The 226939-nt window shown below is 43.6% G+C and overlaps 1 protein-coding gene across 5 annotated transcripts; it reads right to left on the bottom strand.

Moving 5' to 3' along the window:
• Positions 1-9376: 9376 nt before the first annotated feature.
• On the bottom strand, positions 9377-218270 carry LOC137321865 (synaptotagmin-like protein 2). Of its 5 annotated transcripts, XM_067984670.1 has the most exons (17): positions 218070-218270; positions 176916-177368; positions 119640-119788; positions 117952-118063; positions 116007-116070; positions 115142-115190; positions 95666-96730; positions 95363-95494; positions 32941-33035; positions 32364-32483; positions 28016-28191; positions 24516-24618; positions 19593-19754; positions 16490-16568; positions 15560-15659; positions 12279-12484; positions 9377-10676 (listed from the first exon to the last, which is right to left on the bottom strand). In XM_067984670.1, the coding sequence occupies exons 2-17, from the start codon at positions 177041-177043 to the stop codon at positions 10537-10539; spliced, it is 2880 nt and encodes a 959-aa protein (XP_067840771.1). In that variant the 5' UTR covers positions 177044-177368; positions 218070-218270; the 3' UTR covers positions 9377-10536. The 5 variants fall into 5 exon arrangements, with proteins under 5 accessions (XP_067840771.1, XP_067840767.1, XP_067840769.1 ...); XM_067984666.1 differs by having other exon boundaries at positions 95363-96730; XM_067984668.1 differs by lacking the exon at positions 218070-218270 and adding an exon at positions 203195-203326 and having other exon boundaries at positions 95363-96730.
• Positions 218271-226939: the final 8669 nt, after the last annotated feature.

Genomic DNA, 226939 nt, shown 5'->3' on the forward strand with positions numbered 1-226939 from the left:
CTATTCAAAAAAGGGGAGAGGAATTAACCTGGTAACCACAGGCCAGTCAGTCTAACGACAGTGGTGGGAAGACTTCTAGAGACCATTGTCAAGGACACAATTAATTTTCACTTGGAGCAGCATAAGTTAATAAGGGACAGCCAGCACCGATTTGTTTAAGGCAAAATGTGTCTGACTAACTTGATTGAATTCTTTGATGAAGTATCAGAGAGGTTTAATGAAGGTAGTGCAGTAGATGTATATATGGCCTTTCAAAAGGCATTTGATAAAGTACCACATAACAGACTTATTTGGAAAATAGAAGCACATGGGATGAAAGGGACTGTGGTAACCTGGGTATGTAATTGACTAAGGGATAGGAGACAGCGAGTAGTGGTGAATGGATGTTTTTCTGACTGGAGAGAAGTATGCAGTGAGGTCCCCCAAGAATCTGTATTAGGGCCATTGCTTTTCTTGTTATATATAAATGACCTGGACTTAGGTATAAGGAGTACAATTTCAAAGTTTGTGGATGATACAAAACTTGGCAACGTAGTAAATAGTGAGGAGCATAATAACAGACTTCAGTAGCACATAGACACGGGTGAAATGGGCCGACAGATGGCAGATGCAATTTAATGCGGATAAGTGTGAACTGATGCACTTTGGGAGGAACAACATGGAGAGGTAGTATAATCTAAATGGTACTATTTTGAGGAGGTGCATGAGCAGAGGGTGCTAGGGGTGCATATTCACAAATCTTTGAAGGTGGCAGGGCAAGTTGTTAAGGCAGTTAAGAAAGCGTATGGGATACTTGGCTTTGTAAATAGGGACATTAAATACAAAAACAAGGAAGTCATGCTAAAGCTTTACAAATCACTGGTTAGGCCTCAACTGGAGTATTGTGTATAATTTTGAGCACTACACTTTAGGAAGGATGTCAAAGCCTTGGAGAGGGTGCAGAGGATGTTTACCAGGATGATCCGGTGGATGAGGGACTTCAATTATGTGGAGAGATTGAAGAAGCTGGGATTATTTTCCGAGAGCAGAGAGTGTTAAAGGGAGACCTAATAGAGGTATTCAAAATTATGAGGGGTTTTGATAGAGCAAGTAGGGAGAAACTGTTTCCTCTGGCAAGTGGGTCGGTAACCAGAGGACATAGATTTAAAATAATTGGCAAGAGAGCTGCAGGGGAAATAAGAAGAAATTATTTCACACAGAGGGTTGTTAAGATCTGGAACACGTTGCCTGAAAGGTTGGTGGAAGCAGATTCTATAGGAACTTTCAAAAGGCAATTGGACATGTACTTGAAGAGGACTAATTTGCTGGGATGTGGGATTAAATTGGACAGCTCTTTCAAAGAGCCGGCACAGGCATGACGGGCCGAATGGCCACCTTCTGTGCTGTAAGAGTCTATGATTCTATGCAAATTCCAACAGGTCAGCAGCACACGTCATCAGGGGGCAGAAGTCTAGCTCAGTTGACATCACAACAGCCCTTAAAGTACTGAGGAAACTTAAGGCATGAGCTCATGTGGCAGTTGTTTTATTTATTTTTTTCCACCATTTAAGTGCAAAAAGCCTATTCCAGGCTATAGCAATTTTTTAATAAATAATTCAAACTTCTTCAGCCAGCAAAGAGGCCGCAGGCCATGAAAATGCAAAATGACCCTGGGGCTGAAAATCAGATGTGCGTTGTTGCTGTGGTTGAAAGTACCATTCGCCAAAGAAGCTCCAGATTCTACAAAATTGGAAAATCTAGACCAATAAATAGGTGGACAGAGCAATAGCAGATGAAATTTAATCCAGACAAGTCTAATTACTGCACAAAGGGAAACAATAGGTGACATAAGTACTCCATAAATGGTGTTGAAATAGCTAAGGATGAAAGATCTAAGGACTTTAGTCAATTTGACATGAAAGGGCTGGGGTTTTTCACTTCTGTACTCGCTAGCCAATGATTTTCTACCCATTCACTTCAATGGATGGAGAACCGCAGGCCAAGAATAATAGTGCATCATATACAGTCATGTTTAAACTGTATAGTGCTCTTGTCAACCACACTTTGAGTACTGTCCTTAGTTCTCTTCACCAAGACACATGGGAGGCTAATTATTTTTAGAGAAGAGCCACACTGATCCCTAGCGCCGTTAGACTGAGGTATAACGAGAGAATTGGGAGATTTAGGCTATTCAGCCTTAAAAGAAAATGATTGAGAAGTGACCTTATAATGATAGTAAATTGCATTATAGAGTCCTGGTTCAGGCAGAACTGATTTCTGCCTAATTTTGTAGCTCATTAAACCTCATCTGCGACATCAAGCTCAGTCTCTCAGGTGTTAGAAACAGTCCAACATGTATCATGGAGCTATTAATTTTTGACAGGATAGCCCTAACATAGATAGCATTCTCAAACACCACAGGAAACCATAAACATGCTTTTTTATATGTGATCCGGAGGTTTCTGTCCATTTAATTCTGGTAAAGTGCCTTTGTTTCACAGACTGGCTTCTCAAAGGCAAAACTGTATTTTAAAGGGTTATATGGATGTGAAAAAACATGTTTGGTGTACCAGTTAGTTACAGTTTGACCTCACCACAACAAATATAGAAAATTCCATTCTGAGAAACATGGCCCCGAAAACCCATATGCCCCAACCACTGGCACAACAATGGTGGTGCAAACAACCAGAGCTGACCCGATGGGAATTCCTGGAGTGAGCCAGTTTAAATAAAGTGGGCTAGTGCCCACTCCAGTATTGGCGAACCTGGAGCACCCTGTAGGTGGTGGGAGCCAGAAATAATGGCATTGGGCAGCCTGTGATGTCAATGCCACCAGGTCCAGCGGATGATTTAAAAAGTTAGGAAAAATGGACCACATTTCCTCACAGCAGCCGATCACTTTGCAGATAGCAGCTATGAGGAGACCAAGGACTTTCCATTTTGGTGGGCCCAAAGTCGACCAGCTTAGAGAATTATACACCTGCTTTATGCAGTACATTGGAGGCACCTAGGGCGGGACTGGCGGGAATTGTGGTAGATGACATCATCCCATTAATCCCACTTTTTTACATCACCTGGAAAGGGAACAAACAAAAGAAGTGCCCACACACTGTGCAGAAAGAAACTCACAGTACAAGAATAACTGGGCAGAGACCGAACATAACGAAGCAGTCCGAGCCCGCATGCAGCAAGACCTGGACAACATCCAGGCTTGGGCTCATAAGTGGCAAGTAACATTCGCGCCAGATAAGTGCCAGGCAATGACCATCTCCAACAAGAGAGAGTCTAACCACCTCCCCTTGACATTCAACGGCATTACCATCGCCGAATCCCCCACCATCAACATCCTGGGGTCACCATTGACCAGAAACTTTACTGGACCAGCCACATAAATACTCTGGCTGGAAGAGCAGGTCAGAGGCTGGGTATTCTGCGGTGTGTGACTCACCTCCTGACTCCCGAAAGCCTTTCCACCATCTACAAGGCACAAGTCAGGAGTGTGATGGAATACTCTCCACTTGCCTGGATGAGTGCAGCTCCAACAACACTCAAGAAGCTCAACACCATCCAGGACAAAGCAGCCCGCTTGAATGGCACCCCATCTACCACCCTAAACATTCACTCCCTTCACCACCGGTGCACAGTGGCGGCAGTGTGTACCATCCACAGGATGCACTGCAGCAATTGCCAAGGCTTCTTCGACAGCACCTCCCAAACCGGTGACCTCTGTCACCTAGAAGGACAAGAGCATCTGGCACATGGGAACAACACCACCTGCACGTTCCCCTCCAAGTCACACACCATCCCGACTTGGAAATATATCGCCGTTCCTTCATCGTCGCTGGGTCAAAATCCTGGAACTCCCTTCCTAACAGCACTGTGGGAGAACCTTCATCACACGGACTGCAGCGGTTCAAGAAGGCGGCTCACCATCACCTTCTCAAGGACAATTAGGGATGGGCAATAAATGCCGGCCTCGCCAGCGACGCCCACATCCCATGAACGAATAAAAAAAAATAAAATAAACAGTCCTGTCGTAATTACCACCTCCACCCACTGCTATTAAGCTCCAGATGCCCCACAAACATTGCAGGTTTACAGAGCCATATGTCCACCTTTTTAAAGCCAATTAAGCAAAATCACTTGGCAGTTTGGTGTGTTTAACCCCATGATGAACTGCTTCAAAGCTAATATGTGCCTTGAACAATAATCACTTATGCTTCTGTAAATGTCTCCATCTGTGAATAGTTTTGGTATACTTTTCTTTTACAGTAGAATTTGACTTGACTGATATCAGTCATTCTCTGAAGTACTGTGGGTGCATAGTGGAAAGACCTGTGTAATCCAGGGACAATAAACAGCTCTTATCATTCACGCAGGGCATATTATCCCAGATTTATGTAAGATCTTGCTTCAGTTCATGGGAAGTGTGGGCTTACCTATGGGAGCTGGCTATTGTATTGGGCATGAGAAAAAAATATCTACAGAAGCCTGAATCATAAAAAACTGGTCCTTGCTGCATGTCAGGATCACTGATCAAAACTTAACTGAGCACTATTGGGCAGCAACCCACTGCATGTGGAAGGTATATCAAAATAAATAATTTGTTCCTTAAGTAGGTTATTTCCAGTTATATTATTCTCCACATACTAAACTTCCAGGCATTTGTGTGAATCAGCAGAGTTGTGTCTGTAATTAGCAGAGGCTATTTCAAATTTGATAAATTATTTAAATTGTTTAAATCAAGTATGTCTACCTCATTAGGTTATGGAGCATGAGGTCCCAATCATCGCACAACAAAGGTAACATAAAAATTTTAAATGATTAATATCGCTATTGATGCCTTGAGCCATTTATTGGTAAGTCAGAACATCATAGCAATATGGAATCCACAATTCACAATGGAGGTTAGCATATGTTGGCAGATCATTTTTGTCCTTTTGCTGGAAATGGCTTCACACTTGCCATAAAACTACTGGTAGTGACATGATTATTTACATCAATGTTCAAGATCTGGCTGAGTTCCTCAGGACTCCTCTGGATAAAATTCACTGGACTGAATTTTCCTCCCACTGGTAGGTTAGCAGTAGAGCAAGAATATCACCCTCCAATGTGAATCTAGTGCTAAGATCCCCCACCCTCACTTACTATGCAACAGTAAGAAAGAACTTGCATTTATATAGTGCCTTTCATGACCTCAGGACATCCCAAAGCATTTTACAGCCAATGAAGTACTTTTGAAGTGTAGTCACTGTTGTAATGTAGGAAACAGGAACAACATCTTGCATTTATATAGCACCTTTAATGTGGAAAAAATGCCTCAAGGTGCAAGGAAAAATTGAATGCTGAGCTAAAGAAGGAGACATTAGGAGGGATGACCAAAAGATTGGTCAACGAGATGAGTTTTAAGGAGATCTTAGGGAGGAGAGGGAGGTAGTGGGAATTTCAGAGCATACTGTCTAGGCGGCTGAAGGTACAGCTGCCAATAGCCTCTGGCTGTGATCAAAATACTCTGGGCCCCACAAGTTGTGGACTCCCCTGCTTCGGACCTCTACCCACCCTCATTTCCTCCAGAATCTCCTTCATGCTGGCAAGCGGCCAAGGGTCTGATTTTCTGGATGTCGGCAACATGTTAATGAGGCCCGGGAGTTAAAATAGTCCAGGTCTCAAATTTCCTCCAGTGAATGCATTTTGCACTTGCTCCGCCATGCGTCGGCTGAAACCCATCGACCACTTGGTTTCAGTCTTACCAAGGTTTAACTAGAGAAAGTTGCAGCTCATCCACAAATGTATATCGGACAAGCAGTCTGACCACACAAAAGCAATGGAGGGGTCAAGGGGTGGTGGTGTGGTACAGCTGTCTGTCAACAGCATACACAATGGCCTAAATTTTAACCCGGAAGAACAGGTGTGTTGGGAGTGGGGGAGCAATAAAAAATTTAAAAGTTTGGAGCAGAGAACAAATCCTGGCTCCAACCCGTCGAATTCCGCATTTAACCCAGACACGGGCAGACTCGGCCATCTGAAAAGGGAGGCAGCCTTATGGGTACCAGTTGAAGTGGGGGGGGAGGGGCAACAGGTGAGACATGGGAGCACTTTGAGTGCCGTCCCCACTTCCATGTCCCCTTTTGCCATCATCCCCCTCCTGGACCAGGCCCACATCACCCCTACCACTCTGCTGGTAAACAGTTTGGAGGACATGTGTGATGCCTTGTAAGGCCAGTGCTAATGTATCTGTCTGCCGAGGTGTGAGTATCTGCGCTGGTGCGTGGCTCGCTAAGATGTGACGCTGCGCCCTCGGAGGCAGGGAGCTCCTCTGACGAATCACTCTCGTCCACGTCTTCAGTCCGTGATGCCCCTGGAAGAGAACATTTAGCAATATTAAGATCCATCGCAGTGATGAGCATACTGAGGTGTGCAATAGGTCAATCATTGATATCATCAATCCATTTTTTGTGTGAGGGATGTTAAAGTTCTATCACCAGGCGTTTGCACGGTGCCAGTCTTGGCAATCCCGACGACCAAGCACGCCACCGTTTGGCTTATCTCCATGGCCTCCTCCTCCGCCTCTCTAAGGACCACGATTTGTGGAGGCCCCCCTCCAGTCCGACTCCTCTCTCGTGCACTTTGCGCTCTCTTCTACAAGGGGAGAAAGTACAGATGTGTGAGTGAGTGTGACCAGGCCCCTTGATGGATGCATTGCTCTGGGTCAGGCTGACAATAAATGAGATGCATCAGAGGGTGAGTATCAGACAGATTGCATCAGGATTGGGGTGAGTGGGACCGATGGGTGCACAAATGGAGGGGTAAAGAAGTGCACAGAAAGTGGAGGTAACTTGACATTGAGCCTTAAGTGGGTGTGAGGAGTGATATGATGGAGTAGGCTTCGCAGGGCAGTGTGAGGGGGGGAATAATGTTCACCACAAAATGCAGGTCAATCAGTAGCTGTACTCATTTTTCCTGACCTGATTAGGTCATTAAGTCGCTTCCTGCACTGCAGCCATGACCTGGGCACCGCGCTCCTGCTGCTTACCTGTTCTGCCACCTCCAGCCACGCCTTCTTCGTGGCAGAACCAGGTTTCTTCCTCCTGTCAGGTGGGTATAGCACCATCCTCCTTTTTCTGACAGCACCCAGTAGTGTCTCCAGGGCGGCGTCTGAGAACCTGGGTGCTGGCTTTGCTCTAGACGTTCCATTGTGATTTTTCCTCCTTTTTCCTTCAAAATATATAGTTGAAGTGGCCCTTTAAATAGTGGGCTTTAAACACGTCATGCGGGTGCGCAGTACGCCCGCTGTGCAGCTTGAGGACACAAAACCCAGAAGGTGCAGTTAAGCAGCTTCAATTGAGTCGCAATCACTCTGGAACACGCACGGAAATTTTTTCCGGATTTCCCACCCACTTATTGACTCCCCTGCTGAGGTCTCGGCTCATTGTTAAAATTTGGGCCCATATCTGTGAATGTTGTCACCAAAGGCAACGTGTAGATGAGGAAGAGGAGGAGCCAAGGATAGATTCTTGGAAGACTCCAGAGGTAATGATGCAGGATGGAAAGAGAAGCCATTGCTGGAGATGCTCTGGCTATGATCAGATAAGTAAGAGTGGAACCAACCAACGGAAGAAAGTCATTAGAAGAGAATGGTGTGGTGGACCAGTCAAAGGCTGCAGAGAGAACCAGGAGGGATAGTGCACCAAGGTCACAGTCACAAAGGATTTCACTTGTGACTGGTTAGGGCTGTTTCACTGCTGTATCAGGAACAGAAACCTGATTGAAGAGATTCAAATATAAAATTGCGGGAAAGATGAGCACCGATTTGGGAGGTGAAAATGTATGCAAGAACTTTGGAGAGGAAAGGGAGAGAGGAGATGGAACAGTAGATTTCAAGGACATGGGTGGAGGGTGGGTTTTTTGAGGAGGGGGTGATGATGGCAGTTTGAGAGGGAAGGGGACAGTACCTGAGGAGAGGGAACCATTTACAATATCAGCTAACATGGGGTCAGGATGAGAAGTTGGATGGTTATCAGTTTAATGGGAATGGGGTCAAGAGAGCTGGAGGTGGGTCTCATGGCCAATATGAGGTTGGAAAGGGCATGAAAGGGGGGAAAGCAGCCTTTTGGTCACCGATCAGCAGAAAGGTATATGACCTTCTTGCTCTATAGACCATTGTGAGTGGGTATGAGAGCAACAGGAAGAGAAGCCTTCGACGATACGGTACTCTAAGAGCCTCCAATCTAGCCTCTCCCATACCCCCATCTTCCTCCTCTTTATAACATTAAAAGAGATATTCCCATTAGGAAATCCATGTCCCCTGTGCAAATCAGTACTTTGAGCAGAGATGCTTAAAAGCTCCGAAGTACTAAGGAGATCTGTATGCAGGTAAAGTAACGCCAACCTTCAGCTCAGGGATACCTTCCCGCATCTCCTACTGAAACTTATATAATGGCAGTAATTATTTGGGGCGGAAGTTGAGGTAAATGGGTCAGAGGGGGTAGCCACACCCACTTAAGCCCAATTATGAGTAGATTGGGCTCCCAGCAGGCCTTAAAAGGGACTGACACTTTATTGGAAGGATAATTCAATCCAACATCTTTGACAGAGTACAGGAAGATTTTACAATCCTATCTGTTGATGGACATAATCTACAACCATCAGAGAAATATGTTACAGGATATAAGATTTAAAACTTTTTAGGGTAATAAACTTTGAGATTCAAGTTGCTTTGAATCTTGTGCTCTATCAGATTTGTTTTGAATGTTGGGTTTTTCTTGTTTGAAGGATCTCAGGAGTATCCACCCTGTACTCATTTTGAATTGTTTATCCATTCAAACATCTACCATGACTAAAAACAAGAAATGGCAAAGAGAGATGAATACAATGTTTAATTTTCAATACTATATTTATAATATAACATTTTGATATATGAAAAGGCACAACAAAATGTGTATATAAAATGCTTGCTTAAGAGTTTGTTCATTGGTTATAATTAGCCTAAAAATAAATGATACATGCTTGTTCAACCTTTCCAACATTTTTGGCATTTCAATAACAGACAGTTATGGTTTCAAAATTTTAGACATTTTCTTGGCAAATGTAGAAGTAACAACCAGCATAGACATGAGTACAACACTGACTTTCATTAAAATAGCAACCTCCCAGACTTTTTATCCTTGTAGTTTTTTATTACTTCACTTCTTAGATTCCCCACATTTTTTTCTTTAGTCCTTCAATTTTGTCACAACTATAAGGGGTTTTTACTGTTTCTCGGGCTTATTATAGGTCAGCCAGTTATGTTTTTCCTGAGCTGCCCTGCCCACTGTGCGGTTGCGAATCGCTTTCCCCTTCCTGATTCTGAGCTGAGGACTTATCGGGCGGTATCAAGGACAGACGAACAGACCAGTGGATTGGTACAAGGAAAACGAATGTTTATTAATAAGAAAACTAAAACTACAAGGTAAACAGTATTATACAGAAGATAAAAGAAATCGCTATGGATGCAATACAGTCTTACACTTAACGGGGTGGAAGAAACGGACACATCGAGGGAAAATTCTAAAACCACAATTTTAGCAATACCCCTTTAACTCCCACCCTTACACCTAGCTAGGTTGTCTTGTGGCGGCCAGAAAATTAATGCTCACCGGTGAAACAGATGAAAAGGCCTGGCCCCTGTGCCCTGCTGCTGCCGTCGACATGTGGTTGCGAGGTTTACTGGATGGCCTTCCTTCTTAGTTGCTAGCAGGCATACAGGACACCGGGCCAAGAGGCGAAGAGAAGAGAGAGAGCGAGATTCTGGGAAGCCCCAGTTATATCCTCCCGGTATCAGGTTTTTTTCATGCCTCATCAGCTTGCTCCATTGTTCGATTTGAGCACGAAAACGTAAGACAAAGGACCCCAATCTCTGGCCTATTTACATAATGGCCGGTATCTGTACTGATGAGTTCCATAACTGCCTTCCATTGTTCCTGAATGTTCCTTGATGGTTCACCTTAGGTGAGATTACTTCTGATGGCTTGCCTCAGGGCGTGAATGCAACTGCTTGTCTCCCTGCATTGTTCAAAAAAAATCCCTGTCTGCCCTTGTGGAAAGGTGTCCAGTTTCAAATGCTGCAGGCCTTTGGCCATGTGTCTGACTGCAGCCATTTTGAGAGACCCTGGCTTGTTTAGAACACAGTCACACCAGGGTTATTTTTTTAATAACTCCAATAAATCTTCGGTGGGGGGGAACATGTGAAATTTTGCGAATCCCTTCACAACAATACATTAATACACTTCCTGCCTAGCGTGGTTGTGTCTTCGCTCTTCTGAAATGTACCAGTTTCCGAATGGTCACCAAGTACTCTTTTCATTCTCCAAATGCTCTTGTTGACTTAGTTTTCTTCTTCTTCTTCAATTTTTTTTAAACTTTGACCTGTCTCTACAACCCATCACCCCTCAAAAAAGAAAAAAAATGAAAAAAGTACAGAAGGTGTTATATTTTTCTTGAACACTAACAAATCATTAAAATTATATCTAAACTCCTGAAGTCAAGGGAAGCAGGGTGCAGTAACTGAAATAGAGTTTATCACTTCCTTTTTGTCATACTAGGCCTGAGAGGCAGTAGTGCTTCCACCCACTGATCCGGTTTGGATATCATGTCCTTCCAGAGAGCGGCCTCCTCTTCATTTGAGTCCATCCAGTCCACACTTTGGCCATAGCTATTCCCTTTGGAGAAGAAACAATACAAAAACAATCTTAAAGAAGATGGATATCAGTTGGAAGTTGAATATATTCAACACAGAATCCTTATTGTATTTCAGTTTAATAAAATGAAGCACACCTAAGCATTCTTTGAGGAGGTGAATTATTACAGAGTGGTTAGAATGTGGAACTTACTACCACATGGAGTGATTGAAGCAGATAGCATTGATATATATTTAATGGGAGGCTTAATGCAAACATGAGGGAGAAAGGAATAGAGAATAGGGGGCAGGGAGAGAAGAGATCATTAGAGTGGAGGAGGCTCATGTGGAACATAAACACCAGCAAGACCAGCCGAATTGCCTGTATCTGTGCTGTAGATTCAATGTAATTCCATGTAATATAGAATCTTGAGCCAACACTTGGCCAATATCATCATCGCTCTTCAATGCAGGCGCCTCAGGCTTGACATCAAAACCAACACCAATATACAAGATAAAGCAGCCTCATCCATTAAGCTGATCCATTGAAACTACTACTAGTAATGTTATCAATTTTACTTGTGTTAGAGATATTAAAGAGGGGAACTGACGTTATGTTAAATGAACTTCCAACCAACTTCATAACTGAGTTTAACTTTAGAAAGACTGAAATGTCAGCAACAACTTTATTAGAGTTATAGAAAGCATATGAGGTCGACAACTAGATTTACTATGTCACCGTGGTAGCATATTGATAGGAAAAAAGACTGTGGTTTAGTGGGTTAGAACACTGTTCTTTCATCATTGGGATCTAGCTTTAATGCCAACACAGGGCAATAGGATGAAAATCTCCTGTCTGCTTTTTGCAAGGGTCTCAAGTGAAATAATTTTGGACAGGCTCAAATTTGTTCTTTGTTGGTGGATGTTCACAGAGCAAACTGACCATCATTTATCACCAATTGGCAGCCTTACCGCAGAGAGTCTGCTGTGAGAAGTGGAAAATGTCTCTGATACCGTAGGGTTGATCTGAGATTGAGGTAAGATATGGATGTGACAGAAAAGAAGGAGATTTACTCCATATGCTATAACTGACCTGGGAGTGCATTCCCCAGGACTGATATCTCTCATACTGATGAGCACAAAATCACACAAAACAAGTTAGTTAGCTAGAAAACTGAATTTAACTTGGACCTTTTAAAAGTTAAATGGCACACACTTTAGGATGTGTGCACAATTTTGTAAGATTGTTGGAACAGCTGTTTAATGATGACTGTAACACTTTCTTTAATAGCAAGCAAGACTGGGAAATTGGGACTTGCGATAGTGTACTGCAAACAGCATGCAATGTAACCATGAAATAGGAAATTGTTTTCCAAAGGAAAAACACCTTTCAAAAACCCCAATTATCACTGGTCACAACAAGAAGATAGGTAGAGCAGCTCTTTTCAGCTATGCAGTACCCTAGAGAGAGCACATTTTAAAATTTGCATCTTATTTAGGGAAAAGCAGTGATTGAACTGTTAAATATATTACAGAATATAAGATTGCCTCTGTATGTCAGGTAACCAAACTCTTATCTTCCACAGCACTACAATCTGGTGTAAGTAAATTGCAGACAGAAGATTACAATTCAAACTTTTCATACCAGTGCCTAGATTAAGGCGAACTCCTCCAAGAAACTGATTGGTGAAGGTTTCATGGTCCCAGATGGATAGTTCTGCACAGGCCTCCATTATTTCATCCAGCCTGAAGCCATCGTATACCATGGTGTGGTTATAGATTGGATCAAGGCTTTTCTTTACCACTCGGGTCTTCTGCCTGCTCTTCCTACTAGTATCTGGTAAAATATAACTAAAAGGAAAGAAGCAATAAGAAAATGACAGTGAACATCTTCAGTCCTTTACTTGCCGGCATTATACAATTTCTACAACTATACATTTGTTTTCAAGCTGTGCTGTAACGCAACCAAAAGATTTTGTTGAGGTCCAAATTCTGTTACACATTTTTTACCTTAGAAACTATTCAGCTGCTGTAAAAAGGCAAAAATGTTATGACTTTATGTAGAATGTGTGCAAACTCCCTTATACTAAGCAGATACATGACAGAACCAATCTATTTTGAAAGCACAAAATAAAGCTAATGAAATTCTGTATTTTACAAATCCTAGTTTTCCCATAGCTTCATGCAGTGTGAAACAAATCACATTAATGTATTAAAAAGGGAACAGTCATAAAAAAAAATGCTGCAATATATAAGCTGTAGGGACAGAATTGCTAATTCGCAAGAACCATAATTGTTTTCCACTTCAATTGTTGGTCCATAGAACAATTTTTGTATTAAAAACATAACTTTTGTTATGGTGAAGAGGCATAGACTAAGGATTAACATCAAAAGAATGAAGGGGGCTGTTAAAAGAACTTTTTTCACACAGAGACTACTAGAACATGGGACGCTTTACCACAAATAACTATTGAGGTATTGTATAGCTACACAGTTTCTAGAGGGGAGAGAAGAGATGAAAAATTGAAACACACTCATCACTTCTCAGACAGAATTACAATTTTTAGAAGTACTTGGACAACAGGAAATATTCTGACCCAATTTGCCAAGAAAATTTCATACCTAATAATAGAATTGATTCAGTATCAGAACTGGTTGCCTTTCAATCATCTCTTTCTGAACTTTATCTTCGATGTTCTCAAGAGTATAAAATCAGGAAGAGATGCAAACTGATTACAATGGAGCTCCCTGAAGATCAACTCATTTAACATCAAAAACGTTCCACATACAAAACTTACTACTGCAGTCCGTTAAAATCATTAAAAGCAAATATTCTAGTCTGTAAATGTCAGTATGGGGTCACATAAGATCAAATTCCCTGCCTCCTTGCCAGAGCCAAATAACGTATCAATCTCTAGGTGAGTAGGATCATAAAATTTACAGCACAGAAGGAGACCATTCAGCCCATCACATCTGTGCCAGTGCTAGTTCTTCATCTGAAGCTGTCTACTCAAATCCTATTTCCTTCCATTTTCCCTGAGTCCTTTTATATTTATCCTTTTCAAATACTTATCCATTTCTCTGCTATATGATGTTATAATCACTAACTCAATAGCTATTTGTGGTAAAGTGTTCCATGTTCTAGTAAACTCTGTGTGAAAAAAATTCTTCTTACATCTTCCTTCATCCTTTTAATGTTAATCCTTAGTCTATGCCTCTTGTTACTGATTCACCATCCAGTGGGAACAATCCCTCACTATTTACCCTCTCAATATCTTAATTTTGAAAACCTCAATTAGATCCCTCTTAATCCCCTCTGTCCCAGTGAAAAAGGTTCAAGTTTTCTAGCCTTTTTTCATAAATATAATTCATGTGAATCTTCACTGTACTCTTCCCATGGCTCTGATATCATTCCTGTAATGGAGTGCCCAAAACTCCACAAAATACTTTAACTGTAGCTTAACTAATGTCTTATACACATTTAACATAATTTCTTTGCTTTTATATTCAATACTATGATGTATAAAACTCAGAATCCCATTTGATTTTTTATGGCCTTTCTTATCTGGATTTCTACCTTTTGATTTTCTGTTCCCCCACTCTGTTAACATTCTTACCAATGAGGACATACTTGCTTTTCATCCCCACATATACTCGTCATCAAATTACATTAACTACCTGTATGCCCATTCCAGTAGTCAGTCTAATTCTTCCTGATATCTGCATTCTTCTTCATAATTTGCCATGTCCCCTAATTTGGTATAATCAGAAAACTTTGATATAATTCCTCTTGTGTCTATGTCCAATCATTTATGTAAGTGGAAAGCAAAAGAGATCCCAGCACAGATCTCTGGGACCCACCAATCCAAACTACATCCACTTACCCTTATTCTTTGCTTTCTGTCCCCTAACAATCCCTCCATCGTGTAGCTACATTTCCTTTAATACCATAGGTGCAATTTTGATCTGCTTACTACTACATTTGCGCTCGAAAAGGAGACGGTAGCAGACAGAAATTAAAGTGTTAGTTCCTACCACCCAGTTGTTGCTGATTTTAAACTGGCCTGATTTTACAGGTGAAACAGGAGCCTCATCAATAAATTCAAATTGGGGTCAAATGACATAATTATGATGCTAATGCCACTTTTTGACCTTACCATCTGACTCATGACACTTCCTTCTTGTGCCAACCAACTAAGAGTGGTACAAATCCTGAGGCAGTCATTTCAAGTTCTATTCAAATGGACCCTGAGTTGTTTTCAGTCAAAGCTGTATACAGCTTTTGGAGACATCTTTCTTCCAATAGGTTATGGGCTTTTGACCTTAAAGGGTTTAAAAGCGCATTTAGTCGATATTGTCAATTCTGAACTGTTAAGAGGCTTCTGACATTTCAGTTTTTCTTAACGGGCATCCTTCTATGAATCCCACTCTGGGAGAAGGATAAGGAAAAAGAAGAGGAACAGGAGGAAGGAACAAACAGAGCTGCAGCTGGAGGGAGAGCATATAGAAGGAGACATTCTCAAAGAAATCCTTAATAGCCCAACAAAAAATATGCCTACAGTTCTCTGAGGAATAATGCATAAGGAAGCATCAATTCTCCAAGGCAGGCAGCGATAGAGTTCATTTCAATGTTATGAAGCATGATTTTCTTGTTAAAATACTAAATCAATTTGTTTGAATTTTAAAATCTTTGAAAACCCCAAGAACAAATATAAATTCTGCTTTTAAAGTGTGCCTTTAAAAGGAAAAGGAGCGTCATGATTTAATGTCCTCTTATAACCTCTATAGCGTCTTGACTAAATTCAGTGCTGTTATGCAGAGCATCACCAGAGACAGTTTTAAATTTATTCCTTGCATGTTCTTTTTAATGTTTCTAAATAGCAATAGTATAAAAAATTATACTGTTTTGATTCCAGCAGAACTTACCACCTCACAAATGAGTCTACACCACCAGGCTTTAATGGCTGCAATTGCTTTGCTCCTTTCAGCCATATGTGAACTTCCCCATTGGGTGGTTTATTCCCACCTAAAGCAATTTGCAAATTACACATTATCAGTTATACATTGTTTGCTTCAAGAGATCTTGAATAACATAATATCTGAAGCTTCAATGAATGGTTTGTGTACTTTCTCATCAAAATGTAGATAGACTGAGAGATTAAAGTATAAGATTTAAAACTAAACTCTTCATCATATCATCTTTTTACTGCAATTCACAACACATGCAAGTCTGTTATTGCTATTTAATCATATATGCAGAAAAATTACTGTATTTCACTTAACAGCCCAATTTACCTAGACGTGGGGGAGGAGGAGAAGCATGTGACTTTTCAGATTCTGAACAAAATTAATTGCAGTAGCAAGACAGAATTTCAGAACACTTTTTTTCTTGATTACATTTAATGCTGCTTTCTCAAGAGAATAGTTTCTTGTGATCAGTGGCTTATTCAATGGCATCATCTTGCTCTTCTAATAAAGTTTTCTTTTAACCTTGAATGCCAGCATTATATTGGTACAGGGAGTATTTATGGGATGGTCACAACTGATTATCATCTTGTAATCTGAAGCAATTATAATCCTGAAAAAGATAATTAAACTGCATTGCTAGATGCTAGGATATTTTTGAGGGGAGACAGAAACCGTTACAGTCAAGTTTATTGCGGTATAAACTTTGTAGTATATATAAGGTAAAGTCTTGCTTATCTTTCTGCAGACCCAAGTGGCCTGAAGCACAATATTTTGGACAGCTGTAGACCAATTCCATACGTAGTATTTTTGAAGAGTGAAACACATGATTTAATTAATGTGCGATTGAAGACACTGATCTAAAATTGTTACTAATGAAAGGAAGATTACCTGCTGACACTGCTGGAACATACTTGAGTGCCACACAGATTTCTCCTTGATTGATGTTTCCTTCAGGTAGACTGGATGGCTGAAAGTGTATAGAAGCTACATCACATAAAATTAAGTACAGGTGGCAGCCCCTAGTATAAATACATTCTAAATAACTCAGATGTTTTTGATACGTATTACAAATATAGATACCCCCAACAATTTATACTCTAATTATACTTCCATTTTTAATAGCGCAACGTTCAGCTGGTAGACCTGAGTTATACTGCCAGTTGCATCTTGCACTGAATTTAGCAATAAGGGTCACTGCACATGCATGCTTGGATAGCTGTGTAGAGTTCCATGCCCTAGGATAATTTTTAATCTTATGAGCAGGTGGGCAAGAACATTCACTTTCTACTACCGCTAAAAACTCAGGAATTAGGTTTATAGGGCGCTAAATTGGGCCATGTAGCGGCTGTTGTTTTGGCGCTACACGGCCTCTCCGACATCCAAGATGGCGTCTTGGATGCGCATGCACGTTTCCTGCGTGAAGTGCGCCAGACGCCATTTTGGTATAGGAGTTAGCACAGGCGCATATAACGAACGGTGGAATCATGTAAAGTAGGGAGAAAATGGCTTCAATCAGTGTGCAACGCTGATTGAAAGTGACAGACACCATTTTGAGACTTAACACTCAACTCAACGCACAGTCTTAACCCCGACCATCTGAACGTGTCTTAGAGTACCTGGAGGGACCATGTAGGATTTACAGGTTAGTTACTGGATTATTGCTTCTGGCTGCTGAGACATTTGTAACTGTTTTTGGAGGTCTCCTACACTTGAATACTAGGACTAGGGGACATAGCCTAAAATTTAGAGCCAGGACGTGCAGGAGCGAAGGTAGGAAATGCTTCTACACGCAAAGGGTGGGAGATGTTTGGAATTCTCTTCTGCAGACAGCAGTTGATGCTAGCTCACTTGTGAAAGTTAAATCTGAGATTGATAGATTTCTGTGAACCAAGGGTACTAAGGGATATGGGGCTAAGGTGGGTATATGGAGTTAGGTCACCATGATCTCAGTGAATGGTGGAACAGGCTCGAGAGGCTAAATGCCACTTCCACTTGCTGCCTCTTGTTCTGCGCCCCTTCACCTGCAAGAAAGCAGGACATGTGTCTGGGTGATGTGCCTGTCATGATTGAATAGCTGCCAGTGTGTGTGGCCTGTGAGTTGTGGGTGGGCAGCTTGAAACAATGGTAATGTGTAAGGGTCAGAGGAAGCATCTGGTTGGAAGAGTTGAGTACTGATGGAAAGAGTTTGTTGGTATGTGGGTGATGGGGGGTGTAGTGCGTGGTGCAGTTAGTATGAGATGCCACTTGACAGTTGACCTCACTCACCTTGACCACACAGGTCAAAGCATTGAACTTCTTCCTGCACTGCATCCATGTTTATGATGCTGTGCGCCTGGCATTGACTTCCTCCCACATTGCCTCCCACTGTCTTTTGGATATATGTCTGGAGGGCCTCTTGCTTCCCCCCCCCCCTCCCCCCCCCCCCCTGCCCTGTGTATATAGGATGTCCCTCCTTCTGTCCACCTCATGTACCAAGGTCTCTAGTGCATCAGCAGAGAACCTTAGTGCACACTCTCGCAGGCCTGGTACCAACTCAGATTGGCAAATTGGTGAGGTCTGGCATACAGATTGGAGGATGTCGGATTTAGTAATGCGCAACCTTCATTCAATGTTTTAACATAATTCAGCAGTGTGTAAACATAGGGATGGGACCTGCATCTGTGTTTTATGTGTGCGATGTCTGATCTCCGTTCAGACTCTGTGCAGACAGTAGACTGTTATTTTCAGCAAATAGCGACCTTTAAGAGATTTCTAAGAAACATCCTCTCTTTAAGAGATTGAGCTCCCCCTGGTGGTGGAAAGTGCGAGGCTTGGAATGGAACGCTGATTGCAGGTAAGTCCTTGGATGGGCCGAAACTTGCGTCCTGCCTGCGCAGGGGTCGTTGGGCGCAGGTTAATAGCGCATCACGCTACCTACGCCCAAAAACGGCCCCTATCCAATTTTTTTCCCCCCATAAAGTTTTTGGACACTTAAAATGTGGCTATGCACCAGTGTCACATTTCAGGATTTTTTGACTATTTTTCCACAAAAAGGATTTGAAAAAGAGTTACTTTTAATGTTGGATTTTTAAAAGCAATGTGTATTCTCACAAATTTAATATTCTGATTCAAAGTTATTCTCCCAGAGTCAGCTTCTCTGGGTAACCTTGGTTTGCTGTTGTTATATGGAGAAATTAGGATTAAATGTGCTTGAAATTCATAGAAGTCTAAAGGGGCAATTTTAACCCAACCCACCTATTGAAAACTGGGTATAAAACCGTCCAGGGTACTCACCAGCCAACATCCTGCTTTCTTCCCACAGGCTTTGATTTTACCCTGCTCTTCTGAGCAGATGAGAAGGACATTCACCGGAAACTTGTGAAGTCCTTTTTTAGATATGTAGATCGGGCTCAGATAACGTCATCGGGGCTCGACTACTATTTTAACCATGGGCCTGAGCAGGGAAGCAGCTCTGGCTTTTTACTTTTTCTTTTTACTTTTTTTTAAACTTTCCTTGTGGGGCCAGAGGGAGCAGGAGTGCTCCTCTGCACCCCACAAGAAAATTATACGCCTCCCCTGCCCCGAGCTCCCCTATATTACGAAACCTTCTGAAACCCTTCCCTCGTGGCACACTCCATTTACCTGAGTGCCGGTGACCTCCCGGTGGTGGCCTCCTGCTGCCCAACATTTTGCTCCCATCCGATGGCCAAGTGCTGCTTCCCACTGGTTCTGGGAGATTTTAACTCGTTGCTCAGGTCAGGACAGCTTAGCCCCTGCCCGCCCAATTCCTCCCCAAGTTAAAATGAGGGCTCAAGAGTCACAATACAGGATAATAAGTTCCCAATACAGTGTTCTCTGTCTACAAATTACAGACTTTCAGGGGTTCACTAGAGTATTTAATTTTACACCATTTTCCAAGATATTAAGATTAAAACCAACTGACTCAAGAGGACTGATTGTTGGTCACTTGTATGGTTAAAAATATACATCTCATGGAAAAGGCAAATGTTACCTTGGACTGCAAGTTGTACCAGTTTAGTACATCATTGCTCCAGTCCCAATTCCTCATCTCCACCTCTGTTTCTCCAAGGAACACATTTCGACCAAGAGTATCATTGTGCCACACAGAGAGATTCAGTGTTCGATTCTGAAGTTCTTGTTTCTGTATTTTGTACTGAAAAGAATAGCTCAGTAAATATTAACTCAACCAATGAAGGATCTATTTTGATGGTTTCTTCAAAACTATATATAGGAGTTGAATTTCTTGCTTTAATTTGTGATCCTGCAACGTGAGTATTTTTTTATCTTACAAAGTTGTTTTGCATTAAACAAATCTTATCATTAATATTTACGTTGTCTAAATGTAAGGATATTTAACTCAACCCAAGAGGGATCATACTGGAAAGGCTTCATAGCATTTTAGATGAGTATTGCATTAACCTCTGTCCAACACACCCAAATGGTTACCAGCATGTGCAACTCTTAGATAAGTTCTTAATCATGTATCCTAAACTTGTAAGAATATTAAAATGCAGAATAATATAAAAGTGCAAATGTAATGATACTAAATAAAAAGACTTGCATTTATATAACGCCTTTCATGACCTCAGGATGTCCCAAAGCAGTTCACAACTTTTGAAGTGTAGTCACAGGGAAACTAGTAAAGATTCTGTGATTTATTTTTTGTTTTGGTCATCTGGGTATTTGACCAATGTAACTCATCACTATGTTTAAATCAAATTACTATTAAGAAATCCACATGAGTAGCATTTCCATCTGCCAGGTACGGTGTGCACACTGTGTCCCTACAGGGACGCACTCCATTTGCCTAAGCCCAGAGAATTTAGGCATAAGCTAGCAAAAGACGTGGTTAAGGTATCCTCAACTGTTGGAATTTAACCAGCTAAACTTACACAATTTTCCAGTATAAAGCATTGGTAAGCTTTTCATTGTTTGAATGTTAGGGCCAGTCCACCCATGGGCATTGTCTGGGAGGGTCATCTGGAAACTAGTGGGAAGAATTCTTCCCCATGCCCCCAGTGATGGTGGTGAAGAATTCCTCCCCTTAATCCACCCTTCCAGCATCCATTAATGAGCCAGGGCAGCAGATCAATCATCAATAGCACTCTGGCTCAAGTATAGAATTACGGACCACAATATTTACGGCGAAACGGGCAGGGTGCAGGTGAGGCCGAAAACGGCTGAAGAACCTAGCAAGACTGGGGATGGGGAGGTCCTGCCGAACTTAACGGCAGGAACTCATTAACATTTTGTAGGCGTGTCTCCCGCCCGGCAACAGGCCAAATGGACAGCCTGGCCGGCGGGTGGGTGGGAGCACCAGCAGCAGGAGGCCGCAGCTGGGGACCCTTGGGGACGGTCCCCAGCAATCGGGAGGGGAGAGAGGGCCACAATCGGGAGGGGAGAGAGGGCCACAATCGGGAGGGGAGAGAGGGCCACAATCGGGAGAGGGAAGAGGGCCACAATCGGGAGGGGGGAGAGGGCCACAATCGGGAGGGGGAGAGGGCCACAATCGGGAGGGGGAAGAGGGCCACCATCGGGAGGGGGGAGAGGGCCACAATCGGGTGGGGGGAGAGGGCCACAATCGGGTGGGGAGAGAGGGCCACAATCGGGAGAGGGGAGAGGGCCACAATCGGGAGGGGGGAGAGGGCCACAATCGGGAGGGGGGAGAGGGCCACAATCGGGTGGGGGGAGAGGGCCACAATCGGGAGGGGAGAGAGGGCCACAATCGGGAGGGGAGAGAGGGCCACAATCGGGAGGGGAGAGAGGGCCACAATCGGGAGAGGGAAGAGGGCCACAATCGGGAGGGGGGAGAGGGCCACAATCGGGAGGGGGAGAGGGCCACAATCGGGAGGGGGAAGAGGGCCACCATCGGGAGGGGGGAGAGGGCCACAATCGGGTGGGGGGAGAGGGCCACAATCGGGTGGGGAGAGAGGGCCACAATCGGGAGAGGGGAGAGGGCCACAATCGGGAGGGGGGAGAGGGCCACAATCGGGAGGGGGAAGAGGGCCACCATCGGGAGGTCAGCGATCAGGGCTCGGGGGAGGCTGGGGATCGGGACTAAGGAAGGCTGAAGGCTTCCTTGAAGGGGCGGGGGAGCAGTACTTCTCCTTCTGGCCCAAAAGGAGTGCTGAAAGAGGCACTTACCTTGCGGAGCTGGCATCTCATGCCTCCCTTTCACTGCCGAGTTCCCGATCCCTGGGAAACCCATGCAGCCATCTTCAGCCAGAAGTGCCGAGTGGATGATCCATCTCGGCCTCCTCCCGATATCCCCACCATCACGGAAGCCAGTCTTCGGCCAATTCGATTCACTCCACGTGATATCAAGAAACGGCTGAGTGCACTGGATACAGCAAAGGCTATGGGCCCCGACAACATCCCAGCTGTAGTGCTGAAGACTTGTGCTCCAGAACTAGCTGCGCCTCTAGCCAAGCTGTTCCAGTATAGCTACAACACTGGCATCTACCCGACAATGTGGAAAATTGCCCAGGTATGTCCTGTCCACAAAAAGCAGGACAAATCCAATCCGGCCAATTACCGCCCCATCAGTCTACTCTCAATCATCAGCAAAGTGATGGAAGGTGTCGTCGACAGTGCTATCAAGCGGCACTTACTCACCAATAACCTGCTCACCGATGCTCAGTTTGGGTTCCGCCAGGACCACTCGGCTCCAGACCTCATTACAGCCTTGGTCCAAACATGGACAAAAGAGCTGAATTCCAGAGGTGAGGTGAGAGTGACTGCCCTTGACATCAAGGCAGCATTTGACCGAGTGTGGCACCAAGGAGCCCTAGTAAAATTGAAGTCAATGGGAATCAGGGGGAAAACTCTCCAGTGGCTGGAGTCATACCTAGCACAAAGGAAGATGGTAGTGGTTGTTGGAGGCCAATCATCTCAGCCCCAGGGCATTGCTGCAGGAGTTCCTCAGGGCAGTGTCCTAGGCCCAACCATCTTCAGCTGCTTCATCAATGACCTTCCCTCCATCATAAAGTCAGAAATGGGGATGTTCGCTGATGACTGCACAGTGTTCAGTTCCATTCGCAACCCCTCAGATAATGAAGCAGTCCGAGCCCGCATGCAGCATGACCTGGACAACATCCAGGCTTGGGCTCATAAGTGGCAAGTAACATTCGCGCCAGATAAGTGCCAGGCAATGACCATCTCCAACAAGAGAAAGTCTAACCACCTCCCCTTGACATTCAACGGCATTACCATCGCCGAATCCCCCACCATCAACATCCTGGGGGTCACCATTGACCAGAAACTGAACTGGACCAGCCATATAAATACTGTGGCTACGAGAGCAGGTCAGAGGCTGGGTGTTCTGCGGCGAGTGACTCACCTCCTGACTCCCCAAAGCCTTTCCACCATCTACAAGGCACAAGTCAGGAGTGTGATGGAATACTCTCCACTTGCCTGGATGAGTGCAGCTCCAACAACACTCAAGAAGCTCGACACCATCCAAGATAAAGCAGCCCGCTTGATTGGCACCCCATCCATCACCCTAAACATTCACTCCCTTCACCACCGGCGCACTGTGGCTGCAGTGTGCACCATCCACAGGATGCACTGCAGCAACTCGCCAAGGCTTCTTCGACAGCACCTCCCAAACCCGCGACCTCTACCACCTAGAAGGACAAGAGCAGCAGGCACATGGGAACAACACCACCTGCACGTTCCCCTCCAAGTCACACACCATCCCGACTTGGAAATATATCGCCGTTCCTTCATCGTCGCTGGGTCAAAATCCTGGAACTCCCTTCCTAACAGCACTGTGGGAGAACCGTCACCACACGGACTGCAGCGGTTCAAGAAGGCGGCTCACCACCACCTTCTCGAGGGCAATTAGGGATGGGCAATAAATGCTGGCCTCGCCAGCGACGCCCACATCCCGTGAACGAATAAAAAAAAAGCAACAGTAAATTTCAAATCGGGCTCCCAATGACATTGTGGTAGCCCATTTTAAATATGTTAATTTAATGTCCCGCCTCTCCACGGCGGGCCACTCGGATGCCACAAAATTCACCATCGTAAAAAAGAGGCAGGCATGTGTGTGGTGGGTTCGAGTTGCATTATGCGTATTTCACTTTTTAACCCCACAGACCCTCTCCCGCCCGTCGTGGGTGTTGGGAGGGTGGGGTTAATACCGAGGCCACTAAGTCTGCTCAGCAGACCAATGCGGTTCCAATCAACTTGACCCTACTTATCTCCCACCCACTCAAGAAGGATAGTCACTTGTCATAATCAGTGCTTTGGGTAACTCCTTTATAACAGCCTTTTCTCTTTACCATTGCTTTATCATAAACACTAGCTTGAGAAGCAAGTCACAATTTCACTGTATTTTACATAAAACTCTTGGTTTTCCTTTTTAAAATACTTTTTATTCTTATGCATTTTATTTTTTATGTTGCTTTTTGCATTTTCCTCATTCTCTCATTTTATAGAACTCTATAGTAAATGTTTACCTCAAGAAAGCATTCTTATTTGTGTAGCTGCTGGAAGAGCTTCCTGAAGAAAAATACTGCCTGCATTCACCTTGTTAATGCACTCACAAGCATAAAGAGGTTGAGAAAAATTACATAGATTATGTATCTTTTAAATTAATTGGATATGTGAGTTATCCAAAGTCTGAAACATTTGTAATGTGTTTTAAATTCATGTTTCATCTTTGGAAACGGGGAGGGGCTTGGGCTCGGTTAAGTGGACAATTTACATGAAATTTCCGACTAGCCAATCAAAGGATAGTACAGATAGTAACTATGGCAATCCCATGGCTCAAGCCATTCCATCCTCCTGGATGAAGGGGTTGAATGGAGACAATGGGGAGGGGGGGATACAGCTTTTCTATATTTTGGAATAATTTATAGATGGAACTGCTTAATTAAAATCTACAAGCCCCAATTTCAGACTAACTTACCTTCAGGATTTCATTATATTGAGGATTCAGTGTAGCTTTCCTTACAGATGACTTGCGTTTGCTTGGTCGTGAGCGGTCAGGAAGAAGGTAGGTTTTCACGTACCTGTTTAAAGTGGAAAACAAACTTCATAAATACAGGTTTCTGGGATTCGTGTACATATCCCATTTATCAGTCTCTAAGCTCAATCTCTAGCACCTCAATAAGTTTTTTAATACTTTGAATTTCAATTATATTTTTCAGACATGGAGTTCTTTTTTGAAAACAAACAAGCTGGGCACAGACTGTTGAGAAGAAAGTGATATCAAAAAGCACTATTACTTGGCATCTGAACAATATCTGTTTTGAGATTTTAGTTATAAAGCTTATAAACCAATCAAGCATTATATAACATAATGACAGTCTTCAGATTGAATTCTCCTCAGGCATATAAAATCAATTGAGATTGTTTTATATATGATGGAGTACTTGTTACTTTTCTATAAATTCTGGTTGAACTATCACTGTTTATTGAGATTAGCCACTGACCATTTGCAGGCTCCATTTTCAAGTAAACTAAAAGCTTTTAGTAGCATCACCTTTCAATTTACAACATTTCTGTATCAGTATATTTTCTGTCTCATTACATTTGAATGTTTTCCCTAACATCTTATCACTACTCATTGTAGGGCCATTTAGTGCCCATTGTTTACTGTTCTACTGAAACAGTTTTCAGCTTGCAGTTTTATGTGCAGCAAGAACTTGTTTCAAATCAAATAATTTGGTTTATATCCAGCCATAGTTGATTAAACATATCAGTACCTTTGATAAGCTTTATGCATTTTTTAAAAAATTCAGATGTTTCCTTCATTTCAAATGCAGTATAAGTATTTCAACCTGGATGGGGGTTTTGCTAAACAAAATATGGTTAAAGAGGCTTTTGCATGTCATGAGTTAGAGACAAAAAAATATATAGTTTAAATAATTGCTAATTGAATACTAATTAGGACTGTTTGATAAAAGACTTCAAGAAACATCAGTAATTAAATCTATTCAGGGATTATTACAGATTAGTCAATTATTAACAAAATAACTTGTCATTCTTCCTGTCCAAATGGCTCAACTGGGGTTCTTAATAAGGTTCAAAAAGAAAGTGCCTGAGGAAAGATCATCATTATCTGCTGTGAATACATCACATTTGTGTGCCTAAAGAAAACCTGTGTAAATTGAAAGAAGGCTCAGTTCTTATTTTAATATCTGGCAAATGCATACCTATTGACTCTTTTAAAGCACCTGAGACAAGAATGAATGTTAATTGCAAAAATTTGTTAAATGGGACCGATTTCACCGCTGTGTCAGGAGCATTTAGCAAAGCACACCAAACATTCAATCAGCCAACACAGATATCCACTTTGCCTAGGCAGATATCACACATGAATTTAAAAATCCTTCTGAATATCAAAAAAATGCGTCAATTTAATCCAATTTCCCCCCCAATAAATTGGCACAGAATATTTTGAACCAAATTATAAAGTGGCTGTAATTTTGTTTAAAGAGTATGTAGTTTGTACTGTGAACTCCAAGATCCCTTTAGGCCTGCAGCATACATATTACTTATAAACTTATAATTCACTAGTCATTTTGAATTTTTCTTACATCCCGCAAAGCTGGTCAAGCAAGCAATAAACTGAAAACTACAACCAGACAATTCTTAACCTGCTGAATGAAAATAAATGCCTCACAGCTCAACAGATGGAACTAAAAAAAATTAACCTTTGCTGTTATTGTCTGCCTTCCAAAATATGTCCAGTTATGTTAATACGTCCACCGTAAACATTCACTCCCTCCACCACCTGCGCACCATGGCTGCAGTGAGTTCCATCTACAAGATGCACTGCAGCAACTTGCCAAGGCTTCTTTGACAGCACCTCCCAAACCTTCTACCAACTAGAAGGACAAGGACAGCAGGCTCATGGGAACAACACCACCTGCACGTTCCCCTCTAAGTCACACACCATCCCGACTTGGAATTATATTGCCATTCCTTCATTGTCGCTGGGTCAAAACCCTGGAACTCCCTACCTAAACAGCACTGTGGGAGAACCTTCACCACACGGACTGCAGCGGTTCAAGAAGGCGGCTCACCACCACCTTCTCAAGGGCAATTAGGGATAGGCAATAAATGCCGGCCTTGCCAGCGACGCCCACATCCCATGAATGAATTTTAATAAAGTTCAAATAAAAGATACCAACTACATAAACATTAATTGTTTCAAAGTCGAATAGAATTTGAGATTTATTCTCCATCAATGTAAGCTAAATATCAAAACTGTCTTTTCAGAAGACCTTACTTTATTTATAATGATGGAAAATCTTTTCTGGCTGAGAACAATTTTTAATTAATACATAAAAATACTTGCAATAGTCCAGTTCCTAAAAATAATTAAAGATTGACATCAAACGGTTGTTTTTCAGACTGAAGGGAAGTATACAGTGGTGTTCCCCAGGGATCAATATTAGGACCAGTGCTCTTTTTAATATATATTAATGACCTGGACTTAGGTATAGATGGTATAATTTCAAAGTTTGCAGATGACACGAAACTCGGAAATGTAGTAAACAATGTGAAGGATGGTAACAAACTTCAGGAGGACATAGACAGACTGGTGAAATGGGCAGACACGGGGCAGATTAAATTTAAAGTAGAGAAGTATGAAGTGATGCATTTTGGTAGGAAGAATGAGGAGAGGCAATATAAACTAAATGGTACAATTTTAAAGGGGGTGCAGGACCAGAGAGACCTAGGGGTGTACATACACAATTCTTTGAAGGCAGCAGGACAAGTTGAGAAGGCTGTTAAAAAAGCATATGAGATCCTGGAATTTATTAATAGAGGCATTGAGTACAAAAGCAAAGAAGTTATGCTAAACCTTTATAAAAAACCTAGTCAGGCCGCAGCTGGAGTATTGTGTTCAATTCTGGGCACTACACTTTAGGAAGGATGTCAAGGCCTTAGAGAGGGTACAGGAGAGATTTACTAGAATGGTACCAGGGGTGAGGGACTTCAGTTATGTGGAGAGACTGGGGAAGCTGGGGTTGTTTTCCTTAGAACAGAGAAGGTTAAGGAGAGATTCGTTAGAGGTGTTCAAAATCATGAACAGTTTTGACAGAGTAAATAAAGAGAAACTATTTCCAGTGGAAGAAGGGTTGGTAACCAGAGGACACAGATTTAAGGTGATCAGCAAAAGAGCCAGAGGCAACATGAGGAAACATTTTTTGATGCAGTGTGTTGTAATGATCTGGAAAACACTGCCTGAAGCAGATTCAATAGTAACTTTCAAAAGGGAGTTGGATAAATACTTGAAGAGAAAAAAATTACAGGGCTATGGGGCAAGAGCAGGGGAATGGGACTAATTAGATAGCCCTTTCAAAGAGCCGGCACAGGCACGATGGGCCGAATGGCTTCCTCCTGTGCTGTATCTACTATGATACTTTGATAATGAAAAGCAAAGAGTTTTCTTACGGATCAGAGGTATACTTTCTCATATTAGCTGCAGCCAACCCTTGGCACTGTGCCACTTGGATCTGGAATTCTTTTCTTGTTTCTTCATATTGCAATTTGAATTGTATAGCTCCCTGAATTGGAACATCTCCAAAATCACCAGCATCACTGTATAGGCTCAGTAAACTGCCACTCAGCTAGAACAATAAAAAAAATATAGATTTCAAAATGTTATTCCAAACATGAATCCCAAAATTACAAAACACTAATTAATACAATCATTCTAAGGTACAAAAAGGATATTACAAAGGACCTCGTAATTCTGAAATAGCATGATTATTTATTTGTAAAACCGTGCACCAAAAGAACCAGAATGGTCAACAACTCAAATTATTCCTTTATAAATGTTTGCCCTGTGACCACAAAAAAGACAAAGAAAAGACAAGAGAGCTTTTGTAAATGGAGTCAAATGTATTCTTTTTCCTTTTTTTTGTTCTCAGGATGTAGGCGACACTGGCAAGGCTACATTTATTGCCCATCCATAGCTTCTCTGAAAAGGTGGTAGTTAGCCTTCTCTTTGAACTGTTGCTGTCCTTGTACATGATGGTACTCCCATTTTGATCTTAGAAAGCTGTTCCAGGACTTTGGCCCAGTAATGAGGAATAAACAGCGATATATGTCCAAATAAAATGGTGTGTGACTTGGAGGGTAACTTGGAGATGAAGGTGTTCCCAAGATTTCCCTGCCCTAGTTCTTCTTGGTGGTAGAGGTTACAATTCTAGGAGGTGCTGTTGAATTAAGCTTGGTGAGTCGCTACAGTGATTCCTATAAATAGTACACACTACAGCTACAGTGTGCTGGTGATGGTGGATATTGCAGGAGGACCAATGAAGCTAATTGCTCTGTCCTGGATGATGTCAAGCTTCTTGAGAGTTGTTGCTGTTGCATCTATCCAGGCGAGTGGTCAGTATTCCATCTACCTCTGCCCTGCTCTAGTAGCCATGGTGTTAATATGGCTGGTCCAGTTCAACTTATGGTCAGTGATAAACCCCTGTAAGGCCACAGTAATTGCCCATCGCTAGTGGTCCTGACAAGTGAGTGGCTTACTAGACAATTTCAGAGGACATTAAAAGTCAATGACGTAGTGTGAATTAGAGTCACGTACAGGCCAGACCAGGTTGGAGGTTATAAGTGAACCAATTGGATTTTGACAACAATCAATAGCTTTTATGGTCATTTGTTTCTGGTGCCAGCTAATAAATGACCAAATTTATATAAGCCAGCCTTAACTTAGTGATAGCACTCTTGCCTCTGAGTCAGAAGATTGTGGGTTCAACCCCACTGTAGAGAATTAAGCACATAATCCAGGCAGACATTTCAATCCAGTATTGAAGGCGTGTTGCTCTGTTGTTGTTGCTGTCTTTCGGATAAGATATTAAACCAAGGCCCCATCAGTCAGCTCAGACGAACATTAAAGATCCCATAACACTGTTTAGAGAAGAGGTGGGCGGTGTCCGAGCCAACATTTAATCCTCAATCTACTCTTTTAAAACAGATAATATGGTCATTTATCTCACTGCTCTTTATAGGACTTCACTGTGTGCTGTTTTAATGTAATACAACATTGACTACGCTTCTAAAATAGTTCATTAGCTTTGAAGCACTTTAGGAGATCCTAACGATGTGACAAGCACTATATCAATGCAAAGTTCTTGGAAGGGCAGCGGCAAGTGTGGAGCATAAACACCGGCATGGACCTGTTGGGCCGAATGGCCTGTTTCTGCACTGTACATTCTATGCAATTCTTTCTGATTAGTTTCACAACATTGTGGGATTTGAACTCATTGGGCTCGATTTTACCAGGCCTGCGGGTTTCCGGCGGGTTGGGTTTCGGGAGCGTGGTCAACACGCTTGGTGAAATTAGTGGGTTGCCCGCGCGATCGTAGCAGGCAAACCACTAATTGGAGCCACTTACCTGCTCTTCCGGGCTCCGCGCTGCTGGTCTGCGCGTCGGGCGGGCTGCGCATGCGCAGTACGATCTGTCAGCTGGAGGCTCTCTAGTTAAAGGGGCAGTCCTCCACTGACAGATGCTGCAACCAATAGAACAAATTACAGCATGGAGCAGCCCAGGGGGAAGGCTGCTCCCAGTTTAACAATGCCTCACCCCAGGTATCATCAGATGGGGTGAGGAGGAGGGGGAGGACAGAGCTCGTCCACCCGGCGGGTGGGAGGAAGCGGCCTGCCTCTGCCACCAAGAAGGCCTGGCTCGAGGTGGCAGAGGGGGTCACCTGCACCACCAACATATCGCCCACCTGCATACAGTGCAGGAGGCGCTCCAATGACCACAGTAGGTCAGCCACAGTGAGAACACGTAGTCTTTCCCCTACACTCCGTCTGCCACAACACTGCCCCCACCCCACATCTCCTTCGGCACCGCCAACACTACTCTGTCACATCACCCCTCATACCCACTCAAACCCCATCCTCATCTTACCTGCACCTACTCACCTCGCGAGTACTCACCCCGCCACTAACACGCAACCCAATCCTCATACAATCTCATGGCTCTATCCCATACTCACCCTCTCGTGCATCTCCCTCACGGCCAGCCTCAATCAACCTGCCACCACCTGTGCTGCAGCCACAGGGCATGCATCACATATGTGCAGTAGGCAGCGTAAGGCAAACGTGTCGTGAGCATGAAGGGGATGCACAAGGGTGTTTGAGGGTTTGTCATGGGTGTTACCTATATTGAATTTCAGAACAACTCACATCACACATTATATTGGCACCACCACTGCCATGTCTCCGCGAATCCTGTCTGTTTTGTGCAATAATGCCCGCTCCTGGGTATCACTATGAGGACCCACCACTGATGCCACCCATTGTGTTACTGCAGAGTAGGTGCAGGTGTAATTGCAGGGCTCTTCCGCGCAGACGACTGAGAGACATCGGCGGTGTACCCGACTGCACCCTGGAAGAATGCGGTGGAGAAGTTGTGGAGGGCAGTGGTGACTTTGGCAGCGACAGGTAAGCAGATGGTGCTGGGGCCAGCCAGGAGCAGCTCGGCATGAAAGAGGCTGCAGATGTCCACGCCTACATGTCGAGTGAATCTGCGCCTCCGTGTGCACTGCTGCTCGGAGAGGTCCGGGGAGCTGAGCCTCGGTCTGTGGACCCTGTGGCGAGGGTAGTGCCCTCTGCGACGCGTCTCTCTCTGCGGTAGCCCTCCCTCCTGCTGTACAGGTGGATGTGTCACAGCACTCTGTTGTGGAGCTCCACGTGTCAGAGGTGGACGGCGTGGATGGCGAGGCTGGTGATGCTGTTCGCCCTCCGAGGAGGTCATGACTGCAGCTACGACGGCCCCCATCCGCAATATGTACATCTGAGGGGGTCCGCAAGGTAGGCACATGTCTCCAGACCCCGGGGTGAGTGTGCAGGTTGGTGACTTTGACCGTCAGGAGAGGGGTGGTGGAGGCCACACTTTGTCCCAAGTGACAGAGCGGCCTCCTGCAATGGGTGAGGGTCTCCCCCACCCCCCACCTGTCAAATGGACCTTTGCAGCTGCCACAGGCTGACAGCTGCAACACGTCCAGTTCAACTAGGACTGTTTCCCCCAGTGTGTGAAACAGTCTCATGTTTCTCCAAAATCACACACAGTCCCTTAATCAGGTCAGTTAATGACCTGAACAAGCAAAATAAATACACTCAAGTGGCATCCCGCTGGCTTTAATTGCCTGTGGGATTCCCACCAGCGGGGGCTACGCACGCACACCTGCACGTCATCGGGGAACCCGGAAGTGGGCAGGATCGTGGCGCGATCTGGTCACGTGCCTGGATATCGGGATTTTCGGGGCCCCCCCCGCTGGAAACGCACAGGAAACCCGCCGGTAAAATCGAGCCCATTACCTCTGCTTGCTGGTCCAATGCAATCCTTCCAATCATACTCATTGCATTAATGAATATCTATTTATGTGGCAACACTTTTGTTTTCCTTACAACCACTATATGGCTAGCAAAATCTAAATTATGACAGTAGTAGAATAGAAATGCCTGGTTATTTGGCTTATGGACTAAAATAGCAGTACCTTACAAAATGCACGCATAGTTACGAATCATTCATAGTTCTCCCTTACAGTTTACTTTTTCAGTCCCTATTCATGCTGTGTGTTTCAAAGCTGTCAAAATTGCTGCTTTCAGCCTCTCCACTTTACAGTGAGAGTGAGTGGGGGGTAGGATGGGGTTAAAGCATTGCTTGTTCTGTTGATGTTTGTGCAAAATCTGCCTATTTGCCTTAACTAAAATAACCATTTACCCTGTTTAAATCTAACGTGGCATGAAAGCACCAGGACATATTCACAACCTGACTCACCTTGGAAGAATGCAGATTTGAACCGACGTGTACATCTGTCTGCTTCAGGATGTCTGATCCAAAGCTGGATTCAGATGTTAGATCATCAAAATAATCATACTCTTCATTTTGTGGATCATTCTACCAAGAACAAGAACCATAACGCATCAATAAAGCTGTTGAAATTTTCATGATACAATAAAACCCGCTGTTTATTTTTCACACAAGGTAGATTTTATACACATTAATAATAAATGTACTATACACATTAATAATAAAATAAATATTCAACTCCAAGCCAACAAGGGGCTTTCCATTTACTGTGTAAGTATAGGAGAGGAATAGCACATAAAACTTTTAAGGTAAACATCATCTTTTTGACAAAAACCACGTGAGTTGATGCATTACTTTGTTGTTGACCAGGTTGGCTGCCTAGCCCAGAACTATGATTTATTCTTTATGCAATTCAATATTTACAGAAGCAAATCCATATTTTTCGTATTTATACAATGGTTAACGGACTATCATTGACTTTGCATGATGCATGGCAAGGTGAAATGGTTTGTACTCTTTGAAAAGTGTCATCCCAAAAACTTACCGATGAAGAAGTAGGAACTGTGGCCCCACTGGCGGTTGGTAATGAGGAGGGTTTATTTATTTTGACACTGAAGTTTGAAGAATCATTATTAGGCACTGAAATTAGGAACAGAATATTTAATTGTTAATCATATACAGTACCTGAGTTAATGAGTTTTGTGATTATTATCATGGAGGATGTTAGTGCTAATAATGGAACACTTTCATTTCAGTATCCAGTTTAGCCCTCAAGTACTTATAAGTCAAACATGGCAGTTAGAAGCAGATTAAAATTCCTTTTATTTTGTCCTATTAAATCCAACCTCAGAAGATCATCCCCTACTGCATCAGTTCACAAACCTTTCTGCGAATATGCTATACAGATAACCCTTGAATATCTGAGGTTTCAGTCAAACCCATCAGCATCAGCATGTATTCCAAAAGAAAAGGATATCAGTGTATTAGCGTAACAATCCTCTCCCTCTCAATTGAAGATACTGATGACCTACATGCTCTGATAAAGCTGAAGGATATGTAATCATGCAATTCTAGTCATGTCCTCTTATGTATCCCCTGGCTTAGACAGAATTCAATTCAATACAACATAATCTCTGTCCTCGGCCTCCTGCAATGTTCCAATGAAGCTCAATGGAAGCTCAAGGAACAACACCTCATCTTTCAATTAGGTACCTTACAACCTTCTGGACTCAACATTGATGTCAATAACTTCAGATCATAACCACTGCTCCCATTTTTCGGACAGCAGGTGCTGGTAATGGTTCTGCTGTTGCCAATTACAGCTCCTCTAGACTCATCTTTTGTTTCTTTACTTGTCCCATTACCACCTCCTTGCCTTGCACCATCATCCTTTTTGTCATTTAATCACTCCTTCCCTTTTATTCTTTCCTCCCCTCCTCTTCCTCCCCCCTCCCTTTCCCTAGCTCTGTACTTGCTTAAAAACTGTTAAATCTTCATCTTCTTCCAGTTCTGATACAAGATCATCGACCTGAAATGTTAACTCTGTTTCTTTCTCCACAGCTGCTGCCTGACTTGTTGAGTATTTCCAGCATTTTCTGTTTGTATTATCATGATACTATAATTCTTATAATGCAAAAGACTCCTCTGGCAAATATAGCACTTCTCTGAGGCCTTGGCAGGAGAGAATAGTTGTGGGGCACCATAGCACTGTTTTCTAAACTACATAGAATGTTCTGTTACTGCACAATGTCACTGATCCATCCATGGGAAGAAGACATTTATTAACCTGCTACCACTTTGCTCCTCACTGCCAAGAAAGCATTCAACTGAGTGGAATGGAGCTACATGTTTCAAAACTCAAGTGATTTTTAGCCCTGTCTTTATCAAACTGATCACTTCTGTAATATGCAACACTTGTAATGGTTATTATTAATGATGCCATTTTCAGGCCCTTTCATAACACTCCAGGGATAAGTCTATTCTTCACTTTATTGTTTTTGTATTTAAGTTACTTACAAAGGCAAAACAAGCAAAGGGATAGAGAAGCACCACTTTGGTAATCCACATAAGTTAATGCTGTTTGTGGATGATTTACTGTTTAGATATCTACTCCAGGAATCCTTAACCAGGTTGACTCCTTTGCTCTTTTGTTAGATACAAAATAAACAGGAGAAAGGCTGGCATGACCATTGTCCCTGAAATATTTTATTGCAACCCCAAGGCAAATGTATGAACATTAATAATGGTCATAATCAAAATCAACTATCAGAACTTGTCAATTCAACACATAATTCCATAGCAGAACCATTAACTTCAATGGAAAGAGAAATCGGGCGGGGTGTATAATGGGCGGCCGATCCACTACCGCCTGTTTTGCGCCCCTGCCGCAGTTGAATTTCACCCCCAATGTAAATTATCTACTGATTTTGCCAATTTGTTATTTAAAATCAAGTCGGGGTAACAGGCAACATAAGCACAGTTGATAGTTTCAAAGCTGTACTCATTTGAAGCTCCATAGAATTTCCTAGGGCCTCACCTTTTTTATTTGGTGTTGAGATGTGGATGATGCGGGCAAGACTACATTAACTGTCCTTCCCTAATTGTCCTGAAAAGGTGGTAGTGGGCCTTCTTCTTGAACTGCTGCTGTCCCTGTGGTAATGGCATTCCCATTATGGCATTAAGTGGGGAATTCCAGAATCTTGACCTAACGAAATGTCCAAGTCGGCATGGTAAGTGACTTGGGAGGGGAACTTGGAGGTGAGGGTATTTCTTTTGCTGCTCTAGTCCTTCTCGTTGGTAGAGGCTGCAGGGCTGGAAGGTGCTGTTAAAGTAAGCTTGGTGAGTTGCTGCTGCCTGTTCCTGTAGATAATACATACTGCAGCCACAGTGTGCCAGTGGTGGAAGTGTGGATGTTAAGTCCAGTGGCAGGGGTGTCAATCAATCAAACAGTTCTACCTTGATGATGTCGGGCTTCTTGAGTTTTTTAAAAATTCATTCACGGGATGTGGGCGTCGCTGGCAAGGTCGGCATTTATTGCCCATCCCTAATTGCCCTCGAGAAGGTGGTGGTGAGCCGCCTTCTTGAACCGCTGCAGTCCGTGTGGTGACGGTTCTCCCACAGTGCTGTTAGGAAGGGAGTTCCAGGATTTTGACCCAGCGACAATGAAGGAACGGCGATATATTTCCAAGTCGGGATGGTGTGTGACTTGGAGGGGAACGTGCAGTGTCGTCGTAACTGCATCCAACAGGCGAGTGGTAAGTATCCCATCACACTCCTGACTTAAGCCTTGTAGGTGATAGAGGGGCTTTGAGGGATCAGAAAGTGAGCAAGTTGTCACAAGGTATACAGCTTCTGCCCTACTCTTGCAGCCGTTCGTGTGCTGATATTACTGGTCCAGTTAAGCTTTTGCAATAGTATTTCCCAAATATTTTTTGAAATTCATAGTTGTGAGCATGTCAAAATACATGAATACATGCACAAAAATAAACATATATAACGTGTGGAAAACTAGCCAACATGGAACAGCAGCATAGCAAAACAAGAGTGATGATCGGAATCACACCGCAAGAAAAACTGGATTGATGACATAATCCAATACTGTGAATCAGAACATTAATAAGCTGTTGCCAGGGGTTATTTAACTCTGGCTGTGAATTCTGTACATTACTTTCTCAAAAATATTTAGGCTTCACATCTCTTTTAACCTGAAGGAAAATGAGGAAACATTGGCATTTCATTTCACTCCCGTCTCCCGATTTTTCCAAATGCCTTGTACACTTTCTACAGCATCAGTGCCCCTTTAAAAGTATGATGATCAAAACTGAATGCTAAATTATATAGAGTTGATACAATATCATTGAACTTTCATTCTGAGGTTTTGGCTATTCTCCCCAACTTTCTGACTGCTTTATTAATCATCATTTCTTGTTGCAAAGACATTTTTTGAGACTGTTACCTCAAATCCTTTCTTCCATCTTTATGGCACAGCCATTCATCTTGTAATCACAGTAAATGCTATTTTCACAATAAATGCATTTTTGCAATTACAAACTTTGAGCCATTCCAGATCCATCTGCATGACTCCTGCATATGTAGCACATTTTGTCATCCCATACAATTTTACATCATCAGCAGTACCAGTCGTGCTTTTAGTCTCTTCATCTAGGTTACATAGAATTACATAGAATGTACCGGCTATTTGGCCCAACAGGTCTATGCCAGTGTTTATGCTCCACATGAGCCTCCTCCCTCCCTACTTCATCTAACCCGATCAGCATATCCTTCTACTCCTTTCTCCCTCATGTGTTTATCTAGCTTCCCCTTCAATGGATCTATGCTAATCGCCTCAACTGCTCCTTGTGGTAGTGAGTTCCACATTCTAACCACTCTCTGGGTAAAGAAGTTTCTCCTGAATTTCCTATTGGATTTATTAGTGACTATCTTATATTCATGGACCCTAGTTCTGGTCTCCCCCACAAGTGGAAACATCTTCTCTCCATCTACCCTATAAAACCCTTTCATAATTTTAAAGACCTCTATCAGGGCACCCCTCGGTCTTCTCTCTTCTAGACAAAAGAGCCCCAGCCTGCTCAATCTTTCCTTATAGCTATAACCACTCAATTCTGGTATCATCCCAGTAAATCTTTTTTGCACCTTCTCCAGTGCCTCTATATCCTTTTTATAATATGGAAACCAGAACTGTTCACAATACTCCAAGTGTGGTCTAACCAAGGTTCTATACAAGTTTAACATAACTTCTCTGCTTTTCAATTCTATCCCTCCGGAAATGAACCCCAGTGCCTGGTTTGCCTTTTTTATGGCCTTATTAACCTTTGTCGATACTTTTAGTGACTTGTGTATCTGTACCCCGAGACCCCTCTGCTCCTGTACCCCATTTAGACTGTTACTTTCCAAGCAGTATGTGGCATCATTATTCTTCCTACAAAAATGTAACACCCCACACTTATCTATATTGAAATTCGTTTGCCAATTACACACCCATTCTGCACGTTTATAACTGTCTTCCTGTATTTTGTCACAGTCGTCCTCGGTATTAACTATACACCCAATTTGGTGTTGTCCGCAAATTTTGAAATCGTACTTACGATTCCCGAGTCCAAATCATTTATGTAAATGGTGAACGAGAGTGGTCCCAGCATCGATTCTTGTGAAACACCACTTCCCAAGTTTTGCCAGTCTGAGTAACTACCTTTAACCCCCTACAGGAGTGAGATTAGAAAACATTTCTACACACAAAGGGTGGTAGAAGTTTGGAAATCTCTTCCGCAAATGGCAATTGATACTAGCTCAATTGCTAAATTTAAATCTGAGATAGATAGCTTTTTGGCAACCAAAGGTATTAAGGGATATGTGCCAAAGGCAGGTATAAGGAGCTAGATCACAGATCAGCCATGATCTTATCAAATGGCGGAGCAGGCACGAGGGGCTGAATGGCCTACTCCTGTTCCTATGTTCCCACTCTCTGTTTTCTGTTTTGTAGCCAGCTTTCTATCCATTCTGCTACTTGTCCCTTAACTCCACATACTCCAATCTTAGTCATGAGTCTAGTATGCGGTACCTTATCGAAGGCCTTTTGAAAATCCAAATATATTACATCTACTACATTACCCTTGTCTACCCTTTCTGTTACTTTTTCAAAGAATTCAGTAAGGTTGGTCAATCATGACCTTCCCTTTTGAAATCCACGCTGACTATTCTTTATTATATTTTTGGTTTCTAGATGTTTTTCTATTACATCTTTGAGTAAGGATTCCATTTCTTTTCTACCACTAATTGGTCTATAAACCCCTGGACTTGTTCTATCTCCCTTTTTAAATATAGGAATCACATTAACTGTCTGCCAGTCCTCTGGCACTATTCCCTTTTCTAATGAATTTTTATATATATATAATAGTGTCTCTGCTATCTCTTCCTTAACTTCTTTTAATATGCACTGGTGCAATCCATCCAGACCAGGGGCCCGATTTTACCAGGGGTGCGGGTTCTCGGCGGGTGGGTCAGCGCGCCCGGTGAAATTAGTGGGTTGCCCGCGCGATCGTAGCAGGCAACACACCAATTGGATCCACTTACCTGCTCCTCCGGATTCCCCGCTGCTGATCTGCGCGTCGGGCGGGCTGCGCATGCGCAGTAAGATCTGTTAGCTGGAGGCGCTCTATTTAAAGGGGCAGTCCTCCACTGACAGATGCTGCCACAAAGAGCAAAAATTACAGAATGGAGCAGCCCAGGGGGAAGGCTGCACCCAGTTTAATGATGCCTCACCCCAGGTATCATCAGATGGGGTGAGGAGGAGGGGGAGGACAGAGATCTTCCCCCCGGCAGGCGGGAGGAAGCGGCCTGCCTCTGCCACCAAGAGGGCCTGGCTCGAGGTGGCAGAGGAGGTCACCAGCGCCACCAACATATCGCCCACCTGCACACAGTGCAGGAGGCGCTCCAATGACCTCAGTAAGTCAGCCACAGTGAGTACACGTAGTCTTTCCCCTACACTCCGTCTGCCACGACACTGCCCACACCCCACATCTCCTTCGGCACTGCCAACACTACTCTGTCACATGACCCCTCATACCCACTCAAACCTCATCCTCATCTTACCTGCACCTACTCACCTCGCCAGTACTCATCCTGCCACTACCACGCAACCCAATCCTCATACAATCTCATGGCTCTATCCCATACTCACCCTCTCGTGCATCTCTCTCACGGCCAGCCTCACTCAACTTGCCACCACCTGTGCTGCAGCCACAGGGCATGCATCACATATGTGCAGTAGGCAGCGTAAGGCAAACGTGTTGTGAGCATGAAGGGGATGCACAAGGGTGTTTTGAGGGTTTGTCATGGTTCTTACTTCTATTGAATTAAAGAACAACTCACATCACACATTCTATTGGCACCACTACTGCCATGACTTCGCGAATCCTGTCTGGTTTGTGCAATAATGCCCGCTCCTGGGTATCCCTATGAGGACCCACCACTGATGCCACCCAGTTTGTCACTGCAGAGTGGGTGTAGGTGTATTTGCAGGGCTCTTTCGCGCAGATGACTGAGCGACATCGGCGATGTCCCCGGTTGCACCCTGGAAGGCTGTGGAGCAGAAGTTCGGGAGGGCAGTGGTGACTTTGACAGCGACAGGTAGGAAGATGGTGCACGGGCCAGCCAGGAGCAGCTCGGCATGAAAGAGGCTGCAGATGTCCACGGCTACATGTCGAGTGACTCTGAGCCTCCGTGTGCACTGCTGCTCAGAGAGGTCCAGTAGGCTGAGCCTCGGTCTGTGGACCCTGTGGCGAGGGTAGTGCCCTCTGCGACGCATCTCTCTCTGCAGTAGCCCTCCCTCCTGCTGTACAGGTGGATGTGTCACAGCACTCTGTTGTGGAGCTCCACGTGTCAGAGGTGGACGGCGTGGATGGCGAGGCTGGTGAGGCTGGTGATGCTGTTCGCCCTCCGAGAAGGTCATGACTGCAGCTATGGCGGCCCCCATCCGCAAGATGTACATCTGAGGGGGTCCGCAAGTTAGGTACATGTCTCCGGACCCCGGGGTAAGTGTGCAGGTTGGTGACTTCGACCATCAGGAGGAGGGTGGTGGAGGCCAAACTTTGTCCCAAGTGACAGAGCGGCCTCCTGCAATGGCTGAGGGTCTCCCCCCACCATCTGTCAAATGGACCGTATCCCTATCCTGATTTTTCTTCTGTTATTTATGTGTCTGTAGAATAGCTTACTATTTCTTTTTGTATTCCTTGATAATTTAATTTTGTAGTTTCTCTTTGCCTTCCTAATTGTTTTCTTTAACTTCTTTCCTAACCTTTTCCCTTTTGGCATCCTCTCCTTTGTGGTCTATGTACTTAGTGTATGCTTTTTTCTATAATTTCAATTTGCCCTTATTTCTTTATTCATCCATGGTGTGTCATTATTGGCTAATTTGTTCTTGCTTGTTAGTGGGATATATTTCTCCTGGACTCTATGGACCACTGTTTTAAATGTTTCCCACTGCTGTTCTATTTATTTGTTTATCAGTAAATTTGTCCAGTTTATTTTCCCTAGTTCCATTCTCATCCCCTGAAAATCAGCTTTTTTCCATTGTATTACTTTGGTCTTTGTCTTACTTATGACCTTCTTAATCTTTATCTTAAACCTTATTATGTTGTGATTGCTATTGCCTGGATGTCCCCCTACGCTCACTTCTCTTACCTGTTCTGGTTCATTTCCCAATATTAGATCCAGCAGTGCTTCCTCTCTTGTTGGGCTTTTTTACACATTGGGTAAGAAAGGAGTTCTACACACATTGTAAAAACTCTATTTCCTGCATCCCTTTACCTACCTCTTCTTGCCAGTTTATTTGGGGATAGTTAAAATCTCCCATGATTATTATTCTATGTGCTTTACTCATTTCACATATTTGCTTACAGATTTCTTCCTCCACCTCCTTTCCACTATTAGGTGATCTGTAGCATATCCTTATTAGCATGTCTGATCCCTTCTTATCTTTTATTTCAATCCATATGGATTCTGTTTCTATCCTTTTGTTAGTTATGTCCCTTTTTTATTCTGCCATTATTTTATCTCTAATTACTACAGCTGCTCCACGCCCCCCTCTTCCTTTCCTATCCTTTCTGATTATGTTATAACCTGCAATATTTAGTTGCCAGTCCCGTTCTTTATGTAGCCATGGTTCAGTTATTCCTATTACATCTGGTTCCTCACTACGGATTATTGCCTCCAGTTCCCCTGTTTTATTTTGGACGCTGTATATATTGCTGTACAGGCAGTTTAATTAATCTTTAATAGTTGTTCCTTCTACTTTATTTTTAACAGTCCTTTTATACTTCTGTTTTATAAATGTATTTGTTCCTTGACCATTTGTTATCATTATTCCTTACCGTGGTCTGACCTTTACACTCATCTCCTGTTTCTTTTATCTTTAAACTTTTGTTATTGCTGCCAGATCCCTCCTCCATCTTGCTATTTTAAAGCCTTATGCACCACCCCATTTATCCTTTCTGCTACGACTCTGGTCCCATTCTGATTCAGGTGGAGCCCGTCCCAGCGGTACAGCTCCTTCCTGTCCCAGTATTGGCGCCAGTGACCCATGAAATGGAACCCCTCCTCCCAAGACTACAACCTTTCTGTTCTGATCCTCCCCCCCTCCCTTGGACTACCTCAAGCTCCATAGTGCCATGGGCACCTTCCTGCAGCCTTCATCCTTATCCTCACTGGTAGCAAGTGCCTTGTACCTGTTGGATAGGACCAGTGTCTGTGGGACCTCCTTCTCTACCTCCCCCACCCTTATGTGTCGGATTGCCTCTAGCTCGCACTCCAGCTCAAAGACTCTGAGCCAGAGTGTCTCAAGCCAGAGACATTTACTGTAGTTGTAGAAATCCGGGATGGTCTCACTGTCCACAAACTCCCACATAGTACAGTCTCGACATACAGACTGTACTGCCATTTCTAGTTTTTATTTATTTCATCAGTAGTTTATTTCTAGAATCACTTGAGATCTAGATTATATTTAGTAAATGGATTTAGCTTGATTTCAAAATAATTAGTAATTACTTAGTCTTTTTTTTCATTTTATTTTTTATTTAAGTTTTAAAAGTCGATAATTAGTTTATCGAGCCTTGGTTTAAATCTCTTAGCGTTTCCTTCTCCCTCTGCACCTAATTCCCACACTCACCAAATTCCCAGTTGAAAGTCCTCACTCTGTTAGTAATTCACTTGTCTTTACCAACCTCTGCGCTCAAGCTCTGATTTACATAGATTGGAAATAGTACTAGTCCTGGAGCTGATCGCTCAGAAACTCCAGTAATAACTTCCGCTCAATTTGAAGAATCTCCATTGACTATACAGAAACTGCAGAGGAACGGTATAATAAATATATTCACAAGTCGGAGAAAAAGTTTGGACCACGAGGGTTGATTAATTTTCACTCAGCATTTTATCCATTCTGGATCTCTGAAAATATTTTAAATCAAACTACATAATTTGCTGCTATATTCTTACCCTAATGCCTTGAAGAATTGTCAAGGTGTTTCATTGTTTCGTCGTTGCATTTGTATTATGCATTAAAAGAGACTCTTCTGATATCAGTAGCCAAGTAAGTTACTATTTAGAAAGTATGTAATCTACAACCTGTGCCAGAATGAACAGCTGTCAGTTAAAAAATTCTCAATCTTTCAAAAGGGCTTTAATGCAGAAATGCAATTATCTGACAATACAGTTACACTGGAGGGCTTGTAACTCATTTCAAATTTCATCAAGGTTGCCAAAAGAATCAGCAGAACATAAGAATTAAATAATCCCCAAGGCTTGCGATGATAACCTTAGAATTATTAAACCGGTCTCAGCTGTACTCTTGATTGGTGAAACATGGAATTGAAATATTTGTCAGCATTGTAGAAAGTTTAGGAAATAGGAGTTATAATGTTGCAAATGTTCTAAAAGAAATATTTCTATAGCTACACTTTATGATTAAGGTACAATCCAAGCAGATTGGTTTAACAGATTAATCAGAATAATGTAATTAGATTACCTAAGCTAAAATGGGCTGACTGGGCTTCCTCATCCATATCTACCTTCTGGCTTTGTGATTAAGTAACTATCCTGGTGGGACTGCAGTGTACTTCCAGCATTTGCATTTCTTTTCTTTCTACCTCTAGAATAAGTTTGTCACACCTGGGGCCTGCTACTTTAAACTCCAGTCTATTAACAACAATACCAGAGCAATGACCCTCAACCAGGACCCAAACCTTCTCATTCCATCCCCACTGATATTTCCACTCTGGCCTCCTTTGGATTTCAGAGTTCTATGGGAGTGGGTCCTATTCCACAGTATTCCTCCTAGTGGGTCAACGAGGCTGCATATGAACATACGAAAACAAAGGACAGGAAAAGACTAGTTGGTCCATTGCTGTCATAGTGTATCTTCTATACACCATCATTCCCATTCAACTCCCTTTCCGCCCAGCCGTCAAATAAACTCCTGGAAGAGGCAAAAAAACAGAGAAAAAAATCCTTAAGCCAATTTAGGAAAAACTCTGCGGTGAATCCAAACTCATTGAAAGTGCTGGCAACTTGTTCCAGAGGTTGATGACTCTCTGCAAAAAACAGTATCTCCTAACAACTAACCTAGTCCTTTGTTTACATAACTTCAACATATGTCTCCTGATCCTCCCTATCCTGTTTAGCTTGAACGCCTATGCACATGGACTGAGTTTAACCCTTTCATTATTTTAAGGCTTCAATCAAATCTCCTCAAAGTCTACGTTTTTCTAGTTATAAAGCCCAGCTCTCTTTTTTATTATTCATTCTCAGGAAGTGGGCATCGCCGGCAAGGCTGGCATTTATTACCCATCCCTAGTTGCCTTGAGAAAGTGCTGGTGAGCTTTCTGTAGCAGTTTCATACAATGAAATGGCTTACTGGGCCACTTCAGAGGGCAGTTAAAAGTCAACCAGATTGCTGTGGAACTGGAATCACAATATAGGCCAGACCAGGTAAGGACGGCAGATTTCCTTCCCTAAAGGACATTAGATAACCAGTTGGGTTTTTACAACAATCTGAAAGCTTCTTGGTCTCTGTTAACTGATACCAGCTTTTTATATAAATTGAATTCAAATTCTCAAACTGCCATGGTGGGATTTGAACTCACATTCTCTCGATTACTAAAAAAGACTTATAGCGCCTTTCACGACCTCAGGACTTCTCAAAGTGCTTTATAGCCAATGAAGTGTTGTTACTGTTGTAATGTAGGATTGTTGTTATGTTACTAGCCCAGCAGCATAAACACTACACTACCAGAACCCTATTGTGAGCCTATCATAGTAAGCAGCACTGATGGAATCTGTGGTCCGTGGAAGGGGAAGGCAGAGGTGGAAAGGAGAGATAATTATATATATATAAAACTGAAAAGAGATTGATATACAATAAAAATTATTAAGCAAAGTTTGTCAGTGGGGTTCTCTGCCATTTGAGACTGTACTCTCAGGGATTCCGCAAAAACCAAGTAATCAATTATAAAGGCTAGTCACTTTGGATATTTCGAGGTTCTCCACATTTGAACTTCATTTTATTTCTATACAAAAATGCAAGTTGCCACTTGCTCCTTGCTTCAGTCTGGTCCTCCACCAGCAGGCTGCCACTGAAGTAGTCATATGGAAGTCCAAGAAACTTCAAGGTACAAATGCAACTTGCTTTCCCCAGGTGCCCTTTTCAGGAAATTTTAAGCGAGATTACTGTCTTAAGCAGTGGGGCCAGTCACTGGAATTCAGTAATGAGTGATTGCTCTTCATTCATCATGGTGAAATTTTGCAACATTTTGACACATTCTCACTGTAACCTCAGTGGCAGTGTGCCAGATGGGATGAAAATTAAGCCGGGACCCGGATATGTCAGTCCTGGCCTTAAGTCAGGAATTCTAAGATGGACAGAGCCTTTGTCCATCCCAAATGAGGTCATTAGCATAAAAAGGGGCTGGTCTGGGGTGGGAACTCCCTATGTCAGGAGTTACTGCATTTCTGATCCTCAGAGGGACCCAGTGTAGGTTAGCAGAGGTAGGCCTGGTGAGACAAGGCATATCAACCTGCCAAAGGGTGAAAGTGGGCTCCACCTAGGGTTGAGACCATGATCGTGGCCTGGACTTCTAAACAAACACCCAAGGATTGCTTTTGAAAAATATTCAAATTATATGCCTTTCTAAGGGGGTGGGGGGTATATTGCTGGGGTTCTTTCCGGAGGGGAGGGGTGCTCAATAACCTCCTGGAACTGGCTAATTGTAGTGGTTATTCCAATATTATGGGGCTGGCAGGGACCCTAGATGCACTCCGAGTAGCAGAGGAGCTTGCCATTGACACATAAAACAATTGGCCACCCCTGACCCTGCAAACTTTGGAAAGGGGTTGGTAGTGGAGGTCCTACAGGAACATTTGTCGGCACTAATGCCAGGATTCTCAGGATTCTCTCCCCTCAGCCCCCACAACCCCCGACCCACCCCGCTCAACCCTTCATAGGATGCTTAGCATTGATGTAATTCCTTAATACTCTTGCTCAATAGTTCAACTAAATTATCTTCTCTTTTGTCAGGAAGCCACTTGGCCACCACCAAAGATCAAGACCTCATCACGTGGATCATCTCAGATGCAGAACCTAATCCGACCATTAATAAATCAGTATTTTAAGATATTTAATTCCTCCGTCCCTACAAATCTCCACTATCACTAGCCCAGGTTAATAAAAAGAGCGAAGCTATCCTCAAATAGCAGCAAGTATTTTGAAGCACAGACACTGAGATCAAGCATATGGGTTGCTAAGCAATACAATCCATTAAACTGAGGCTGTGAGTCCCATTTGTTGTAGGTTTATATCAGGTAACCATCTGATTGGTTGGGAATATCAGCAGAGTTTCAATCCAAAGTTGTGGTTCATATTGGCAGTGAAATGAATGGTTGATAGAAACAAAATGTTCTTGCAGCCAAACCAGATATTGAGGTTGGACAGACAGAAATATGCTGAGATTCTATCTATTTTAAAGTTGTTTTCGCACTAACAGCGTTACCACAAAAACAAGTTTAAAAGATGGACATTTTTATTTAAAATTCTTTTTTCTATGTATTTAAAATGTTATTTTAAATGCTTGTTTAAATTTACCTCCAAGGTATAAAAAATCCAACATAACAATTTTCAAATTTCTATTTTTGTAGCACAACCATTCACGCCCCAACCTCCTAGAGGCACAGGCAAATTGATTGCCGTTTCTAGCACCGACCTTTGGTGCCTCCTTTAGCAGCAGGAAAGCTCACTACAGGTTAGGCAAGGCAGATTGTGTGTCATCTCAAAAGTGCTAAAATCCACTGTGGATGACTGGTGGATTTGCATGTCTGCTAATATTTGGATTCTCAAGTTATCACAGTGGTTTTCAATGAACATTTCAATACTTGGAGTACTAGGTGTCTTTTCAGAACCTAGTAAGTGTAGAGGGGGTAACATCTCATCAGTTGGAGATAAGTAAGTTGACTTCAATGTGCTGCTTGCGGAGGCACTACACATGTCTCTGAAACACAGAATGCCTCCTTGCCAGGTGGAGTCATTCCCTGGCTGCAAAGGAAAGGAATGGGCAAAGGTAAACGACTGCTACTAGAGCTGCTTGCGACTTGGTTTCTGAGTTCTTACCTGCCAATTCAGGGCAGTAATGGGGCTTTCCTATTGCAGGTCTGCAGCAGAGCCACAAATTTGCAACCAATATTTACCACAGGGGTTAAGGTGAGCAGAACAGTCCAGCACACTGTTCCAGTTCTGACATTTTAACACAGGCTCCAAACGGCTGCATGCGTCTTTTAGTTTAAGAAAAGCTAGTAAGAGGGATCAACGGCTCTCACGACAACAGGGGAGAGTAGCATGTCCATCTTTTAAATATACTTTTGTGATAATTCTGGAAGTGCAAATACAGCTTTAAAATAGATAGAAATCAAAGAATTTTCTACGTGAGAGAATTAGCTGGGCAGATGTTGGACCTCGAGAAATCAAAAACAGGAAAATCTGCACAAAAAATATTTAAAGTAAAGGAGCAGCATTATGGGCTAAAAGGGGGAAATGAAAATATAATAGCAAAGTGAGTCACAGTGTAGGGAGAAACACCAAGCTGAGTGCAAGAAAGTTGGAACTAGGGGGAAAAAGAAAGTAAGAGAGGCTGTGAGACAGAACTGAGCTGGGAAGATTGCCTGTGAGATTCTTGAGTTCAGGAAAGACAGTGAGGCTAAGATTCTGAGGGCTAGAAACCCTGAGCCCGGAGTGTAGTGGAGGCACAAAGGACAGAATGTAACTGCAGAGAGTCTAGCAGAGACCGACGGTGAGTGTGAGAAAATCAGCCCAAAGAGCCTTTCAGCTCCAGAAAAGTGTTGCAGAGACAAAAAGTAGAAAGAGGTAAGAAAGAAGAAAAAAAACAGGAAAGTGAAAAGAGAGAGAGAAGCAGAGGTGAAGGAAAGAAAAAGATGGACATGTGGGAGAGAGAAACAGAAAAGGATGAGGAGAGAGGAAAGGAAGTGAAAGAGGAGATTTTTTTTGATGACATGTCACTTCCAGTATCCCTGACTAGAGCAGCGTAAGAGGCTATGAGTCGTTTGATGGGGCCCAGCCCGAAAAAGTTTGGTAACCACTGAAGCAGATAGTTTTTTTCAAATCTATTGTCAGGAATAACCATTGGTCTGAGTGAGCCTTGAGCAAAGGCATACGAGTGTTCCTACTGTCATTTGGTGGGTCTCTAGGAACTTTCACTGACTTTGGGGAAAAGTCCACAGCAAGATCCATAAAGCTTGAAAGAATTTTTGAACAACTATATATGCTCTGAATCAAGCCTGAAATGTAAACAGGAGGAATCCAGAACACAGACAGCAGCACTATATTGAAGAATTACTTCCGCATTGCAAACGAGATACTAATTTGATTTAAAATGTCACATGTCCTTCAAATGTAGATGTAGAACAGTACAGCTGAAAATCAGTATAAAAGTTGTGAAGAGGATTGGTCCTGAAATTATGCTGTGGGTTACTGGCTAGTTTAGCAGGTGCACTGACCAGTTCATTTTAAATGGATCAATGCTTCCTTTAAATTAATATGAAGCGTTCGTACACTAATATCAGACAGTGTAATTTCAGGACCACTATGTTAGTACCGGATGAAAAAATATTGGTCAAATCATTTAAAAAATGGACCTGAATTTGAACTCAGCAAGTATTGGGTCATAATTTGCTGTCAAAATAACGGTCAGGCTTATGGCGCTCACCGTTTTTTATACGCAAATGCTACAGCAACTTCAGGCAAGGGCAGTTGCGATGTTAAACGTGGAAATCCAGAAGTTGCTGTCCAAGATGTTCCGCTCCACTGTTAGCTTTGTGAAAACGGCATCTCGCTGTCAGACTGACCATTGAAATGCATTGAACGGCGTGAAATTGCTGTATTTGCGCATTAGATACGAACTAAACTCGCCACAGAAAGTTAAGTCTTGTCCATTTCAGTCTAACAATGTGATAAATGTTAATTACTACCAGTCAATCTCTCTGGCACTGAAAATTAACTATTACAAGTGTGGAGTCTCATTCCTTCAGGTTTTAATTGTTGTTGGAGATTTTAAAAATATAAAATTTAATTTTTTTTTACTTTTCCTTTTTGTCTTTTTTTTCTCTCTTAATTCAATCTTTCTTTCTCTCTCTTTATTTCTCTTTCTGTACTTGATTTGACATTGAATTCACCCAATCTAATTTACACTTCCTTTTCAGTCCTTGCACTGTTAATTTCACATTCCTTCAATCTGATTGGTTAAAGAGATACACAGTTGGTTGCCCTGTTCACTCAGATCCCAGATTCCCTGTTTCCCTCACTGTGACGTTATGAGCTTGTACTTTCAGTAACTTGCCATGCAAAAAAATTAAAAACCTAAACGTGCAAAGGCAAGTCTAATGGCAGATGCCGTTAGATGCCCTGCCACAGCAAATTGTGGCTCATTATTTTTGGCCTGACCAGCCAAATCCAGTTTAGCAAGGCTTCTAACTCAGATGTGCACTCCCCCTTGAAACTGTATTGTTATTAATTAGAAATAAATCATCTGCCATTTTATTACCAATTTGATTCTTTAAATAAATTCATTTTACATTCAAACTCAGCTTCCATTTTTCATTAAAATGCAGAAATGCTGCTGCAAGTCCTCAAGGTTAATCACAAGGCTACAGGTCACTCCAATTGGTCAGCATTTTGAAGTGGCTTCATAAATCATCATGTCGCTTCTGACCAACCAAGAATGGCATTTACAGGCAAATGACCACATCATAAAAAGTTACATGTTGTAAAGAATCTGGCCTTGAAAATCCACAAAATTAGGTAGGCGGAGAGTTTTGGTGATGGAAATTGGGGCGGGACTCAGTTTCCACCTGAGGTGTCCACCCTGTTGGAACCTGTGCTGGGATTTCCAGAAGGGATACGGTGGGCGGCTGTTGCTAGCTTTATTTTTCAGTTATCTCTCAGACAATATAGAAACAATTCAGCTAATGCCTCTCAGCTTTTTAGCTTTATAGAAAAGCACATCAAGTTTTCACAAATTACATCTGTTTGTATTTATAAGTTTCCTGAGTCAAATGGATATATCTTTAAGCAGTCTGTGTGCAGCCTCTGGCCTCACATTATGAGAACAAGCTCTCAGCGCTTCACATTGTAAGAAGAAGCCCCCAGAACTACAGTACATTCGAACACTACTTAAAGCGCTAGGATCCAGGTTTGTACCCACAATCCCCCATACATGTTTCTAATCTTGGCCTTGTTGTCTGAGTCATGTGATGAGCTGAAGCAGATAATAGGCAAAGAGGGCATAGTTTTACTCCAGGTACTGGTTTGAGACTGCTACCTGCTTAGAACAATGCACAGCTGGCAATATACAGTTGGCTCCAAGTTACTTTCTTTTCTTAAAAAAGTGGAGCTCTGGACATATATCCAAGCACATTTACATACAGCAGTGCTCACAAGTCTTCAAATGTTGGTTAAATTTTAAAGTTAGCTGAGACCCAAAGATCTTCTCTCTCTCTCTCTCCGGAAGCCATCTTACAACTCATCCGCTTCATCCTGGATCACAATGTCTTCACCTTCGATAACCAGTTCTTTACCCAAACACACGGAACAGCCATGGGGACCAAATTCGCACCCCAATACGCCAACATTTTCATGCACAAGTTCGAGCAGGACTTCTTCACTGCACAAGACCGCCAACCAACACTATACACCAGATACATCGACGACATTTTCTTTCTATGGACCCACGGCAAGGAATCACTAAAGAGACTACACGATAACATCAACAAGTTCCATCCCACCATCAAGCTCACCATGGACTACTCCTCAGAATCAGTTTCTTTCTTGGACACACGAATCTCCATCAAAGACGGGCACCTCAGCACCTCACTCTACCGCAAGCCCACAGACAACCTCACGATGCTCCACTTTTCCAGCTTCCACCCTAACCACGTCAAAGAGGCCATCCCCTATGGACAGGCCCTGCGAATACACAGGGTCTGCTCAGACGAGGAGGAACGCGATGGACACCTACAGACGCTGAAAGACGCCCTAGTAAGAACGGGATATGACGCTCGACTCATCGATCGACAGTTCCGACGGGCCACAGCAAAAAATCGCATAGACCTCCTCTGGAGACTAACACGGGACGCAACCAACAGAGTACCCTTTGTCGTCCAGTACTTCCCCGGAGCGGAGAAACTACGCCATGTTCTCCGCAGCCTTCAACATGTCATCAATGAGGACAAACACCTCGCTATGGCCATCCCCACACCTCCACTACTCGCCTTTAAACAGCCACCCAACCTCAAACAGACCATCGTTCGCAGCAAATTACCTAGCTTTCAAGAGAACAGCGTCCACGACACCACACAACCCTGCCACGGTAACCTCTGCAAGACATGCCAGATCATCGACACAGATACCACCATCACACAAGAGGACACCACCCACCAGGTGCATGGTTCATACTCCTGTGACTCGGCCAACGTTGTCTACCTCATACGTTGCAGGAAAGAATGCCCCAGAACATGGTACATTGGCGAGACCATGCAGACGCTGCGACAACGGATGAACGGACACCGCGCAACAATCGCCAAACAGGAGGGTTCCCTCCCAGTCGGGGAACACTTCAGCAGTCATGGACATTCATCCACCAACCTTCGGGTAAGCGTACTCCAAGGCGGCCTTCGAGACACACGACAACGCAAAATCGTCGAGCAGAAATTGATAGCCAAGTTCCGCACCCATGAGGACGGCCTCAACCGCGATCTTGGGTTCATGTCACGCTACACGTTACCCCACCAGTGAACAAATGTTATCTGTTTTTAATATAATGGGTCATTTGCTGGCTTTCTCTGCCTTCCGGATGTTTCTGCCTCTCTCTGTTTTTTTTCCTGTTTGTTTTTTTGTTGAATGTGTATTCGGGGGTTCTGCAGGTGACACCTCTCTGTCTGAACACGGTGATTGCCTTGGCAACGGGCAGTTGCAGGGGCATTCTGTAAACACCATGTATTGTTCTATATGTATAAATGCGTAGGCTTCGAGGAGCTCCTGAACATTTACCTGAGGAAGGAAGAAGTCTCCGAAAGCTTGTGAATTTAAAATAAAATTGCTGGACTATAACTTGGTGTTGTAAAATTGTTTACAATTGTCAACCCCAGTCCATCACCGGCATCTCCACATCATGCTAATATTAAGGTTAAAAGTAAAGTTTTTTAAAAATGCAAATGAACTTTTTAAACTGCAGCCAAAATGAAGCCATAGCACTGAGACACATTAAACTTTGTCAGTACAGCAACTTCACACCTGAGTTTTATTGCACATTTCTCAATTGATGCAAAGTCAAATTCACTACTCAAGAATGCAAAATGTGTACTATAACTGGTTTAAGAGTGTGAGACTAAAATCGGGGAGAGGCAGCCAATTCATTGGAAAGGGCTTGATTGCAGGTATCCTTCCCACTTGCCTCCCTCTACTCAGCTAGCGAATGGTGCAAGGTCAGGGAAAATATAAGATAGTGGGAAAACCTTTAAAATGGGTCTAAAATGTTTAGAAAAAACTAGACTAACATGGATGATAGTCAGAAATGTTAAATGACTGCTGATAGTATAAAGGAAACATGACTGAAATGCTTGTTTTCTTGCCACATCTAACATCAACCAAATCATCCATGGGAATACCTCAGGGCTCATTAACTCACTAAATTATGCACCATTTAGTATTTTCTTTTCTCTTATTCTCATCTGATACAAATATTTTGATTATCATGTTAAACATAATGCTGTTCGCAAAATATGGAAAGAACCTGAGTGTCAACATCAACCATCCAATGGCCCCTGTCAAAAACTAATTATTTCTTGCCCACAGGGAACAATGTTTTGAATGATGCCATCGCAAAGCCTTTTACATAGAGTGTATTTTAAAAATGAGTTTGGATAATATAAGTGACACATACATACTTCAATCAAATACACATACAACAGAGATTCCGCTATATTCATCTCAATGAGCAGGGCTGACCCTGCTAGCCTGGTGTATGTTCTTCCAGGCAATCCTTTCAGAGCCCTGTGTCCCCAGGGCCACAACAATTGCAAGATGCTGCAGCTCAATAAACCAGTTTGTTATCAGTCTTAGTCTACTTGAATGGAACTCATTTACATTACACTTTATAGATATTTCACTAGATCCAATTCTCATTTCTGTTTCCATTTAATCTATATTTACATTTGCAGTAATGGGCACCCCTGTTAATAGGAATATTAATCTAGAGGGAACATTTGCTTGAGCATCAATTCATTCCATTTATTTTCTAATCAAAACCTTCAGGCTTACAGCATCAGTTTAGACTGTGTTTGCATTCGCAGACATATATACATATACATACGTATAAATTTATATGTATATACCCAAAGTGCTAGGGGTGTGGGCTGCACTTCCGGTGAAAATACGGCAGAGGAGCAAGAGCAGCTCTAAGGAAATTCCTGACCATTGTCATAGGAACGTCCTTTACTGTCACCATTCGTGATGAATCTAGATTATTATTTTTTTCTCAAAATGAAGTCTGGAGTAATACTATTACCTAAGAGGCCAGCTTCACCCACCAGGAATGTGTTTTCGGAAATTCCAGACACACTGGGGGTAATTTTGACTTTGTACAGTAGTGTAAAATAGGTGATAGCAAATCAGCAGCCCATTTTACATCTCTCCCGATTGACTTCAATGGAAATAATAATCAGGAGAGATGTTAAATCGCCTGCCGATTTGCTATTACCCATTTTACACTTTCGCACAAAGTCAGAATTATTCCTAGTGTTTGCGCTTTTCACTGGCAGCACAAAATGTACTTATCCCTAAAGAGGCAGTTATGCTAACCAAACTCAATTTTAAAGTAAATTCTATTCAAAGTATTAGAGATCAAAGAAAATGCAAAGTAACAATAGAAAATGTTGGAGGTACACAGCTGGTCATTCAGCGCCTGGAAAGAAAAAAGACTGGTTAACGTTTCAGATGTGTAATCCTTCATTAGAATGGAGTCTGTTTGACAAAAATCCATCTTTTCTCTTTTTAGATAGTGACAGACCTGTTGAATATTTCCAGCATTTTATATTTTCATTTCATTCAAAACAATATTCTTTGTGAGTGAAAAATTATCAACATTTGACAGGTACTTGCCTGAGGATGGAGAACAGCCCATTGTCACTTTCACTATGAAGACAGTCACACAGTAGTGTAATGATGTGATTTAATGCAAACTGTGTGTTTGGGCAACAGATTTGCTAAGCATTATTTCATACTAACGACAATCCCTTCACTTTTATTAAATTTTGCTTTGTCCAATTGGCATGAAACAGATTGAGTCTAAGGAGTTTGGGGGTGGAATTTAAAACCAAGAAAGCCCAATAATTGTGCTGCCTGCTGTGCCAGTGTGATATTTGTAATATTTTCCAGTCTCTGCTCCAGTCACCCTTTTAGCCTCTCTGCAGGCAAACAGATTTGGACAGTTGTGTGCTGTGAATTTAAGCCTACTAGGAACTGGGCCGACTGTCTAAATTCATTTCACATAGGACCTGTAGAGGAAGCTTCCAACTAATCAGCTTCATCTAGATTCAGACCCGCGTACCAAAGCATAATGTTCAAAGCCAGTATGCCACCTAAATACCAAAAGCAATTTAAATGTTAATTAGGAATCTTCGTAGCTGAATCAGGTGTTTATTCCAGTGATATACATTGGAGCTCCAAGAATATGATGACACAGAATGGTGGATGTAAATTCAATTCCCCACCCCAGAGTTCTAGATCTCAGCTAAGCTGATGTAAGTAGGTGCCTTGCCTCCATTAGAGAAAAACTCAAAGGGAGGTTGTCTCCATTCAATTCACAAATGGCTCCCAGCAACAGGTTTGAGTGGTATGAGCAGAACCTGGAAGCTAAAGGCAATGCAAAAAAATGGAGAAGCCAGAAAAGGGAAAAATGAGCACACAACAGTCTAAAAAGCATATTTTCCAGTTTTCTCCTGAAGATGTGAATCTTGCTAGGTTACAATTGCCAGTGGTCCTCTAATACCCAGCTCAAATGGTCACTCTTTCTTATGAAGCTCGACAATGGGTGTTGTGGGCTAACTGACTGAGGAGGGTCTAATTGCTGAGGATGATCCTGTTCTCACCCAACATCCACATACACCAGCCTTTCATCCTCCATCCATCGTAAACCTAATCTCATTCCAAACTCTGCCATCTGTATCCCATTTTGCACCAAATCCCGCTTACCCATTACTCTCTTTCCTCGCTGACCTACACTGGCTCTCATTTCCCCAACACCTCATGTTTAAATCCTTTCATGGTTTTGTCCTTCCCTATTTGTGTAACCTCCTCCAGTGCCACAATCTTCCAAACTCTCCATTCCTCTGGCTCTGGCCATTTGTGTATCTCGCCTCCCTTTGTCCCACCATTGGTGACCATGCCTTCAGCCACTTAGGCCCCACACTTTGGAATTCCCTCCTTAAGCTCCTCCACTGCCCTCTTCTCCTTTAAGACATGCCTTAAAACCCATCTCTTTGACCAAGCTTTTGGACACTGCTTCTAATATCTCCTTCTTTGGTTCAGAGTGCAGTTTTTTCCTTATGCCTCTGTGAAGTGCCTTAGGATATTTTTCAACGTTAGAAGTGCTATATAAATGCAATTTGTTGTTGTTGAAATTTTTTTAGATAATGTTTAATGTGCTCATACTCGCACAGCATCATTTCAAGGTCTTGGAATCTAAACTTGGAAAGAGCCTTTTTATACAGGCTTTATCATCAATGTCATTGACTCGTATCAAAAGGTGTAAATTCTTCTACTGTCAACACATAACCAGGAATTATACATGTTATCCCAAGTTGCTGCTTTGATGATGCTTCAAAGCTTTGTGGACAAAATTATATTTACTGAACATCTTAAAAATTTAGCAAACCCTTAACTGAGATTATTGGACCAGTTACTTCCTTTGTCATACAGTTTCTCCCATTAACTATATCTTGTTATGATGGCAATTCAATATAGTATAGATTGTGAGATTAAATAATGGATGTGCAAGTGTCACAATTTCAGAAGTTTCCACAAAAGTAATTTGCAGTGGTCAACTGTTGAATGTACAACTTACAACTTGTATGCAGCGAGATTTGCACAGCGGCAGCACTGCTGGTCAGTTGTGAAGCTGCAACAACAGCTCTTCACAGAAATAAAAATGAAAAAGTCTTGGAAATCTACAGGAGCTCTGTTTCAGATGTAGACTCTTCATCAAAACTGTTTACGTCCAAAGCATTCTGACAAAGGGCCTACACCTGAAACATTAACCCATCTTTTCTCTTTATAGATGTTGATGGATCTGTTCCGTATTTCCAGCATTGTTTTTATTTCAGTTTCCAGTATTTCTGGTCTCCTTTTATTTCAGCTTTTCAACAAAGTTTTTGCTATAGTAAATCCATGATTGAACATTTTTAATGCATTTTTTTTAGAACAAATTATCATTTTTTACAGTTGCATTGTTTGTCATCTGTAAGCTGTTTTTTATTAGCAATACCCACAATCTTTAGAAGTTCAGCAGCACAGGTGTGGAGGTTTCATGTCTCCAATCTGTTGGTATCCACTTTTCTTGCTGAACTTGTGATGGGTCAGGTACTATTGGGTGTACGGGGGAATCTGCTCCCACAATTTCATCTTTGATTTCTGATTGCTGATTCTTCCTTTTAAAATGTAATTTTGTTCCACATTCATTTCCCTTGCCTCCCAGCCATGGAAATCATGCTTATACAATGCTGACTTTCCAAATCTGTTTCTACAATTTATTTTAAACCGAATGGGGAAAAGTTCTGTCTGTGGACGGTAAGTAATGAAGTACAGGGGTCTGTTCTGGGTCCACTGATGTTCATACTATTCATAAACCATATGAAGGAGAATACTTGGGGTGATATCAGAAAGATTTGCTTATGATCATAAACTAAGGGAGAGTGATAGTATTCAAAGGGATCTGGATTAATTAAACAGAAGAGCTGAGGGCAGGCAAATATTTTAATATAGATATAAACATAAGGCTATGCACATTGGAACAGGAAACATGGAAGGTGGGAACACTAGGGAATGTGGAATCGGAAAATGCTTTGTCCATGATTGTTCACCCATCCTTGAAAGCTTCCTGTGAATGTGAAGCTATTATCAACAAGGCTAATTGAGCAACAGCATTGAAGCTCTTAGATAATAAATTGCTTCATGTTACAGATCATTGGTGAGGTCAGATTGGAAATATCATGTGTAACTTTAGGCATTTCACCTTCGAGAGGGCATGGACACATTAGAAAGGGTTCAGAGAAGTGTGACAGAGATGATTTTGGGACTTGGAGCTATGAATTATGAGAGAAACCCACACAATTTAACTTGCTTCCATTAGAGAGAATAAACTGTGATGGACGTTATCCAGCTCTTTAAAATGTCGAGAAGCATAGATAATGTAAACGCAAGTGGCTATTTAGAAAGAAGAAATGATTTACATTCATAGAGTGCCTTATCAAATTTCTCAGAAATGTCTGTAAGCACTTCAATGAATTACATTTGAAGTACAATGATTGTTGCTATGTAGGCAATTGCATCTAGCTAGAGAATAGACTGAAGGATGTAGGGACAAGTATAGACAAAGGTGATGAGGAAGCAATGGACCAGGTGAAAGAATGGAGGTAAAAGCCAGGTTCATATTTTGAGATTTTGCTTTATAACCTTTTGGGGTGTGGAGAAGTTTTACAGAATATGCTCTCAGGAGATTAAATAAGTGTGATAAATTCCATTATACATTAGTTTGTATATGGTTTATGGAAGGAATGGGTTTGATGGGCTTGTCATTGTTGCTGCAAAAAAATTGGTAAATTTTTGTTTTAAGAAATAAGAGGGATTGAAATTGCAAAGTTGGAGCACAAGTCTAATCATTTAATCACAAAGTAGTATACAGCTTGGGGATTTTTAAAATTGTGATATTTGGACATTGTAGTGAAACTGTGAGAGCAACCCAAAAAAGTGAGATGCAACTGAAAATTGGAGAAATTTATTGGCCCCAATATTAGGAGGGAGGCGGGTTGGCAGCAGGGGGTCGACTGGGCGCGTGCTTCTGGATTTCCCGTTGCAGACCTGCGAAGCGGGCACACTGCGCACCCGCATCACAGGCTATCAGCAGGAGGAGCCCTATTTAAAGGGGCAGTCCTCCAATGCTCCTCCTGCAGCAAAGAACCAAATTGGCAGCTCCAGGCAAGGCTGCTCCAAGGTTCTCAGACTCCTCACTCCAGATGCTGCTTGATTGGATCAGGGGGAGGAGGGAAACCTTATTCCCAGTGGACGGGAGGAAGTGGCCTGCCTCTGCCACCAAGAAGGCCTAGCTCGAGGTGGCAGAGGAGGTCACCAGCAGCAGTAACATCTCCCGAACCTGGGTCCAGTGCAGGAAGTGCTTTAATGACCTAACCAGGTCAGCTAAAGTGCATATACTTACGCATTCTCCCACACTCCGTCTTCCACATCACTTCCACCACCACACAACTCCTTCTACACTGCCACCTCAACGCTTTCGCATCACTCCTCACATCCACCCAACCATCATCCTCACCTTGCCTGCAATTACTCATCGCCCCAGTTTCCATTCGAACACTACCACGCAACCCAATCCTCATACAATCTCATGGCTATGTGTGATACGCACCCTCCCATGCATCTCCCTGACGATCACCCCCACCCACACCAATGCATGCAGTGGGTCACTATGCAACCATCACTCAAACACGCCTCTCTGTGTTTTGCCTTGATAGGAGAAGAGATGGCTGAATGCCCGGGAGAGGGCAAGGACCGGAGGGCGCCCGCCACACCAGGTGGTCCTCACTGACGCAGAGCAGCAGGCACTGGAATTAAGCCATACACTGGAGTGCCTGTCCGTGGCGGACATAAGAACATAAGAAATAGGAGTAGGAGTAGGCCAATCGGCCCCTTGAGCCTGCTCCGCCATTCAATAAGATCATGGCTGATCTGATCCTAACCTCAAATCTAAATTCATGTCCAATTTCCTGCCCGCTCCCCGTAACCCCTAATTCCCTTTACTTCTAGGAAACTGTCGATTTCTGTTTAAATTTATTTAATGATGTAGCTTCCACAGCTTCCTGGGGCAGCAAATTCCACAGACCTACTACCCTCTGAGTGAAGAAGTTTCTCCTCATCTCAGTTTTGAAAGAGCAGCCCCTTATTCTAAGATTATGCCCCCTAGTTCTAGTTTCACCCATCCTTGGGAACATCCTTACCGCATCCACCCGATCAAGCCCCTTCACAATCTTATATGTTTCAATAAGATCGCCTCTCATTCTTCCGAACTCCAATGAGTAGAGTCCCAATCTACTCAACCTCTCCTCATATGTCCGCCCCCTCATCCCTGGGATTAACTGAGTGAACCTTCTTTGTACTTCCTCGAGAGCAAGTATGTCTTTTCTTAAGTATGGACACCAAAACTGTATGCAGTATTCCAGGTGCGGTCTCACCAATACCTTATATAACTGCAGCAATACCTCCCTGTTTTTATATTCTATCCCCCTAGCAATAAAAGCCAACATTTTGTTGGCCTTCTTGATCACCTGCTAAACTTGCATACTAACATTTTGATTTTCTTGCACTAGGACCCCCAGATCCCTTTGTACTGCAGTACTTTCCAGTTTCTCGCCATTAAGATAATAACTTGCTCTCTGATTTTTCCTGCCAAAGTGCATAACCTCACATTTTTCCAATATTGTATTGCATCTGCCAAATCTCAGCCCACTCACCCAGCCTGTCTATATCCCCTTGTAGGTTTTTTATGTCCTCCTCACTCTCCACTTTCCCTCCCATCTTTGCATCATCTGCAAACTTTGATACGTTACACTCGGTCCCCTCCTCCAAATCGTTAATATAGATTGTAAAGAGTTGGGGAGCCAGCACCGACCCCTGTGGAACACCACTGGCTACTGGTTGCCAGTCCGAGAACGAACCATTTATCCCAACTCTCTGCTTCCTGTTAGATAACCAATCCTCCACCCATGCCAGAATATTACCCCCAATCCAGTGATTCTTTATCTTGAGCAATAATCTTTTATGTGGCACCTTGTCGAATGCCTTCTGGAAGTCTAAATACACTACATCCACTGGTTCCCCTTTATCCACCCTGTACGTTATGTCCTCAAAGAACTCAAGCAAATTTGTCAGACATGACTTCCCCTTTGTAAAGCCATGCTGACTTTGTCCTATTAAATTATGTTTATCCAAATGTTCCGCTATTGTCTCCTTAATAATAGACTCCAAAATTTTACCCACCACGGATGTTAGGCTAACTGGTCTATAATTTCCAGCCTTCTGCCTACTACCCTTTTTAAATAAGGGTGTTACATTAGCAGTTTTCCAATCTGCCGGGACCTTTGCTGAGTCCAGAGAATTTTGGAAAATTATTACCAAAACATCCACAATCCCTACTGCCACTTCCCTCAAGACCCTCAGATCTAAGCCATCAGGTCCAGGGGATTTATCCGCCTTGAGTCCCATTAATTTACTGAGTACCAATTCCTTAGTGATTTTAACCGTATTTAGCTCCTCCCCCCCTCGAGCCCCCTGTTTGTCCAGTGTTGGGATATTCTTGGTGTCCTCTACCGTAAAGATTGAAACAAAATATTTGTTCAGCATTTTTGCCATCTCCGTGTTTCCCACCATTAATTTCCCGGTCTCATCCTCTAAGGGACCTACGTTTGCCTTAGCCACCCTTTTTCTTTTTATATGACTATAGAAACTCTTGCTATCTGTTTTTATATTTTTTGCTAATTTATTTTCATAATCTATCTTCCCTTTCTTAATCAATCCTTTAGTTACTTTTTGCTGTCTTTTGAAGACTTCCCAATCTTCTATCCTCCCACTAAGTTTGGCTACCTTATATGTCCTTGTTTTTAGTCAGATACTATCCTTAATTTCTTTACTTAGCCACGGATGGCTGTCATTTCTTTTACACCCTTTTTTCCTCAGTGGAATATATATTTTTTGAAAGTTGTAAAATAACTCCTTGAATGAACACCACTGCTCATGTACCGTCTTACCCTTTAATCTATTTTCTCAGTCCACTTTAATCAATTCTGCTCTCATACCATCATAGTCTCCATTATTTAAGCTCAGTACACTTGTTTGAGAACCAACCTTCTCACCCTTTAATTGGATATGGAATGTAACCATGTTATGGTCACTCATTCCAAGGGGATCCTTAACTAGGACATTATTAATTAATCCTGGCTCATTACACAGGACCAGGTCCAAGGTTGCCTGCCCCCTTGTAGGATCAGTTACATACTGCTCAAGAAATCTATCCCTAATACACGCAATAAACTCTTCCTCAAGGCTGCCCTGCCCAATTTGATTTGTCCAGTTAATATGATAGTTAAAATCCCCCATAATTATAGCTGTTCCCTTATTACATGCCCCGACTATTTCCTGATTAATACTTCTTCCAGCAGAGTTGCAACTATTAGGAGGCCTATATACTACGCCCACTAGTGTTTTTTTCCCCTTATTATTCCTTATCTCTACCCAAACTGTTTCATTATCCTGATCCTTTGTCCCAATATCATTTCTCTGTATTACAGTGATTCCTTCCTTTATTAACATAGCCACCCCACCTCCCCTTCCTTCCTGCCTGTCCTTCCTGATTGTTAAATACCCTGGCATATTTAATTCCTAGTCGTTGTCACCCTGCAGCCATGTTTCTGTAATGGCCACAAGATCATACCCATACGTAGTTATTTGTGCCGTTAACTCGTCCATTTTGTTACGAATGCTCCGTGCATTCAGATAAAGAACTTTCAAATATGTTTTGTGACACTTAGTTCATAAGACTGGGAGCGCACAAGCGGCTGGTGACAGAAATCTAACACTCTGCACTCATGATAGCGAATGATCTTAACAACACTTGGCATCTGCAGCACCTCAACATCTGTCCACATGCTTAATATTGCTTTCTGTTCGCTTGCAGGGCCATCTGCGAGCGCCATGACTGCGGAGGGCGATTCCTCAGAGGACCTGCCGGCCTCTGAGGGGGCATCGTCACATCTGAGCCAGCCATCCACCAGCGCCGATACACACACCTCGGTGGCTCTCTGTCCTCACTTATTTGGGATCGCACACGGTGAGTCACCACACACATGTGAGCACGAGCAGACCCTGATGGCAGGGGCAGCTGTGGAGAGTCCGTGTCGGTCGGGGCATTCTTCTCCAGGCTCTGCTCAGTTGGACACAGATGCTGAACCCTGGGGGCCAGCCATGAAAAGGAGAATGATTGAGGGGCAGCAGCACATTGCCGAGGTACTGGAACAGTTGCCATGTGCACTCTCCACAATCGCGTAGAGGATGGAGGAGTCCAACTCCTGCATGAGGGCAATGGTGGCACAGGGACGTGAAGGCATCTCTGAGATAGTGTCGCGGGTAGGTGCTGGAATGTCTGCGATGGAGGGAAGGCTAGCCTCTATCGAGCTTCAAGCACGGCTCAACAATGAGTCCATTCAGGCCCTGACAACGGCCGTTCGGATTCAGGGTGAGCAACATTCTGCCGCCTTAAACAAGCTGACAGATACCTTACAACTGGCCTTCCAAGGCTTCACACAAGTCCTCCAAACTGTCATCCAGCAGGGTGGAAGGAGTGATGTGGGCTTGGCCCAGGAGAGGGATGATGGCGAAAGGGGACATGGAAGTGGGGACGCCACTCAAAGCACTCCCACGTCTCACCCGTTGCCCCCCTCTCAACCAGTACCCACAATGCTGCCTCCTCTCCAGGTGGCCGAGTCTGCCCCTGTACAGGTGCAGGTGGAGCAGCGTTTGGAGGGGCACTGAAACCCAGAGGGCATCCGTGCAAAGCATCTCATCAGTCAGGGCATGGACAAGAGCAACCTGCCACTACCTCTGCTGAAGCCACAGGGGTAGCACCACGTAGGGGTTCCCGGAAACGCAAGGCGAATGTTTTGTGAGCACGAAGGGGATGCACAAGGGTGTATGATGGAATATCGTGTTTTTCATTTAGATTTGTTTCTTTTGCCACTCACAATAAATGTTGTTATCACCACTACTGCCACGTCTTTGCAAATCTTGTCTGGTTTGTGAAATAATTCCCTTTCCTGAGGATCACCATGAAGACCCACACCTGATGTCATCCATTGTGTCACTGCAGAATGGGTGTAGATGTATTTGCAGGGGCTCTTTTGTGCAGACGACTGAGAGATGTCCCCGGTGGCACCCTGGAAGGATCCGGAGGAGAAGAAGTTGAGGGCAGTAGTGACTTTGACAGCGACAGGTAGGAAGCTGGACCAAATGCTGGAATATGGGATTAGAGTAGACAGGGCTTGATGGCTGGCGCGGACACGATGGGCCGAAGGGCCTCTATCCGTGCTGTATAACTCTATGACTCTATGACTCTAAGATGGTGCTCGGGCCAGCCGGGAGCAGCTCGGCATCAAGGAGGCTGCAGATGTCCACGACTACATGTCGAGTGACTCTGAGCCTCCGTGTGCACTGCTCCTCAGAGGGGTCAAGGAAGCTGAGCCTTGGTCTGTGGACCCTGTGGCGAGGGTAGTGCCCTCTGCGACGCATCTCTCTCTGCCGTTGCCCTCCCTCCTGCTGTACAGGTGGATGTGTCACAGCACGGTGTTGTGGAGCTCCACGTGTCAGAGGTGGACGGCATGACCGGTGAGGCTGGTGATGCTGTTCGCCCTCCGAGGAGGTCATGACTGCAGCTATGGCGGCCCCATCCGGAAGATGTACATCTGAGGGGGTCCGCAAGGTAGGTAAATGTGTCTGGAAACCGGGGTAGGTGTGCAAGTTGATGAATTTTAGTGTTAGGAGGAGGGTGGTGGAGGCCAAACTTTGTCCAAAGTGACAGAGTGGCCTCCTGCATTGAGTGAGTGTCTCCCCCCCTACCTGTCAAATGGACCTTTGCAGCTCCCACTGGCTGGTGGCTGCAACAGTCTGTTTCAACTGGGAGTGTTTCCCCCAGTACGGGAAATACGCTCTGTTGAGATGAAAATCCCACCCTTCCTAAAATATCATGTCAATCAGGTCTGCAAACGACCTGAACCATCTAAATAATTGCTTTAAGTGGGATCCCGCCGGCTTTAATTTCCGGTGGGAGTCCCGCATGCGGGGGCTGCACACGCATCTAAGCGCGTCATTGGGGAACCCGGAAGTGGACGGGATGGAGCCGGGCTCCAGACCTGCTCCGGGATCCCCCGATTTTAGCAACCCCCCCGCCACGAACACACCCGCTCGGCCATCCTAAAATTGACCCTTTTATGTTTAAATATCAGCAACACAATAGCAATCGTAGTTTACCTTACTATAGCAACTATTGGCTCTGGTCCAATCTAATTAGAAAGGAATAAAGCACAGAATCTTATTTCTAATCTGTTCTTGAATCCTTCAGAATCCAAACTGACTTCAAGTGAGCTCTTGTTGTCTGAAGTGTAACAGACAACTGTTACTGTACCTCAGCCAGCAGTAATGCAAAAAGCCCTTGGCTATATTGCAAGGTATGAGTTTAATGCCTTTTGCACTGAAAGACCTTTTCCTTTTTCAAAATTCTGCTCACATTTTCTTTCACAACATACCTGAAAATAAAAAGTTTTCAAATAAAGACTACAAAGCAGAATTTCAGAAATATGCAAAACCAAAAGAGCAGTGCTATTGCACAGGATTCTTGGAATTATCAAATGTTGTGATTTGCTTACAAGCAATGCTGCAGTCCTAGGAAGAGAAATTGGCTCAACAACTTCAAGAAATGCCAGGAAAGTTTCTTTCTTATCTGAAATGGGCTATTTTTAATCATTACTTTAGATGCCCTAATGAAATCATGGGAAATGACAGTATTCGAATGGAAATATGTGCTTACTGAGATTGTAATTTTGTGATTAGAAGTGAAAACAATTATCCAATCACTTGTAGTAATGAGTCATTTAACAATTCTCAAGCAGCTAATGGAGCTACTTTACAGTATAAAGGTCTGGGAACATGGTTAATCCAGGTGTGAAGTGTGCAATTGCTGTGTACAATTGGCTCAACAGAAACTGAGAAAATCCCATTGTACCTATGAAATATTGTACTTACAGGCACAGAGCCGCTGTGTTGCAAAAAGGAGTCAGGTGTGTTCACAGCTTTCCAATCCTGTTCCCAATCAAGTTTCTTATGTTAATGGCCTTTTATTAAATTCTATTTGAAAAACTGATATTGAATTAATATTCTTGATCAAAACATAATGGGGGCTAAATTTTGTAGCGCCCATTTTGTAGGTGCTACATGGACACCTAAGCCCCAAAATGGCATCCGAGATGCACATGCATACTTCCAGCATGACGTGCGCAGGACGTCACCTTGGTGAAGGCGTTTGCACACGCACACCTAATGAACGCCAGAAGCATGTAGAGTAGGGAGATTATGACATTAATCAATGTGCAACACTGATTTGAAGTGGCTGGCGGCATTTTCAAACTCCAACCAACGCACAGTTTTAACCTCGCACTGCTGAATAGGAGTTAAAGAGCGAGAAGGACCCCACTAGCGCTAATTAAAGGGGTCATGCAAGAGTTACAGGAGTTAGTTGCTGGATTAGTTATTCTGGCTGCTGGTACAACTGTGGGAGTTTGTGGAAGTTTCCAAAACTTGGAGAAAGTTGCAATATTATATAGAGAGTGGTCTAGCTGGTCATGCAGTAATGTTAGTGGTATTTAAAATAGTGCTGAACAAGGTTGCTGTCAGACATGGGTGGCCTGCTAGGGCTTCCTCTGGGAATTGAACATGAATTTCCATGCAGAGAGGCCACGGAGAGCAGGACAAGCTGCTAGAAGAGGGAGGAGGAGGAAGAGTAGGAAGAGACAGGGAGACAACAAGGTAGACAGGCCCTGTCTGCCAGCACTCTGCGTGATCAAATGATTAATGAGCGATACCAGTAACCTCAACAACACCTCCCCATTCACTAACAGTCCCACACTCCTTACCTTTCCTCTCTCACATGACCATCAAATCGTCATTGTCAAATCAAATCGTCATCAAATCGTCAACACATTGTTTCCTCCCTTAGCTCATCACAGAAATGAAAACCAACACCAAATACAAATTCATAACCACATTTATAGATTTACACATCAAATGATTCAAACAAACTGATACTCTTCACCCTAGTGCATTCCTTTAGTGCCTGTTGTTTGTGTACCTTTACCTTTCCTAGTGCTCCTACGAGGTCCATACCCAGTGGCTAGAGCATGGGTGATGGAAGGCTGCTGACCTTCAATTGAGGAGAGTGCAGATGGCCTTGGAGGTCAACCTCGAGCAGCTCTGATTGGACCTGGCTTCAGATTGCACTATCTCAGCCTGAGCTGCAGCAATCTGGCCTGGTTGGCTGACAGGCATTAGCAAGGGCACTGGTGAAGTGGCAGGGACAGGAGCAGGAATGCTGTCATCCTGAGAGAGGACAGCAGGTTTGTCGTCCATGGCGCCACTGCCACTCTCCCAGGGCGGCACCTCAGCAATCCTGGTGATCTGTTGGAGAACAGGTTGCTGGAGTGCTGTGACGCCTTGGAAGCCCCATTCCACAGTGGAACCCAGAGCCACGATAGCAGCAGTCTGAACTTCCAAAGCAGCAGTCAGACCTGGGGTGGCATTTGCTTGTGCTGCAATGGAAGATGTGACAACGGTCATCAGACACTGCATCATGGTGGGTTCTACAGGTGTGCTGCACGGGTGTGCTGATGGAGGTGACCACCTGTTCCATGTGGGAAAGGATGGGCTCCAAGCTCTGCGCAAAACCCTGTGCCAAGTTGGAACTAGACTCCTGCGTGCCCTTTTACATTGTGCGCAGGCTTTCTGGCAGGCTTTCCAGTGCACCAACCATTTGGTTATGCATGCCCATCAGCCTTCTTCTGTAGCCTGGCCCATCGAAGTCATCATCTGACTCCTCTGCAGCAGAACTAGTGTGCGACCTCGCCCTCCGGCAAGCTGGCACCTGTGGTATCTGTTTCCCCGCCCTGGCTCCTGCAAACTTGTGCCTGGTGTCTCACCACTTGCAGATCCTTCCTCTATCCTAGCCTCTAAAGTACGCGCATTGTCAGTCTCTGAGCTGGTGGCTGCGAGTGTAAGATCGAGTGATGGTGTGTCTTCATCATCACTGTCATCTTCCTCTGTCTCCTCTGACTGGACAGTTTCCAGTTCTTAGTTATGTGAAATGACAAAGCGACATGGGTTGAGTTGTGGAGCGGAGAGAGGAGAAAGTAAGACGTGCGAGCTCACACCATCTGCAGCACGTGAGTCAGAAAAGATTGTGGGCTGAGATAGATGTGGAAGCAAGAAGGAGGATTAGGTATGCAGAGATCCTCATCATTGATACCTCCAGCATCATCAGTGGCCATGGCCTCAGCCATGGCCCGTCCAATGATGGACAGCCATGGGGGTGAGGACGTGTAGGCATGCCTGTCCTCCATCCGTTCTTTCCTGCTGCCTGCTGTTGTGCGCCACCTTCTCGTGCAAGAAAGATGGAAGTGTGTGAGTGAGTGTCCCACAAGACGTTTGGATGATGTGGCTGTCATGGTTGAACAGCTGTCAGTGTGTGTGCCCTGTGAGTTGTGGGTGTGCAACTTGCCAGAGTGGTCGTATGTAAGGGTGAGCTGCAGCATCTGATTCGAAGAATTGAGTAGCGATTGAAAGAGTTTGTTGGTAGGTGGGTGATGGGGGGTGTAGTGCAAGGAGCAATGGATGAGGCTGGTGGTGCAGTTGGTAGGAGATGCCATTTCGCAATTGAATTCACTCACCTTGACCACTCGTGTCAAATCGTTGAACATCTTCCTGCAATGAATCCATGTGCGTGGTGCGATGCTCCTGGCATTGATCTCGTCTGCTACAGCCTCCCACTGCCTCCTTAGCATATGTCTGGAGGGCCTCCTGCTCCCCTATGAATACAGGATGGCCCTCCATCTGTCTACCTCTTGCACCAAGGCCTCTAGTGTGTCGTACGAGAACCTTGGTGCACGCTCTCTCGCAGGCGCAGCCATTCTTCAGTATATTCCACACAGAGTCAATTCCAGGTCTCCCTGCAACCACAGTGGACCTCTCCTTTACGAGTTATAGGCTGCCTTTAAGTAATGCTAGCCACTCCCAATATCGGGGCCTTCTGCTGGTGCATCCCGCCAATCAACAGCCCGGGTAGCGCTATCTGCACACAGCTATCATTAAAATCATCAGGCAGCACGAATCTGGTTAATTGCTCACCATGATCCCAGCACCCGTTTTCAGGGATTAACCAATTTAACCCCTGAAATATTTTGAATGTCAATAAATTCAGTTAATAAATATCAGTGTTGTTACATGAGGGTCAGTACGAAATGCAACACTCATGACAAATTCCAGCTAAATACCTATAAATATCCTTTGCATTTGTTAGTATTAGATATGCTTCTCCAGCTTGATAGATGATATGGAAATTCCACTAAGCACCTACATTACTGCAGAAGGAAGGCCATGAAAAGAATAATATCCTAATTACTGTTCTTCGAAATAATAGTCTCAACAGAATTCTTTTACTGCTTTAATATTTTAATTTTATTTATTTTTATCTTCAATTTTATTTTTTCTTAATATTTGATCCCTCCCTCTTTGAATCTTCCTGATTTTCACTGGCCTCTGAATGTCAATGCTGTAAAATGTCATGGTTGGGAGTTCAATCCAGTCTGTACTTTCTTTCCTATCATGCTAAAATCCTAGTAACTGTATCTAATTAAAATAATTACAATCTATAGGCTTTTTTAACCCAAATGTGACATCACTTAACCACTGCATTACCAATGGAGAGCCATGCTCAAAGGGAGCACAGGTCGGAGATACAATATTGTAGCCCCGATGCTTTGGCCTCTAGTCCCTTCAAGTGCAGCTCTCACTAAGAGCATGGGGTCAGTGAATTTACACTAAAGTGTCAGTTTGGCAGAGTTGAGTGTGGGTTCAACCCCAACTCCAGGATTTGAGTATATAATCGAGGCAGACACCAGTGCAGGACTGAGGGATGCTATATTGTTAGAGGCACTGTCTTTCAGATGATTCATTAAGCCAACGCCCACCTGCCTATTCTGGTGGTTTGGGTAGACATAAAAGATCCATTGGGAAAATCCTAAGGTGTGACATTTTTACACACACAACATTGCTTTTCACCAAAATCTTGGAGTAGGTTTAAAATTTGCCGCCCGGCTATAAAATTGGTGTTGTGATTCAGCAACTCATTATAGAAATTGCACAATTTCCATTTCCAAATGGAAATATAGAACAGAGTCTGGTGATAATACATAACTACAATCTGGGCAAACTAAGATTAGCTGTTCTTCCCTAATTTAAAGAATTTGTTATATTCACGTATGAGGGGTCACAGAGTTGGTCTTATTTTATTAAAAGACTATGTTGAAGCAAAGAGGAGACCGCTGAGGTTTTAAAAGCTCACAAGTATTATTCTAAAAATAAGCACATCCATATACTGTAGTTTTGATATTGCTGTTTTAAGAATTAACTAAATAACTTAGTTGATTATCAATCTACAATAACTAATCTGCAGGGCGGTCGAAAATGACAAGAAGAGATAATGCACCATGGTCACAGTCACAGAGAATGTCATTCATGACTTTGGCTAAGGTCGTTTTGATGTTCTGGGAGGGATTCAAGCAGAGAGTTGCAGGAGAGACGGACACATCAGTTTCCTCCCTTCTACCAGTTTTCTATCCAATTTGCTACCCTGCCCCTAATTCCATACTCCAGGTGTGATTGGGATTGTGACTGTGTACTAGGCAATGGATGGGAAGAGGACAAGGGGTTGTGCGATGAAGGAGCAAAGAAAATGATGATTTTAATTCTTATTTCAAGGATGAGAGAATAAGCTGCAGGCTAAAAGAGTCGCCAACAACAAAATTAGTGAACAAAAGAGTACAAAAAGGCTAAAATTTTCCTGCAGTGAAATCCAACATGGTGGATGGAGGCTGTGAGATTTTTAAAAAAGGAAGTCTAAAAATTTTCAAAAACTGAGCGCAAAAGTACCTTGTAGCCAGATTGTGTAATTACAGTGTGGCAAGTTTACGTATTCAAAATCGAATATATAATGCGAAAAAAGTTTGCACAAAAAGTGTAACAAAAACGTAACAACAGGAAGTCAAGTGACATTGACAGAACTGCACGTTTTTAATAAGATATAGATAGATATAGTAGTCTGATCACATTTCCAGTTCCATTTTTTAAATCTTACGCTCACTAACAACTGCTGTCACTATAATAACAAGTAGCCCCTCCTCCCCACCCAAAAAAAGGAAACATATTCCAAAATAATATATATAAAATTAAGGGATATTTGGGAATGAGTTTCAAACTATTATCAAATCATGGTTCAGACTGGTTAGAACCCATCTAATCTCTTTCCTGGTTTATCACTGGTTTATGACTAAATTTGAACCATTTGATTAGATTACAACCTTCTAACTTGCTCCTGGAAATCCATTATTTTTTAGGTAACGGTTGGATAAGGTTGAATACTATTTAACATACTGGGCATGCGATTCATACAAGAGTTCATTACACTAATAATGAGATGGGTAATGTGTTCGCAAAATATACATAAAATTAAATATAGATATAAAATTCTAATTTAAAAGCCTTTAAAGACAGTAGTCAATTTTTTTCCAAATGTGCACATTTTCTGGTGCATAACATCATTAAAAAAAAGCTTTTTTGGACATTTCTAATGATTATGAGAAGGTAGGTTTATAGAAATGTAATTTATTAAAAATGAAACTAATGTATAAATCATTTTGTAATATTATTCTGAAGCAGAAATATTACTGCAGTCCCTGAAAGATTAATGAATATACAACATTTTTATTAAGCTGACGAATTATTGCCTTAAAAAAATCAAATCAGAAGAAATCTAAATAGAACACAGTTTCTGATCTGCAAAAGCAAATATCCTTTTTTCAAATTACAAAGGAGCCCAAATTCAGATATATTGCATGCATTTCTCGATTAAGTGTGTGTCTCTCCAGGGAACAGAACTGTCTTCAGTCTGCCTGCCTACATGTTTTAACTTCCCTGGAGTACCCTCATTACCTTGCTCTAACCCATGCAGCACAAAGTCAGATGAGTATAAAGTAGCTTAACAAGTTGAATTTGCCTGAACAAATGGTTGAATTTGGCTTAAGTCTTCTAACAGTGCAGTCAGCATCTTACAAAAAAATCTCACTAAATTCTTTACAGTATTTCCAAGAAAGTAGTGCTCCCATGTTTTCTTTTGCATTATCATTAAAGGTCTTAAAATTGCTGGATGTTTTCCAGCCTAGTTAAATCATCAATTACATGCAAATTTAACAGACCAAAGTGTTCCTATGGTAGATCACTGGGTAATAGATCACTGGTTATGTGTCAGGCATGATATTGTACTCAGCTTTTATTAGTTGATCCAGAAACCATCTGATGGGACCTTTCTGCTTGAAAATGGCCTAATCTCTTGATTACTGATCTTATGTATGTGCTTGCAGGTTCTGTGCACATAAGACTCTACTGAAATCATAGGGACATTGAAGTTACATGTACTGCAAATGATGTGTCGAAGCTTCATATATCAATGAAAAAATATTTTAAATGTTGGAATTTTAAAAAGTGTTTTTTAAAATTTAACACAGGAACTAGGAGACACAATGGTAAATTCTCTCACTGTAGGAATTTAAACTCAATTTATGATTTGCAGTGATGCATTCCAAAGCAAGCCACGTCCTACTTTTAAGCTCTTAATACCGAAGACCAATTACTTACAGATGGTTTGCTTTAAGATGCAAGTAAGGATTTCCTGCATGTAGTAAGTCACGACAACCTGAGAACTATCAGTCTGCCTCAGGAACACATTTTAATATTAATGCAGCTAAATATAATCTATGCTGGCTTGAGTTTCAAACATTGGTTTTCAGAATTGTCACTTGACTTTCCACTTTTACACATAATTTTCCTATTTTTATTTGCATAATTTAATATGAAATAATTAGATTTATGAATATTAAACTCTATATCTAATGGCCCAAAAATCCAGGCCAGAATCTCCCTTGACAAGGAATGGACTTCATAGAAACATAGAATGACACAGCACAGAAGGAGGCCATTTGGCCCATGGAGCCTGTGCCAGTTCTTTGAAAAAGCTATCCAGTTACTCCCATTCCCCTGCTCTTTCCCCATAGCGCTGCAAATATTTCCCCTTCAAGTATTTATCCAATTCCCTTTGAAAGTTATTATTGAATCTGCTTCCACCACACTTTCAGGCAGTGCATTCCAGATCTTAACAACTCGCTGTGTAAATTTTTTTTTCCTCATGTCGCCTCTGGTTCTTTAACCAAACACCTTGGGCCCGAATTTAGCAGGCCTGCGGGTTCCCAGCGGGTGGTCCTCCGGGAGCGTGGCCAACACGCTCGGCGAAATTAGTGGGTTGCCCGCGCGATCGTAGCAGGCAACCCACTAATAGGAATCAATTACCTGCTCCTCCGGGGTCCACGGCGCTGGCCTGCGCGTCGGTCGGGCTGCGCATGCGCAGTACAATCTGTCAGCTGGAGGCTCTCTAGTTAAAGGGGCAGTCCTCCACTGACAGATGCTGCAACCAATGGGACAAATTGCAGCATGGAGCAGCCCAGGGGGAAGGCTGCTCCCAGTTTAATGATGCCTCACCCCAGGTATCATCAGATGGGGTGAGGAGGAGGGGGAGGACACAGATCTTCCCCCCGGCGGGCGGGAGGAAGCGGTCTGCCTCTGCCACCAAGAAGGCCTGGCTCGAGGTGGCAGAGGGGGTCACCTGCGCCACCAACATATCGCCCACCTGCATACAGTGCAGGCGGCACTGCAATGACCGCAGTAGGTCAGCAGCAGTGAGAACACGAAGTCTTTCCCCTACACTCCGTCTGCCACAACACTGCCCCCACCCCACATCTCCTTCGGCACCGCCAACACTATTCTGTCACATCACCCTTCATACCCACTCACACCCCATCCTCATCTTACCTCCACCTACTCACCTCGCCAGTACTCACCCTGCCACTAACACGCAACCCAATCCTCATACAATCTCATTGCTCCATCCCATACTCACCCTCTCGTGCATCTCCCTCACGGCCAGCCTCACTCAACCTGCCACCACCTGTGCTGCAGCCACAGGGCATGCATCACATATGTGCAGTAGGCAGCGTAAGGCAAACGTCTCGTCAGCATGAAGGGGGTGCACAAGGGTGTCTGAGGGTTTGTCATGGGTGTTACCCATATTGAATTTCAGAGCAACAAACAGCACACATTATATTGACACCACCACTGCCATGTCTCCGCGAATCCTGTCCGTTGTATCCAATAATGCCCGCTCCTGGGTATCACTATGAGGACCCACCACTGATGCCACCCATCGTGTTACTGCAGAGTAGGTGCAGGTGTATTTGCAGGGCTCGTCCGCGCAGACAACTGAGAGACATCGGCGGTGTAGCCGGCTGCACCCTGGAAGGATGCGGAGGAGAAGGTGTGGAGGGCAGTGGTGACTTTGCCAGCGACAGGTAAGCAGTTGGTGCTGGGGCCAGCCAGGAGCAGCTCGGCATGAAAGACGCTGCAGATCTCCACGACTACATGTCGAGCGAATCTGCGCCTCCCTGTGCACTGCTGCTCGGAGAGGTCCGGGGAGCTGTGCCTCGGTCTGTGGACCCTGTGGCGAGGGTAGTGCCCTCTGCGACGCGTCTCTCTCTGCGGTAGCCCTCCCTCCTGCTGTGCAGGTGGGCGTCCAACAACACCGTGTTGGGGGGATCCACGTCTCTGCGGCGGACGGCGTGGACTGCGAGGCTGCTGGTGCTGGTCATGCTCTTCGTCCTCCCAGGGTCTCCACACACCACCCAACTGGCAGGTGTTGGTCTGAGGGGTTGTGCAGGGTAGGTGTGTGGTTCCTCGGACTGGGGCTGCGGTTTCGTGTCGGTCTGTCCTCTGGCTTGGCGGGGGGTGGTGGAGGGCAGGGGTTGCCCTATGTGACGCGGTGGCCTCCTGCGTGGGTGAGGGCTCTCCCCCGTGGAGCGCACCTTGGCACCTGCCACAGGCTGCTGGCTGCAACACGCCTGGTTGGAGGGAGACTGTTTCCCCCAGTGTGGGAAACTCACTGCCTTGAACCGAAAATCCCACACTTCCTCTTTTGACAGCTGCTTCAGCTCATTAACTGACCACAACGAGCAAGGTAAGTACTCTCAAGTGGAACCCCGCTGGCTTTAATTGCCTGCGGGATTCCCACCAGCGGGGCTTGCGCGCGCAGCCCCGCACGTCAGCGCGGCACCCGGAAGTGGCCGGGATTTCGTCGCGATCCGGTCACGTGACCGGATATCGGGATTTTCGGGGCCACCCCGCTGGGAACCCGCCGGAAACACGATCCTAAAATCGAGCCCCTTAAATCTGTGTCCTCTGGTTACTGATCCTTTTGCCACTGGAAACAGTTTCTCCTTATTTACTCTATCAAAACCATTCATGATTTTGAACACCTCTATCAAATCTCCCCTTAACCTGGGAACAACCCCAGCTTCTCCAGTCTCTCCACATAACTGGTGTCCCTCATCCCTGGTACCATTCTAGTAAATCTCTTCTGCACCCACTCTAAGGCCTTGACATCCTTCCAAAAGTGTGGTGCCCAGAATTGATTACAGTCATCCAGCTGAGGCCTAACCAGTGTTCTATAAAGGTTTAGCACAACATCCTTGCTTTTGTACTCCATGCCTCTATTAATAAAGCCCAGGATCCATATACTTTTTCAACAGCCTTCTCAATTTATCCTGCCAGCTTCAAGCATTTGTGTACATACACCCCCAGATCGCTCTGTTCCTGCACTCCCTTTAAAATTGTACCATTTAATTTATATTGCCTATTCCTAACAAAATGAATCACTTCACACTTCTCTGCATTAAATTTCATCTGCCATGTGTCTGCCCATTTCACCAGTCTGTCTATGTCCCCCTGATGTCTGTTACTATCCTCCTCACTGCTTATTACATTTCTCAATTTCGTGTCATCCGCAAACTTTGAAATTATACCCTCTGTACCCTAGTCCAGGTCATTAATATATATCCAAAAGAGCAGTGGTCCCAACACTGACCCCTGGGGGACACCACCAGTTCCCTCCAGTTTGAAAAACAACCGTTCATCACTAATCTCCGCTTTCTGTCCCTTAGTCAATTTTGTATCGATGCAGCCACTGTCCCTTTAGTCCCATGGGTTTCTGCCTGGCTAGAATGTTAACTATCCTGTTTAGGAGAGAGCTATTGTGCCTGAACACGTGCATCTCTGGAGCTGTCTCCCAAGAGTTAGAAATTTAAGGGGGTAAAATGAAGTCAAGGGAAAGGAAAGTTGGGGGCGGGGGGTTGGGGGTAGGGGTATATAACAGGAGGCCGATCTGCTACTGCCCATTTTCCACCCCCATCGAAAGTTAAAATCGGCTCCTAAATGTTTGCAGAGCAGGGAGTGGAATATCTGTACTTATTTTTGTTTTGTGGGCAAATGCGGCAGCCAATTCACACATAACAGTTTTGCTTTGGAGTCAGGTTGGGCCCTGACTTTGGATTTATACTGCCAGTTCAGCGTCAGGGTAAAGTTAAAATCACTTGAAACCAATACTAAACTTGCAGCGTACATGCAACTGTAGATACAAAGTGTGGAGTTTTGCTTGGAGTTGGGAAGAAATTTTGCAGAAATTTCTCTCAAACAATTAAATGGGTGGAGTAGAATCCATGATAGGGCAGATTGCATATTATCTGCAAAAAGAATAAGGCTTTTCTCTATGGATCAGTTACTCACTACATAAACTTGTTTTAGTTAAGTCTGATTTAGCCCAAAATCACAGTGCACTGGTGTCTCAAAGTACTACATCATGGAATGCTAGGATGGTGGAAACACCTTACCTCCTACACAGCCATTTCTGATATTGGTTAGGAGAGGTGCAGAGTGGAGCTTAGATGCTCATTGACCAAATGGAAGGGGATCACAAGAGGAACTACACTAGACCACCTTTATTCATCTCCTGACAGCCCAGTTAGAGAACAACATTGGCTGATACATTTCCCAGTTTGGCCTTTTGCATGTGACAGTGGGGGGAGAGGTAAGAAGTAGGATATTTAAAAAAAAACTTTTAAAAGTGTAAATTGTAATCCTAAACTCTAACCGTAAAATATTCATAATTTGTACCTCTCACATAATGAGCATATAGCTACAACAGGAGCTATGAAATAAGAGAATGGTCTGATTATTCTCAAAGTACATGATGGCATTACTTTAATGGGGATGTTAACAAATGCAAAACCAAGGAATGTTAGCTTAGGTCAACAATCATTACAGAACAACCCCTTAAAAGGGAGAGGGGAGACATTATTGGAGAGTTTTTGGGCAAACATAGTTACTAGTCTGAAAATTATATTGCAAATTCACTATATTAAATGTGGAGGAAACAGTCTGCTGTAGGACATTTTGTAATATGTTATTGCATTTTATGAAAAAAATATTCCATCAGGTACCATCAATCTACATGTCATCGTGCACTCTGTTTAAAAGGAGGCAAATTGTTTAGCAAGACTCTTTACCATAATGACCCTATCCCTTTAGAAGGCATTTGGTTGAAGTCACACTCACTGAGAATTTGATTAAACCTGATTCTCAAGCTGAACCCAACCTGTGATAAATTGGAGCTGAACTCCAGTTTCCCTCACCTTATTCCCAGGTCAAAGCTATTACCTCCGGGTATTTCATGTTAGTAACAAAGCAACAGCTAAAACTGAACAGTACATAGCATTTACACACATTATGCAGAGAATGAGAGCGATTACAGCATCAATGACTAAAGATGAAGAAAAATGTGTAAAGATTGGATTTAATTTCCTCAAGAAAAAAAGTCAAGTCTCATTATTTTAGTGTTTTAGTAGAGACTTTCTAATATGACATTTACCCAAGTTCCCTGTTCAAATGCACATCGAGAACAACTATTATAATCAGAGTATCACAGAATGCTTTATCAATGGAAAAGGTGTAATTGGCATCTCCATTTCATCAGCAAGAGAAATCACAGTGCTAGGAAATGGAATCTTTTCTCATGGAGCTTGGGCAGATCAGAATTCTCTTCTATGCTGCACATTTTTACCTGCATCTCCACCGAATTGTATAACAAGAATGCACAAGTGGGATTACAAGTAAATATACAGAAATGTTTAAAATATTTAGATCCAAGGTTAGACTACCATTCAGACTTTATTTGCTTCTTCTTAATTTCTCTCCTTGCTTTTGTTTATATGCTTCTTGTGTTTCTTTGCATCTCACTCCATGTCCCAATGCCTTGCCCTCAAGGCTGAATTAACTGCCCAGTTTTTGAATCTCTCCGCCTCAGTTCAAAAATGATCATGTAGGAACTTGGCAAACATTATAAAACCAGTCAGAAAATATGGGACTGGAAACCCTATAGATCAACAGTCCTTATCTCTATGTGTCCTGGGAAATAGGTGGTCCCATTAAATAGAACAATTTATTTACACCTGGGAACACTCAGTATAAGTAAGATGTCCCCATCCACTAGTGTGACATGGTACATAAACTTCAGTGTCAGAAAAACACTTCCCACTGCAGCAGTGTGATTTTCACAGGATCTATTCTATGACTTCTCTGAATCAGGTTAAACTTATTGCCAATTATGCTGAATGTGTGGGCAGAGTGATCATTTTAATCAGTTTTTTTATCATTTCCATTGATAAATTCCCAGATATTTTTCAGGCAATGAATCAGTACAAACTGATTTCCTCTCAAATCTGAGGGGAATAAAAACAGAATTACCCATTGTTTTCTCAGATCTGGAGATGTGTCCATATCACATCCATGACACCAATGTGCATGTTGCACATTGTATGTGCCATGCTAACATCACAAATGCAATGCTCACACATCTCTGGACCCAGTTTACAGCAGGTAAAGAAACGAAGGCTTGGAATTTTTTTAAGGGGACCTGGAACATCTTGAGGTATTGCTGTGAGGACTATATACTCTATACTGCAGCAAACTTCAATCTTTCAATCCTAGTTAGGTATGGAGTGAGGACACAGTGCACCGGCACAGTTACCACTCATAGTCTCCTGAAAACTGAGGTCATCAATCAAAGTCTGATTTAAGTCACACACCTAAACCGTTTACCAAAAAATGATCGCAGCTGTTGCCCTGTGCATCTCCACCAGTTTTTATTATCCTACCATCATAACATCAGGTAAGTGGCTGGAGCCATAAAAATAAAGATGGGGGACCAAATTTACATGGGCGATCCAGTGGACTCCCAACATACCTCAGCCAGATGTCTGGCAGAGGGCTCTGAAACAGGTTGGAATTTCTATGCCCTGGTCCCCACCTAAGCTGGATTTCTCACTCAGCATTGTAAGGGTCAAAGTCAGGGAAGCAGCTTGGATCTCTGAAGAAAAAGAAAACTTTTTTTAAAAAGATTTTGGTATCATTCTCCTTAATAGAGGGGCTGATAAAGGCTGTGATGTTGGTAGTCAGAGGGATTTGGGTGTCCTTGTACACGGATCACAGAAAGTTAATGTGCAGGTAAAGCAAGCAATTAGGAAGGCAAATGACATGTTGGCCTTTATTGCAAGGGGGTTGGAGTCTAAGAGTGAGGAGGTCTTGCTGCAGTTATATAGGGCTCTGGTGAGACCACACTTGAGGCACTGTGTACAGTTTTGGTCTCCTTACCTAAGGAAGGATATACTTGACTTAGAGGGGGTACAACAAAGGTTCACTAAATTGATTCCTGGAATGAGAGGGTTGTCCTGTGAGGAGAGATTGTGTAGAATGGGCCTATATTCTCTGGAGTTTAGAAGAATGAGAGGTGATCTCATTGAAACGTGTAAAATTCTTAGAGGGCTTGACAGAGTAGATGTTGAGAGGCTGTTTCCTTTGGTTGGAGAGCATAGAACTAGGGTTGATAGTCTCAAGATAAGGGGTCGGCCACTTAAGACTGAGATGAGGAAAAATTTCTTCACTCAGAGAGTTGTGAATCTTTAGAATTCTCTACCCCAGAGGGCTGTGGATGCTCAGTCATTGAGTATATTCAAGACTGAGATTGATAGATTTTTGGACACTAAGGGAATCAAGGGATATGGGGATAGGGCGGGAAAGTGGAGTTGAGGTAGAAGTTCAGCTATGATCTTATTGATGGCGGAGCAGGCTCAAGGCGTTGTATGGCCTCCTCCTGCTCCTATTTCTTACATTCTTGTATGTTCTTATGTAAAAAAGTTTCTCAGGGGGAAGGATTGGGTGTCCCAATGGACAGCAGATGAATCCTAGAGTATCTGACAGCCTGGGGGGGATGGACATCCAAGATGAACCAAGTTGGCACGTGCACCCACTGGCATCATGTGGGGTCAGCGCTGGTGAGTATCTGCAGACTCAATCCTGGCATGCATGCCAGGACTGGGGCACAAGGGTTTTTGGGCCCAGGTTCTTCAATTTTACCCGTTTTCCATTTGCCACTTTAAAAATGGCCTATAGGAAATTCTAGGCCTATGGTTCTTGATTTTTTGGGGCATGCTTATAAAAGAAGATTGCTCTCTGAGCACGATTTTCTTAGAGTCACTTAAAGTTGTCCAAAACACTCTGCAGAATGTGGTAACAACTATGGAGGAGTCCAACAGCTGCAACGGCAGAGTCATGGAGGATGGTTTATAGGTACTGCAGCTCATCACAGAGTATGTGACAACTCCACAGTCATTTACAGCGGAACCCCTGTGCCACTGGTCCCACCATAGTGGAAGCATCTCTTGTGAATGCTCAGACTGTACCCATAGAAGCCTTGGGCTCTAACTTACAGCAGGCTTTCTTATCCAACTTGAACATGCTGGTACATCGAATGGAGAGAGTCATTACATAGATCTGCTACGCTACAAATCACTGGACATATGTTCAGTGTATCACCCAGGAACACAGCAGCCTCATGTACACCTGCTCCAGCAACTGTTAAAATGGGGAACTACTAGCCACAAGAGCAAGGCACAGAATCGGGTCTACGATATTGTCCTGTCTCTGATCCATACTCGAGTGTAGCAAGGCTTGTACCGGCAGCAGAAGCTCACAATTTCTGCCTTACAGCGACCAGAGCAATTCAATGCTGGAGGAAGAAAAGAACTAAAACAACACATGTGCATGTTTATAACGCTGGAAGAATTTCAGAAACCCAATTTGCACACCTGAACAGGGCTTCTGCCACATTTCCAGTAAAGTTACAGTGGTGAAGTAGGAGCAGCTGTGAGGGAAGCCCTGACCAAAATCACAGCAAAAAGGGAGACAAGATGAAAAATTCTGAAAGATCACCTGTATCTGTTAACGTTTTGTATACTGCATCATGTGTTAACTATCTATTATTGAAGAGACATAGCTGATATTTTCATCTTGTGAAATAAGATTTGGGTGATCATTGTAAGATCTTTGTTTACATTTATATGTGTGTCAAAACTAGACAGCAATATCAAGAGGATTAGTCATTTCTTGTCGTTATTTAAATTCTTCACAGGACAATGAATTAAATAAATTATGGATTTGAAAAGCTGTTTGATTTTGTGCACAGACCATCCATAGGAAAAAGAAGATACTCTATGACCCGCAACAAAAAGATATCCCTGTGAGGAGGAAAGACTCCACAAAAAGGGTGAACCAACCATGGCTAACTAAGGAAGTCAAGGATGGTATCAGGTTAAAAGAAAAAGCATACAAAATGGCAAAAATTACTGGTAAGCCCGAAGATTGGGAAAACTTTAAAAACCGGCAAAGGATGACTAAAAGAATAGTAAAGAGGGAGAAAATAAATTATGAGAGTAAACGAGCAAGAAATATAAAAGCTGACAGTAAAAGCTTCTACAAGTATATAAAAAGGAAGAGGTAACTAAAGTAAACATTGGTCCCTTTGAGGATGAGACTGGGGAAATAATAATGGAAAACAAGAAAATGGCAGAGGAATTGAACAGATATTTTGTATCTGTCTTCACAGTAGGAACATAGGAACAAAGGAACAGGAGTAGGCCATTCAGCCCCTTGTGCCTGCTCCGCCATTTGATAAGATCTGTGATCTAACTCCATATACCTGCCTTTGGCCCATATCCCTTAATACCTTTGGTTGCCAAAAAGCTATCTATCTCAGATTTAAATTTAGCAATTGAGCTAGTATCAATTGCCGTTTGCGGAAGAGAGTTCCAAACTTCTACAACCCTTTATGTGTAGAAATGTTTTCTAATCTCGCTCCTGATAGGTCTGGCTCTAATTTTTAGACTGTGCCCCGTACTCCTAAAATCCCCAACCAGCAGAAATAGTTTCTCTCTATCCACCCTATCTGTTCCCCTTAATATCTTATAAACTTCGATCAGATCACCCCTTAACCTTCGAAACTCTAAAGAATACAACCCCAATTTGTGTAATAAAGTAGAAGACTCTAATAACATACCAATAATAGTAGAAAATCAAGGGGCAAAGGGGAGGGAGAAACTAAAAACAATCACCATCACTAGAGGAAAAAGTACTAGGTAAACTAATGGGTCTCAAGGCTGACAAGTCCCCTGGACCTGATGGCTTGCATCCGAGGGTCTTAAAGGAAGTGGCTACAGAGATAGTGGATGCATTGGTTATAATCTTCCAGAATTCACTAGATTCTGGAAAGGTCCCAGCAGATTGGAAAACCGCAAACGTAACACCCCTATTCAAGAATGGAGTGAGACAGAAAGCAGGTAACCATAGACCAGTTAGCCTGACATCTGTCATTGGGAAAATGCTAGAATCCATTATTAAGGAAGTAGTAGCAGGACATTTGGAGACTCATAATACAATCAAGGAGAGTCAACATGGTTCTATGAAGGGGAAATCGTGTCTGACAAATTTATTAGAGTACTTTGAGGAAGTAACGGGCAGAGTGCATAAAGGGGAACCAATGGATGCAGCATATTTGGATTCCCAAAAGGCATTCGATAAGGTGCCACATAAAAGATTACTGCACAAGATAAGAGCTCATGGTGTTGGGGGTAATATACTGGCATGGATAGAGGATTGGCTAACAGAAAACAAAGAGTCAGGATAAAAGGGTCATTTTCAAAATGGCAATATGTAACTTGTGGGGTGCCGCAGGGCTCAGTGCTGCGGCCTCAGCTATTTACAATATATATCAATGACTTAGATGAAGGAACAGAGTGTCTTGTGGCCAAATTTGCTGATGACACAAAGATAGGTGGAAAAGCAAGTTGCGATGAGGACACAAAGTATCTGCAAAGGGATATTGACAGGTTAAGCGAATGGGCAAACATTTGGCAGGTGGAGCATAATGTGGGAAAATGTGAAGTCATCCACTTTGGGAGGAAAAATAAAAATACTATTTGAATGGAGAAATACTACAAAATGCTGCGGTACAGAGAGATCTGAGTGTCCTCGTACATGAAACACAAAAAGTCAACATACAGGTGCAGCAGGTAATCCCGAAGGCATTTCTAGGGGGATGGAGTATAAAAGCAGGGAAGTCATGATAGAACTGTACAGGGTGCTGGTGAGACCACACCTGGAGAACTGCGTATAGTTCTGGTGCCCTTATTTAAAGAAGGACATACTTGTATTGGAGGCAGTTCAGAGAAGGTTCACTAGATTGATTCCGGGTATGGAAGGGTTGTCTTATGGGGAAAGATTGAACACGTTGGGTCTATACTCATTGGAGTTTAGAAGAATGAGAGGAGATCTTATTGAAACATACAAGATTCTGAGGGGACTCGATAGGGTAGATGCTGAGAGGATGTTACCCCTCATGGGGGAATCTAAAACTAGGGGGCATAGTCTCAGAATAAGGGGTCTCCTGTTTAAGATAGAAATGAGGAGGAGTTTCATCTCCCAGAGGGTTGTGCATCTTTGGAATTCTTTACCCTAAAAAGCTATGGAGGCTGAGTCATTGAATACATTCAAGGCTGAGTTAGACAAATTTTTGATCAGCAAGGGAGTCAAAGGATATGAGGGAAAGGCGGGAATGTGGAGTTGAGGTAAAAATCAGATCAGCTATGATCTCATTGAATGGCGGAGCAGGCTCAAGGGGCCGAATGGCCTACTCCTGCTCCTATCTCTTATGGCCTTATGGAAATAAAATAACAATTCCTCAGCGCCATGTTTACTCATTCTATTTCAACTCACTGACAGAGGATTTGGAGATCTATAAACTCTCCTTCTTAACCTATTGCTCTTACAAACTTGAATGACTGAATGGTTGCTTTAAAAATCAATCAGGTTTTTATGGCTGAACGAAATAGTTTGGTGCCAGCTAAACTTTAATGACATACAGAGATAAACTCAATTTTTGAAGGACAATTTTTTTCCTCCTCTGTGTGTTTTTGTTAAATATTGCCATTTTGACAGGTACAGTACTTCTGTCCTGGAGGCACAGCAAGCATAAGTAAGTCTGAAGAGATAAATGTAATGCTCAAATTTCACAATGTTATATTGAGTAAAGTTGTTAATAAAACCTCTCACCCCTTTCCTTGAGTATTCAACTTTTATTCAATAAATCTCAAATGCTTAACAGTTTTGACAGGTAAACTATTTTGTTCTGTGCTCGCCACTAGTTCAATTGCATCAGTTGAACCAATATCAGTGACACAAGACAAACTGCCTGAAGATGCAAAAAAATCTTTTATTTTACTCTATCATATAAATGACCAAAAATATAAAGATAGAATGATCAAACATTCTGTAATTTGTTTTTGGTCATGCTGAATGTAAAATCCCTCGCAAAACCACATACAATCTATATCTTATTCTTCAAACAGATTTTTGGACAAAGTGGACTTTATGGATGAAAGGCCAGCAATGAGAGTGTTGTGTAGTTAAGTCACATAGTTACATAGAGTCTACCGCACAGTGACAGGCCATTCGACCCAACTGGTCTACGCCAGCGTTTATGCTCCACATGAGCCTCCTCCCACCCCTCTTCATCTAACCCTTTCAGCATATCCTTCTATTCCTTTCTCCCTCGTGTGCATCTATGCTATTTGCCTCAATTACTCCTTGTGGTAGTGTGTTCCACATTCTTATGACTCTATGGATAAAGAAGTTTCTCCTGAATTCTTATTGGATTTGGAGTCTGGAGATGACCATGGCATGCAATAAGAGTTTCAACGGTGCAGAGAACAAGGTATGGGCAAAAGTAGGCAATGTTGCAGAGGTGGAAGTAAGCGATCAGCTCAGAGTCGATCGGATGCCTAAATATTGCAAACTGTGTAGGTCAACCTGAGACACTGACCTAGATGGGGAACTAAATCAGCGGCAAGGCAGCAAAGTCTATGGTGGGGCCAAAAATGCTGATTTCAATCTTCCCAGTGTTAAGTTGGAGGGAGTTGTGACTCATCCAAAACTTGATGTCAGATAGGCAGTCTGACAGTACAAAGACAGTCGATTGGTTGAGAAAAGTGTTGGAGAGGTAGAGCTGGGTATCATCAGGGTACATGTGTGCAGCATATTAGAATAAAGTTGCACATGAAAGACTGCTTAAAGCAGTGGGCAAACTAGGTAAAAGTTAGAGGTGAATAAAGAATTGTTTGAAAGTGAAGGTAAGTATCAATTAGGGGAATTATATCACACTGGGGAGATATACAGAGTGTAGTGCCCCAAGGATTAGTGTAGGGCCCTTAGCGTTTCTGACCTACTTGTACAATCTTGATTCAGAAACACAACACAAGATGGTCAAATTAAAGACGGATATCAAGAAGCCCAACATCACCCAAAGAGCAATGGTCAAATTCACAGATTTTTAAAATATTAGTTTTCAGGACGAGAGCAACGAAAGGCAAGGTGGCATTTATTGCCCATCCCTAGTTTCTCTGAGGGCATTAAGAGTTGACCATGAAGTATGGGACTGGAGTCACATGTAAGCCAGACCAGGTAAGGTGGCAGGTTCCCTTCCAGGAAGGACATTAGTAAATCAGGTGGGGTTTTATGCCAGTCCGGCAGCTTTCATGGTTATTTTATTTGGTACCAGGCCGCAAATTACCAGATTTACTGAACTCCAATTTTCCAACTTGCCATGCTGGGATTTTAACTCACAATCTCTGGGTTGCTAGTCCAGTAAGGGAACCATTAGGCTACTGTACCCTCAATGTTACGAAACTGTGAAGGGTAGAGGGAATGGAATCTGATGAAGCAGCCAAGGATTTGCAGAAGGTCCGAGAAAATATTTTCAGTTATATGCAAATAACTGGGTAGAACTATGGCAGAAGAAATTCAATTAAGTCAATTTTAAGTGTCACCATGTGGCGTAAATGGGGCAGTAGTGGTCTGAAAATGCGGCTCACTTAAGTTTTGTGTGACCTTGGGTATTAACTCCTTACATTAACACACAAAAAAATCAAGGTGTCTCTCATTCCACTCTGTTAGATATTGCTGTTTCCCATTATAATTGAATTCTACTTTAGTCATTTTGATATCAGAGCTGGAATAACTGCAAAATTTAGTACACGGTAATAAACTAATAATCATTAGTGTTGTGGCAGTACAATCCTTGTGACTTTCTACCTGGAGACTGCTGTTAAGACTGAAGTCTTAGCTTGTATTCAATAGTTGACATATATAGAAATAAAGGTGCATAGGCTAAGTCACAGACCTGCTAAGAACTGCTGAGAAACTTAAGCAATTAATCCAAATTTGCTTTGCAAACCTAAACAGCCCCTTTTGAAAAGGTAACAATGATCCTTTCACCTAATATCAGGTACACTCAGTAACGCCCAGTGGAGTATGTTAGTGTTCCAGCACGCTTCACTATTGGGTAATGGATTGTAGATTTACACCTAATATTCCTCTCTCAGTTTCTTAGCTCAGGCTGTTTCAGCAAAGATGCCAAACAAAGACAATCGACTTTCTCAGAGATATATGTGTAGGGCGGAGGGATTGACTGGTGAATCAACCACTCTCATGCACTTAGCTGCGAACTAAAGAGTCGTACGTAAAAACCTGGGGAGAGGCTTTCTTAGTTAGAAAATATAGTATACTTAAGGGAGAGGCAAAAAAAAAACAATTAGCTGATGGAAAAGAGAAAGAGTATAAACCCCAAAATTGCAACAAAAAAATACAACTCAGGAACGCCACGAATTGAGTGCACCGATTCTCAATCTGGAGTTCCTGTGGAGCGAGACTCCAGGCAGGCTTACTCAGTCGAACTTTCACCCTAACCAGCTAAATTCTTCAATCTTTGCAACAAGGTGAGTAGCTAGCTTAGGTATAGATTCCTAGGACAGCATAGTCCAGTGTACAGACTCAGCAATTTCCTGTACCTGTTTATGTGTATAGCATGAATGATTGGGGAAGCGATAAGACAACAGTGATGCTGTAAACAAAATATTCGTGTTTTGAAGGACAGCTCTTGACTTCTCTTTGATGATATAGAGAATCAGAGAGAGAGGAAACAATCAAAACTCAGTTTGTCTACAGGTCTATTTTTTAGCAATGATTTGTTACCAACTGTTCGCATTCTAAGCCTGAGCTAGCTCCCAAAGGCCTAATCCATATGATTTAAAACTTTTGCCAAACTTTCAGCACTCCCAAATCAAGCCTGAGTTCACACTTCACCATAATCTCTAATTTGGCTCTCTATCTCATATGATAGAGATATCAATTGTATTATCATCATTCAATATTAAGCTTTGAGTGAAAAAATAATTTCTTTAATCTGAAGCAAATTACATAGTTTAAAAGTAGTTCAGGAATACTTTCAGAGTAGAAAACCCCGTGTAACAGGCCTTTCACAGAAAGTAGTAATATGTCATACAATTTTCACAGGCTTTTCCTTATTCACGTGAATAAGTTTTCTTTAAATTGAAGAAACATATTCTGCTGAGGGGCATTTACTATCGATACTTCTTTTAATGTTTCAGTGTATGACACCAAATACTTCCAAACATTTTAACTGGAATTTGTACTCTTTTTAAAATAAAGACATACAGAAGTTATCATTTAACCCTCCCAATACCATGGGAGTTCTTTTAAAATGTAAATTTTAGTTTACTGAATTAAAATAATACTAAGGGAAGGAATTTTGCGGTAGTAGGCCTCAAAACCACTTGGTTGCTCTGACGGACTCCAGCTGCACGTGTGGTGGGAGTCCACCAAACTGGTCGCAAACTCTGTTGGGACCTGGCACCTTAAGTGCAAGTTTCCAGGATGGCCTTGTGGGGGGCGGAGCTTCTGCCTGACCCACAAGGCCATTGATGTGAGGGGGTGGGCCAGAGGCAAGGACTTCCTAAGTTGTAAGTTCTAGTGCCTTGATCCTCAGTTGGGAACCAGTGTATGATTGGGACAGGTAGGCCTGGTCTCACCAGGTATACCTGCCCAATCATGATGGAAGTGGGGCCCACATGGGGTCTACATTAGGTCAGGACCTGGACTGTTGAAGATGAGAAGGCCAAAAAGCGTTGTTAGGCAGGGTGCAAGCGGCCCCCTTTGTAAGGGAGCTGCTCGTGCACCCAGATTGTTCTTCCAATACCTCCAGCCTGAGTGGCTAACTACTGGCGGCATTTCCAGGGTCTTTGCTGGTGGGGTACAATAGATGCGCCCCCACACCGCAGAAGGCCTGCCCTTGCCAGCCCCACTCTTGGGCCCCAATATTAGCAGCACTTTAAGTGCGAGTTAGCGGGGAGGCGGGTTGGCAGCGGGGGGACGATTGGGCACGTGGCAAACCCGCATGAACCAAACTTACCGTTTCCGATATGATCGGACGTTGGTTGATAGTAGTTAACGTCCTCTCCAGGTTTCGTCCTCTGCAGCCAGCCTGATTGACAGGCCGGCTGCCATCAGGAGCTGCAACACCGAGGTGGGGGGGTGGGGGGGAAGAGAGAAAGCGAGACGTCATCTGGCACTGGACTGGAAGACTGGGGGAGGAGAGGGGATTCCGGGGGGGGGAGAGGAGAAGATCGGGGGGAGAGGGGAAGATCGGGGGGGGGAAGAGAGGAAGATCGGGGTGGGGGGAGAGGGGAAGACCGGAGTGGGGGGAGTGGAAGATTGGGGAGGGAGAGGGGAAGACGGGGGGGGGGAGGGGTGAGATTGGGGGGACATCGGGGGGGGACATCGGGGGAAGATCAGGGGAAGATCGGGAGGGTGAGATTGGGGGGACATCAGGGGGACATTGGGAGGGTGAAGACAGGGACATCGGAGTGGGTGACATCGGACATCGGAGCAGGTTTCAAAGGTAGGTGCATTTAGTGTTTTCACTTCATTACATGTTTTTTTATTTTATTTATTTAGTTTCTTTTTCCCTGATCCGGCCCTTCACGTCTGGTTTCACCTGATTTCATCAGGCGTGAATCAGAAGGAGTGGGCAAGCCGCCCAGGTAAGTTAAAAATCTTTCTAATCACTTACTCCATCACAGGTAAAGTGCCTTAAGTACCTCACTGAGGTACATTTGGCTCTTTAACTGTCATCTCGCCAGCTTTCATTGCTGGCGGACTTCCGGTTTCAGGTCGCCCGCGCTCACACAGGTGGGTCCTTGGGAAACTCGGAAGCCAGCGGGGTTGGAGCCGGCTTCTGAACCCGAACGGGATTTGCGCGATTTCCGGTGCCCCCCGCCCCCAACGCACCCGCATTTACCTCCTAAAATCACCCCCCAGACTCTGAAAACTGTTTCAGGGTCAGTGGTTGAGTTCTGCACGATCCTGGTGTAACTGCCAGGTTCGCACCCTTGTAAATTTTACAGCCCACTGTTTTTTTAACACTACCTTTGAAGCATTCAGCACCATCCTCTTTGCTGATTTTTCATGTACATTTAGAAGATCCATGAGGAAAATCTAGATTCTACATATTTTACATTCTACAAACAGCCGGGAAAACGAATGAGAAAAGGAAAAACATTATGAACTACAACATGAGATAATATGGTACCACAGGTAGAGAAAATATTCCACTGGCTACTGTAAAGTACATAGTAAAACAAGCAGGAATGTTTTCAAGGATTCGGCCTTTTGATTCTTCTACAGTCATACTTCACCTCAACATTTGGCTGGTAAAATCCCATTTGAACTGGGCTGTTTACTGAACACAAGCAATTGCTACAGCTTCAGTTTGGTGGGTTTCACTTGACCTGTGGCTAACGGCTGTAAAGTTTTATACAGCATGTAATGATCGGAGCTTTAGTTTACCTTTGGGTAGTACCAACTGTTCAAATGACCGAACACAATGTCTGATTGTTATGAGCTGCCGGGTGACTGTTCATCCCCTTCTGGCATGTTCTAGTTCTGGATGTCAATGTCGTGATAGAAATTCAAAGTGGACAGCACAGGTCGCAAAAAATATGCATTTATAGGAGAACACTTCAGAAATGAACAGACACTCTCAATAAAAGGCATCTACAACCATGTTGCACGCACAAAAAGAGTTTCTATTTCTTTCTTGTATTGACACCAAACAAATTAATTGGCACAAAGGACAGTTACAACCATCCCAGTACTATTTTAAAGTGGACCTTTTGGATATGCAAACAATGATCATATTACTTTTTCAATAATTGTGTAATCAGCTTTTTGAAAGTTCAGCAGCAGTTTTAGTTCTCATGCCAACCAGCCCTTTAAAAACATAACTATTCACATCACGTTAAGTATGTTCATATTTTGATACATATTTCATATATATTAATGACTTGGACTTGGGTGTACAGATTTCAAAATTTGCAGATGACACAAAACTTGGAAGTGTAGTAAACAGTGAGCAAGCTAGTGATAGACTTCAAGAGGACATAGACAGGCTGGTGGAATGGGTGGACACACGACAGATGAAATTTAACACAGAGAAGTGCGAAGTGATACATTTTGGCAGGAAGAACGAGTAGAGGCAATATAAATTAAAGGGTACATTTCTAAAGGGAGTGCAGGAATAGAGAAACCTGGGGGTATATGTGCACAAATCTTTGAAGGTGGCAGGACAGGTTAAGAGAGCAGTTAAAAAAGCATATGGGACCCTGGGCTTTATTAATAGAGGCATAGAGTACAAAAACAAGGAAGTTATGTTGAACCTTGCTAAAATACTGGCTGGGCCACAACTGGAGTATTGTGTCCAATTCTGGGCACCGCACTTTAAGAAGGATGTGAAGGCCTTTGAGAGGGTGCAGAAAAGATTTACTAGAATGGTTCCAGGGATGAGGGACTTCAGTTACGTGGATAGACTGGAGAAGCTGGGGTTGTTCTCCTTAGAGCAGAGAAGGTTGAGAGGAGATTTGATAGAAGTGTTCAAAATCACGAAGGGTTTAGATAAGGCAAATAAAGCGAAACTGTTCCCATTGGTGGAAGGGTCGAGAACCAGAGGACACGGATTTAAGGTGATCAGCAAAAGAAGCTAAGGCGACATGAGGAAAAACCTTTTTACTCAGCGAGTTGTTTTGATCTGGGATGCGCTGCCTGAAAGGGTGGTGGAAGCAGATTCAATCATGACTTTCAAAAAGGAATTGGATAAATACTTGAAGGGAAAAAAATTGTCGGGTTATGGGAAAAGAGTGGGGGAATGGGACCAACTGGACCAAAGGGCCCCCTTCTGTGCTGTAACCATTCTATGATTCTATAAAGCAATTTCAAAATTATATTTCAAGTTACTGCTGGAAAAATTACCTAAATAAAATTTTATATTAGCTATTACTGTTAATGGTGCTAATTTGAACAATTACCAGCACAATTCCAATATTTTCACAATAAGTAGTTGAGGCTTGATCAGGAGTAAATATATGATTACATACCTTTCATGCAGTCATTCGCTGAATCTCCATATTAGAATAGGCCCATCATCTAGTCAGAGGAAAAGTCATTGGGACACTGCTCTACTTAAAGGGTGGAGATTTTGAGGCCTCCTGCCCAGTAGAAGCGGAGTGGTAGCACCCTGAAAATCATGGGGTAGAACTTACCGTCCTGTTCCTGCCGTCGCCATGGCTGTTGTCATTTGCCGGGGTCCTCAGAATAGGCAGCCGCAGAAGCAAGCACAGATTGAATTTAGGTATTTAAATTGGAGTCCCACAATGTAAATAGGACCCCATTGCCATTTTAGTTCAACTGGGTGGAACGTGTATGGTGTGTGCTCCGCCCAGTATCAGCTGGCAATGCAGCCAAAGAACGGCGCAAAGGTGAGTATTCATTTATTTTTGTGGGGTCAGGAGGAGCAGGAGTTCTCCTCCAGGCTTCATAAAAATAACTTGGGCTGCTGCTGGATGGGTCACATTCCCCTGAGAATGGTCCTCCCCCCCCCACCCACCCCCCCAACCCATGACTCACCTTCCTATGGGCCAGGAGGCTGGTCAGGCCGTTCCGATTTTTCAATGGCCCAGGGCCACGAGCTGCCCTGGGGCCCTTGTTTTCCAGCTCTAGATTAATGAGGCCTCGGTCAACCGCTCCCAATGTTTGTTTAACGTCCTGTTAATGGGCCTCCCATGATGCTGGAGCCATCATGTGCCCTACTCCCAATTCGTGGGTCTCTCCCAGCCACCTTTGCCGTCCTGTTTCGACAGTGCTGGGCCTCTCCAGACTCAATCCCTGCCACTCGCTGCACCTAACTAGTGGCATCACCCAGGCCCGAACCAATAATGTTCCTCTGCTGGCTGAATGTAAGCAGTCCCCACGGCAGCGTACCGCTCTCTGCCTGTATTTTTATTTATTTTTATTCCTGGGCTTGTTCACAGGCAGTTCACTACCCTCTACATTTGAATCATTTCACTTAAGCAGTTTCAATCAGACCTTTCAACAGTTCTTAAGGTTGCTAGCAAAAATGTTTGCTTTCTCCCTGCCACTCCTGCCCATCCCCCTCTCCCTCACCTATCCCCATTCCCCCTGCCTCCCACCCTCCCCTCCCCCTCCCACCCACCTCCTTCATTTCCTGTCCTCTCTCCCTTCCATCCAACACCTTTATCCTTTCCTCCCTCTATCCTCGTCCATCTCCTTCCCTCCTCTCTCCCGTCGCTCCCTTCTCCCTCCATCTCTCAAGTCCACCTTCTCCCTCCACTCCTCCCCTACCTTCATGATCCTGCTTCCCCATCCCTGTCCCCCCTCTCTCACTCCCCCTTCCCCGGCATCTAAGCCCGCTTCACCTGAAGGCTGCAATTCATTTTTACTTCCTGATTGTAATGCCATTCGAGATTAACCAGTACTAAAGAGATACATTCTACAATCCAGTTTTTGTGGAAAGTCAACAAATAACGGTCTAATTACGCACAAATTGTAATCTTAATGGTATTGTGCAGCCCGGAGACTTAAACAGTTTATGCATCAAAATTTGTACTCCATCTTCTGTAAATTTGTGGGAAGAAATTTTGGGCACTGTAATTTCTTGAGAAAGAAGGGATAGTCTGATATTTGATAGATTTGATAGAACTTTAGATGAAGAATTAAAATGTTAACTAAAATATGGCAGATTAACTCTGAATTTTACTATTTGGCTTCCTGAAACTAAGAGCAAGAGTGTGACAGGGGTAAGAGCCTTGGAAGGTAAATACTTTTTGACTGACTCTCAGTATCACTGTGGGATCTCAATCTTGCACATACTTATGTTTCCTTCTAAGTTGATGGGCCAGAAATTGCTCCGAGCGGCAAGGCAACGGTCACCGCCGCTCCTGCGAATTAAATTAACAAAATTATTTCCTGCTGGCTCTGCGACGTCGAATTGCTTGAATTTGAACTTTTAAAAAATTGTGCGCTATCAACCCAGCCTCTGAGCAGCGTGAGTTGCCGATGGAAAAGTGCGTGAGGAGAAGATACGCCTACAAAACCTGTCAGGAAGAGAAGTCATGCCCACAGATTCAGGCTGCATTGCTCAAGCAGGCAAGCAGACTTCATTCATTGAAAGTTAGTGTTCTGTATGTAATTGTAAATAAAAAATGATTTTTTTTAATATAAAAAGCCAATGAAATAATTGAATTAAAGAAATGAGACAGAAGGGAAAATTAAAAAAAAATAATGTAATTTTTTTTTAATGGCCAAAACTGTTAAAAAAGGAGTAATATGAGATTCCATATTTTTAAAAGTTAATTTTTAGTTGTTTGGCAGTCATTAAGACTTACCACGCTGTTAACACTTAGTTTAGACCTGTATTTTTAAACATGCCTGTTTGGTGGCATAATTAGATACTTTCCAGCTGGGCAGATAACCAAGTTGGCGCCTTTTCAATGATTTCCCTGATTGCAGCGTGCAATGTCCCTTTAATTCGAAGCTGTCATATTACCGGTGAACCACTAGAAGCGAGTTCTGGATTTCCATGTTTCATTGCGTATGTGCGAACGCCAGAACTTGCTCCTTATTCGCCACTAACAATGGAGAACGCTGTTGAGCTCCTCCGTTATTTCAGGAGTGATATCTGCCCCAACATATGCTCAAAAGGATGATAATTTTTTTTATTCGTTCATGGGATGTGGGCATCGTTGGCAAGGCCAGCATTTATTGCCCATCCCTAATTGCCCTTGACAAGGTGGTGGTGAGCCGCCTTCTTGAACTGCTGCAGTCCCTGTAGTGAAGGTTCTCCCATAGTGCTGTTAGATAGGGAGTTCCAGGATTTTGACCCAGCGACGATGAAGGAACGGCGATATATGCAGGTGCAGCAGGTGATCAAGAAGGCCAACGGAATGTTGGCTTTTATTGCTAGGGGGATAGAATATAAAAACAGGGAGGTGTTGCTGCAGTTGTATAAGGTATTGGTGAGACCGCACCTGGAATACTGCATACAGTTTTGGTCTTCATACTTAAGAAAAGACATACTTGCTCTCGAGGCAGTACAAAGAAGGTTCACTCGGTTAATCCCGGGGATGAGGGGGTGGACATATGAGGAGAGGTTGAGTAGATTGGGACTCTACTCATTGGAGTTCAGAAGAATGAGAGGCGATCTTATTGAAACATATAAGATTGTGAAGGGGCTTGATCGGGTGGATGCGGTAAGGATGTTCCCAAGGATGGGTGAAACTAGAACGAGGGGGCATAATCTTAGAATAAGGGGCTGCTCTTTCAAAACTGAGATGAGGAGAAACTTCTTCACTCAGAGGGTAGTAGGTCTGTAGAATTTGCTGCCCCAGGAAGCTGTGGAAGCGACATCATTAAATAAATTTAAAACAGAAATCGACAGTTTTCTAGAAGTAAAGGGAATTAGGGGTTACGGGGAGCGGGCAGGAAATTGGACATGAATTTAGATTTGAGATTAGGATCAGATCAGCCATGATCTTATTGAATGGCGGAGCAGGCTCGAGGGGCCGATTGGCCTACTCCTGCTCCTATTTCTTATGTTCTTATGTTCTTATATTTCCAAGTTGGGATGGTGTGTGACTTGGAGGGGAACGTGTAGGTGGTGTTGTTCCCATGTGCCTGCAGCTCTTGTCCTTCTAGGTGGTAGAGGTCGCGGGTTTGGGAGGTGCTGTCGAAGAAGCCTTGGCGAGTTGCTGCAGTGCATCCTGTGGATGGTACGCACTGCAGCCACGGTGTGCCAGTGATGAAGGGAGTGAATGTTTAGGGTGGTGGATGGGGTGCCAATCAAGCAGACTGCTTTGTCCTGGATGGTATCGAGCTTCTTGAGTGTTGTTGGAGCTGCACTCATCCAGGCAAGTGGAGAGTATTCCATCACACTCCTGACTTGGGCCTTGTAGATGGTGGAAAAGCTTTGGGGAGTCCGGGGGTGAGTCACTCACCGCAGAATACCCAGCCTCATGGGTATTGAAGGCCAATCAAAAAAATTATCTCTTCCATCAGCTTTGACACCGGAGATGGTGGGTGGAGGGGTATTTTCCAAACAGGTCCTTTAAGGACCGCTGGTTAGGTTGCAGAAGAACCTGAAAAACTGAGTGGAGCAGTCCTGCTGAATTTCGGATTGGGGTTGTGAAACAGGAGTTAGGCTCCTCAGTAGCATGTGCAAAGGGCCTCTTGCCTGCTTCAGATGTGTGTCAGGAACATCTATATATCGCCTGAGCCAATATGATGTTGGATGTACTTCAGGCACCATTCGAGCATGGGACGTAGCCCTACAAAAATGGTGCTTTTTGCCTCCATTCTACACCTGAAAACTGGAGCAAATCAAATTTTTATAATCAAATCATTTATGAAAGGTCCTAAGAGGAACTGTGCCACTGGACGTTAGGTTTCAAATGATCTTCAGTTCTAACAAATCTGCAAAATCTGTACGAGTGAACTTAGTTTTGTTCCATTGACTTAGATAGTCTTTAAAATCTTTGGTATCCATAGGTGCTGATGAAATATATATTTGGTTAAAGGTAAGTCGAAACTGGAGTTGAATACCCACTCTGAGAAGTAAATGTTCATCAGAGCAAGGTACACTAGAGGGATAATTAAATGGACACGTTTAAGGTTTATCTCCTTTATGGTTATTTGGTTAAGACTAATTTTGACTCGATTGATCCTCACATTCTAATATAGGAAACAGCATGAAACCTTGGAGTAACTCCAAGATAACAACTGTGTCCTTGTCCAAAAGGACCTTGGTGCAAATGATATAATATCATGTGGAATTGGAGTCTCCATGTTGCCAAGGAAGACAGGGTCATGAATACCAGTTTATTCCTAGTCATATAAAATGACAGAACCCACAGATTGATCTCATACTTGAATACATGGTCCTGTGTGCCAAACTACTTCCTCTCTGACCTGAAAAGCTTGTACTTTATCAAGATTCTGAATACTGACTCCTAGTGAGTTGAGATGTATTGAAGTGCCATTCAGTTTTGTCAAGGGAACACAAAATATAAATTGTCAAAGTGAATGAGCAAAAGGACATTTATAATTTCAACAGAAATAACTTAAATGCTCTTAAAATGAGACAGCCAAGTTACGGGCATACCTTGGTATTTTTTCTGTAGTGCCTCTGAGTTTTCTTTCCAGTTCAGTGATGGTAAATGGTCACATTCATTTGCTCCTTTGTTGGTCAAATACTGATTTACATCTTGTTCAGTTTCATATCTTTGAGCTGGAGCTGGAGACAATGAGGAGAATATGTTGACATTATTGTCTTCTTGCTGTGGCATGTCATGTTCTTCACTCACTAACAGTGAAGAGTTACTAGCTTCGTCTGTTTTCCGCCCTTCAACTATATTTGCCAGAGGCTTGTTTTTCATTTTAGTAGAGAACCTCACTTGCTTGCTACCTGTTTCCATCTTTGTGATACCATCAGAATCCTCAGTTTGTAGTGGCATAGCTCCTATGTCTTCTGTGGAACGAATTGAGGTCCATTTGGATAGGTTTTCAGACTCAGTGGAGCTAGAACTTGGACTTTGCTTTAAAATGCCTCTTCTTTTTGAATGGTCAGTCTCTCCTCTCCCTGATGTTGGATTTGGAATGTCATTGTAATTTTCTCCTGGCTTCGTGGTTTGGCTTGATGCGTTGTTCATTAAACCTATAGATCGATCTGGTTCATAACTTTGGTCCAGGATATTGTCTCTGTGTTGACCTTCCCCCTTTGATTCATTGGACTTTGTACTGGCTGCAACTGGTTTGAAATCTGAAGATCTTGAAGAAAACAGACTACCTATGTCAGGAGATTGGCTCACAACACTTTCTTTTACTGGATTTTGCACTGTAGATATGTTTGGTTTTATGGCACTATCAGTGTTGTTTTTTTGTGTTTTTTTGCCACCCTGCTGAATTTCTGATAGCAATGTTGATGAATTTCTTGAAAATTGGTTCTTCTGCCTCGAATCATTATTATGCGTAGGGTCGTTTTTCTTTGAATTAGATGATATTTCTCCACTTGACTCAGATGGTCCCTTGATACAGTCAATGTTCTCTTTGGGTTCTTGTACAATTTCTGCATCGAGGTAAGACACCCCTGAATCATGACTGTCAAATGCAGCTGTAGGACTGAGCTTAAAGTAACCGATTTGTTCAGATAGATCTGGACTTCTAGATACGTCAGTCTCCTCTGGAGAAAAAATGGGTTGAGCACTTCTATCTAAAAACCTGTCTGTCTGCATGTCCAGATCGGTGGAACTTTTTCTAGGATCCCCTCTTGGAGTCCAGAACTCTTCTTGTTTGGCTGAGTGTGTTGGTCGACTAATACGAATATCAGAATACGGGTTTGTTTCAGATATCGGTTCATCTACTGCTGTAATGGACGAGTCAATATTGGACAGAAGGACCTCATTGCCTAGGGATGTAGACTCATTCTCGTAATCCTGATTATGTCTTTTCATGTATGCTTTGATGTTGTCTTCTGTGAAAATTTAATCAAAGCTGTATGAGAAAAGGTCATGGTTCATAATTTTCGATAGTTAATATGCATCAGTTACAAATTAAAATATTAAGAAATTCCCTCTGAGTACATTTCAAGTGACAACTGAAAGAATCACAGACACAAAATCTGTAACGACTTAAATAAGTGTCAGTCCAATACATCATATTAACCGAACCAATAGGTTGAGACTGAGTCAGGAAAAACAGTGAATTGCTAAGGCATTTATAAGAAAATAGTTCAAGAATCAGATTATGATGGAAGCTCTGTCCCATTGCATAACATAAAATTATGGTTTTACATGTATTTTCCTTTTTTATCACTAATTATACTTGGGAAATGTGAATGATTTTAAACTAACTAGGTGTCAGATTTGGATCAGTAGTAGCACTCTCGCCTCTGAGTCAGAAGGTGGGTTCGAGCCCCACTCCAGACACTTGAGTACATAATCTAGGCTGGCACTTCAGAACTGAGGGAGTGCTACACTGTCCCAGGTTTCCACTTTCAGATGAGGCATTAATCTGAGGCCCCATTTGCCCTCAGGTGGATGTAAAAAATCCCAAGGCATTTTTTGAAGAAGAGCAGGGGAGTTCACCCAGTGTCCTGGTCAATATTTATCCCTCAGCCAATGCCTAAAACAGGTTATCTGTTCATTTATTTCCTTGCTGTTTGTGGGGCCTGGCTGTGCACATATTGGCTGCCGCATTTCCTACATTACAACACTGACTACATATAAAAGTACTTCATTGGCTGTAAAGTGCTTTGGGATGTCCTGAGGTCGTGAAAGGCGCTATATAAATGCAAGTCTTTGGGCCCGATTTTACCAGGGGTGCGGGTTGGCAGCGGGTGGTCGGGCGGGCTCGAGGAAAACGCGCCGGCCAAATTGAGTGCGTTGCGCACGCGATCGCGGGATGATTGATGTGATTAGCCGGCAGTTACGGGTTCCGCGCTTCTCAGCTGCGTGCCGGCGGCCTGCGCATGCGCATTGACGTCTGAGCGATGGTTGCGCTCTATTTAAAGGGGCAGTCCACCAAAGCCCCTCCAGCCACAAACTACACTCCATCAAGGATGGAGGAGCACAGGGGTAAGGCTGCTCCCCGTTTCACGGACCACGCCCTCCAGGTGCTGCTGGACGGGGTCCGCATGAGGAGGGAGACGCTGTTCCCCACGGATGGAAGGAGGTGCCCTGCCAGCGCCACCAAGAGGGCATGGGAGGAGGTGGCCGCGGAGGTCACAAGCAGGGGAAACACCACCCGCACTTGGATTCAGTGCCGCAAGAGATTCAATGACCTCACCAGGTCCGGAAAAGTGAGTACACTAACGCATTCTGCATCACTCCGTCTTCCACATCACCTCAAACACCTCACAACCCCATCTCCACTGACAGTACTGCGCTCCCGCACCAATCCTCACAGCCACCCAACTATCATCCTCACAGTGCCTGCACGTACCCACCGTCCCTGTCCCCACTCGACCACTACCACACACCCCAATGCCCATACAATGGGATGGCCATGTGGCACACGCATCCTCCCATCCATCTGGCACACGTTCAACCCAATCACACCAATGCTTGAAGCGTCTCACATTGTAATCATCACTCAATAACGTTTTTGTGTTTTGCCCTCACAGGAGAAGAGGGCCAGGAACGCACGCGATAGGGCATGCACCGGAGGGGGCCCGCCACACGAGATGGCCCTGACAGACGCCGAGGTCGAGGCACTGGAGATCAGCCGCACGCTGCATTGCCTGTCGATGGCGGATGGCGAGTCTGGTTCTGGCGAAACGGCCGGTAAGGGAAAGCTGGCACTCATCACTCATGATCGTGAATGATCGTAGCATCACATGGCATATGCCGCACCGCCACATTTGGTCACATGCCTGATATTTCCCTCTGTTCTCTTCCAGGACCGTCTGCGATCGACGTCTCGGTTGAGGGCGATTCCTCAGAGGACATGCCCGTCTCTGAGGGTGCATCGTCACACATGAGCCTTGCATCCACCAGCGCAGATACACACACCTCGGTGGGTCCCCCCCCTCAGCTAGTTGGGATTGCACATGGTGAGTCACCGCGCACACATGAGCATGAGCAGACCCTGGTGGCAGGGTCAGCCGCGGAGGGTCCGCGTCGGTGGGAGCACTCTTCTCCAGGCTTTGCTCAGCCGGACCCAGATGCTGAACCCAGGGGGCCACCTGTCAAAAGGAGAGTCGTCGAGGGGCACCAGAACATTGCTGAGGTACTGGGAGAGGTGCCACGCGCACTCTCCACAATCGCACGGAGGATGGAGGAGTCCAACTCCTGCATGAGGGGAATGGTGGCACAGGTGCAGGAGGGTATCGCCGAGATAGTGTCGCAGGGACGTGAAGGCATCTCTGAGATAGTGTCGCGGGTAGGTGTGGGAACGTCTGCGGTGGAGGACAGGCTAGCCTCCCTCGAGCGTCACGCACAGCTCACCAATGAGTCCATCCAGGCCCTCACAACGGCTGTTCGGATTCAGGGTGAACAACATTCTGCCGCCATCAACAGGTTGACAGATACATTGGAGGTGGCCTTGCAAGGTCTCACCCACGTCATCCAAACTGCCGTCCAGCAGGGTGGAAGGGGTGATGTGGGCCTTGGCCATGAGAGGGAAGATGGTGAACGGGGAAATGGAAGTGTGGACGCTACTCATGGCGCCCCCAAGTCTCACCCGTTGCCCCCCTCTCAACCAGTGCCCGCAATAGTCCATCCTCTCCAGGTGGCCGAGTCTGCCCCTGCACAGGTGCAGGAGGAGCAGTCTGTGGAGGTGCCCTCACGGGCACCGAAACCCAGGGGGCGTCGGCCCAAAGCATCTACCCGGTCAGGGCACGAACAGGAGCAACCTGCCACCACCTCTGCTGGAGCCACAGGGGTAGCACCACGTAGGGGGTCCCGAAAACGAACGCCTAAAGTTCCGTGAGCACACAGGGATTGCAACAGGGTGTTTGTCGTTTTTTTTTAATTTTCTACTCTTTGAATGTCACCACAAAATAAACTCACTTTTTCTCACCAATGCTGCCACCTCTTGTCCATAATTCTGCGGCTTGTGCAATATGTCCCTTCCCTGCGCCTCATCATGACGACGACCACCCCGTCCCACCCATTGAGCATAATCCAGTGGGTGCAGGTGTACAGGCACCACTCTTCTGTGGAGGGAGCCTGTATGGACCCTCGTCTGTGCACGTTATGACATGTGAACGCCTCACACAGTGTGATGTTAGGAGAACCATTGGCATATGAGTGCCTCCCTGGCCTGACGAGCACGCAGGTGAGCCGGTGTTCGGCGCATGGGTCGTTCCTCCTCCTCTCCCTCTTCCTCCTCCTCCTCTTCCTCCTCCACCTCCTCCTCATTGTCGTCCTCAATGTGGGTGGCGGGTGTGCATGGGGCCTCCTCCAGCGGCACCCCACTCTGTTGTGCCATGTTATGCAGGGCACAGCAGACAACTATAATTCGTCCCACTCTGAATGGCGTGTATTGGAGCGCTCCCCCGGAACGATCAAGGCACCTGAAGCGCATCTTGAGCAGCCCTATAGCCTGCTCAATTGTAGACCTGGTAGCAATGTGGCTGTCATTATACCGACGCTGTGGCTCGGTAATGGGGTTCCTCAGAGGTGTCATAAGCCACGTGTGCAGGGGATATCCCTTGTCGCCGAGGAGCCAGCCGTTGCCGGCGTTGGGTGCGTGGAAGAGGGGCGGGACGGTGGACTCCCTGAGGACGAAGGCATCGTGGCAGCTGCCAGGGTATCTGGCGCACACTTGTAGGAATCTCTGGCGGTGGTCACAAATGAGCTGGGCGTTCATGGAGTGATACCCTTTCCTGTTGATAAACAGCCCTGGCTCATGTGGAGGTGCCCGTATTGCTATGTGGGTGCAATCGATTACACCCTGCACCCGTGGGAAGCCAGCCACAGCATGGAATCCAACCGCCCTCTCCGTCTGGCTGCGCTCATCCATGGCGAAGTTGATGTAGGTCGAGGCCCTGCGGAACAACCCATCGGTGACCTGCCTTATGCACTTGTGTGCAGACGACTGACAGACCCCGGTGATGTCCCCCGTGGCACCCTGGAAGGATCCGGAGGCGAAGAAGTTGAGGGCAGTGGTGACTTTGACGGCGACGGGTAAGAAGATGCTGCTTGGTCCATCCGGGAGCAGCTCGTCATTGAGGAGGCTGCAGATGTCGGCGACTACCTGGCGAGTGACTCTGAGCCTCCGTATGCACTGCTGCTCAGAGAGGTCCATGAAGCTGAGCCTCGGTCTGTAGACCCTGTGCGGAGGGTAGTGCCTCCTGCGACGCATCTCTCTCTGCGGATGCCCTCCATCCTGCTGTGCAGGTGGATGTGCCGCAGCACCGTGTTGTGGGGATGCATGTCTCTGAGGCGGACGGCGTGGACTGCGAGGCTGCTGAGGCTGGTCATCCTGTTCGTCCTCCGAGGATGTCAACGCAGCACCCATCTGGCAGGTTTAGGTTTGCGGGGTTGTGCACGCTAGAAAAGTGTGTCCTCGCACAGGGGTTGGACTTCCACGCCGGTGAATCTTCTTGCTTGGAGGAGGGTGGTGGAGGGCAGGCGTTGCCCAATGTTACGGAGTGTCCTCCTGCGTTGGTGAAGGCTCTCCCCCCCCCACCTGTGGAATGCACCTTGGCAGCTGCCACAGGCTGCTGGCTGCAACACGTCCGTTGAGAGTGTGAGTGTTTCCCCCAGTATGGGAAACAGTCTCATTTCACTGTAAAATCCGACACCTGTTAAATAAACAGCTCAATCAGGTCATTTAATGACCTGAAATACCAAGATAAATACACTCAAGTGGAACCCCGCTGGCTTTAATTGCCTGCGGGATTCCCACCAGCGGGGCCAACGCACGCACCCCCGCACGTCATCGCGCAACCAGGAAGTGGGCGGGATCGAGGCGCGATCCGGTCCCGCTCCTCGAAACCGGGATTTTAGAGGCCCCCCCGCCGAGAACGCACCCGGAACCGGGTGCTAAAATCGGGCCCTTTCTTTCTTTCTTTTCTCTACATACCCACCTGGTTTCTGCCAGGCAGGTAGGCTAAAATTGCCCTCTTGTTTTTCAACTGTACAGGAACACCTTTGCTGATCCTTTCATTGCACATTTATGTAATTGGAATTTCTTACACAATCCCTCACCCTCAAGAGGCACTTCAACAAAAGCCTTTTGAAAATCCAAGTAAATTATGCATACTGTGTTTCCTTGATCTACCATTTTAGGTACTTCTTCAAAAACAGGATCAGGTTTGTCAAATCTGACCTCTGCATTCTGAAGCTGTGTTAGTTATCTCCTATCAGCCCTGTACATTGTAAATGATCATTTATAGGATTGCTAACAATGTTTTTCCATTAACTTCCCCACCACAGAAGCTAAACTCACTGGTCTATAGCTTCCAGGATGTGTTTTTAATATTTTTTAAAATAATGACACCATATCATTTGGTACTACCCCTCTGACCTACTGAAAATATTCACTAGGGCATCTCTTATGCCCCCTATTGTTAATTCCGGTGCCCTAAGATAAATTGAATCTGGCCCTGGTGCTTTTTCCACCTTGAGCCCTTTTAATTCAGTTTGCACCATCTCCCTTAAGATGTGCAAGTTTTCTGAGTTTTAGTCTCTTATCTGCTATGCAAGGGACAGATCCAACCTGCTCACAGTTGAAAACATTTCTGACATAGTAAGATCTTCATGTGTCTGCATTTCCAGTAACAAATGCAAGCTTCCACAATCTACGTCTCTTGTCTCTTTTTCTCAAGCAACATTATTGGTTCCTTTGCTTGTCATTTCTGGTTTTACTGACCACAGTATATCACTGTATAACCTCCTGAATATCTCTGTTCATGCCTGGTCAGTAGACTAGATCTCCAACATTTCTTTTGTATAATGCCATGCTAAGATGTCTTGAAGGTTTTGCCTTTGAGCCCAATATCATTTTCTACAACCAGTTCATCTCATAAACACCAGTGCTCCTTAATACCAATGGGTGCATCCAGCTTGGTTGTTGGCCATCCTGACTTTATGACCACAACCAACTCTTGCAGCATGATTCATTTGGTGTCTTGTCTTGTATTTCAATTATTTTATTGTCTTATATGGGTAAGTTTTCCATTATGTACTTGTCATGCTTTCATTGATGGGCTCTCGAGAGCGAATCTGTGACTGGGATTTCTTTCCCTCACTTGAACTGGACATCCAAGTCATACTTTGGCAGTATTAAAATTGTGCTTTGCAATTGTGACAGTGTTGCAGACAATTATTTTTCATAAAGCTCTCAAATGGTTTACGGCCAATTTCCACTTTGTCCCTATGTCTATATTATTACTTGAATTTTATGCACTCACTTACAATAGCTCATATCTCTGTCTCGTTCCATGTAATTTATTTGTGATTCAGTCAGTGCACAGGACGTGTAAGCCACAGGTTTGACATTTTGGAGGACCACAACACTAACCTGGTCCGTAATGTGTCAACTTGTAATGAGATCTCTTTCCTTGTGACAAAATGTCCTGGTCCTGGAGATTTTGTGATCAGTTGCTTTGTTTCTTGGGAATCTTTATCTAGGTTGATGTCCCATTTGAAGAGGAGTACATTTTTTTTTCATTTTCCCACATCTATGCTAGTCTTGGAGCAAATTTCATACAACAGATTTTGATCATCCCTCCTAATATCTTCTTTGGCCATCCGTCCATTTTTTCCTCACGCCTCTGTGAAGCACTATGGGACATTTTTCTACATTAAAGGCACTATATAAATGCAAATTTTTCTTGTTGTATTAGAAGTAGTACTGTCCCTGTGTCATGACATTGGCTTATGCACCAGTATCACGTTTAAAGGTGGTTTTAGTCTTGCTGATCATTATATCTTCAACCCAATCATCATTATCTGCCATTTCTCCTACTTCCAACATAGAACTAGCATACAGATCATTTGGAGATGCCTCCTATTGATCATAACCATTTTCTCTATCGTTTATCATTTACTATCAGTGTACATATCCTTTGATTGAATAACATACAACTGCAAAATGACAACTTATCCACACATGTGGAATATGGTATTTGGCATTCATGGCTGGCCAATTCTCCCCGCTGTGTGGTCAATGCTGCCACATCTATTATATTTTCTGAACTTATCATTTGTTAGAGATAATCGTAGAAAAGGAATTGGTTCTGAAAAAATAAGCATAACTCAAGGTGGCTAAGTCACTGGGCCCTGATGCCATGCACCCTAAGTTGTTGGAAGAACTCGAAGAGAAGAGAGCAGAGGTCCTGGCCACAATTTTTCAGTCCTCCTCAAATATTCAAATTGAGACATGAGACTAGAGACTAGCCATTCATTTGTTCAAGAAGGTAACAAAGGATAAACTGAGTAACTATAGACCAGTATATCTAACATCAGCTTTGGGTCAACTCTTAGAATTCATAATTTGAGATATTATACTAGACCATTTGGAAATACATGGGGTTAATGAAGGACAGCCAGTATGGATTTGTTAAAGGCAAGGCATGTTTGACAAACTTTTTGAAGAAGGAATTTTTCAGATAAATAAAGTGAATGCAAGAGATGTAGTGTCTATGGATTTTCAGAAGGTATTTGATAAGGTGTCTTATAAGAGGCGTGATAGAAAAATTCAGTAAGATGATAAAATAGGAAATAAAGCAGCATGGGTAGAAAGTTGGTTGATGGACAGGAAACAAGGAATCAAGGTAAATGGGAGAAGGGTTGGAAGTGATGTACCCCAGGGGTCAGTGCTAGACCCATTTTTGTTATTGACAAATTGGACTTGGGCATAGAGAGCACAATCTCAAACGTTGTTGGCAAACAGTGAATAGGACTATAAAAGATAGGAGAGCGGGGGATGCGATCTCATGCAAATAACTGCTGCTGAATATAGGATATTGGTAGAACTGAAATTAATTGAAAATTAAGTTGACACAGAACACTTTTATCCAGCAAAAAAAGAATGAACACAAATACCTCAAACACGAATGTTTGACAAGAGAATTTGGTAGGCTGAAGTTTTATGACAAGATCACAAATTCTCCATGATCAAAGAGAATGAGAACTATTTTATTTATGCGGTGTTGAATCAATTGATGGGCCAGAAGACCACGCCTACATAAAGAATCTGACAAGAATTTGCATTCTGCCTTTTGGAAAACATGTGAATAATCCTTGTCGGACTACATATTTAATCAATTTACCTTTTGTGGAATTAATTTTGTTCTCATCAAGATATGGTAAACCGTGCTGAAGAATAGAACATTTTCTATTTATGGCATCTAACATCAATGCCAAAGTCTCCCAAGTTGGGTACAATGCAAGGTAAAGTACCTCATTGCACGTTAATCTTAACCTCAGAAAAACACCCTGCAGTAACAGTGTGACATTTCCATTTCCGCACCACAGATTCTTGTGGCGTCTGGAATGGAACTTGAAATTTAGTGCTAATTAATGATGAATTACGTAGTTCTGTGCTTGGGACCTCAGAACATGACAAGCATGCCTTCACATTCCAGAATTAAATCCATTATCCATCATCCCCAGCAACTTGCAACAGCCAGAATACATAATGATAGAAATCACAACACAAATACAGAGTGGAAGAGGACACTAACAATGAAAATCACATTCAAGTAAATGCTAAATAAAATGGAAACCTTGAACCATAGTATTGATTTCCCAAACCTCCTTTCAAAAATAAAGGAAGACTGTCCAAATGAAGACTTAGGAACACCAGAGACTGAAACTTCACAAATATAGACAGAAATGATCATATAAACTGAAAGAATGAAACAGAAGACCCTGGACATTAACTTTAACAGGAACTATACAAATGCCAGCCTACAGGGCCCTCATGTGAACAGCTCAATATAATATTTTCCATTTTTTCCTTCAAAAGAAAGCTATAAACTGTGTATCCTGACAGGCTCTGAATAGACAGTCAGCCCAAGAAAAACAATGCATAAAGCTTCACAAATGATAAGGAATTTAAAAACAAATGAAAATGCTTACAAGGAAAACGGAAACCACTAAAACAAATTGGAAAAGGCACAAACTCCAATGTTTCAGATGAACTGTCACAAAATATTATTGACCAACTTCATCAGCATAAACTACCTGGCACTTACTCTCACCAACCTATCATTAGCAATCTCTGGCTTATATCTAGAGTACATTTTCGAATGAAAGGTATCACTAGACAATACCAGTTGAAATGAGACTTACAAGGTTAATTTTCCAAGTTCATGTTGAATAGCCTCTCTCGCAGCTGCATGTATCAAAATACCATGGGCATGCTCCCCTCGATTTTCTGTCCATTAGAATTGATGGATGGAAAGTTGTGGGTAGCACAGTAATTATTTCCTGATATGTACAGCCAGTGGGCAAGGTTCCCCGACAGCAGCAAGAACTGGAAAATCAGTTGTTGAAGATATGTGATATTTATAATATTCCGCTAAATGAGAGACAAACCTATAACAATCCTGGGGATGTTGGAAAAATCAAACCAACAGCATACAGCAGAATGAACTACGAATGCTCAGTGCACATTAGGACACCCGAGGTAATGAAATTGCTTGTTGCTGTTGGGCACCGCATTTATTCATTTGAATCTATAACTAGTGCAAACCAGCTCCTAGTCACAGAGTAACCCTAATAGTGTTGTGAAGCAGGAATAAAGAATCTACAGAATCTATTTTAAATAAGAATTATAGCAGTTCCACTACATAACTTTAAAAATAAGATTTATCATATAAGAAATACATTAAAAATCACCAATAAAAATCACAAACTTGCCTATAAACCTCTAGCCTCTTTTCCTCAACCATGCTTTCACCCCAAAACAACTCTTTCTTTTCACCCTTTGGATCAGTATCAGCTCTTTATCCACTGCCCCATAATATCTCTAGACATGGGAAGACTATGGAAGTGCAATTTATTGTTTATTTTGTTATTGTATCTCTCAAACCCTTCAATCACTTTCTAGGCCAAATATCTATCCAGTTCCTTCTTGACTTTTCCAACACTATCCACTTCCATGGCCTTCTAGAGAGACTATTCCACATATTCACCATTTCTGTTTGAAGTAGTTAAATCTAAACTGTCCATACACTTTTTATCTTCTAAGTTTGAGACTATTCTTCACAACTTTTATCAAACCATAACAATTCTATTTTTTCTTAATTTAACAAAACATTGCTTGATATATTATCACAAGAGCTGCCGGAATGGTTTCATGTAATTACAATTCAATCAGCAGAATGTAATTGTTTAGCAATAAAGAGACCCGAATGAGAATTAGAATAATCGACTAAGTAACTAGAATCTAAAAGTGATTTGAGGCTCATATATCTCACGACTGAGCAACTGGAGTAGGACACATGTAGTGACTGGCCTGAACAGCACTGTAATGCTGAATAGCCCTGAGTTTAAAGAGTTATGAACAGTGAATGGACTAAGTCTTTTGGTTTGATAAGTGAAGTTGCAAAACCGATTGAAATCATGATGAGTTATCAGACTGACTGTACTTAGTACCACTACACATGTTAAATCAATACAGAGACAGCTTTCGGTCAAATCTGTCTCTGCATCGATCTGCTCAAGATTTGTAATTCGCACAGCAATGTCTAAAATGCCAGTTTAAATTATAGCCAATATACTAGATTGCAACGCAATAGAATTCTTGCTAGGATAAGAGCCATATTATCCTGTGCATGCTAGGTCTTGCAGAAAAAAAGTAAGATTTTTTTTTTCTGTTTTTACCATTGCTCTGAGTCTTTTCCCATACTGAAATCTATTTGCGAAAATTAGACAAATAGTTGCTTGCTGAGGACTGCTGAGGCCTTGTTAATGTCCAGACCTGAGAAACTCTACCAGAATTGTGCACAGGGCAATAAAAACAAAAATTCAGTTATTAGCATCTTGTTGTACAGGGATCAGTCTCTGTACAAGATAATGGCAGCTTCCCAGCACCATCTGTACAATAAGTTAATTGTATTGGAGGTTATATTTGTCCTTTACCATGTGCTGACCACTGTCCTTTGCAAATAGGGTACTCATGGTTGACACAGAGCAAATTGTACAGTTCAATCACTCTCCTATTCAGGATTTACATCATAGGAATGATTCCACAATCGAGGGGAGAAAATCTTCAGAAATCACATTTTAGTGGATGGAATATCATGGACATTGGTGATTTCCCAAGATGCAATCCATTCAAGTGTTGCTCCCGGCTAGAAAAACTGAACTGTGGAGTTACCCTTGATTTCTAATAGAACAATTGTACTTTGGTACGTAATCATGGTCTAGAAATTAGGGCACACCCAGTATTGGGCGCGAGGGTGGGGGCGCAGGATACATGTCCTGTGCCTGAATGGTGGGGCCCGCGGCACCCCCGATATTGGGCGTCAGGACTCATTATAATGGAGCCGGTGAGGCAAGAAGAAGCTGCCAGCAAAGAGGAGTGCAAGATCAGGCTGCTGTTAGCTTCTCAGCAGCCCTCGGGTAAGTAGGTCCAGGGATTGGGCCCAGAATCGGATCGGGGCCAGGGGCTGGGGATTGGGGTCAGGTCCGGGAATTGCGGGGCTGGAGGTGGTGGGATTCAGGGTTCGAGTCCGGGGATCGGTGGATGAGAGTTAAATGTGGGGTCCACATTCAGGTACATAAGTGTGAAAAACTTACCTTGTAGGTCGCAGGCAATCTCAAGGTCTGGTTTTACTGAGTGCAGCCAGTGCCAGCACCGGCTGCTTCAGGGCAAGCCAATCTTGAAGTGGGGGCCTCAAACAGGCGTTAGGCCTCTTATTTGCATATGCAAAGGGGCAAATACCTGTTTCAGGCGAGGACCCTGGGCACCTATTATTTTCCTTTCCCAATATGGCAGGGGGCGCACTTGCAGCTGGAAATATGCGTGCTTTCCCCGCACGTTATATTGGGGGCTTAGTAGGCCAGTTAGCGCCCGAAATATGGGCGCTGCATGGCTGAATTTATACACCCAAGTGTCTAAATTGAACTATTATATTTTCCCAGTCAGCAGTCTTTTTCAATATAGTGTCCCCATCATGGGAAGTTACTGTAACTCTATATTGCAGTCAACACAATAGAAACTTCTATTTTATCTATTTTAAATGTATATAAGAAAACATGGAACAAGAAAAGGTCATTTAGTCTCTTAGGCCCATTGCTTCCTCAGACGATATATAATCAACCCTAAGACGGACTCTACACAAGCTATTTAAGCTCCTGAGAAAAAGTTTTGCATAAATAATTATGGCTCTCAAAAGATAATGGGCTCGATTTTAGGATCGTGTTTCCGGCGGGTTCCCAGCGGGGTGGCCCCGAAAATCCCGATCTCCGGTCACGTGACCGGATCGCGACGAAATCCCGGCCACTTCCGGGTACCGCGCTGATGTGCGGGGCTGCGCACTCAAGCCCCGCTGGTGGGATTCCCGCAGGCAATTAAAGCCAGCGGGGTTCCACTTGAGAGTACTTACCTTGCTCGTTGTGGTCAGTTAATGAGCTGAATCAGCTGTCAAAAGAGGAAGTGTGGGATTTTCGGTTCAAGGCAGTGAGTTTCCCACACTGGGGGAAACAGTCTCCCTCCAACCAGGCGTGTTGCAGCCAGCAGCCTGTGGCAGGTGCCAAGGTGCGCTCCACGGGGGAGAGCCGTCACCCACGCAGGAGGCCACCGCGTCACATAGGGCAACCCCTGCCCTCCACCACCCCCCGCCAAGCCAGAGGACAGACCGACACGAAACCGCAGCCCCAGTCCGAGGAACCACACACCTACCCTGCACAACCCCTCAGACCAACACCTGCCAGTTGGGTGGTGTGTGGAGACCCTCGGAGGACGAAGAGCATGACCAGCACCAGCAGCCTCGCAGTCCACGCCGTCCGCCGCAGAGACGTGGATCCCCCCAACACGGTGTTGTTGCACGCCCACCTGCACAGCAGGAGGGAGGGCTACCGCAGAGAGAGACGCGTCGCAGAGGGCACTACCCTCGCCACAGGGTCCACAGACCGAGGCGCAGCTCCCCGGACCTCTCCGAGCAGCAGTGCACAGGGAGGCGCAGATTCGCTCGACATGTAGTCGTGGAGATCTGCAGCCTCTTTCATGCCGAGCTGCTCCTCGCTGGCCCCAGCACCAACTGCTTACCTGTCGCTGGCAAAGTCACCACTGCCCTCCACACCTTCTCCTCCGCATCCTTCCAGGGTGCAGCCAGCTACACCGCCGATGTCTCTCAGTCGTCTGCGCGGACGAGCCCTGCAAATACACCTGCACCTACTCTGCAGTAACACGATGGGTGGCATCAGTGGTGGGTCCTCATAGTGATACCCAGGAGCGGGCATTATTGGACACAACGGACAGGATTCGCGGAGACATGGCAGTGGTGGTGTCAATATAATGTGTGCTGTTTGTTGCTCTGAAATTCAATATGGGTAACACCCATGACAAACCCTCAGACACCCTTGTGCACCCCCTTCATGCTGACGAGACGTTTGCCTTACGCTGCCTACTGCACATATGTGATGCATGCCCTGTGGCTGCAGCACAGGTGGTGGCAGGTTGAGTGAGGCTGGCCGTGAGGGAGATGCACGAGAGGGTGAGTATGGGATGGAGCAATGAGATTGTATGAGGAGTGGGTTGCGTGTTAGTGGCAGGGTGAGTACTCGCGAGGTGAGTAGGTGGAGGTAAGATGAGGATGGGGTGTGAGTGGGTATGAAGGGTGATGTGTCAGAATAGTGTTGGCGGTGCCGAAGGAGATGTGGGGTGGGGGCAGTGTTGTGGCAGACGGAGTGTAGGGGAAAGACTACGTGTTCTCACTGTGGCTGACCTACTGCGGTCATTGCAGCGCCTCCTGCACTGTATGCAGGTGGGCGATATGTTGGTGGCGCAGGTGACCCCCTCTGCCACCTCGAGCCAGGCCTTCTTGGTGGCAGAGGCAGGCCGCTTCCTCCCGCCCGCCGGGGGAAAGATCTGTGTCCTCCCCCTCCTCCTCACCCCATCTGATGATACCTGGGGTGAGGCATCATTAAACTGGGAGCAGCCTTCCCCCTGGGCTGCTCCATGCTGCAATTTGTCCCATTGGTTGCAGCATCTGTCAGTGGAGGACTGCCCCTTTAACTAGAGAGCCTCCAGCTGACAGATCGTACTGCGCATGCGCAGCCCGACCGACGCGCAGGCCAGCGCCGTGGACCCCGGAGGAGCAGGTAATTGATTCCTATTAGTGTGTTGCCTGCTACGATCGCGTGGGCAACCCACTGATTTCGCCGAGCGTGTTGACCACGCTCCCGGAGGACCACCCGCTGGGAACCCGCAGGCCTGGTAAAATCGGGCCCAATCAATCTAAACTCTTGACTTTTGATTTATTCATCCCAACGTCTCAACTGCCAACCTCCCCTCCACAAGTGGCAGTGCACTCCAAATACACCGAGCACAGGAATTGTTATGTGCTGCAGTACTGCATGTTATCTTGACAGACAGCAAAGAAAGAAATGGTTAAGTGCCTTGACACAAAAATTAGATAATAAAAATTACTGAAATCCGTTCACAATCCCCTTGGGGAATTGAATTGTCTTTTTCAGCTATTTGAAGGGGTAGAGAGCTAATTCAATGGAACAGCATTTTTTTAAAAACAATTTCCTGCACCATCTTACATTTCTTTAAAATCTTTTCCTACTTACTCCATTGCATAGCATTATTATAACAAAATCCCAACTTTATGGGCAATTTCTTTCTGTGCTTTCTACAACTCGAATCACAATAGATGCATTAATGAAAAGCGAAAATGTGGTGCCAGATGTTAGAATTACAGGAATTGGAAAGAAATTCTCAATCATAATTCATCAGCATTAGCCCTAATACACCATCCATCATGTTTGTTTTGAAATAGAATGTATTTTTAATGCGACGTTCTCACATTAACATCATGTCTGCCATTTTGAGTACAGCAGTGGAAGGAATGTTGCTTCTGTGACATTATACTTCTCATACTGACACCACTCATGATCCATGAACAAGAACAAATAATTCTATTATAATAATGTCCTTGTCTTAAGGGTTATTTGCAAATTATTTCATTAAATTGACTTACTTCCCTTAGTCTTCCTCAACTTCTTACTGAATTTCAAACCTGATCCATTCTAGCAGTACTCTACTACATATTTGTATTCCTGTGTGATGAGGTGCTCATTTCTAATGAATAACTTTGTTATCTTTATTAAGTTGTTGATGTGCTTCTGGTTGCTGCTCCTAAATGAAGTCTCAACAGTTCTATTATACAAGGGAGCCAAAATTCCTCAGGATTTCTTCCAGTTTCCTGAACTAATTCTGGCAGGAGACCAGCAGAATCTTGTAGAAACAGTGAAGGCTCAGTTGAGGTAGGGCCCCCATCATTTCTGGGAGTTTCCTATTTTCCTAGTAAGGGGCGGAACCTCCATCCATTCCTTAGAATCATAGAAAATATATGGCACAGAAGGAGGCTATTCGGCCCATCGTGTCCGCGCTGGCTGAGAAACGAGCCGCCCAGCCTAATCCCACTTTCCCGCATTTGGTCCGTAGCCCTGCAGGTCACGGTTCTTCAGGTGCACATCCTGGTATTTTTTAAATGAATTGAGGGTTTCTGCCTCTACCACCCTCTCAGGCAGTGAGTTCCAGACCCCCACCACCCTCTGGGTGAAAACATTTTCCTAATTTCCGCTCTGATCCTTCTACTAATCACTTTAAATCTATGTCCCCTGGTTATTGACCCCACCGCTAAGGGAAATAGGTCCTTCCTATCCACTCTATCTAGGCCCCTCATAATTTTGTACATCTCAATTAAATCACCCCTCAGCCTCCTCTGTTCCAAGGAAAACAACCCCAGCCTATCCAATCTGTCATCATAGCTAAAATTCTCCGGTCCTAGCAAATCTCCTCTGTACCCTCTTTAGTGCAGTTACATCCTTCCTGTAATGTGGTGACCAGAACTGTGTGCAGTACTCAAGCTGTGGCCTAACTAGTGTTTTATACATTCCAGCATAACATCCCTGCTTTTATATTCTATGCCTTGACTATAAAGGAAAGCATTCCATATGCCTTCTTAACCACCTTATCTACCTATCCTACTACCCTCAGGAATTTGTGGATATGCAATCCAAGGTCCCTCACTTCCTCTACACCTCTCAGTATCCTCCCATTTATTGTGTACTCCCTTGCCTTGTTTGCTCTCCCCAAATGCATTACCTCACACTTCTCTGGATTGAACTCCATTTGTCACTTTTCTGCCCATCTGACCAGTCCATTGATATCTTCCTGCAGTCTACAGCTTTCCTCCTCACTATAAACCACACGGCCTATCTTTGTGTCATCCGCAATTTCTTAATCCCCCTACGTTTAAGTCCAAATCGTTAATGTATACCACAAAAAGCAAAGGACCTAGTACTGAGCCCTGCGGCACCCCACTGGAAACAGCACATCCTTACAAGGATAATGATGGTGAAGGGATGGAGCCAGGGGTGGGGACTCCCTGCGTTGGGAATTCCCAGTCTTGTGGCTCAGACTGGACCGAGCATAACAACAGGAGCCAATATGCTGAGTCAGTTGAGGCATATTAGCCTCCAGAAGGGTGAATTTGCCCCCATCAGTGAGGTCCAGGCCAGGGAAGCTGCCTAGACCTCCGAAGATAAGGATGTTTTTAGGAAGAAATTTCAAGATCGGCCCCCTCACACAGGAGGTTGCAGAGACCATCGATGGATGTGTGGGTGCTGGATTTTCCAGTTGCCATGGGTAGGTGGGCTTCAGAAATGTCCCCGTCAGTCCCATTCTTCTGCTGACCCCACAAACTCCTCCAGGGTAAGTGCTGAAGAGTGCAGTGGGCGCGGTCACAGTATAACTGCCGGGATTGCAACCCAGGGAGTTTCAGCCCCAAGATCTGTATATAATTAACAGTGGATAATGGACCTAAAAGCAGTTCTTTTGTTTAGTACCAACAAGTTTACCATTTGAGGTCTGGGGTTATATTATGCATTTACTGCACATACACTGATAGTGTGACTAACTCATGAATCGATCAAATAAATATATATGTTACATGTACACACACGGGGGATTGGTATTACAAGAGTAAATTCAGAGCTCTCGCACTCCCAGTGGGAAGCTGCACTTGATGAAAGTGCGTGTCGGAGATACAGCAACAACACTTCCTTCGAGTGCAGCTCTCGGCTGAAGCAGAGGATCATTGAACTCAGTTATAATGTTATCTTTGAGACTCCTATAAAATGTGTTAGAATCATAGATAGAATCATAGAAGTTTACAACATGGAAAAGTGTTAGAAAAGTGGATAACCCTTTTGGAGAGCCGGTACAGGTGCGATGGCCGAATGGCCTCCTGTAAAATTCCGATTCTATGGCCGAGAAATTCCTCAGAGCTGCTCCCGCTCCACCAGCATTACTCACGTAAACGGGATTTCCACCGCACTTCCAACACTGGCAGAACAGGAGCAACTCCAAGGAATTTCCAAGGAATCACTGAAATAGTTCCTAAATTTACTGCTGTGATCAGATAGCTATTATATACAGGCTTTCTATTAAGTGCAGACCTTCAGTCAAGATTCTTTACGCAGAGCCTGGTTAAAGAGACAGCTTTTCTTTGAATAGTGCAGTGGAATCTTTTACGTCCATCTGAATGGACGAGGCTTTGGTTTGATGTCTCATCCGAAAGAACAAAAGGGTGTAAAAATTTCACAGCTTAGTAATTAAGGAACCATTTGTCTTCATTAACCATCTAAGATCAGGTCTGAAGACCACTGTTTAACTCAAGGTTCAGTGCACATACTTTTTATGCTAGTCCTGTTTTAGTGTCCTGGATTCTGGGAGACCAAACATCAGTAAGCTAACTCCTGCCGTTTATAATACAAACTTGGCTCCCTTGTCCTGACGACAGAATAGTAGATCCACTCACATAAAACTGGGTCTACGAGTCTGCCACTGGGATAAGGCACTGGATTTAGCAATATAAATAACAGAGGTCTGTTCATGGAGCCTAGTCTTACAGAATTGAAACTAAAACAGTGCCAGTATAAAAATGGCTTATGGTTAAAAGCACCTAGAAATGTAATTTTTCAGCCTTATAAATCATGAATGTCTCCTCAGCTATAAAATATTTGATGTTGGGCCTCATTAGGTAAATAGATAATGTTCAAAGAATTCATATATTGCATTTGCTTTTGGAAATAAGATAATGAGCTCCAATATTTCTCTATTATGTTGTTTGTAAAGTGTTATTTTAACTTGTACAACATTACTGGCTTGCACAGAAACATTCAAGCGTTAGAATTAAATGCTTCTTAAATTTGCCTCTCAAAATAGCTGTATAAATGTTGAGTACCTTCCAGTGGCCTCGTTTTATCTTTCACTCCACGTCTGTCTGCAGTTGCCTACATTTGGGGAAAAGATTGAGTAAAAAAAGTAAAATCAGAATGTGATCTGAACAGAACAATTTTACTACTTGCATCTACAATAACCCCTTTAGCTTCTTAAATTTGCAGCTGTTTTATTGGTTTTGCAGTCCACTGTCAGTTCTAGTAAGTCGTGTTTACAAATTGAAGATCAGCCAACCGATAATCTCTGCATAGCTGGACTGACTGAGGCACAGCCACTGCAGTAACATTTAGACAATGTTTCGAAGAGAATGAACGGATGAGAGCAGCCAAATTTAAATAAGGGGTGTATATCTATTAAAATACTCCAGGAGAAGGACCTTGCTCTTGATTATTAATCTGCAGAATTCAGGTCTATACATAAATTTGAAAAATCCACAGGAATTTCAGCCGAGTCTCTGCTCTTTCCTGGAGTTCCCGACATTCCTTTAATTTTTGTTTCTAAGTTAGATATGAGGCTATTTTGCCATTAATTACTAGGTGAGATAAGAACATTTTCGAACATTTTTGAACCTTGTTGTAGATGAGGAAAGCACAAACACAAAGATACTAGCTTTAGCTCACAATTCCCATAGATTCATTGAGTACCCAATTTCAACAGTGCTGTCATAGGGAGGCAGCAAGTTTTTCTACAGGGAAGGAGTCACCCCAGGCTGCTGTCATGCACATTTTAGCAGCTGGTTTACGGGGATTTACTGGCAGAAACATGTGGAAGCAAGTCATGTTGGCATCCTCTCAGCCAGGATATTGTAAATGGACCAGGCAGAATTTATTTTTAACTACAGTAAAATAGGTCAGGAACCTGATTCTAACCTGAAGCTGTGATTGAGACATCGTCGCCTTTGCCTGTTGTTCGGATTCTGCTTCTTTTAACTGCCTGTTGGAAAAAAGTCACAGTGACAATAATGCTAAAGGAAATTTAAGTCAAAAAATTATCTAAAGGAAGTAAAAATAAGTTTGTTCTGGTCGTGTGATGTCATTTCCTTTTTTGTAAATCTGTGGTAACAATAACCAGAAAATTGGTACTGAACGGGCTAAAAAGTATCCCTCCACTTCTGGGTTTGAATCCAATCCAGACTAATTAGATAAAGTTACTTCCTCTGTTGACTGGTCCAACATGGAACAAATTTGAAAAGTTTCATCCCGGTTTCCTAGCGAACATAGCTTCCCAGCATTAAACTGTCCATAATTTGTCAATGAATGCACTAGATTGGCAATCTAAAGCACTGCTGTCACACCTTTCGAGATGATGACCCTGAATCACTGTATTTACCGACAGATTTGGGGATATCTGGTGTGGGAGTACACATTCAGTTTTGGAACTTGGGGCAGGACCTAGTAACATTGGGTCACCCCCTAGTTGTGCCTCCTGCTGAGGTTTCCTGTGGGGACAGGATTGGGGGGATGTCATATCTGCCCCTTTACAGTCTGACATCTTTAATGGAGGTGGGATGGCATCACCCACGGAATTACCACCTCTGTTGTCCTCGGTGTACTGTACGCCAGCAAGAGGCAGACGTGCAGTACCTTCTATGGCAGAAGTGGGACTCACAAGAGATTTCCAGGCCAAATTCGTGGCCTGGAACACCCATGACAAATTTGGCCTAGCCGAAATGAGCCTTCCTATAAAGGAGCCAATTTCAAACCAGACATGCCAGCTTCGCCCACAAGTAACTGGCCAGCACCACATTTTACTGACTCTCCACCGCCTCCCCTCCCATCTAGTGTGCGCCCAAATGCACCAATACTGGCTCGGGTGCCTGTTATGACTGTACGAATTGCCTGACCCTGGGAAATACACCGGGATCAGGCGCTTCGATCTGGAGCATGAGAGAAATCCTGCTCCACCGCTGTAACAGTGACAAAGCAGAACTTCCGTCGTGTCCCAGAATGGATTTTTGGGGCCCATGTATTTTTTTTTCACATCCTTTCCTTATGACCTTAAATCAATATTTTTCTTGCACACCAGTACATGCAGAAGAGAATGTAATTTAATTTGTGTGTACACTGAAAACTATACGGGAGAAGGATATGGAAAATGCAAGAGAAATACAGAAAAAAAATTAAGAAAGGAATGCTGCAAATATTTAACTCTTCAATTCTTTTCCTTCCCCTCTGCCTCCCCCTCACCAGTAAAACATTGGTTCAGTGCCCCTCAAGAGATTATAAGCCTGGAAAGATTAACACAAAGATCCACTTTAGAGGTGTACTTGGATGTTGAAGAGGATCTGAGCTGAAGTCATTTTCAGCTATGATAAGGGTCTGCACAACTTGCAACTACAACCATATCTAAAAGAACTACTGCATCGCATGTGTTGTTGCTTGTGTTGTTAGCTGATATGTTGTTTTATAAGGACAAAATCATGATACCATGTAACACACAATTATTTTTCTGCTTCTAAGGAGCAGCTGACCTGTCCCTTTAAGACCATATAGTTTAATTGCTGTTCATGGGGACAGTCTGATGTCAAACAGAAGTTAATTGTTGCTGGTAAGGGGGGTTTGCAGATTGGTAGGTTCTTGTAAATTTACACCTCTTGGTCAGAAGAAACCAGAATGCAATAACTGCCTTCCTTTTTTTAAAAAATACTTTCAATACTTTCAAATGTGGTCCTTGTTATTCCTCCACCTGTTTTTGCGCTATCTGAATTTGGACAAGCCTGGTCATTTGCACTAACTGGTCGCACCTCTGATGCAGTCCCACCTCCTGACAATATAAGCATTATGCATCATGCATTTCTCAAACAGCATTTCCTACCTCTTCTCCGACTTGAAGGTTTTAGGCTCTGGAGAAATATTTTGGTATTCAGGGCTTGGACTGAGAAACACACTTGCATCCTTTGAAGCCTTCACTGCAACATCCTGAACAACTGCACACGAGAAATAAACAGAAATTTATGAACAGCAACTTTCTTATGTTCCCCACTATGTCCAAATTTATAAAGATGTGATCTACCATGCAAAACAGATTTGCTAAACTCAGCGTCCGTAAAAACAAAAGCAAATGAATAATAAAAATATGACAGAATCAACAATCATTGATAGCCAGTGGAAAGGGCATTAATCTACTGTTTGAGCTCATTTCCTGTTTTGGATTCATTTTCTTTCCCAATATAAACCATTGAGATTTGTCTACGGACGTGCATCTTAAAAAGTCTAAGTGATGACAATCAGAATTTTATTTGATCAGAATTTCATTAAATTCAATATCAAATGATCTCAAAGTTACCCTAGGATAAGGCTATCACATGGCTTTGTGAGTTTTTGGGCCTTTAAAATGAGATTAAAATTCTAAAAGTGAATAGAAAAAATTATCTGCCGATACTCCATTGTCAAAATGGTTTAGTTGATAAGTACACCGAGGAACTGAGCCATACAGACAAGGAAGATTATACAATAATCCCTGATCTGTGTTGAGTTAGTTGGTACCAGTCAGGGTAATGGTAAGGCACTACAATTAGCTTCAGTGTCCCTGAGCTAGGGAGGAAAATTATAAAACAGGTTTGCTCCTCCTGGTCGCTATTCATTGACTCCTGCTGCAAAAATGTGAATGTGTGGACGCCAGCTGAGGACAGGAGAAGGTTTGGCTGTAATGTCACTATGGTAGAATAGTCCATTGGCAATTGAGAGTTGAATTTCTGAATGTGTGCTGCTGGCATGGAGCCTTACCCACAGGGAGCACATATTGGGACTTTCATGGGTATGTTCTTCATGATTTTCCATCCATTCATTTCAATGCTCATGACTCCACACTTGAATCAAGCATTTAGAAAATCATTCCTTGACTGTCTACAGCAACAACAACTATTTTCATTCATATATTGCCTTTAACATTTAAAACATCCCAGGCACTTCACAGAAGTATAATCAGCCAAAAATGGACACGGGAGACAAAGGAGGAGATATTAGGAGGGATGACCAAAAGCTTGGACAAACGGCTGAGTTTTAAGGAGGGCCTTAATGGAGGAGAGGGAAGTGGAAAGGTGGAGAGGTTTAGGGGGGGAATTCCAAAGCAGTGCATCCTAGACCACTGAAGGCACGACTGCCAATGGTGGACGAAGGGAGGGCTCACATTATAAGAATAGTCATTTGACCAAGTCCCCTTCAAGTCACACACCACCGACTTGGAAATATATCGCCGTTCCTTCATTGTCGCTGGGTCAAAATCCTGGAACTTCCTTACTAATAGCACTGTGGGAGAACCTTCACCACACGGACTGCAGCGGTTCAAGAAGGTGGCTCACCACCACCTTCTCAAGGGCAATTGGGGATGGGCAATAATTGCTGGCCTTGCCGGTGACGCCCACATGCCATGACTGAATTAAAAAAAAGATACCAGTTAGATACCAGCATCTTCAGAACTGTAACACAGCATGAGTCAATACCTTAAGAGAGGAAAGGAGAAAATTGGAAAACAAAAACAGAGACTTTTCAAGGAAAATTTACCTGGTATCTTCTTTTTTGGGTTAAATGAATTCTTTAGCATGTCTATCGCACTGGAAATATCTCCATACCGCTTGGATTTTGCTTCAGTGAACCATTCACCTGTCATCACCTTCAACTTGGTAGGATTGAAATTGGTTCCCTTCAGTTTCCTGCAGAATAATTTTTTTAAAGAATGTAATTTTTTTGTTCTGTTCCACTTCAGGCTGTTCCACTTCAGGGTCTTCCAGCAACAGGCAAGATTCTGAGACTTATGCACAAGAAGGTTTGTGATTGTAACTAACGGATTCGTTTATTAAATTGTCACTCCTTACCCTGGCCAAATCTAAAGATGAATATTAAAGAGAATAATTGCTGTTACAGATACAAATATGTATTGTGCAAATTCTGCCCCACTGACCAACTAGCTAACACATCTTTTTTTGTGACATATGCCTAGTCCCACTATTCTTATTTTTTTTCTCTGAGATCCACAGTCTTGCACAACACTTTTCTCTGAAATTTGGCTGCACTCATTTTGTAATCTCATCTTCGCACTTGGACAGACACGGGAGGTGAAATTGGTCCATGCCAGTAGCGTGAAATGGGCTCATAGCGAATCAGCAGCCTATTTTATACCAAACCAAATTTTCTTTTCCATTGACTTCAATGGTATAAAACAGAGAGCTCGCCTCCCTGCAGCTACAATTCTATGTGTCCTTTCCACCTCTTGCTACTGCTCCTCTTCCTCTAGGCTTAATGGAATAGACAATAAGATGTCCATTTAGCATCGTACCCCCTTTAGCTTCGTGAAGGTTGTCCTTCAAAAAGCTGTTGAGGCTAGGTCAATTGAAAATTTCAAAACTGAGATTGAAAGATTTTTGTTAGGTAAGGGTATTAAGGGTTACGGAACCAAGGTGGGTAAATAGAATTAAGAATCAGATCAGCCATAATCTAATTGAATGGCGGAAGAGATTCGAGGGGCTGAATGGACTACTCCTGTTCCTATGTTCCTACATCCAGCCACTACAAGCCAAAAATAACAGTGACTAACAGCAAGATATGTGCCGAACATTTGCAGCAATTTAAATGAGAACAGGCGAGGACTCCTTTAAGTAGCACTGGGAATGGCCGCCTCCTAACTGCACTGCCCATGATTTGTGGGCGGGCTGAGGAAGTAGCGGTGGCAGCGCTGATTCACACAAATATGGCGTTTGGGTTCTAACAACATCATCGGACCCTCATTTAAATATTTATGAGGCCCTCGCCTTTTCCGGCGGAGCGCAGGCGCCTAAATCGAGGCCCACTTCCAGCGGTAAGTCGACGATTTTTTTTTCATTTTTGATCCAGCTGAAAAACAGAGAGACGAAAATCTGCCCCACAATGTCTGAAAGCAATTGTTAAATTTTAGATATAAATAAAGAGAAGGGTTTAAGAGATTTTCCCCTTGTTCAGATGGTGAGAGTTTGAAATTACACTGGTATGGAAGAAATGACTCAGACTCCCACCGGGACGTCAAAGTTGCAACAAATGTTTCAGCAGATCCCTGGTGTTTATAACAGAGTGTGAGAGTGTTTTGTGAAATACCTTTGAGGTCAAAATAAATAGGAATTGACTTAAGCAACAGGATCAAAAGTAACTCCCTCCACCTGGAACCAAGGTTGTTCCAATTAAAATTCTATTCACTTTTCCAGTGTTTGACCCTTCAGGTATTTTTGTTTAGTTGGAGAATTTTGGGTAAAAAAATGTGGGATTTTTTTTTGCTTATCTGCTCCTCAAGGTTGGTTAAAAGCATTACATCTCCTAGAGGGTGAAAATGAAATGATCTAAGCACACAAGACACAGCTCTGTCAGTCTCCTTCAATGTACACACTGAAGTTTTACTATCTGTGTGTGTAGAAAAGGCATGAAATGTGGATATCCCAATAGAGAGATGTTCGGGCTAAATTGGGCCACGTAGCGCCCGTTTTGTAGGCGCTACGCGGACACCTCAGCACCAAAAATGGCGACCAAGGTGCACGCGCACATTTCCGGCGTGATATGTGCAGGACGCCATTTTGGTAGAGGTGGCCCCTAATGAACACCGGCAACATGTAAAGTAGGGAGATTATGATGTTAATCTGTGTGCAACATTGATTTGAAGCAGCCGGTGGCATTTTCGAACTCTCCGCTCCAGCCAATGCACTGTCCTAATCTCGCACAGCTGAACAGGACTTAAACAGCATGAAGGACCCCACTAGCGCTATTTAAAGGGAGCATGCAGGAGTTACAGATTAGTTGCTGGATTAGTTATTCTGGCTGTTGGTACAATTGTGGGAGTTTGTGGAAGTTTCCTATAGTTGGAGAAAGTTGCAATATTCTATAGAGCGTGGTCTGGCTGGTCGTTCAGTACTGTTAGTGACATTTAAAATAGTGCACTGAACAAGGTTGATTCCAGACATGGGTGGCCTGCTAGGGCTTCCTCTGAGAATTGAACTGGGAGCATGCAGAGAGGCCACGCAGAGCAGGACAAGCTGAGAGAAGAGGGAGGAGGAGCAGGGCACTCAGCAGGAGGCCATATCCAATGAGGGCCTTCAGGGAACAATTCTCTTACCTCAACTTCAGCGACGACCAGTGTATCAGACGTCTGCGGTTCATGAAAGAGATTGTGACTTAAATTTGTCAACTCCTGCAGCCTCAGAGCAGGGCAAGGACAGCATTGCCTGTGGCTGTCAAGGTAACCATGGTGCTTAATTTTTACGGCTCTGACTCCTTTCAGGCTGCTGCTGAAAAAAAAGCAACATCTCGCAGTTTGCAGTGCACTGCTGTATGAGGGAGGTCACTGAGGCTCTGTACGCAGTCAGAAACAGATTCATCACATTCCCTCTTGACAGAGACAAGCAGCATGAAAGAGCACAAAGGTTTACTCGCATTGCAGGCTTCCCCATGGTGCAGGGTGCCATTGACTGCATGCATATTGCCATGCATACTCCACATCTGAACTCGGCCATATTCCTGAACAGAAAGGGATTCCACTCCCTCAATGTGCAGCTGGTGTGCGACCACATGTAGCGCATCATGCAGTTCAATGCTCGCTATCCTGGCAGCAGTCATGAATCCGTCATTTTGCGGTAGTCCAACATTGCACCTATATTTCAACCAGCACACCAAGTCAAAGGCTGGCTACTGGGCGACAAGGGTTATCCCCTCATGAAGTGGCTCATGGCTCCAGCCTGGAACGCACGCACAAGTGCACAGCACAATGAGGGCCATGCTGCCACACGGAACATAATAGAGCAGACCATAGGCATCCTCAAGCAATGCTTCCACTGCCTGGAGCGATCTGGTGGAGCCCTGCAGTATTCAGCTGAGCAGATATCAAGATTTGTCGTTGTATGCTGCATGCTGCACAACCTCACCATTAAGAGGGAACAGGCCTTGCCACCGCCTATCACGCGAGAACCTGAACAAGAGGCAGAGAAAGAGGAGGAGGAGACAGAGGAGGATGAGGAGAAGGAAGTGGAGGAGGAGGCAGGGAGGCAACAACGTAGACAGGCCCTGTCTGCCAGGGCTCTGCATGATCAGATTATTAATGAGCGATACCAGTAACCTCACCGACACCTCCCCATTCACCAACAGTCCCACACTCCTTACCTTTCCTCTCCCACATGACCATCAAATCATCCTCCTTATGATTACACATTGTTTCCTCCTTCAGCTCATCGCAGAAATAAAAACCAACACCAAATACAAATTCATAACCACATTTATAGATTTACACATGAAATGATTGAAACAACATGAGACTATTCACCCTTGTGCATTCCCTTAGTGCCTGTTGTTCGTGCTCCTACGAGGTGCATCCCCAATGGCTGGACTATGGGTGATGGAAGGCTGCTGACCTTCAACTGAAGAGAGAGCAGATGGCCATGGAGGACGACCTCGAGAAGCTCTGGGCCGGGAGGGCCTGGCTTCAGACTGCACCATCTCGGCCGGGGCTGCAGCAGTCTGGCCTGGCTGGCTGACAGGCAACAGCAAGGGCACTGGTGGAGTGCTAGGAATGGGAGCAGGAATGCTGTCATCCTGAGAGAGAACAGCAGGTTTGTCTTTCATGGCAGCACTGCCACTCTCCCGGGATGGCGTGTCAGTAATCCTGGAGATCTGCTGGTATCAGATTGCTGGACTGCAGTGATGCCCTGGAAGTCCCATTCCACAGTGGAACCCAGAGCCACGATAGCAGCAGTCTGAACTTCCAAAGCAGCAGCCTGATCTTTGATGGCAGGTGTTTGTGCTGCAATGGAAGGTGTGACATCGATCATCAGACACTGTATCATGGTGGGTTCTACAGGTGTGCTGATGGAGGTGACCACCTGTTCCATGTGGGAAAGGATGGGCTCCAAGCTCTGCACAAAGCCCCGTGCCAAGTTGAAGCCGGACTCCTCCATGTCGCTTGACATTGTGTGCAGGCTTTCTGGCAGTCTTTCCAGTGCCCCAAGCATTTGGCTGTGTACGCCCATCAGCCTTCTTCTGTAGCCTGGCCCATCGAAGTCCTCATCTGACTCCTCTGCAGCAGAACTAATGAGTGGCCTTGCCCTCCAGCGAGCTGGCACCTGCGGTATCCATTCTCCCCGCCCAGGCTCCTGCGCACTTGTGCCCGGTGTCTCACCACATGCGGATCCCTCTTCTAACCTAGCCTCTAAAGTACGCACATTGTCAGTTTTCTGAGCTGGTGGCTGCAAGTGTCAGGTCGAGTGATGGTGTGTCTTCATCATCACTGTCATCTTCCTCTGCCTCCCCTGATGGTGCAGGTTCCAGTTCTTGGGTATCTGCAATGATAAAGTGACACGGATTGAGTTGTGGTGAGGGGAGAGGTGAAAGTGAGACATGCGTGCTCACACCATCTGCAGCATGTGAGTCAGAAACGATTGTAGGCTGAGGGGGAAGTGGGGAGCGAGAAGGAGGATTAGGTACGCAGAGGCCCTCATCATTGATCCCTCTAGCACCACCAGTGGCCACGGCCGCAACGACAGCCCATCCAATGATAGACAGCACTGTCTCCTCCATATGGGTGAGGACATGTAGGTGCGCCTGTCCTCCCCCAGGTCTTTCCTGCTGCCTCCTGTTGTGCGCCACCTTCTCCTACAAGAAAGATGGAAGTGTGTCAGTGAGTGTCCTGCAAGATGTGGCTGTCATGGTTGAATAGCTGCCAGTGTGTGTGAACTGTGAGTTGTGGGTGTGAGGCTTGCAACAGTGCTTAGTGTGTGAGGGTGAGATGAAGCATCGATTTGAAGAGTTGCTTTCTGATTGCAATAGTTTGTTGGTAGGTGGGTGCCGGGGGGTGTAGTGCATGAAGCAATGGATGAGGCTAGTGGTGCAGTTGGTAGGAGATGCCACTTTACAGTTGAACTCACTCACCTTGACCACTCATGTCAAATCATTGAACTTCTTCTCGCACTTCATCCATGTGCGTGGTGTGATGCTCCTCGCATTTACCTCGTGTGCGACGTCCTCCCACTGCCTCTTCAGCGTATGTCTGGAGGGCCTCCTGCCCCCTTGCAGATAAATGATGCCCCTCCGTGCCTCCACCTCTTGCACCAAGGCCTCTAGTGCGTCGTCCGAGAATCTTGGTGCACGCTCTCTTGCAGGCACAGCCATTCCTCACTTTCCTGCAGCACAGAGTTAGTTGCCAAACGAATTTCAGCTCGTCATGCAGCCACAGTGCACCTCCCCTTTAAGAAGTGCAGGCTGCCTTTAAGTGGCGCTAGCCACTCCCGGGGCCCCCTGCTGGTGCGTGCAGCCAATCAACAGCGCAGGTAGCGCTGGCTGCATGCAGCAATCATTTAAATAACAAGACAGCACGAATGTTACGTTCCGGTTACATCGCAACCAACGGGCGCGGGTTAATTGCGCACCACGATCCCAGCGCCCGTTTTTGGGGGTTAACCAATTTAACCCCCAGTAAATTGCCATTACAGGCTTGAGAGAGTGACCAGCTAGTGTGGTAGCATGAAAGGAATATAATCAGAAAAGATCAGCAGACCAAGAAATAATTTCCTGCATGTGGATTATATTTGCTTGGATTTTCTCGAGAAAAGTCAGTTTTTTTTTCATGGGATTAATATACTATCGCGTGAGTTATATTTCAGTGGCTTTCACCTGAACCACGGGCGAGGTACTTTTGCAGCCATGACCCAACACATTACCTTCTAATCGGGAGAGTTCAGAGCGGGAAACATAGGGGGAGAGAGAACAAGCCACATCACATCAAGTGCCTTCATTTACAAACTTGATTAAGTATTTTCTGAGGAATTTTTACCAATTGATAAGGCCCTTTTAAATACATTTTAATAAATATTAGCATGAGCAATACAATTTAGTGTGAGCCTCCCCTCTGTTTTAATAACCCTGTGGCATGGCAGAATATTAATGACTAACAATCAAAAATTCCCATAAAGATCATTGTTAAATGTCTCCAAATACCATTGGAAAAACACATCTTTCATACTTGATTGGTATTTAACGAGCAGTCGATTTAATAACCATCCCCATGTATATTGCAGAACCCTGCCCCGGGTTTTAAAATGGAATTCTTCAAATTGCTAGTAGACATTGTTTTACTCTCCTCGCTCCAGCAGTGTATGATCATTTGCATACCACATTATAGATATTTTATTAGAAGACAAGAAAAATTAATGCAATCACTCCCATTCCATTAACTGACGGATTTTCAAAAAAAGTAAAAGGAATCAGATAAAGAAACTACAAAATATTAATCTTTACTCTGCAATTGATTATTGAATTAAAAGGTAAATAAGGTTTGCACTCCAGGTACATTCCAGTGCAGTTTCTGACAACCAGTCAAATTCACTTAAATGAAAAGAAAACCCCCCTCCAAACTTTCAACTCATAAGCTATAAATTCTTTAAGATAGAAACTCGAATATTTGCAAGGATGCCAGTATATTACACATAGGGAAGGAGAAGAAAGGCCATTCTCACAAAGATCTTGTTTGATCCTCTTTTGCTGAAAATGTATTTGAAGAAACTAATTAGTAGTGACCCTATTATGTTGTGATTTATAGTTCTATCACCAATCTACTGCCAACTGTCATACACCTTATAGTAACCTTAGAGTAACATCATGCCACAATAGAAAGTGCTGCAAAATAGAACTACTTATTTTTTTAAAACTTTGCAAGCAAAAAATAAATTTAAAATGTGATTACTGGACATTCAAGGGTAGAAATTCATCTGGCCGTATTTTGGGCCTATAATCGGCTTTAATGCAACCAGCGCTGCCCAATTACTTGGGCGCAGCTGGGAAGCAAAATAAAGAGCTTGCATTTATATAGCATCTTTCACTACCTCAGGACATCCCAAAGCGTTTTACAGCCAATTAAGTACTTTTGAAGTGTAGTCACTGTTGTAATGTACGGGCCCTTATTATGATAAAATAGGCAGGATGCTAGTGCTATTGATTGCCAGCTCGCCTAATGAGGTGGTGGGAAAATCAGGCATCCCTGACGCCATTTAAAGGTAGCCTGCATCTCATAAAGGGGAGGTACATAAAGGGAAGATCAGCCGTGACCTTATTGAATGGTGGAGCAGGCTCGAGGGGCCGTATGGCCTACTCCTGCTCCTATTTCTTATTTTATGTTCTTATGTACATTTCAGCTGTAGGCAACTTGCATTCAATTCAATTTGCAGAAATGGCAGGCAGAGGAGAAGCTGGAAGGCCCTCCCACCCCCTGGCATTGGAGGTGTTGGTGGAGGAGCTGGGCAGGACGAGGGACGTCCTCTTCCTGCCTTGCTCCTTGGTTTAATAATCATGTTTAATTCACACTGGGGCAAATAGGCAAGTAAGATAGTTTGAAGAACTTGTAGACAAGAAGGCAAAAAAAACTCAAGAAAGCTTAAACATACTCACTACTATTGGGAGGTTCAGTGTTCTACAAAACGTATAGTGTGAGGTACCATCAGACTCGGCTGTAGTGGTACCACATAACCTGCCATGCCCACTCAAAGAATAGCAGCTTGGGCAAGCTAACAGAGTGCTACCAGTAATCAAGGAGCCATATATTACCATGAGGTACTGACTTCGGGAGATGAAGGGAGAAGAGGTGAGAAAACTGGTCAAAAAAGTGAATGTTATTAATGAAACAGTGAAATAAACATAAACAAACTGCAACACATAGAAGCAACAGACTGCAAGACTTTAAGCAGTTTATATGATTTAAAATGGATTTGAATATTTGATCATCAAGATCAGCATCTGTTGCAGCTTTTAATCTTCAATTCCTTTTTCATGACTCGTTAAAGCACAGCCTAAGCCCCACAGGCTAATTTCAACCTATTTAATCATTTCATCCATCTCATAATGAATTTTAATCAACTTTCAGAGTCTTTCATTTCTTTAGCAATTTTAATTATTTCTATTGATGATGCTGCATTAAAAATATATAGTTTTTAAAGTTTAATCCCAGTGTGATAGAAGTTTGATATATTGGGGTAGATTTTTCTTGCAGTGCCGAGTCTGGGTTTTTGGGCTGGGGCGCCCAAACCAAGAGGCCCGGGAATCGGCAGGAATAGGGCCTCATCCATATATTCGGTGCAAAGCTGCCGGTGCCTGATGCGCCTCCATGGGCAGCTCGCCCACGAGAAAAATCCTCATCGGCAGCAGCCCTCAGGTAAGTCGGGGGAGGGGGGGTTTGGAGCGGGCATGGGTTGGGGGGGGGGTGCGATTGTCAGGGCTGTGAAGTGGCAGGAGCATTGCTGACTTCACAGAAAGGTTTTTAAAAAAAATTTAAATAAAGCTCACCTTTAGTTGGCAGCCGCAGGGGCTGCTGACGAATCCAATGCCTGCTCCGCTCATCGGTAACTAATTTTACACAGGAGTCCCTCAGCAGGCATTTGGCCCCGAAATAACATATTGAAGGGGCCTGATGCATGTTTGAGGTGGCCACCCGGGACGACGAATTTAGCAGTGGGACCAATGCCAGTGCAGAATGAACGCAGGCCACCCTCTCTATGCCCACTCCAACCCCCCTCCCTCAACTTACCTGAGGGCTGCTGCCGTTGAGGCAGGCAGCCTGAAATAGATTTTTCTCGTGGGGTGAGCTGCCGAGACAGGTGCCGGCCGTTCACACTGAATATGTAGATAAAGCTAAATTGTTGTGCTTTGCACCCATTTTATGCTCGAAAAACAGGCGCGATGCAAACCAATTTCTACCCCTTTGAGTTTTAGCAAAACTGAAATCGTAAAATTGGAGTGTATTTTTCTGTAAATTGCTTGGGTGTCACAATATTACATTTTATTTGGCAACTTAGGATTAATTTAAGAAGTGGAAGAGAGCAATAGTACCCAGATTTACAGAATTCACGGAAAGCATCTGAGTGTGAGAGGTAAAACAGTCTTCCCTTTTTAATTATTCAGTGAATCTCAAGCCTGCTCAGGCCTAACACTCCAGGGTGGATAACAGCAAAAGCCCATAAATTTATCCCATTTGTAGAAGTAACCCTGAGTGTAAGGCAAGTTGAAGAGGTGACCCTTTCCTTTCCTGATAAATTCCCAACAATAAATTAATGAATTGCTTTTCCTATCCACCTCCTTCACAGTACTGATTACGAAAAGAAGGAAAGCTGCAAACTAAGGAGGGGAACAGATTTTCAGAAATGTTTCAGGATTACTTCCTTACTTAGTTTAGCACGCAGCAACATGACACAAATAATTCTGGATCTAATCTTTAGTAATGATCCAGGCATGGTAAATAAAGTCAAAATGGAGTAACCTTGAGAATCCAGTCACCATGGGCTCAATTTTCCAGTGAAGTAGTGGGTGCGTTGGGGGCTCCGAAAATCAGGGAAATCACGATCGGGTTTGGAACCCGACTCCAACCCGCAGACTTCCGGGTTCCCCACTGACGCGTCTGGGTGTGTGTGCGCCTCCCGAATGCAGAAGTCCCACCGGCAATTAAAGCCGGTGGAATGATAATAGTTGAACTACTTAATTTTCTCCACATTGAGGCAGGGGTGCGATTTTGAAGCATCCTCAGTGTGTTTCCCGTGCTGTGGTAAACACTCCATGTTGCAACAGATGTGCTTCAGCCAGCAGCCAGTTGCACATTCAAATGCTTCTTTGACAGATGGGGAGAAAAGGTCACTTATTGCAGCAGGACATTCTGTTATTTCAGACAAAGTTTTGGCTGCGAGATCTTTGTGTTTTCACTGAAAATTCTTACTTTCCACTCCAAATTCTTCTGTTCACACATACTTAACTACTTTGCGGACCCCCTCAAACTCACACCGTCAGGATGGGGGGGCACCATGGCTGCATTCACCACTACATCCGAGGACAAACAGCATCACCAGCCTCGCCAAGCACGGCGTCCACCTCCGCCACTTGGAGCTCCTCAACACAGTGCTGCGACACAGGCACCTGCACAAGAGCACAGAGGGGAACAACAGAGAGAGCGAGGTCGCAGGAGGCACTACCTTCGTCAGAGGGTCTACAGACCGCGGCTCAGCTTCCTGGACCTCTCTGAGGAGCAGTGCATATGGAGACTCAGAGTCAGTCGTCAGGTAGTCACAGACATCTGCAGCCTCCTTCGTGCCGAGCTGCTCCCGACTGGGCTGAGCAGCATCTCCTTACCCGTCGCTGTCAAATTCACCACCTTCAACTTAGTCGCCTCCGGATCATTCCAGGGTGCCACTGGGGACATCGCTGGGGTCTCTCAATCGTCTGCACACAAATGCATAAGGCAGGTCACCGACGGCTTGTTTCACAGGGCCTCGCAGTATGTCAGCTTCCCCATAGATGATCTCAGCCAGATGGAGAGGGCAGTGGGATTCCACTCTGCGGCTGAATCCCCATGGATGCAGGGTGTAATCGATTGCAATACGAGCACCTCCACATGAGCCAGGACTGTTCATTAAAAGGAAGGGGTATCACTCCATCAATACTCAGCTTATTTGTGACCACTGCAAAAGATTCCTTCACGTGTGCGCCAGATTCCCTGGCAACTGCCACGATTCCTTCATCCTCCGTGAATCCAACATCCTGCCCCTCTTCCATGTACCGAACACCCTTAAGAACTGGCTCCTCGGGGACAAGGGATACCCCCTGCACACGTGGATCATGACTCCTCTGAGGAACCCCATCACCGAGCAACAGTGCCAATATAACGACAGCCACATCGCCACCTGGTCTACAATTGAGCATGCTATAGGGCTGCTCAAGATGCGTTTATGGTGCCTTGATCGTTCTGGGGGAGCGCTTCAATACGCATCAGACAGAATGGGGCGCATTATAGTAGCGCGTTGTGCCCTGCACAATGTGGCACAACAGAGAGGAGTGCCGCTTGAAGAGGCCCCATCCACATCTGCCATCCACATTGAGGAGGAGGAGGCGGAGGAGGAGCAGGAGGAGGAGGTAGCCATGGGCAGAGCAGTGGCTCACCTGGCTGCTCGTGAGGCCAGGGAGTCACTGATATGTGAATGGTTCTCCTAACATCAGACAGTGTGAAGAGTCCAGTCCTCACACCACCAGGATAGAGCAGCGCCCACACCAGCTGCCCCACCCCTCCCTACACAAAACAGTCATGCAACTACACCTACACCCACTGTAGAATGACCCAATGGGTGGCATCAAGTGTCACTATTCATGGTGAACCTCATGAAGGGGCCCTATTACAGAAGCCAGTCAAGAATGGCCAAGACGTGGCAGTAGTGGTGACAATCATAACATTTAATGTGATTTTAACAAAAAGCAAATACAAATGAAAAACATGACCCTTGTGCATACCTTTCGTGCTTACAAAACCTTCGCTTTTCTCTTACAACTACTTCTACATGGTGCATCCCCTGTGGCTGCAGCAGAGGTAGTGGCAGGTTGCTCTTGTTCATGCCCTGACTGCTTAGATGCTTTGGGCCTACGTCCTCTGGGCTCTGGAGCCCGTGAGGGGCCCCTCCAAAGAGTGCTCCACCTGCACCTGTGCAGGGGCAGCCTCGGCCACCTGGAGAGGAGGCAGCGTTGCGGGTACTGGTTGAGAGGGGGGCAATGGGTGAGATGTGGGAGTGCTTTGAGTGGCGTCCCCACTTCCATGTTCCCTTTCGCCATTATCCCTCCCCATTGCCAGGCGCCAACCCAACTAACTGACTACTAGGACCCATCAAGGTCTGAGTATCTGCGCTGGTGGATGGCTCGTTAAGATGTGACGGTGCACCCTCAGAGACCAGCAGGTCCTCAGAGGAATCAGCCTCAGCCGTCACAGCAGTCGCTGAAGGCCCTGTAAGAGAACAGAAGGCAATATTAAGCATCATCACAGATGTGTCATGTTGTGATGAGCATACTGAGGTGCTAAAGATGGCAAGGCATGATAACATCAATTCATATTGTGTTTGATGAATGTTAAAGATATGTCACCAGACGTTTGTTGGGTGCCAGTCTCGTCGTCCCCGATGGACAGGCACTCGAGGGTTTGGCTGAGCTCTAGCGCCTCCTGCGCCTCTGTGAGGACGACGATTTATTGCGGCCCCCCCGCCTGACACATGAGTGAGTGATGGTGACGTGGCCAACTGATGAATGCATTGGTTTGGGTGAGGCTGACCATGAAAGAGATGCATCAGAGGGTGAGTATGAGACAGAGCCATGACATTGTATGAGGATTGGGTTGAGTGGTAGTGGTGGGGTGACTAATGGGGAGGTGAGGAAGTGCTGAGGAAGTGCAGGTAAGTTGAGGATGAGCCTTAAGTGGGTATGAGGAGTGATGTGATAGAGTAGCGTTGGCAGTGCAGAATGAGTTGGGGGTGGGGGCAGTGACGTGGAATACAGAATGTAGGAGAATGAGTAAGTGTACTCACTTTTGCTGACCTAGTTAGGTTATTGAAGCGCTTCCTGCACTGGATCCAGGTGCGGGAGATGTTGCTGCTGCTGGTGACCTCCTCTGCCACCTCGAGCCAGGCCTTCTTGGTGGCAGAGACAGGCCACTTCCTCCCATCCACCGGGTAGAACACATCCCTCCTTCTCCTCACCCGTCCAATAGCACCTGGAGTGAGGCATCATTGAATCTTGGAGCAGCCTTGCCCCTGTGCTGCTCCACTGTGGTGTGTGGGTGTTTGCTCCAGGAAAAGCCATTGGAGCAATGGCCCTTTAACTAGGGCTCCTCCAGCTGACAGCCTGTGATGCGGGTGCGCAGTCCGCCCACTGCGCGGCTTTCGGACGCAAACCCGGAAGCCACGTTAAGTGGCTCCAATTGAATCATGATCGCGTGGAAAACGGACATATTTTTATTGGTCGGGTTACCCGTGTGCCCATTTACCCCCACCCCCGCTGCCATCCCGTCTCCACTCTAATATCGGGGCCTGTATCATTTGTACTAAAACATTCATAAGGGCTTGAGAAAAACAATAGCAGAAAAACATTGAACCCAAAAAGAGCAATTTTTGTGAGAATGTAAAATGAGTTTAAAAAGTTAATTGGAACACAACAGGCGGCCAAGAATAGGAAACGAGAGAGTATTTAAGAACTAAAATAAAAATAAGTTTTGCTTTTTCAAATGCTCACCCGCTAGCTTGCTAAAATCATGAATTGAAATTCATTTTGGCTAGATCAAAAAATATTAAATGGCATTCAAATTAAGTAGGGATATAAACAGAAGCATTCAGGACAAGCAATAGGCTTTTAAAACAGGCAAGAAGTTTGGTAAGCATCAATATTGGATAAATTATAAATATAATCAAAATAGGTTAAAAAAATAGAAAAGCTAATGGAAATGCTTGCCGCTCATAGAGGGAAGTAAAATTTTCCGGCAGGGGCCTAAAGTGAGCTTGGGGTGGGGAGACAATGGGAAGGGGGGGTGAGCATGGGCCAGCAGCAGCTGACCTAACTCCATATTCAGATAAGTAAAACATTTTTAACTTCCCTCTTGGGTGGCCATCTCCAGCAGTCTCCTTAATGACCGCTGGTTTGGCTGCTGTGCGCTCGAGACAACTCACTGCATGCACAGCGCATGCTGCACTCAGTCGGTACCCAATTTCACAAATGGGCCTGAAACAGGCGTCAGGCCCATTGCCTATGCAAATCGAGGGCTGTTTCTGGTGGGTGCAATATGAATTGCAGACTGAGCGCGTGCCACATGCCATATTGGGCCCTGCAGCACCTGTTTTTCAGCCAATAAACAGGTGTTATGCAATCGGATTTCTAGGCCTAGATTTCCAGGAACAGTAGAGGAGGAGCTAAACAGAATACAAATAGCAACAGATTATGATGAAGGTTAGGTGCTCTTAAAGGAGACAATGTATCCCATCCAAACAACATGTACTCATGAGACTTAAATAAAATCTACTCACACTTTAAGATGCTGCTAAACTCAGGAGAGATTCCTGAGAATTGGAAAGTGGCTACAAATTCCATTGTTTAAAAAAAGGTCAAGAGATATACCTGGCAACAATAGATGGTTAATTGTAACATTTAGTTTAGGGAAAACCTTTGAAATGATTTGAGCAAGCTTGCGGGTGAGCATTTGAAAAAGCAAAACTTATTTTTTGAAAATAATACTGCCAAAGTTAATGCATGATGTGGAGATGCCGGTGATGGACTGGGGTGTACAAATGTAAGGAATCTTACAACACCAGGTTATAGTCCAACAGTTTTATTTGAAAATCACAAGCTTTCGGAGGCTTTCTCCTTCGTCAGGTGTGTATTATGTACAGAAGATGGTCCAGGAAGGCATACAGTTTGTTAATTAACATGCTGTAAATTGATATGGGGTAAGTGGTACTCTATTGTTCTTGGATTTTGATAAATTTTTTGACAAGATTCCATATTTACTAATTAACAACTATAGTAGAGTCACTAATTAGCTGGTAATGATCCTAGACAAATAGTTAACTTAAGTTAACGAACTGGCATTTATATTGCACATTTAACGTAGAAAAACGTCCCAAGGCAGAAACATAATCAGACAAAAATTGGCACCAAGCCAAAGAAGAAGACATTAGGAAGGGGTGAATAAAAGCTTGGTCAAAGGGATAGGTTTTAAGGAGGAGGATCTTAAAAGAAGAATGAGGTGTAAAGGTATGGGACAGGAATTCCAGAGCTTAGGGCCTAGACATCTGAAGGCATGGCTGCCAATGGTGGGATGAAGGTGGGGTCAGATTTGGAGAAACGCAAAGTTCTCGGAGGGTTGTAGGACTGGAGGAGGTTACAGAGATAAGAAAGGGCAAGCCCATGGAGGGATCTGAACACAAGGATGAGAATTTTAAATTAGAGGTATAGGGGGACCGGGAGTCAATCTAGGTCATCGAGCACAGGGGTGATGGGTGAGCGGGATGTGGTGCGGGTTAGAATACAGGCAGCTGAGGTTGTGAACTGTCAGCTTCACCCTAAGATAGTGACCGGGGAGGGGAATGGAATCAGTGGCAAGGGAATGGAGTTTGTGGGAAGGCGGCTGAAAACAATACCTTCATTCTTCCCATTGTTTAACTGGAAGAGTTTGAAGCTCATCCAGGGCTAGATGTTGGAAAAGCAGGCTGACAACACAGAGGCAGTGGAAGGGTCAAGGGAGGTGGTGGTGAGGTAGAGCTGGGTGTCGTTAGCATACGTGTGGAACTTGACGCCTTGTCTTTGGATGATGTGGCTGAGGGGCAGCATGTAGATGAGGAAGAGGAGGAATCCAAGGATAGATCCTTAGGGTACTCCAGAGCTAACAGTGTGGAGCAAAGCCATCACTGAAGATGCTCTGTCTACAATTGTATGGGTAAGAGTGTAACCGGGCGAGAGCAGTCTTGCTCAGCTGGACAACGGAGGAGACGTGTTGGAGGAGGATGGTGTGGATGACTGTGTCAAAGGCTGCAGAGAGGTTGAGAAAGACGAGGTGGGATAGTGCAACATGGGTCACAGTCACACAGGATGCCATTTGCAACTTTGATAAGGACCATTTCAGTCCTTTCACACACAGTCCTTTCACACACTTTCAGGCACTAACCTGATTGGAGCGATTCGAACATCGCGTTGCAAGACAGATGGGCACAAGGACACTGAAGAGGAAAGGGAGGTTGGAAATGGCACGGTAATTTGCAAGGACACAGCATTGAGAGAGGGTTTTTTGAGGAAGGGGGAGATAATGGCAGATTTGAACGGGAGTAACCAAGGAGAGGAAACCATTTACAATGTCAGTTAGTATGGGGGCCAGAATGGGAAATTGGGTGGTCAGCAGTTTATTGGGAATGGGATCAAGAGAGTAGGAGGTGAGTCTCATGGATGACATGAGCTTAGAGAGGGCATGAGGGGAGATAGGAGAGAAGCTATAGAAAGATGTGTGTTTATAGCTGAGGCATGAGGGGAGCCTTGGGGGAAGTTTGGCTTAGTGGGCAAGGGAAAGGAGGGGATGCGACCAAGGTTAAAGTGACAAAGAAGTCCATGAGCTCCTCGCACTTGTTGGAGTGAGGATAGAGGGGGCAGGGGAGAAAGGTTTAAGAAGATGGTTTGTAGTGGTAGGGATTTCCTTTGCATTCCAGGATGACCCCGGAATAGTGAACAGTTTTGGCAGAGGAGAGCAGGTCCCAATAGTGCTTGATGTGGTCCAGCCAGATTTGGCGACAGATGGCTAAACCAGTTGTGCGGCAGATACATTCAAGTCTACACTCCATGGGCTTGAGGGGGCGAAGATGGGGACCATACCGGGGGAGCAACCAGGGTGGGAGAAAGTAAGGGTTTTATTGGGGACAAAAGCATCAAAGGCGGAGGTGAGGGAGTGATTGAACAGATCGATAGCTGCAGAAGTATCATGGCGTATGGAAGGCCAAAGGAAACAGACAATAGCTAGACATTGAACTTCTCAAGCTGAAAAAAGATTATCAGCAGACACCTGCAATTTTAAATGATCGGCGGGCAAATCATAAAAACAATTCCTAGCTTGCAAATGTTACCAAAATAGAAGGAATTCCAAATAATGAGAAACAGCGCAACCAGATTCAGAAACATTTGAATCTTTTAGGTAACTGAAAGAGGCATGAAATTTCTTTTGTCGATAATTCTAGCAAAAAGTCAGCATGAATGCAAAATAGGAAATTGTCTTTTTGCTAATATTAACAGAAGGAATTACTCTTATGGTCAGTAGATGGCAGATACAGTTGAATGTGAATAAGTACAAAATAATTAGTCTGGGAGCGTGAAACCAACCAAGACTGTAGTGTTGAATAGAACAGTCACAGCATTCCATTGATTTGCGTCTATGAGGATGGAAACATCATCACATTGCTTAGCAAATTTTATTTGATAACTACTGCAACATTACAATTAATTTTACATTCACGGTGTTTGTAAACAATGAATTTTCACAAAATAAATTCTAGTTTTGTATCACTTACAACTAAAGATGGAAAACCTGGGATTATAGATCTCTTTACGCAGCGTGGTGTAGAACTGTCAATTACATTGAATCATGCTGGCAATTGATTATACCATAAAATATATGTAACTGATTGCTAACTACAGGCATTATCACAAAATGACTGAACAAGACTGTAATGATGCAGTTATTTCTGATGCACACTAATCCAGTAGGTAAACATACCAGCACTCCCCACCCCCGCCTTCACAGTATGGTGGGCACCCTAGATGCACCCCTCATGGCACAGACACCCATCATTGGCATACAAATCAGGGAACTAATCCCTAACACTGGAAAGTCTGTTGAGGCCATTCCAGTGAACAAATCTTGACTAATCATGGATTTTTGGGGCTGTAATTTCTAAACTTAAATCCATGCATAGGGAACTTTCAGAATTCTGGAGATAAATCTCCTGCAGAGAAATGAAAGCTGCTTCACATAATAGTGTGGGGTTATTAGAATGTCCATGTGTTGACAAATAGTTCAGATTGATAAAATTATCAGACTTTTTATTACAATATTATGTTTCATTCTACAGTTATGGCATAAACAGAAAAACTCAATGACAAACCAGTAATAATAAAGGTTCTCCTACTCATGATCAGGCCCTACACCTGCGGCATTCATGAATTATTTGCCTTCCACCATCCCCCTGCACAATGAGTGCACTTGTAACATAAATTCAATGTTCAGAGAATTGCCATCAATGTACAACTCTATGTTCAGCTTTATCAGCTAACATCAGGGTTTATTCACCCTATTTTCTTGCTGAGAAGATCACCAATTACAGGCTAATACAAAGTCTTCACCCCAATCCTGAAGGATTTGGTACACAGATGTTTTAAAATGTAAAATAAAAATAATATTGTATCATATTTGCTCATTAATGTAGTGATTTTTTTATTTTGGTTAGAAACGAATCTCTTTCTTGGTTAGAAATGTCATTTCTGATCACATCATGAACAGAGGACTAAGAATTATTAAGACTGTTGCCTAATCCAATGAATACCTGCACAAAATACTGTTTAATGTATAGAACTAACTCTGCTGTGATAATTCTGGGATCCAATACCTGTTAGTGAAACATAATTTAACACATCCTCCACTGCATCTTTCCCATCAAACTGTAAAATAAAAAGACATTAAACACATGATGGTGCAGTAAGATAATCATAGTGTCACAGTATGGTACAGCACAGGAGGCCCATCGTGCCTGTGCTGGCTCTTTGAAAGAGCTATCCAATTACTCCCATTCCCCTGCACTTTCCCCATAGCCCTGTAAATGTTTTCCCGTCAAGTATTTATCCAATTCCCTTTTAAAAGTTACTATTGAATCTGCTTCCACCACCCTTTCAGGCAGTACATTCCTGATCATTACAACTCACTGCATAAAAAATTGTTTTCTCATGTTGTCTCTGGCTCTTTTGCCGATCATCTTAAATCTGTGTCCTCTGGTTACCGACCCTTCTGCCACTGGAAATAGTTTCTCCTTATTTACTCTATCAAAACCGTTCATGATTTTGAACACCTCTATCAAATCTCCTTTTAACCTTTTCTGCTCTATGGAGAACAACCCCAGCTTCTCCAGTCTCTCCACAAAACTGAAGTCCCTCATCCCTGGTACCATTCTAGTAAATCTCTTCTGCACCCACTCTAAGACCTTGACATCTTTCCTAAGGTGTGGTGCCCAGAATTGAGCACAATACTCCAGCTGAGGCCCAACCAGTCTCTTATAAAGGTTTAGCATAACTTCCTTGCTTTTGTACTCTATGCCTCTATTAATAAAGCCCAGGATCCCTTATAACAGCCTTTTCAACTTGTCCTGCCATCTTCAAAAACTTGTGTACATACACCCCAGGTCTTTCTGTTCCTGCACACCCTTTAAAATTTATATTGCCTCTCCTCATTCTTCCTACCAAAATGTATCCCTTCACACTTCTCTGCGTTAAATTTCATCTGCCATGTGTCTGTCCATTTCACCAGTCTGTCTATGACCTCCTGAAGTCTGTTACTATCCTCCACATTGTTTACTACATTTCCGAGTTTCGTGTCATCTGCAAACTTTGAAATTATACCCTCTATACCCAAGTCCAGGTTATTAATATATATCAAAAAGAGCAGTGGTCCTAATACTGACCCCTGGGGAACACCACCGTGTACTTCCCTCCAGTCATAAAAACAACTGTTCACCACTACTCTCTGCTTTCTGTCCCTTAGCTAATTTTGTATCCATAATACTTTTCTGACTGTGAAACATCCAAACCATAAACACTAAAGCTGCAAAATACTTAGCATATTAAGTTGCACAAGTGGAGGAATCCCTTTAGTGTAGCATCAATGTTCCAGTTACCCTCCAACTTAAGTATGTTCTCTAATGTTTCACAGATTAACGGATAAAGATAATTGTTGCTTTATGATTGTTGTCATAATATGTTAGAGTTAATCAAAGATTATCCCACTCCTGATTACAATGATGTTGCACACCATGGTACAATCTTATCAGTTTCTCTTTTCATCCCTTGTTAGCTATTATTTTTTTCTGTTTTGCAATCACTCTTTTTTCTCAGCCGAGTTCAAGGCATTTTCTTTTTTTTTATACACTACATAATCACCAGTAATTAGGAGCACTGAATTCCAGCACTTCTATCAATTGGTCCAAACAATTGACATTTTTGAAGTTATAAATTTGTATGCAAACATTGTACTTGAAACTGCAGAACTGCTGCCAGTGTCCTTCTGTTTCCTTCTTGATAAAGTGATTGTTTACTATGTTTTAAAATCCTTTTACAGTGTAAGATTCTCAAAATTCACTGATCCCCCAAAACTTGGAGAAAAACCCTAAAGAAAAGGACTTTGGACTCTTTTCTAACCATTTCAGGGTGATGAAATGTATTGGGCCTAACAGAGGGTGATTCAAGGTCAAAAACCAAGATTTGGTATTTTTAAAAAAAGGCATGTTTGGGCTTGTAAAGGAAAAGGCTGCAACAGGAGTTGGGATCAACCTCTGTAATAGACGGTTTGAGTATTGGAGTTAATCAAACTGTCTGGGGAACTGTGTGACCTCACTCAGCCTCTATCAGACATTTACATTCAGACAATAGACCCACGGAAGAGCAGTCCCCACCCAAATTACATGAGCCATCCAAAACATGCATAAAACAAATCCAATCACCCCACTCCATAGAAAGCTCAGGCCCAGTAAGGAAACTCGAAACCTGAGCACAACAACCACATCAAGCAAGAGCTCAACAACTCATGAAACCACCTTGAAACCACTTCACACATTCACAAACAAGTTACTCTTAACGAGCCCGCCAAAATCTTACAACAAACCGGGTCAGATTTGGCGTGCAGATAAGGAGGCTTCAATTTGTATAATTGAAGGCCTGTTTTCTCAAGAAGGCAGTTCAGCCAGGAGTTCGACAGCTCGGAAGACGACAGTTCAACAAGGCGAGGGGGCAACAGAAAGAAGTTCAACAGAGAAGGTCAGCAACTCTAGAAGCAGGCCGACATACAAGTAGAAACCAGAGCAACAGCCTTAGTGACGATCAGACACCTCGCGGCAACAAGGGCCTGACGAAACAACCAACCGAATATTACCACCAACCAACCGGGTAATATTGGGCCACCGCGACCAAAGAAAACCAACTCAGGATAAAACCGAAGATCCACAAAAATTCCACTCTACAATCTATTCCTGACTTACCCCTGGGTAAGTTTTCTAGTCAAAAGACTCTAAATCCTATCCCTTTACGAAGAAAAGTGGGTACTTACCCGATAGATCCAATACGCACCCTATCGCATCAGCAGACTTGCGAAGACTGACCAGCTACGCAGTTGAACATAACATAAGAACATAAGAAATAGGAGCAGGAGTAGGCCAATCGGCCCCTCGAGCCTGCTCCGCCATTCAATAAGATCATGGCTGATCTGATCCTAACCTCAAATCTAAATTCATGTCCAATTTCCTGCCCGCTCCCCGTAACCCCTAATTCCCTTTACTTCCAGGAAACTGTCTATTTCTGTTTTAAATTTATTTAATGATGTAGCTTCCACAGCTTCCTGGGGCAGCAAATTCCACAGACCTACTACCCTCTGAGTGAAGAAGTTTCTCCTCATCTCAGTTTTGAAAGAGCAGCCCCTTATTCTAAGATTATGCCCCCTCGTTCTAGTTTCACCCATCCTTGGGAACATCCTTACCGCATCCACCCGATCAAGCCCCTTCACAATCTTATATGTTTCAATAAGATCGCCTCTCATTCTTCTGAACTCCAATGAGTAGAGTCCCAATCTACTCAACCTCTCCTCATATGTCCACCCCCTCATCCCCGGGATTAACCGAGTGAACCTTCTTTGTACTGCCTCGAGAGCAAGTATGTCTTTTCTTAAGTATGGACACCAAAACTGTATGCAGTATTCCAGGTGCGGTCTCACCAATACCTTATATAACTGCAGCAATACCTGTTTTTATATTCTATCCCCCTAGCAATAAAAGCCAACATTCCATTGGCCTTCTTGATCACTCTACTCTTGAAGTCCTCTACCGCGTCCGGGGTACGGCAGACACCAACCAACACATACAGCGAACCCCGAAATCGTGAACCAGCTCAACTGATTCGTTTGGTGAGCATTATCCCTGGTCCTTTAGAGCCCAACTTAGCTAGTAAAGTCGGATTGGGAGGGGTGAGGTATCTTTCTACTTTAATTTCCCTCATGTGTATCGAAGTGTTCCCCATTTTATTAGAGTGTTAAGATTGTTGTGTTGTATTTTCTCTCTTGAATAAAGATCAAAGTTTCTTGCACCAAAACCAGTTGTCTGCTGCACTTTTGTCACAACCCCCAAATAAGTCCAAGGTCTAGAACCAAGGGAGTGGGAGCGATTCGAACCGCTCAGAAGTCAGAGGTGAAGCTGACACACACCACCACCCCCTACAACAGCTAAACTCATCTACATTTTTGTTTCAAACTTTTCTTTAAAATCTTGCATACTGTTTTGTGATACATTAACATTGCTTTTTAACAGCACATTATTTAGATGAAAAATTCTGTTATTTAGAATTAAAAATACTAAAATCAATTCATTTAATTTTGCTCTTTCTATAAAATAATAACTACTTAACAATGGGATTTATGAGATTTGGCGACAAGTTTGCATTTTTCAGCATAAATAAAACTTTTGCAAAGAAGTTTAATAAGTAAGAAACAAGGATAACATACCAGGATAAGCATAACATAAGGTTCCTTTTATTCTATATAAGGTTCCTTTCAATCTATATATTACAAATCCTTTAAATCATGTAATCATGCATTTCCAGCATGTAAAATTCCACGCAACTTGCTTTTCGTTATTGAGTTAGGTTGAGCTGTAAGCATTTTGGCACAAAGGAGAAGGCTAAAATGCCAGGGCAGGGTTATGTAAAGCTATTCACAGCCCTACAATGGCAAGTCAAAAGATTAGGTGGGAAGTCAGAAATGCTTGTTGTAAGTGAAACATTTGTAGGTATGTGGTAGGGGTGTGTAGGTTTTATGAGAAATGACTGAGTCAACAAAGGAGTACCTGAATAAATACACAGCTAGAAGTAGGGATTTCGCAACTAAGGAGGTTTGCAGCTGAGCTAGTTAGCAACTGCATCCGCAAATACTGGCGTTGGTTTGAACAGGGAATGCATCGCAGTCAAGCTTTAAAAATTCAATAGAACATTACAGCATCAAATAAAATGTACTGTGTTAGTACAGGTGTAACTGATCCAGAGCAATGTCACTCCTATTATTTATCATTTTCATCTAAGTAGTAAGTTTTCCTAATTAAGAGAATTATGCTGTTTTGGCATTGTACCACAGGTTACTAGAAAAAGCTGTCCCAAAAAAAGATACACAACTGAAAAACAATGTGCAACTGAAAATCTGCCCTGAATGAAGGTCGATGTCGAAAGCTGCTGCTTAAAGGTGACAAGTTAAATTCATTTTTATTACATTGGATTTCAAGAGGGTGATTTTCCACAGGGATTCTCCCACTCACCTGCTGTAAGTTTAGCAGAAGAGTCGCAGAAATCCCGGAAAAATGGTGTAAACCGTGAACATATATATTTGACAAATTTGCAGGACTACGGGGAGAGAGCGGGGGAGTGAGACTACTTGGATAGCTCTACCAAATCGCTGGCACAGGCACAATGAGCCGATTGGCCTTCTATACTTGAATACTAGGACTAGGGGACATAGCCTAACATTTAGTGCTCTATGATTCTAGGGGGGTTAAATTGGCTAACCCCTGAATCCGGGCACGGGCATTGTGGGGCATGATTAACCTGCGCCCGGGTGGTTCCGATGCAGGGCAGCACATGAGATTCGTGCTGCCTCCTCACTTACCTGATTGTTGCGTAGCGGTCAGGCCTAGCTGTGTTGTTCTCACCAGCTTTGCAGTTCTCACCAGCAGGGGCACAGATATCGCGTGAGATGCTCCCACCTCTTAAGGGCGGCCTGCACCTCTTAAAGTCAGCCTGCACCTCTTAAAGTCAGCCTGCACCTCTTAAAGGCAGCCTGCACCTCTTATATGCAAAAAATAAGATATGGGTCCGCATGGAGTCTGAACGGAGATCAGATATCGCACATGTAAAACACAGATGGCCGGTCCTGTCCCTATGTTTACAAACTGTTGAGATATGTTAGAACATTGAATAAAGAGAACCTTCACGACATGGACTGCAGCGGTTCAAGAAGGCGGCTCACCGTCACCTTCTCAAGGGCAATTAGGGATGGGCAATAAATGCTGGCCTTGCCAGCGACGCCCACATCCCATGAACGAATAAAAAAAAAGGTTGCACACTACTAAATCCCATGACAGGCACATCAGACATCCTGCAGGACATTCACCGGCAAACATCCCACTTTCTTGAAGGAGAAGGTGGCGCATAACAGGAGGCAGCAAGTGGCAGTGGCATTTAGCCCCTTGAGCCTGTTCTGCCATTCAGTGAGATCATGATTGATCTGTGACCCAACTCCATATACCCGCCTTAGACCCATATCCCTCAATACCCTTGGTTAACAGTAATCTATCAATCTCAGATTTAAAATTAACAATTGAGCTAGCATCAACTGCCGTTTGCAGAAAAGCAATCCAAACTTCTACCATCCTTTGCATGTAGAAGTGTTTCCTAACTTTGCTCCTGCAAGTCCTGGCTCTAAATGTTAGGCTATGTCCCCTAGTCCTAGTATTCAAGCATAGAAAACCTCCAAAAACAGGTACAAATGCATCAACAGCCAGAAGCAATAATCCAGCAACTAACCTGTAAATCCTGCAAGATCTCTTTGAATAGCTCTGGTGGGGGGTCCTCCAGGCCGTCTAAGACATGTTCAGCTGTACGTGGTTAAGAAAGTTCATTGGCTGGAGTGTTGAGTGCCAAAATGGTATCTATCCCTTTAAATCAACGTTGCACAGTGATCTAACACATATTCTCCTTACTTTACATGATGCCGGTATTCGTTATCTGCACCTGTGCAAATGCCTTTACCAAGATGGCGTCTGGCGCATGTCACACTAGAAGCGTGCGTGCGCTTTCCGGACGCTATTTTGGGACCTTAGGAGGCTGCGTAATGCCTGAAAAACAGGCGCTACATTGCCAAATTTCTAGGCCATTGAGTCCATGGTAACAGTGTTTACACCTTTATCCCTAGGTTCCCACGACCTTTCTGCAAAGTTACAGCAGACAAAGGGGAATAATTTTTTTGAATAATTTTCCACAATTTAGTTTGTTATTCCATGAAAACTGAAACCCAATGGCCTCACAAATGACATAGGAAAAGAAATAGGGGAAACATTTCTGCAGGGTTCTCCTGATGTCCCTCTGTAACTTCAAAAACCCTGGAGAAATGGTGTATACAGTTATTTTTAGCCATTTACGCCATTTCTCCGGGGACTTGTTGATTTCCCATTGGAGAACCCAGGAAGTTCCAGACGATGGTTATAATGGGAATGCAGTGGGACTTGACCTTGTCATGTCTAAAGCTGCAGCAGTACCCAATATTCTATCAGCTGTATTTTTTAAAAAATGAAGTACACAAAAATGAACTTTTTGCAGTGGTGGATTTAGAAACTTTTGAAAGGGAAAGTGGGCTCTGATGACACATCATTCATTTCCTGGCTTGGTGGGGGGGGGGGGGGGGGTCTTAGGTTTCATCTCTGGAGAGTTAGACTGTTAATACTTTTTTGGTGCATTTTCCAGCCCTCAGATTACAACATTAAAGTGCCCTTAATAAACAAAAACATCACCACATAAGTGTAAAGAAAAATGGATAGAAGCAAAGAAGGAAAGAACATGAAATTGTATTTATCTAGTGGATTTAACAGAAAAATGGACACTGAGCCAAAGAAGGAGATATTAGGAGGGGTGACCAAAAGCTTGGTCAAAGAAATGGGTTTTAAGGAGGGTCTTAAGGAGGAGAGGGAACGTTAGAAATAGATGGGTTTAGGGAGGGAAATCTAAAGCGTGGGGTCCAAGCAGCTGAAGGCATGGCCATCAGTGGTTGAGCAAAAGGAGGAGGGATGCACAAGAGGCCGGAGTCAGAAGAATGGAGCATTTGGGAGAGGGTTTGTAGGGCTGTAGGAGGTTACAGAGACAGTGAGCTATGAGATCATATAGGGATTTAAAAACAAGGATGAGAATTAAATGTGAAGGATTGGGGGCCAGGAGCCAAGGGAGGTCCACAAGAATGGGGTGATGGGTAAGTGGAACTTGGGATAGGATACAGGCAGCAAAACTTTACTGGAGTTTATGCAGGGTGAGAATGGGAGGCCGGCCAGGAGAGCTTTGGAGTAATTGAGTCTGGAGGTGACAAAGGGTTTCATCGGTAGATGGGCTGAGGTGGGCGGGGGTGATGCTAAGGAGGTGGAATTAGGCAGTCTTTGTGATGGAGAGGAATTGTATGCTCTGCTTAGGGTCAAATGGGATGACTAGATTATGAACAGCCTGGTTCAGCCTGCTGCAGTGGCCAGAGAAGGGAATGGAGTCAGTGGCAAGGGTACATAGTTTGTGGCAGGGGCCAAAGCTTCGGTCTTTCTGTGTTTAGCTACAGGAAACACGGCTTGTCCAAGACTGGATGTCGGACAAACAGTCGACAACACAAAGGCAGTGAAGTGATCGATAAAGATAATGGATAGGTGGAGTTGGGTGTCATCAGTGTACATGTGGAAATTGACCCCATTTCTATGGATGACATCGCCGAGGGGCAGCATGTAGATGAGGGAGAGGATGTGGATGGTTTGGGATGGAAAGAGAGACCATTGCTGGAAATGCTTCGGCCATGAATGGATAGGTAAGAATGGAACCATGAGGTCAGTCCCACCAAGCTGGACAACAGTGGAGAGGCATTGGAGGAGGATGGTGTGATTGACTATGTCAAATGCTGCAGAAAAGTCAAGAAGGACAAGGAGGGATAATGCACTATAGTCACAGTCATTTTACTAAATTAATCTATGCCTGCATGAAATTACATTATTAGAGGTAGCATTTCTGTTGAGGTGTGAGCTGAGGCTGAAACATAAATCAGCAAACATACAGATAGAAGTCATCCACAGCGGCAAACAACAGGTGTTATTCCTTTCAGCAGGCAATTTCAGAATAAGGTCAATATACAATCTCAAAGGTGGCTGCTTATCATTCTGTGCTTATCAAGTGTAATGAATCAATCTATCTTCAGTTAGTCGCAAACATAAGATCTGGCAGTCTTAATTTGTGCCTCTAACCGTTAACTGTTTGCACATGAGCAACCAATCAACTGGACTGACAAAGATTGCTGGTTTTCTAGCACCAGTTTATGAAAGTGAAACATTTCACCCATGGACAAATATTTCACTTTCCACAAACTACAATAGTTATTATCAACTCCATATCTCTCAAAATGAAAGGAAAAAAATTGCAGGGCTACAGGGATAGGGCGGGGGAGTGGGATTAGCTGGATTGCTCTTGCATGGAGCCGATGCGGACTCGATGGGCCGAATGGCCTCCTTCCGTGCTGTAACCTTTCTATGATTCTATGAAAATCGTAAAGCTCCAGTGTAGAGCAGAGCACACCATGAACCTCATGAGGAAAATGTTTCATGTGGTTTGACTTCAAAACTGATTGTGAAGTTATATGTTTGAAATCAAGCTGTCACATTTTTGCTGGAGCTCATTTTGCCACGTGATAACAAAGAATAAAAGAAACAGCATATTTTTGGATTTATAAATAAACTGACAGCGAGTTCACTCCGAAACCTTCATTTTAGGCAAGGAAACGAATCAAAATGGAGACAATGTGAGATATTCAACATCGTAGTTGGACATAGCAAAATTCCTACTGGGAATGTCATTCCACAAAATGCTTGAGAAGATTAAACCTGCTTTGAATTGGGTCATGTTATTATATAACAGTTATATTGTTTGTCAAAGACACAATTGGTGGCAGTCAAACTCCACTGGTCATAACACACCATTCAGAAATGGTAGAGGACACGAATATGCAGCCGTCCCCTTGTGCTATGCAATTTACAACAGTAGAGAAGTACTTTCGTTCAGTTAGGATTTTCCTAAGGTACTCTCCAGCAGGCTAGAAATATTAGGAATTAGTTAAGCAGTCCTATGTGGTATGGGAGGGAGCGCCATAAGAATATAAGAAAGCATGGAGAATGAAAAGAACAATCAGACCTTCAAAGCCACTGCTTTCACAGACTGTACATATATACCCCATTAGGAAATCTATCCCATCTATTTAATCTCCTGCAGGAAAGTTCTGTATAATTATTCCCTAATCTCAAAAGGAAATTAAGCAAAATGCAAAACATTTATCCAACCTCAAGTCTTCGCTATTCAACCCTAGCCTCCAGACAACATATTTCCCATCTCCCTCCTCACCTCAGCAACACCGAAACTAATGGCCTAGAAATTGGTTCAGGTCCGACTTTGCGCCACAATATTGATGCACAAGAGGACCACATGAAATTGGTCCTCTTGCGTCATCAGGGTGTGACCTGAAGAGGTCACTGGGTCCTCGGTGAATTCAGGAGGAGGAAATCAGGAGGGGGGCGAGCGGGGGCTGGCAGCGGCCCACAGTTTTAATGTGGACCATTCATGCTCCTCCTGGCTCCACATTCAGGTAAATTAAAAAAAATTTCCTTACCATTTTCCTGGCAATCTCCAGTGGTCCTTTTAAAGACAGTTGGGTTGGCTGCTTTAGCCTGAGAATACTGACCACAACATGCACGGTGCATGCTGCAGACAATCAGGAACCAATTTTGTAAACATAGGAACAGGAGTAGGCCATTTAGCCCCTCGAGCCTGTTCTGCCATTCAATGAGATCATGGCCGATCTGTGACCTAACTCCATATACCTGCCTTAGCCCCATATCACTTAATACCTTTGGTAAACAAAAATCTATCAATCTCAAATTTAAAATTTAAAATTGCCGTTTGCGGAAGAGAGTTCCAAACTTCTACCACTCTTTGCATGTAGAAGCGTTTCCTAACTTCATTTCTGAAAGTCCTGGCTCTAATTTTTAGGCTATATCCCCGAGTCCTAGACTCCCCAACCAGAGGAAATAGTTTCTTTCGATCTACTCTATCAATTCCCCATAATATCTTGAAAACTTCGATCAATTCACCCCTTAATCTTCTAAGTTCCAGGGAATACAATCCTAGTTTGTGTAATCTCTCCTCGTAATTTAACCCTTGGAGTCCAGATATCATTCTAGTAAATCTGCGTTGCACTCCCTCCAAGGCCAATATATCCTTCCTAAGGTGCAGAGCCCAAATCTGAACACAATACTCCAGGTGTGATCTAACCAGGGCCTTGTATAACTGTAGCATAATTCCTACCCCCTTGTATTCTAGTCCTGTAGATATAAAGGCCAGCATTCCAATAGCCTTTTTAATTATTTTCTGTACCTATCCATGACATTTTAATGATCTATGCACAAGGATCCCTACGTCTCTTTGGACCTCCACTGTAAAAGGGCTTGAAATAGGAGTCAGGCTTCTGATTTGCATATTCAAAGGGCCTAATGCCAACTTCAGATGGGCGCCCTGGGCAACTACAGGGCGCCCTATCCAATTTGGCGTGCAATATATACCTGGCGCGGAATGAGCATGCACACACCGCGTTCCATATTGGACCTTCCAGCGCCCATTGTTTGCTTGATAAACAGGTCCTGCACAATCCAACTTCCAGGTCATTGTGTCCAGGGCAGTATTTGATCATATCAGTCTGTACTTATCCCTATAACACCTATGGCACCCCATCCACCACCCTAAACATTCACTCCCTTCACCACCGGCGCACCGTGGCTGCAGTGTGTACCATCCACAGGATGCACTGCAGCAACTCGCCAAAGCTTCTTCGACAGCACCTCCCAAACCTGCGACCTCTACCACCTAGAAGGACAAGGGCAGCAAGCACATGGGAACAACACCACCTGCACGTTCCCCTCCAAGTCACACATCATCCCGACTTGGAAATATGTCGCCGTTCCTTCATCGTCGCTGGGTCAAAATCCTGGAACTCCCTTCCTAACAGCACTGTGGGAGAACCTTCACCGCACGGACTGCAGTGGTTCAAGAAGGCGGCTCACTACCACCTTCTCAAGGGCAATTAGGGATGGGCAATAAATGCTGGCCTTGCCAGCGACACCCACATCCCATGAACAAATAAAAAAAACAACAAAAACAACAACTTGCATATAGATAGCGCCTTTTATGTGGTAACACCACTCAAGGCGCTTCACAGAACTGATTATCAAACAAAATTTGACTCCGAGCCACATAAGGAGATTAGGCCAGGTGACCAAAATCTTGGTCAAAGAGGTAGGTTTTAAGGAGCGTGTTAAAGAAGGAGAGAGAGATAAAGAGGTTTAGGGAGGGAAATCCAGAGCTTAGGGCCTAAGCAGCTGAATGCACAGCCGCCAATGGTGGAGCGATTGAAATCGTGGCTGCGCAAGAGTCAAGAATTGGAGGAGCACAGAGATCTCAGAAGGCTGCAGGGCTGGAGGAGGTTACAGAGATAGGGAGGGGCGAGGTGATGGAGGGATTTGAAAACAAGGATGAGAATTTTAAAATCGAGGCATTCCCGGACCGGGAGCGAGGTCAGCGAGTACAAGGGAGATGGGTGAACGGGACTTGGTGCCAGTTAGGATTCGGGCAGCAGAGTTTTGAATGTGCTCACGTTTACGGAGGGTGGAAGAAGGGAGGCTGACCAGGAGAGCATTGGAAAAGTCAAGTCTATAACCCACCTGAAAGAATGTACTCTCAAGACTAACGATACAGAACTCTTATCTCCTTACAATCATTATAGACTATTTGTAAAATAATGCTGTATAGCAATTATAAAAACATAATAAGAAGTATTCACACTACTTCTTTAAATGTGTCTGCCCGGTACTTGCTATATCATTTAAAAAGCAAAATATTACTGATGCTGGAAATCTGAAACAAAAGCAGACAAATCTGAAAATACTCAGCTGGTCATGCAGCATCTATGGAGAGAATAGACAAGTAAACCTTTTGGGGTTAACTTCACAGATGTTGACTGATCTGTGTGTTTCCAGCATTTTCTTACTATATTATCATTAGTTTTGCTTCAAAGGCAGAGAGTATTAGTTCTTTATGAATGGGCTAAAGAGAAGGCGGTTAAGTGTAAAGGTTCCATACTTTTCTCAACGACATGACGACAATGCTGCAATATTAATCCTCACTCCTGATTGGCATAATTATCTAAAACCTTATAATAGCACTCTACCAAAGAGTGCACACAACATGCAGAGAAAAATCCCCTTCACAAAGACTATTCAGTTTCTAATTAATACTACATAAAATTAGACTATTGCCATTGAAAACTTACATAAATTCCATTAGTTTCAGGGATTAAGCTGTGCTGGAGAGCAGTGGCAGTTTTAAGTGGTATTGGTTTACTTTTGGGAATTCTAATCCGCTCTGTGCTGCAGTATGCACATGACCAGCTCCAAACCTAATTACAGAATCCCAGTGAGCTGACTTTCACAAGTCTTGCTCTCATCGACTTACATGTAAAGATGCTAATGCGCATTTTATTCATACTTCTAAAAAAAAATGACTGTCAACTGCAATAAATTGTGAGGGAAAGAAAAGTCTGGTGATTGCTTATTTTATTTGGATGTAACAGTCATTTCTCTAAATTGAAAATGTTTGATGGGATATCTAAGCCCCATGACTATTTATTATTTTGAGGTGTTGTTGCATCATGGAGAAAAAAATCAATAGGTCTTAGGAATAGTAAATATTCATAATATGTTGTACACATTCCTGTCTCAAATTTATATGCAGGCCAGTCAAATAAACCTATTACTTTATTAATTTTTCCATTTTAAAAATCCATCCTTTTCTCCCACTCCCCCAAAAATGTCCTGGGTTCACTCTTACTTGTGAGAATTAGTTGTGAAGACAAAAAACAGCTGAAAGTCACGTGGAATGAGTTATAATTAAAATGTTTTGCTAAAGAATTTATATCATCACATGACAGGTAGAAGAGAAAGTTTTAATGGGGAATGTATATCAGAAATACAAAGTGAATTAACCCAGAATTTCATGTTGAATAAGTAAGTAAGCAGATTTAAGAGGGATCCACCTAACAATCTCAGCTCCCCAAACTTGACTGGAGGTCGTGACTTCCAGTGTCAAGTTTGGGGAGTTGAGATTATTAGGTGGATCCCTGTTAAATCCGCTTTCTTACTTATTCAACATGAAACTCTGGGCTAATTCACGACAGGTGGGAATTTGGAAACAAGAGATTGAAGAATCTAAGAGCTACATTTTCCTCTATTTTCTATCTGATGCATAGCCTGGAGGGAGATAAAGGATTGTGAAATCATAAGGCTCTGAGAGTTTGGACAAAACACTCAAACTTTGCTCTTGTAAGTTAGGTTGTTATCTGAACCCTTCAAAAGTGTTACAGCCTTGTAACTTCTCAGTTATCTACTATTGTATATCTACCAACAACAGAAACCACTGACAAATTTTAGTTCCATTTAATTTGCCTTCCTTAGGTCATCAAAACATGCATAAGATCTGGGCAAAACTGATAATACTAAAGTATTAAGTTACCAGTTCCATTTTCATTTAAGTTTAGTTGTATTAGTCTCTTTTGGTTGAAAAGTAGGAAATTATAAACAAGGAAAGACATATACTTATCCTGCTTTGCCACCCTGAGAATAGTAAATAGATTAGAACGTAACTACATAATTTGTCTAGTTACTGTGGATGTGACAATTTCTGTGAATGTGACAGATCAGGCATTCATGGTAGCTAACTAACATTTACAGAACTTGTGCACCTAAACTACTCATTGGTCCAAGACCTCTATTTTACCATAATAATTACAGGTCTGCAAAAAATGCAAGAAACAAATGAACGATCATTTTAAAAATCAACAAAAAATCTAAGCCATATTGTAAATCAGATTGAGCATGTCCCAAACTTACTTCTTCCTAAAAGGTTTATATCATCCTAACTATCCACTTTACACTGCCATCTTAAGAAGAACTGATTTATCCAAATGTACAGCCAACTGATACAAATGAATTTCATTGGAGAATGGGAAAAATATTTGAACATTAAAGAAGAATTTCCTGGCAGTGTTTATATTGTACTGCCTTTAGAATGATCAGAATTGTCTTCCAATTTTCTCCCCCCCCTCTCTTTGGCGGGAGGTAATCTCAGAGGCTGCAGCAGCTCTTTGCAGTCTTACCCAATTGACCATTCTCCACATTTCAGGCTTGACACTGAGGGGGGAAAATTGGATAGGGCCTGTTTTTGGGCGGGAGCAGCACGATCCACTGTTACCCCGCAAGCAATGGTCCCTGCGCAGGCAGGACGAGATTTTCGTCAGGCCTGAGGACTCACCTGCAATCTGCGTTGGAAATCAGCGTTGAACGAACATTCAATGCAATTTGCACTTTCCACCAGCAGGGGAGCTCCAATCTCTTAAAGGCAGGCTGTCTGTTAGAAATCTCTTAAAGGTGATACCTGTTATTTGCTGAATATAACAGCCTGCTGTCTGCACGGAGCCTGAATGGAGATCAGACATTGTACATGTAAAGCACAGATGCAGGTCCCATCCCTATGTTTACATACTGATGAGTTATGTTAAAACATTGAATAAAGGTTGTGCACCACAAAATCCCACATCCACCAATCTGCATGCCAGACCTCACCAATCTGCCGATCTGAGAGTCTGTACAGCAAGGTTCTCTGCTGATGCACCAGAGGCCTTGGTGCAAGAGGTGGACAGAAGGAAGGACATCCTATATCCGCAGGGGGCGGGGATGGGGGAGCAAGAGGCCCTCCAGACTTGCACCCAAAAGGCAGTGGGAGGCAGTAGGGGATGAAGTCAATGCCAGGCTCACAGCATCAAGAACATGAATGCAGTACAGGAAGAAGTTCAATGCATGAGTGGTCAAGGTGAGTGAGGTCAACTGTCAAGTGGCATCTCCTACCAACTGCACCACGAGCCGCATCCACTCCTCCACGCACTAAACCCCCCAACACCCACCTACCAACAAACTCTTTCCATCAGAACTCAACTCTTCAAATCAGATGCTTCCTCTCACCCTCACACATTGCTACTGTTACAAGCCGCCGAGCCACAACTCACAGGCCACACACACTGGCAGCTATTCATAAATGACAGGCACATTGCCCAGACCCATGTCCCGCTTTCTTGCAGGAGAAGGTGGCGCATATCAAGAGGCAGCAAGTGGCAGCGGCTTTGAGCCCCTCGAGCATGTTCCTTCATTCAATGAGATTATGGTGGAGCTGTGACCTAATTCCATATTTCCGCCTTAGCCCCATATCCCTTAATACCCTTGGTTCACAGAAATCTGTCAATCTCATATTTAGAATTCTCAATTGAGCTAGCATCAACTGCCGTTTGCAGAAGAGCGTTCCAAACTTCTCCCAACTTTTTCATGTAGAAGCATTTCCTAACTTCACTCTTGCACGTCTTGGCTCTAAATATTAGGCTATGTCCCTGCGTCCTCATATTCAAGTGTAGGAGACCTCCAAAAACAGTTGTAAATGTGTGGGCAGCCAGAAGTAATAATCCAGCCGCTAACCTGTAAATCCTGCATAGTCCCTTTAAATAGCACTGGTCGGGGGTCCTCCAGGCACTCTAAGACATGTTCAGATGGTCGGGGTTAAGATTGTGCGTTGAGTTGAGCGTTAAGTCCCAAAATCGTGTATATCACTTTAAATCAGCGTTGTGCACTGATTGAAGCCATTTTCTCCCTACTTTACATGATTCCAGCGTTCGTTATCTGTGCCTGCGCTAACTCCTATACCAAGATGGCGTCTGGCACACGTCACGCTGGAAACGTGCTTGCGCATCCAAGACGCCATCTTGGATGTCAGAGAGGCCGTGTAGCGCCGAAATAATGGGCGTTACACGGCCCAATTTAGCGCCCTGAGTGTCAAAACACTATTCTACCATTGAGGACCGCACTGTCAAGCATGACCTTGTCCTCACACAATATCCACAGAGATGGACTTTCCAGCAGGAATCACTGCATGGCAATCAGTGATGAGAATCCTGGCTGATTTATTTCCCTTGTCGAGCCCCAGGGTGCTGTGGCCAATTGTAGCATAGTAACAATTGAGCTGGTTGAGACCAGCTAACTTAGCACACACCCGGGCCCTCCTTGGATGGTGCCTTTACCTTCTAAGCCATTGAGGAGCAATGATATACCCTTCAATGTTAATATATACTGAATAAGTACCTTAGGACGTTTTACTACATTGAAGGCGCTATATAAATGCAAGTTGTTGAACAGGATAATTCAGCAATGGAGGACAGGAACATTTTCGTTAATATCCATTGATTTTTTAATACGTTGCCAGGAAATTTTTTTTGTACAAATTCATGAAGTCAAAGACTAGAATTTGATAAACTAGTTGTTCATCATTATACTGGTTTGTGTAGCATTAATACACAGACATCAGGAATGCAGAAACCACAATGACATTGCTATAAATCTTTAATGTTCTGCCACTGTATCATGATAAATGCCACTTGTGCAGTCACTTTTCTTCAGAGCATTTCTAACTGAAACATGATTCATAACTCCAGGATTTTTCAACTGTTCTAATCAGTTCACTCTTACAGTAAATAGGTTTGAACGACAGCAGCTGGCACAGTTCATTGGACTGGTGTTTGCTCCTCATTCCTCAAGAATCTGACGGGCTCCAGTTAAGAAGTGTTTTCATATCAATAACAGATGCCTCAAATTCCTTTAGGCCCAGCTCCACCTTGCACACCATCTTCTGTTGTAGAATTTACTTGATTTCCTTAATGTGCAGCAAGCTAACCTGGACAAGCTAATTTATCAATAGCTTATTGCCAACAATGCTGGTTAGTGTTCACTCATATCCTACTGATGGATTCTCTTTTACTGAGAAACTTACTTCTCTTTTCCCTGAGACTAAGGCATTATGGTCAGATCTTTTTTTCCTCGCTTTGTTCTCTTTTCCTTCTATTTTCCCCACAATTTCTCCTCCTTTTCTGTGACAAGAAATGACAGATGAGGATGACTGGAGGAAGATCAGGCCTGTTGAGGCTCACCTCCATTTTGTAAATGGTGGCAGCTCTCACTAAGTTTTTCTTTTACAAAGGACAAGATAGATTGGTGATTCATCTTTTCCAGCTTGCAATTTTATTCACATGAATTGTTGTGTACACAGTAACAGACATGCCATGGCTAACAACATTATAGTTGATTCTGGATCCCAATGCTCTCCTGGCTGTTCCACCCTCCGTAAACTTGAGCTCGTCCAAAACTCTGCTGCCTGAATCCTAACTCGCACCAAGTCCCGTTCACCCATCACCCCTGTGCTCGCCGATCTACATTGGCTCCCGGTCCAGCCACACCTCAAATTTAAAATTCTCATCCTTGTGTTCAAATCCCTTCATGGACTCACCCCTTCCTACCTCTCCAGCCTCCTCCAGCCCCCTCCAGCCCTACAACCCTCTGAGACATCTGCATTCCTCCAATTCTGGCCCCTCGTGCATCCCCGATTTCCTTTGCCCCACCATTGGCGGCTATGTTCAGCTGTTTAGGCCCTAAGCTCTGGAATTCTCTCCCTAAACTTTTCCGCCTCTCTACCTCTCTCTCCTCCTATAAGATGCTCCTTCAAATCTGCCTCTTTGACCAAGCTTTTGGTCACCTGTCCTAATATTTGCTTATGTGGCTCGGGGTCAAATTTTGCCTAATAACACTCTCTATGAAGCAGCTTGAGACAGTTTTACTACATTAAAGCCACTATACAAATGCAAGTTGATGTTGGATGTTACATGTACTTGCATCCTGTACCCTAAATACAAGCTTTTCTGAGCATTGCTCCATCCATACTTATGTTGTGCAGATTACTTTTTCTGTTTGGAAATATTTGAAAAATGAACAGTGTTTAAAAATGTACCAACAAAATTGACGTTCTCCAAAAGGAAATCAGTCAGCTCTTTGTTGATATAGTAGTATTGCATTTTATTACCATCTCCCCTCTGGAAAACGTCACCACCAAAGCCTTATTTGACATATCAGATCTCTGGTAGAAATCTGGGATCAGACTGCCTGTTCACACTCTTAGACAGGAAACGGTATGTGAAAAATGGGAGATAGAAAGAGATGAGGGAAAAAAATGTAAAATGGGGAGCGGTGGAGAGACAGAAGAGGTTGCATAAATAATTTCATTCTTTTTACAAGAAATTAAAAGAAAAAACCATACGGATGCTGAAAGTCTGAAATTAAAACAGAAAGTGCTGGGAAGACAATTCAGACCCAACAGCATCTCAAAATAACCATAGCATCATAGAAGTTTACAGCACAGAAAGAGTCCGATCAAGATTATGCTGCCTTTTTGCTGGAGCAATCCAAAACTAATCCCATTCCCCTGCTTTCTCTTTCTAGCTCGGAATCTTCCTTTGCTACAAATATTTATCTAAACATAAGATTAACATTTTGGTTTGACCTATCTTGTCTTTTCCCAGATATGAATAGATTTAGTTTTTTTACGGGTTGAATAGGGCTATATGTATATCCTACGTAGACAATTACATAAACTGTGTAAGGAATCAATTTCTCCTTCCCTTTGTAACACTGAGTTCTTTTTGAAACATGCTTGATTGACCCCCCATGAATATGTTAATTAACATCTAATTTTAGAATATACTTTTGAAGATTAGTTCCCTGTCAACTGTGAAAGTTAATAACAGTTCGAGGGCTGTGTGATCCAAATGGTTTGATGGCAGGCTGAGCTTGTAACATGACTGAAAAATTATCTGTCTTTTTCTCCCTCAAGAATGGCCATGTATACACTGTACAGATGACAGCAACAACTTGCATTTATATAGCACCTTTAAGGTAGAAAAACATATCAGCGCTTGACACGGGCGTAATCAAAAAATGGATGTTGAGCCAAAGAAGGAGCTATCAGCAGGGGTGACCAAGAAGTTGGCCAAAGAGGTAGGTTTTAAGGAGGGTCTGAAAGGAGGAAAGGGAAGTGGAGAGGTAAAATAGTTTATGGTGGAAATTTCAGAGCATGGGGCCCAGGTAACTGAAGGCACAGCCATCAAAGATGGGGCAAAGGGAGAGGGGATGCACAAGAGTCAACGTTTAGTCTATATTTTATATGAAAATGGCAAACTGCACCTATCTTCAATTTTCACATCCATGCCTGTGGTAGGATTTTCAATCAGTCTGCATTTTTTTTGTACAAAAGACATTTTCAAGGTTCGTCAATTCAAACCAAACCAATACAATGCTATGAGAGAAACGACTGAAAGGATCATCTGTAGATTCAAATCCATCCAAACACATCCATTTCTTCCAGCTTATATAAGATTCAATTTTAAATTAAAGTTCACTTTTGCACACACTATTGCCCATAATTACAGTTTAATTAAATCAAATTGATTTTCCTCTGCTGCCCTGATGTCATATAAAGAAACCTGGCCTACAATTACAGAAGTGGAAAACACATCAAAAGACATTCATAATTTTGACACCAAAATATTTATTTTTACACAATTTTTAATGTGAGTTAAACCATTTAAGCAGAAAAGTCTTAAAGCAATTTTTTGATGTTCTAACTTAGCCTACATTAAGGAAAGGATTCAACGTACAGCATTCATTGGGTTTTGCATGTCTCATGGGGTTAGTCAAGCGGGTTTTTATCTAGTCAAGCAGGTTTCAGTTTCAGTCAGTCAAAAGATAGATACAGATGGCCATTCAGCTCACTTTAACTCATCTAACTAGAAGGAGCCTAAAGTCCCCTCAGCACTCCATCCAATTATTTCTTAAATGATTCAAGAGGGTTTATCTCCACCACTCTACCAGCAAGTCTATGCTATGTATTGATCAGAGTTACTTTCTCTGACTTGTACTCTTACTTCTTTGGCTATATTATTCAGCATTTTATTTGCTTTTTTTATTGTTGCTCCATGGTGATGGGACATGTTGAACATTGAATCTCTTAAACTTCCTAGAACCCTTTCAGCTTTACTTTTAGTTATTCCTAGTCTTTGATTCTTATATAAAAAAAGACTTTGTTTACAGATTGACTAGTCATTCATCTGATTGTTGTTTGTGGGGCTTTACTAATGTAAAATGGCTGCTGCATTTGCCTACAAAATAATAGTCAACACACTGGGGAAAATAATTCATTGTATAAAGTGCTTCAAGATATTTCAATGTAAAAGAAGCTATATAAGTACAAGCTTTGTTTACACTAATATTATATTTGTAATAATATTTCAAAATGTTGATACTGCTTGAGAGGATCTTCTACCACTCTGCATTTTCTCTCTTTTGGAGTTTAGGGCAGAATAGGCTGCATAGCCGCTGTTCATGCAAGTCCTAATTTTTTTAGTGGTGGGTGGGAGGGTTCATCATGTCAATACTTCTTTCCCCTTTAATATTAATATTCGAAACAGTAACTTCAACAAATCATACCCATTGAGAGCTACTGAATTTGTCCCACTCTAGAATTGTAAGTGAGCTTATGTTTCCGCCTATAGATCCCTAGTCCTGGGTGGGAATTTGACACCGTACTGTCAGACATGCTTGGCCCGCTTGAGACTCGGCACTTTAAATCTTCATCTGGGACAGATAAACAAATGAACTGTGCATTCAAATGACTGTCCAAAGTCCACTTGGTATTTAAATGAGTTTCCAAATATTCAGCAGCCTAAAGGTTAATAATTTTTACACAGGTAGTTAGGCCCTTTAGCAACGACCCTAACAAATACAGGTGAAGAGTATAACTGTATCTTCGTGTCCTCGCTCAGTCAGTGATGGATTACTCAATTACATGATAACTTGTTTGTTTTCAGAAAAGTTCAATGGGAAGCACTGAAACATTAACAAAATCAGCTCACATCAGCTGGGATTGTGATCGACATCGTATACATAGTATTCACGATGCAATCATGGAAGAACTGCTGACCAGCAGCTTGGTGGCAATGCTGATACCAAGAATATCCAACTAGCAGGACAGGACGTTACAAACTTATTCAAAACAGATGGAATATATAATAAAAATCTAAAGCAAATAGTGTACTAACATGCTATGTCATGAAGTAATGGCATTTGGGTTCACAATCGCAGTTTCCACACAGTGGGGGGTGGGGAGGTTGGTAGGAAGACGAGAACAGAGGCCGAGTGCTTCTAATAGCAATGAGGTGAAAAGATAATATATTTTGAATCGAATAAATTAAATGGAGGGCCAATTATCCCAGCCACTCTTGTGTGCTTCTCAGATTCTTTGAGAGGAGGTTGTCTACTCACAATCTCAGTCAGAAAAAGTGGAAAAAATGAGGAAACTGGGTGGCACATATTGCTCAAAGATCACTTTTCACCCTGGCAACCTGTGTAGAGGCTCTATATGAAATGAGCAGTCTGAACCAAGTTCCCAGTGGCCATGACATAAAATTGTCAGTGTTACTCAGACAGGACACAGCAGGGTAAATGTTTGTCTCCACCCCATGGGTGGTAGAGCAGATCACTCACCTGATATAGAAACAGCTTGATTTTCATTCCATAGATTTCAATGAAATGCAAATTGGACAGATTCTATAATGGCTGGGCGGTCTGTTCCGTCAGATTACCACACAGGTGGTGAAGACAAAAATTCACCCAAGCATGGCTTGCAGAAAAATTCATATTAGTGCAGTATGGGTGTGTTCTGAAGTTGGGGCTAAGAAACTTTGCTGGGTCAGAGTAGAAAGAACTGTACCCTAGCTCTAACTATATTAATATGTGCAAAATACTGTTGTTGTTGGCACCCATCTGGTGTCTCATCCAAGCGCTTGTTCTTCATGTGTTAGTCTAGACAATGAGTGTCAGCAGTTTATTCAGCTGGAGAGGCATCACAGAGTGATCTGCTCTACCACCCATGAGGTGGAGACAAACATTTACCCTGCTGTGTCCTGTCTAAGTAACATTGACAATTTTATGCCATGGCCACTAGGAACTTGGTTCCGACTGCTTATTTCATGTAGATTCTGATCCTATCCATATGTACATATACAGACTTTCCTTCCAGGAGGGGTCAGTGAATCGCAATGTGGATTGGGAACCGAGGCTGACTTTCTCCTTATCTAGCCAGAGGACGATAAAGCTAATTTTAGTGCTTCCACTGGCTGAGATTTACTAACTGAACACTGACCAGAGATTGAGTTTAGGAACTTCCTGGTCTGTATAGCTGTGGACCACAGCAGGTGGTATATTTATCCACTGAGCCAATTCTCTTTTAAATAATGTTTTAGTTTCTGCCTCAATAATCACTTGCGTGAAAATAACCTCCTGTGAAAAAATTCCCCGCGCCATCTCTTTTTATATCCCCTTTAATACCTTAATTGCCTTAATTGTCATAACATCTCTTATCTGGCATCTTATCAGAGAAGCAGATTGTTACACAGACAACTTTGCATCCTTGTTATTTGGACCATCTTCCGTTTCTCCCCACTTCAAAGTTTGCATATTGAAGGACCACATTCATGTCCTATGGACACCATAGTGTAAAACTCCCTGTAATAACTCCCTGTATCAATTTATGTGAAATTGAAAACTTTGTAGATTGATCAGCTAACACCTCTACGTCACAGAGTCACTCTGACCATCCATTTATCATCATAGTATCACAGCAGGTACGGCAGAGGAGGAGGCCTTTTGGCCCATCGTGCCTGTGCCGGCTCTTTGAAAGACCTATTCAATTAATCCCATTCCCCTACTCTTTCCCCATAGCCCATAGTAATTTATAAGAATTGTATTCATAAGAACTGTTTGTTCACTTGAGGGTTGACTATATTTGTTTATTTAAAATGAGTTGTCAAGATTGCGTTATGTCCAGGGAGTTAAATGACAAATCTAAAGGGTAAACAAATAAGGGCAGATTTTGCAAATGTGCACGACCAACAGGAAATCATAGGCAGCACACCTGCAGGTTCACGATAAGCACGGCCGGGTAGTATATATTTGTAAATTCAGCCCTAAAAAATATAGTAATTAAGAAATCAGGTGCCACAAAATAACTCAAAGTTTGGATAATTAATAAGAGAATTGTCTATTTCAGGGAATACAGTAGAACTGTAAACTAGTACAGCTCCAAACTTTATATTTTTGGTAGATTGGATGTACAACTTTATTAGGACAAAACATGACGGGCGCTAAATTGGGCTGGCACTTGTCTGGCACTTCTTCTAGTGTGACGTGCGCCGGATGTCATCTTGGTAAAGGGTTTAGCACATGCGCAAATAACGAACGCTGGCATCATGTAAAGTAGGGAGAAAATGCATTTGATCAGTGTGCAACGCTGATTTAACATGATAGACACCATTTTGGCACTTAACACTCCACTCAATACACTGTCTTAACCGTGACCATCTAAACATGTCTTAAGAGTGCCTGGAGGATCCCCCACCAGGGCTATTTATAGGGACCATGCAGGATTTACAGGATAGTTGCTTGATTATTGCTTCTGGCTGCTGATGCATTTGTAACTGTTTTTGGAGGTCTCCTATAATTGAATACTAGGACAAGGGATCATAACCTAACATTTAGAGCCGGGACATGCAGGAGTGAAGTTAGATAACCTTTCTACACGCAAAGGGTGGGAGAAGTTTGTAACTATCTTCTGCAGACGGCAGTTGATGCTAACTCACTTGTGAATGTTAAATCTGAGATTGACAGATTTTGTGAACTAAAGGTATTAAGGAATATGGGGATACGGCGGGCATATGGAGTTAGGTCACAGGCCAACCATGATCTCATGAATGGCGGAACAGGCTCGAGGGGCTAAAAGCCACTGCCACTTGCTGCCTCCCGTTATGCGCCACCTTCTCCTGCAAGAAAGCGGGACGTGTGCCTGGGTGATGTGCCTGTCATGGTTGAATAGCTGCCAGTGTGTGTGGCCTGTGAGTTGTGGGTGTGCAGCTTGTAACAGTGGTAATGTGTAAGGGTGAGAGGAAGTATCTGATTTGGAAGAGTTGAGTACTGATTGAAAGAGTTTGTTGGTATGTGGGTGATGGGGGGGTGTAGTGCATGGAGCAGTGGACGCGGCTAGTGGTGCAGTTGGTAGGAGATGCCACTTGACAGTTGACCTCAATCACCTTGACCACTCGTGTCAAAGCATTGAACTTCTTCCTGCACTGCATCCATGTTCGTGGTGATATGCATCTGGCATTGATTGCATCCCCTGCTGCCTCCCACTGCCTTTGAGCATATGTCTGGAGGGCCTCTTGTCACCACCACCCCACCCACCCACCCCCCAAACGCTGATATAGGATGCCCCTCCTTCTGTCCACCTCTTGCACCCAAGATCTCTAGTGCATCAGCAGAGAACCTAGGTGCATGCTCTCTCGCAGGCCTAGTACCAACTCAGACCAGCAGATTGGTGAGGTCTGGCATGCAGATTGGAGGATGTGGGATTTAATGTTACACAACCTTTATTTAATGTTTTAAAATAACTTAACAGTTTTTAAACATAGGGACGGGACTTGCATCTGTGTTATACATGTGCGATGTCTGATCTCCGTTCAGACTCCGTGCAGACAGCAAACTGTAATTTCCCCCTTTGTCTGGCTGACAGAGAGACAGCCTGCCTTTAAAAGATTTGGACTCCCCCTGCTGGTGGAAAGTTCGAATGCCATTGAATCCTAGTGTCAATGCAGGTTTTTAACATTTGGCTGAGGCCGGACGAATGTCTCATCCTGCCTGAGACGGAAGCACAGGGCGTGGATTAATCGTGGATCGCGGTACCTGGGCCCGGGTTCGTGCTGTATTCAATTTGACCCCAACTAGTCTGATTGAGCAGAGGACAGTTTTAGAGGGTTTTCCATATCACGTTTATTTAAACCGCATATTATCCTGTATATAAACATAAAATGCTGCAGCATTGTGGTTAACACTTCTCCAGCACCCCAATATACGCTGCAATATTGCATTTGGTACTGGATCAGTTAATAGTTTTTTTTCATATTAAGCACGACTCCCAGATGCACAAAGAAACCTAAGTGCTGTCCTGCACAAGCAAGTAAGATTGAACCTGACAGAATTTGTTTTAATGGAATTTTATTCTGTTTGGCAAATTTGATTCTCTTCACTCCAATTCATTTGCTTAATAAAGGCTTCTTTCTCTAGTCTGCCCAACATCCCAGGCCTCTACCAGCTACCCCATATCAACTTTCTGTGACCATATCCACTTCTTCTATACTCTCTCCCCAATGGTCATGTCACTAGTGCTGATGAAAGAACAATCATAGATTGGATGGGTGGAGATTGGAGGAATGGTAGTGATCATCTTCACTAAGCAAATGAACGCTGGCCTTCTTCCTTACCATCTTAGAATGCAAATATATTTCCATTGGTAAAGCAACAACTATTCATTGTGAAAAGACCATCTTGGTGGCAGATGGATAGGTGGTACTGTGCTAAGCCCACCTCTGTTAATGACGTGCAGGCAGCTCTCCAAACAGCTGCACAGCACCTGGTGGCCAAATTCCCTGGGAGTCACTTTATACTGTGAATTACCCATGATAGTGATGGTGCTGTTGGGTGAAAAAACAGTAGGACCGTTCAAGGTCACAGGGACTGAGGCAGTGTTTCCATATTTTCGAGTTATTTTGAGATGGCAGTACACAAGAACATCCATAAAAGACATTTCAATCCTACATGAAATCATAAATGTATTTTCTTGTAAAGCGAATCAATATTTGGCATCTCTGCCTGAAGTCTACGAAAATATGCAGCATTTATTTTCGTCTTCATTACATCATCCTATTTTCTCATCAGTTCTGACTGAGAATGACAACTGAAATGTTAACCTATCTTTCTTCTTCAATGGCTGATCAACCTGCTTGGCATTTCCAGCATTTTCTGTTTTAATTCCAGGATTTCAGCATTCACAGTCGTTCTTTTTCTTCATGCAGTCTAATTATTTTATTTAACAGGATGGATTGCACGTATCATAGACACAACAATTGATCACTTCAAATTAAATTTAGTCAACTTTATGTTTTAATGTCTCAACAATTAATTGATTTTGGAAAGTGAATTTTACACAAGCTACAATTCTTTGCTGAACACTGCTGATTTAAAGAAGATTAATTGCAAAGAAGGTGAGGCATTAAGGATTAAATTTGCCTTTTGGTGGTTGAAGACAACAAACAGCCCCTTTTTGTAGTTTCAACTTATTTGTGTAAACTTTGAGTTGAAAAGCAATTACATGAGGCCACATTCAGGAGCAAATTTAAGAGGAAAGTCCTGCCCACGGTTTAATACACTGTTCAGAATCCAATTTCCAATAATTATCACTGGATAGAATTTCAAATGATTCATGTAGCCCTTCAGGTATTGTACATTCTTGAATAATAATTAGATTCTATTCTATTCACAACATGGCACAATCATGGAAGTATAATACAAATTGTACGTGATGTATTATTTCTTGGTTACCTTTCACGCATTAAAGGCTAACAGTTCCTAATGTTGGTACTGCATTACAGAAATACATTCACGGGAATAATTTGGAACATTATTAGCCTGAATAAGAGAAGTTGGTAGCTTGTGCTGAAGGCAAAAAGCAGAGCAACAATCTGAACTAGAAGCCAGATGTATGTCAGTATTTACAACGTGACTCATTTATCTTTTCGGTTTTGAGTACCCATGCTTGAAGAGAGAATCAAATGAGGGCTCTGTACCAATGAGGGGCTGAGTGAGGATATACATTCTAGTGAGACACAATTTCATATGATTCTAAACTAAAGATTTTTTTTATTTAAGAAATCATCAAAAATAACATCTGAGGCTTCTTCAGACCTTGCATTGTGCTTCTGTTATCAAGCATACATCCATTTTGTTGGACAAGATAGCTTTGGAAACCTGTAAGAACACAGAGGTATCACTATTTTTTCCTGAATGGATTTCAACTGAAGTATAAGAAGTCATGTGCCTCTCTTAAATCTTATTTAGTCAGGACTTCGCCAATTTTGTACTCATATGTAAATATGTAAAATTAAGATGAATCTGAAAGTCAGTATGTTTGTGATAGCGTGTTAACATCCCAGACTGTAAATTGATCTCTTCCTATATCAACATAATCATGAACATCCTCCTTGCCACTATATTATAAATAATAGTTAGTAAAAATGAAAACTGAACCAAAGTTCAAACTCAAAGTGCCCAATTGAGCCATTTTGCAAATATAGAACTTTGCTCCAATTCAGTATCTTTCCTTGATTCTTAAAAAGAAAACAATTAACATAGAAACATAACATAGAAAATAGGAGCAGAGTAGGTCATTCTGTCCCTTGAGCCTGCTCTGCCATTCAATATGATCATGGCTGATCCTTTATCTCAATACCATATTCCCGCTCTCTCCCCATACCCCTCGATGCCTTTTGTGTCTAGAAATCTATCTAGCTCCTTCTTAAATTGGCCGCCACAGCCTTCTGTGCTAGAGAATTCCACAGGTTCACCACCCTCTGAGTGAAGAAATTTCTCCTCATCTCAGTCCTAAATGTCCTGAGACTGTGACCCCGCGTTCTGGACCCCCCAGCCAGGGGAAACATCCTCCCTGCATCCAGTCTGTCTAGCCCTGTCAGAATTTTATATGTTTCAATGAGATCCCCTCTCATTCTTCTAAACTTGAGTGAATACAGGCCTAGTCGACCCAATCTCTCCTCATACGACAGTCCTGCCATCCCAGGAATCAGTCTGGTGAACCTTCGCTCCACTCCCTCTATGGCAAATATATCCTTTCTTAGGTAAGGAGACCAAAACTGCACACAATACTCCAGGTGTGGTCTCACCAAGGCCCTGTATAACTGCAATAAGACATCCTTGCTCCTGTACTCAAATTCTTTTGCAATGAAGGCCAACATACCATTTGCCTTCCGAACTGCTTGCTGCACCTGCATGTTTGCTTTAAGTGACTGGTGTACAAGGACACTCAGGTCCCTTTGTACATCAACATTTCCAATCTGTCACCATTTAAATAATACCCTGCCTTTCTGTTTTTCCTTCCGAAGTGGATAACTTCACATTTATCCACATTATACTGCGTCTGCCGTGTATTTGCCCACTCACTCAACTTGTCTAAATCGCCTTGAAGCCTCTTTGCATCCTCCTCACATCTCACGATCCCACCTAGTTTTGTGTCGTCAGCAAACTTGGAAATATTACATTTGGTTCCCTCATCCAAATCATTGATATATATTGTGAATAGCTGGGGCCCAAACATTGATCCCTGCGGTACCCCACCAGTCACCCCCCGCCACCCTGAAAAAGACCCATTTATTCCTACTCTGTTTCCTGCCTGTTAACCAATTTTCAATCCATGCCAGTATATTACCCCCAATCCCATGTGCTTTAATTTTGCACACTAACCTCTGATGTGGGACTTTATCAAAGGCCTTCTGAAAATCTAAATAAACCACATCCACTGGTTCTTCTTTAAGTATTCTACCAGTTACTTCCTCAAAAAACTCCAGTAGGTTACTGCACAAATTGTTTCTCTGAACATATTCATTGCCATTTATTCTGATTTGCCGTTAGTTTCCTGTCACTACAGTTAACAGTTGTTGACATCTGTGAATGGTATGTGGATCTTCAACAAAAAAAAGAGATAACAAAATTAATTTTCATTTTCAGTGGCCGTTTATTGGGGGAAAGGTATAGGGCAATCCCTGATAGCCCAGTGTTTCATTATGTATCAAGCCCAAGGAGGTTTAGTGCCACAGCGAGCACCCAGTCGCATCTGGTGGGTGGAAGCTGTTTGCTATCACACTCGAGATATGGCCTATATCTGATCCCTGGCAGTCCAAGAAACATAGAAACATAGAAAATAGGAGCAAGAGTAGGCTATTCGGCCCTTCGGGTCTGCTCCGCCAATCAAAATGATCATGGCTGATCCTCTAACTCAGTACCCTGTTCCCGCTTTTTCCCCATATCCCTTGATCCCTTTAGAGAATTCCACAGGTTCACCACCCTCTGAGTGAAGAAATTTCTCCTCATCTTGGTTCTAAATGGCATACCCCGTATCCTGAGACTGTGACCCCTGGTTCTGGACTCCCCAAACATCGGGAACATCCTCCCTGCATCTAGTCTGTCTAGTCCTGTTAGAATTTTATATGTTTCGATGAGATCACCTCTCATTCTTCTAAAATCTAGTGAATATAGGCCTAGTCGACCCAATCTCTCCTCAGGATTGCCATCCCAGGAATCAGTCTGGTAAACCTTCGTTGCACTCCCTCCATGGCAAGGACATCCTTCCTCAGATAAGATGAAAACTGCACACAATACTCCAGATGTGGCCTCACCAAGGCCCTGTATAACTGCAGTAAGACATCCCTGTTCCTGTACTCAAATCCTCTTGCAATGAACGCCAACACACCATTCGCCTTCCTAACTGCTTGCTGCACCTGAATGCTCGCTTTCAGCGACTGGTGTACAAGGACACCCAGGTCTCGTTGCAACTCCCCTTTTCCCAATCTATCACCATTCAGATAATAATCTGCCTTTCTGTTTTTACAACCAAAGTGGATAACCTCACATTTATCCACGTTAAACTGCATCTGCCATGTTCTTGCCCACTCACCCAACTTGTCTAAATCACATTGCAGCCTCTTTGCATCCTCCTCACAGCTCACATTCCACCCCAGCTTTGTGTTGTCTGCAAACTTGGAAATGTTACATTCCGTTCCCTCATCCAAATCATTGATATATATTGTGAATAGCTGGGGCCCAAGCACTGATCCCTGCGGTACCCCGCTAGTCACTGCCTGCCACCCGGAAAAAGGCCCGTTTATTCCTACTCTCTGTTTCCTGTCTGTCAACCAATTCTCAATCCATACCAGTATATTCCCCCCAATCCCATGTGCTTTAATTTTGCACACTAACCTCTTGTGTGGGACCTTATCAAAAGCCTTCTGAAAATCCAAGTACACCACATCCACTGGTTCTCCCCTATCTAGTCTACTAGTTACCTCCTCAAAAAACTCCAGTAGATTTGTTAAGCATGATTTCCCTTTCACAAACCCATGCTGACTTTGTCCAATCCCGTTAATGCCTTACAAGTGTTCTGTTATCACATCCTTTATAATAGACTAGCATTTTCCCCACTACTGATGTTAGGCTAACTGGTCTGTAATTCCCTGTTTTATCTCTCCCTCCTTTATTAAATAGTGGGGTTACATTTGCCACCCTCCAATCTGTAGGAACTGTTCCAGAGTCCATAGAATTTTGGAAGATGACCACCAATGCATCCATTATTTCCAGGGCCACTTCCTTTAGTACTCTGGGATGTAGATTATCAGGCCCTGGGGATTTGTCAGCCTTTAGCCCCATTAATTTCCTGAGCACTATTTTTTTACTAATACTGATTTCCTTCAGTTCCTCCCTCTCACTAGACCCTTGGTTCCCTAACATTTCTGGGAGGTTATTTGTGTCCTCCTTTGTGAAGACAGAACCAAAGTACGTGTTTAATTGTTCTGTCATTTCTTTGCTCCCCATTATAATTTCCCCCATTTCTGACTGTAGGGGACCTACATTTGTCTTCATTAATCTTTTTCTCTTGACAGATTTATAGAAGCTTTTACAGTCAGTTTTTATGTTCACTGCTTGTTAACTCTCATACTCTATTTTTCCCCTCTTAATCAATATATTTGTTCTCATTTGCTGAATTCTAAACTGCTCCCAATCCTCAGGCTTGCTGCTTTTTCTGCAATTTTATATGCCTCCTCTTTGGATCTAATACTATCCCTAATTTCTTTTGTAAGCCAAGGTTGAGCCACCTTTCCTGTTTTATTTTTGCGCCAGACAGGAATGAATAATTGTAATTCCTGCACACATTATTTAAATATTAGCCATTGCCTATCCACTGTCATCCCTTTTAGTAAAGTTCCCCAATCTATCCTAGCCAACTCACACCTCATACTTTCGTAATTTCCTTTATTTAGATTCGGGATCCTAGTTTCGGATTCAACTACTTCACTCTCCATCTTAATGAGGAATTCTATCATGTTATGGTCGCTCTTCCCCAAGGGACCCCGCACAACAAGATTGTTAATTAATCCTTTCTCATTGCACAATACCCAGTCTAGGATCGCCTGTTCTCTAGTTGGTTCCTCAATGTATTGGTCTAGAAATCCATCACGTACACACTCCAGGAATTCCTCCCCCACAGTATTATTGCTAATTTGGTTTGACCAATCTATATGTAAATTAAAGTCTCCCATGATTATAGTTGTACCCTTCTTGCATGCATCTCTAATTTCCTGTTTAATGCCCTCCCCTACATCTCCACTACTGTTTGGGGAATGGTACCAAGTAGTGTAAGTGATGGTACATCGTCTGTATTTAATTGCTGGCAGTATAAGTAATAATAGATGGTCTGTGTCTAATCCCTTGCTATCAAAGTGATAGTACATGGTCTATGTCCAATCCCTGGTAGTCTAAGGATGGTATCTGGCTTATGTGCGATCCACGGCAAAATGGGGGTCAATACAGAATTGGCTTTAGCCTTTGTAAAAGGCCACACATTTTAGACATTTCTTAGTTAAAGGTTTAATATACATCAATGCTCATCCCAAATTGCTAATGCTATATACGGGTTCAAAATAGGATTTCATTGTAAGCAAAAGTTAGTAACCAGTTTATCTCTAGTATTAACTTCCAACTAATCAGTCAACTAATCAGTCAACTTGCCAGCTGATCATGCCCAAGAACAATTTACTTTTTCACAGACTGCTTCTAATTCAGTCAGTGGGGCAGATTGTAACTTTATCGTTTGGGTGGCAGATCAGCGGAGTGTAAGGCCGATCCAGCAGTAAAGAGGCTGGAGCCATTTTGAGGACTCATTTAAATAGAACTGGCGAGCTGCTGTCCCAAATGGGCATGCCGATGCAGCTCGCCGGATTCGGACCAGAGCAATTACGTACGGCCTGAAGGCTGCCTGGCTGGCAGCAAGGTAGGACCTGAGCGGGGTTGAGGGGAGGGTTCGCAACTGTAGAGGGAGCTAGCACAGCTTGGCAGCAGCCCAGATTTTGGCAAGTTAAAATTGGCCCCAATTACTCTATTACAGTCATCAATTCTTAAAAAGTTCTATGTTGGTCGATCTTTTCTTTTGTTTAGGCAAGGAAAAGAGACAATGTAGCATTTCTGTCAGCATGAGTTATAATGGGTCGAGTGGTCTTTCTCATCTATATCTATCTTGGGATGTTTGAAAGAAGAACAGTAAGGCATGAAGACTTGAGAAGAATAAGTGTTAATGCTGGTGTCAAGTTTATTTGTAGTCCTGATTGAAGGATTCTCCCAGTTTAAACAACAGATGGCTTGAATATTTATTCTTCAGTGCAGCGGTCATTAATATTAAATGTAATGTCCATAGCAACAAGAGAAGGTTTTTTTAAAAGAATATAAACTGTAGCCTAAGTGCCTGTGTTGCAGCTTGCGAATCTATGAGGGAACAACTACTTACCAAGTTGGAACACCGGAGCTGATTTTCACTTGAAATACTTGCTTTTATTGACTCAATGACAAACAATTATAAAACACTGAAATATGTGCACATCCTCCTTCAGTAGAATAGTGACAAGTAACACTGTCGGTTTTAACCTGCTAATGCAATAAATTAACTCCAGCAGCAGAAACCTCAGAATTAACAGGGTCCAGAACAAGATCATCAAGCTCTCTTGGTACCAGAACAAACCGAATTTATACACATTGATTATCCACCTAATTAAAATAATTTGTCTGAACTGTACTGGAGACATAAATTATTCAAGTACTTAGCCCATTGCATAACTAACAGCTCCCTTTATCGAATGTTGAAAATGTAATAACCCATTATGGTTTTCTATAATATAATTTTAAAACGGCAACAGTCACACAGCAAATTGAAGCAAAAGTGTGCTGTGACATGTCATAAGCAAAACACGAGTTCAATCCCTAAACCATTGAGTTGACAATCCCAATTTTCATTGCTTTTGGGAGCTACCAAACAGAGACCTGGGGAAATGGCCACCCAGCGGAAATGGGGCAGTTGTGCCGTGAAAATGGTGGGAAATTTCCTCCCGCCTCATTGCCGTTGTCGCTGTGGCCACAGTAATGTTGCCCTGGGCCAACTGTTGGGCTGCCCGAGGGTGCTCGATCTCCGGCTGCAGCTGCTGACCTGACACTAATGAGGCCCGGGCCTCCCACCGGCACTGCATACACTCAGCACAGACCAGCCTGCACTACAATAAATGTGCCACTCCAAAATCTCAAAACTTTCTTAAAGCAACATTTTAAAAAATTAATTCTCAGGGTGTGGGCACCACTGGCAGAGCATTTATTGCCCATCCCTAATTGCCCTAACAACTGAATGGCTGCTAGATCATTTCAGACAGCAGTTATAAGTCAATCAATCATGTTGGTGTGGGACTGGAGTCACATATAAGATAGACCAGGTAAGGCCAGCATTTATTGCCTAATGTCCCTAAAGGCCATTAGTGAACCAGCTGGCAATCTCACAGCTGCATGGCTACTGATACCAACTTTTTATTTAAACTGAATTCAAATTCTCAAACTGCCATGGTGGGATTTGAACTTGTGCGTTCTCTGGATCATTAGTTCAAGCCTCAATTACTAGTCTAATAACTACCTGGCCCAGAAGCAGCACACCACAGTCATCAGTGCCTCCGCCCCGACACTAGACCAGCGGACGAGATAAAAGAGACATTCTACTCTAGCCTTGACCAATCGCTGTCCCGTATCCCAAAGGGAGACAAGCTGATTCTCCTCGGTGACTTCAATGCCAGAGTCAGGAGGGATGCAAACCTTTGGAAAGGTGTGTTAGGCAAGGAAGCCATAGGGAAAGCAAACCCCAATGGAGTCCTCCTCCTGACGAAATGCCTAGAACATGACCTCGTCATAACGAACACCCTGTTCTGCCAGAGGGACAAGTACATGACCTCATGGCAACACTCCCGCTCTAAGGACTGGCACCTAATAGACTACATCATTGTCCGAGCGAGGGACCGCAAAGATATCCGCATCACCCGCGCCACGACTGGAGCCGACGACTGCTGGACTGACCACTGACTAATCCGCTCTACCATCTCCATCAATCTGGCCCCAAACCGGCAGCGGCAGAAAAAACTCTGCCGCAGGAGACTTAATCCTGGACTCAAAGACCTTGAGAAGAAAGATCTACTCAGCCGTCGCCTTACAACCAACCTGTGATGACCAACAAACCAGAGCCGCAGAGTGCCCACAGCATCTGGTCCACCCTAAAAGCCACCATAGTCAGCACCTGCGAGGTGACACTCGGTCTCTCGACCAGGAAACACCAAGACTGGTTTGATGAGAACAATCAGGAGATCCAGGATCTCCTAGACTGCAAACGCAAGGCGTTCCTGAATTGGCAGCTCCACCAAAACTCGAGCGAGAGGAAACAAGCCTACAGGCAACTGTAGGCCGAGGCGCAACAAAGAACCCGTGACCTAAACAGCAGATGGTGAGTGGAAAGAGCGCAGGAGACTCAGCAACTCGTCGACAACCACGACGTGCACGGCCTCGTCAGCGCAATTAAAGCCATCTACGGTCTGAGTACCCAGGGGCCTACCCCACGGAGAGCCAAAAATGGAGAGGTGCTCATCAAAGACAGAGAGGCAGTCAACGCCCACTGGAGAGAGCACTTCGAGGACCTCCTCAACCAAGATGCAGTCCTCGACGCAAGTGCCCTCGACACCATCCCACAACACACTACCCGCCACCATCTCAGCACAACCCCAGCCCGCTGTGAGGTGGAAAAAGCCATTCAACAGCTGAAAAACAACCAGGCGCAGATGGAATACCCGCCGAAGTACTAAAATATGGCGGAGAAGCACTCTTGACACAAATACACAACCTTATCACCCTTGTCTGGAAGGAAGAGGCCATGCCGGGAGATCTCAGAGACGCCGTAATTGTGGTCATCTTCAAGAAAGGAGATAGGTCCGACTGCGGAAATTACAGAGGGATTTCCCGACTGTCCGCCACGGGAAAGGTCATCGCGAGAATCCTCCTCAACCGCCTCCTTCCAGTGGCCGAAGAGCTCCTCCCTGAGTCTCAATGCGGCTTCTGCCCGTCAAGAGGCACAATGGACATGATCTTTAGTGCGCGACAAGTCCAGGAAAAGTGCAGGGAGCAGCATCAATCTCTGTACATGGTCTTCTTTGATCTCGCAAAGGCCTTTGACTCTGTCAACCGTGAGGGATTGTGAGCATCCTCCTCAAATTCGTGAGCCCGCAGAAATTCGTCACCATTCTCCGCCTGCTCCACGATGACATGCAAGCTGTGATCCTCACCAACGGACCCATCACAGACCCAATACGAGTGCAAACTGGGGTCAAGCAGGGCTGCGTCATCACTCCAACACTCTTCTCCATCTTCCTCGTTGCAACACTCCACCCCATCACCATGAAGCTCCCCGCTGGAGTGGAGCTCACCTACAGGACAAACTGTTCAACCTTCGATGCCTCCAAGACCACCCCAACTTCTGTCATCGAGCTGCAGTACGAAGATGACGCCCGCGTGTGCACACACTTGGAGGCTGAGCTACAAACCATCGTCGACGCATTCACCGAGGCGTATGAGAGAATGGGCCTCAGCCTAAACATCTGGAAAACAAAGGTCCTCTACCAGCCCGCTCCTGCCACACAACACTGCCTCCCGACCATCAAGATCCTCTGTGAGCTTCTGGACAACATGGATCATTTCCCAAACCTCGGGAGCCTCCTCTCGGCGCGAGCAGACATCGACGATGAAATTCAACATCGACTCCAATGCTCCAGTGTAGCCTTCGGATGCCTGAGGAACAGAGTGTTCGAAGACCGAGACCTCAAATCCAGCACCAAGCTCATGGTCTACAGAGCAGCTGTGGTCCCCGTCCTCCTGTGCGCATCAGAAACATGGACAATGTACAGCAGACACCTCAAATCCCTGGAGAGATATCACCAACGTTGCCTCCTCAAAATCCTGCAAATCCACTGGCAGGATAGGCGTACCAATGTGAGCGTTCTCTCCCAGGCTAATATCCCCAGTATCAAGGCACTGGTCACGCTCAACCAGCTGCGATGGGCGGGCCACATTGTCAGCATGCCCGTCACAAGATTCCCTAAAGAAATGCTCTACTCCAAGCTCCGCAATGGCAGGCGATCACTAGGAGGGCAGAGGAAACACTATAAGGACACTCTCAAAGTCTCCCTAAAAAATGCAACATCCCCACCGACACGTGGGAATCGCTTGCCCTAGAATGCCCAAACTGGAGAAGAAGCATCTGCGAAGGTGCCAATCACCTCGAGCGTCACCAAGTGGAGCACGTGGAGGCCAAACGTAAGCAGCGGAAAGAGCGCGCGGAATCCAGAGCGTCTCGCCCACCCGCCTTATTAAACACTACCTGCCCCATCTGTGGCAGAGTCTGCGGTTCCAGGATCGGACTATTCAGCCACCGCAGAACCCACCCTCCCGAAGTGGAAGCAAGTCATCCTCGATCCTGAGGGATTGCCAAAGAAGAAAAAGTCTAATAACATAACCACTACACTACCGTACTCACCAGGTTCAAGCCCCAATCTGTACAGAGCTAGCGGATCTCAGCCAGAGTGGGTGGGGACACTATAATTTACCGCATTGTTCCCAGCTAGGAAAGGAAAAAGATTCAGCCAAGGTTCTTGGTTCTGATTGCAGTGACCCTTGTGAATGTCAGATAAGGACAGGATCAAGGGCGGAATTCTCCTGGGGTAGTTACACTGCTGTATAAGTGCTTTCTACCCACTGCCCCAATGCTACCCATTTCCCTGATTTATGCAGGATGAGCTATAAAGAAGAAGCTGGCTAGGAAGAAAAATTCAGTGCTGCTGCAGTAGAAGAGGTGGGAGCTATAATTAGAGGGCAGAAGGTAAGTGGGCTGAAGGGAGGGAGAGGTGCCTAGTAATAGGTCCACTCACTCCAAAATGTGGTTCAGCGAGCCTTCTGCCACTGCTCCAGCGTATTTTCTCTTTGAGAGATGGAGTAAAACGAGAGATATCAAGTTAGCCGCACAAATCAGGTGGGGTGTATAATGGACAACTACTTCGATAACGCCCGTTTTACACCATCATTCAAAGTTAAAATTGCCCCCATTTTGTTCGATCTGAGCTTTAGATTTTGAACTCTTAATCTCTACTGTGTATAGTGGAGAAGTCGAGAGCAGAAACCACAGGGAGGAAAGGGAGGTGAGAGTAGAACTGGACTGATCTGGCACACCTCCAATCAGTCACCTGTAGCATAGGAGTGACAGGGGACTAGAAACTAGGAAAACGAGGGGGAAAAATCACTTAAAATATCAAACATATATTTACTGGACTAATGAATTATGCCTTGCATTTAAACTAACTTGATGTGTGAATTGATGAGTTTCAAAACTGAAGATACCCCCCCTCGCAAAAGTATAATCTCTACGCGGAAATTCTATCTACACTAAATGGTGTAAGATAGATAATTCTGCAAACCTTTATGGGATTAATAATATATTCACTCAGCCTACGCATACTTCAGTTTTGTTTTACAGTTTAGACCAAACATCAAAGTGCACTAAATTAAAAAGCCAATTGCATTAAATTTTAATTAAGTAAGGAACTGTACCATATCATGTAGTTCACCGAAAATTTTCAACATTGCTTTTCAGATCAAGTCAATGCTGCCTATAACATAAGCGTATATGATATGATTGGGACATGGGCTATCCCATTATTTTGTAATTCTATTGTACTATAGCAAAACGTAACAACTATCAGCGTGTGGTTGCTGCATTAGGCAATAACATCCAGGAACAGAATTAAAGGTTGGAGCGTAGCAAAACTAAGACATTTAACAAACAGCATCCATACATTAAAAACTCACCCCAGAGTGACTTTTACTACATTAGGACAGGTCACTGTCAAAAACAAGAATATCGCTTTTTTTTATTAAAAAGAACAATTTGCTGTAAGCAGGTGAGAAATAAAAAAAGAATTTCCATTTGTATAGCGCCTTTCATGATCTCAGGATGCCCCAAAGCGCTTTACGGCCAATAAAGTACTTTTGAAATGTAGTCACTGTTGTAATGTAGGAAATGCAGCAGCTAATATGCACACAATAAAGTCCCACAAACAGCAATGAGATAATGACCAGATCATCAGTTTAGTAATGTTGGTTCAGGTATAAATATTGGCCAGAACACCGGGAAAACTTTCCTGCTTGTCTTAGAATAGTGCCATTGTGTCTTTTACATCCACCTGAGAGGACAGACGGGTCCTCGATTTAACATCTCATCTGAAAGATGGAAGAAAAGAGTGGAAAGAACAGTATGAAGTAAACAGTGCTGATGCAGGAGACGAGGAAGGGATCTTACCTGATTCGACTTTCTTCAAGTTTTTTCAGATCAGCATCTCTTTTAAGGACTCTCTGAAGAGCTAACTGCTCCTCTTCCGACAGAAAGCTCAGGTCCATGTTTTTAGTCAGATCCACCTCAGTTTTCATTTTCCAGCAACTCCACTACCCTGGGTGAAACTTGGGTGAAATGAAGGCAGGCCAACCAGAGAAAGTTTACAACTGGAAAGTATCAGGACTTCTAGCCTTCTTCTTTCGGCTATTGCACTGTCTGTGTTTGTTCAAAATTTTCAACTTTTTGTTTTTCTCTTTAAATTGTTTAGAGATAACAAGAGGTTAAGCCAGCTGTTCGTGTTCCTTCAGGCTCATTAAAGGTGATCTGTCGCATTCATAACGTTGGATTTATATCTGACATTTAGGATCCTTCAGGAAGATTTTATAATCCTATGCCAGGGTAAAGCAGGAGTTGCAGAGACTGTGAAGGAATAAAATGCAGCAAACAATTAAAGTCTTTCTGAGTCATGTATTTTCTGTATGCAAATTAAGTTATCACAGGAATGTGATCTTGTACATCTGAGTTGTCATACAGGTTTAGACTTCACAGGGTTTGTGATCATTTCTGTTGTTTAAAATGGATCGTTTTATATGTGATCAAGAGAACAGACAACACATTTTGCTAGTGAAATCTAGTATATTGCAAGAAAATTATCTGTGGAAATAGGCCATCTCTTAAAAAGAAATTACCAAAGTTTTGGAATGCTCTCTAGTAAATTGAAAATTAAACATGAATGGATTTATTTCTCAACCTATGGTCTGTAACTGATGACTTTTTAGCAAGATAGGAAAAAATAAAAAGGGTTACAAATTTTTTTAATGTAACTGAGATTGACTTTAGTTAATTGTATACACTGTTATATTTTTACCAGAACTTGTGGGACCCACCAAAAGTCAAGAATGGATATAAAGACTGTGGGGCCTAACTTGGTTAGTGTCCAAAAGCGGGCCACAGGCCTCATCAGAATAATTCAGGTGAGTTGCCGGAGCCAATTAGATGCCCCGACACACCTGTTGGAGCTTTACCAATTTCGCCATGGTCAGTCCGGAAGTGGGGATGGGGGGGGGTGATAAGGAGGGGTGGGCAAGGGCGGACCAGCAGCGGCCCGCTGTTGTTTTGTGGAGCCAATAGGAGCTCCTTCCAACACCACATTCCAATACCACATTCCTGGAAGTTTTGGGGCCTTTGTTTTAAGTGGCCTCCACTGGTCCCTTTAAGGACCACTGGTTAGGTTGTTCCAGACTTGGAAGTACCAGTCCAAAGGAATTTAGCAATCCGGGTCTGAAACAAACGCAGAAGCCTTATTTCAATATTAAAATGTGGTCTGTGCCAGGGGGCGCTCCAGGGCTGCCTAAAAAAAGACGCCGACCAATTTAGCAATGGCCCAAACGCCTATGCAGATCAGGCGTTCGGGCCTCTGCCCTGCTAAATTGGTTATCGTTGCACCTGTTTTAGGCCTATAAAACGTGTGCAACAATGTTAAATTTAGACTACTGTATGCCTGGTCCACTGAAAGCAGAAGTCTGTACCTCAGATTTGTAAGTGTTAATTACTTAAAAGTAAAGGACATGCAGCTTTGAATACCATGAAACCTGCTTAGTTTCAGTTAATTGATCTGCTGTATCTTTCCATGCCTGACTCTGCAAATTACTATTTGAAGAATGTATGTGTGTCCCATGTAACTTCTCCTCAATTTAATTCTGCCTCTCTAGTTGAACAAAGACACATTTAACTTTACAGCGCTTTATTGGTGACACCATAAAATTGTAGCCACATGCCAGCCATCTCTTGCTGGCAAGAATTGGAACAATTGAATCATTAATGCTGCAGAACTGGTTTTCTTTTATTCAAATTGACCTTTATGTAAAAAGCATACACTTCACAACTGACAGTCCCTAAGCTGTACAGCAGCGAACAATATTAATCAGAATGTGAGTTTCTTTCTCTCTCCGTTGAGCAGGTCATTTCTGGCAGTTTTGAGATGAGCAAAAAATTGAGCACTATTTTATGATTCACAAGCGAGCCTTTAATTGTACTCATTATACGACTTACCATAAATCTGATCACCTAGGGCTTCATGTCAGTACTAACAAATCTAGCTAATAGCCAATGAAGTGTAGAAACAGGGGGGTGTAAAGTGTATTATTGGCTGCAGCCAGTCAGTTTGCAACAACTATAGGCAAATGCCAGATATTCTGGCTTCAACATGATATGTTTGCAGAATTCATAACACCCTTGTGATGAAGCAGTAAGGTGCCACCTCATTAAACTTTGTGTGTGATGTAGGTTCCCTTAAACAGCCTGTAATGTTGGACAGTTTTTCTAATCGTCTGCCTTTCGCAAAACTCAGTCTTGTACCCTGCACGTATGCGGTTTGTAAATGCTTTAATTAGCAACCCTGATTTATAAAGGTTGTTTACAGACATTGAGACATTGTAATGACATTCTGCTACTAGGCAAACCAATGTGATGTTTTAATGCTGTACAGTGTCTATTAGTGACATCTATTGATGAAAAAATCACGTCAGTGCCTAATTATTAGTAAACAGGAGTTAGTGGCAATATTTGCTCTATGGCAGATCACATTTTAAGTTGATAATATGCACTTTTTGATTTTTAGTTCAGTTGTCCCTACCATCATGTTTCTCTGCATAGGAACAGGAGTAGGCCATCATCGCTGATCTGTACCATGATCTGATCAAATATAAAAACATAAGAACATAAGAAATAGGAGCAGGAGTAGGCCATATGGCCACTCGAGTCTGCTTCGCCATTAAATAAGATCACGGCTGATCTTGGACCTCAACTCCACTTTCCCGCCCGATCCCCATATCCCTTGATTCTCCTAGAGTCAAAAAATCTATCTATCTCAACCTTGACTCAACAACTCAGCATCCACAGCCCTTTGGGTTAGAGAATTCCAAAGATTCACAACCCTCTGAGTAAAGAATTTCCTCCTCATTTCAGTCTTAAATGGCCAACCCCTTATCCTGAGACTACGTCTCCTAATTCTAGACTCTCCAGCCAGGGGAAACAACCTCTCAGCCCCCTGTCAAGCCCCCTCAGAATCTTACATGTTGCAATGAGATCATCTCTCATTCTTCTAAACTCCAGAGAATATAGGCCCATTCTACTCAATCTCTCATCATAGGACCACCCTCTCATCCCAGGTATCAATCTAGTGAACCTTCGTTGGACCCTATCGAAGGCAGGTATATCCTTCCTTAGGTAAGGTGACTAAAACTGTATGCAGTACTCCAGGTGTGATCTCACCAAAGCCCTGTACAATTGTAGCAAGACTTCCTTACTCTTGTACTCCAAACCTCTTACAATAAAGGCCAACATTTAATTTGCCTTCCTAATTGCTTGCTGTACCTACATGCTAACTTTTTGTGTTTCTTGTACGAGGACACCCAGATCTCTCTGAACACCAACATTTAATAGTTTCTCACCATTTAAAAAACATTCTACTTTTCTATTCTTCCTACCAAAGTGAATAACCTCACATTTCCCCACATTATACTCCATCTGCCAACTTCTTGCCCACTCACTTAATCTGTTTATATCCCTTTGCAGACTCTTTGCATTCTCCTCACAGCTTACTTTCCCACCTAGCTTTGTATCATCAGCAAACTTGGATACATTGCACTCGGTCCCTTCATCTAAGTCATTGATATAGATTGTAAATAGCTGAGGCCCCAGCACTGATCCTTGTGGCACCCCACTAGTTACAGCCTGCCAACCTGAAAATGACCCGTTTAGCCCTACTCTCTGTTTTCTGTCTATTAATCAATCCTCTATCCATGCTAATATATTACCCCCAACCCCATAACCTCTTATCTCGCGTAACAACCTTATATGTGGCACCTTATTGAATGCCTTTTGGAAATCCAAATATACCACATCCACCGGTTCCCCTTCACTGTTTCTACCCTGCTAGTTACATCCTCAAAAAACTCTAATAGATCTGTCAAACACAACTTCCCTTTCATAAAACCATGTTGACTCTGCCTAATCATATTATGATTTTCTAAGTGCCCTGTTACCACTTCCTTAATAATGGATTCCAGCATTTTCCTGACGACTGATGTCAGGCTAACTGGTCTGTAGTTCCCTGTTTTCTCTCTCCCTCCTTGCTTGAATAGCGTGGTTACATTTGCTACCATCCAATCCGCTGGGACCACTTTAGAATCTAGGGAATTTTGGAAGATCACAACCAATGCATCCACTATCTCTGCAGCCACCTCTTTTAGAACCCTAGGATGTAGGCCATCAGGTCCAGGGGATTTATCGGTTTTAGTCCGATTAATTTGTCTAGTACTTTTTCTGTACTGATAATAAGTATTTTAAGTTCCTCACTTTCATTCGTCCTTTGGTTCCCCACTATTTTTGGTATACTTTTTGTGTCTTCTACTGTGAAGACAGATATAATAATGTTGATTTAATACTTTATCAGATTTCATCCACAAGGTGTTTTAACTCTGCTATCCAACACAGTTTCCAGAGTTCAAAGTTAGATAGTGTGAGGCAATAAATGGTAACCTAATTTTTTTTTTTCCTGTGCCACAGAATGTTGTAAGTACAATGCATGGTGTCACAAAATGTCAGTTCATGTCTGCATCCAGAATGCCCAGTACGATGATTTCCATAACCAGTTCCATAATTTCAAGAAGGAATGATTGGAAGGCTGGTATTTCCAGCAGCGAAACAGGAAAAATCTGAAAATGAGATAATGGTGAGCTTTTCTTGCATTCCTTTTAGTGGCCAGTTACAGAGCATGGGATGCACATGACTGGCTATATGTTGCCAGCCCTCCCTCTCTGACAGAGCATTGTATGCAGTACAGAAAGAGACCTAAACAGTGAAAGGGGAGAACATATATAACAGCTTACAAATAAAAAATACTGTTTGCAGAGGTATTTTTATAACATTCATTTTGTTTATAAGAAGTCACAAGATCCTGCTGTGACAGGAGTCACACAACAAATTCTCTTCTTCACGATAACTTGCTCTCTCTTAAGCTCTCTTCGAAAGTATAGTACACAGCACTTTGTTTTTAAACTGTTCTAGGGTTTTGCCGCAAAATCTCTGAGCATTTCAGTTTGTGTAGAGATGAAGGGAGAGATCAGAGTCCCATTGAGCAGTGAACATGACACTAATGCAGATCATCATGATTTCTAATCTGTCTTTAGTGCATTTGTGTCAACTTGGAACATAATATAAAATAAATTTAAAAGGTGTATATATTTTTAAATGACAGGCTCACTTTAACAAGTCACAAACTCAATGTGCAGTCATCATGGGAGGTTAATGAGTTCCCTTCAGAAGGTGATAGTGAAAATTCAGACAGGACCACTCCATCACTTTAATTTCCCTAACATTACCACTGCTGACCATATCACCACTTTGCATTCACTTTCAACCCTACTAATTACAGCCTGGGCACAAATACAGATCTGGGCCAAAACATCCGTCAGTCCTAAAAGACCGAGTTCAATCAAACTGCAACTGAACCATGCTTCCTATTTAAAAGCTCAGACCCATTTCTTCAAAATTATATGTTGTGTCACAATCTAAGACACTTTTTTGGCAGTAAATACGTGCAAATAACATATTTATCACTGATCTGAGAGCACGATGTGTTCACATGCCATCCAAGCCCCAGGGCATTGCTGCAGGAGTTCCTCAGGGCAGTGTCCGAGGCTCAACCATCTTCAGCTGCTTCATCAATGACCTTCCCTCCATCATAAGGTCAGAAATGGGGATGTTCACTGATGATGGCACAGTGTTCAGTTCCATTCACAACCCCTCAGATAATGAAGCAGTCCGAGCCCGCATGCAGCAAGACCTGGACAACATCCAGGCTTGGGCTCATAAGTGGCAAGTAACATTCGTGCCAGACAAGTGCCAGGCAATGACCATCTCCAACAAGAGAGAGTCTAACCACCTCCCCTTCACATTCAACGGCATTACCATCGCCGAATCCCCCACCATCAACATCCTGAGGGTCACCATTGACCAGAAACTTTACTGGACCAGCCATATAAATACTGTGGCTACAAGAGCTGGTCAGAGGCTGGGTGTTCTGCGGCGAGTGACTCACCTCCTGACTCCCCAAAGCCTTTCCACCATCTACAAGGCACAAGTCAGGAGTGTGATGGAATACTCTCCACTTGCCTGGATGAGTGCAGCTCCAACAACACTCAAGAAGCTCGACACCATCCAGGACAAAGCAGCCCGCTTGATTGGCACCCCATCCACCACCCGAAACATTCACTCCCTTCACCAGCAGCACACTGTGGCTGCAGTGTGTACCATCCACAAGATGCACTGCAGCAACTCGCCAAGGCTTCTTCGATAACACCTCCCAAACCAGCGACCTCTACCACCTAGAAGCACAAGAGCAGCAGGTACATGGGAACAACACCACCTGCACGTTCCCCTCCAAGTCTCACACCTTCCCGACATGGAAATATATCGTTATTCCTTCATCGTCGCTGGGTCAAAATCCTGGAACTCCCTTCCTAACAGCATTGTGGGAGAACCGTCACCACACGGACTGCAGCGGTTCAAGAAGGCGGCTCACCACCACCTTCTCAAGGGCAATTAGGGATGGGCAATAAATGCTGGCCTCGCCAGCGACGCCCACATCCCATGAATGAATTTAAAAAAAGCTGAGTAAAAATTTATGAGGCTGAAGACACAGCTAAGTCCTAAAATAATGGGATGAAGCCACATTGGCCAGGATTTGGGTGCTGCTTTAGTCTTCCAGGAGCTTTGAGTTGTCACAAATCCCTAATTTATTCTGCCGAACGGGAAAGTCAGTGGCAGGAGGACACAGCCGGGGACTTTTGGGGACGGCCAATCACGGGGCAGGCCGGAGATCGAGTGTTGGGGGGGTGGGGGGGTTAGCCGACTGCAGGGCCGATCGGTGGTTGGAGTGAGGGGGAGTCGGCAGATTGCGGCAGCAAAGAGAGGCCACGATCGGCAGAAGGGAGGCTGAAGGTTTGATTGCGGGCCAGGGGGGAGCACTCTTGCTCCTCCTGGCCCACAAGGAGTGCTCTGAAAAGCACTTACCTTCTGCAGCTGGCTGCTCCCATCTCCATTTCGCTGCCGGGCTTCCCAAGCCCTGGGAAACACGGCCGGCAGCTATTAAATTTAAATCAGGCTCCTAATTGCACTGTGGGAGGCTGATTTAAATATTATAATGAGTGTCTCCAAAACGGGACACACACACGGCTCGAAACCCGCCGCCGTAAATATGGCGTTTTGGGGTCGCGTTCCCCGGTTTTTAATTTTTAACCCAGCCCCACCCAGATCCCTCTGCACCGCAACATTCTGTAGTATTTCTCCATTCAAATAATATTTTACTTTTTTATTTTTCCTCCCAATGTGGATGACTTCACATTTTCCCACATTACATTCCATCTGCCAAATTTTTGCCCATTCGCTTAACCTGTCAATATCCCTTTGCAGACACTTTGGGCTCGATTTTACCAGGCCTGCGGGTTCCCAGCGGGTGGTCCTCCGGGAGCGTGCTCAACACGCTCGGCGAAATTATTGGGTTGCCCACGCGATCGTAGCAGGCAACACACTAATAGGAATCAATTACCTGCTCCTCCGGGGTCCACGCTGCTGGTCTGCGCGTCGGGCGGGCTGCGCATGCGCAGTACGATCTGTCAGCTGGAGGCTCTCCAGTTAAAGGGGCAGTCCTCCACTGACAGACGCTGCAACCAATGGAACAAATTGCAGCATGGAGCAGCCCAGGGGGAAGGCTGCTCCCAGTTTAATGATGCCTCACCCCAGGTATCATCAGATGGGGTGAGGAGGAGGGGGAGGACACAGATCTTCCCCCCGGCGGGCGGGAGGAAGCGGCCTGCCTCTGCCACCAGGAAGGCCTGGCTCGAGGTGGCAGAGGGGGTCACCTGCGCCACCAACATATCGCTCACCTGCATACAGTGCAGGAGGCGCTGCAATGACCGCAGTAGGTCAGCCACAGTGAGAACACAAAGTCTTTCCCCTACACTCCGTCTGCCACAACACTGCCCCCACCCCACATCTCCTTCGGCACCGCCAACACTACTCTGTCACATCACCCTTCATACCCACTCAAACCCCATCCTCATCTTACCTCCACCTACTCACCTCGCCAGTACTCATCCTGCCACTAACACGCAACCCAATCCTCATACAATCTCATTGCTCCATCCCATACTCACCCTCTCGTGCATCTCCCTCACGGCCAGCCTCACTCAACCTGCCACCACCTGTGCTGCAGCCACAGGACATGCATCACATATGTGCAGTAGGCAGCGTGAGGCAAATGTGTTGTGAGCATGAAGGGGGTGCACAAGGGTGTCTGAGGGTTTGTCATGGGTGTTACCTATATTGAATTTCAGAGCAACAAACAGCACACATTGTATTGACACCACCACTGCCATGTCTCCGTGAATCCTGTCCGTTGTGTCCAATAATGCCCGCTCCTGGGTATCACTATGAGGACCCACCACTGATGCCACCCATCGTGTTACTGCAGAGTAGGTGCAGGTGTATTTGCAGGGCTCTTCCGCGCAGACGACTGAGAGACATCGGCGGTGTAGCCGGCTGCACCCTGGAAGGATGCGGAGGAGAAGTTGTGGAGGGCAGTGGTGACTTTGACAGCGACAGGTAAGCAGTTGGTGCTGGGGCCAGCCAGGAGCAGCTCGGCATGAAAGAGCCTGCAGATCTCCACGACTACATGTCGAGCGAATCTGCGCCTCCCTGTGCACTGCTGCTCGGAGAGGTCCGGGGAGCTGCGCCTCGGTCTGTGGACCCTGTGGCGAGGGTAGTGCCCTCAGCGATGCGTCTCTCCCTGCGGTAGCCCTCCCTCCTGCTGTGCAGGTGGGCGTGCAACAACACCGTGTTGGGGGGCTCCACGTCTCTGCGGCGGACGGCGTGGACTGCGAGGCTGCTGGGGCTGGTCATGCTGTTCGTCCTCCGAGGGTGTCCACGCACCACCCATCTGGCAGGTGTTGGTCTGAGGGGTTGTGCAGGGTAGGTGGGTGGTTCCTCGGACTGGGGCTGCGGTTTCGTGTCGGTCTGTCCTCTGGCTTGGCGGGGGGTGGTGGAGGGCAGGGGTTGCCCTATGTGACGTGGTGGCCTCCTGCGTGGGTGAGGGCTCTCCCCCGTGGAGTGCACCTTGGCACCTGCCACAGGCTGCTGGCTGCAACACGCCTGGTTGGAGAGAGACTGTTTCCCCCAGTGTGTGAAACTCACTGCCTTGAACCTAAAATCCCACACTTCCTCTTTTGACAGCTGCTTCAGCTCATTAACTGACCACAACGAGCAAGGTAAGTACACTCAAGTGGAACCCCGCTGGCTTTAATTGCCTGCGGGATTCCCACCAGCGAGGCTTGCGCGCGCAGCCCCGCACGTCAGCGCGGTACCCGGAAGTGGCCGGGATTTCGGCGCGATCCGGTCACGTGACCGGATATCGGGATTTTCGGGGCCCCCCCGCTGGAAACCCGCAGGTAACCCAACGCGAAAATCGAGCCCTTTGTGTCCTCCTCACAACTTGCTTTTCCACCTATCTTTGTATCATCAGCAAATTTGGCCACAAGACACTCCGTTCCTTCATCCAAGTCATTGATATATATTGTAAATAGTTGAGGCCCCAGCACTGATCCCTGCGGCACCCCACTAGTTACAGATTGCCATTTTGAAAATGACCCTTTTATCCCAAATCTTTATTTTCTGTTAGTTAGTCAATCCTCTATCCATGCCAGTATATTACCCCCAACACCATGAGCTCTTATCTTGTGCAGTAATCTTTTATGTCACACCTTATCGAATGCCTTTTGGAAATCCAAATATACTGCATCCATTGGTTCCCCTTTATCCACTCTGCCCGTTACTTCCTCAAAGAACTCTAATAAATTTGTCAGACACGATTTCCCCTTCATAAAACCACGTTGACTCTCCTTGATTGTATTATGAGTCTCCAAATATCCTGCTATTACTTCCTTAATAATGGATTCTAGCATTTTCCCAATGACAGATGTTAGGCTAACTGATCTATAGTTACCTGCTTTCTGTCTCAGATAGGGGTGTTACGTTTGCAGTTTTCCAATCCGCTGGGTCCTTTCCAGAATCTAGTGAATTCTGGAAGATTACAACCAATGCATCCACTATCTCTGTAGCTACTTCCTTTAAGATCCTCAGATGCAAGCCATCAGGTCCAGGGGACTTGTCAGCCTTTAGACCCATTTGTTTACCTAGTACTTTTTCTCTCGTGATAATGATTCTTTTTAGTTCCTCCTTCCCCTTTGCCCCTTGATTATCTACTATTATTGGCATGTTATTAGTGTCTTCTACTGTGAAGACAGATACAAAATATCTGTTCAATTCCTCTGCCATTTCCTTGTTTTCCATTATTATTTCCCCAGTCTCATCCTCTAAGGGACCAATGTTTACTTTCGCTACCCTCTTCCTTTTTATATACTTGTAGAAGCTTTTACTGTCAGTTTTTATATTTCTTGCTAGTTTACTCTCATAATTTATTTTCTCCCTCTTTATTATTCTTTTAGTCATCCTTTGCTGGTTTTTAAAGTTTTCCCAATCTTCAGGCTTACCAGTAATCTTTGCCATGTTGTATGCTTTTTCTTTTAACCTGATACCATCCTTGACTTCCTTAGTTAGTCATGGTTGGTTCACCCTTTTTGTGGAGTCGTTCTTCCTCACAGGGATATATTTTTATTGCGAGTCATAAAATATCTTTTTAAATGTTTTCCACTGCTTATCCAGTCCACTTTAGCCAATTCCGCCCTCAATCCTTTGTATCTGCCCTTATGTAAGTTTAATGCAGTAGTTTCAGACCCAAGATCCTTGCTCTCAAACTGGATGTGAAATTCTATCATGTTATGATCACTACTTCCCAAGGGATCCTTTACTTTGAGATCATTAATTAATCCTATTTCGTTACCCATTACCAGATCCAAAATGGCCTCTTCCCTGGTTGGTTCCCTGACGTATTGGTCTAAGAAACAGTCCCAAATACACTCTATGAACTCCTCCTAAGGGCTACTTTTACCAATTTGTTTTGACCAATCTATGTGAAAGTTAAAATTGCCCATGATTACTGCATTACCTTTTTTACAAGCCCCCCTTATTTCCTGATTTATATTTTGCCCTACAGTGTAGCTACTGTTAGGGGGCCTATATACTATTCCCACCAGCGATTTCTTTCCCTTGCTATTTCTTACCTCCACCCAAATTGATTCGACATCTTGATCTTCTGAGCCAAGATCATTTCTCACTATTAAACCAATTTCATCCTTTGTTAACTTTATTAAGTGCTGTTCCTCGAGCTTACATTGAGCATCATTGGAACAGTGTGGAAGGCCGAAGATAGAGAGGCCAGAGTGGGAGTGGGATGGAGAATTGAAGAGAAGACACAGTCTTCCCTCCATATTCCCTCTGTCACTGCCGGTGGAAATAAAATATGACTTATTAACAAAAGGTAAAGTGACTAAATTACTGTTAAACTGAATCATTTGCATGACTCCACTGGTGGTTAATCAAAACTTGAAAAAATGGCAAACCATGTTTGTGTTTGAACAGTTAATATAAGTCACACTGTAGAAATCAGGTTTTACAGAATATCCAGGCATCAGCTACCTGGCTGGTGTCAGTGTGGATGAGATTCCAACTGCCTGTTCAGTTTTCTTGCAGTGCAGACCACAAGCCATCCCTAATGTCATCAAAAGCAGATTGTATTCCAGCGCCAGCAAAACCAACAAACAATGCACAGTATCTTAGCAACTAAACTACTTAATACTGGCTTCATCGCCCAAATACTTATACTGGCCACAAATAGGGCAAGTCAACCACCAATCTTTAATTCCATAAACAAGCTCATATCAGCTGAAATATCCCAGCTTTTTTGGCGAACTAAATGTGACCCGGCTTTGAGGTATAAATGTGCAGTTATGGAACTGCCAAACGGGGGGAGCCCCAATCTAGAAGTCAGTTGGATGTATAAATGAGACAGTGAGCCAAAAGGAATCAATACGAGCTAATAAAGGAAAAACATTAAGGACACTGATGATTGTGGAAGTATTTTTGTATCCTACTTTACTATGGGACGCAAACAAAAATAATACCTTGACTATATGAGCATGGTGTTAAGTTCAAAGTACTGTACAAGGACTGCCATTACCAAATGACCTCTATTTCAAGGTGAAACCACAACCACAATTCCCCAGATAAATTACTGATCCTGGTGGCGTCGTTAGAAGTCAGAAAGTGGAAGCCACATGCTTCCCCATATGGGAGAGGAAAAATCAGAATCATCTTTCCCTCCTCTCTTGCCGTGCTGGTACCTGGCTAAAGATATTAGCAGAGGTCTGTGAATAGCTTGTCTAACTACACAGCTGGCAGAGGTTTACTGCATGGTCTTGAAGACATAAGAGAATTAAATAAACAACACTCTTGAACTAGTGTTTATTTCATAACTGATTTTCGTTCCCTGAGGTTATACTAGTCTTGGATTTTCATTGCTTAACTTTGACATTGCCCATGAGGACCAAGTTCTCACTGGGGGATTTCTAAATATTTGAATCGACTGCATGTATAAACAAGACGTGTTATGAGGCCAGTAATGTTTGGCTGTAAACAGAACAAAATATTTGGACTTCCTGAACTGTTTCCATGGAATTACTAATATTATATCTTAGCACATTTATATGAAAATACTGGCAAGTGTCCAAAATACCTTACAAAAAAAATAAAGTGAAGCCTATTCAGGGTCATTTCACCATGCATTGCTTCCCCCCATCATTTCAGCATACTCTCCAACATTCCAACATCAGATCTTTTCAGGGTTTGAACAAGATATCACAAGATGTTGCTGTGGATTAAAGAGCTAACAAATTAAACTAAACATTGGCGGTGTAAACAGAAAATATTACATGTTGAAGTGCTTGATGTGATTTTTATTGCACAAGTGAGATCTTTCTTACAAGAGGGAAATTATATCAGGCACTTCAATGTGTTGAGCTGAATAACAACAATGGCAAATAAATAATAATTTGTTTATTTATGTTGATTTCCATTAAGATTTTACATCTTCACCCTGAAAATTTCAGAAGAACACTCAGAAGGATACAACCTTGAGCGCTGCAATGCAAATCCCAAAAGCGTTTCCTCTATAACATCCAAATGAAAAAAACATAACTGGAGTATTTGAGATAGAAAAAAAAGTTCAAATGCTCGAAATATGTGAAACAGAAAATGAATACTCACAACTGGTCGGACAACATGAAACAAAAGAGAAATTCAAGAGCTAGAGGCAGTGCAGTGAAGGGTCATGAGGCTGATCTCCAGTGTCAGGGTTTGAGTTATGAGGAAAGATCTGAAGACACGTGGGGGGTTAAATTTGTTAACCCCCGAAAATGGGCACTGGGATCACGGTGCACGATTAACCTGTGCCCGGTTGTTGAGATGCCGGCAGCACATAACATTCATACTGCCTGGTGATTTCAGTAATTGTTGCGTGCAGCCAGCACTACCTACGCTGTTGATTGGCTGCACAGGGGGCCCAGATATCGGGAGTGGCTAGCACTACTTAAAGGCAGCCTGCGCCTCTTAAAGGGGAGGTGCACAGTGGCTGCAGGAAGTGGTGGAAGTCAATGGTGAAGTGAATCTGTGCTGTAATATAGTGAAGCACGGTGATGATGGCAACTCTGGAATTTTTAATGAGCAACAACTTGTCTGCTCAAAGTTTGCGGGACTCTTATATTTTCAAAATATAAGATTCGGGTCTGAACGGAGATCAGAAATCGCACAAGCAAAACACAGATGCAGGTCTTGTCTTTGTGTTTAAAAACAGTTGTTTTATTTTAAAATATTGAATAAAGGTTGCTCAAAACTACATCCCACATCCTCCAATTTGCACACCAGACCTCACCAATCTGCCGATCTGAGTTTGTACCGGGTCTGCAAGAGAACACGCACCAAGGTTCTCTGATGACGTACTAGAGGCCTTGGTGCAAGAGGTGGACAGAAGGAGGGGCATCCTATATCCACAGCAGGGGAGGAAGAGGCCCTCCAGACATATACCCCTGAGGCAGTGGGAGGCAGTAGGGGACAAGGTCAATGCCAGGAGCATAGCACCACGAACATGAATGCAGTGTAGGAAGAAGTTCAATGATTTGACACGAGTGGTCAAGGTGAGTGAGTTCAAATGTCAAGTGGCATCTCCTACCAACTGCACCACTAGTCGCATCCACTACTCCACGCACTACACCCCCAGCACCCACATACCAACAAATTCTTTCAATCAGTACTCAACTTTTCTAATCAGAAGATTTATCTCACCCTCACACATTTCCACTGTTGCAAGCTGCACACCAACAACTCAAAGGTCGTACACACTGGCAGCTATTTAACCATGACAGGCACATGATCCAAACATCCTGCAGGCCACTCACCGACACATGCCCGCTTTCTTGTAGGAAAAGGTGATGCATAACAGAAGGCAACGAGTGGGAGTGGCTCCATGGAACAAGAACCTGCTGTCCTCTCTCAGGATGACAGCATTCCTGTCCCATCCCCGCCACTCTGCCAGTGCCCTTGCTGTTGCCTGTCGGCTAGCCAGTCCACTCCTTGTAAAGTATTGAAACTTTATTATATGAACATAGGAACAGAGAAGGCCATTTAGCCCCTTGAGCCTGTTCCGCCATTCAATGAGATCATGGCTGATCTGTGACCTAACTCCATATACCCGCCTTAGCCCCATATCCATTAATACCTATAGTTAACAAAAATCTATCAATCTCAGATTTAAAATTAACAATTGAGCTAGCATCAACTACCGTTTGCAGAAGAGAGTTCCAAACTTCTACCACCCTTTGTGTGTGTAGAAGCGTTTCATAACTTCACTCCTGAAAGCCCTGGCTCTAATTTTTAGGCTATGTCCCCTAGTCCTAGTATTCAAGTATAGGAGACCTCCAAAAACAGGTACAAATGCATCAGCAGCCACAAGCAATAATCCAGCAACTAACCTGTAAATCCTGCATGATCACTGGTGGGGGGAGGTCCTCCAAGCTGTTTAAGACCTGTTCAACTGTGCGAGATTAAGACAGTGCGTTGGCTGGAGCATGGAGTTCCAAAATCGCATCTGTCCCTTTAAATCAGCATTGCACACTGATTTACATCATAATCTCCCTACTCTTCATGCTGCCGGCCTTCATTAGGTGCGTGCGAACTCCTTTACCAAGATGGTATCCTACGAATGTCACACCGGAAGTGTGCGCATGCATCTTGGATACCATTTTCAGGGCTTAGCTGTCCGCGAGGCGCCGACACAATGGGCGCTATGCAGCCCAATTCAGCCCCCCTGGGCTTTTCAGCTTGGAAAGGAGGTATCTGAGAGATATACAAGATTGTTACAGGGATAGATAAAATTATCCTAGAATATTATTTGATATTAAACTATGGGAGTCGAACTAGGTTCAAACTAGTAAATGTTAATGTTTGGATTGATAGCAGGAAAAAAATTTCACACAAAGGGGATAATTTTGACTTTGTGCGATAGTGTAAAACAGGTGATGGCAAATCGACAGCCTGTTTTACATCTCTCCCGATTTTTATTTCCAACGTCCCCAAACCAGTGAGCAACTTGTGAGTGCTGGAACAGTTCTCGCAGCTTGCTGGGAATATGGAAATAAGGCCTGGCCCTTAAAAATGGCATGGGCCTCATGCCAAGGACATTGGACTGACAGCGTAATCACAACACCTGCCCGATGTCTCCCTGGAGGTTAAAATCGACCCCCTTGAATTACCCAGCAATACTGCATACAAGAACAAGAGCACACATCAACTGCTTAAAGTGTCCTGCTTAAAATGTCCACCATGACCACCGCCAACAACAAACTATATAAACGAGCCTCCCACCTCGGCAATATTTTGTATGAAAGGGCAGATGGGAATGATTTCCAGACAGTGAGCTCATCTTAGAGTTCAAATGGTCTTTCTGCAATTGATGATGCCATGGGGAACCCCTCAATAAAATTACTGCCTGCTTATCATTATTAGGTATTCGTTATTCACTACAAAATGTATTATTTTTGACTGACTTTCCTGACTTTACTTGAGATAATGGGCTCGATTTTCGCGTTCGTGGCAGGGGGCTGCGAAAATCCGGGATTCCCGGGGCGGGTCTGGAGCCCGGCTCCATCCCGCCCACTTCCGGGTTCCCCAGTGATGCGCTGACATGCGCGCGCAGCCCCCACATGTGGGACTCCCGCCGCAATTAAAGCCGGCGGGGTGCTACTTAAAGTACTTAAACAGGTACTTCAGGTTGTTTACAGACCTGATTGACCTGATATTTTAGGAGGGATGGGATTTTGAAATCAACTGAGAATGTTTCCCGTACTGGGGGAAACACTCCCAGTTCAAATGGACGTGTTGCAGCCATCAGCCTGTGGCAGCTGCAAAGGTCCATTTGACAGGTGGGGGGAGGGGAGACCCTCACTCATTGCAGGAGACCACTCTGTCACTTTGGACAAAGTTTGGCCTCCACCATCCTCCTCCTAACAACAAAATTCACCAATTTGCACACTTACCCCGGGGTCCAGAGACATGTACCTACCTTGCGGACCCCCTCAGATGTACATCTTCCGGATGGGGGCCACCGTAGCTGCAGTCATGACCTCCTCGGAGGGCGAACAGCATCACCAGCCTCGCCGGCCACGCCGTCCACCACTGACACGTGGAGCTCCACAACACAGTGCTGTGACACATCCACCTGCACAGCAGGAGGGAGGGCAACCGCAGAGAGAGATGCGTCGCAGAGGGCACTACCCTCGCCATAGGGTCTACAGACCGAGGCTCAGCTTCCTGGACCTCTCTGAGCAGCAGTGCACACGGAGGCTCAGAGTCACTCGACATGTAGTCATGGACATCTGCAGCCTCCTTCATGCTGAGCTGCTCCCGGCTGGCCCGAGCAGCATCTTCTTACCTGTCGCTGTCAAAGTCACCACTGCCCTCAACAACTTCTCCTCCGCATCCGTCCAGGGTGCCATCGGGGACATCGCCGACGTCTCTCAGCCGTCTGCACAAAAGAGCCCTGCAAATACACCTACACCCACTCTGCAGTGACACAATGGGAGGCATTAGTTGTGGGTCTTCATAGTGATCCTCAGGAAATGGCATTATTGCACAAACCAGACAAGATTCGCAAAGACTTGGCAGTAGTGGTGACGATATAATATGTTATGAGGGTTGATCAGAAATTAAATATAGGTAAACACCATGACAAACCCTCAAACACCCTTGTGCATCCCCTTCATGCTCACGACACGTCTGCCTTACGCTTCCTACTGCTCATATGTGATGCATGCCCTGTGGCTGCAGCACAGGTAGTGGCAGGTTGAGTGAGGCTGACCGTGAAAGAGATGCATGAGAGGGTGAGTATGAGATAGAGCCATGAGATTATATGAGGATTGGGTTGAGTGGTAGTGGCGGGATGAGTACTGGCGAGGTGAGTAAGTGCAGGTAAGATGAGGATGAGGTTTGAGTGGGTGTGAAAGTGATGTGACAGAGTAGTGTTGGCAGTGCAGAAGGAGATGTGGGGTGGGGGCGGTGATGTGGCAGATGGAGTGTAGGGGAATGAGTAAGTGTACTCACTTTGGCTGACCTACTTAGGTCAATGAAGCGCCTCCTGCACTGTATGCAGGTGGGCGATATGTTGGCGGTGCAGGTGACCTCCTCTGCCACCTCGAGCCAAGCCTTCTTGGTGGCAGAGACAGGCTGCTTCCTCCCACCTGCCGGGGGGAAGATCTCTGTCCTCCCCCTCCTCCTCACCCCATCCAATGATACCTGGAGCAAGGCATCATTAAACCTGGGAGCAGCCTTCCTCCTGGGCTGCTTCATGCTGTAATTTTTCCTATTTTCTGCAGCATCAGTCAGTGGAGGACTGCCCCTTTAAATCGAGCTCCTCCAGCTGACAGACCTTACTGCGCATGCGCAGTCCGCCCGCCACGCAGCTTACCAGCGGGAAACCCGGAAGCCAAGGTAAGTGGCTCCAATTAGCCTGCGATTCCGTGTGGAGCACACTGATTTCACCAGGCGCATTACCCACACGCCCAATCGACCCCCCCCCGCTGAGAATCCGTCGCCCTGCTAATATCGAGCCCAATATGTTCAGATTTTTAAGAATATGAACATGTCACCATGTTCTAAAATGTTCTGAAATCATGAATGCTGCCCAAACCTTGCTTCCTGATATATTTCAGATTTGTTTTTTGGCAGCAGAAAATTGTAGTTTTAATCACATTTCTTCTGAATAGGCTAATATTTCACTGTCAACCGTTCATGAAGCTGTTACTGCTGGTATCATGCTACTATACAGAAAAGCTGATAGGAGTTAACAGTCCTCAAATATCTCTCTTACCCAAGACTGGAGCAAATGAGTGGATTTCTTATCAGTGAAGTTTGGTTAGATCAAAATCCCAGGGATATGTACTTAGGTTCTAAAGAGTGAAGTATTATTTTGCTCCCTATGTACATTTGTGAAATCAATTGGGCCAGGTTCATTCTTTTTATTAGCTTCTTTCTAACGAAAATAATGTAAGAACATAAGAATTTTTAGGAACAGGAAAAGGTCATTAAGCCCAACAGGTCTATCTTTTTTTCATAATTCAACCCCACCAACCCACCTTCTCACCATTGGGCTGCCTGGAACAGTGCTCCAGCTAGAGGAACTGAGTGCTGAGTGGCCGAACCAGCAATCCTTAAAGGGACTGATACAAGCCGCTCCAAAAATGGGCCAAAAAAAGCTGTGCCACTGATCTTTGTGGGGTTAGAAGGACCATGAATGGTTCCTGTCTGTGAATTTGAATTTTCAGATTTAAATTGAAAGTCTGAATTTTGACAAACATTTATCATTAATAATCATCAAAAAATGTAACTTTTTTCAGCTTCTACTGATGTATCATTATCCTGCTAAAGAATGTCCTCATTTCCCTTCCAATAAATAGGCCAGAATAGCTCAGCTCTTTTAAAAAGTACCTGGACCTGCACCTAAAGTGCTGTAAGCTGCAGGGCTATGGATCGGGTGCTGGAAGGTGGGATTAGAATGGGCACCTGGTTGTTCTTCGAGCCGGCGCGGACACGATGGGCCGAATGGCCCCCTTCTGGGCTGTATCTTTTCTATGGTTCTATGGTTCTATAGTCCAGCACACAGAAGAGCATGTAATACTCCAGAAGGGGTCTGACCATTACCTTACACCACTTTGGCTATTTCCGCATTGTAAGAATTAGGCTTTGAGGGTAATTTTATGAATCTGTTCTGCTATTCATTTTAATGGATGGAAAACAGTGAGTAGTGCATCCAAAATTTCCGATTTGTGCTACCGATGGGTGGGACTCCCTGTCAGCAGCATGGCCTGCGTAAAATGATCCCTTATCATAATTTCTTTTTTGCTCAATTACTATCGGCAACTTTCATAACCTTTTGCTTGGTTCTAAGTTTTGTCTTTTAGAAATGAGCTACAGATCTGAAGTTGGAATCTGAACAGATTGAATGCGGACTGTGAATTAATTCAGAAAAACATAGATTTGTCTAATTTATATCAATTCACTTTGGTCAGATTTGGAGGTGTCTGTCTCTTTAAAGAATTTGGTAACCAAAGTCTGTTTGTCTAACTGTAATGTGGTTTTCTGTGCACTGCTGTCCAATCATGCAGAAAGTATTCCTATGACCTTTTTTTTGTGCTTATCAAGATGCGGGTGGTAATGCCACTGTCAAGCACTTGTAGATCAGATGCAAAACAAGGCACTCTCTACCTTGCCTGAAGAATGTACTTTTTTCTTTTCCCAATTTTCTTTGCCTTTTTCTGTTCTCTCCTAAAGGCGCTAATTCTTTCTGAGGTACAGTTCCACGGGCACCAGCAACCATCTGATACCTTACCCAAGTGGCTGTTCTTCATATTGAGTCTAGAATATCAGCAGGCTATTCTACAACAGAGAACATCACAGTCAAGCCCAATCCTGCTCTCATCCAACATCCACACATGTGCACTTTCCAGCAGGCGACCCGACTGATTATTTTTTCTTAGAGCTCGTCCTGGGCCACCAAGACAAACTGTAATAGCTTCACTGGCTGAGATCAACTAGGTCAGGACAGACTATAAATCAAACCCGGGGCCAATGGTCAGTATGCATTTACGCACGGGACCTTTAGAGGGGGCCTGAATGAGATATTTCCAGAAGAGTGCCCCTTTTGTTTTTTCCATTTCCTATACGTACTCATTCTCTGAGCATGTTTGCCAACCTGTGGGCAAGCTGTGCCATGAGCTTGCATCCACTATGAACTAGATGAGACTTTACAGTCATCAGAGTGTAGAGACTTCAATCAAGTGGATTTTAACCTGGATTGCAACGGCTAAAAAACAGTGGGTTAATATATTACTCCTCCCAGTCCTTCTCTTATGAATTCACACTCCTGGCACAAAGCCTGGCACATCAAGTGCACAAATCAGGAATTTGGGCTTTCGTATCATGACCAGCGATTGAGAATGTGGTTAGGCCAACAGCAATGAAGCAGTATGCTGTTCATTCCTTTTAAAAACTTGAATTGCATTTGGTTAGTTCGAGTTCTTATCTTCTGATCTATGGCAGAGAGTCGAGAAACGTTTGCTCGCTGCTCTTGTCTAGTGGTGAGTCTGCGCCTAGTGGTAAAGATGAGGTTTCCCTTCAGATTTTACTTATATTTGATAATGGTTTTAATAACTCCTCCTCCTTTTCCCACAATGTATCTGACAGGAGTATTTGCACCTAATTCTGGAGGCCCTGGGAGAAACCCTGTGCCTAAAGGTTGGTGGCTCTAATAGAATCATAGAATCATAGAAAGGTTACAGCAGGGAAAGAGGCCATTTGGCCCATCGAGTCCACACCGGCTCTGTGCAAGAGCAATGCAGCTAGACCCACTCCCCTGCCCTTTCCCCGTAGCCCTGCAATTTTTTTCCTTTCAAGTATTTATCCACTTCCCTCTTGAAGGCCATGATTGAATCTGCTTCCACCACCACCTCAGGCAGTGCATCCCAGATCTTAACCACTCGCTGTGTAAAAAAGTTTTTCTCATGTCACCTTTGGTTCTTTTGCCAATCACCTTAAATCTATGTCCTCTGGTTCTTGACCCTTCTGCCAATGGGAACAGTTTCCCTCTATCTACTCTGTCTAAACCCTTCATGATTTTGAATACCTCTATCAAATCTCCTCGCAACTGTCTCTGTTCCAAGGAGAACAACCCCAGCTTCTCCAGACTATCCACATAACTAAAGTCCCTCAACCCTGGAATCATTCTAGTAAATCTCTTCTGCACCCTCTCTAAAGTGCGGTGCCCAGAACTGGACACAATACTCCAGTTGTGGCCGAACCAGTGTTTTATAAAGGTTCATCATGACTTCCATACTTTTGTACTCTCTGCCTCTATTTATAAACCCAGGATCCCATATGCTTTTTTAACCGCTTTCTCAACCAGCCCTGCCACCTTCAACGATTTGAGCACATAAACCCCCAGTTTTTTCTGTTCCTGTAACCCTTTTAGAGTTGTGCCCTCTAGTTTATATTGCCTCTCCTCGTTCATCCTACCGAAATATATCACTTTGCATTTCTCTGCATTAAATTTCATCTGCCATGTGTCCGCCCATGCCACCAGCCTGTCTATATCCTCTTGACGTCTATCACTGTCCTTCTCACTGTTTACTACCCTTCCAAATTTTGTGCAATCTGCAAATTTTGAAATTGTGCCCTGTACACCCAAGTCCAAGTAATTAACGTATATCACGAAAAGCAGTGGTCCCAGCACCAGCCCCTGGGGAACACCACTGTACACCTCCCTCCAGTCCAAAAAACAACCGTTCACCACTACTCTCTGCTTCCTGTCCCTTAGCCAATTCTGTATCCATGTTGCTACTACCCCATATTTTCCATGGGCCGCAATCTTGATGATAAGCCTACCGTGCGGATTTTATCAAACGCCTTTTTAAAGTCCATATATACCACATCAACTGCATTGCCCTCATCTACCCTCTCTGTTACCTCATCAAAAAACTCTATCAAGTTAGTTAAACACTATTTGCCTTTAACAAATCCATGCTGGCTTTCCCTAATCAATCCACACTCGTCCAAGTGACTGTTAATTCTGTCTCGGATTATTGTTTCTTTAAGTTTCCCCACCACTGAGGTTAAAATGAATGTCCTGTAGTTGCTGAGTTTATCCTTACACCCTTTTTTGTACAAGGTGTAACATTTGCAATTCTCCAGTCCTCTGGCACCACCCCCAAATCTACAGCTGTTTGGAAGATTATGGCCAGTACCTCTGCAATTTCCACCCTTACTTTTCTCAGCAATCTAGGATGGATCCCATCCGGACCGGGTGACTTATCTACTTTAAGTACAGCTAGCCTTTCAAGTACCTCTTCTTTATTAATTTTTAGCCCATCCAGTATCTCAACTACATCTTCCTTTGCTGAGACTCTGGCAGCGTCTTCTTCCTTGGTAAAGACAGATGCAAAGTACTCATTTAGTACCTCGGCCTTCCCCTCTGTCTCCATGAGTAGATCTCCTTTATGGTCCCTAATCGGTCCCACCCCTCTTCTTACCAGCCTTTTACTGTTTACATGCCTGTAGAAAACTTTTGGATTCCCTTTCATGTTGGCCACCAGTCTATTCTCATATTCTCTCTGCCCCTTTTATTTCCTTTTTCACTTCCCTTCTGAACTTTCTATATTCAGTCTGGTTCTCACTTGTGTTATCAACCTGACATCTGTCATACGCCCCTTTTTTCCATTTCATCTTACTCACTGTCTCTTTTGTCATCCAGGGAGCTCTGGCTTTAGTTGCCCTAGCTTTCTGCCTCTTGGGAATATGCCTAGACTGTACCCAAACCATCTCCTCCTTAAAGGCTGCCCACTGTTCAATTACAGTTTTGCTTGCCAATCTTTGATTCCAATTTACCCGGGCCAGATCTGTTCTCATCCCATTGAAATTGGCCCTCCTCCAATTGAGGGCCCTGGCAGTCCAGCAGTGGCTCACTTTGTTTGCAAATCTGAATTTTCAGATTTAAATTGAAAGCCTGAATTTCTGCAAACATTTATTCATTTCATCAAGAGGTATAACCTTTTTAACAGTTTCTACTCACACATCATTATCCTTCCAAACAATATCCTCATTACCCTGCTCAATCGTTAGGCTAGAATGGCCCAGCTCACAAATATCTCTGGTGTATAACATGGGACAGACCCAGGATTTCCCTCACCAGAAGACAATCTGTTTAACACTTGCCAGAGACCCTTTCAGGGGAAGCTGGATATCCATAATATTTAATCAAAATGGATTACTATTAAACTGCCTCCCCTCTCCCCCACCACCCATTATCTCAACTGGCCCTGTCTATGCAATATCTCCCCAAAAACTTAAGAGCTTAATTGGGTTCAAGGCATTCTTTACAGTGGGACAGGAGGTTTCTGTGGTTACACAGGTTCATTCCAACAGATACAGTTTATGTATCATTTACTTCCTCAAGTGTTTTTCAACCAAAATAGATTTAATTATAGCTGTACTCTGCACAAGAAACCATAAAGCAAGTACTCCACCCACTGAGCCCAATTTCCTTCATAAAGGGATATTCATTCATACAAACCTTTTTGGTAGGGTTCCCAGTGTCTAGTTTGCTCTGTATCCCTGTCACTCCTTCCCCAACCCCCATGGGCTTCGTAGGTCGAAAGCTGAAATGCGCAACATCCTCACTAAGCCAACGTTTGATAGCAGTGGGCGCTGCATTCTTTCTGATCCAGAGCATCGCTTTCTCAACTACTAATTATCCCAGCAATGCCACTCTCAGGTTTTAAAACCTGAATCATTTGACTCTTTCTCCTTGTGCATGCAAAAGTAGCAAGGAAGGAATGTGTATTTTTAAATCAGGCTCAAAGATTTTGCTAAACTCCTTCCAAAAGGGTCTAGCCTTAGGACATACTGAAAGCAAGTGTGGCAGAGCGCTTGCTGACTCTCCATGCTTCTAACAGTGTGCCAATATTAGCAGCTCCATCTGTTGCAGCTGACTCGGGGTACAGTCAAACCTGCTTTGAATCTTTTATCCGGATTAGATGGAGATCCCTTGCAGCTATGCCACCATCTGTTAGCTTCTGAGTCCAATTCTAGATCCCAAGCTTAAAGGTCTCTTAGTAGCTTGGGCTCATATTGTTAACATATCTTCAAGTGACACTCTTCTTATGGGCTAGTCTGCTCCCTCCCTATTCCCATGCTTACTAAACAAAGAACATTAAAAGTCCTGATCCCCCTTCCTCCGACATCACCATTTCATAAGTTCATGCTGGCCCATGATCTCCTCCGATCTACCATTTGTATACTTGTGAAAACGCTGGCGAGCATGAATCGCTCCAGGCATATAAAGCAATCTGTTGAGATGTACCAAAAACCATGTTTATTTCATTCTCGCTACTGGGAAAACTCGACTATTGATTTCTACAAACTGGTTTTTAAGGCCACACAGGCCCACAGAGCATTAACCTTTCAAAAGTATTTGGTATGATATCTTTCAGCTGGAAAATCGTTAGCTTTTTTCAAAGGTTTTTTTCTCACAGAGAGTCAAATCCATATATATGCTGCACTAACATTGTGAAATTTCAGCCTAAATCCTGATCTTTACTAAGCCTCAGTTTATTCCAGACTAAAATCATATTTAGCTGTTTGTAGTTGTTTTCCAGTAAATTGCGTTTGCCTTTTGAAAAGGTTATACGTTATCAACTAAATTATGTTTGCAAACCTTTTCCAGGAAATCTTCAGACGTGCAAAGGAACAGAATTGGCACGTTAAACAATAGACTAAATATATAGAATGGAGCTCTTGCTTCCTTTTAGTGTACTTATTTTACTCTGTAATAGCTGTTGTGGTTAAGGGAAGATTTTTTTAATCGTATTTCAAATTTCAGCAGTGCAAGCCTGAATGTCCTTAGCAAGGAGGCTGCATGTTAGCCGCCATTAGGGTATAATTCTTCTACAGTGTTTTCCCACATAGGTCATGGCCAGAACTGCAGCCAAAGTCTGTGCAATCACATGGGTCACAAGTCCTATGAGGGTTCACCCACACCAGAGGCCTTTCTCCATGTGATCTCAGATGACTGATTTTGACAGACAACGACCAGACCTGCAGACTAAAAACTAGCAACTTCCTCTGTTCAGGGAGTTTGGGAACAATACCCAGGCATTAATGAGGAAGTTGATTAAGATAAATAGTGAAATGGCTCATCACACAACAGTAAGCAGCGTGCTAACCAACGGCATAGGCAGGATTATTTTTCCGGAGGTGGAAGGAGGGGAGGGGTTTGGATATCAGCTTGCCAGACCAAATAAAACTATTTCAAAAGGTTTACTTTTCAAATAGGAATTTCACAATAAGGTTCAAATAGAAATATTAATTCCATTAACCTGACAATGCAAAAAAAAAAGAAAAAAACAGTCTTGTCGAACGAAAACTCTAAAGCATGAAGTTATGTGTCACTTACTTATCAATAACTTCACGACTGTTCACTGCAATATCCCAGTGAACATTTAGAAGCACAAGCACAACTAAATCAGTTTTCACTGGTTGAATTGCAGAACTCACTAGCTCTGGAAGAACATCTGTTGTTTCTGTTTTCTACCAAGTGTTCTAAGGCACATTCTTTCGAAAGAAGTAGTGGTCCAATAAAGAAAAATTGAAATTTCAGGGGGTATTTAAACACCCTGAACAGTGCCCCTGCCTACATTATTGATGGTAACCATATCAAAACCCAACCCAAATCAAAATCTAGGTAGGAATAAATTTACAAAACAACCGCATTCAGAACTCTCTCCATCTCAAATATCATTGGGAAAGATCATACTGAAAATCTGACAAATGAGCAAACTTTAACATCCCCTTGGATGCATGGTCATAGAGATACAAAAGGGGGCAATTTTAACCCCACACAACTGGAGGTAAAAATTACAGTTTTTTGAAGTGGTATCGCAACCCGGCTCCAATGCACCCACTTCCAGGTTTAACCCTGACCTATTTGGAAGTGTGCACACAACAGAAACCCAGAAGTCCTGTCCCCACTTAATGCCAGTGGGTGGATTGTTAAAGGAGCAATTTATCTCATTGAAATAGCTGAGGTACATAATTTTTTGTGGATTGTAAAGCTGAAACGAATTTAACCTCACCTGCACAGGGGGATTCAGCGATGGTAATACTGTTGAATGTCAAGGGGAGGTGGTTAGACTCTCTCTTGTTGGAGACGGTCATTGCCTGGCACTTATCTGGCGTGAATGTTACTTGCATTTTTCAATCTTCTGGTCCCTCCCAAATAAATAATGACTCCATCATAATGATATAAAAACAGAAAATGGTGGAAACACTCAGCAGGTCAGGCAGTGTCTGTGGAAAGGCAAACAGAGTTAACATTTCAGGTCGATGGCCTTTCATCAGAATTTAATGGCAGGACCTCATTAGAATTTTTGTACTCGGGTTCCCGCCCTGCAAGCAGCCAGATTGAGAGGTTGGCCATTGCCAGATGAGAAAGCCATGTGTACAAGGCTGAAGCTGGGGAACAAGAGGAGGAAGGTTTGGAGGAAAAGATTGCGGGGGCGTCTGGAGATCGCAAGGAGAGGGCCAGCCAAACATGGAGAGGGAGGCAGAATTGCTTGGGGGGCCGGGGGAACGCATTCTTGCTCCTCCTGGCCCTCAAGATGTGCTAGAACAGCACTAAGCTGCTGGATCCGGCAGTTCTCACCTCCCTTTGGCTATCAGGTTTCCCAAGCCCTGAGAAACCCGGCCCGCAGCTGTTTATTCCAAACGGCTGACAAAATCTGAGGCAGCAGCCTCATTAACATATTATAATTACCAACCCGCCTTGCGAGAGCAAGTTACTCACTCCAACCCTCAACACCTCCCCCCCCCCCGCCCACCCCGGTTAAACTGGAAATAGGCACGTTCGCAGCAGGTTGGGGTCAGGTTTCCCAATTTTTACAATTTAACGCCCCCCCCGACCCCCGCCACTGTTCCGCCTGTCCTGGGGGAGTTAAAATTCCCCCCGTTGACTCTGTTTCTCTCTCCACAGATGCTAAGTGTTTCCAGCATTTTCTGTTTTTATTTCAGATTCCCAGCATCCGCAGTATTTTGCTTTTATGCCTTATAATTGTCAGTGCGTCACAAATCTCATATATACCATCTATCCCTGCGGATTTCTTTCTTTCGCCTGTCTAGGAGTTCCATCTCATTTAGAAATAAGTCATTGATTTTACTTGTGATATCTTTGTTTGGACAGGGCATGTTGCTCATGTCTTCCTCTGGTCATTCTTGGAGGAAGTATACATTCAGAATATTTACCATTTTCTTCTCATCCTCCAATTAGTCAGTTACCAAGGGCTGAGACTAATCTGGATAACATCCTACATTTCCGATAATTCGCTATGCAGCACAAACTAAAATAAATTCCTAATTCTGTGTAAACTGATATTTAGAGCTGTATTTGATCCCCCCACCCCTCCCATGCTGGTAGCCCTAATCTGCAGCTAGGACTGAAATACTGCAAAACAAGCTTCCATCGATCAGTGGCAATTGAGCTCGGGAAACTCTCCATAACAGTAGGAGTTGCTGAAAGTAATCATCACTCCTCAAGTGTAATTAAACACCTAAAGGATCTTTCACATTCCTAAGCCTGTTTTGATAGTTGCACATTTACCTATTCATCTTCTGCCAGGCCCTCCGTGCCTCTGCCTCCATCTCGATGAGCCTCCCCAGCTGCCAACTCGGGCTGATTGGAGAGATGCAGAATCTCAGCATTCTGTTCAACCCTGAGTTTTTTTACCCCCACATCTGCTCCTTTGTTAAGGTGTCATTCTTGCATCTGCAGAATATTGCCTGCTTACACCCTACCTCTCCTGCACTGCTGATGAAACTCTATTCCACACTTTCATCACTTCAGGGATTGATTTCTCAGTGCTTTCCTTACTGGCTTTCCTTCTTCCACCTTTCACAAACTTCAGCTAATCTCACACACCTATCCTTTGCTAAACTCCACTCTTCCAGAGAATCAATTACAAATCCCTTCATGGTCTTGTTCCACCCTGTCTAAATGATCTTCTTCAACCATACCTCCCAGCCCTCACCTTTCGTTCCTTCAACTTCAGATCACTGCTTGCTCCCCAGTCTCTCCTGTCCACCATCGGAAGTCAATCTTATTATAACCATTAATCTTCTGCTCTTTGGAATTCTCTCCCAAAACTACTTTTCTTTGCTACCTCCCTCACTGCCTTCAAAAGCCTCCTCAACACTTATCTGTTCAATAGTACCTTTGGTCTCCTAACCCTCTCCCTACTACCTAAATTCATCCATTTTCCTGATTGGTGTCCACCCCTCTGCCTTGTGAGGTGCTCTAAGATATTCTTTTACATGTAGAAATATGATTTGTGATTCTTCTTGGATGGAATTCTTTGGCATTAGTTAAAAACCGGGGTGGGGGGTGAAATTGGGCCGTGTAGCACCCGTTTTTTAGGCGCTACCCAGACACCTAAGTCCCGAAAGTGGGCTCCAAGATACGTGTGCACACTTCTGACGTGAAGTGCACAGGACGCGATCTTGGTAAAGGGGTTGGCACACGCACACTCCAACGACCGCCATCAGCATGCTGAGAGGTTATGACGCCGATCGGTGTGCAAAGCTGATTTGAAAGCAATGCTGCTATTTTGCAACTCCCAGTCTTAACCTCACACAGCTGAACAGGACTTAAACGGCATGAAAGACCTCCCCACCCTCACCAGCGCTATTTAAAGGGATCATGAAGTACTTACAGGTTAGTTGCTGGATTACTTCTTCTGACTGCTGATACAATTGTACGTGTTTTTGGAGCTTTCCTCTACTTGAATAAAGTTTCAATACTCTACAGGGAGAGTGGTCTGGCTGGTTCTGCTGTACTCTTTGTGAGATTTAAAATATTGTGCCAAAAAAAGTTGCTTCCAGACATGGGTGGCCTGGTGGGGCTTCCTCTGGAAATTGAACATGACTGGGAGAATGAAGAGAGACCACGCAGAGCAAGACAAGCTGCTAGAAGAGGGAGTAGGAGTAGGAGGAGGAGGAGCAGGGAACTCAGCAGGAGGCCATATCCACAGAGGATCTTCAGGGAGCAATTCTCTTACCTCAACTTCAGCGATGACCAGTGACTCAGACGTCTTCGTTCACAAAAGTGATTGTGACTGAAATTTGTCAACTGCTTCAGCCACAGCTGCAACCTCAAAGCAGGGCAAGGACAACATTACCTGTGACTGTCAAGATGACCATGGCTCTTAATTTTAATGGCTCGGGCTCCTTTCAGGCTGCTGCTGGAGATATAAGCAATATCTCGCAGTTTGCAGTGCACTCCAGCATAAGGGAGGTCACTGACGCTCTCTATACAATGAGAGATAGATTCATCTCATTCCCTCTTGCCAGGAGCAAGCATGAGGTTTTGCTCACATTGCAAGTTTCCCCAAGGTGCAGGATGCCATTGACGCATGTTGCCTTGCATGCTCCTCATCTGAACTCGGCCATACTCATGAACAGAAAGGGATTCCACTCCCTCAATGTGTAGCTGGTGTGCGACCACAGGCAGGGCATCATGCAGGTCAATGTCCACTATCCTGGCATAAGTCATGATTCATTCATTCTGTGGCAGTCCTTTGTTCCACCTATATTTCAACCAGCACTGCAAGTCAAAGGATGGCTACTGGGCGACAAAGGTTATCCCCTCATGATATGGCTCATGACTCCTGTCAGGAACCCACGCACGTACACAACAGGCCTACAGTGGGAGCCATTCTGCCGCAAGGAACATTAAAGAGCAAACCATAGGCATGCTCAAGCAACACTTTCGCTGCCTGGACCACTGTGGAGGAGCCCTGCAGTACTCAGCTGAGCAGGTATCAAGATTTGTCGTTGTATGCTGCATGCTGCACAGCCTGGCCATTAAGAGGGAACAGCCCTTGCCACCGCCTATCAGCGAGAACCTGAGCAGCATGAACAAGATCAGGAGGAGGAGGAGCAGGAGGAGTAAGAGGAGTTGGAAAATGAAGAGGAGGAAGAAGTGTAATATGACATGGAAGAAGAGGAAGGGAGGCTACAACGTAGACTGGCCCTTTCTGCCAGGGCTCTACATGATCAGATTATTAATGAGTATAAATAGTAACCTCAACTACACTTCCCCATTCACCAACAGTCCCACACTCCTTAACTTTCCTCTCTTACATGACCATCCTATCGTCCTCCTTATGATTACACATTGGTTCCTCCCTCAGTTCATCACAGAAATAAAAACTACCACCAAATGCAAATTCAGACCTACTTTTATAAATTAACACATGAAATTATGCAAACAAAATGAGACTATTCACCCTGGTACATTCCCTTAGTGCCTATCTTTCATGTGCCTTTACCTTTCCTAGTGCTCCTACACAGTGCTTCCTCAGTTACTGGAGTATGGGTGATGGAAGGCTGCTAGCATTGAATTGAGGAGACTGTAGATGGCCTTTGGAGGACGACCTCAAGCAGCTCTGGGCAGAGAGGGCCCGGCTTCAGACTGCACCATTTCAGCCAGGGCTGCAGCAGTCTGGACTACCTAGCTGACAGACAACAGCAAGGGCATTGGCAGAGTGGCAGGGGTGGGAGCAGGAACGCTGTCATCCTGAGAGAGGACAGCAGGTTCATCTTCCATGGAGCCACTGCCACTCTCCCGGGGTGGCGCTTCAGCGATCTGTTGGAGAACAGATTGCTGGACTGCTGTGACGCCCTGGAAGTTCCTTTCAACAGTGGCACCCAGAGACACGATAGCAGCAGTCTGAGCTTCCAAGGCAGCAGTTTGAGCTTTGATGGAAGCTGTGATATTGGTCATCAGATGTTGTAACATGGTGGGTTCCACAGGTGTTCTGATGGAGGTGACCACCCGTTCCTGGTTGGAAAGGGTGGCCTCCAAACTCTGCGCAAAGCCCTGTGCCAAGTTGGAGCTGGACTCCTCCATGTCCCTTGACATTGTAAAGAATCTTACAACACCAGGTTATAGTCCAACAGTTTTATTTGAAAATCACAAGCTTTTGGAGATTATCTCCTTCGTCAGGTGAGTGAGTGGGATTCCTGGGATACGTTCAAGGAATCCCACTCACTCACCTGACGAAGGAAATAATCTCCGAAAGCTTGTGATTTTCAAATAAAACTGTTGGACTATAACCTGGTGTTGTAAGATTCTTTACATTTATCAACCCCAGTCCATCACCGGCATCTCCACACCTTGACATTGTGTGCAGGCTTTCTGGCAGGCTTTCCAGTGCACCAAGTATTTGGTTGTGTTCGCCCATCAGCCTTCTTCTGTACCCTGGCCCATCAAAGTCATCATGTGACTCCTCTGCAGCAGTGCTAGTGTGCGACCTCGCCCTCCGGTGAGCTGGCAACTGTGGTATCTTTTCCCCCTCCCCTGGCTCCTGCACACTTGTGCCCGGTATCTCACCACGTGCAGATCCCTCCTCTATCCTAGCCTCTAAAGTACGCGCTATGTCAATATTTGAGCTGGTGGATGCAAGTGTCAGATTGAGTGATGTTGTCTCCTCATCATCACTGTCTTCTTTCTCTGCCTCCTCTGACTGGGAAGGTTCCAGTTCTTGAGTATCTGAAATGACAAAGGGAAACGGGTTGAGTTGGGGTGAGGGGAGAAGAAAAAGTTAGAAGTGCGTGCTTACACCATCATCAGCACGTGAGTCAGAAATGTTTGTGGAATGAGGGAGAAGTCGGAAGATAGGAGGAGGATTGGGAATGCAGAGACCCTCATCATCGATCCCTCCAGCGCCGCCAGTGGCCAGCGATGGCCCTTCCCATGATGGCCAGCACTGTTTCATCCATGGGAGTTAAAATGTGTAGGCGTGCCTGTCCTCCTCCAGTTGTTTTTTGCTGCCTCCTGTTATGCGCCACCTTCTCCTGCAAGAAAGAGGGAAGTGTGTCGGTGAGTGTCCTGTAAGATGTTTGGGTGATGTGGCTGTCATGGTTGAATAGCTGCCAGTGTGTGTGAACTGTGAGTTGTGGGTGTGAGGCTTGCAACAGTGCTTAGTATGTGAGGGTGCGATAAAGCAAATGATTTGAACGGTTGAATAGTGACTGAAAGAAATTGTTGCTAGGTGGGTGATAGGGAGTATAGTGCTTTGAGCAGTGGATGAGGCTCCTGGTGCAGTTGGTAGGATATGTCACTTGAAACTTGCACTCACTCACCTTGACAAGTCGTGTTAAATCATTTAACTTCTTCCTGCACTGCATCTATGTTCTTGGAGCTATGCTACTTCCTCCCACTGCCTCTTGAGCATATTTCTGGAGGGCCTCCTACTCTTCTGCTGATACAGGATGCCCCTCCTTCTCTCCACCTCTTGCACCAAGGCCTCCAATGCATTATCAGAAAATCTTGGTGCACGCTCTCTTGCATGTTCCGCCACTCCTCAAAATATCAGATTCAGTTTTCAAACAACTCTCACTGCGCAGCAATCATGGAAATCAGCAGGCAGCACCAATTTAATGTGTTGCCTGCAGCGCAATGAACGGGCACGGATTAATCGTGCACCACTATCCCCGTGTCTATTTTCGGTGGTTATTCAATTTAACTCAACATGAGTAAAATTGACTACTTTTTTTTATTTGTTCATCTCCATTCCTCAAAGCAGTGACTCACACAGGGCGCAGTTCATGAAAAAATTTCTGCTACCACACCTCAATTTTCAGCTGACTTCTAGCCAGACATTTTCCAGCAGTAGTCACCGGTTAACAACAATAAGTAAGAATCCTGCCCAATTATTACCTTTCTGGCACCGGAACCCCGGCTGATGTGTATTCTGGGTTCTGAATAAAATTGAAGAAAAACCACTATTTTGAACTCTTCTGGTCTCCATATTATAAAAAAGATGTAGAGGCACTGGAGAAAGCATAAAAAGATTTACGAGGATGATACCAGAACTGAGAGGTTACACCTACAAGGAAAGATTGAGCAGGCTGGGGCTCTTATCTCTAGACGGGTGACCTGATAGGGGTCTTTAAGATTATGAAATAGTTTGATAGAGTAGATGTAGAGAAGATGTTCCCACTTGTGGGGGAGACCAGAAATAGGGGCCATATATATAAGATAATCACTGATAAATCCAATGGGGAATTCAGGATAAACACATGAGGGAGAAAGGAATAGAAGGATATGCTGATAAGGTTAGATGAAATAAGGAGGGAGGAGGCTCGTGTGGAGCATAAACACCAGCATGGACCTGTTGAGCTGAATGGCCTGAGTCTGTGCCGTACATTCTATGTAATTCTATGTTATACTACAAGGACACTGTCTGGATTCCTTTAGTTTCAGCACATTTTCGAACTTGCTGACCACCTACAGCTAAGCTATGATCGCCCTCTCATTATTGAGCAATCACCTGGAATTTTAATATATGGGATAACTTTCCAACTTCATGCAAAGTCATAAAATTACCCCTTGTATGCATGCTTCTTTCATTACTTCATTTTCAGTATTAATAAATTAAAGATTTGTGACAATCCACAGCTTCTGGGACCTGAAAGAAACCCCTGAATCCTCAGCAAATTTGATTAGACTTCATGACTTCAGCACTTAGCTGTATGTTCACCCCTATAAATATTTTCCACAGGTTAGAAGATATGGGTGTGACAGTTTGGCATCAAGTTGTTAGAAACACAAAGTGACACACAGTCCAAAAGGAAGTTGTCTAGCAAGTTTCTCAACCTTAAAGGTTCACAAATCATTCCAATAAACAGGTTCCAATTTTGAACCTTATCTTGACTGACAACTATGTAGCAGTAAGTCCAAAAGGAATGACTGTTGGATTGTTTCAGAAACTGGTTTGTAAACAAATAAACTTGTAAAACCTGCTAAATACAATCATGTAACATGAATCATCTTTTACACAAGTATCTCATGCAAGGTCAGGAGCAAGTTCTTGTTGGTCCAGTCTGCAGTCGCTTGTGCTATATGCTGTGCACGACAAGAGGCAGGTGTTATGAAATATTATGAACAATTTCTCGAGATCGATTCACTTTTCAGAAACCAGCACATATAAAAGACAGACAAAGACATCTGGGTGTTGTTAGTGGTCCAACTTCCATGGTTTGTCAATGGTAAAGGTGTTCTATAAATGCACATTGTTGTTCGGTATTCTGATTCTGAAATGTTTTTCCTGTCAATATTAGCAGATATCGACTAAAACAACTTCAAAAAGTTGCTGCTATAAGATTAAAAAAAATTAACTTAGCTTGTTCATGCAAGATCTGGACGTCGGTCGCTAATATTTTTTGATATTCATTGCAGCAGATTGCTCTCTACATTCTACCACATCCTGACACAGCCAATTTCAGTTTTCTTAACTGTTTCTCAAGTATTTTAACATCAAAGTTTGATTATTCTTCAATTTATTTTTCTCTAACAAATTCACACAGCGACAAGGAGAGTTGCTTTGTAATTCTGAGTGTGTTGGTATTTCAGCTTTTGGGACAATCAGGCAGATAAGAATATGTAATTGCCTAGAGTTGGCAAATGTCAAGTGAGTAACAAAGATACTATCGCAACATTCTATGGGAAACTATTGATAAGATTGTAAGTAATACAACATTTCAAAATAGCCAGGAAGTATACCAAACTTTATCTTTGTAAATGGGTGTTAACGCGTAGAGAAATGCTAGAGAATAAGGTACGCAATAGGTCATTAATCAGTTCGAGATCCATTGCTAATACGGTGCAACTCCAAAATCTCTCTCTCTCTCATACACAGTGTCAGGCAGTAAAAGTTTATATTATAACCAAGTGCAATGATATGTAACTGCAGTAATTTATGACAGGGTGTCCAACCATTTGGAGCAGTGGGCCGTGTGTAGGAAGCGAGTGCCTCACTTATTATTAAACTGCTTCTGAGTTGAGAAGTGTCATAATTAAGCTTCACATCCAATTTATTCAGCATCTCTTGGTGTTGTTAGACCTACCCTTTCAACTCCACTTACTTCTTTCACTCTCTCTCCTCCTATACTTCTGTCTCTCTCCTCCCTTTTCTCTCTTCTCCTCCTCCTTCATTTCCACCTTCCTCCCTTTTCTCTCTCTTCCTCCCCGTCCTTTACTTTTCTCTCTTTCTTCTTTTCACTCTCCCTTTCTCTCATCCCCTTTCAGCATTGAGACTCAGGTGGGCAGGCCAGAGGCAACAGCATCGATGGCCTTTGAATCTGGGACTTCATGGGAAAGGACATTGAAGATACTGCTATGTGCTTACAATGGGTAGATCTGGGAGTCTCCTGGTCTTCTGTGGAGGGAGATTTTTGTCTGTTGGGGGGGTGGGGGCATGGTTGCTGACATGCCCAGGCTCAATAGTCCTATGTGAGCCTTCTGCCATTCTTATGCTTAAAAGCCGTATCCATCAACAAACATTAGTTTCTCACTGTCAGCTGAAATTGCAAATATAAACCTGCCAATTTACATTATTCTGGCAACAGAGGCACTCAATTTTCCATGGGGCGGCAAGCTGCTATCGGATTACATTCAGAGAATGATGGAAGTGTAAACGGAGGAGACCGATGTCAGGAAATTGAAATGCCACCGCTTTCCTGACACCGGCACTGGAATAAAGAAGAGCATTTAAGGGCCATTTGGGGTTGTTCCAAGGAGCCCTAGTCAAACCCTGATGACAACCCTCCCTGCTACTCCAGGCACATTTGAGTGAAGAGAACACTATTAACAAAAAGTGGTGATCTCTGAAAAATATGCTAAAAGGAACAATTGATCTGTCATTGGGGGAAAAAACAATTAGAGAAATAAGCCATTTGTAATCTTGGTGCCCTGTTCAACCCTGAGATAGCATTAAACGTCACATCCTATCCATCATCAAGATTGTTTACTTCCACCTCTGCAACATTGCCCGTCTCTGCTCCCACCTCAGCCCCTCTATCGCTGAGACATTTATACATACTTTTGTCATCCTCCATAAACCTTCCATAAACTCCAACTTGTTCAAAAGTCATATCCTATCCTGCACTACATCCTGCTCGCCCATCACTCCCCTCCTTACTGATCTACACTGGCTCCATATCCTCCAATGCATTACATTTAAAATCCTTGTCCTTGGCCATAAATCCCTGCATGGACTTGCCGCACTATCTCCACCAGCCTTATATCACCTCTCCCATGTTTCCATTCCTCTGACTTCAGCCTTCTGTGCATCCTCTCTTCCTTGGCCCCACCAATAACAGTAGAGATTTCAGCTGCCTTGGTCCTACTCTTTGGAACTTCTTTCCTAAATCTCTCCACCTGCCCTCATAATAAACCCCCTAAAGACCCATCTCTCTTACCAAGCTTTTGGTTGCTCCTCCTAATTTCTTCCTTCCTGGTTCAGCGTTCTTTTCCTGATGTCTATTTGTGAAGAGCCTTGGGACATTTCTTTAAATTAAAGGCACTAAATAAATGCAATTTGTTGTTGTTTATTGTTGATAGCAACAACACTCCTTCAGCAGCAGTAAGCCTAGCTGACACCTGCCTCCCACTCCCAGCAATGCTCCTCCACGCCTTCAGTTGGGTCTGCCTCAAAAATTCATGATCTTGTAGATCCTAACTGGAGATGTGCAATCATGCTGCTGGAAGCAGAAGCCTTGTGTCAACCCAGTGAGAGAGCCGGCAGCACTGTCTATCTAATTATGCCATCCTCCATTAGCGAGTTAACTGTTTTGCCTATGAGGCTCCTCGGAGCAATTTTTGTTCAATCAGGAGTTACTCAGCAAATGGTTTCAAATTTGGAATCAGGGCAAGTTTAACCCCCTGGCCAGAGGTTGGATATATCTGGTTTATAATATTGTTTTTTACAGAATGAATTATTTGTTTCATTTTAGATCGTACATAAATGTATTCAGAATGAAGCTTGATAAAACAGGTCTAGTTATGTGTTTTGTTCAGCTGCTTCAACACATGGTCTGCTGTGCTGAATGATAACCTGTTTGTGTGTCCCATTAAACTATTTTTTATCTTATCCAACTATGTCCAGCTATCCATCCAGGCTTGGTGTCAAAAAGGTTGTCAGGCTGTGCCCTAAGAATTGTACTCTGTGAGACCATCAGTCCTGTTGTACTGTATTAGCAATGGATCCCTGATTGATTAAAGGCTTATTTCTCATTAATTTCTCAAAATCAATGGTCCATAATTTGCTGTCAAAATAACGGTGAGACTAATGGCACTCGCCCTTATTTATGCGCAAATGGTACAGCAACTTCAGGCGAGGGGCAGATGCGCGGTTAAACTCAAATATCCAAAAGTTACTGTCTGAGCTGCGCCGCTCCGCGAAAATGGCACCTCACTGCCTCACCATTGAAATGCATTGAACGGCGTGAAATTGCTGTATTTGCGCATTAGATATGAACTAATCTCGCCACAGAAAGTTAAGTCTTATCCATTTCAGTCTAAGTACCCTTTTAACAATGTGATAAATGTTAATTACTGCCAGTCAACCTCTCTGGCACTTAACGAGTATGGAGTCTCATCCTTCAGGTTTTAATTGTTGTTGGAGATTTTAAAAATATTAAAATTTAAATCTTCTAATTATTTTTTACTTTTGCTTTCTGTCTCTTTTTTTCTTTCTCTCTTAGTCCAATCTTTCTGTCCCTCCCTTTATTTCTCTTTCTGTACCTGATTTAACATTGAATTCACCCTCTCTAATTTACATTTCCTTCTCAGTCTTTATGCTGTTAATTTCACAATCCTTCAATCTGATTGGTTAAGGAGAAACACTGTAGCTTGCCCTGTTCACTCAGGTCCCAGATGCCCTGTTTCCCTCGCTGTGACGTTATCAGCTTGTAATTTCAGCAACTTGCCACACAAAAAGTTACAACCTAAACGTACAAAGCAAGTCTAACTAACGGCAGATGCCGTTAGAAGCCCTGCCATAATAAATTATGGCTCAATGTGTTAATACAAATGAAATGATCAAGTCAGATGTGGGTCTGTGATTTTTGACAATTTTATTTGTATTAAACATGATGATGTTGAGAACTTGACCAATGATGATAAGCAAGGGGGAAAAGGGGGACTGAGTAATACATAGTGGCACCCAAATTTAATTTCAGCCCTGGCTGATGGAAGGAAAGGTTTTTCATTTTAACAGTTGGAAAAATCCTTAACAAAATGAATTTTGACAATCTCAAGGCAGGACCTAATGGTTGTGAGTTCATTACACAAATTGCCCATAATTCAACACTAATCGTCACAAAATTAATTAATCTACTTAGAATGGCTATTGTGGGAATAGAAATGTCACACTGGTGCAGTACGGAAAACTATTTTGAGGCTGAGGTTAAGACACATTTCTGGAGCAGAATAGGAGGAGCTTTTTAAATGTGATAATGCTCAATGCTATCACCAGATGCCAAAAATGTGAAGGTGTTCCATTTCTGAGCAGCATCTCTGAGTGCAAAGGTTGAAAAATCGTAAAATATAATATATTCTAAAAACTACCTAAAGTAAACATTTTCCAACATACGATGTTTCAACTGGTTGGAAAATATTCTGTAAGGCTAAATCTCCAAGTATTGTAAAGATGCTTCTTGTACTAATTTCACTGTTAAAAATACAGAGCATGAGTCATAGAAGACTGAAACCAGACAATCTTTAAACTGTGAGAGTTCTTAGTTTTAAATTTAGGACAATGCGTAGCCTTGTTTCACACCTACCTGCTTCCTCTGTCTTTTCTACCAGAACCTAACTGCCAAACAGCATCAATCATCAGAATTTCAAGTTCTCTGCATTTCACCTGCTCACTCTTCTGGCCAGAGAGCCTATGTTGGGTATGGGCCTATGTACAGTCAGACAGGATTTAAAAGGAACAGTCACTAACCACTTTAAAGTACCGGTCTCACTGGAGCGCACTTAAAACAAAGGTGTAAGCTGAGAAAATGAAATAGAAATAGAAGATACATGTCAAGTTACTGAGAGTTCTGAACGATAAACTATTGCATTGTGTGGGCAGAGAACAAGGCAGGTGGGTTAGAAAGCCATGACATCAATTTCTTTTGGAAAATCACTTTCTTCCCAATAAATATTCTGTTCATACTGAAAATGGTTAGTGTTTTTGTATAAGAATACACATTCCTAAATAATTTTATATGGTTGTCAGTTTAGATCTGAAAATTGCAGAGTGAAATTGTATGGGAGCTTTGCCACACTCTTCTGATTCATTTTTGGTCCCATAATTAGCATTTGTGTGAGTGATCTTCTGGTACACATATTAGAAAGTAGTAGCTCACTGAAGGCAGAATCAGTTGTGGATCATTGAAGTAAACAGAACTCTGCCGGTGGAAGTGCAATGGATTGGGACTTCCTCATGCCGACAGCCAAATCCCCGGCAACGGGTTACCTGAGTGCCAAACCAGGGAATTATAATTTCTATAAAAATATGCTTACAGTTAAAAATATGTTATTTGAAAATGAGAAATCCAAAATAAAAAGCCAAGAAGAAAGTTTAATGGTTACCTCTCCGAGCTACAGCAAAACACAAGGTGGGAGTTGAGCTAGCACACATAGCCCAGAAAGCTGCTGTACAATCTTCTGTGATTGTACAGTCAGCATGACAAATTTACATAGGCAAACCCCATTATAAATGTGGATATTGGAATTTATAAGGTAATAAAAATGGATATAAAGACCTTGAAATTCTACAAGGGTCCTGCTGGATTCCTGCTGTAATTCTGACGGTGGCCACAAGCACAGACCTGGGCAGAGTTCATGCCTGCCCTTGCCTGTCAGAAACTCCAGTGCCTGTCGATTTATGTGTAGGAGGATAATGGGTTTACCAGGCCTCCAGCTGCCCATAGCCATGGTCCTATCAGTCTCCAGAACAAAGGGGCTGACCTGCCCAGTGGGACCCACATATGCCCTTCTGGAGTACACTTCCGTTCATTCTGCAGACCAACTGCCACAGAAACACCAGGTCCTGGAGTGAGAACTCCCAGCTTAGGGAGTGCCCACCCTTGGCTCCACCCACTTGCCGTTGTTTGCCTTGTAAGGGACAGGCGGAGGTTTCTGGAAATGGTGGAGGCCCGGCTGAACACCCCCAAAACATTTCACAGCCAAGATTTTTAATATATTATAGGTAGATTAAATTATAGTTAAACTCCTATTGTAAATTGTTATTACTGATGATAATTGAATCCTGAGCCTTACCAGCATGATTCATAATCACCAGAATGCTGCTGTTTATCAAGATAGTCTCTGTGGCTTCCACATCTGTTGGTATCTCACTTGTAGTAAAATTACAAAATCCAACTCATTTAGAGCCAGCTTGCCAGCTCAATACTAAATTTATTCTTACTGACAATTAACTCATTACACACATAGACATTTCAGAGTCTTTTACAGGACAGTGGATAGCGAGAGGGTACCACAAAGGAAGGAGAATATAAATGATTCAATTACAAAGTACATAGAGATTATAACTTAAACTTAATGAACTGGTGGGACGATTTTAACCCTATCCTGGCAGAAGCTGAACAGGCGGCAAGGGCATCACCCCCCATCTCGCCCCTCAAAGTCGGCAGGGTCCTTTTTAACCAACTGAAAGTTTGTTGGAAGTTCAATTTCCACTCGTCAGCTGTAACTTCAGCAGAGAAGCCACGGAAATCCCGGAAACACATAATGTTATGTTTGGGGGGTTTCCATGGTTCTTCTGCTGAAATTATGGTGGATGATTGGGGGGACCCCCATGGCAATTCAACAACCTTGCTATTTTGCTGATTATGAAACACGGAGGGTGAATTTTCACAGAACTTAGACGGAAGAGCTGCAGAAACCCATAGCTTCAGCAGAAGAGCTGCGGAAATCCCAGAGGTTACAGGAGATAACCAGGAGAACTCCCCAAGGAAATCCACGCCCTACATTGTTCACGCACTGACACTTGCTTCACTTGGCCCATCTGGGCAGGCCCTACATTCTTTTCAATAAGTTTCCTTTTTAAAAAACGATATAGTGTCTCTCTGTTTTTCTATAGATAGTTTTGTCACACCTACCTGAAGAGGCAAAAACAAAAAAAAACTGAGGTATCAGTAATTCTTTCAGTAACTTCCTGCTGAAGATCTAAACGAGACTGCACATCAAGTATGCACTAGAATTGGTCAGTAGAAGTTTTGTTGCAATTCTTGAATTCCTATTTATCTCCTTCTTCCCGATTGTTTAGATGGCACATTCCACACCTCAGTATGTGGTAATATCACTATTTATCACAGCACTGCTGTGTGAAACTCAAGCTGTTAGATAGAGGAATGATGGAAGAGACGTACATAATAAGTTGAATGTGCAAGCTGAATGCAACTCAAGCACTTTGTTTTGTAATCAACTTTAGACACACCCACTGTTAGCACTAAAATGTGGGCAGGAGCACTATCAAGAATGGAACAGTGTATTCACTCATTATTCTATTTTATTCACAGTTCTTTCTAGATATTTCTATTTTTGAATTCATCTGTTTTGATATTTATCTTCTTCCTAATACAAATTTCACCAATATTTTTCTTTATTTTTCCCTCTTTCTGTCCCCTGAGCATACACCAAAGCCCTGTCAACTGGACAAAGAGAGACGACCATCTCTCAGGTTGCTGCCAGTATGTTCAGTAGTCAATCACTGGAAGTTATGTAATATTGGTCCAGTTTGACTGACACTTTGATTTTTCCTTTTAGTCTATGAAGAGTAGATGAACGCTGAATCCTGCACACAAAAGAAGTATTGACCCCAAATTTCCGATTGGGGCCAAGGTGTAAGAAAGAAAGACTTGCATTTATATATCGCCTTTCATGCCCTCAGGACATCCCAAAGCTGGTAATGTAGGAAACATAGCAGCCAATTTGCACGCAGCAAGGTTCCACAAACGGCAATGTGATAATGACCAGATAATCTGTTTTAGTGATGTCGATTGACGGATAAATATTGGCGAGGACACCAGGGAGAACTCCCCTGCACTTTTTTGAAAAGTGCAATGGGATCTTTTACGTCCACCTGAGAGGGCAGACGGAGCCTCATTGTAACGTCTCATATGAAAGGCGGCACCTCCAACAGTGCAGCACTCCCTCAATACTGCACTGGAGTGTCAGCCTAGACTTTGTGCTCAAGTCTCTGGAATGGGACTTAAACCTTCTGACTCAGGGGTGAGCATGCTACTGACTGAACCATAACTAACACCAACATTCCTCACCTTGATAAGCATATAAATTCTAAACTAATAAAAAACAAATAAAAATCCCCATATGGGGTACTTTAATTGCAACCCTGGAAACTACAACTTTATGATACATACGTTTTATGACGACAAACAGCAGCATCTCATGCTCTCACCATATTGAGCTTATTGTCAGTGGCCATTATTGCTGGTATTACAGCAACCCTGCCACCATCAACCATATTATTTGTTCAATCTATAAAGTGCAACACTCATCTTGGAACAGTGCCATATGTAAAAGTTCCAGGGCATAGAAATGACTGGTTCAGCATTTGGTGGAATCAGCCTCTTCATGAAACTCACTTGGCGATCAAATGTACGTGACAGGTATTCCATACTAATGGTGAAATGCAACATCCCATTAATTCATCCTCCATCCTATTTCGTGTGATTGAAACTTGTCTTTCAGTGTATTATATGAATAATTCTAACATAATGAATGTTTTAACCAGGGGAGGAATGTTATACTTCCGTTCTAAAAAAAATGTAACAAAGCTAAGGCTAGCACCTGAAACTGCTGAGCCCAGCTAAAAATCTAGGATGATTGTCTTCACAAGTTTTCTACCAGCCAGAGAGAGGAGAGGAATTTGTCTAAATTCCAGAGACTATTGGATACATCCAGTATTCATTTTTATCAGGCTGAGTTACCATGTGCAATGTCTTAAAAATGGAGCAGAAAAGTGACAATCATCTTGTATTCAGAATAGGTAATAATGTTCAGTTCTACCTTCTGTGATTCCATTTCCACCAACTCAGCAAACTTCAAAAACTGTGGACAAAATACCCATATTCTCCATTATCTGGTCCAATTGCTTTGCGCACATGTTTTATGGGAATGTCATCAGTGCTTTTGATTTCAGGTGACTTGTTGTTTGACCTTTAATTAAACAGTGAGGCAAATTGTAAAATGTTGTTATATTTCACATGTGCTTTTTTTCCTAAGATTGCATAGCTTCTCTCTGTTAAAGGAAATAGTGGTTTACAATGTTTGCAGCTAAACATCCATAAAGCATGATTGCTCTTGGTGGTTGAGTATGTGGTCAGGGTGATTAAGCCAACATTGCTCTTCTTGATAATGTTGAGGACATCACTAAAGAATAATAAGTTGTCCCATATTCAGTCATGAGCAAAATGCAGTTACACTGTCACAAAAGAATGAATTATATATTACACAGAATTTACAGCACAGAAACAGGTCATTCGGTCCAACTAGTACATGACAGCGTTTATGCTCCACACGAGCCTCCTCCCACCCTACTTCACCTCACCTTATCAGCATAACCTTCTATTCCTTTCTCTCTCTTGTGCTTATCTAGCTTCCCCTTAAATGCATCTATGCTATTCACCTCCTTGTGGTAGCGAGTTCCACATTCTTACCACTCTCTGGGTAAAGAAGTTTCTCCTGAATAATAATGAGTACATTATGAACACAGAGATTACATAGTACCTTATCATAGCTCTCAGAAATGTCACAAACAACTTCACATAGAGAGGCCAACAAATTGCTATGGTATACTGAGGTTTACAGAGTGCCCAATATGCACAGCACACAATAATATGACTCAGACATACCTCAGGCATTTGGAGCTGTGCATCAAGCTCATTAAAACCCCAACTTTCATGCAATTGATTGGAGATCTCCGTAATGCAATTGGTACAATTAGACAGTGCTCCATAGGCTAAATGCCCAAAGAAATTAGCACTGCAGAAGAAGCCTCTTCCACTGGGCCTTTGCTTTTAAAGATACTTTGCTGTTTTTGGTGCATCTGTTTGCAAGTCACTGGCCTAGAAATCCATTCATGCCACACCTGTTTCTCAGACGTGAAACATGCGGCTTGGGATCCAATATGGCAGACGGCTTTGACTGCTACTGGCAGCACAGTCATTGCACTTGAGATTGTCTGCAGGTCAGCTTGCAGCAGATGGCACAATTGCTTTATGAACCATAACCTGCAAAGACAATTCTTTTCTGGCCGTTCCGGACATCTGTAGACATTGGCAGGTATGGACAAGCCAACTGCTGAGGAGGCAAACCTCCCTGGCATCTTTTCATTCATCCTCTTCTTTGGATCCCAAAAACTCAGGGATAGAGGAGCAGTGAATGCTACAGCCATTTTGACAATTTTGTTTAGAACGATCAAAACTTGAAGAAATTATTCCCTGAATGGGCAGAACATGATTGGCTATTAACACTGAGGTTATATGGATGGGATGAGAGCACAGCATGAATCAGGTATGCACATCATGAAATTAGTTGACTTGCATGAGATTACTTTTGTAAATTTGGCTCTCGTTCCATTTTCTGGATGGAAAACCTACCCCATTTTGTAAGTGAAGCTGACTTTTAAAAAAAAGCCTTTGGGAGTAAAAATAGTTTTTAACACAGATTATTCAGGTAATGTCTGGACATCAATAACATTTTAATGATTTGAATTACAGCATGTAGATAATGTAAATTATATTTTAAGAATTGCAATCAGCCATGTGAAATTCTAAATAGACAACCTTAAGGCTGGGGCCTACAGAATACAAAGCAATAAGTTGAGGATGGCTGAAGAAGGCAACAAGTAATTGAGCAGCACCGAACCCTGCATCAGAAGGCAAACCTACCTCAGTTAACAGCTCCTTCTGGATGAGATTATTAAGAACAAGAAAAGCTTGAAAATTTGACTGAGATTACCTGCCACTGGAAACAGAAAGAAAGGAGCTATGGACATTCTGGAACTACATTGAAGGAGAGAAGTTGAACAAAATAAAAGTGAAGCTGCCACAAATGCTTCAGCCACTTTATCTCTACGGAGGAGTGCTCATTACTACTGGGTGCGGTAGACTCCCAGTGCATACCTTGTGAATGGCATCATGATCTGCAGTAAAATACATCTGCCCATTGAAGTAAAAGCCATTAAGAGAAAAAACAATGTATCACAGTGAGGTATTATTATTATATTATTATGTGTAACAATGGTGCATAATGTAAACTTTCTCAAAATAAAGGGCACACATAAAATGCATTGAGGCAGATTAATCTAGATTTTTTTTAAGTACCTTTTCTTTTTTTTCTTATCTGTCTTTCTGCTTCAGTAGTCACCATAGCGCAGATAGCTGTAGAGTACCAAACCCACGCAATACTGCTCATCACAGTTAGCTTAGCCTATTTACAGGAGCTAAGTGGTTGTGTCACTTGTTTATTTATAAATGTCCTGTCACAGTTGCATCAAAAAAAGACTGAGTTTAAAGCTGAGGCTCACAACTGTAAAAAAACAAGTTGCCATTTTCAGTAAGATACAGCTTCTGATTTTTTTTCCATGAGAATGAATGCTGTTAGTGGTCTATCTGAGAGCTAAGCCCTAAGAGCTTTGAAGTGTTCAACAACATTTTTAATTGCTATATTTTGAATGTGTTGCTTTTGATGTCATAAATTTAACTGGTTCTTCCAGAACAGTCGGAACAGTTTATTGTGAGCATTCTTGGGAGCCTCTAACTTTATCCCATGTTAACCAAAGCATCTTTTGTGAAAAATGGTAACAAAAAAAGGTTGTTTTGTAAAACTTTGTAACCAGTCAAAATACAAACAAAAAATGTTTTCCTGATTAAAATATGTATTGATGAAGGAGTTGCTCAGTCTGACAGTGTGAAGAAGCTGAACGAACATCAGTGGAAATTCACAGACAATATCACCACTTTTACTACGTTGTACAGCTCCCTATTGCCATTTAAAAATAGCAACCTAGGTGTTCAAGTTAACATAAGCTATTACAAAGTGCACTTTATAAATTTCAAAAGAGATTGAACCTTTGCTGCACTGATACCAAATTAGCTTGTTATGGCCAATCACTTTCTGGAACATCAATTAGATAACTCAGTGAATTGTAGTGGCCCTATGGCTCATAAAAATTATGTCAGGGATCGTCCAGATTATATCAATGATGCATTAATGTCAGGTTGCAGACTTTTAGGCCTTGATTGGCTGAAAACCTTGGAGTCGGTTTTCAGTCAATCAAAAATATTTTTGATTTGGCTTTCACTTTCAAAATGGATGGTGGGACCCAGGAAGGTGCTTCATCAATGATCTTCCCTCCATCATAAGGTCAGAAATGGGGATGTTCGCTGATGATTGCACAGTGTTCAGTTCCATTCGCAACCCCTCAGATAATGAAGCAGTCCGAGCCAGCATGCAGCAAGACCTGGACAATGTCCAGGCTTGTGCTGATAAGTGGCAAGTAACATTCACGCTAGACAAGTGCCAGGCAATGACCATCTCCAACAAGAGATAGTCTAACCACCTCCCCTTGACATTCAACGGCATTACCATTGCCGAATCCCCCACAATCAACATCCTGGGGGTCACCAATGACCAAAAACTTAACTGGACTAGCCACATAAATACTGTGGCTACAAGAGCAGGTCAGAGGCTGGGTATTCTGCGGCGAGTGACTCACCTCCTGACTCCCCAAAGCCTTTCCACCATCTACAAGGCACATGTCAGGAGTGTGATGGAATACTCTCCACTTGCCTGGATGAGTGCAACTCCAACGACACTCAAGAAGCTCGACACCATCCAGGACAAAGCAGCCCACTTGATTGGCACCCCTTCACCACCGGCGCACCGTGGCTGCAGTGTGTACCATCTACAGGATGCACTGCAGCAACTCCCCAAGGCTTCTTCGACAGCACCTCCCAAACCTGCGACCTCTACCACCTAGAAGGACGAGAGCAGCATGGGAACAACACCACCTGCACCTTTCCCTCCAAGTCACGCGCCATCCTGACTTGGAACTATATCGCCGTTCCTTCATCGTCGCTGGGTCAAAATCCTGGAACTCCCTCACTATTAGCACTGTGGGAGAACCTTCACCATACGGACTGCAGCGGTTCAAGAAGGCGGCTCACCACCACCTTCTCAAGGGCAATTAGGGATCAGCAATAAATGCTGGCCTCGCCAACGACGCCCACATCCCATGAACGAATAAAAAAAAACACCACCTTCTCAAGGTCAATTAAGGATGGGCAATAAATGCTGGCCTTGCCAGCGACGCCCACATTCCATAAATGAATTTTTTAAAATGTAGCAGAGCTACATCTGACAATTGCTGCTAGTACTGTACCACCTTTTGTAAATGCATCATACAACGCTACAGCTTCTTGCTTATTATGCTGATTGCAGCGATTCTCTGATGCATGCTAAGAAACAAATTTCTTATTTTATTGACCAATTAAAAAGCATTAAAATTCCCTATCCTCTACTATATTTAACTGCACAATCACTGCTGTGTTAAAACAATAGTAGCACAGTTTATAAATTCTAATTACTATTTAAAAAAAACATTTTAAAACTGCAGAGAAGGGTTTACTTATGGATCAATTCATAAGATAATGGGCATCGCATTTTGACACTAAAAGTTAAATCACATACCTGCTGACAGCTCACAGAAATCAAAAATAAACCAGGAAATAAGTTTGATTCATTCTCGAGAAAATAAAACTTGACAGCGGAGTTGCCTTATACATACAGTGAAAATATTAGGACAGAAATAAAACAAAGTTGTTCAAAGTTTTCATAGAAATATATGCTTGAGAAAATATAAATTATGTTCAATGTGCAAATCCAAAAGGAATGCATAGGAATATAGGAACAGGAGTAGGCCATTCAGCCCCATAAGCCTGTTCCGCCATTCAATTCGATCATGGCTGATCTGAATCCCAACTCCATTTACCCGCCTTGGCTCCACATCCCCCAATACCCTTGGCCAGCAAAAATGTATCGATCTCAGATTTAAAATTATTAATAAAATTATTAATCTACATGTCAAGGTAGATACAGTTTACAATCACAGCCTCAAGCGTATTGCAATTTATATCCACTTTTAGTTTCCTAAATGGGTCCAGGGATTAGGTATCATTGCTATTTGTCAGCATTAAGTGTGTTCATGGTGTGGTTCTGGGTTAATCCCATTGTTCATGCTGTCCTATATTTTATCACTGCACTGTGTGATACCGGTAACAGTGTACAACATGTCACACTGCTACTAATACTGCACAGACAATAAGGTGTAATGGGGTGCTGGGCACTGTGATTAGGATTTTATTGTCCTTTAGTGAACAGCTTGCTAACCAGTTTCTGCACCACAACTGCACCATGGCCTTTCAGTGGTATTGGTCACAAATAGAAAACCCAAAGGTGTCAAAAGTCACTGGAACAGTCAGAATGCCTAACCACTTTTGTTCTAAAAAGTAACTGTTCTAGGTATTGCCTCAAAGAAACTGCAGGGGATTTTTTATTGATTAATCTGGTGCCTACTGTTTTCTGCATGTTACATTTTAAATATATATGGGGGGCTAAATTGGGCCACATAACGTCCGTTGTGTAGGCGCTACTCGAACTCCTACGGACGTAAAATGGTGTCCAAAATGCACACGCATACTTCCATATCGCAAGGCGCCATATTGGTAAAGGCGTTTGCGCATGCAAACCTAACGAACGCCGGCGGCATGTAAAGTAGGGAGATTATGCAGTAGATCCAAGTGCAATGCTGATTTAAAGGGACAGATACCATTTTGGAACTCCACGCTCCAGCCAACGCAATATCTTAACCTCGCACAGCTGACCAGGTCTTAAACAGCTTGGAGGATCCCCCTCCAACGCTATTTAAAGGGATCATGCAGGAGTTACAGGTTCGTTGCTGGATTATTGCTTCTGGCTGCTGATGCATTTCTACCTGTTTTTGGAGGTCTCCTATACTTGAATACTAGGATTAGGGAGCATAGCCTAAAAATTAGAGCCATGACTTTCAGGAGTGAAGTTAGGAAACACATCTACACACAAAGGGTGGTAGAAGTTTGGAACACTCTTCCACAAACTGCAATTGATACTAGCTCAATTGTTAATTTTAAATCTGAGATTGATAGATTTTTGTTAACCAAAGGTATTAAGGGATATGGGGCTAAGGCGGGTATATGGAGTTAGGTCACAGATCAACCATGATCTCATTGAATGGCGGAACAGGCTTGAGGGGCTAAATGGCCTACTCCTGTTCCTATGTTGCTATAATAAAGTTTTAATACTCTACAGAGAGTGGACTGGCTAGCCGACAGGCAACAGCAAGGGCACTGGCAGAGTGGCAGGGGTGGGACAGGAATGCTGTCATCCTGAGAGAGGACAGCAGGTTCATGTTCCATGGAGCCACTGCCACCTGCTGCCTCCTGTTATGCGCTACGTTCTCCTGCAAGAAAGTGGGACGTGTGTCGGTGAGTGTCCTGCAAGTGTTTGGTTGATGTGGCTGTAATGGTTGAATAGCTGCCAGTATGTGTGACCTGTGAGTTGTGGGTGTGCGGCTTGCAACAGTGGTAATGTATGAGGGTGAGAGAAAGCATCTGATTGGAAGAGTTGAGTACTGATTGAAAGAGTTTGTTGATAGGTGGGTGATGGGGGGGTGTAGTGCGTGGAGCAGTGGACGCGGATAGTGGTGCAGTTGGTAGGTGATGCCACTTGACAGTTGAACTCACACACCTTTAACTCATCTTGTCTAATCATTGCACTTCTCCCTGCACTGCATCCATGTTTGTGGTACTATGCACCTGGCATTGACCTCGTCCCCGACTGTCTCAAGGACCATATGTCTGGAGGGCCTTTTGCCCCCCTGTGGATATAGGATGCCCCTCCTTCTGTC

Source organism: Heptranchias perlo, chromosome 5 (assembly GCF_035084215.1).
Source record: "Heptranchias perlo isolate sHepPer1 chromosome 5, sHepPer1.hap1, whole genome shotgun sequence".
Lineage (NCBI taxonomy): Eukaryota > Metazoa > Chordata > Chondrichthyes > Hexanchiformes > Hexanchidae > Heptranchias > Heptranchias perlo.

Bases quoted from the DNA above. Each gene is read 5' to 3' on its own strand.
- LOC137321865 (XM_067984666.1), bottom strand. From the start codon at position 177,043: ATGAAAACTGAGGTGGATCTGACTAAAAACATGGACCTGAGCTTTCTG. The intron at 119,789-176,915 runs GTAAGATCCCTT...ATTATTCTGCAG, and splicing joins CTTGAAGAAAGTCGAATCAG to GAAACTGAAGGGAACCAATT. The intron at 19,755-24,515 runs GTAAGTTAGTCT...TATTCTTTTCAG, and splicing joins AATATAATGAAATCCTGAAG to TACAAAATACAGAAACAAGA.